Genomic DNA, 288358 nt, shown 5'->3' with positions numbered 1-288358 from the left:
CGTAGAATTCCCTGTCTCTCCTGCTCTGCCTCTGAGTTGGCTGTAGTGACAATTGGGGACATTAGCCCCTTTCTGTAAAAGCAGGGCCCAGGTTCTTCATTTGCAAGTGGGGCTGTGCTTAACACCACCCCCTGCCAGCAAAGCAACTATTCAGGCACACCCAAGCTCCCTATTGTATGACTGTCTGGGAGGAATTCAAAAAGTCCACCTGTCAGTCATGTGACCAAAGACAAGCAACAGGCATCCAATGCCAAAAGGGAAGAAAATTACAAAAGTCTAAAATTGGCATTTTCAGAATTGCAATTTAAAATCTGACTGCACCATAAGCTAAGCTTTTAAATTTTGGGCCCAAAGACATCAAACGTGAACTAATTATCTCTTCCCATTTGGAAATTTCACTTATAAAATGTAATAAGACAACTCCAATGATATCCTATGGGAGACATAGGCTTTTCAGTAGTGAAAAATGAATTGAAGAGTTTTTCACTACCAGGACATACAATACTTTAAAATACATCTCCTGCTCTTCAAATACATTGCACCCTGCACTCTGGGATGTTCAGGGCCTACCCTAGAGGTGACATATGTACAAAAGAGGAAGGTTGAGGCTGGTACAAGGCTTATTTTCCCAGGTCAAAGTGTCAGTTGCCCAGACGTGGGTCCCGTGCTTCCCATGCCACTGGATTCAAGCTAGCCTGGCTGATGAGGGGTAAAACCCCGAAACCGGTCCCAGGATGCTTGTTTCCAGTCCAGGGAAGACCTGGCCTGGCAGTTCGGGCTGGACTGTTCCCATGGGGAACAGGGTCAAGACTGATTTGCAAATGGCTGGGTCCAAACTGAAATGGCATGGGCAGCAAAAAAACGATGGATTTAGGCCCAGATCCCTGTACTGGGGGTGAATGTTTGACATTGTTCAGCATTCCGTCTATCACTTGTTCTTTTTTAATTTGTCGCCCTAAGTGTGAAGGGTATGTCCAGACGTGGGTCCCGTGCTTACCATGCCACTGGATTCAAGCTAGCCTGGCTGATGAGGGGTGAAACCCGGAAACCGGTCCCAGGATGCATGTTTCCAGTCCAGGGAAGACCTGGCCTGGCAGTTCGGGATGGACTGTTCCCATTGGGAACAGGGTCAAGACTGATTTGCAAGACTGATTTGCATATGGCTGGGTCCAAACTGGAATGGCATGGGCAGCAAAAAAACGATAGATTTAGGACCAGATCTCTGTACTGGGGGTGAATGTTTGACATTGTTCAGCATTCCGTCCATCACTTGTTCTTTTTGCATTTGTCGCCCTAAGTAGGAAGGGTATGCCCAGACATGAGTCCCGTGCTTTCCATGCCACTGGATTCAAGCTAGCCTGGCTGATGAGGGGTGCCAGTCGGACTTTAACCCCCCTGATGTCCCGGATCCTGGCGGTGGCCTACCCCGATTGGGATGGGCGCGTGAGGACATCACAGCAGACATAAGGGGGTGAGTACACTCTCATTCTGCTGACTTTGCGCGCAGTGGAGGTGTCTGGGTGGGGGAGGAGGGCTGTGGGTATCCCTAGGCCAGGGCGATTTCTGTAGGCTAGGCCCCTCCGTAAGGCATGGCCCTGTGCCCCTGCCCCCCACCTCTTAAGGGTGCCAAGTACAGCTATTCATGGCCCTGTGTCATCTATGTGTGCAGATGTCGTCCATAGGCTTGTAGGCCATGTCCCAGGGATTGAGTAGTCGACCCCAAGTGCGCGGCGTAGTGCAGGGGGCTTCTGTGTCCGTCCTGTCCGCCAACGGTGTCGCCAATGCATGCACTCAACATGTCTATATTCTCCCTCCCCCATTTTTTGTGGTCTTCCTGTTCATGTGTGCATTAGCATCATCAGGCGGAGGAGGAGTGGCATCGGACGACGAGGGACCTGCATCCCACATGGCCATGGAGGGCCACGCAACGGACTCCGAATTCACCAGTGGGACGGAGGGCGAGGGGAGCTCCACAGCGGGGACTCGGGCAGACATCAGTGACACCGACTCGTCCTCTGAAGGGAGCTCCCTTGTGGTGGCGGCAACATCCGTGCCCCCCGCAACAACAGGTACAGCCGCCACCCACCGCACCAGCACCGCCCTCCCAGCAGCCCCTCAGCGTTTGGCCCGTGCCCGCTCACCCAGGAAGGTGGGCATCTCCTTCGTCCCAGGCACCTCAGGCCCTGCCCCAGTCACCACTGCTGCCCTCAGTGAGGAGGTCATTGACCTCCTGAGGACGCTCACTGTTGGGCAGTCTACCATTTTGAATGCCATCCAGGGTGTAAAAAGGGAGGTGCACCAGAGTAATGCATACCAGGAGGGCATTCATTCTGGTCAGGCGGCCCTTCAGCGATCATTCCAGACTCTGGCCTTGGCACTGATGGCAGCCATTGTCCCTGACTCTAGCCTCCCCCCTCCAACTTCCTCCACCCATACCCTATCATCTGTACCTCTGCCTATCCCAGACACACCATCAGACCAGCCTGCTCACACCCAAGGGAAGCTCAGCCAGACATAAGCACCACACATCACACAGGCAGTCACACAAGCAGCATCCACATACAGACATACCAACACCCACTGCCTCCACTGTGTCCCCCTCCTCCTTGTCTCCCTCCTCCCTCCCTGTCACGTCTCCACTCACACCTGCATGCACAACATCTTCAGCCACTACGTCCCTCAGCAGCACACACACCAGAACCCCCCGCACACGTGCAGTCACCACCCCCACTGCAATTTACACGTCCCCTGTGACCTCTCCCAGTGTGTCTGTGACCCCCTCTTCCAAGATACACAAACGCAGGCAGCCACCGACCCAACAGCCATCCACCTCACGACAGCCTCCAGCCCAAGCACCTGCACCCAAAGCCACCAGACTTACAACTCCTACAACCACAACCTCTTCCTCCACTCCCATACCCACTACACCTACCCGTCCCACTGCTCCTAAAAAGCTTTTCCTGTCTAAACTCAACCTTTTTCCACCAACTCCCCCACCCCGTCCATGTCATAGGACTACAGTCAGCACCTCCGCCACGACAAAACCGGCCCCTGTCATCACAGTCTGCCATGGACAGTGGAGTGCCCCACTCTCCAGGGCAGCCAGTTTGGTGCGAAGCCAAGGCACCGGCAGCCCACCCCCGGAGAAACATCCCAAGATAGGCAGTGGCCGGCGCGAGATGGTGAAAACACCAGGGACTAAAACCCCTACCAGGGCTCCGGCAGGGAGTGTAGAGACAGCTGGCACACCGCCCAAGGTGGGGAAGGGCCACAGGCGATCTGGAAAGGCTGGGAAGGTCAGCACGCTCGACAACACCGCCATCAGCCCAGCTGGCCAAGAGGGCCCCGCCAGCCCCATCCCAGGTGGGCAGGAGGCCACCAACAGCCCCGGCACAGCTGCCCAGGAGGGCCCCGCCAGCCACAGGACAGATGTGCAGGAGGGCCCCACCAGCCACAGGACAGGTGGCAAATGACCTCCCCGCCATGGCCGGAACCGCTGCACTGGGCCCTTCATCTCAAGCACCGCTGAACTGGGCCCTTCATCTCAAGCACCGCTGGACTGGGTCCTTCATCTCAAGCACCGCTACACTGGCCACCGCCGTCTCAAGCACCGCTGCACTGGGCACCGCCGTCTCAAGCACCGCTGCACTGGGCCCTTCATCTCAAGCACCGCTGCACTGGGCACCGCCGTCTCAGGCACCGCTGAACTGGGCCCTTCATCTCAAGCACCACTACACTGGGCACCGCCGTCTCAAGCACCGCTGAACTGGGCACTGCCGTCTCAAACACCGCTGCACTGGGCCCTTCATCTCAAGCACCGCTGCACTGGGCACCGCCGTCTCAGGCACCGCTGAACTGGGCCCTTCATCTCAAGCACCACTGAACTGGGCCCTTCATCTCAAGCACCGCTGAACTGGGCCCTTCATCTCAAGCACCGCTACACTGGGCACCACCGTCTCAAGCACCGCTGCACTGGGCCCTTCATCTCAAGCACATCTGCACTGGGCACCGCCGTCTCAAGCACTGCTGCACTGGGCCCTTCATCTCAAGCACCGTTGCACTGGGCACCGCCGTCTCAGGCACCGCTGAACTGGGCACCGCCGTCTCAAACACCGCTGCACTGGGCCCTTCATCTCAAGCACCGCTGCACTGGGCACCGCCGTCTCAGGCACCGCTGAACTGGGCCCTTCATCTCAAGCACCACTGAACTGGGCCCTTCATCTCAAGCACCGCTGAACTGGGCCCTTCATCTCAAGCACCGCTACACTGGGCACCGCCGTCTCAAGCACCGCTGCACTGGGCACCGCCGTCTCAAGCACCGCTGCACTGGGCACCGCCGTCTCAAGCACCGCTACACTGGGCACCACCGTCTCAAGCACCGCTGCACTGGGCCCTTCATCTCAAGCACCGCTGCACTGGGCACCGCCGTCTCAAGCACTGCTGCACTGGGCCCTTCATCTCAAGCACCGTTGCACTGGGCACCGCCGTCTCAGGCACCGCTGAACTGGGCCCTTCATCTCAAGCACCACTGAACTGGGCCCTTCATCTCAAGCACCGCTGAACTGGGCCCTTCATCTCAAGCACTGCTGCACTGGGCACCGCCGTATCAAGCACCGCTGCACTGGGCACCTCCATCTCAAGCACCGCTGAACAGGGCCCTTCATCTCAAGCACCGCTACACTGGGCACCGCCGTCTCAAGCACCGCTGCACTGGGCCCTTCATCTCAAGCACCGCTGCACTGGGCACCGCCGTCTCAGGCATCGCTGAACTGGGCCCTTCATCTCAAGCACCGCTGAACTGGGCCCTTCATCTCAAGCACCATTACACTGGGCACCGCCGTCTCAAGCACCGCTGCACTGGGCACCGCCGTCTCAAGCACCGCTGCACTGGGCACCGCCGTCTCAAGCACCGCTACACTGGGCACCGCCGTCTCAAGCACCGCTGGCCCATGAGCGGCAGGGGCTGGCCCACATCTGTGTCGGGCAGGGCTGCACGAGGCACTCTGGGCACCAGGCCCCCTCCAGAACCAGTGAAGACTGTTATCCACTTGTGAGACTGTGGCTTTGCACTCCCCAGGATGGAGCAGTGGGCAGCCCACCCACTGTCTGGACTTGTGAGACTGTGGCTTTGCACTCCCCAGGATTGAGCAGTGGCCATGGAGGCCCCTCGTGGATCTGGCGTCGTGCACTCATCTGGCTGAGGTGCCCCCCCTTCCCTTCCCCCTGAGGTGCCTGTAGTTTTGCTATCTGATGCCCCTGCAGTGTTCTCTCCGTTGGAGTCAGGTATCCTGTGTGGGCTTTGCCCATGTGATTTGGGCCCAGTGGTCCACGAACAATGCCTGCTACAATGCTCGGACTTGTACATTTCTGTGTATGAGAGTTTTTGATGTGTATATATATTTATTTGACAGTATTGCAATATATTTCAATGTTTAGAATCATTTCCTTTTTTCTTTGCATTCTTCCGGGGGGTTTGGGAGGTGTAACTGTGATGTTTTGCTATGGATTGATGTGTGTGTTGTGGTGGGTGAGGGTGGGGGTGGGTGTGTCGCGTATGTGTGTCCCTGTAATTTTTTCCCTCCACCCTCCCCTGTGTCGTAGGTGTTGTACTCACCGTTGTCTTCTGCGCCGCCGTTCGTGCTCCTGGTAGAGGAGCAGGAAGACTATCGCTGGGAGTATGTGGAGTTCGGGTTCCATGCTGTCTTGTTTCCTCGTGGGGTGTATGGAGGTGAGCGTTTTCCCTTCGAAATGGCTGTTTCTGCCGTGTTTTTATCGGCGGGGCTACCGCCCCGGAAAAGGTGGCGGATTGGTAGGTTGTGATACTGTGGGCGGTACATTGACTCCCGCCTGTCTGTTGGAGCTGTTTGTTTGTACCGCCGTGGCGGGCGTTTGTTGATGTGGCGGTCTCTGTTGGCGGTTTCCGCCAGGGTCGGAATTCCATTTTTTTTCCCGCCAGCCTGTTGGCGGTTTTGCCGCCGCTTTAACACCGACTGCCAGGGTAGGAATGACCCCCTAAATATTTATTCCTAGTACCAAATATTAGCTATTGAGATAAAGTTTTTGTTTTTTTATTCTTGTTATTCATAAAAATGTCTGGCTCATTCCTAACTTGTAAACCCAAGGGTTTGGAGGTTATTTTGGTATGATGTAGGTGTTCATGTCAATTCATGTGTTGCTTTCATTCTTGAGTGTGTTGCTTATCACTGGAATTGGTCTCCCATTAATTTGGTGAAGATGGTGCAATCACCACATCCTGGCCTGTTTGTTAGACATTGAGATTATTTCTGACTCTATGTGAAGATATGTATGATTTTACCCTCCAAAGCATTTCATCATTTCAAAATTAGGTGAATCAGCCATTGCTTGATCAACCCTTCACTCTGAACATCCTCTGTGAATCATGCTAGGCTATCTAAGCAAGATAATTTGTTTCTTGATATAGTGTGGTAATTGAATGTTAGAGGAGAGGATGAGCTGCTGTAACCGAGCAGGGGGGTTGCGCTAAAGACCAACAGTACTTCGAGTCCCATAACCCCAAGGTTCTTGTTGCGCCAGGAGGTGCCCTGCTATATAGCCCACGAGAGGCTCCTGCTCTGGGGGACAGAGAGGCGAGGACAGGGCTGCTGTAACTGAGTGGGTGGGGGCTGAGATAGAGACCAACAGAACTTTGATTCCCATAACACCCTGGTTCTTGTTTAGCCAGGAGGTGCCCTGCTATGTATCCCATGAGTGTTTCCTGGTGCACTGGAAGGAGAGGAGAGGACAGAGCTGCTGTAACCAAGTGGGGGGGTCGTGCTAAAGACCATCAGGAGTTCGAGTCCCATAACCCCCTGATTCTTGTCATGCCAGGAGGCGCCCTGCTATTTAGCCAACGTGGGGCTTCCGCTGCATGGGACGCACGTGGGAATTGCCGAGGCATGACAGGGGTGAAAAATGGGCCAAGAGTAGGCCTGTGTGTGCCCATCAGAGCCCAGAGGAGGCTGGGCTGGGCCACCACCCTAACATCTGCCTTAAGTTAAGGTGATGTTTGTTGGTGGCCTTTGTGAGAAGGTGGGTGTTTGATAATCTTATTGCGGTTGGGAAGCTGTAGTAATTTATTCTCACTTACCTTGGATGATTTTCTGCTTTTGGGCTGCCCCCCCCTTTTTTCCGCTTTCCTTAAGCCAGATTGTTCTGCTTATGAGATGGGCAAATGGAAAATATTGGACAAAAAAAACTGCCCGCTAGACCTTCAAGTGGCATGTCGAATGGCTCCACCTTAGATTCTTTTTTAGCACGAGTTGTGGGGGTAATAACTAGGCACATTGATCTAGCTTAGTGGAGGATTTCTCTAGAAGCAGAGGAGGGGCTGTGCCTATCCAGTCTCAAAGCCCAAATGGTAGGGACATTATCAGTAATGCTGATATAGTTTCTTTGGGGCAACCTGATTGTTTGGTGAGAGATGGGTCTCCTGATTATCCTGACATTAGTAGTTGTCCTCCAATGGCTAGGAGAAAGCACCAAATCAACAGGAGCCTGCTGTTTCAAAAGGGTAAAATCTGTTTCCCAAAGAGTTGGGTTTTACCACATTCTTCTGAGGCAAGTGTTGAGGGTAATACAAATTGAGACCCTGGAAGTTGGTGATAAAGTGGCAGTAATACCGCCAACAGGCTGGCGGTAACTACCGCTAAATTATGACCATGGCGGTGATATCTCCAAAAGACAGCCAATGTACCACACCGACCGCCAGGGCAGAAACAACATCCACCACAGCAGTAGCCACCTATAGCCAGGCAGAAGACAATGTTCCGCCCACCATATTATGACATGGCAAACCACCACCTTTTCCAGGGTGGTACCAACGCCATCAAAAGACTGCAAAAACAGAGCTTAGAAGTCAAAGGACTCACCATTGGAGACACAGGGAAGAACCACTCTGCCATGGAACCAGAACTGCATGTTTTCCCAATGATCTTCTACGTTATGCTCCACCACGAACACCAATGCCGGTGAAGACAACGACGGTGAGTACAGCCGCCTAGCACACAAGGGAGGGAGGGAGGAAAACGAGAGTGACACAACCACGTATAACACACACCCCACACACACACACCATACACCATACACACAACCTGGTCCTGGGGAGTGCTAGGCCACAGTCTCTCAAGTGGGTGACTTGTCGTCTGGTTCTGGAGGGGGCAACATGCCCTGTGATTGGTCCTGGGGAGTGCAAAGCCACAGTCTCTCAAGTGGGTGACTTGCCCACTGGTTCTGGAGGGGGCAACATGCCCTGTGATTGGTCCTGGGGAGTGCAAGGCCACAGTCTCTCAAGTGGGTGACTTGCCCACTGGTTCTGGAGGGGGCAACATGCCCTGTGATTGGTCCTGGGGAGTGCAAGGCCACAGTCTCTCAAGTGGGTGACTTGCCCACTGGTTCTGGAGGGGCAACATGCCCATTGCTTGGTCCTGGGGAGTGCAAGGCCACAGTCTCTCAAGTGGGTGACTTGCCCACTGGTTCTGGTGGTGGCAGGCCGCACAGCAGCCCATGGAGGCTGGATCATATGGCGTCCGCCGGCAGTGACAGCTACACTATGGTGGTGGTTGTAGGAGGCTCCTGCTCAGCCCCTGCACCTTCTGATGTCTGCACCATGGTGGTGGTTGTGGGAGGCTCCTGCTCAGCCCCTGCACTCTCTGATGGCTGCACCGTGGTGGTGGTTGTAGGAGGCTCCTGCTCAGCTCCTGCACCCTCTGAGGGCTGCACAATCATGGCTGGTGGTGGGGGATCTGTGACAGCTGCTGGTGGAGGCTCCTTCTCCTTCTTGCTGCCTGGTGCAGGCTCCTTCCCCTTCTTGCTGGCTGTTGCAGGCTCCGTCCCCTTCTTGCTGGCTGGTGCAGGCTCCTTCCTCTTCTTGGTGTCTGGTGCAGACTCCTTCCCCTTCTTGGTGTCTGGTGCAGGCTCCTTCCCCTTCATTATTTGAGGCCTGGAATCCTTTAGACCACGAGTAGGTGCTGCTGAAACTGGGCCAATGGACTGTTTGGCTGAGGTGCTTGGCTGGGTCCTTGAAACCCTGGCCATATGTACATGATGGGGGTAGGGAAGAGGTCAATCTGGGAAAGGGAAAGCTTTTTAGAGACATTGGGGTGGGAAGAGGGAGAAGTAATGGGAGTGGAGGATGAGGGAGTGGTTGATGGAGGTGTATGTCTGCTGGATTTGGGTGCAGGTGCATGGGTTGTATGCTGTTGAGAGGTGGATGGCTGTTAGGTGTCTGAGTGCTTGCGTCTGTGTACTTTAGGATGGGGGACAGACACTGTTGGAGAGGACACGGGGACGTGTGCATGGATGTTGTGGAGGTGTCTGCCAGTGGGGTGTGTTCACTGCTTGATGTGGTGATGATGCAGGTAGTGGATGATGATGTAGTTCATGCAGGGGTGAGTGTGGGCGTAACTGGGTGGGAGGTAGAGGAGGAGGAGCGGGAGACAGTGGAAACAGTGGATGTTGTTGTGTCTGCAACTGAATGGTGTTTGCGTGAGTGCCTGTGGGATGAAGTGTAGTGCTTGTGTTTGCCTGTGACACTCTTGGGTGTTGTCTTGTTTGCATACTCATCTGTTTGTGTGCTTGGGTTGGGTTGGGGCTGAGGAGAATGGGACTGGGAAGTGGAAGTTGGAGGGGGGACGGTAGAAACAGGGACAATGGCTGCCATTAAAAGAGGAGGCAAGAGCCTGGATTGATCTCTGTTGGGCCGCCAATCCACTGTGAATGCCCTCCAGGAAAGCATTAGTTTGCTACATCTAGGCTGCCAGCCCCTGGATGGTATTCACAATGGTTGATTGCCTTACAGAAAAAGATCTCAGGAGGTCAATAGCCTCCTCACTCAGGGCAGCAGGGCTGACTGGGGCAGGGCCTGAGGTGCCTGGGGCAAAGGAGATGCCCACCCTCCTGGGTGAGCGGGCACGGACAACTCGCAGAGGGGCTGCTGGGAGGGCGGTGCTGGTACGGGGTTGGCGGCTGTACCTGTAGCTGGGGTGGTCACAGAGATGTCCGCCACCACCAGGGAACTCCCATCGGAGGAGGTATAAGAATCTGTATTGTCCCCTCCAGTCTCCGCTGTGGTGCTCCCCTCGCCCTCCGTCCCACTGGTGCCCTCAGTATCGGTGGATTCAGCTTCCTGGGTCCTGTGGGATGCAGCTCCCTCCGTTGCCGGTGCCTCTGCTTCTCCACTGGTTTGATGCTAATGCACAAAAGGACAGGATGACGAAACAAGAAAGGGGGGGAGAGAGAGACAAAGAATACACTGGGTCAATGACTGCAATAACACCACCGCTGGCGTACACAGCCCCCTCACACACAGGGGACAGGCATACGCACTATGCATTGCACTACCGGTGATATTGCTACCCACCAAGGCATGAGAAGGAGCTCACACTGCCAACTGCAGCACACCTGGGTCCCACGCAGCCCTAACCAGTAGTGGATGCTAACAAGCTAAGTAGGCAGTATTTCCCCTTCAGACCCTTAGCCAATAGATGACCTACACTGCTATGTCTGGCCTGGCCTAGGGGCACCCACTCACACACAACCACCACCCTGATACCACCCCTCCAGCCGTTTCCTTCAATGATGGCCACTGTACTCACCTCCTTGCTGCTGCTGTGAAGCTCTCAAGTGCCCATCCAGCGCTAGATAGGCCAATGCCAGTATGCAGGTCATCAGGGGGATCGGGGTGCGACAGGCACCCCTTCCTCGTTGGAGGCCATCCCCAGCTGGGCCTCTGCAGTCTTCCGTGCCCAGCGTCTAAGGTCTTCCCACCATTTGCAACAGTGGGTGCTCCGCCTGCCATAGACCCCCAGGGTCCACAACTCTTTGGCGATGGCACGATACATACCCTTCTTTTTATGGGTGCTAACCAGCAGAGGCAATACAGACAGGAGAACACCATTAGACAAACAGTCCAGCCTGTAACACAATTGATCCACCATACCCGTTTGCATCACTATTGGCACACACATAACCCAGCACTCATTGTGTACCCAGCAAAAAGGACATCCCTCCCCCCTTACTTGATGCCTTCACACACACTGCCATACAGTCATACCACATGCATCGTGCCCACAGTGTACTCACCTGTTGGTCTGGAGGCCCATACAGCAGTTCGTACTGGGGTAGGACCCCATCCAACAGTCTCTCCGATTCCTCTGAAGTGAAGGCTGGGGCCCTTTCCCCGGTCTCACGGGCCATTGTAGATTCCAGACACAGGTCACAGCAGCACATGTAGTCGTATCTCCTCTCCCATGTAAGGTCAGGAAACAAGTGAGGAATCAGATAGAAAATGGCAGTCACATCCGATGCGGTGCATACCGCCGGCGTAGATCACCATTGTCCACTGTACCTCATAGGGCCCAATATTAAGCAATGACGAATTGCACTGCGGTTCCCTCCCGCCTCCCGCCAGGGTGCACAACATTGGCAGCATTACCTCACTTCCACCTGTACCTCCACACAGGACAGGCGGACACCATTTCAGGGGGGGCAGGCCTATGGAATAATGCTGCATCACAGGAAAAATAGACACATAAATGACAAATCACGCTGTCCCATACCATGTTTACAGATTGCGGACTTCTGTTGTGGCTCCATTGTTCAGTTTGTGATAGCCTCCTCACTCTTTTGTCCCTTAGATATTTACTGCTGCAGATGAATAGGAGATGGAGACATACCCCTGTGTGGGGAACTTGGCTACACTGGAGGACAGGCACATTATCCTCACCTATAGACTGGACAGGGCCACAAACACAGAATTGTGTACCCAATTGGAGCCTGACCTGATATCTGCTATCCGTCATCCCACTGAGAACCCCACTCTTGTGCAAGTGTTATAAGTTCTCCATTTCCTGACAACTGGTTCTTTCCAAGTGACAGTGGGCTTGGCAGCAGCAATGTCACAGCCAATGTTCCCAATAGTCCTGACAAGGGTGTTGTCTGCCCTGATAAAACACATGGGAGCTACAGTGCATTCACCCAGGTTGAGGATTTGGCCACTGTGAAGGCTGGGTTTTATGGAATGGGACATATCCCCAATATTATAGGGGCGATTGACGGAACACATATTGCATTTGTCCCCCCTACCAGAATGAACAGGTGTTCAGGAATCATAAGAGTTCCCACTCCATGAATGTGCAGATGGTGTGCTTGGAGGACCAGTACATCTCCTACATCAATGCTAAATATCCTGGGTCAGTGCATAATGCCTTTGTCCTAAGGAATAGCAGTATCCCAAATGTGATGTTCCAACTACAGAGGCACAGGGTGTGGCTAATAGGTGAACCCTGGTTCCCACCCAGTATTTGTTGTTGTATTCCTATGGTGTTGGCCATATGGGATAGTGTGTGGCTAAATGTTGTAGATCAATATTTGCAGGTGACTCCTGTTACCCAAACCTATCATGGCTGCTGACCCCTGTGAAGAATGCCAGGACAAGGGCAGAAGAACGTTATAATGAGGCACATGGGTGTACCAGAAGGATAATTGAAACGACCTTTGGCCTCCTGAAGGCCAGGCTCCGGTGCCTCCATCTGACGGTGGATCCCTGTGCTACCCACCCAAGAAGGTCTGCCAGATAGTGGTGGCATGCTGCATGTTGCATAACCTGGCCCTCGGACACCATGTTCCTTTTCTGCAGGAGGAGGAGACTGAAGGTGCCCCTGTGGCAGCAGTGCAGTGGACCCTGTGGTCAGTGAGGATGAGGAGGCAGAGGATGAGGATGTGGACAACAGAACATCTGTAATCTGACAGTACTTTCAGTGACACACAGGTGAAACAGTGCAACTTTACATTTCAATGACTTTGGTTGTATTCTGTGTGGCATTGGCATGTTGGTATTTCCCACTTCTATGCCCTCTTACTGTTACCTCTGGCTATTCATTTTGCAGATGTTGGTGATTTGACAAATACTCCTGGTGTGATCACAACAGTCAGCTAAAGATCATTGACTCTATGCTAATTTTATGTACAGTTCATGTGCAATGGTTGTACCTGTTTGAATGAATACATATTTGAAATACATGACATACTCTGAAATGATTTATATCACAGGGTGTTTATTGTAGTGCTAATCTATAGATGGGGAAGTACAATGGGATGGGGTGAAGATGGAGGAAAGTCCAGGGTATTGTTCCAGTCTGTTCGTAGCACAGGTGCATTGTCCAAGGGGACATAGGAAGGGGAGCAAAGGCAATTCAAGGTGGACAGGGTGACTGAGTGGGACACAATGGGGAGAATCAGGAGAGTCTCATTTCCTGGCGGGGTCTTGGCAAGTGTCTCTGGATTCTGTCTGGATCGCAGGGAACCTTTACGGGGTGGTTCACCTTTTGCAGGGGGAGGGGTGCTGGTGGACTGTGAGTCCTGTGGCAGGGGTTCCTGACCATTAGCGGCAGCGGAAGTGGAAGGCTGTTCAGATGACTGGCTAGTGGCAGCGGCCCGCTGGTGTGACACTGCCTCCCTCATAATGTTGGCCATGTCTGCCAGCACCCCTGCTATGTAGATCAGGGTGTTGTTGATGTCCTGCAAGTCCTCCCTCATCCCCTGATACTGTCCCTCCTGCAGCTGCCTGTTCTCCTGCGCGTTATCTAGGATCTGGCCCATCATGTCCTGGGATTGTTGATAAGCTCCCAGGATCACAGAGAGCACCTCCTGGAGAGTCAGTTCTTGGTCCTGTCCTCCCTTTGACGCACAGCAGTCTTCCCAGTGTCCCTGTTGGCCTGTGCCTCTGTCCCTTAAACCTTGTGTCCACTGCCACTGACCCCAGGTCCCTGATTGTCTTGTGTGCGAGGTGTGGGCTGGGGTCCCTGTACAGGTGGGCACACTGATGATTGACCTGTCCTGGGGACAGAGGTTTGGGTACGCTGGATGGGTGCTGTGGTGTTGTTTCCTGATGGGGGAGGCTCTGTGGTGGTCTGTGACTGGGCTTAGGTAACCGGCTGACCAGTGGTCCCTGATGGGCCAGGTAGATCATCAAGATCCTGAAGTCCAGAGTTACTGTCATCACTGTGGGCCTCTTCAGTTGAGGGACTGGATAGTGCTGGCACCTCCTCTCTGGTGACATTGGCAGGGGTACCTGTGGGGATGTAAATGATGTATTATGGTTAATGTGTATGACATTTTGTACATCCCTGGCTTTCCCTCAATGGTTGGTGTTGCCCTGCCAGCTTTTACTTGTGCATGTTGGTGTATGGTGGGATTGTTAGTTCTCTATGCTGTGCATGCTTTAGTGATGAGTGTCCATGCAGGGCTGTGAGCGGTGTCCATGCATTGGTACAGCATGCAGGGCATGGCATTGGGATTAGTGAGATGTGATGGTGGAGTGTGTGGGATGTATTGGAGTGATGGGAGTGAGGGTGAGGGTATGTGATGCAGGTAGGGGGGTGATAATAGTAGGGAGTTGACTTACCTGAGTCCAATCCTTCTCCGACTCCAGCCAGGCCCTCAGGATGCAATATTGCCAAGACTTGCTCCTTCCATGCTGTGAGTTGTGGAGGTGGGGGTCCACTGCCAGTCCTCTGGATAGCGAGCAGGTGTCTTGCTGCTATGGAATGTACCTTCCCCCGTAGGTCGTTCCACCTCTTCCTGATGTCGTCCCTTGTTCTGGGCTGCTGTCCCATGGCGTTGACCCTGTCCATGATTCTCCACCATAGTTCCATCTTCCTGGCTATTGATATTTGCTGTGCTCCAAATAGCTGTGGCTCTACCCTGACAATTTCCTCCACCATGACCCTTAACTCCTCTTCAGTGAAACGGGTGTGCCTTTGTGGTGCCATGGGTATTATGTGGTGTGTGTTGGTGAGGGTGTGTTGGGTGATGTGTTGGGGTGTGTGAAGTGGGGTGCATGAGGGATGTATGGGTGCATGTGGTGTGTGTATGTAGTTGTGGCAGTGGTCTTGGTGTCAGTCTGGTGGGGCTTATTGGTATTTTTAGGAGGCTGGCCTAGCTTATAGTGGGTACCTTGTGGTACTTACGCCCTGTGCCAAGTCCAGTTATCCCTTATTAGTAGAATAGAGGTGTTTCTAGCAGCGTGGGCTGATAGAAGGTAGCTATGGCAAAGCAGCTTAGGCTGAACTAGGAGGCATGCAAATCTCCTACTATCATACAGCACAATATCATAAGAAAACACAATACTCAGAGTTACTAAAAATAAAGGTACTTTATTTTATGACAATATGCCACAAGTATCTCAGTGAGTACCCTTAGTTAGAAGGTAAGTAATATACACAAGTTATATGTACACAAACCCAAAACAGGTAAGTAATAGTAAGAAAAGTAATGCAAACAGTGTAGAATTACAATAGGATGCAATAGGTGAACATAGGTCTAGGGGTAACACAACCATATACTCCAAAAGTGGAATGCGAATCACGAATGGACCCCAGACCTATGGGAGCTTTTAGAGGGTCGCTGGGACTGTAAGAAAACAGTCAGGGTGTCCAAGATACCCCACCCCAAGACCCTGAAAAGTAAGAGTAAAGTACACCTACTACCCCAAAAGGACACAATAGTCGTGATAGGGGGATTCTGCAAGAACCACAAACACCAGCAAAGCACTGAAGACGGATTCCTGGACCTGAGGACCTGCAAGGGGACCAAGTCCAAGAGTCGCGATATTGTCCAGGGGGGGCAGGAGCCCAGGAAACCCAGGATGAAGGTGCAAGGAAGCTGCCTCCGGATGGAAGAAGCTTAGGATTCTGCAACAACAAAGAGAGATCGGAACTTCTCCTTTGGATGGAAGATGTCCCACAGCATGATGAAGGTTGCAGAAGTGTTCCCGCGTAGAAATACCGCAAACAAGCCTTGCTAGCTGCAAGGGTCATGGTAGAGGTTTTTCGGTGCTACTGGGGACCAGGAAGGACCAGGATGTCGCCCCTTGGAGGAAGAGACAGAGGGGGCGCTCAGCAACTCAGAGAGCCCCCACAAAAGCAGGCAGCACCAGCGGAAGTACCGGAGCAGGCACTTAGAAGATTTGTGAACCGGAGCTGTCTCTGAGTCACAAAGAAGGGTCTTCTTGGCTTCCAGTGTAGGGTGAAGGCAGGTGACCCCCAGAGCATGCACCACCAGGACACAGTCGAGAAAGCCGGCAGGATTAGGCGCTACAATGTTGCTGGTAGTCGTCTTGCTACTTTGATGCGCTTTTGCCGGCGTCCTGGAGCAGTCAGCAGTCGATACTTGGCAGAAGTCGAAGAGGGAAGTGCAGAGGAACTCTGGTGAGCTCTTGCATTCGTTATCTGAAGAATTCCCCAGAGCCAGAAAAGGAGGTTTCAAAAATACAATTGCATACGTAACTGACAATCCTGATTAACAGAATCACGATTCTTAGAGCTTTACATCATACATCGAACTATGGTGGAAAATAATTTATCTGTGCAAACACAAGTTTCATAGACAAAGTAACATTTTACCATCATTCAAAAGTGTCCATTTTTAACTTGATGGTAAATCCAAATGAGTGAGTTTAAGCCCACAGGATAATTTTTCTGGAAATATACACCTGAGACGGATCTCCAAGAGTATTGGAGTGAATCTTTAGATAAGCTTTCTAACTTTTCAAGATTTCACAAAAGGAGGAAAAAACTTACAGGAGTAGATTCCCAACAGGGTATCTGGTCGTGGCTTACACAGCCTTATTCTGAAATCACAGGAGTGTAAACATCCACTTCCCAAAAAAGGAGTATGATAAGGGAACCAAAATGACACTATTGGGCCTGATTACAACTTTGGAGGAGGTGTTAATACGTCCCAAAAGTGACGGTAAAGTGACGGATATACCACCAGCCGTATTACGAGTCCATTATATCCTATGGAACTCGTAATACGGCTGGTGGTATATCCGTCACTTTACCGTCACGTTTGGGACGGATTAACACATCCTCCAAAGTTGTAACTAGGCCCTATGTTTTTTTTTTTTTTTTTTGCATGAGGCTCTTTAGCTGATTATCACGATCTGTATATCCAATCATTTGGCTGAAAGATTGAGATTTAAAACACTTGAAGTAAACCCGCTTTAAAATTGCCTAATTTATATCTGTAAAAAATACACAAAAATCTTGCTACGTTCACCTTAACTGTTCCATTCAATTATGAAAACACCAGCCATTTTCTGCCGCTTTTTGGCTCATTAATAAGCATTTACGTTTACACACCTTACTGTGATAACTGCTCTGTTTGTAACGAAGCTAAAGCAAAAAATAAAAAATAAATCGATAGCCACTGCAGCAAAAAACAATGTGCCGTTTTTTCCCTATTTTACTGACATACAGCAACAATAGAGGGGAGATAAGTTTTAAACCTACTGCATGAAAACAAAAACCTTTTTAGACCCTATACATGGGCTAAAAAATCACCAGCTGACGTTAATCAGGATACTGACTGTCACCAGGCCAAGTGCCTTTTTGAAGGCCAGATTTGGCTTACAACATCATTATTGCATACATTTGCAAGAATGATAATCTTTGTAATGGGTCATTGCTTAAAGCAGTAGGTAAATAAATAATATGAAATATAAAAAATACAATATTCCAACTTCACATTGAAATCTTAGAGACACAGTAAAAGTTTCTTGCATGATTAAAAACAATTCTCTAGGGTGCTGCAAATCATTAATTTTACACAGTGGTTATCCTGGGTGATAAGAAATCACTCGAGATCCAAAGTAAAAGTAACATCCTTTCAATGGCAGTGCCATTTGCCAAATCAAAACTTTTATTATGTATAATCAAAATGTGAGCCGGGCTATGGCCACTCTCACCCTTTCTCTGGCACTCCTGAACACTCTTTTTTATGTTGAACATATAGGCCCATATTTATGTTAAAGTGGCACAGTGCAGCGCTGCAAGTCACCTTCCTGTGCTGCACTGGGTAAGGGAAATAATGCGTCGTATTTAACACATAGGGTGCATTCCTTGCCTTTCTCCCTGCGCTGGTGCACAATGGGCTGCCTAATGCCAGTGCAGGCACCCTTGCACCATGGTGCAAGGGTGCTTGAATTGCATGCAGGATTGTTTTTGTTCAGAAAGGGGCGCACCTCCATGCATAAAAAACAATCCTGGGAGGCATATTCCTCTTCCCATAGAAAGATTAAAAAACGATGAGAAATAAAGATATTTCTCCTTTTTTTGACTCCCCTGGGGAAGGACAAGGTTTTTGCACATTCCCAGGTTTACAAGTTCTTGAAAATCTGAGAATGCATCAAAATCCATCAGAGGTGTGTGGGAACACCCAGGGCAAAGTAAGGCAACACCGCAATGTGAGGTGCATTGCCTTACTCCATATTTTTGGAGCCACGCAAATTGACTTTGCGTGGCTTCAAAAATATGACTTAAGGTTTTCTTTAAACATGTACTACATTGCCTGATGCAAGCATGATGCAAATTACTCATATTTGCACCCCACAATGTTTAGGGATGGCTGCTCCATCAAGACAGACTTAAAAAACAGTAAATATATTATTGCTGGTAAAATTGTATTTTTCCAATGTTATAATTAAAGAAACATGCGAGGGCATTTTCAAATGAGTATAGTTTAGAACTAAAGCCCAGATTTAAGAAGCTCTAGCACCACATTAGCGTCTTTTTTTTTTACACTGATGGTGCATCAGCCTATCTTCTCCTCATCACAGTCGTGACCAAGTGATGTGATGTCACCTTGTGACTGGAACAAGAACAGGAGGATTTTAAAGGCTAGTCCTACCCACCGAACCCTGGTGCCATAAATGGACCTCTTACTCCTGAAGATCACTGGTAAGCAACCAGGGCATTTCCCCTACACCCCTTGTTCTTGTCCCAGTTATGACAAAGTGGGGTATACCAAAGCCACAAATTCCTTGGATAAACTGAATGAATTATGGTATTAATGCAACACTCCAGGCTTAATGCATGCCAATACCTGAAACAGAACACAGGGATAACAGAGTAACTTATAAAGCAGAGATCAAAACACCTGTACCCAAAGTCAAATTTGAGCCAAAATTAAGGTACTAATGTTTTAGAAATGTATTTTCTGAGGACCAAGTAGCTGTCCTGCAGATTTCCTGGATTGATACTACATGGAACTCCACCCAGGATTGGCCTTTCCTCTTGTAGATCTGCTCTGGACTAGTAGATCACTTGAAACTCCCCGCAAAGCAGCAAAATCATAGACTAAATCCATTTACTTAGAGTCATAGCAGTCACCTTCTTGTCTTTCCCAGCCTATCCAAACATCACAGGCCAGGAGTCAGATTGCTTGACCTGCTGAGGCCTGGTAACATAAATGAAAAGGCCATGTTTAGCCTCAAGTGAATTTAACAAATGTTTCTCTGGAGAGGAGGGAGAAGGATAAAAAGAAGAAAGAATTACTTCTTGGGACCTGTGAAAAATAGAGCTAACCAGTGGCGCAAAAGTGGGGTCAGGCCTTAAGATGACCCCATTCTCCAAAATTGGATCAAAAGAGGGCAGCATTTTAATTTTAAGGCTCCCAGCTCTCCAATTCATCTCACCAGAGTGATAGCACCTAGGAAAAGAACCTTATAGGAAAGGAATTTCAAGTCAACTGTATCCAGAGGCATAAAAGGATGGAATTGTAAAGCCCGTAAGACAGTAGGAAGATCCTAAGATAGAGAAAAGGGATTCTTGACAAGTCTTACCACTGAAAAGCTTTTGAATAACCTAGACACCAAAGATGGTATGACTGCAGAAGATTCCAAAAAGTCTCTAAAAGCTTTTTTTGCAAACCATTGAGCTTTCAGAGTGGAAAGAGAGAGGTGTAAGTGAAATCCAGAAGAAGAAAGATTGAAACATCAGACAAGCTACAGATAGGTGCAGAAAGACCATGAGTAAAACACCATGAGTCAGAAGACTTTGGATGCGTTGAGTAAGACTTCAAAGTGGAAGGTCTTTTAGAGTGCAGAATTTCCTTCACTAAGAAAGGGGAAAGACCTTTTGCTAGAAGACCAAGGGGGTTATTCCAACTTTGGAGGAAGTGGTAATCCGTCCCAAAAGTGACGGTAAAGTGACGGATATACCACCAGCCGTATTACGAGTCCATTATATCCTATGGAACTCGTAATACGGCTGGTGGTAAATCCGTCACATTTGGGACGGATGACCACCTCCTCCAAAGTTGGAATAACCCCCCAAATGCATCAACCTCCAAATGCATAGAGTGAGTTGGAGGCGGAAGGTCCTGGCCAAAACATCTGAGTGGAGATGGAGACTTTGGCAGTAACCAAGGAGGAAGAAGGGCCAGGGACTTCAGAAGTGGAAATCGTGAGCTCCTTGGCCAATAGGGGACTACAGAAATGAAGTCTCTTCCCACCTGTTGGAAATTGGAGAGAATTCTCTGAATCAATAGAAAAGGAGAACAGTCATTGAGGAGATGTGTCGGCCACTTCTTCACCAATGCATCCACTCCCCAGGCTCCCTGTTTTGGAAATCTTGTACAGAATCTGTGAAGATGAGTATTGGTCATGGTTGCAAAGAATTCCATAAGGGAGATCCTGAACCGTCTGCACGTCTGTTGAAATGTTGACCTGGATTATGTAAATTCCTGTGAATCTGGAAAGCTCCTGGTGATACTGTCTCCTGCTACATTGCCAGTGCCCTTGATGTGAACTCCTAACAGATGCAACAGGTTGTATTCTGTCCAGGAGCCCAACTGTGCTGTTATTGCACTGAGGGATTTTGTACGTGTGCTAGTGTGTTGTCCATCTTTATCAGCATATTTTTCCAAAATAATCGAAGATGGAAAACTTCCCTGCTCTGAAGATCGCCATTAACTCCCTCCATTTTGATGATCTGCGACACTCCAGGAATGACCACTTTAACTGGCAGGACCTGTCCATGAGAATAGCACCCCATTCCAGTTTGCTGGCATCTGTTTTAAGGGCTATTGGGGGGTCCATGTGCATCTGCAGTCCCTTGACCAGATTTCTCATGTCCAACCACCCAAGAAGAATGAGTCTGACCTCCTGTGGTAGTTAAATCAACTTGTCCAGAGAATGAAATGTTGATGAACAATGACTGTTTGAAAGGGGCTGCAGGTGAAGCCTCGCCCACTGGACTGTGTGTACTGTAGCCGCTAAGTACCCCTGAACCTCTAACCAAAGTTTTGCCGGAGCCTTATCCCTGGAACGAATATCCTACACTGCTGACTGCAAGTGCAAATTCCTCCTATGAAGAAGAGATCCCTTGAGGGAGACAACTGGCATTTGGGAAGATTCAGGAGAAGGTCTATGCTGGAGATAACCACTTTCGTCTTTTCCCAGAAGAGATGAATCTGTTCCAGACATGGTGCATGTAGGAGCCAAATGTCTAGGTAAGGAAAAAGCTAAACTCCCAGAAGACGCGAGTGAGCCACCACTGGCACCATCATCTTGGTGAAGACCAAATAGAAAAACCATCAATTGTCAAGAGATCTTCTACTGCAAACCTCAAGAATCTGTGATGTTAGGTGGCCACAGGAATGGGCAGGTAAGCATCCAGGGTTATCAGAAGGTGATTGAGCTGGCTCAGGGGAGTAATTCTTTGTAGGGTATCCATCTTGAATCTGAAATCCTGGGTGAAGGATTTGAGATTCGTCGGATCTATGACCAGTGAAAGTTCCCTGAATTCTTTGGAACAAGGAAGACAATCAAGTAAACCCCCTGACTCCACTCTTCCCTGGACTCAGGAACAAACACACCCTTCTTTTACATTATGAAATTCTCTCCAACAATGCCCTTTTCTTGGTTGGATCTTGAGGCAGAGAAGTACAAATAATACCCATAGACACTGGAAGGGTTAGAAAGTCTATCAGATGACGTCTCTATGGTACCTGGAGCACTGACAGATCCATTGTTAACTATCACCACTGAGATGCAAACTGTTGAATTCATCCACTAACCTTTGATACAGAGGCCTTCATCTCAGCATAGACAGGAGCGCTGCTCTTTAGATGTTGCATCTGCTTTGCTCTTCTTAAAAGATCAGATGGAAGACCTAGGTTGAAACCAAGCTGATTGGTCTGTGTTCTGTTGTCTTCTTGAGGGCTGATGAAATAATGATCTGAACTTGCTCCCGTGGAGGGATGTTTTTGGAATGAAGAAGAATGTTTCCTTTCTTTAAAAAGATGATGCAATCTATCCTCCTGCACCATACCAAAGAGATGAGAGCCTTCAAATGGGATTTTGAGTGAGAATGCTCTTTGTGCTGCTTCAGTGTTCCAACCTTTCAAATGTAAAGATTTTTTCTTTAAGCAAATGATGTCCCCTTGCAAGTGCCACGGATCTTACAACATTAAATTAAAGGTCAGAGAGGAAATGAATGCGGAGTTCCAGGTCCTTCAACAAGTGAAGGCAATCTCCTCCTTTTGAATTGCTGTAAATAATGCCTTGAAATCATTGATTAGAGACTCTGCCATGTATGCCCCATAAATCTCAGCTTTCATTGCCCCATTTTAAAATATTCTCTTCTGCCATAGAAGGGTGACCCACTGTGCTGGCCACCATAGAGTTGATGTGAACACTGCCTGGAAAAGCAGCGACCATGTCCTCTAGAGGACACAATTTTGACATGAACCTGGGCAACATCATCTTGTCTGGATCCTTGCACTCCTGTTTAGTGACATCCTTAACAAACTGATAGACAGGCAGTCCAGAACATTCAGGTCTTTGAGATTGCCTCAATAGGAAATCATTGGAGCAGCCAGGCTTATCAACAGGAGAGAAACCCATATTTCCCCGAATATTGGCCAATACGGCACCCACTATGTACTTTGAAGCATGCTTCCCTTTAGATCAGAAGGAATAGGGCTTCATCCAAAGAGTCTGAATCTCCTGTCACAGACCGATCTGCTGCACCCTTCTTACTATGAGTAGGAAGAGTCTTGTATCTAAAGGGAGCTGAGGTTTCTAAAACAATGCACCTTATTTTGTTTCATTTTCCTTCCCATGCTTTTGCCTGCACTTAGAGAGAAGAGACTGGCCAGGAAAGGGAGAAGCAGAAGAAAAAGAGAGGGAAGCATGCCTCCCTTAGCCAAATGTTTCCCCATATCACCCAGAAAAAATAATTAATGCAGCTCATAACCAGGTGGAGAGGGAGAGACTCAGCAGACATACAAGCATAAGTTAACAATCTTTGGCAAATCCAAAAGGTCTTGCTTATGGGCAAGCTATTGCCTTTGGCAATTGGGTGGGGGTGGTGAACAGGAAGGCAGGTGGGGGTGGTGAATGGTTAGGCAGGTTGTGGAAGATGTTGAGTAACGACTAGTGCGCCGGACTTTAAAGTTGGGGAACTGGGTTCAAGTCTAGGGGGAGGCTCTTCATACTGTGATTCTATGTAAATTTCTGTAAAGGAACTAGTGCTCATGTAAAGTACTTTGATACCTTCAATCGTGCTATATAAAAATGAAAACAATAAAAATGAATAAAAGAAGTGCTTGCAGGTTTGTGAGGTGGAGCGAAAAGAGGCATTCTGTAGAGTGTTTAACTAAAGAATGTTTGGATATGAGGGTGATCTGGCTGGTGTTTACTGGGAGGGAGTGAAAATGAAAACACGAGCACTCTGTGGAATGCTCAAAGATTCACAGTCACTTACCAGCGTAAATCCAGGTAGTAGTTTTGTCCCAGTATAAATCTAGTACTACGACTGCCCTATTCAATTATTCAACCCTGGAAGTTTGTAGAAATAGGTCAAAATCGCTACTTAAGAACCAACATACACATTTTATTAATTTTGTATAAGGACTGTAGTATTTATGTGTAGAAAAATGATGTTTATAGTGAAAAAACAAAAATACATGATTTACATAAAACGACTACACTACATCACCATCAAATATAATATAACAAACAGTAAAGCCAAAAACTTTTTGGAGTAGGATCCAGAAATTATGTTATACCTCAAAGAGTAAACCAGTGATCTGAGGCCTTCAGTGCAGAGTAATACGGCAATACATTAAGGACCATATTTATACTCCCTTTGCGCTGGTTTAGCATTTTTTTTTTACGCTAATCCGGTGGCAACTTAACACCATATTTATACTTTGATGCTAGCCAGTCTAACGTCAAAATATCCGAGTGTGCGTCATTTTCTGGCTGCGTGAAACCGCCTTGCATCAATGAGATGCAAGGTAGGCGTTCTCGTCCAAAAAATGACTTAAACACCCATGCGCCATATTTATCCAGCTGGGCAAAAATGCCGCACGGCTGGGAGGCGGACCCGGAAAACGACACAAATTCCGATTTGCGCCAAATTGTAATGCCTGGGTCAGGGTAGGCGTTAAAATGGGGCAAACAGACCACTACTTAAAGAAAACTCACACAAGCAATATAATTTCTCAAGAAGGAAGACATGGAGGTGCTATTCATCCAGCATGCACGAAGACGCAGAGCACAGGCCCAACACCAGCAGCTTCCACCACACCAGCAGGGACCCCAAAGGCAACGCCAAAGGCAGGAGAGGATATTCCGGACCAGGACAACCCTTCAGGGCCTCAGGGATCATGACATCATCCAGAGGTACAGACTAAACTGGCAAGCCATACAGCAGCTGCTGCACCACATTGAGCCACAGTTGGCAGCCAGCTTGCAGACACCCTACATCCTTCCACCGGAGACCAAGCTGCTAGCTGTCTTGCACATGTTGGCAAGTGGCTCTTTTCAAACCACTGGTGCCCTCATTGCCGGGATCTCACAGCCCTCATTCTCTGCCTTCTTTCCCAAGGTACTTGATGCCATCATCTCCCTCATACCCCGCCACATCAGCTTCCCCAACACACAGCAGAAGCAGCAGGAGACCAAACGCGGGTTTTATCAAATTAATGGCTTCCCGCACATGCTTGGTGCCATTGACTGCACCCATGTCCGGATTGTGCTACCTGCTGCAACCAAACACCTATACCGCAACAGGAAGTACACACACTCCATCAATGTGCAGGCCACTGTGGATCACCAGGGATTCTTCACCAACATCATGGCAAAGTATCCTGGGAGTGTACATGATTCATTCATCTTCCGCCACAGCACCATCAATCGGCACTTCCAGGATAGAGGATATGGCAATGGCCTACTTGTTGGTAAGTACAGAAACCTAGTAATTTACACACAGCACAGCAACCCTGCAGGACACCCAACACATACACCACTACATTGACACGTGGCCAGGAAGACACTGAGGTGTGACACGGGTAGTCATGTTTGATATCCTGACCAATGGGACACACTAGAACAAAGGACGGATGCAAATAACAATAGATACCACTCTAGAGCCACACGGGACCAATTTAAACCACGCAGTGACAATGACATGGCCTTAATCGGCAGTACAACTTGGAAGATGAACCTTTCAATATCACATAAGGCTACAGTCAATCCCAATCACTTCCAAGTAATACGTCCTGTGTAAGGGGTGTGTAATGTGTGTTGCTGCACGTCAAACACCATGAGATACGTATAAGCAAATTGGAAGTACCATTAGACCATTCAAGGAAAGATTACAGGAGCACATTAGGGCAATCAGGAACAACAACACCGATTACCCTCTTGCAGCTCATTTCAACAAGAAACACCCATTACAAGAGAGGCTCAATGTGCACACTTTTGGAATTGCCACCCTGGGCGGCTGCCCTAGGGGCGGCAACAAAACTCTTCAGCTAAGGCAATTAGAGAGTAGGTGGATTATAAAATTACAAGCAGTGGAGATGGGCTTAAATTCGGACAAGGACTTACATGTCTTTCTATAGCATTTTCGGCATCTCCAAATCTGCCCTCACAACCTGCACCACCTTTCCATGTACAGCACTCATGATATTTCAAAATATATGTTATATGCATTGACATCGGATTGTTCCTCCTATCCCTCTCGATTTCATGACTCAGTATGTAATGTTTTGTGGCAATGTTTTATATTTTTAATTGGCTTCTGCTGTATTGTAAACACTTTGGGGGTTATTCCAACTTTGGAGGAGGTGGTAATCCGTCCCAAATGTGACGGATTTACCACCAGCCGTATTACGAGTTCCATAGGATATAATGGACACGTAATACGGCTGGTGGTATATCCGTCACTTTACCGTCACTTTTGGGACGGATTACCACTTCCTCCAAAGTTGGAATAACCCCCTTTGTCTTCCTGCGTAATCCTTGTATTTTACATGGATGTATTTTCATTATTCCACACCACTTGTCAAATGTCATTGTGTACTAGCGTCTGTTAGTTTACAAATACCTTTACCTATAGATAACTTTATTGTTACATTTTCGGTAGTTCTGGTCTCTGTGCTTTCTCAGTATACAAATATTAGATCTCACACGACATTATAACTCTAAAGTAACTCTCCATATTCCTCTTTCTTCATATAGCGGGTGTCACATATATTTCTCTCTTCTTTTGTTCTACCTCTTTCATCGACATTCCAACATGGCGCCCGCTTTCCATCTCAATTGGATACAGCTTTAGTTTGGCAGTCCCATTTTTCATTTCTACTCCCATTTCGGCTTCAAATAGAGGGAGTTCACCATCGGCGCGTAATCACTATTCGCAGCGCCGTCAACACAACGCAGAGGGAAACGTTTGAAGATATTTGAGGTATGGGCACATACAGACTGGTAGTGCGGTGCGCTAGTCCGGCAATTTTATGGGGGCTCTGCGGATTTTCCACATCGCCTGCAATTGCCTTAAGCATTTACTCTTACTAACGATTTAGCCCAGCATCTTTATGGGATTTTTTACAGATGTTATACATCGCCTACAATTGCTTTAACATTTTATACAGTCTACGACACATTAGGTCGTACACAAACGCCACGTTCTTTAATTATGGGCATTCTACTTATCTCGTTTTACCGCATTTCGGTTTCATATAAATAATCACTGCATCAACTATACTCTTTACTCCGACAATCTGTGTATTAACTGTACTGGTTACGATCACCACTCTAAATAACGATGCTCTAACCAGTCCATGTTATGTTAAATAACTAGTATTAGAGGGCTCACATGGGAGTCACGGACCGCCCTTACCAGGATTTCGCCTTCTTTTTTACTATACAGGCTTACCATGGTCCTCATGCTCTTCCTTACTTGACCGCCTTCTCCAATCATAAGACATTAATTTGTCTCTGGCACTTTGGAACATTGAGCTAATTATCTTCACTATAGGTATGTCTTTCGAGTATTGGATCAGTTAATCCACTATATTTCTCTTCTCCTTGTCCACAACACCGATGCCTCTAACGGTGCATGTCTTTCTCTCGGTGTTTCAACATCTAGGACACACGTCTACTCTGACACATGGTTCTTTCTTCACTTTTTGGTATCACCATAGTACTGTGGGTGCGTGTGTTTTCTTCGTTTCTTTCTTTTTTACTTTTCTTGATTGTTTCCCCTTACAAGAATTTTTATTCCCTGGTTCTGTCTTTCCTTTTTCACTTTCTCTGACACATTTACTTCAGATCACCTTCATTTTTCTGACACTCTTTTGGTGATACACATTCCAAATGAATATGGAGAGTTGCAACGTTATCTCTGCATTTGGGTCACACGTTCATGGCTAACAATCGGGCTTCCCTTCTCTTAATTTAAATAAATGTTTTTCCTTTGGTAACATACACTTTTTTCTTATTTAAAATGTTTTCCAGTATTTGATACTCTATTTCTTTGCGTATATCCACAGCCTTGATAAAGTCTACCCAGACGAAACACGTGTCGGCTGTTGTCTATTTGGGCTGCTGTTAATTTGAAAAGGATTTCTGTTGTCATCTGTTGATTCTGGCTCCAAGATGTCAGCTTGGGCCACATGACATTGTTTCATCTAAAGACATTACGAGGAATAAACTGAAACATTATCACTTCTTGGGATGTGCCGTGGTCTTCCTTCCTTGCATACTATGAGATACGTAGCATGATGACGCTGACTCTAATGAAGGTGACATGGAATTATTGAGGCAGTACCAACATCTCAAATCACTCCTGGGTGACATTGCCAGCAAGCAATAAGGAAGTGGACTGTGCTTTGAAAACAAGTGGATGTGACTCTAATGCAAAGTGCACACTGCTGCACATACGATGGACGTACCTACACTAAGGGGGTCATTCTGACCCTTGCGGTCATGGACCGCCAGGGCCAACGACCGCGGGAGCACCACCAACAGGCTGGCGGTGCTCCCATGGGCATTCTGACCGCGGCGGTACAGCCGCGGTCAGAAACGGGAAACCGGCGGTGTCCCGCCGGTTTCCCGCTGCCCAAGGGAATCCTCCATGGCGGCGCTGCAAGCAGGGCCGCCATGGGGATTCCGACCCCCTTACCGCCAGCCTGGTTCTGGCGGTTTTGACCGCCAGAACCTGGCTGGCGGTAACGGGTGTCGTGGGGCCCCTGGGGGCCCCTGCAGTGCCCATGCCAATGGCATGGGCACTGCAGGGGCCCCCTAACAGGGCCCCACCAAGATTTTCAGTGTCTGCCAAGCAGACACTGAAAATCGCGACGGGTGCAACTGCACCCGTCGCACCCCTTCCATTCCGCCGGCTCCATTCGGAGCCGGCATCCTCATGGAAGGGGGTTTCCCGCTGGGCTGGCGGGTGGCCTTCTGGAGGTCGCCCGCCAGCCCAGCGGGAAACTCAGAATTACCGCGGCGGTCTTTTGACCGCGCAGCGGTATTCAGCCGGCGGGACTTTGGCGGGCGGCCTCCGCCGCCCATCAAAGTCAGAATGACCCCCTAAATCCTTCACCCCCACAACCAAGTTATCCAGCTCACCTGGAGCACGGTTGCACATGAGTCAACTGGGTGAGGGAACAAAAATAGGTTTGCATAGGACTTGTCACACATGGGATAATTGTGCATTGTCAATAGTGAATACACTTCAGTGCTGCCAACGTATGGGGATGTGTTGTGCATTGTCATCTAGCCAAATCAAAGAACCTCATTGTTGCATTTCACCTGCAATTACATATGTCAAATTGGATGGGATGTTCAGCCCATATAGTGCAACCATGTTACCACCACAGTGGAATCTATTGTGTGAGTGGAAGTATCATGTCGCCTCCAGTGAATGCACATGGACACTTCTTTCTCACTACATAATGCATGGGAGATACACACTGAACTGCAAGTTTCTAAATATACCACAGATATCATGTCAATCAGCCAAACAGCAGTTTTGCTAGTCAAACAACCCAATGCAGAAAGAACATCACAGAAGCCTAGGATCCCACACAATACCACAACACATGTGAGTCACAGACGACACAAGATAACAACTGCCATGCAAAGTGATAATCATAGTGCAACCAACAACAAAATACTTACCCACATTTTCTCTTTCAGCTGATCAGGGTTACAGGATCCAGCCATGGATCATGACCCCATTTGCCAACCCAAGAACAGCAGCAGAGCATGCCTATAATGAGGCACATCGTAGGACACGCACCATAGTTGAGCGGACTTTTGGCATCCTGAAGTCCAGATTCAGGTGCCTGGACATCACCGGAGGCAGCCTCCTATATTCCCCTGAAATGGTCTGCAAGATCATTTTGACCAGTGCCATCTTGCACAACATTTGTGTGAGGAGGAACATTCCCCTCTATGAACCGGAACAACAAATGCCTGAAGAGGAGGAGGAAGAGGATGCTGTCCGTGAAAATGAAGGGCAACATCCAAACACAGCTGCAGGATTGTGTTGCAGACAACAAATCGTACAAAACTTCTTCTAACTATAGTCACCATCACCACTTTATTAGCATATGGGATTAAACAGCTCATTTCATCACTCAATCATGCTCTGGGTAATTATTTATGCATCACATGATCTCTAGGAATCATAATCAGAGGTTTGCCTCATGGAGCATTGCAGAAATACAAATTTGCACACTGCAAAAGCCACATCACATTTGATGGGTAGGAATGTACAACAAACAACGCACACAGTTTTAATGACACATATCCTGTCTATTTCACATTTGAAGGGCAATATCATAGGACCACAACTATGAGACACATCTATGTTGCCAACATGGTCCATTGCAGCATATGACACACAACTAAGCCACCATCAATCATAAGGTAAAAAAGTGCATCATACATGAGGAAGTGGATGTGCAATTGCATTGGTAACAAGAATGTATGACCAGACCCTTGACAGCAGTAAGTGTGACATCAGCTATCTCTGCAAGGAGCATGTGTGACAAGAAGTGCATCAAACATGAAAATTGGATAGCACAAGTGCCTCAGGTATGACAAGCATTGCTCACAAGACATGCCCTGCACAGACCATCCCAGGTAATAAGTCCTGCCACTGCCATATTTTAAGTCTCTGCCCAACCTTCTCTAGGGGGCGATGTAAATGGACTATCTGTACCCTGAGAATCATCATCCACACTCACCCAGAATCCCGTTCTGACTCCTGTGTGCTTCCCTCTTCAGTATGGCATGCCATAGTTCTAGTTCATCAGTCTGCATGGACTTCAGGTCCGATAAAGCACTGCCTGGTAGTCGGTAAGATCTGTAATCTGCTGTCCATTGCTTCCCATGTGAAAGGTCCGGTTGGCCCTTTGAACTTGATTCTCAACTCCAGGACTTGTGAGAGACTGAAGCTGCACACACCTGTGAGCACTTCCATGCAGCCCAGCCCTTTGAACCTGCCCTGCCCTTGTTTCTGCCTAGAACCTCTTAGAAGCTGCCATTTTCTGAATCTTCTTGTTGTGCATTGGTGTACAAATCACTTGTGTACCAGAGCCCATCTGGGATTGTGCAACAGTGCAGAGTACAGAGGAAACTGATCTTTGTTCCCTCAGTGTTTTTCCTGTTTGTCCCAGTCAGAGTCTGCTCACTGTGTATTTGCCTTGTTCATGTTTGTTCCTGACAGAGCCTGCATCCTCTTAGCCAGACTGCTTTCAGTGTTTGCGTTAACCATAGACGTTCCCTGTGACTACATTTGTCTCATAGATATCTACTGTAGGTAATGGGGGCCGGCCGGGTAGGAGCTCCTGTCATGCTCCACGGCTGAACACCGGCTCAGAAGGACCCATGCTTGCAGGCAGATGCGTTAATGCCGGAGCCTTCCCACTGCAACACGGAAAAGACAGTTCGGATTCCTGCTCCCCCCTGCTGCTCACCGCTTGCTGTGTTTGCCATTTTTGAGGCATTTTTCTGGAGGGATTTCCCCTCGGGCTCAGCTGGCTGTCAGGGGACTTCATTTGCAGTCCTGAAGAGGCCTGAGACTGCATGGTCAGAGTTTTCTTCTGTCAGGAGACGAGGACTGGAAATGGAGGTGAGGGGGTCTCTAGAGGGCATGACTTTTCACCACTGAGGGAAGGTTCCCCTCTCTTAAATTGGACATGGAATAAGTTACTTGGCTGTGACCATTGTCTGGTGTTGGTGCAGTACATTTTTGTACATTTTTTGCACATCTATTCTCTGTGCTGGAAATGGCTGGTTGGAAAGTGGCTGGTTAAAGGACATTCCATCCCTGGGGGGAAAAAAAAAGAAAGAAAACGCTAATTGGTGCGAGGCTGGTTCTTTTTTTTTTCTTTTTCTCTTTCCAAAGCCTGCTGCGCTGGTGGGGAGAGGAAGGGGGCAGCAGGGCGCGTGTAAGGGAAAGGAGTAGTGCTGTATAATGCCCCGATCTCTGCACTATCTTCAGGGAAAAGGACGCCCTGCTTCCAGGGCTCCTAAAGCTGCCCACACGGCTAAAACAAAGCGCCCACCCACATTCGACAATAACCTGAACATGGACTTGTCTTCTAATATCGTCCCTCCACCAACTGTCGTATTACCCCCTAGCGACACTTCTCCTCACAGCTTACCACCCTCTATGACTAGCTCGCAAAATGCTGGTTCGGATTTCCTACTGGCAAAGGCTAGGAGTTTGGACTTGGACTTAGATTTTAATTCACAATCAATGAATAAGGCTAGCCCGCCTCTGAATCAATCAGCCTTAAGCTGTAGCGCCGAAGTCTACTTTCAGCCAGGCTCTGGATATGGGTACAGGCTCCAAAATGCTCTGTCCTCTGTTCTCTGGACTTGTGAAGGGTCAATAGGGCGACACTCCCACATTGACTACTAACTCTGCCTCTGCTCGTCAAGCAAGCAGCTCTCTACTTGATCTCTCTCGCGAGTCCTGCGAGTCAGTTTCTGCGTCAGGGATAAGTACTACAGGTGGAACCCCCCGAACCCCTCCGTTAATGGAACTTCTGAATCAGTCCAGGATCAGCGGAGCTCTCAAATGGGCTTGTTTTCCCATGCACCTAGAGTCAAGGCAAGCTACGATATTCTTTCGGAAAATCTGCTCCTTCAGATCTTGTCTGAGCTAAAAGCGCACCAAGGAGATCGAACTGCGAGTATCTGACCTGGAGGATGCTCGCGTCTCTGAGGAACCATCAGTGGCAAAATGTCAAGCTGATTTGTTAGACTTACAGATCCGGCTAGATGATGCTGAGAATCGCTCATGCAGATCAAACTTGAGATTTACGGGAATCCCTGAAGGGCGTGAAAATGGACAAACTGTCACAAACGTAATCACGGACCTTATTCTGCAGCATGTTCTCTCTGAACCAGGCAATAAACATTTGGATCTTACGATCATGCGGGCCCATCGGGTCTCAGCAGTACAGTCACCCCAAGCAAAGTATCCTCTAACTATCCTCGTTAATTCTGGTGATTTTTGGGTCAAGGAACGCATTCTTCAACAAGCACTTAAGAGTTCAATACATCGGGTTCCTGGCGATTTCGCCTTTAAAAAATGTCTGATATGTCTGTGGCGGCTGCACATCGAAGGAGAGAATTGAAAGGGATGATTCCGGCTTTCCAAAAAGCCAGTGCTCCGGCAGGACTTATACAGCAATCCAAACTTAAAGTGTTTTATCAGGGACATTCTAATTTAATTCATACAGTTGATGCTACTAAGACTTTGTTGCATTCAATTCAGAAGCATTCGGGGAAGAGGGTAGGGAGACAGGGGGATGAAAAAATATGATTAAGAGGGGGGTAGGAGGATGGACTTGACACTGGGAGGGGAATCGCTCCTTCAGAAAGGTGGGTTTCAGAGAGTGAAAATAAAATGCGTCTTTATGGTACTTACACTGCAGTCCTTTCCGAGTCTATTGTGAAGGGTGCCATGTCAAGGCACCCGATTAAAGAAGGGTGGGGTTTGGGGGTGGCCCCGGGTTGCTCAGGCGGGAGGGCCCCAGGTTCTGGCCACCCAAGGGTGTGGGTTGGGGTTGGGTGTCAGCAGGGTTGGTAAGGGGTGCAGGATCCTGGTTTTCCACACTAAATAGTAGCTATGTGCATTTCAGAATGGATAAGATTATAGCAGAGGTGATGTTAATTGGACTAGGTTTAGATCAGTTATATCTTTGGCGATTTTTTTTGAGAACTCAATGGCAAGGTTGAATCTTTCATTAAGAATAGTTTCCTGGAATGTCAATGGGTTAAATAATCGGAGGAAATGGTCTGTAATTGAAGAAAGGGTAGCTGCCCTAAATCCCTCGGTTATTCTTTTACAGGAAACTCATATCCCAGTTAAGAAAATTGCGGGCTTCCACATGTTTAAAGAAATGGCCAATTTCAAGGTGGTTGCCGCAGCCTCAGCAGACCATGGAGGCGTTGCTGTCTTTCTAGCTAGAGGTCTTAATGCACGGCCGCTTGACTTCCTCTCCGATTACGAAGGACGATGGTGTTGGGTGCACTGTTTATTTGCCAAAGAAAGATTAGTTTTGTTAGTTTTTATGCACTCTTGTTAGATGATCCAGCTCACTATGTAGGATTGTTTGAGTCCCTTTTGCAATTATCAGGTAAAAATATTATTGGAGGGTATTTTAACTTTCTTCAGGATCCAATTTTGGATACCACTGTTAGGGGCAAGAAACAACATAAGCCTAGAGTTGCCAAATTTTTTAAAGACTATGTCAAAGTGTTGATGCTTTGTGATCCTTGGAGAATGAATGTCCCCCATGAGAGAGAGTATACGTGTATCTCAGCCCGGTTCAAAAGCACCTCTTGCATTGATTTTTTTCTGATATCTAAAACATTGTGCTTTAAGGCTCAGGCTGCACTCTGGCTTATCTGACCATTCCTCCCTAGTGCTAGAGGTGTTTCTTTATTCAGAAGTCCCCAAGTTTCAGACTAAAAGGTGGGTCTTTACTCAGCAGCTTCTTCAAGATGAGGGATGGGTGCAGATCTATAAGAATGAAATTAGTGAATTTCTCAAACATAAACAGGGATCTTCAACTCTGGCTATAATTTGGGATTCATTTAAGGCCTTCTTCAGGGGCTTGGTAATTGCCAAGGAGGCAGCAGATACATTTTCTCAGAGACAACAAACCAGGGGCCTGGAAGAGGCAGTGCAAAGGTGTTTAATTGCTTATCTACAGGCACCCTCAGAAAACAATAGACAGTCTTTTGATTTAGCTAAAAAGGCATTGGCCGACAATTTTCTTAAGAAGGTTGATATAGGATTTCAGACTTAGAAACAAAACGTATATGAGGAGAGTAACTTCACAGGCAAATTTTTGGCATGGCAGGCTAGGGATCGAATTGCTGGTAATATCGTACATGCTGTGAAATGCCCTATCACTGGGGTTAGACATACTGACCCCAGAGCTGTGGACGAAATTATGCTAGAGCATTATAGGCGAATTTACAACCATGCTCTGGATATTGAACCTGGGTCCATTAAGGAATTCTTGGGGAAACTGGATATTCCTAGTCTTACAGAAGGGGACAGCGATACACTAATTCAGCCGTTTACGAAGCCAGAACTCCTTGAGGTTTATGGCTTTCCGGCTGAATTTTAAAACTTTCATTAAGACATTCATTGATGATTTTCTCTCTTTAATTAATGGCCTACTTAGGGGCGAACAGATTCCCAATTCTTGGCACTCAGGGAATGTGGTCAGTTTTCTCAAACCGAATAAGGACAGGGAAGATCCTAATGCTTATCGTCCAATCTCTTTGCTAAATACAGATTATAAAATTATTACAAAACTCTTGGCTAATAGGCTCAATGGGGTTGTTAACAAACTGGTGCATCCCGATCAAAACGGGTTCATAGCTGGTCGGCAACTTGCAACTAATACGCATTTTTTGGCCGAGGCTCTTGACTATTTCACCTCTAATGAGACTTCTGCCATCGTTCTTTTATTAGATGCGGAAAAAGCATTTGATTTGGTTGTATGGGATACACTCTTCGCAGTATTGGCTAGCTATAAGGTGCCCTCTCAGGTCTCTGCACTAATTCAAAGGTTGTATTCAAACTCTGAAGCTAATATTATGATTAATTCCATGTGTGTTGGTCAACTTCAAGTACAACAAGGGACTCAGCAGGGTTGCCCTTTATTTCCTATACTTTTTGCTCTTTTTATTGAGCCTTAAGCCATTAAAATTAGACAAAATATTCATATTCTACCCCCTTTAAAATCAATGGGAAAGATTAAACTCTACACTGATCATATTATTATGTTTTTGGATGAAGAACGAACTTCTCAGGAAACGGCTTTTAATGTTTTTGTCAAATTTGAGCAAATTGGTGGCTACAAGATTAATATGAGTAAGACCAATATTATTCTGTGTCGCACCTCTTCTAATAAACTGCTCCCCAAATTAAGACATTGTGTGAATACTAGGCCAAAGAGACACCTTGGGGTTTATTTTTCAGCTGATATAGGAGACCTGTATGACCTTAATTACGCTCTGCTGCTCACAAAAACTCAGGCTTTGCTTGCCCGATGGGGGTCTCTCCCCCTTTCTATACTAGGTCGAATTCCATTGATCAAAATGTCAGTTTTACCATTATTTAATTTTCTGTTCTAAGCCATCCTGTGTGTTTTAACACAAAACTTTAAAAAAAAACTGGAGTCTATGTTTCGTCCTATTATTTGGCAAAATCAGAAGGCTCGAGCCGCATTAAGCACATTATATGGGGATAAAAAAAAGGGGGGTTAGCTTTGCCCAATTTTAAAGATTATTACTTTGCCGTTTTTGCGCATTATCTCACTAGTTTTAAAGCAGAACAATCTGTAGGTTTGACATTCTCTAATGACTTTCGTAAGTTAATATGTAGGGAGCACGACATTCGGAATTCAGCACTTTTGGTGAAATCTCCCCAAAAAGTTTGCTATAAGATTCTTAAATGGCTCTTTAAGAGAAAGTCAGATTTTTTTTAGGAAATATTCAATCCCATATTTGCATTTCAACACCCCCTTGCACAGTTCATGTTACACTCTGGTGCTCAGTTCAATGCAGACTTAGTAAGGAGGTGGGGACATGCAGGATTTAGTAAAATCGGGGATTTTCGTATCAATGACAATTGGGAAACTCCCTTAAATATCCAGATGGTTTACTTTCTTTTGGTGGTATCCTATAACATCATGCTAAACAGTCTAAGGGATCTGGATATCAATTTAATCATTAATGCCCAGTTGTAAGTCTCAGAATTGGTGGATCCTCCTGGAATATGGAGCGCCGAGTCCTGGAGAAGGCTATTGGTGGACAGGGATAAGGTCGATCTGGAGGCAAAGGCAAAAAAAATTGGGCTCATCAGGAGGACTTTGATCTTTCAAGTGAGTGCTGGGAGAGAATTAATCATCTAACTTTCTCAGTTCTCAGAGGTGCGAATTGGCATTGAATGATTTTTTTCAGTAAATGGCTATTATATTGAACTCCACAAGACTTATCCCGTGTGGTGCCTAGCTGTCCTGATCTCTGTTTTCGCTGTAAGGCAGTTGGGGTGGCGGGTTGGATACATGTGATTGGGACATGTCAATGTATACAGGAGTACTGGGAGGGGTTATTCAAGATGTTAACAACTATGGCCCAGGTTATTATAACTCCCAGTATCCGGTTGTTGTGCCTAGGCTTCGTCCCCGAGGCAAGGCTCCCTTCCAGGCTTTTATCGCCACTGTGGTTGCCATATCTCTCTTGTTAAGAAACTGGCGCTCTGAGTTATCTCCTACCCCTAAAGAATGGCAGAGCAAAATGGTGCTAGACATGAAATCAGGAAATGAGATATGCTAGTAGAATAGGAAGTGGTCAAATAAATTCTCGACTTGGGGAAAATTCTTTTTAGACAATTGTGGATAAATCTGTTCTTGAGTCACCTATTGAATGAATTTGCATAGCTCCCTAATCTTAATGTTTCTGTTTAGAGCTTTTTCTCTGGGAACTGCTGGGGACATTATTTAAGACAAAGTTTGGAACTGCAATGTTTTTTTTTTTCTTTTCTTTTTTTTTCATGGTGGATCCTCATAAAAACTCAATAAAAAGAATTAAAAAAAAAAAATTCTCATAGTTGGTTTCCATGCCCTCTGTTTCCTCTTGGGGTATTGTGTCTGGTAGGTCTACGATGAATCCTCAAATGTATAGTATAGTTTAATTAGTTAACTTATTGTATTTTGTTCTGGGACATGTATTCAAATGACCTAATCCAGCCCCCATCCCTTGCCTGGTTTTGCATGTATTCATTAGTGCCAAACAGTGACAGTGTGCTATGGCTGTATGCATGGACTTGGTACTGTGCCTCCAGCACAACAAACAAGGGTTGCTAATGTGTATGTAAGGACAAAACATGCTTGTGCTCTGACGGTCCAGACACAGATTCACTTCTGCCGCCACCTTTTGATGGGGCTTGCGTGGTGACTAGCTGTGAAATTAATCAGCACAGAGGCACTGATGTTCCCTGTTGCAGTGGGAATTTTAGAGCCCACCCTGTGTACAAATGTTGTGATGAAACCTGCCTGTTTCCTATTCCTGATCCATAACATATTTTAGCACACCAAGGTTGCTCTGTCGTCAGCCTTCTAAAATTTCTGCTGTGCCATAGCTGGACTATCCCCATGTATGCCGTTAGTTGATCTTTGGCTTTTGGTCAAATCTGCTTTGAAGGATACTCTTTTAATTCAAGGGTTGGCTCCACAGATTCATGGCTAGACCTGCACGTAACTGTGACAACATGGAGGCCAATAGTGACACAGGGTACACATGGCCACACACTTGAACTGGACACCTTTGTGCAATGGACCACTGAAAATATGTGAACACATGCAGCATGGTCTGCTCGTCCTCAACAGCCACAGGAGAAACATAGGTCATTTACATGACTCAAACTGTGGTGTACATAACAATTTTAGGATTGGATTTGAGACTCTGTGTCACAAACACTGTACCTAACTAGCATATTTAAATGCCTGACTCATGGGTAGTTTACACACAAGTGACCATGAAGTGGTATCCAACATTTCATTACATGTGCGGGGTAACATATCTGACACATCCATTATCAGCCATCCTTGATCTTTCCTGTGTATAGTTAGCCATGGGAAATGTTTGGTCCCCAATGTCAAGCAAGTACACACAGCATAAGAGGCAACAGATATTACAAGCACATATCATGACTGATGTACCTCAGTGAATGGCATCTGATGGTTATACCCATTTGTAACACATGCATACATGCACATTACGCCAAATATTTTGCATGCCGTTCCCACAGAGGCACAACAATAATTTGAACAGACAATAAACACACAGACCATGAGTCTATTTGTTTAGTAGTGTAGCCTTGCTGTCCCCTATTGATGCAACACCTGCTCAAACTAGAAAAATCCTATTTTATTTCCAAAGTTTGTGTTGCTGTTGCGTCAGTTAAGAGAGCTAATCCTGCACCACAACATGAGTATTATGGGCTGCAGTAGTTTGGTCTGCCACATGTGCCCAAACACTAGAGCATACACTGCAGGTAATACCACCCTATCTTTGCATAGTTATAGGCTGCATCCATGTTAAAAATGTCAAAATTACTCAAACACAGTTTAATTTAAGACAGATTTTTTTACGCAAACGCATAAAAAAGATGAATATGCATCAAAACATTACACATATGCGTCAAAAATTACGCTTATGCGTTAAAAAGGATGCATATGCGTTAAAAAATTACGCTCACGCACATTATACATCAATTGGTCCCTAGCGTTAATTCCACCAACGCACCCCAGGAATGCGGTTATCCATTGAAAATGTATTGATCCTTGAATGCGTGGGAATTTTTACACCTATGCGTCAAAAAATATTGACGCAAACCCCATAAGCCTCATAAAATTACACTCAATACACAAAACGGGCCACAATTGAGACAGGAAGTGATGTAATAGGATATCCTGTTTGCAGAAAAGGTACAGTGGGTATACTTTCACTTTCACTTTGCAGTCTGTGATTATTCTAGACTGTGTGGCTGTGTTTTGACTTGTCTCTGTGAATATTGTGAATTTTCCTCCTGTGTGCTCTTTATATCGTCTTTTGGTGTTTTGTAAGTGTCTGTAGTATCCTGTGTAAGTGTTGTTTTGTCATTTATTGTATTTAAATATGTCTTTGTACTGTTGGGAGTCTGTTTGTGGGTATTGTTAGTTGGGGTATTGTTGGGCTGTCTCTGGGTTTGATAAGTTTCCTTTTCCTACCTCCTTTCCCTGTTTTTCCCTCTTAACCTTTTTCTTTCCTAATTTTGTTGAGATGTTGGGAAGGCCACGGCTGGGGCAAAAGGGTGAGGAGGAGCTAGGGGCATTTATGTGGCTGGTGTGCCACCTCCTCCCCCTGATGTTGGAGGCTGGGGGCTGTGTGATACAGGGGTATCACACAGAGGCAAGAAAGCTGAGGTAGGCAAAGGTGCTGTTCCACCTGCAGGGCATATTCAACAGCCAGAGCAACGACCACCAGCTGAAGCATCGCTGGGCTGACCTGGTGGCCCGAGAGCAGTACCTGCTGGACCACCTGGGTGTGGTGATTGGTAGCCCTGTTGGTGAGTACAAAATTGACTAATGTGTACAGTACAATGCTCTGGAGTGACAGTAGCAGATGTTGTGACATGCTGCATGCAATGTTTGTGGACATGTGGAATGGCAGTTGAACAAACTGTGGCCCTGATTTATACAATTTTTGCAACGCATTATAGTCATTTGTTGACGCAAAAGCCGCGCAAACTTACAAATTACAATTGTATTTTTGCGTCAATAGATGACAGTAATGCAGCACAAACAAAAGTATGAATCAGGGCCTGTGAGTGTACCAGGAATGGGATGTATTTCACATGGTAATTCATGGAAACAATGTAGTCTGCAGTTTTGTGAAACCATGTCCGAAGAGTATTCATGGCCGTACGTACCAAGCTTTTATCTTAAGCCCATATTTCTACTTTGTTTGTGCTGCATTTGTGTTATTTCCGGATGCAAAAGTATTGCACACTTGCTACATTCAAATATATTTTGCTAATTTCCATAGCTGTAGTGTAAACAAATGAAGAAAATGTGACACAAAAAAAATGACACATCTGGCCCTAAGTTCACTGTTTCTGTGTGTTTGCGTCTGGACAGATAAACCCAAATGGGCCGTGATGCTACCAGATTGCAGTAGCACAAAACAGGTTCATCTCATGGCTTTTCGGAGTGTGCGTTTAAATCCTATCATTGAGTAGCAGGGACCTACAACATTTTTGGCTTGGGCGTAATTGCTGGTACTGAGCTAGTGCAGTTACCATCTGTGTCACTGTTGTGCCATCCCATTTTGTAAAGTGAATGGATCATCATGGGATCCCTGCTCTTTGTGAATGCATGGTCACAAACTATTTTGAGCATGATGTTGTGCAAGGGACCACTGAATGCTTCCATGATACTATTTTAGTGAAGAAAGAGGTTGTTATTTTACTTTTGGTACACCCCTGTTGATATATTGCAGCATTTCCACAAATGTTAACTTCTCAGTATGAAGGCAGTCACAGACATGGTGGTCTGCTAAGATCATCAGGCCAGCATTCCTGTGAGTGCCGCCATTCCCAAGGTGCTACCTCATCATGATTGAGAAGTAGGACATTTGCTAACCCATGTATTTATTAGTGGACACTGTCAGTTTGGTTATACTACCACTGATCACCCAACTTGGCAATCCTAAGTTGCTGATTCTGCGGACTCAGATGTATCCGGTAAGTGTTAATATGTTTGTCCTGTGCTGTGTTTGCATCTTTTGTGTGATGGACTCCTGTGTGTTGGACTCATTGCAAGATATGATGAGCTGGCACGTGATCTGATATGTGACTTGACTGGAGGTTGACATATTGTTCCATGGAAGAGTTAGACATTCAGCGGCGGAGAGTCATATATTGGGAGTTGAGTGCTGTGCAATAGGCATGGGCAAGTGAATGAGGTGATTTGTTGCTACATGTATGCCAAAAATTGATTTGGAGGTGGCCAGGGTCATAATTAAGTCAGCAAGTCATACCCTAATTCACACAGAACAGTGATGCATCAGTTTTACACACAGACATGTGCTTCCCTGTTAAGTAATGAACATGTAGGAATGTATGGGTGACTGTCCCGCAGCATCTAGCTCCACATGTTGTACTCCATTTACGTGGCACTTGAGTGAAATGTCAAAAGCGTGCATGCAGGTGAAGGTCAGATGGGTGCTTGCATCAATGTGGTTGATTTTGGAAATTTGTCAGTGAGATCTAGTGATATTGACAATTGTCCACAAATAGAAACATGAATGTAGATATGATTGTCCAGTGGTTCACTCAATCTTAGTTGGCAGGCCTCCTTGCCTGTGGTGGGCTGACTGAACCCATGTACAGATGTACAAAGCTTTGTGGTTGTCCTTGATGTTTGAAAGTATGTGTTGCATGTTCACCCCCCTGAGGCACAGGGTTAAGGCTAGAAAATATGTGTGATGGTCACAGTGTAGAAGACAGACATGTAATTCAAGCCTTCATGTGTGCCAAACTAAAATCCCCCCTCATGATTACCAACTGCATACCATCCTGGCAGTTCCATTTACAAATCACAGGTCTTGTGTGCCTTGAATTTGATTCAGAAGATAGTCATTTGTCGGCTTGGCACATGTTGAGTACTTGCAGCATTTGTTATGTGACAAATAGTACTACAAATATGCACAGATCATTTAATTAAGTACACACCTTGTTGTGCATTGCTGTGCTGTTAGATAGTTGATGGGTAGGCTGCGTTGGCATGTCATTCCTCAGGGACATTCTATCATCTGTACTGTGATTTGGACTGCATGTGCTATTTTTGATGAAGTGTTAAAATATATCATCTGTACATGTATCACACAATGATGTTACTAATGTTTGCCTGTCTCTATTTTTACAGCTGCCAACATGAATGTCCAGGAGATACGTGAATTTAAGAGGCGGGCAGTGTGGTACCGCCACATCCTCGATGTGGAGGCTGGGTTCCGTAAAATGGCAAGGAGATAGCATCATGAGAGAGCCACAGGGGCATGGAGGGCATTTAGCCAAGGGTGGTCAGCATTGCCCACAACTGCCACCACCACAACTGCTCAGACAACAGTGGACCCAGGGATGACAGCCACTCCAGCTGGTCCCTCGACCTCATAAGCCCAAGGCCCACAAGCAGCACCTTCTGCACCTCCATCTCTAACCACGGGACCAGCCCCAGCTACAACACGTGCTACCTAGACGACCCCAGCTGCAGTAATGGACATGACCGAGTTCAGGACACTACAACATGACATGCAACGTATGTTGCGCCGGATAAACACCCTGCAGCAGGAGGTGGCCCGCAATAGCAGAAGAATGCGAGGGATTAAGAAAATCCAGAGGAGGGCCAATCTGTGGCTTGTTGATCCTCACCCATAATTCCGTCCCCTCCCTCCTCTTTCCTCGTTCTTTTCTTGAGTGGGTTTAGGGGGCTTAATGTTAGGTTAGAGTAGGCGGCTAGTTTAGTTAGGATAAGTGGGTTGGGGTGGGGGTAGTTATAATATTACATGTTTGTTTGTTTTGATGATGTTGGGGTTTATGTGTATAAAAAATATATAAAATACAAAAATAAAAAAAGATATATATTTGTTTAGGATAAGTTAGTTTGTGTTTAGGTTAGTCTATGTTGTCCTACACATGTCCCGTCATATAAGTGGGGTGGGGGGGTTGATGTTTAGAGTGTTTAGTCACATGTGGTAAGTAAGTTTAGCTTAGGGTAGTTAGGACCAGTTGTGGGTAATGTATAGTTATGATAGGTTAGGGTAGTTTAGGTGTTTCCCATACTTTAAGTTTCCTTTAATACTGATATAATAAAGTTTGCTGTACTCCTTTACAGGATGTGTCATTTGCTTGGGGATCAGGGCCTTTGCATGAGTGTACAGTGTCAATTTTGTATTTGCATTTGTGTGCCATCCTGCATCCAAATCCCGTTCTTGACATGGTTATTCCCACTTCCAAATGAGCTGTCACACTGGCAGCTACAACAAAGCTACTTCTCTATGCATCTACCATTTATTGCACCCACCACTCAAGGTAACTTTGGTTCCCAATGTGTTGTAAAAGGTTGGTGTGATTTTCAAACTGTCACTGTTTGAGTCCTGTATTGGAATTTTGGGCACTGTGGGACATCTGCCTGCAGCCTAATGTTCATGTGAACCCTGACAAACTGAGTGGTGTCATAATCTTATGAAGTTCAGTATACATAAATCACACCTATGATTTCTTACATTATAGTCCCAGGTGACGTTATTGTCCATACACTCGTACACATCCATTCCTGCTGTATGGTATGGATGTGTGATTAATGTTTAGAGTCAGATGTCACACACATAATGATTGTCTTGAAGGGAATGTGGGCAACATTGAGTTTCATCTTGTACATACTTTGGACCTGACATATTCAGTTCTACACAGCATTATACTTTTTGTGATCTTTTAACTTCAGAAATAAGCCTTAGGAAGCACAGATGATGATAAAATCCAGACCCTTGTGCATAGTTATCAGCGCACATTCTTTCTACGCTATTGCATTGACATTCTGTGACCATTGACATGTTAAATGCATCACAAATCTCCTACACAGTTGATATGTCACATTACACAGAGACAAAGTGGTTGTGTAAGTGCTATTTATTTTAAAGTGCTGTAGTGCAATATTTACATAGTCCAGGATTGTAAGTAAATTAGTGTGACGCCTTCTATTGTGACACAACACAAGTGCAGTGGTGAGGGACATGTCATTAGACATGCTGTGATGGAGTGTCATTCAGTGCAGAGGAACATGAATTGCCAATTAGGTAGTGACAGACAATTGCAGTGCATAGTGGTAAGGTAAACAGTGTGCTGGAGAACAGTGCATGTTACCAGCTGTAGAAAGACTGGCATGTTAACAAGCACAGAACATAGGAAATCAGTGCCCATGTGGCATGGACTGGTGCTACCGGGTACTCTTTTGGGTGAAGGTGATCTTTTCCACGTCTTCATCTTCTGATGTGTGTGCTGTCTCCTCTGCCCTTGGTGGTGGTGGGTTTGAAGGAGCAACACACACTTCAGTGTTTGACGATGTGGAGTCAGAAATCCTGGTAGCTGCCAACTGTGGGGCTATTGAGGGCAGTACTGCAACAAGGAGGAGCTGCTGGTTCTTAATGATAGCAGCTACATCACTGTGGTAGGCAGCCAGGTCGGCCCTGAGGGGGTCATGATTGCATTCATGCACGCAGTGAAAGGTTTGGGATGCGAGGTGTTGTGGCAACTCCCTTACTGCAGTGGTGAATTCCTTTACAGTTTGTTGTAGTCCTTGCAGGATGGATGTTAGCGCTTGCATGGCTGCTGCCTGTTCTGCAGATGACATCATGCACGAACGCATCCCCTTAGGCTGGCTGCCATATTTTGCATCCCCACCGCACCCCCTTGGCCAGCTTCCACTGTACTCCAATTACAGTCCTCTGAAAGGTGGTACCAGTGTCATCAGAGTCCTCAACTGGGTTTGAGCAGGCATGTCGTATTATTGGGGTGGTGGGTGAGTCCTCTGTGATGGCTGCTACATCTGTGCTCCTCCTTGCACTGAAGGTGGAGTCTAGAGGGTACCAAGGACATCTTGGAGGGTTTGCTGTCTAATGGTTGTCAGCTAGTCACCCATGTCATCAGGGAAGTCCAAGACAGGCATATCCATAGGAGAGCAATCGTTCTCTCAATGAGATATTGAACAATTAGTGTGTCTGTATTGTGGCAGTTGTAATGTAACGTCACTGATTCCTATTAGTGGGAATTGTAATCTTGGTTCCTGTTCATTGCTCCTGTCATTAATATTAGCATTCTCCCGCGCCTATGCCCCACCTGCATGTCACATGTAGTGTGGGCAGTTTGGGGAAATGTCTGCATCACATCCTCTAGGTGTAGTTTCTGTCCAAATTGTGTGTTGCCACCTTCTTGTCCTAGTCAACCCTCCCTCTACTTCCACTAGCATGGAGAGGCCTTGCAATGGCTGTGAGTGTTCTGATGCCACTTGCACCACACTTAACAATATTGGACTGACCCAGTCTCTGATATTTCACATACACCTATACGTTGCTGAGACCTAGCACATACTATGTATAGCATTGGCATGGCACGATACAGGTGTCAGCATTGGTAATGTGTCATGTTGATGTTTGCCAATGTGTGGTATATTGCATTGCACTGATGGGCCTGGCAATGTTCCATTTCCTCTTATGACTATGCGGGTGTGTTTCACTAGCTAGACACATTTGCCCTCCCCCTCAATGCTGTTGTCTTAGCAGTATAACAGTTGAGATGTTGCAAGGTGGCATTGCAGCTATTGTAACACACGCACTGGGTGGACCCTGGAATGGGCAGCATGGGTATGATATTACTGCTGTGTACTTCATAATGTAAGTAACAATACATGATGCTTATTGCACCTATAGACATGAGCATTTTACATGATTTACACTTTGTTAGGAATTAAAGGGGATTGATCACATCGTCATTGTTGGAAAATGGGTTATTGGTAGGGCAGGTAGGTACCTACACCTAGCAACAAGCCACTAACCTCCACATAGGTACAGTTAGGTCTCAGTAAATTAATCCCAGCTCAACCCTTGGTAGCTTGGCAACGAGCGTCAAGGCTTAACTTAGGAGACAAAGTGTAAAGCATTCAAATATCACAAAACAGTAATTAAATAAAACATAGGAAACAGTTTAAAAATCCAAAACCAATTTACAAAAATAGTTTATATTTTTATCTTTAAAATGACACAAAAACGATTAAAATCGGTTCAGGGGAACCGGAGATATGAATTTTTAAAGAATTATTACTTTTCTAGCGCTTAGAAACAAAAAGCGCCAATCGGGTCATCTGGTTGCACCTCGACCGGGGCAAAGTCAAACTTTCAGGCCGACCGCGATGGAGCCCTGCTCGGCTACAGGTCGCGGGAGGCCTCGGTTAAAAAGTTACCTTCTGACTTAGTCTTTATTTTGAAGTTTTTCTTCACCGGGACGAACCTGCCAGTTGAATCCGACCTCCTGGAGCCCTTGTCCGGATACGCAATGTGGGTTTCCTCGGTGGAGACTTTTACCTTCGGACTTAGTCGTTTTTTCGAGATGAAAATCCTTCGACCGGGGTAAACCTGGATCTTGATCCGACGTCCATGGAGCCCTTCTCGGATACGATGGCTGGGAGGTCCCGGTCAACTTTTTACGTTCGGACTTAGTCTCTTTTTTGGATGTTTTTCTTTACCGGGACGAACCACGAAGTCAGGCCGGGTCGCGGTTGAGGAAAGCCGGCTAGAATTTCCGCGGCGGGTCGGTCCCTCTCTGGAGCTTTTTTCCAAAAATTCTCAAATCTTTTCCAAACTTCTGGGGCTTCACCCAGATGTTCTTTTAAGGTTCTTTTGGGGTCCACAGCTCACCCCAAGGGTCCAGAAGTTCTGTGATGGTCCTTGGGGGGTGCGGACTTCAACTCCCAGAATGCACCTGGCGCAAACTCCTTTTTGGCCACTGGACAGTGGTCAGCTGGTCGCTTTCTTCAGGAGTTGGTGCAGGGGACTCTGGTTTAGCAATTTTTCACCTGTAGCAAACAGGGAGTCCCTCCTTGAACCAGTTGAAGCCAGGCAAAGTCCTTCTTGTGGTGAAGCCCAAGTGTGCAGCTGGTGCAGTCCTTCTGAGTGCAGGGTCCAGGTGCAGGCCAGGGGTCCAGCAGGGCAGTCCTTCTTCTTCTTTAGTTCCTTTCTTGTTGAATTCTGGAGGGGATCTGAGGTGTGGGTGCAGGTCTGCCAGTTTTATCCTTGCTCCTGGGTGAAAAGCAGGGGGGCCCTGGTTCTCCAATCAGGGACAGGGTTGTCCCCCTGTGATGACCACTTCCTGGGAAGTGTGGCAAAAATCCATCCCAGAAGGCAACAGTCTCTAAAATCCAACATGGATGAATCTGATTTTTGGAGGTTACATCTGGCTGAGCCCACCCACTGGTGTGGCTAAAAATCATAAACACACCCCTCTCCTGCCCTCTCCTAATCTAATCAAGGGGGCACCTAGCTGTCTGGGGTTGCAGGATGTGGGGGTGTTGCTGGGTGCTGCAAATGTCCTTCTCTGCCTTTGAAGACCAGTTTGGCAGCCCTCCCCCTTCCTGCCTCACCATCTGCTGAGGGGAGATTCTCTCCCCCAAGCACATTCCTTTGTGTGAAGTCTGGCCACTTCACACCTCATCAAGGCAGCCTGGCAGAAGCTGCTGCAGGCTGGCCAATCAGAGCACAGCAGCAAAAACAATGCAGAGCTGAAATTGGCAACTTTTTAGGTAAAGTCTAAACTTTTTACCTGGACAAGTTATATTAAATCCAACAACTGGAAGTTGTGGGATTTATTACAACAATCAATTTGATACCAAATTCTTGGTATGTAACATTTAAGGAGACTTTAAAATTTAAAATAAAGTCTGCCCATTCTAGCCTATGAAGGCCATTTACTTCAATGAGGGAAAAACGAATTTGGCTGTTTTTACCTCACCAGGGCTTATAAATCTATTTTTATAAAGTCCCTGCTTATAGTTACATGGCACCCAGCCCTAGGGGCACATAGGGCACACCTTAGGGGTGACTTATATGTAAAAATAAGGTAGTTTAAGACTTTGGAAGTACCTTTAATTCCAAAGTCGAATTTGCATATAACTTTAATTTAAAAGCAGCCAGCAAGGCAGGCTTGCTTTTAAAATGACACTGGGCACCTCAGCAGTGCACCTAGGTGTGCACCACCTATGCTGTGGTCCCTAAACCTACATGCCCTACCATATACTAGGGACTTATAGGTAGGTTAACTTAGCCAATTATAATTAGCCTAATTTGCATATCCATTTTACACAGAGCACAGGCCCTGGGACTGGTTAGCAGTACCCAGGGCACCATCAAAGTCAGGAAAACACCAGCAAAAAGAGGAAAATGGGGGCAAAAAGTTATGGGGCCTCTGCAATCAGCCCTGTTTTCTCACACAACCCCCCCCCAGCCCACACGCCCAGGAGACTCAGCCCAACCCTGGGAGAGTCTTCCTGGCTTGTTAGGCGAGGAAGACAGTGAAGAAAACTGGCTGTCCCTTTGCAGGGCCTACTCTGCCTTATATCCTCCTGCCAGGGTCACTCCCTATGGGTAGTGAAGCCATCCCAACAGTAAAAGGACCCAACTCAAACTGAAACTTTCCTCTAGGGGGGTCTTCCTCCTTTCTCTCTGCCAACTTGGGTAGTGAGGTGCCCACCTCCCCTACTCCAAACTTTGCTAGGGCAACACCTAGCTTACCCAAAGAGGTCACCCAACACTTGAGCAACCCCACCATGACCAATAGGGTCAGGGGGCCTACTTTGCTATTGGCCCTGGGGTCTGCTTCCCAGGCCAAGTACAGTGCTGCCAGGAAGGCTAGCACCCAGCAGAGGCTACTGACAGCTGTCAGTACCCAGAACCACACCCTAAGCTCTCCACTGACAGGTGGCTGAGCTGCTTTAGGGGCATCTTTGGGGTCCTAGCACCCCTCTTGCTGTCTAGAGTGGGGGGCTACCACCTCCTGTGGCAGACACCCTCCTTCCACTCTCCCTTCTGTCAGTGCAGGGGCAACACCTTGCATCTGGACAGCTGCCTGACTACTCAGGACTTCCTTGGGGTCAGGTGAGGCCTCACCAGTGCCAACTCTGGGCTCCCCCCCTACTGGGGCAGAAGGCCCTTGGCTCCCTGGAACTCTCTTTAAGAGTGGCCTACCCTTCCTTTTCTTCTTTCCTTTTGTTGGGGACCCCTGTCTCCTAACTGTAGGGACTGACTCCCCAGGACTTTGGGTTGGGGGGGCGCCCTGGGCGACCACCCCATCTGTAACCAGACTCACCTCTGGGAGGTCATTGCCCAGGATACAATCTAGGGGAAGGTCAGCACTGACTACCACCCTAATCCAGTCAAGGATACCCTCCCTCTCTAGGGGCACTATGGCTACAGGTTTGGAGGTGACCTCCCCTGTGGCTATCCTGACTTTCTTGGTCTTTCCTGGGACATACATGTCTGGCGTCACTAACCGGTCACTCACTATAGTGTGACTGGCACAGGTGTCCCTCAGGCCAGTGGTAGGGATCCCATTCACCTGAATGGGGTGGAAGTGCCTACTTCCACCCTCAGGGATCACCAGCTTACCATCTGGTCCTGTCTCCCAGCTCAATGCTAGGAGGACTTCATCATCTGAGGAATCCTCCTCTATGGCTACACTGGACAGCCCAGTGCTAACCACCTTCTTTGGACAGGCTGCATCTCCTCTGAAGTGACCTGTCTGCTGACAGTCAAAGCAAGCCCTACTGTCCAAGAGCTTTTTTAACCCTGGGTCTCCCTGTCTCTGCTTGTCAGGGTGGGAGTGGGATTTACTCTCCTCCTTCTTAGGGTTCTGGGGTACAGAGGGAGTCTCTGTGGTGGGCTTACCACCTCCCTCCTTAGGTTTTTGGGGACCTGTCCCCCCCTTCTTGGAGTCTCCCCCCTGGGACTTGACAACCACCCTGGTTCTCAACCACTCATCAGCTGCCTCCCCTAGCTCTCTAGGGTTGGTCTGCTTAGAGTCCACTAGATGCTGGCGTAACCTTTCTTGGATACAATTGGTCAAGATGTGCTCTCTCATGATCAGATTGTATAACCCCTCATAAGTATATACTTTGTTACCAATAATCCAGCCCTCTAGTGCCTTTAGTGAAATGTCCACAAAGTCAACCCAAGACTGGGTACTGACCTTCTGGGTGTCCCTGAACTTCATTCTATATTGCTCTGGGGTCAGACCAAACTTCTTGGCTAAGCACCTCTTCATACTAGGGTATGAATCTGCCTCCTCCCCCCTTAAGGTCAGAAGCCTATCCCTCCCTGAGTTGGGGACCAACTCCCACAAAAGGGAACCCCAGTATTGAGGCCTAACCCTTCTCATTTGGAGTGCCCTCTCAAAGGCCCCTAGCCACTTATCTATGTCATCCCCCTCTACATAAGCAGGAACTACCCCCTTGGGTAATCTGGGGCAAACTCCCCCACCCATGGACACCTCAGCTTCTTTATCGCTGCTTCCATCTCTTTTTTCTTTGTATGCCCACTTTTTCTTTTCTAGGGCCAGCTTCTCTGCTTCCAAAGCTATGTATGCTAGCTGGGCCTCCAGCTCTCTTTCTCTGATGGATGGGTTCTCTCCTCCTGAAAGGACCCCCATCCCACCACTAGCTTTGGATCTGCCCCTAGTGACTGTGTTTACTGAGGACCGTTCTTCCTCATCCTCACTTGGGCTCAGATGCCTTCCCTCCCCTGAGTGGTTAGAGCTTGCATCCTCCCTTCTTTCTCCCTCCTCTGGAGCTTCTTCTGACTCTACCTCCTGGGCCTCAGCCCATGCTGTCAGGGATGTGATCAGGATTTGCTTCCTGAGATCAGTGGTTGCAGGCAACCCTCTTTCAATACACAACCCCCTAAGCTGGACTACTGTCAGTGTGGGTAGGCTAGCAAGATCAAGCTCCATTGTTCCCTAGTTTTGTGTCAACAAAAACTTTTTGCAAAAATTGGAAACAAGAATTTAGAAAAATTACAAAAATTCAATAATTGAAATTAATCCAAATTAAAAATTAAAAACAATTTTTGCACTAGGACAATTTAAAGGATTTTTAATTTGTTTTACCTAAAACTGTAACGTGATATTGAACACAAGTACAGGATCCCGTCGCTGCTTCCAATTATGTTGGAAAATGGGTTATTGGTAGGGCAGGTAGGTACCTACACGTAACAACAAGCCACTAACCCATTTTCCAACATAATTGGAAGCAGCGACGGGATCCTGTACTTGTGTTCAATATCACGTTACAGTTTTAGGTAAAACAAATTAAAAATCCTTTAAATTGTCCTAGTGCAAAAATTGTTTTTAATTTTTAATTTGGATTAATTTCAATTATTGAATTTTTGTAATTTTTCCAAATTAAAAATTAAAAACAATTTTTGCACTAGGACAATTTAAAGGATTTTTTATTTGTTTTACCTAAAACTGTAACGTGATATTGAACACAAGTACAGGATCCCGTCGCTGCTTCCAATTATGTTGGAAAATGGGTTATTGGTAGGGCAGGTAGGTACCTACACCTAGCAACAAGCCACTAACCTCCACATAGGTACAGTTAGGTCTCAGTAAATTAATCCCAGCTCAACCCTTGGTAGCTTGGCAACGAGCGTCAAGGCTTAACTTAGGAGACAAAGTGTAAAGCATTCAAATATCACAAAACAGTAATTAAATAAAACACAGGAAACAGTTTAAAAATCCAAAACCAATTTATAAAAATAGTTTATATTTTTATCTTTAAAATGACACAAAAACGATTAAAATCGGTTCAGGGGAACCGGAGATATGATTTTTTAAAGAATTATTACTTTTCTAGCGCTTAGAAACAAAAAGCGCCAATCGGGTCATCTGGTTGCACCTCGACCGGGGCAAAGTCAAACTTTCAGGCCGACCGCGATGGAGCCCTGCTCGGCTACAGGTCGCGGGAGGCCTCGGTTAAAAAGTTACCTTCTGACTTAGTCTTTATTTTGAAGTTTTTCTTCACCGGGACGAACCTGCCATTTGAATCCGACCTCCTGGAGCCCTTGTCCGGATACGCGATGTGGGTTTCCTCGGTGGAGACTTTTACCTTCGGACTTAGTCGTTTTTTCGAGATGAAAATCCTTCGACCGGGGTAAACCTGGATCTTGATCCGACGTCCATGGAGCCCTTCTCGGATACGATGGCTGGGAGGTCCCGGTCAACTTTTTACGTTCGGACTTAGTCTCTTTTTTGGATGTTTTTCTTTACCGGGACGAACCACGAAGTCAGGCCGGGTCGCGGTTGAGGCAAGCCGGCTAGAATTTCCGCGGCGGGTCGGTCCCTCTCTGGAGCTTTTTTCCAAAAATTCTCAAATCTTTTCCAAACTTCTGGGGCTTCACCCAGATGTTCTTTTAAGGTTCTTTTGGGGTCCACAGCTCACCCCAAGGGTCCAGAAGTTCTGTGATGGTCCTTGGGGGGTGCGGACTTCAACTCCCAGAATGCACCTGGCGCAAACTCCTTTTTGGCCACTGGACAGTGGTCAGCTGGTCGCTTTCTTCAGGAGTTGGTGCAGGGGACTCTGGTTTAGCAATTTTTCACCTGTAGCAAACAGGGAGTCCCTCCTTGAACCAGTTGAAGCCAGGCAAAGTCCTTCTTGTGGTGAAGCCCAAGTGTGCAGCTGGTGCAGTCCTTCTGAGTGCAGGGTCCAGGTGCAGGCCAGGGGTCCAGCAGGGCAGTCCTTCTTCTTCTTTAGTTCCTTTCTTGTTGAATTCTGGAGGGGATCTGATGTGTGGGTGCAGGTCTGCCAGTTTTATCCTTGCTCCTGGGTGAAAAGCAGGGGGGCCCTGGTTCTCCAATCAGGGACAGGGTCGTCCCCCTGTGATGACCACTTCCTGGGAAGTGTGGCAAAAATCCATCCCAGAAGGCAACAGTCTCTAAAAATCCAACATGGATGAATCTGATTTTTGGAGGTTACATCTGGCTGAGCCCACCCACTGGTGTGGCTAAAAATCATAAACACACCCCTCTCCTGCCCTCTCCTAATCTAATCAAGGGGGCACCTAGCTGTCTGGGGTTGCAGGATGTGGGGGTGTTGCTGGGTGCTGCAAATGTCCTTCTCTGCCTTTGAAGACCAGTTTGGCAGCCCTCCCCCTTCCTGCCTCACCATCTGCTGAGGGGAGATTCTTTCCCCCAAGCACATTCCTTTGGGTGAAGTCTGGCCACTTCACACCTCATCAAGGCAGCCTGGCAGAAGCTGCTGCAGGCTGGCCAATCAGAGCACAGCAGCAAAAACAATGCAGAGCTGAAATTGGCAACTTTTTAGGTAAAGTCTAAACTTTTTACCTGGACAAGTTATATTAAATCCAACAACTGGAAGTTGTGGGATTTATTACAACAATCAATTTGATACCAAATTCTTGGTATGTAACATTTAAGGAGACTTTAAAATTTAAAATAAAGTCTGCCCATTCTAGCCTATGAAGGCCATTTACTTCAATGAGGGAAAAACGAATTTGGCTGTTTTTACCTCACCAGGGCTTATAAATCTATTTTTATAAAGTCCCTGCTTATAGTTACATGGCACCCAGCCCTAGGGGCACATAGGGCACACCTTAGGGGTGACTTATATGTAAAAATAAGGTAGTTTAAGACTTTGAAAGTACCTTTAATTCCAAAGTCGAATTTGCATATAACTTTAATTTAAAAGCAGCCAGCAAGGCAGGCTTGCTTTTAAAATGACACTGGGCACCTCAGCAGTGCACCTAGGTGTGCACCACCTATGCTGTGGTCCCTAAACCTTCATGCCCTACCATATACTAGGGACTTATAGGTAGGTTAACTTAGCCAATTATAATTAGCCTAATTTGCATATCCATTTTACACAGAGCACAGGCTCTGGGACTGGTTAGCAGTACCCAGGGCACCATCAAAGTCAGGAAAACACCAGATAAAAGAGGAAAATGGGGGCAAAAAGTTATGGGGCCTCTGCAATCAGCCCTGTTTTCTCACAGTCATCCTGAACCCTCTATTTTGGGTGTGTTTGTTCCATGGGCACCTAACTGCCATTTGCTACTTGACCAGCACACACAGCACAGGAGGTAGTGGCAACTGTTGTCAATGGTAAATGCCACTTGTGGACATGGCATGAGACTGGAAATTGACCCCTAGTTCATGTTGTGACAATACCAGCTGTCCTGTGACAGCATCCCATTTTTATATTCTAGCTTACCCTCCTGGACTGGCTTTGCCTTTCCAACAGCATTGGCACGGCAGAGTACCCCATGCAAAGCTTGGTGTAGTGTTGTGCTGTGCCCCTGGTTTCCCCTGCACAGCCCATGCACCCATGCCGTGCCCCTTTTCCCTCTCCATTGCCTGATTTCCATGGCTGACATGCATTGTGTAGTAGGTATGTATCTCCCCCTGCTTGCAGTTAACATTTAGCCATTTTTGTGCTCCATGCAACTTACCCTGCATCTGTGTTGTTTCCTGATAGTCTGCACTGTCCTGTCCTTGAATTCCTGTGATGATCTCCTCTGGGATGACGACTGCCACCATCTCCTCCATCTGGTCCAGGGCCTCCTGCGGTACTGGACTCCCACCTCCAGTCTGCAGTGCTGTCTTCCTGTTCCTTGCCATTTTTTCCTTGGTCCTGAGCTGGCAGTCATGCCAGCTCTTCTTGCACTCCGTGACTTTTCTATGGACCTCTGCCACACTGTTGATCTTGTTGACAATTTGTTGCCAAATTGCCTCTCTCAATTTTGAGTTGACTAAAAGTTGATGCTGGTTTTCCGTCACCTCTCTGACCAGTATTTCATGCTCCTCTGCGTATCCGGTATGCGACGTTGCAAACCGGATTAGAGTCATTTTCTCTGCGTTAACGTTGTTTTGCTTTACAATGTGGTGCAATGGTTAGAGTAAAAGAAAGACTCTAACCCTTGCTTTGCACCGCCGTGCATCAAAGTATAAATTTGACGCCAGGGTGGTGCAAAAAAATGGCGTTAAAGCTTTTGACGCAAAACTGCGTTCACGCAGTTTTGTGTAAAAAAATATAAATATGGCATTAAATGCATTAAACATTTGTATTTTCAATGTATAATGTATAGACTACGGGAAGGCAGGGAGGAGGGTGCACTTTGGGTTATTGAGGGAATGGCGCATGGACGGTGCTCTCAGCGTTATTTAATGAAGAGAAGTGAGGAGGGTGCACTCAGCGAGACCAAAGAAAAGCAGGAAGGATGGGACACTTTGAGTCACAGAGAGGAGGGACAATGACGGGTGAACTCAGGAGAAGCGATGGAAGGGAGGGCGAAGAATACACTCATAGACAGTGAGGGAACAGATCGAGAAGTGTTCACTCAGGAACCCTTAGGAAAGGTTGAGAGGGTGATGTACTCAGGGGCCCCAAGGGTGCACTGATGACACTATACAAATATCTTATGCTACAGAGATAGGAACAGAGCAATGTGGGGACTGTGTGTCAGTGCACTGTTCGCTGCAGAATATGGGGGTATTACTCAGAGGACAGAGGGAAAGAGGGGAAGGGAATTACAGAAAATATGTATATTGTGCAGGGATGGAAGCACAGTCAGGTTCCCAGTAAGAAGACTCTGCTCTGTGGTGGTGGTGGCAGTGTTAGCAGGATGCATAGCACATGCCCTGACCCTGCTACCACACAGCAATATCCCATTTCCAATCGCCCTGACAGCAGGTTGTTGTGGTGAATGAGGATATCACGTCACAACCCCGGAGCACTGAAGTCAGGAGTGATAGGCACAGTCACCAGTCAATCAGAGAAGCGGGCCAGGAGGACACCACATGTAGTTGAAGGGACGGTAAGCTGGTGTCTATCGGAAACACCAGCTGTTCTGGGGGATGAAGCACAGGAGGAGGAGATCGGTAAGGGTAGATTAAGTACCTTTGCAGGCACAAAGTGCAGTTGGTCGCAGCAGATGCATGGAGATAACAAGAATTACAGCCCTGTTTAAATAAACAAAAGTCTGAGCTCAGAGCAAATGGAAACATCCAGCTCTCTCGTCAAATGCTTTTAGCGAATGGGAAAGTAGTCCCTAAATAGCTGCTACAATGAGGCAAATGGAAGGCTACAAGTACTGGAGCACTGCTACCTGGATTGAAAAGGAGGGATAAATAGGAAGGACTGATCACTAGAAAGCAAGGATTTTAAAAAGACACTGAATCAAACCAATGGAACACAGAAGGCCCACAAAGAAGAATATGCTAATGTACATTCAAGAGGTCTCAAAAGCTCGACCTAAAAATGCCTCCTAACTTAGGGGGTCATTCCTACCCTGGCGGTCCGAGACCGCCAGGGTAGGGGACGGAGGAAGCACCGCCAACAGGCTGGCGGTGCTTCTGGGGCTATTCTGACTGCGGCGGTAAAGCCGCGGTCAGAAAAGGGAAGTTTCCTGCTGCCCCTGTGAATCCTCCACGGCGGCGCTGCAAGCAGCGCCGCCATGGGGATTCCGACCCCCTTCCCGCCAGCCTGGTTCTGGCGGTTTTCACCGCCAGAACCTGGCTGGCTTGAACGGGTCTCGTGGGGCCCCTGGGGGCCCCTGCAGTGCCCATGCCACTGCATGGGCACTGCAGGGGCCCCCTAACAGGGCCCCACATTGATTTTCAGTGTCTGCTTGGCAGACACTGAAAATCGTGACGGGTGCAACTGCACCCGTCGCACACTAGCAACTCCGCCGGCTCCATTCGGAGCCGGCTTCCTCGTTGCTGGTGCTTTCCCGCTGGGCGGGCGGGCGGCCTTTTGCCGGTCGCCCGCCAGCCCAGCGGGAAAGACAGAATGACTGCTGCGGTCTTTTGACCGCCGTACGGTCTTCTGGCGGTCGCCGCCCGCCAAGGTAGGAATGACCGCCTTAGACTTTAAATAGAAGGGAAAAGCATGGATTTCCCCATGCTTCTGCATCCAGACTGAAAGGGCATGCATGCACACAGCAGGTAACTCCTTAACAAAATACAGGTGGAGCGGGGAGTGCCAGACTTCGTTATGGCACCCAGGTTGGGTGGGGATAGCCTTCAGGATCCTCTGATTCTTTGTTCCTGTCACAGGGTGACACCACTTCACTTTGCCAAGACTGGGACGAGGGACGAGGGACGTAGTGGCAACGTGGAATTACCGTGTGAGGCTGGATTAACCGGTTGTAAAACCTAACGCAATTCCCAATTCAAGTCTGAGCAAGGTGTAAATGTAAGCGTCTGCCTCAGGATGGCGGGGAGGTCGAAAGAGGGGGGTGATAGTAGTAGAGGAGGGAAGCAGCGCGCTACCACCCGGTAAAACTGTGTTCAGTGTTCCAACACCCAGGAATCAGACACAGAGGGTTTCCATAAGAGAATTCCACTCCACCTAACTCATAACCAGGGCCTTCGACGATGTTCATCCACATTGCGCACAGAGCCGACAGGAAACAAATATCACCATCAAATACGTCAGTAAAATCATAAAAGTACGTTCATAATAAATTCTAGCATATTAATAGTAGATATTTCGGTTATACAAAACTATACCTAATTTGCAAATGTGATAACACTGGGGTTTAAATGAGATTTCTGAAAATAACCGAACATATCACCGGAGTAAGCATGTTCGCCATAAACTCTTCTGCTTCCAGTGCGTGGATACATATAACATTATTCTATTGCAAGATTACAAGTAAAATGTGAAATAGAGAGGATGCACTGATTGTTTTTTTTAGATATTAACATTATTCTCTTTGCTCCATATTCATATTCGTATAAAAGGGCTTTATTAATTTTAAAGCAAGGGAGTGATATTTTAATATCCAGCATCACAGTCAAATATAATTTACAACAGCGCCTAGTAAATCCAGATTACCCTTCACTGCGCACCCTGATTAGATTTGAATGCATCATGCAGATCTTAATTTGGTTTTTCAAGTTTTTTTTCCAGACTTCTGATTAGTATCAGGGGCAATCATAAGCAGCGAAGCTATGCATTCTTTATTTTTTAAATCGTTTCAAGAGCAGAATAGGTGAAAGATGTTGAGACCTTCCCTTTTGGAACTGCTTTTCTCGCTTCACTTACGTTTCCATGCTTGCAACAGTAATTTCATGCATCAGTTACCTACTCTCCAAAAGCTATTTTTTTATGTCATTTTAGCATATTTATGTAATTGAATTGATTATTTTTCTACCATTGATAAACAACCCCTTTGAAATCAAGGTTTCTCAAGGTGAGTAAGCAGGGTCACTTTATCTTGCTACCATGCATCTGAAGATTCACCTTGAGTCTGAAAGGTTAGCAAGCAGTCGTATTTCCAATTGTGCTCTTGATATCAGGTTAACATAAAATAGGGGTACTGTTCAGGCTTTCCTTTATCCAAAAACGGCACACAGCAAAATGAGTGGTCCGAAGCAGCAGTTGAAAATAAGCATTGGCAAAGCTCATGGGTCTGATATTGGCACTAGCCTTTTGGCAATTATTGTTTTGGTTTGTCATGGTTTTTGCAAATTTTTATTGTTCAGGAAGCTTCAGCTGGTGGTCTTTCCTCTGGCTCCTATACACATGCTGCAAGTGATGCAGAACTTTTCCCCACCGGATTCGTCGTGCCTCAGTGTGATACCCCTGTATCACCTTGCCCCCTGCCTCGATCATCAGTGGAAGGAAATGGCACACCAGCCATACAAACCCCCCAAGCTCCTCCTCACCCATCTTGCCAAGACGTGGCCTACCCAACATCTTAGCACCGGAAAGGGGAATAGGGGATAAAGAAGAACAAAGGAGAAAAGGGGGAAAGTAGAAGTACAAAAAAGTTAACTTAACAACTAAAAGAACCCAACTATCCCCAAACTAGCACTACCCACGACAGACTCCCCCAAACAACAAAGACAATACAATACTGGACAATAGTACACTAAACACACTCAGACAGTATACAACAACAATATTTATTTCACAAACTAACAAGTAATGGAGCACACAGGAGACCAAATCACAATTTCACTGGACAAAACTCAGAACACAGCCACACAGTCTAGAAGAATCACAGACTGCAAAGTGAAAGTTAAAGTACCACCACTGTACATAATCTGTAAACAGGATATCCTATTACATCACTACCTGCATAAAATGGCCGCCGTTTTTATCGTTATGCGTCATATTTTTTCACACATACAGTATGTGCGTCTTTTTCTCGACGCACTGGAGTAAAAATTAGGCCGCATCCATATATTTGGAAATAGTCTAAACACTTGAACAATTTTCAGGGCATTATGCAATGTTTTTCTGGCATAAGCGACATTTTTTGACGTTGTGCATCATTTTTTGACGTGTATGCGTCAAAATTTCAGGGCATGAACTGGATTTGGGTATTTTTTCCATTTTAATGTAATGTTACATTTGTGACACAACTGAAATAGGCTGATTGCACCCACTTTGGTGTTGATGGTGTATGTTCACATGTGAGACATCATACTGCTGCGGACCATGACCCGCTACTTCTTTAACAGGATTCTCAGGCTTGGCTGACGCACTAGATGGCCATATGTGTGTCTACATATATGTATTGAACAATTTGGGCATGTTTGGCATTAGGAGAGGATAGCAAGGTGACGCACATAAGTACAATACCTCAATGCCTATGGCTCAATGTGTGTGCATTGGCTACTAATGTAGTTGTTGACCCAGTGTGTGTGCATCACAAGATGCATTATTGCAAATATGCTTGTATGAATGTGAAGTCAATGTGTCCAAACCTTAGATGCAAGTCATTGTGGAAATGAGAGAGGACATGTGCTAGTCATACATGTAGCAACACCTGTTGTGTGCACTTCCAAGATTTTGGGTAACGTAGACACCACAAATGACAAAGCATGCACCGGATAGATGGCAGACGCTTGTTCATGTCAAGGGTCCACAAGTTGGCCATCCCATGTCCTAGAAATTTGGTAACTGCTTCCTAGGCACTTGTTGGTGAACCCACAGTGAGTCAGGCACATGCATAGACGAAGTGGGTACCACGTTATTGGCACAGACAGCCAAAGGTGACCCACAACTGTAATATCACTAAGCCACAACTCTCCTGTGGCAGTGGTGGACCAGCAGACGAGGCAGCACTTGGCCACATATTTCCAGTGATCAATTGCACAGAGGTGTCTTGTTCATGTGTGTGGTCCAATGTTGATCCTGTATATTTTTAGGGGTGTGTGTTGTCACAGTTACGGCCAGGTCTCATCATGAGTCAGTGGCAGCTATTCCTGTATCTACTGAGTAACCTTTGGAGATCAATGTGAGTAAAGTGGATGAGGACATGAGAACCTACATGGGGATGGTCCCACCCTGTCACTGAAGACGTGTAATGAGACTGTCAACAGGGCAACCTTAGTGTGCTGAGTGAGATAATGTCTCAGGTGTCATGTTATGGCAGGTGTCATTACAACATTTGTACACAGGTTGGCCTGTGAAGTTCCCACTGCATCTGGGAACATCATAGCCTCTGAGTTGATTAATGTAGCAGCTATTCAGCATGCACAGCCCATCAATATGTTGTGAGCAATGTGATTCAGCGTGTGAACTGCCAGGGTCCTAATATGTGTGGACTTTTCATGCACATTATCAGAGGTAGCTGGTTCTGCTGGAGGCACCATACCCAATCCCTGCATACGGCCCTGGTACACTATCACACTTTGTCATTCATGCATACATAAGGCCCAGACAAGGGATGGGCCATGATTTTGGTATTCAAAGACAAATTTACTAATATGGTACAATTAAAAAGCAGATGATGCTATACAATGTATTTGGGTATGCATTGATGAAACACATGACAAAATACCCTCTGAGGAATGAAAGGTTTGCTAACGCAAGTGTGGTACATATGTAGCCACAAGGAACCTTTAGGGTAACGCACAGACAGGTGCCAGTCAGGCTGACAGGATGCAGGATCAATCTGGATCCAGCAATTTCACAAATTACATAATCAGTGGTCTGACTAAGACTGGTCGGAGGAAGAACAAGACAGTTGACATGAAAACTGTGTATGTCCTATGTTTTTGAAGGTGACACATAAAGCCACGGGCTGTGTTACACGGCTTAATTACTAGCAATGCATAACGGTGTATTTGACAAAATGGAAACTTCTATGCTGTTCCAGGCATCAGCAGGGGCAGTGCATGTTCAAATGGGTGGTGTGCATGGAGGTGATCACAGGTGTGTGCTCCATCATTTTCTCACAAGTCTTGTATGTGAGATCCGAATTCAAATGGCGAACAGTACCTTTCACACGAGAAGCAATCTACAGGTGATAACAGGTCTTAGAAACTACAAGCCAGTGTATTAATTGACCTGACGTCCATGCAGTCAGATGTACTATGACAATGGCATATCATAGGAAAGGGTGTAGCGCACAGGATTAGTATTGTTTGTCTGTGTGTGTAGAGGAGGGACTATCGGGGTACACATATTACCATTCCAGGGACCTCTTCAGACAGGTGGGTTGTGACCAGGAGCATGGGTGTGTCAGGTGTTAGGAAATGGGCTGACATGTACATGGAATGTCATGTGCGCAATGCTTGTCATAGGTGTGGCACTTGTGCTGTCTATGTGCTGCTTATATGGAACTCTAGTCTCAGATAGTCCTTGCAAAGATCGGTGCAGTTGGACTTACGGCTGTCAAGGATCTGTTCATACATTCCTGTTACCAATGCAATAGCATGTCAACTGCCTCATGTATGAGGCTTGTTTTCCCCTTATTGAGTGATGGTGTCTTAGTTGTGTGCCATATGCTGCGATGAACCATGTTGCCAACTTGTATGTGTGAAATATGTGTGGTCCTCTGCTATTGCCCTTCAAAGGTTAAATGTACAGGACATATATAATTTACAGTGTGTGTGTATGTGACTGTTGTATGATACGCATCACAATTGCTCAGGAATTTTCTGTGTCCTGATCGGTATATCAGCAATGCTCCATCAGGCTACACTCTTATTCTGATAGTTAGAGATAAAGGTGAACAAAAATGATTAGCTAGACCATGATATGGTGATTATTATTGGTGTTTATTTACATTAGTTAATACAGTGGTGATGGTGATTAGTTTTAAAAATAATTGTTCATGATATGTTGGCACCTACGCAATCAAGCAGCCGTGTTTTGTTGTTCCCCCTCATGTTGCAGGCCACCATCCTCCTCTTCCTCCACTTCAGGTATGTGTGGCTCTGGTTCCAAGAGGGAAATATTCCTTCTTATGCAAATGTTGTGCAGGATAGCACAAGTTAGAATGATCTTACAGACCATTTCAGGGGAATATAGGAGGCTACCACCAGTGATGTCAAGGCACCTGAATCTCGACTTGAGGATGCCGAAGGTCCTCTCGACTATGCTGCGTGTCCTCCTATGTGCGTCATTGTAGGCACGCTCGGCTGCAGTGCTTGGGTTGCCAAATGGTGTCATTATCCATGGCTGGATCCCATGCCCCTGATCAGCTGAAAAAGAAAATGAATGGGATCATGTTGATGTAGCTTGCCCCATTGAAATCACCTTGCATGGCAGTAGTTGTCTTGTGTTGTCTGTGACTCTTTGGTATTATAGTGTTCCTTCTTAGGCTTGCAGGATGTACCATCTGTATTGCTGAACGAGTGTTTGGCTGCTGACCGGTTGTCAGCAGTATGTTTTGGGATTTGCAGTACAGTGTGCACTCCCTAGCATTGTGACTTGTGATACAGGTGTCCCTGTGTCTTCACTGGGGGTGAGATGATAGTTCCATACACAGATTCATTTTGACAGTGTTGTTAACACGTTCACATCAATGTACCCTGGACATCCCATACCTTTAGACTTATACAATGGATTAATTTAAACATCAGTGAGACGCTTACATTTTGCAAGGTGACAATTAGGCAAACCTCTCCAAACGTTGTGATCATTGACGTCTTAACATTAGACTGTACACTAATTTCAGATGTGTGACAGGTTCAATGCAGACCTATGAAACATGGCTAGCGCTGTCACGACCTCAGTGTGTTCCTGTCCACATGTTGCTGTTGTGGTGTATGTGTTGTGTGTCCTAGAGGGTTGCTGTGCAGGTGTGTATATAATTAGGTTTTTGTACTTACCAACAAGTAGTCCATTGCCATACCGTCCATCCTAGAAGTGCTGATTGATGGTAGAGTGATGGAAAATGATTGAGTCATGGACACTCCCAGGATATTTTGCCACGATATTGGTGATCAATCCTTGGTGATCAACAATGGCCTGCACATTGATGGAATGTGCTTCCTGTTGCGGTAGAGGTGTTCAGTTGCAGCAGGTGGCACAAGGCGTACATGTGTGCAGTCTATGGCACCAAGGACGTGTGGGAAGCCACTAATGAGGTAAAACCCCTGTTTTGTCTCCTGCTGCTTCTGCAGTGTGTTTGGGAAGCGGATGTGGCGGGGTGTGAGTCCAATGATGGCATCCAGTACTTTGGGCAAGAAGGCAGAAAAGGATGGCTGTGATATTCCGGCAACCAGTGCACCAGTAGTTTGAAAAGAGCCACTTGCCAACATGTGAAGTACAGCTAGCAGCTTGGTTTCTGTTGGGATGGTTCAGAGTGTCAGCAAGGTTGGTGTCAACTGTGGCTCTATGTTTCGCAGCAGCTGCTGAATGGCATGCCAATTCAACCTGTACCTCTGGATGATTTCATGTTCCCTGAGGCCATGAAGGGTTTTTCTGGTGCGGAATAACCTCTCCTGCCTTCTGCGCTGCCTTTGTGGTCCCTGCTGGTGTTGTGGTAGCTGCTGTTGTTGTTGCTGGGCTCTGCGTCTGCGTGCACCCTGGATGAGAATCACCTCCATGTCTCCCTTTTGCTGCTCTGCTATTGCTTCTGTGTGTTCTGATTAAATACAGGTGTGTTTGCCCCATTTTAACGCCTGCCCTGACCCAGGCGTACATTTTTGATGCAAATCGGGTTGTGCGCCATTTTCCGGCTCCGCCTCCCAGCCGTGCAGGATTTTTGCCCAGAAGCATAAATACGACGCACAGCTATTTAAGTCATTTTTTGGACAGGAACGCCTATCTTGCATATGATTAATGCAAGGGGGGTTGCCGCATCCCAAAAATGCAGCACATGGCGGGATTTTGACGTCCACGGGCTCGGGCGTCAAAGTTTAAACATGGAGCAAGGTTTGCGCTGAATGTGCGTCAAACGTTTTGACGCACATTTGGCGTAGATAGAGTATAAATATGCCCCAAAGTGTCTCCAAGTTAGTGGTTAGTGCAATAACTAAAGACAAACAATATTAATTGGCTAAGCACACCAGCAAAACCACTAGCCCAGCATGAAAAGTAACTTGGTAGCACAAACTGGTATTGGGAAACCCAGCAGAATAGTCAACCAAATTTATCAGCAAATAAAAAACAGCCTGCTAAATAATAGCCCCAATATATTTGCCCTTGGAACCTAAACAGACATTGAGGCATGATTTGCCTTTGAAAGAAAACAGACAGAATAGTAGCTCAGTAGTAGAGAAAGGTTCTTTATCTCCTAATATGATATTTCCAGATTTGGTCTATCTCACTGGGGATGCCTTAATTACAGCAGAATCTCTCCAAGCTGAGGTAGTAGGTCAAACAAACACACTCTTAGTCATAAATCACTACCTTCCCAGGTCCTCCCAAAATCAATTGATTACTCTATTCAAGCAGGTATTGACTCCTTGCATCAAGCTGGGTTTGATCTCTCAGGAAGGCAAGAAAGAGTTGATCATATCAAGAATGAAAAAAGTCAATGAAAACAATGTTTCAAAATAGAGAACTGCATTAGGCAAGGTAACACTGACTCTAGCGAACTCGAGCTTCATGGTCTAGGTGGAAATCACATTCATGAACTTAGTGTAGGAAGTAGAGACAGGAATCCCCATTGGCCTTGATGAATACCCCTGACCAGCACTGGCAAGATTGAGGACAGAAACATGTGGCTTAATATGGATGGCTGGGTCATTGTACCTACACACAATCCTCTTGTTGGTTTTAGTTGTACCTAAGGTACCCACTAATAAAGGTATTACCCTGGGTTTATCTTAAGGTAATTTTAGTGTATCTTGATCCGGTTGTGTCCAGTTAGTTTTAGTCTATGATCTCCTTCTTAATGAGGTTAAGTGTTCCCTGGTAGTACCAGATTACCAGGGTGGGATGAGGTAACCAGTGATGAAGTATGCCATAAGTAGTGTGTGACGCCACCTCATCCAATCTAACTGGCACTTTTTGGATTAGGATAGTAATTCCTTTTGGATACTAATTGGGACTGTTTCAGGATTTACCTTTATTATAGATTGGGTATGGATCAAATTTGGCCTTATACTGCTGGCCATTGCACTTAATTTTCATCACTTTGAGGTATTGATATTCCTCATCTGAAAGTAGGCCTCCTTCTTCTCAGTCAAATAGAATTAGGTTTCAGTTGGAGATGGGCTTTCTCTTTGTTGATTGAGTTGGCAATTAGGTGAGAAGGAGAACATGGTCTTCTTACTTCTAAACCGTTATCTCTATAATCTAGCACAACCACCCACCTTTCTTATTAGCACTTCTGATGATAATATCCTTTTTAAATTATTTTATTTTATTTTGGTTTCGCAGTACAAATAAATGCATTCTGTAACAAGCTTTTCTTTAATCATTTCATACCAGCTGAAAAAAGGTAAATTCATTTGGCTTCATTACATAAAAATCTCAAAAAATCTGGAGCCCAAAAATATTACAATATTGTGGCTTTGTATAGTTTTTAAAAAAGCAGATGAGAACCATGTTGCGAAATGAAGGACGACCAGCACCCCTCTGTAAAATGTCCTGATTAATTTGTAGATTCCTTCTGTTGATTTTCATAGAAAGTAGTTGGTTCATGACTCAATTTCATGGAGTCAAGCTCTTAGTAACTTTTTGACTGCTATCAATATTTTCCTCATATATGAATTCAGGAAATAAATCGATTTAGATTTCAAACTACTCTAAATACCTACATCAATCTGTCTATAAAGGCTTTCTGTTTAGTTTCCACGCTAATGGATTCAAGTTCAGATAGTTTAAAAAAGTTTGAATGTCAACAAACTCTTGCACTGTGGCATAAGACATCTAAGATTTTGATGTATTGATCACTTTTCTAGAGGTAGTTTATAATACATCTTTGGTTTTAACTTTTGAACAAATTTCAGTAGATCAACCTTAAAAGAAAAACAAATCATATGCTGTGATGAAACAAAAATACAACCATTTATTTAATGCTGTAAGTTGATTAGTAGTGTAAAGGAGAGATTATACCCAGGGCCCCTGGAAATATGCAATTCTCTAGCTGTATTGATTTCTTCATAATTATGGTTTGCCACATTTGCCATGTAATTCATCATCTGCTGCATAATCTGCAGATTGTAACAAAAAATACTTTTTCTTCCTCAAACTGAATAAAAGTTACCAAAATTCCAGAAACCCATTTTGCCAAGAAGTTCTTCATGACTTTTGTCGATTGTGTGATTGTGTGTGTGTGTGAGTGAAAGTGAGTAAGAGATAGGTAGTGGGTGAGAATGAATGTGATTGTCAGTAAATGAGTGAGAAAGAAAGAGTGAGCTAGAGAAAGAGTGGCTGTCAGTGGTATTGATTGAGAATGAATAACAACAAAGAGTGTGAGGCAGTGCTAAAGATGGTGAGGGAGTATGATTGAGTGAAACTGAGTGGTAGTGACTATAAGTGTGACTAAAAATGAGAGCCTGGCTCGATGACAAAATGTGAGAATAAGTGGGTCCAAGAGTGACTGCAAGTGAGTATGAGTGAGAATTAGATGGGGTGAGAATGAGTGTGACAGAGAGTGAGGGTAAGAGCAAGTGAAAATGAATGAGTGCAAGTGAGTGAGAATGAGTGAATGTGAGTGAATGTGAATGTGAGTGAATTGATGGAGAATGAGTGAGTAAATGTGAGTGAATGTGAATGTGTACATAAGTAAATGTAAGTAAGCATGAGTGAAAACAGGTTTTTAAATGTGTAAGTCTGCTATGGCACCCAGCATACTTTGGGTAATTCTTTATAGAGGCCCCCACAGCAAAATGCTGATACTGAGATACTTGAGGCATTACTTGTATTTAAGTTACCCATGGAAAAATGCTGGCGCTGGTACATTGGAGATAAATGTTTGCATGGGATACCTGTGGAAAATCTGATGCTCACACAATGGAGCAAATTCTCAACATAAAGAATGGCCATTGTGGCATATGGGCGGGGTCATCCATGACAGAATGCTGGCCCTGACATGTTAAAGGTGACTTTTGACATAACGTCCTACTTTAAGTAATTTTGTTATGTTCTGTATATTTGTAAAGAGCGCTATCACCAGAGACGATATCCTGGCACTGAGCACCGGTATGTGCTATGCCATGTCTGTGGTAAATTGGTATATTGAAAAGCCAGGTCTTCAGCTTCTTGTGAACATCTAGAAAAGAGGAGGAGGCCCTGATGTGGAGTGGGAGGGCACTCCTTCCTTTAGGAGTGATGTAGGAGAATTCCTGTCCTCCTGATATGTTTCTGTGTACGCATGTGATGTGTGCCAGTAGGAGTACTGCAATGCAGAGGTGTTTAGGTGCTTGAAGGAAGGAAATGCATATGTTCAGATAGGTGTGGCCTATGTTATGTAGTGCTGTGAATGTGTGTGTGAGGAGTTTGAAATGAGTGTGTTTAAGTATTGGGAGCTAGAGGAGCTCCCTCAGGTGTGGTGTGACATGTATTATGTGTGGGAAGTTGAGGATGAGCCTGGTTGCTGAATTCTGGATGATTTGTAGTCTTCTGATGAGTTGCTTGTTGATCCCAGCATAGAGGGTGTTCACACATTCCAACTAGCTATTGACTAGGGTGTGAGACGTCCTGTTCATCGTGTTGCTTTGAAGCTATTTGAATATCTTCCTCAGCATCTTAGGGAGTTGAAGCAGGATGCAGAAATAGCATTAACTTGTTCGGCCATGTCCAATTTTCTGTCAATGATTGTTCCCAGGTTCATGGCATGGGTGCTGCGTTTGAGTGTGGGTCCATGTTCCTCCTCCCTTCAGTTGGAGTTCTATGTTGAGGTGTTCTTGCAAAAGATCACCACTTCTATGTGGTCGGTGCTGAGCTTTAGACTTTTGGCTTATATCCAGCTAGCAACTTTAGTCATGCAGGAGGTGAACTTCTTTCTTGTGTTGTGAGTTTTGTCTGAGAGAGACTACAAGTTGCATGTTGCCGGCATAGGAGAGGATATTGCTGTCATGTGTGTGGATGACATTGGCCAGAGCGTGGGTCTGAGTAATAAAGCTTAAGTCATGACATAGATGAATTTACAGGCTTCAGAGGAGTAAGGTGCTGTGCTGACATCATGTGTTCTACCCCTTTAGAAGGAGCAGATCCAGCAGAGAGCAGGTCCTTCAAAGCCAGTCTCATGAATGTGCTTGATGAGGATAGGATCTGAGACTGTGTCAAATGCTGCAGAGAGCTCCAGGGGAACGAGGCCTGTCATGTTTCCTTTGTCAAGGTTCATGCAGATAGCATCTGTGGCAGTGATGAGTGCTGTTGCTGTACTGTGGTTGGACCTGAATCTGTACTGCATGGCATGTAGGAGCTGCTGATTGCTTAGGTGGTGAGTAAAGCATCAGATGAGTAGACCTTTGTTGAGTATGAAAGGAGTCATATGGTAATGTAGTTGAAAAGTGAGACTGGGTCATTAGATGATTTCTTGATGATGGTTGCATGTTTCCAGGTATCTGGAAATGTGGTTGAGTTGAAGTGGTGTTGAGGATAGGTATTAGTGCTTCACTGACTGGTAGGAGTCCTTTGGTGAAGGAGTGGTGGAAGCACAAGTCAGATGGGGTCCCTGAGTCGATGATCTCCAAGGTAACATTGATTTTGATGGTGATGATAGTGAACTATGAGATTAGGGGGCATACTAACACTCGGTTTGCGCCAAATTTGCATATTTTTTTTCATGCAAATCTGGCGCAAACCTAACTCCATATTTATACTTTGGCGCTAGACCCGTCTAGCCCCAAAATTATGGAGTTTGAGTCATGTTTTTTCAGTGGAAACCTACCTTGCATTAATGAGATGCAAGGTAGGCATTCCAGGGCAAAAAATGACTCTAAGGCCTTTGCGCCTTATTTATACTCCCGTGCATAAATGACGCACGGGAGGGGGAGGGCCTTAAAAATGACTCTAAACTGGTTTAGAGTCATTTTTTAACACCTGGGTCAGAGCAGGCGTTAATGGACCTGTGGGCTCATTTCCATGGTCTCTGACCATGGAAGCAGTCCACAGGTGCCCTTCCCTTCCCCCAGGGACACAACCTGCCACCCTCACCCACCCCAGGAGGACACCCATGGATGGGGGGACCCATCTACGGTAAGTAGAGGTAAGTAATATTTTACTACCGTAAAAGTGGCACGGGGGCTAACTTTGGCCCCCCTACATGCCACTGTGCCCAATGGCCTATGCCCAGGGGACAGAAGTCCCCTGGGATTTTCCATTGGGCAGGGGGGATTGTGCGTCAAAAAATTACGCTAGTCAGTTTAGAGCCAATATTTTTGACTCGAACCTGACTTGCACCATTCTTTGGCGCACAACACCCAGTCTTCCCTTTGCCTCCGCTGCCCGGTTACCATCATTTATTTTGACGCTACCCAGGCCGCAGCGCCGGCCACCGTCATACCATAAATAAGGTGCCCAGCTGGCATGTCGGAATGGCGGTAGCCCGCATTAAACTTTTTGACGCAAATCTGCGCTAGCCCAGGTTTGCGCCAAAAAGTATAAATATGGGCCTAGGTTTTTTCTTTGGCCATGATGGTTACTTGAGTTTCAACAGTGACAGTGTTTGGTTGAAGGTTGCTGTATATGGAAGTTGTTTTGTTACAGAAACATTCTGAGAGCCTGTTACAAAGGTCTTGTGAGGGGGTGATGTTTCTGGAGGTGGCGGGAGACAGTGAAAATGTTGATGAGAATGTAGATTTCCTTACTGCTGTTAATGCAGATGTCAATGTGATATGTTCCATATCTGCTGGTGGTAACTTCTTAGGACTGATTTGAAGATGTCTTTGTCTGTGGTGTCTTGACTTGTTCCACATTTGTTCTTCAGTTGCATACAGTGGCTTTTCCCCAGCCTGAGTTCCTCTGTGTACCAACTGGCCTGTGGTTGGGCCCTTGCTTTTGGGTTGCAATTGGGCGAGCCATGGTGTTGGTACATGCAGTGATACAGCTGACGAGGCTCATGATGACTTTTGGCAAGTTGCTGGTATGCTCATGCTGTTGTGGTCAGAAAGCAGAAGTTCAATACCCTTCTGTGATGCTTTTGTGGCTGCGTCAGCAGTTCTGGTGCTGGTAAGCTGTGGTGGTGAGGGATGGGCATGCAGAAATTCACAAAGGCATGGTTTGCCCAGGTCATTGTTTTTGGCTTGGAAAATGCGGGGTTGTTGATTCAGTGGACAATTAAGTCCCATAGGTGCCCCATAGTGTGGGTGGTTCGGTAAAATGCTGGGTGAGACCAAGGTTTCTGAGGTTTTCTTGAGTGGCCATAGAGTTTGGATCAGTGTGGTCTTTAGGTGAATAATACAGTCTCCAAGGTGGATGAAGGTACTGGGGTTGATAATGAGGGATGTGACAAAGTCTGTGATGTCACTGCTGAAACTGGTGTGGGATCCTGGTGGTCTGTAAACAAGGGTTCTGCCCAGGGAGACGTCGGCTGTGATGCCTATTTTAAACATCAGGTGTACCATGTAGCTGGTGCGGGTGTCCATATAGGTGGTGCAGCTGATGGTATGTTTGAATCCGATGGGAACTCAACCTCTGGGCCTGTGCTAAAGGTCTCGTCTGGTGATCTTGTAGCCAGCAGGTATGGTTGTAGCAATGTTAGGTGCAGAGGTTTGGTTTAGCCATGTTTCCATGAGGAAGAGCAGGTCTGAAGCTTGGTCCTGCAGTAGGTCCCATATCTCCTTGATGTATTTGGGGATCAAGTGGGTGTTGAGGAGTATGCATGTGAGTGTAGCATATTGTGTGGGTTATGTTTGGTCTGTGAGAGCCTGAGTGGATGGCTGGTTTGTGTGAGAGAATGGGGTGCTGGTTGCTATTGGTACAGGAGTGCTAGGTCTAGGTTGTGGGAGAGTGCATGAGAAATTGCAGGAGTTGCATGTGAACACACCTTCTATGTTGTGTGGTGCAGTGTGGCATTAATGCAACCAGTGGCATCCAAGGTTGAAAGCATGGAGGAACATGGCAGGTTAGCGCTGGAATGGCAGAGAGCTAGGATTCCTGGTGCTGGGCACAGCACGGACCAGGTGCAGATAGGCACAGATGGGCTAGGCTTTAGTACGCCACTGCATGTGACCCGTGCAATTTGCTGCTGCAGCTGCCGATAAGTAGGTCCTTGGAAGGCAGAGGAGCACCCATAGAATATTTGTAAAACATTAGGTCAATTCATAGAGACCATAAGGTGTCATTGGCTTGACATGAATATGCCATCTACTCCCTCCTCTTTTACCGACAATTTAAATTAAGTGATTTTGCTTACAATGCAAGTTCACAATATTTAATTAGAACAACAAGAAGATGAGTAATAATCAATGTGAGAATGACATAACTGTCTGCCCCAGTATATTATGCCAGCTATTCCAGATGGAAATTTAAGTTAAAATGCTTTCCTATACTAATATTGGTACACTGTATTTGTGCATTTTCATTTTACGATACCCTTCAATATGTTATATTTTTTACGAAGTTTTTAATTGTGCCCCAAGTTTCAAATGTATATCCGATGATTTTCCTTCTTTGCTCGAGATTAACAACTTTGGCACTAGCTATGTCACTGAATTTGTCCTTAATGAAAAAAATATGCTTTAGGGTTTGATGTTTAATTGGGTTAGAGACTTCTCCTGTTGCTGGAAGAATGTGCTAACATTATGGGGGTCATTACGACCTCGGCGGTCTTTTTGCAAGACCGCCGAGGGACCGCTGTGCGGAAGACCGCCTGTGCAGGCGGTTTGCCGCTCGGCGTTTTATGACTGTTGGCTGCTCTCCATCATTATTCCGACGGAGAGCCACCAACAGCCATACTTGCGGGCGGCGGGGAAGTGGAGGTTGCTCCACCTCCACCGCCACGCCAACATAACACCGCCCAGCGAATCAGGTTCTATGATTCGCTGTGGCGGTGTTCTGTTGACGGTGTGGTGTCGGCGGAGCTGCCCCCATGGCTCCCGTCCCCTCCCGGAGGATCGACGGACCAGGTAAGTCGATCGTCCGTTAGGGGAGGGGGGTGGGGGGATGTTGTGTGTTGTGTGCGTGCATGGGGGTGTGCGTGTGTGTATGTAGAGGGGGTGTGTGAGTGCGTGTATGCTTGCGGTGGTGTTGCATGTATGGGAATGAGTGCGTGTATGGCTGTGGGTATGTCTGTATGGATGTGTGCGTGTATGTTTGAATGTGGGTGTGCGTGTCTGACTGTGTGTGTGGATGTAGGCATGTATGTCGGGGTGTGTGCGTGTGTGTGTTGGTGGTGCCTGCATGCGTGTCGGGTGTGTGTGAGAAATGTTATGTTGGGGGTCGGGGTGGGGAGGGGGGCCCTGCCACCTTTGGGGGGTAGCATGGGTGGTGGGGGGTGTAGGGGAGAAAGTCGGGTGGGGGTGGGGGTGGGGGAGACCCCTTTCAGTGCCAGGGAAGGTATTGCCTGGCATTGATAGTGCTTACCGCCATGGATTTCATGGCGGTTGAAACCGCTAGAAATCCACGGCGGTAAGCCGTGTCCAAATACCGCCGGCAGTATACTGACGGCCGCCGGGCTGGAGACCCAGGTCTCCAGCCCGGCGGTCGTCTCCGCCCTCGCGGGCGGGACGGAGAACCGGCGGTTGACCATGGCGGTAAGACCGCCAACAGGCTGGGGGTCTTACCTTGGTGTATTATGACCATGGCGGTTACCGCCATCCGCCAGGGTTGTAATGACCCCCTATATGTTTTTCTCACTTTGGAGTTTCTTAAAACATGTTTCTCTGAAAGGTACATGGTGCACCATTACTATCATGTATTAGGTTATCAAATTGATACTGAAAGATCTAAATAACAACTAGGTATTCATAGACTTACTGAAAAAATCATGACTAACTAGGTTTGGCAATGAGTTCTACAATTCGGTCGCTAAGACAGAGAAGGTTTTGTCTCCAAGATTAGCTTGTCTAAACAGTTAACAGATAGGCAATGTGATCACGGTGGTGATCTCAAACAGGAGAGAAGAGAGCGTGTTTTGCACAAAGCAGGTGAGAACCCTAGCTACAAAGTCACTGATATGCACGACAGGCATCCTTAAACTCAATGAAGCAGATCACCAGCAGCCAGTGAATGCTGCTATAGGCAGTTGAAACAAATTAACACTAATGTTTTATTTTGAAAGATTTATACTTTTTGGTGCAAAACTGCACTAACGCAGTTTTGCACCAAAACGCTTATCACTGGCTTGCACCATTTTGGAACACCATCCAGGCACCATATTTATGGAATGGTATAAGCTGGTGCAAAGGGTAGGCTAGCGGAAAAAAAATGACGTTAGCCGGGTGGGCCTGGCGGTATGGAAGAAGTGGGTTTTGCACCAAAGAATGACGATAGGCAGGTTAGAGTAAAATAAAATGACTATAGCCATCCTAGCGTCGTTTTCTGATGCAAAACCATCCATACCACATGACTTGCACAGTCATGCCCACCACCCCAATGGCCAGCATAGGGGACCAGGGTCCCCCTGGGCATTGCCATTGGACCCAGTGCCATGTAGGGGGGGCCTTTTCAAAAAATACTTACCTATACTTTCCTGGGATGTGGTCCCCCATCCTCCGCTGTCCCTCTGGTGTGGGTGGGGATGTCCTTGGGGCCTGGGGAGGGCACCTGTGGGCCTATTCCATGGTCTTCCACCATGGAGATAGGCTTACAGGTCCCCTAATGCCTGCCCTGACCCAGGTGTGAAATAATGGTGCAAAGCAAGCTTTGCACCATTATTTGACACCTCCTCCCCCTGTGCGTGATTTTAGCACAGGGGATAAATATGGTGCTAAGGTCATAGAGTAATTTTTTGCACGACAACACCTACCTTGCATCTCATTGTCGCAAAATAGGTTTCCACATCCAAAAAATGACTTTAACTCCATAATGTGGCGCTAGACGGGTCTAGCACCAAAGTATAAATATGGAGTTAGTTTTGCACCAAATTAACGTAAAAACAATGACACAAATTTGACGCAAAACAAGTATACATATGCCCCTTGCAGTTTCTGAGTGGATGTCTCTGGCAGTTCTAAGTAGTGTGCACTGTCGTAATCTAGCCTAATAGAATCCCTGATTTAACCACAGATGCTCGCAAATGCTGTGGTATTAGTCAAAGGATCCTCTTTAAAAGAGTCATCTGATAGAAAAGAGATTAAGCCTACTGCACTGAACTGATCTTTTACATACTGTTGCTTGTCCATTCTGACACTCATATTCAGAGTCTGCTCTCCTTTGGCTCTGGCCACATATTTGAAGTTAACACACTGTCCTGGCCTTTGGACAGACCTTCTCACTTTCTGGCCTTGAACTTCAGCATTTTGTTACTCACCTAGCACTGGATCATCAAAAATAAGCATGGCGGGAGAGCTGAAGCTCAGAAGGTGGTTGATCAAAGCATAGGATCATTTAGTATCATCTGAGTGCAAAAGTGGGTCCACACTGATATATCTAATAATAGCTGACATCAGGATCACACAGATGCTGAACAAAAGAACAGACAAGGATAACCCCTTAGGTACCCCACAGACTACAGGTGTTTGCATTAAGCAGAAAAAAGGAAGAGTTAATTAATGACTTTGTATTGATAAAATGGCGCAACCAGAACAGAGAACAAAATGAAGCCATAGCACTACCTAGAAGGTTTGATCTTCTAAATTAAATACTACTTAGAGGTATGATAAGATAGCAAACTGATCATCCATTATCGAGTCCCACTAAGATTTTCCAAAAGTGTTACCAATGCAATGTCTGGCCCAAACCCAGGTTGAAACTATGATTTCACCTAATTGAGCATCTTAAGGGACTCAGGAAAGGTTGCGAGCTAATGCACCAAGTGTTTTTCACCTATTTCAGTAATGCCTGGGAGAAGCCAGATAGGTCTGTAGCTTGATTTACTATTTGGACACATGCTAGATTTCTGTAAGAAAGGTATCATAACTCATTTCTTCCAGCAAGAGAGTATTAAGCCAGATGTAAAAGAGACTTTTAGTAATGATTTTATTGTTTTTAACTGCTCGGCACACTCTGTGAAACGTGGCTTCAGGGCAAAGATCATTAGAAGAACTCTGTTTTAAAGACATACATATAGACTGAATCCGACCTTGTTCAATCAGAGTGATAATGTCCTATCTGGATTTATGTTTGATCCAGTTGGGTCCTCTATTTCACCACGTTCTTCCTCTGTGCCACCATAGTTTGTTTGACTTTTCTAGCTAAAGTACATGATAAGCTTGCTGATGAGCTCCTGGGGTGGTGCTGTTGAACCAGCCACATTTCAAGGATTAACCAAATCCTTGAACACCCTGAAAAGTATGAGAGGAAGATTCACAGACTTGGTGATCCCCTTCTCATCTTCTCATGCAGAACGTTGACCGAGGACAACGTTGAGAAGGACTATTAGAATGGTAATATAAACACCTTTGCGTCTCCCTCATACTTAGTGCTGGTATCTTTTTAAAGAAAGCTTGTTTAAAATATTGATTATTATACTTAATTCAGAGGACTGCCTGCTCCATCTAGCAGAAGGCACTTAGGCCTCAAGAGCAGATTAGAGACATTTGTTGAAGGTTCTCACCATGGCATTTAGGCCCTCATGAACACGGCAGCAAACACTGCACCGGCGGTGGTGGCAGTAACAACCGCCAACAGATGTGTGGTCCGAACCGCCAAATAATGAACCACATTAAACAGAGGCAGCCTGAAAACCACTCTCTGCCAGCAGTGGAGTTCCGACAATGACGGCAGAGCCCGCCCACAGGCTGACCGAAAGGCCCTACCCACCCATCAAATAATGAAGCACTATACCGCCGTCAGTTCCAGGGCGGGAACCACCACCATGCAAAGCCAGGCGGAAACTAACCAATTAAAAGGAAACACTCACCCGCCATATACCTCCACGACCGAGACCACCGACGAAGAGGACAATGGTAAGTACCGCAACCTACTAAAAAGGGAAGCAAGGGCACAGTTACATACCCACCCACTCCAGCTACCCCGCATCGCTCCACCAACCATTCACAGCAACACAAGCCTTACACCCCACAGAAAGAGGTACTTACCCGACACAAGGCAAATCCAACCTGCCCAAAGTACACACATGTGCCCAACACCGCCAACCAATGAAACGATGAACCATGGATCCTGAGTTTGCCATAAACAACACTGGCCACACTTGAATTTGTATTCAGCTCAATTAGCATTATAAGTGCAACATAAGGCCAATGGCCAGTCCAGTGTACGTAGTCCGATGGGCCACATTGCCCCCAACTTGACTCCCACAAGTGCAAAGGTACTCCACCTCACAGGGGCATCAATGGGGCATCCAGGCATCTCAGGGACCAGGGGCTGGGGCTGGGGCTGGTGGGGTTGGGGACTTACGACTGGGGGGGTTTGATTTACGTTTGGAAGGTGGAGGGGGCTTGGGTTTTATGCTTGCAGCTTGTGGAACGGACTTGGCCTGGGGTGTGGCAGATGTTCCAGGGCCAGCACGGGGTCTCTTTCTCACAGGGGAGGTAGCACGGGAATGGGAAGGGTGGACAGTGGCAGGCTGTGATGTGGGAGGAGTGGACAGGGCAAGGAGGTGTGCACGTTTAGGGACGAGACGGGGTGGGCCAGTGGGTTCAAATAGGTCTACACGGGATAGGAAAAGTTTCTTAGGGGTAATTGGGGTGGACCTGGAGGAAGGCATGGGAGTGGATGTAGAGGGAGTGGATGTGACAAGTGTAAGTGTGCATGACGAGGGTGCAGGTAACTGTACAGTATGCTGAGGTGTGGTGGATGTGTGATGGGTGGGTGTTTTGGTGCGTTTGAGTGTCTTGGGAGGGGGGGTGGACACAGTGGGACAAGACAGGCTGCCAGTGTAACTTTATGTTGTCTCGGTGTCTGTAAGTTGTGTGAGGGTGCTGCATGTGTCAACTAAAATCGTTGTGGTGAGCGCAGGTGTGGTGTCTGGGGTGCATGAATGGATGTTTGATATTGTGGTGACTGCAAAAGTAGGGTCTGCAACATTGAATGAGGGTGCAGTGCCTGTGGGTGCATGTAGAGTGGACAGACAGGGAGGCGGAAGAGGTGAACACACTGGGGGAAGTGGATGTTGGAGTGTGTGCATGTGTATGATGGCTGTGTGTATGCCTGTGGTGGGAGGTGTGGTGCTTGTGTTTTGAAGTGTGCTTCTTGTATGTTGAGGTGTGTGTCTGCATGTCAGATTGTGTGCATTGGAGGGGTGAAGGGAGTGGGGTGCTGGAAGGGGTATAGGTGGTTGGAGGGGGGACGGAATGACCAGGGACACTGGCTGCCATCAAAGAGGAGGCCAGAGCCTGAAAAGATCTCTGTAGGCCAGACACGGCACTGTGAATGCCATCCAGATAGGCATTGTTCTGCTGCACCTCTGATGCTAGCCCCTGGATGGCATTGACGGTGGTTGTCTGCCCTATAGAGATGGTTCTCAGGAGGTCAATAGCCTCTTCCGTGAGGGCAGCAGGGCTGACTGAGGCAGGGGAGGAGATGCCTGGGGCGAAGGAGGCACCCACCCTTCTGGATGAGCAGGCATGGGCAACTCGGTGGGAGCAAATGGGAGGGAGGTGACGGCATTGGGGGTGGCAGAAGATCACACAGAATGGGTGGGTCCACTAGGGTCTGCCACCGCCAGGGAGCTCCAATTGGAAGAGGTATTAGAGTCAATACCTCCAGTGGTAGTTGCCTCCCCATGGTACTCCCCTCACCCTCCAACCCATTGGTCCCCTTGGCGTTCGACGACTCTGCCTCAGTGGAACCGTGGGCTGCTGCATCCTCAATCGCCAGTGCCTCAGCTCCCTCACCAGATGATGCTGATGTACACAGACAACACAAGAGAACAGGGATGTGGAGAAAAAACAGTAGAGACACTTGTAAATAGCTGAATGGAGGTACATAACTGGTTCACGCATACACCCACCCTGAAAATATTCCACCAGGCAGCACCTAGCGCTATACACATGGCTATGCCCCTGACTAGTGGCCACAACCCTGCTCTACAGCCATTCCCCACAACACTGAAGAACCTGACGTACTGCAGACATGACCCTTACAACCCTACTCCCCACTGGGGCCATTATATAGATGGACATCAGTCAGAGTCCCTGCCACTAGACAGCATACATACGACCGCACACACACACATCCATCAAGGAGCCAAAGTATGGTATTTGCACTCACCCCCTTGTGACTGCTGTGCAGCCTTCAAGCGCCCATCCGGGTCTGGGTACGCCACCGCCAGAATGCATTGAATAAGCGGGGTCAATGCCCGACAGTCACCCCTTCCTCGTTGGGAGGACTTCCCCAGCTGGGCCTCACAGATCTTCCTCGCCCAGCGCCACAGGTCCTCCCACCGCTTCCTGCAATGGGTGCTCTGCCAGTTGTAGACCCCCAGGGTCCGCACCTCCCTGATGATGGCCTGCCAAAGTCCCCTCTTCTGATCAGCACTTATCTTTAAGGGACACACAGAAAAAGTAACACTGAGGTCAGACAATGTCCATTATATACAGCTGGCTATACGTCCACTGTGGGATGGACATTTTAAACAGCCTAACAGCACACACAAACGCAGCATGTCAAGAACCCAGACTATACAGTGTCACATGTGCTCACATGTATACAGCCATCTACCACCATTACACCCATCCTTGCACCCCAATCTTCCTACTCACCTGCACCACTGGCCGACCGTCGAGCTTGGCATACAGGTGCAGGACCCCGTCCACGAGCTTCTCCAATTCCCCACTGGTGAAGGCCGTGGCCCTTTCCCCTGCCACATGTGCCATTTCCATGACCAGAGGGAGGACACAGCAGTACACTCAGTGGAGTACCTGCATGCTCGAGATCCAGGAGTCAAGTGAAGTTGGGGTGACGAGTTTGCGTACACACCACGGCGGTGTGCACCATCACCGATGACGGCGATCATGATACACTAAGAATGCCCATAGACCACCCTGTTAACCAATGAATTGGCGCACAGCGGTAAACACCGCCTTACGCTATTACGTCAACTGCTAGCGGTATGAGGTCACTTCCACCACAACACTTCTGGATTACAGGGGGGAGACATTTTGGCCTTAACTACGCCATTGTAAAATCCTCATCTGCAAAATGCAGGCCCTATTGTCCCCATAGACATGAAACAATATACTTTAGCTCACCTGAACAGTCCTGATATATCATTGTGGTCAAGTTGCTATAATATCACACATACTATGCATTTGTGTAATTGACAATCATGCCAGCAGTGCTGAATAGGATACATTGTGTGCAGATGTATGTGTGTTACTCAGATGTGTTCTATGTTCCTCCTAGGTACAGACCCTTATGGCGATGGAGGGCCCCATCGGTGTACAGACCACTTGTTGATTTGCGGACCATGGTGGAACGTCAGATTATTATCAATTACAGACTCACTCGTGCTACTATTCATGAACATTGTGCATTACTGGATCCAGCACTGAGATTGGCTAATCGTAATCAGCATGCCATCCCTACTGAAGTGCAGGTGCTCTCTGCACTCCATTTCCTGGCCACGGGCTAATTTGAAGTGACAGTGGGCATCGGTGCAGGTTTTTCACAGCCAATGTTTAGCATTATACTGTCCAGATTCCTGAATGCATTTGTACGACACATGCATTCCTATGTGAGGTTTCTCCAAAGTGCTGACCTCCCTGCCATCAAGACGGACTTCTATGCCTTTGCCAACATACCCCGTGTAATAGGTGCCATTGATGGCATCCACATAGCTCTCATCTCCCCAAGAGTAAGTGAACAGGTGTACAGAAACAGGAAGAACTTTCATTCCATGAACATTCAATTGGTGTGTACTGAAGACCAGTACATCTCATATGTGAATGCCATGTTCCCTGGATCAGTCCATGATTCCTTTGTGCTAAGGAACAGTAACGTGCCACACAAGATTGAACAACTTCAAGGGGACAGAGGATGGATCATAGGTATGTGTGTCTGACACGTATTGCCACATAGCAGACAGCCATTCTGTCTGTCAAGTAAGGGTTGTCATTGACAGTCCTGTTTTGCCCCCTTTTTTAGGTGATTCTGGCTACCCCAACATGCGTTGGCTCCGGACACCAGAGAGGAATCCTGGGACAGATGCAGAGAGGAATTACAATGAGGCCCATGGACGGACTAGGAGGGTGATAGAGGGCACAATAGGTCTCCTGAAGGCTAGATGTCTTTGCCTGCATATCTCAGGCGGTTCCCTGGCCTATGGGCCAGAAAAGGTGTGTAGAATAATGGTGGCCTGCTGCATGCTGCACAACGTTGCTGTGAGGAATTCTATCCCCCTCTTGGAGGAGGAGGGTGCTATATATCCAGACCTGCTTCCTCAGAGAGGGGATGTGAGTGATGGTGATGATGAGGAGTGGGAAGATGGACATTCCAGGTCCCAACTGATACAACTCTACTTCCAGTAACTATGTGGGAATAATCAATGAGTTTGCTGTCTATGCAGCATACTGTCAGTGTGCCTTTTCAGCTAAGGGGGTGTTGAGTCAATAGACATTGCTACTGTGACCAGGTCTGCATAGGACATGTAACATTATAGTCTAATAGTTCGACAATTCCGTAGGCACAGCAACATGTTATGCGTGGGGTGCAATTCCTACTACTCCAATAAGAATAAATGATTTATAATACAGTTGCATCCTTAGTTCAATTTGTTTCGACATAATGACTGGTGACATTGTAATTGGTGAACTGATGTTTTATTTGGTGTAGGAATTACATTGTGCAGTTTACAGTGATGGGATTGGGCTACTGGTGGTTGTACAATATGGCAACATGGTCGCAGCATTTGTTGGCAGTAGTGGAATGCCCATCTATGTTTTCCAGTGCTGTTTTTTACATGGTTTGGTCGTAGGTTCAGTGGGACACTTGGAGGACAGTTCTTGCCAGAGTCACTTCTTTGAGGGGACCTTGGTCTTGGCAGGTGTTCCGTTTGGGTGCCTGGTGTTCGCCTGTACTGGTTGAGATGCATGTCTTCTGTGTGTCCTGAGATGGTGGAACATGTGCTGCTGCTGATGTTGTCCGATCTGTATCTTGGCCTGTAGTAGGGCCTTCCTGGTCTGTGTGGGCCTCAGGCTGTTTTGGGTAAGATGCAGCAGCGCACCTGCTATGGTGGCCATTGCGGCATTGTGTAGTTTCCACTGCGCCATGGCATCTTTGTGGTGTGCTACCTGCATCCTTTGACTCTGCTCCAGGGTGGACACTATCTGGGCCAATCTGTCCTGGGTATGGTGATATGCTCCCGGGACCTGGGCTGCAGCATCAATCCTGTGGCCTCCCCCTTGGGCCAGTGATGCCCTCACACTGGGCCTAGCCCCCTGTGCCTGTGTCCCCTACACGGGTCTAGCAATACCACTTGTACTGGGGCCATCATCTTCCTGCCTGTTGGTAGGGGTGACTGTGGCCTCTGTCCATGTGTTTCACCAGTCTGTAGCCTGGATACACAGGTGTGGGGGTGGTTGCCCTGGGCTGATGTTGTTGGCTGGGAGGTAGGGGTGTCACTGGTGTTCTGGGTTGGGGTGCTGGATGATGACAGTCCAGAACTGTGTGAGGGGCCAGGGTGGTTGTCAATGTCCAGGGTTCCATCTCCAGTGTCCTGGGAGGTGCCTCTGTCTCCCTGTGGGGCACTGCCACTCCTTGTCCTGTCCATTGGGGTGGCATGGGTGGTGGTGTCTGTTGGGGGGAATGGACATGTCTGTTACAATTGCATGATTGGATGGGGTGCACAGAACTGGGCTGTTTCTTGCAGGTTTTCACACTTTGGGGCCATGCAGGGTTTCTTTGAGAGGTTTGCATTGCATTTTGCTTTGGATGTGAAGGTGCATTGTGAGTAGTTTAATCCCTTTGTGATTCCTTGCAGGGGTAGGTGGCTGTGCACAGGGGGTGGGATGTGGGCCTCTTAGTGGGTTTGTGGGCATGCAGGGTGACTGGATGTTGTGAACCTGGGCTCGGTGAGGTAGTGGTCCTGGTGGATGTTGGATGGTTGTGTGGTGCATGCATTACAGACGTGATGGATATGGGGTAATTGTATATGACTTACCCGAGTGCATTCCTTCAGTGAGTCCCTCAGGGTGCAGGATGGCCAGTACCTTTTCCTCCCAGTCAGTGTAGTCTGTGATGTTGGTGGAGGTCCTCCCCCAGTCTTCTGGACTGCAATGTTGTGTCGGGATGCCATGAACCTGACCTTCCCACGCAGGTCATTCCATCTCTTGCGGATGTCGTCCCTGGTGTGTGGATGGTGTCCCACTGCATTGACCTTGTTGACTATTGTATGCCATAGCTCCATTTGCCTGACGATGTGTGTTTGCTGGACCTGTGCCCCGAATAATTGTGGCTCCACCTTCAGTATCTCGTCCACCAGGGTCCTTAGCTACCCTTTCTGTGAAGCGTGGGTGTTTGGGAGGTGCCATGGTGTGTGTTGTGAATGGTGTCTTTTGTGGATCTAGGTGAGGGTGCTCTTGTGTGGTTGGGTGTATGCATCGTGTATTGTGGCATTCAGAGTCTGCTTGCAGGGTTCTCTGGATCAGTTGTCCTATTTTTGTTGCAAAGGATTGTGGGGTGTGTCTGTGAGTGTTTTATAGTGTTGTGGATGTGTGTCAGGTGTGTGGATTTCAAACTTGCCAATGTGTGCATTTCTTACTGCTGGGTCCACTTGCCGCCCGTGCCGGTTTGTACCGCCAATGGTCGTTCGGCTTCCACTGACCACCCCAGTGATTTGTGCTTCATTATTTGGAGGGCGGGGTGTTTGTGTGGTCGGCAGTGGTGGGGTGGGAGGTCCAGCATTTCTGGCGACAAGGTCCTGGCCATGACTGGTAGCAGGGAGATTTTTGTTGGTTTCTGATTTTTGCATCATTATATGGCGGGTTTCTGTTCGCCATTGCCACAGTGGTCGACTGTGTATACTGCTGTGTTCATAATGAGGGCCTTAGTTTGGAGGTATCCTGGACAGCTAAACAAAGCTTGTGAAATGCTACAGTTCCACTATCCATATCCTTCCTGTTCCATGGGCATGACAAAACTATCCTAACTATAGATTTTCCGGTAAAGTCTGCACCTTGAAGAGCGACATGCAATAGAATCAAACAATTGTCAATCTAGACTACTATGGAGAATGAAGTCACTCTAACTACCTGAGAAATGTCAAATACAATTTGTTAGAAATGTGGTGTCAAGTTGGCAGTGGTTTGCACCCTGTCCAAGTAGGGACCCTCACTCTAGTCAGGGGAAGGGAGCCACACAACTAAGAAAACCCCTGCTCACTCCCTTGTTAGCTTGGCTCAAGTGTTCATGCTTATCTAAGAGGCAATGTGTAAAGTATTTGTACACACATACAGTAACACAGCACAAACACCACAAAAGTTCTCTACATCAGTTTAGAAAAATAGCCAATATATGTCTGAGTAAAGCGAGACCAAAATGGCAAAAAAATCCAACATACAGTCAAGATGCGAGTTTTCAAAAATTAAATACTAGTATGGCACTTAGAAACACAATAGCTCCAACTTGGACTATCACAGCAACTTGACGGAGTTGCTTCCAACAGTCCGACACCACTCGCAGGGGAGTGCGGCCCAGCCCCGGGTACAGTACCTCGAGAAATGATGAGGAAAGGAAGACATTGCACAGATTTAGGGGGGGGGCGAGGCATTGCTGGAGCCGGTGTGGTGTTGGTTCCTTACTGCTACCGGGGAGGTGAGGCATTGATTCCTTACTTCTAGGCAGGGGAGGTGAGATGTCAGTCCCTTACTGTTGCAGGGGAGGTGAGGAGGCATCAGTGGCAAAGCGTTGGTTCCTTATGACAAGGCCGGGTTGATGAATCCAGCAGGTCAAGATGTGAGGTGTTGACCTGGCAATGTGGCAATCACAACACAGGTCCACAGGAGTTGCAGCGGAGTCGGGTATCACAGTCGTTGGTGACATGGCACCCGGGATTCATGCTGTGGGAGAACTTCGAGGCCCTGCAGCTGCATCGGGTCTGTGTTGCAGGTCACAGATATTGTACTCAAGGGGCACATGGCTCCGGTGCTGGTGGCAGCACAGAGTCAGAGAGCGGGCTTGGTCCAATTTCACTGTGGAGACAATATGCTTAGTTTCTTCTTGGTTGTAGCAGAGCTCACTTCCAAGATCCCAGGAACTGGAATCTGTATCACATAGCAAGTAAGGACTCTCAGCAAGAGAGTCTAGGTGCTGGCAGATGAAGTCTTTGATGTCCCTTAAACTTCTAAACAGGAGGTCAGCTGAGTTCAAGCTCTTGGAGAACCTTGGAAAGCAGGATGTAGAAAGCAAAGTCCAGTCTTTTCACTTCCAGGACAGAAGCAGCAAGCAGCAGGCCAGCACAGCAAAGCCACAGGCAGAGCAGCAGTCCCTTCTACAGCATTGAGCTCTTCTTCCTGGCACAATGTCCTCAGTCCAGAAGTGATTTGGCTATGTGGTGTCAGAGGCCCAGTAGTTATAACCATTTCTGTCTTTGAAGTAGGCAGACTTCAAAGAGAAGTCTTGTAGTACACAAAACCCTGCCTTCTCTTCCCTGGTACCAGATATACTCCAGGGGTTTGGTGACTGCTTTGTTTAAGGACAGGCACAGCCTTCTTCTGGTGCAAGTCTCAGCTCCTCCCACCACTCTATCTCAGGAAGACCCATCTGCTTGTTGAGGGGCCATCAGGATATGCAGGTCACACCTCAGCTTCCTTTGTGTGACTATCTAGAGTGAATGCACAAACGGTCCAACAGCCATCCTGACCCAGATGTGTATTCCACAGACAGGCAGAGGCACAGAATGGTTAAGCAAGAAAATGCCCACGTTCTTAACGTGACATTTTCAAACTTACAGTTCAAAAAACAACTTCACCAAAAGTTGTATTTTTTAATTGTGAGTTCAGAGGCTCCAAACTCCATCTCTCTTTCTGCTCCCAATCGGAAATTACACTTAAAAGATATTTCAAGGCAATCCTCATGTTTCCCTATGGGAGACATAGTCCTAGCAATAGTGAAAAATGAATTTAGCGGTAGGTCACTATCAGGACACAGAAAACATACCAGCATGTGTCCTCCATTTTAAATACACTTTACCCCGGCCCATGAGGCTGCTTTGGGCCTATGGTAGTGGTCACTTACATATAGTTAAAGGGAAGATTTGGGCCTGGCAAGTGGGTGCAATTGCCAGGTTAACATGGTGGTTTAAAACTATACACACAGGCACTGTAGTGACAGGTCTGAGACATGTTTGCAGGGCTGCTCATTTTGGTGGCAGAATCAGCACTGCAGGCCCACCACTAGCATTTGATTTACACGCCCTAGGCACACGTAGTGCATCTTGCTAGGGACTTACTAGTAAACCAAATATGACAATCATGGAGAAACTAATCACCAATACCATTTACACAGGGATCACTTGCACTCAAGCACTGGTCAGCAGCAGACCTAAAGCCAGCAAAAATAAGATGCAGCACAGGACCAAAAACAGGTGGTCCGAAGCGAAAAGACAGGTGGAACCACACCAAGAACTGACACATTTAACATAATCAAGAGCATGGTCTGCACTATGAGTGACCCCCCCGACACCTCATCAAAAGATTGAAAGAGATAAGTAAATTTGAGAGGTTTAATGCCTGGGTCTAAAAGGAGGCATAAACCATAGATTAAAATCCCCTAGCACAGTCATGGGAAAAGGTGATGGCAAGACAGATAGACAGTTCTAATAGTTAATCAGCAAATGTCCCTGAGGTGATGGGGGAATTTATTATTATTATTAAATTAATTTTACATTGTGCAATAATCACCCCAACCGGGGTATCTTGAAGCATTGGTGTTTTGCTTTCACTAATCACCGAGCTGACAAAAATCTCTGGAATGCACTTCTCAGTTTAAAGAAGACATTTATTATTATTTCACCACGAGGTTCTTAAAAGGCGAACAGCTTGTTAAAAGCACACGTTTAAAAATAGTCACAGCAATGAAAGGAAAATATACCAAAATAATTTTCCACTACAATGTACACAGCAAATATATGTATTTATATTATACTATAATGGAAAGCAAATAATGAAGTAAAAATTAATGACTGTAGGGCCTGCCAAGCTCTTCATCTTTCTCATGCCAGCAAGGCGATGACCCTGTTCGACTGAGGGAAAGAGATCTCCACCCTCATGGGACAGATATCAGGCATCTGATGTCAAGAATCCTGATTGAGGCCACTCTCACTGTCGCACTGGGTCTTTTTATGTCTTAAAAAAACTAAAGGAGCTTTCTGGAAAAAAAAAACTCATTTCGTATTTCAAACCTGCTGGCTAGTTTAGGTTTGCTTTGAAAATAACATGTAGGGGTTTGACCACAATCCCAAGATGTCAAATCAAAACAAGGCCGTTCCCTGCCATCTGAGTACATCCTTATCAACCAAAGCACTTGGTGAGAAAAAGCTTGAAAACAAGCACAGTTTACAATGTGGAAAAGTACGGTCAGCTTTAACATGGCAGTGTCTAATGCTACTAAAATCAATAAGCAGCTAAACTGAATACAAAAGGTAGTCTGCAATTGGTGAACACTAGATGGCTAATCCAGGTGCAGAGTGGTGCAATGCAAAGTCAGTGGTCAAAACACATATTTCACGACAATTGGTCAACCTGAAGCAAATAAACACAGATTCTAAAACGGTGCAGTTGTTAGTAATTTCATAAATTTGCTGCAATAAGGGCAGGTTCAAACGGAGAAGGGCAGTCTGCTTCAGAGGGTGGGAGCCAAATAAGAGAAAGCTCTACCACTGCATCTGATTCACCATATGTGTGGAACCAACAATAATTCTTTATGACTAGAGCTCAAGTCTCTATTAGATAAATAGCACTTGATCTTCTGGCACAAGTACTTGGAGCCTTTCCACAGCAATGCTGTATAAGTTAAGCAGCCGATTTTGAGAACTGTTCTTTTCTTTACTGGTAACCAGTGTAAAGACCATCAAAGTTGCGTGGAGGCTGTTATACGGGCCAATTACAAATCAGCAGGGTAGTCGTGTTTCGCACCACCTGCAATTTTAACAATAGTGCCTCATTGGCGGGTGCTAATAATGCATTCCCGTAGTCCAGTTGGCACACCACTAAGGCCTATACTATTTTATTCCTTATTAGGGGATTCAATAAGGGAGACTTAGGGGGTCATTATGAGTTCAGCAGACTCATGACCGCCATGTTGGCGGTGGCGGTCGTACCTCCAACAGGCTGGTGGAGAAGACTACCAAATTATGACCATGGCAGTCTTTCCAACAGAATGCAGCCAATTCGCCGCTGGCACTGCCAGTGGGTCAGGCCGCCACGGGCGACATTAGCCACCTTCAGGCCGGCGGAGACCATGTTCCCACTGGACAGATTACGAGGCTGCATGTCGCCAAGGTTTCTGTCCTGGTCACACCACCATGGAAACCCTGTCGGAAACCAAATCTATAAAAGGAGACACTAACCTTCAGAAACACGGACCTGTCTTGAGCCACCATGGAACTTGAGGTACACATCTTCCCCCTGCTCTTGTTTGTCCAATGACTCCAGAACCAGCAACAATGATGACAACAGCAACCATGAGCCCACACACTTACCTGTCACTGGTGTACAATGCCAATGTATCTATACACATGCAACATACACATCCTGAACTGGTGGCGATGGCAACACACATACGTACCCTCACACTGACATGCACACACAGACACATACATAGTGCACACGCTATGCCGACACACACACATACACTTCCAAAACACACACCAACACCCAGACACGCAGCACTGGCACAGTCAAACAGTACAACACAGCCAAATGATTTCTGGCATGGTGGATGTGCTGTATGTAGGCGTGTCTGTGGATGTGGTGACTGGGGTGGAAGTCTGTGGATCTGCTATTGTGGTGACTGTGGGTAGGAAAGAAGTTGTGGCTGTATCACTGAATGTTGGTGTGGTGTCTGCAGGTGTGTCTGGTGTAGTGTCTGTTACGGTGGGGGTGGTGGATGAGTCAGTGCCGGTAGTGAGTGTTTGTGTGTCTACAGGTGGGCGTTGTTTATGATCATGCTGGTGGTGGGTCTTGTGGTGCTTGTGACTGTCAACGGTAACCTTGAATGTTAAGGTGAATGCATGCTTGTCTGTCTGTGTGCTTTGGCTGTGACGGGGAGGAGGGGAATGTGATTGGGACGAAGAGGAAGGTGGGGGGATGGAAGACAAAGGCTGACTGGCTGCCGTCAGTGTGGAGGTCAGAGCCTGAAAGGATTTCTGTAGGCCAGTCACTGCACTGTGTCCTCCAGGAATGCATTACTCTGCTGGACTTCAGTTGCCAGTCCCTGGATGGCGTTCACAATGGTCGACTGATCCACAGAGATTGACCTCAGGAGATCAATGGCCTCCTCACTGAAGGCAGCACAGCTGACAAGGGCAGGGGCTGAGGTGCCTGCAGTGAAGGAGACACCCACCTTCCTGGGAGACCTGCCACGGACAACTGAGTGAGGAGCTACAGGGAAGGTGGTGGTAGTAAGGGTGGTGGTGGACAAATATGGTGCTAGGGTGATCCCAGAAGGGTCCTCCACTGCCAGGGAGTGTCCACTGGAGGAGCATTCCAAGGATGATGATGTGGATCCTGTCTCCCCCATGGCACTCCCTTCGCCCTCTGGGCCACTGGGTCCCTTGCTGTCGGTAGTATCAGTGCTCCGGGTTCCGTGGCCAGCAGCATCCCCACTCACCTGTGCCCGGTTTCCTTCCCCCGCTGATGTTGGTACACACAAATAGCGAGAGAGGGAGGGAGAGAGGGAGAAAGAGGGTCATCACATTCTTCACATACACACATTACAACATGGACAGCTATAGGTATATATCTCCTGGCTAGACTATGTCAATTAGTAACCAACATAACCTACATCATGTCACATCATGTTACTCCTATCCACCCATTTATGTCTTTCCTCTCACCCACATCATAATCCAATTAATGTAGCACAACTGGAGCATTCCAATAAATCACCTGTAAAGCTATTTAGAAAAAAGAAACACAAGGGTAGTAAGGGTACAAAATGCCGCACTTAAAGGTAGTAAAGCAATTATTTTTAACAAATATCTTAAGAAGAAAGCAAAGTCTGGTGCAAACTGGCCGAGTGCCCTACTACCCAAAAGGCACCAAACGGGTAACAAAGTACCCACGGGAAAAACTGGAACGAATTGGCCAAAGCACACAGAATATAGTGTCCAATAGTGTTGCAAGGATAAGGATCCCTGATAGTGTAATGAAAATCAGAGTAAGTATGAGGTTGAAGAAAAGTCCTGGCTCTCATTGGTAGATGATGTCTTTATTCGTGAGTGTTGTAGAACATAGCAACATCATAGATAGACAGCCTTAGTAACATCATAGATAGACAGCCAACACGTGTTTCGTCACACAAGTGACTTCATCAAGGCTTGATAGTTTAGTAAATTCAAAGTAGTATGGCTGCCCGAGGAGCAGCAGGGTTAGTAGGTGTTGGGTACGTAGGTAAGTTCAGGTATAAGCAGGCCCTGATAAGCCATGAAACAAAACCTTGTAGAAGCTTACCGCGCCTCTCCGGCCTGCTTCTACAAGGTTTTGTTTCATGGCTTATCATGGCCTGCTTATACCTGAACTTACCTACGTACCCAACACCTACTAACCCTGCTGCTCCTCGGGCAGCCATACTACTTTGAATTTACTAAACTATCAAGCCTTGATGAAGTCACTTGTGTGACGAAACACGTGTTGGCTGTCTATCTATGATGTTACTAAGGCTGTCTATCTATGATGTTGCTATGTTCTACAACACTCACGAATAAAGACATCATCTACCAATGAGAGCCAGGACTTTTCTTCAACCTCATACTTACTCTGATTTTCATTACACTATCAGGGATCCTTATCCTTGCAACACTATTGGACACTATATTCTGTGTGCTTTGGCCAATTCGTTCCAGTTTTACCTGTAAAGCTATGTCAGCATGCTTATCATGCCCTAGCTGAAGCAGAATATCTGTCCAAATCTGGTGCCACCACATGACTACATGAGTACAGCAACACCATTCGCACCTTTCCTGACATGTGATTACATATACCTAAGTCCAGACAACACACATATTCCACTGAAAATACAAGTACACCTGGAACTGCACGACTGCCATTGCACTGCTACCATATCCCACAACTAGAAATGGTAGTTCAGCAAGACCATTAAATCTTGAAATTAGAAGTCATCCAATAAAAATTCCTGTCCAAACTGGCCACATCAGCTGGGCTAAGGGTAGCAATATTTGACCCGCTCTATTACATGTGCTCCCAAGTAACCATTGAGACATGATATAGGCAGATAATAACATATGTGTCACTGTTATTGGTAGGACATTGGCACACATAGCATGGACATTGCACATTTTCAAAGGATAGCTCTGCCTAGCCACTGACTGCCTTGAGAACAAAGCCAGTGGGATAAATGTGATTTGTCCATATGCAATACCATAGAAATGCATGAAAAGTACAAATAGAGAAAATCAGACACCCAAAGTACTATAGCTTTCCTTTACTACCTTCACATACCCCGTAGTATGAAGGTGATGGGACAATGTGGATACATCTACAGACCCATATGTACTGTTGCATACTGGCCATTTCTGTGGAGTGATTGAGATGCCTGCCTCACATGGGGTCAATACCTGTACCAGGACAAATGTTAAATAGCCCCTATACAAAATATGTCAGGCACCTAGTTGCAAAAACAGGTGATCAAGACAGATGGTAATGATCAGACACCTTAGAGCTACTAAAGCACATATGCAAAAGGATGGATCAGGACATAATCCATGGGTAGGATGAAACAGCAGCTTACATCCATGAAAATAGCTGGGGGGAGTCACACATGTGGCATTGCCATCTGAGCATCTCAACATGCAGTCATAGATATGTGTTGACACAGGTGAACTAAACGTGCACATAGCAAACCATGAATGCCAGATCTACATCTCATAGTCAGGCAATGTGGGTAGTACATATTCCCACTAATCTACTTACATGTAGCACAAACAACATTGTCACAACTGCTACAGTGTGGCTGCAAACACCACACAACCAGAGCCAAGTACAAGGATAGCATCAGTACTTACCCCCTTGTAGCTGCTGTGCTGCCCTGAAACACCTATCCACCTCAGGGTAGGCCACTGCCAAAATGTGGGCCATTAGAGGGGTCAGGGTCCGATGGCACCCCTCCCTAATTGGGAGGACATCCCCTGCTGGGCCTCTGTGTTTTTCCAGGCCAGGGTCTTAGGTCCTCCCACCGCTTGTGACAATGGGTGCTCCTCTAGCTGTTTACCCCCAGGGTCTGCACTTGCTTGGCAATGGCACACCAGATCCCCTTCTACTGATGGCCATTCACCTGCCTGGATGACACAGACAAAAGGAGAAAGTCATGTATACATGCACCATACCAATAGGAGTGGTCACTATACATCTGTCAATGTAAGTAGGCACACATACCCATCCTCTCTGCTCACATGCCTTCACAATATGGCATGTCCATACACCTCCAGCCTCACCAGTTCACATGCCCAAATAAACGTCACACACAACACTTATCACACATGGCTGAACAATTGAGCTCACCTGCTCGTCTGGTGCCCTATATAGCTGTTCATACAGGGGTAGAACCTCCTCCACTAGCTTATCCAGCTCTTCAGGGGTGAAGACAAGGGCCTTATCACCTGCATGACATGCAATGATGTCTCACAGAGACAGGACACAGCAGTTCACATCATGGAGGTCTTGCTGGCAACAGTGTCAGGAGTCAAGTGAGCAAAACTGTAGAAAATGGTGGTCTTTGCCGCCACGTACAGGACCATCACCGCCGGTGGTCACGGCCATTGGCAACAGTCCGCTAAAGGCATCAATGTTAACCAATGACAAGTTGCACAGTGGTTGCGACCGCCTACCGCCATGGCGACTTCTACCGACTGACTTAGGTCCACTACAGTAGGTCAGGTGCCTGCCATTTTGGCCTCATGTAATTGATGGATGTGCTAAATAATCCGCATCAGTAACTTGTTCTCCCTAATTTCAGTGTAATCATATGTTGGACCATCATGGTTGTGTAACATATTGTGACAATCTTTACACAATGACGTGTTCAGGCTGTCTTCATGCTGACAACTATATAGAGCGACTCTGATGTACATAGGCCATGGCTAGATACAGGTAGATACCAAAACATATGTGTAATGAGTCCATGACAGCAAAGTCACCCGCACATGTACAAAGACATATGTTTCAATTTACATGTAAGCCAAGGTGCAGCAATGAGGGTGAATTAGGTGCATATCTATGATTTGTATTTTATATGTCAGCAGTATTATGCCACCTCTACAGATGTTAGGTGTCAGGTAATATACAATGTGTTGGTGATGTGTGCATACTGCATAAATCATTCTCTCCTCTTAAAATAGTTATCCTGCCATGAGGAGAGTGAGTCAACTACCAGTGTACTGTCCACTAGTTGACCTGACAACTATGGAGGACATGCATGTCATCCAGACATATCATCTGAATTGTCATGCCATCATGGATCTGTGTACACAGTTGGAGCCAGATCTAATGCCAGACATTCGCAATCCCTATTACATAACTACAATTGTCCAAGTGTCGTCAGTGCTAAACATCCTTGCCACAGGGTCCTTTCAAAATCCTGTCACCTTAACATCAGGGATGTCTCAGCCCATGTTCAGTCTGGTGTTGAAGGATGTACTGTGTGCATTGTTGAAGCACCTGGACAGCTACATCAGGTTTCTCCAAAGAGTGGATTTAGAATTTGTGAAGGCAGACTTTTAATGGGATGGAACACATCCCTCTTGTGTTAGGAGCCATTGATGACACCCATGTGGCCTTGGTCCCTCCCCGTGCCAATGAACAGGTGTATAGGAACAAGAAGAACTACCACTCAACCAACAACAGGTGGAGTGTCTGTCAGACCAGTACATCTCACAATTCTATGTCAGGACCGGAGGCTCCGATTATGCTTTCTCTTTCTTTACTGACTTAAACAGCAGCCAATGAAATACAAGAAACAGAAAAAACTACAATACCCAGGACACCCAATATCCTGTCACATGGTTCAATCAGCATCCATGTCCTTAGCTATAAGTCCTTTGACCTATGAAGTCACTTCCTCTTTCTTTGCTGCTTCGCAGCAGATAGGTACGTTTATTTTTTCTCCGACATATCGATGATTTGAATTCTATTTTATTGTGTATTGCTGTTATTCAAGCGTCGCGATTCAGTGCGCTTTTATTGTTATTAATTTTAGCGCTTTCTCGCTTCGATTTATTGCTGTTTTTCACAGATTTAGTTGCCCGTCTTTATTGTGGAGCAGAAGCTGACTGCCCTCGGGCGGTCTTTCTTCTATTTTTAGCAGGCACACGCGCACGCACGCATTCGAGCCGATTTCCTTTCGTTTTTCGAAATCAATCTGCTCGAGTGTGTTTTGTGCTCGTCTGAGCCTCCCTGTTTTCAAGATAAGTTGCTCCCTGACGCCCAGCAGAAGGAAATCTGACTGGGTTGTAAAATGTAAACAGGTTATTGCCTAGAGTGCCCTTCAGGTTGCTCCCTCCACACTTTAATTCAAGGGCTCTTTGAACTGTTTCCTGACCTGAACCTGGGGTTTTTGCACTCCCCCACTTGGTATCTTCATTTAAATAGATTATACATACTTCTCCTCATAAGATATTACTGCAATTTTGCATCATGTCCCAATGGGAAGAACAAGAAACTGAATACTACCCAGAGGAACTGGGCAATCAACTTGAGGTTGATCTGGTGGAAGCCCTTGATATCAGGGTCCAACAATCAGTCAATGATGCTCTAGTGAGAGCTTTAGGCCCATTCTCTGGGCAAATATTTGATATCGCTCGATCACAAGTCTGGCCTCAGGGACAGCAGGAACCAAAAAAGGTAAAAGACAAAGCAAAAAATCTGGAACCCGGTGCAGAGGTCAGCACTATCCATGCGGATGCTTTTGAGAAACTGCGGAAAAAACGCAGTGGTGAACACAATTATAGTTCGAAAAAAGGAACTCCCATTTCTACCTCCTCCTCTGATAAAACCTCTTCCTCTGACGACTCAGATGACTCTGATGTTCCAGTTCCGAGTAAGAAAAGTAAGAAAATGCCCCCTCCGTCCCAAGTCCTAGATTTTGACCCTACAGAAATTATTCATCCCAGATCTTCTAATTGGCTCCCTCCTCCCGAAGTAGCACAGTATGTCCAAACCAACTTGCGTAAGAGTTTTGATAAAGAGGTTAGATCATGTCTGAAAGCGGAATGCCCCAGACCTGATCTGGAGGGTAAGGTTTCTGAGACCCCAGAGATAGACCCCACCATGGTCACTTTTATGAAGAAGTACGCTAAGGATCCTAAAAAAGGTTTAGACCGTTCATGGCGTAGCTGCCAGGACAAACTACTAGACCTTTCCGGTCCCTTAACCAAGATCCTCGAACTGGCATATGTAGCCAAGGAATCTGGTACTCCGGTGGACACCGATGTTCTTATCGGGTGGGCACAAAGGTCTGTGTGACTATTAGGAAATTCTAACTGTGCCATTTCAGCAGAACGAAGGAAATCAGTGCTTATGCGCATTGACCCCAAGTTATCGGATCGTGCGTCCTCAGAGGCAGGACCTTCGGCTGAAGGTCTACTATTTGGTTCCTCATTTATCAAGGACTTAGCCAAGTTCTGCTCCACCTTCTCTTCTCTTGACAAAGCAAAAATGTCACTCAAGAAGGTTTTCAAACGAGGCCTTTTTGGCAGGGCCGGTCGTTTCGGAGGATGTATGTCCGGCCGTAGTTCCTTTAGCAGTCCCCAAAACTACTATCCTAGAGGCAGAGGTGGTTGGTACGGAGATCAGGACTCCACCTTCTACCCCACAAGACACAGAGGGGGTCGCCCCCGCTTCCGCAGGAGCCATCCAAGACTCAAGTTTCTCGGTTGAGAATTATTCATTTTTCTCAGGTCAAACTTGGGGGCAGAATTGCATCTTGTTTAATAAATTGGAAACGGATATCCAGAGATCCGTGCATTCTTCAAACAGTAGAAGGATTTCGTCTAGAGTTTGTCAGTACCCCCAAACAACTCTCTCCCCCCTTACAAATGTGTTTTTCCCAAACAAATCAAGATTTTATAGACAAAGAAGTACAGGCTCTTTTAGACAAAGGAGCCGTACAATTTGCTTCCCCTCATCCTTTCGGTTTCCTCAGTCCTATTTTTGTGGTAGACAAAAAGGGAGGAGGTCACCGTCTAGTCTTGAACCTAAAAGATTTCAACCAGTGGATCCTGTACAGGCATTTCAAGATGGAGGGTATTCACATGTTAAGAGACATCCTGTTAGAAGGGAATTGGAGGGTGCGTCTGGATCTAAAAGATGCCTATCTATCAATTCCAATTTTTCCTCCACACCGGAGGTTTCTACAATTTCTATGGAGGGATCAATGTCTAGAATTCCTAGCACTCCCATTCGGCCTATCGTCAGCCCCTTGGTGCTTCACGAAGTTACTGAGACCAGTGATGGAATTTCTCAGAACCAAAGGGGTCAGATTGATTATATATCTAGACGATATTCTACTGATGGCTCAGTCTCCTCAAGTCCTAATCTCGCACTTGGATTGGACCATCAGTCTCATACAAGATTTAAGTTTCCTGATCAATGTACAGAAGTCATTGTTGAAACCTTCTCAGATAGTAGAGTTTCTGGATTTCCAGATAAATTCCACTTTATGCCAACTTCTTCTTCCCTCTCAGAAGATACGCAACATCAAGAGGGAATTGAGGTCAGTACTGACATACCAGACCATATCATTGAGGACCATAGCCAGGATAGTGGGCTTATTAGCTTCATCTATTCAGGCGATTTTTCCTGCACCCCTACATTACCGAGCACTTCAAATGTTCAAGATCAGACACTTACAAGTTCTGAGTTACTCAGAACTAATACCACTGACTTCCGAAGTAAGATCGGAAATTCAATGGTGGCTTCATCACATGGAGGCATGGAATGGCAGAGCGATATTTGGCTCTCGCCCGGAAGTAGTGATAGAATCCGATGCCAGCAGATGGGGTTGGGGAGCTCCCTGCAACTCCCTAGTAATGGGGGGCAGATGGTCAGAATGGGAACAATCCCTTCACATCAATTGTTTGGAGCTTCTAGCGGGCTCATTTGCTATAAAGAGCCTCTCCCCTCAGAAAACAGATTGTTGCATACTATTACGGATGGACAATATATCAGCAGTAAGGTATGTCAACAATTTAGGGGGCACGAAGTCCAGGATTCTGGTGGAGATAGCCAAGGATTTCTGGCATTTTTGTCTAAAGCAGCGTTTAGTGGTCATAGCGGAATATCTGCCGGGAGACCTGAATGTCATAGCAGACTGGAACTCCAGATACCTATCAGACTCCAGCGATTGGAAGTTGGATCCTCTGATTTTTGCCCAGATAGTACAGGAATGGGGCAATTGCGAAGTGGACCTTTTTGCCTCTCGTCTCAAGTGTCAGATTCAAAAATTTTACAGTTGGCGCCCAGACCCTTATGCTCTAAAGACAGATGCTTTTCTTCAGGACTGGTCCCAGTTTCGGGGTTATGCCTTTCCTCCTTTTCTGATGATTGCCAGAGTTCTGGCTCAAGTGCGGAGACAAAAGACAGAGATTGTTCTGGTGACTCCGTTCTGGAGAGCACAGGCTTGGTTCCCCAGTGCTCTACATTTAGCTTGTGCCTCTCCTCTTCTGATTCCGCCTCGTCCGAATATTCTTTTGAGTCCAGAAGGCCTTCAACATCCTCTGATCTTGTCAGGGAAACTAACACTTCTAGTCTGGTTAATTTCAGGTCGAGATGGAATACCCCAGATGTTTCGCAACAAGCTGCGGAATTCATTAATCAGGCCTGGGCCAGTAGTACCCATAAGAGATATGATTCAGCCTGGCGCAGATGGTCTAGTTGGTGTGATGGAAGGGGTGCCAATCCAGTGGAAGCACATATTGGCTTGATTGTTAATTTTCTAGCAGAACTAGCCAGCTCCGGTTTGGCTTATCGGACGGTCAATAATTTTAGATCTGCCATTTCAGCAGGACATTCGCAGGTAGAAGGCAAGCCCATTGGAGAACATCCATTAATTTGCAAGCTTTTGAGGGGTATACATCTTTCTAAACCACTTCAGGCAAAATATACTGTTTTATGGGATGTTAATGTTATATTAAAATTCCTTGATTCATGGCCTGCCAACAGATATTTGTCTCGCAAACAGCTTTCGGCTAAGCTCACTATGCTTTTATGCCTTGTCTCTTGTAAAAGAGTATCGGATGTCAGCGCTTTAGATTTAGCAGGTAGAACCTTTTCACCAGAAGGAGTCTCCTTTTCGGTGACAAGAAGAACCAAAACATATTGCAGGTCAGAATCTTATCCGGTTTATAAGGAAAATTCAAAATTATGTGTGGTTCAATGTTTGAAGGATTATGAAATTGTCACAAGAATTTCGACAGAATTCTAAGGGTCAATTGTTAATTGCCTTGCAAAAACCTTTTAAACCAGTATCATCAGCTACCTTAGCTAGATGGATGAGATGGTTGATGAATGAAGCAGGTATTGATACCTCAGTATTTGGGGCCCATTCTGCTAGAGGGGCTGTGGCTTCAAAATCATTTGCCTTAGGTTCTAGGTTAGAGGATATAATGAAAGCTGCAGATTGATCTTCAGAAAATACTTTTCGTAAATCTTATCATAAACCTGTATTGGATGTAGCCAGTGTGGTGATGGAACAGCTTTAAACTAGCATAATCGGAGCCTCCGGTCCTGACATAGAATAAAAAAAATTCTAGCTATCGCGTCAAGAATTTTCAATTCTATTAAGGACACGGAGGCGAGGATTATCTCTCCCTGATTGTATTTATACAATATTTATACAATATTATCATTTAGTATTTATTTCTGATGTGATATTGTTATTTAACCCTCCCATTATTTGCAATTATAAAGTTTGAGATACATATATTTTATGAGATATTACCTACCTGTTTATTGTTACAGCTTCTGATCAGAAGAACGCCTGAAGATCGTAACTTCAAGGGAAGTTTGAGATATATGTTTTACCGGTTGTTTCTCCGGCATGGAGTCTCCAAGTTTCAGTTCTTCAGTATGGAGAAGAGGCTATGACTCCGGATTCAGGATGGGGTAAGAAGTTTGCGTTTTCAAGTTGACATTATCTGTTTGAACAAAGAAAGAGGAAGTGACTTCATAGGTCAAAGGACTTATAGCTAAGGACATGGATGCTGATTGGACCATGTGACAGGATATTGGGTGACCTAGGTATAGTAGTTTTTTCTGTTACTTGTATTTCATTGGCTGCTGTTTAAGTCAGTAAAGAAAAAGAAAGCATAATCCTCGATCAGTGCATGATTCCTACATAATGCGAAATAGCAATGTCCCACATCTGAGGCATGACTACCGACAGAGATGGTCTGACTTCTTGGTAAGTATTCATTGTTTTGTGTGTTTCAGTGTTATGTTACCTGTCATCACATCAAAGCCAGTAGCTGAAGCTATATATGTTTTGTTATACTACTGTGTTCACAGGTGCATGGGAAATCTGTTCAATGAGGCCCACAGGAAAGACAAGGCGTGTAATCGAGCAAACATTTGGGCTACTGAAGGCAAGATTCAGGTGCCTGGACCTGTCTGGAGGTGCCCTCCTCTACTCGTCTCACAAGGTATGCCAAATAAAGGTTGCTTGCTGCATGCTCTACAATCTAGCCCTGAGACATCAGATACCATTGATAGCAGATGAGGGGGCGGCAGCAGGACCAATGGCTGGTAATGCTGATATGGCAAGTGATAAAGAGACAGTGGAAGAATGGGTAGCTTCCTCTAGGACAGAGCTCATCAATCAGTACTGCCACTGATATTCAGGCATGTGAAGTGGACATTTACAAGTGTTGTATGTGCACATTTTGATATGGATGGCTGCCATAACACCTTCAGACTAGATTAATCAGTGGTGGTGTAATGAGCTCCAATGCCTATATGTGAGTTGTGGAAGCAGACTGATAGATTGTAAGGTGTACAGTAATAGCTGGCAAGCTCAACTGTGTATTGTTACATCTGATCCTAACATTCACTTCTGGAATAGACTATTCAGTATTGAGCTATGCTCCTTGCATTCTCCTATCCTCTTTTCCTTCCATTCAATTAAATTGCAATTCCCCGTTTGCCTCTGAACCTATAGCTTGAGTTATTCATTGTCAGTAGCCAGTGGTAGTAAATGACAGAGATGAGAGTTGTTAATGACAGATAGCAGGTACATTTGATATAGTTACAGTGGGATGTAAATTCATTTGTACTCCCTTCATACATGTGAAAATGTGACAGCTTCGTCCTTTCCTATTACCAGTTGGGGTTGGGGGATGTGAAATGGTATTTTTCATGTCAATTGAAGTAAGTTGCACTTGTATGAAGAATGGATCATGGCCTCTGGCTACACAGTTGGTGGAGTAGTTTGTGATGACCATGGGGCCTAGCTGTGTTTTTATTCTGATGTTGCTGTACAAGGTACACATAGCTGTATAGTAACAAAGCAGTAGGAACATTACTCGAGGTATAGGCCCTATGTTTGTGCATGGTTAATGAACTGGGTCCTCAGTTATGTCATGTGTGTGTTCCATGGGACATGTGATCATGTAGCTTTGTTATGTGTATGTGAAGAGTCTGTACCTCCTGATACAGAGGTCCATTCTGGGTGCCCCTGCTTTGTAGGTGGGTTACCATGGCCATGACATATTTTACCTGTATTTTTGCATTATGTGCCACCATGCCTTCCATCCTGATAGCACTCTCTGCCATGCTCTATTTGCAGATTGGAATACTGACTATACTATGGTGTTGGCCTGGGTTGCAACCTCTCTGACACCTATCCACTGACATATTTGTTGTAATATGTCTCTTGCTGTGGGAGGCTCTGTCTCATGAGCATTATACTGGCTATTCGATGCAGGGGGGCATGTCCTCACCATAGTTGGCAAGCATGGCAATTGTGGATGTATTATTAAAGACACATAAACAGTAGTTGTGCTCAGTTGTAATTTGTTGTGCATATCATGTTGAATAAGGTCAAAATCAAAGTGGTTAAATGCAAAAAGGGGGGATGAGTTAGGTCATGGTAGATGGATTCATCAGAGTAGCAGCTACACAGTTGGTTACACAGGTCCAGTGTCCTTGTACAATGGGAAAATGAAGTAATTTCTCAGAACAGTCTACAGGGTGTCTCAGTGGCACACAAGAGTGACATATCAGGCGAGCTTCACTTCCTGGCAATGAGTTTGGTCTTGACATCTGCTCCAGATGGATGTCTGGGTGGAAGTCCATGTTTGCGAGGGGAGTCTGAGGCTTGTGGTTTCCCAGCAGGGCCTCCATTCTACTAGTTTCCGCAGATGTAAATGGGACAGATGTTATATTGCTATTGGAAGGGGCCTGATGGTGTGTTGAGGAACCAATGAGGGTGGTTTTGATGTCCCTCAACAGCCCTGCAATGGTAGCCATGGTGACATTATGTGCCTGCCACTACCGCATGACTTCCTGGTGGTATTTCTCCTGCAGCCTTTGATTCTCCCCAATGGTGACAATATGGCCCAACCTTTCCTTGGAACTTCGGTATGCTCCCAGGACTTGGGCGATGGTATCCTGGTCAGTGGAGTCCCTTTGAGGCCCCACCCTATGGACCACAGCTTCACCCCTACACACCCTAGACCCAGCTGCCTGTGCCCATGGCATGGTGTGCCCACTCCCAGTGGTAACAGGGTCATCATTGTCAGGAATGTCTAGGTCTGACTCAGGTCCCTGTACTGTGGGGCACACAATAGATTGAATAGACCTTGGGACACAGGTTTGGGGGTGAATGGTTGCTTGTGATGTGGTTTCTCCAGGGGTGTGAGTATTGCTGTGAGCAGGGTGAGGCAGGGAGTCGTTGACTGACCCGGTGTCCCAGATGGACCAGACATCCAGGCATGTTGTCCTCACTGGGGCATTCATCCTGAGGGGGACTGGCAGTGTCTGGTATCCTCTCCATGGTGGCAATGGCTGGGTTCAGGTTAGAATGTGTGTTAGATTACCTTTTAATAAGATGCATAACTTCCTGAAATGACATTGACAGATGCTGCACAGTATGCCATTGTTGTACATACTGCCCTGTGACTTGATTGCCATACTCCATGTTGGGAGATGTCGTACAGGTTTGGTACAGATTGCACTGAGTTCTGTTATTGTCTGATCAGTGACATAACTGTTCATCTCTGTTACCTATGGATTTGTGAAGCTTGCTAGTAGTCACAAATTATAGCTATAGGAATGGTCCCTTAGCTGTAGCTATATGTTAGGTAGCTAGTACTTTAGTTGTACATGCATGAAATATGATGTGCTGTGCACTTTCAAGGTGTTCAAAAAGTTGTGTTAGTGCATTCTGGAAGTCGTAGTGTTTTGATTTGCCAGTTGTTAATGTGCCATTGCTAAGGGCTGTGGGGCAGTTGGGCTGGGTGAAGTGGTGGCATGCAGGAGAGGGGAATTAGGGGAACAGGTAGGAGGAGCAGTGGGTAATTTAGTTTATTAGGGAGTGTTTGGGTGGGGAGGAGGCATAAAGGACAATACAGTTGTGTGTCATGACTGTTTTGGGTACTTACCAGACTCCAGTTCCCCAGGTATTCCAGTCTGGCCCTCCGGATGCAGTATGTCCAAGACCTTCTCCTCCCATGATGTGAACCGTGGGGGAGGAGGTGGGAGCCCACTGCTAGTCTTGTGCACGGCTATCAGGTGCATGATGCCATGGAAAACACCTTCTCCATAGGTCGTTACACCTCTTCCTGATGTGCGTGCTTTGTGTCTGGATGGCTGCCTACTGAGTTGAACCTGTAGGCTATCCTTTGCCACAACTCCATGTTCCTGGCAATTGATGTTTGTTGGACCTGTGCTCCAAAGAGTAGTGGCTCTACCCTGACAATTTCATCCACCATGACCCTCAACTCCTCATCAGTGAAATGTGGGTGTTTTTGTGGTGACATGGTAGTGTTTGTGTTGACGCTGTTTGGGGGTGTTGTGAATGTAAGGGTACAGTGTTGGCTAATTGGTGAGGTGTAGGTGCTGCATTGTGAGGTGTGACGGTTTTCTAGATTTGTGTGTCATTGTGATGTGTGGAATGTTTTGGTGTGCTGATGTGGGGTGTGTGCTGAGTGTGATATGCATGTGTGCCTATGGCGTGATGGTGCTATTTCAATTTGTTTCTCCTACTCTCTGGCATTTTTGTTGCAAAGGCTTGTGGGTTGTGTAGGGGTGTGTTATATAGTGCAATGAGTAGGTGTGTTGAGTGAGTGGATGTGAGTCAAGTGTGGGGTATTCAGACTATCCAATGTGCTGTGGTATTCTGCCTGATGTGAGTTGTGACCACAGCGGTTCTCACCCCCAATGGTATACCGCCATGGAAGAACCATTGTGCTGATTTGGGGCTCATAATCTGTTGGGTGGAATTTTGTGGGGTTGGCATGCTGGTGGTGGAACCACCTCTTTTCCACCCTCCGGTGACCTGGCGGTCTCGGATTCTTGGCTGTTTTTTGGCGGTCTTGACTGTGCGACTCTTAATGCAGCGATCGGATGCCTGACAACTTGGCTTTTTCCGAAAAGACCGCCAAAGTCATAATGAGGACTTTAGGCCCTCATTGTGACACTGATAATCTTTTCCGAAGACCGCCTTGGTGAGAGCCGCCAACAGACTGCCGCGGAGGCAGAAATCTGCCCGTCAGATTATGACACAAAAACACAAAACCAACAGAAACCAGCCACAACAATAATTCCACCAGACCCAACAGAAGCGAAAAACTGTCAGACCCACCAACCTCCCCGCTACGCCAGCAATACACTGCCCTCCAAATTATGGCCCACGAATCACCACAGCGAACACTCAACAGGGGTCTTCCATTGGCAGTGCACACTGTCGTGGTAGAATTGGGGACCCAACACAAACAGAAGCCAACATTGGACACATCGATCACTTGTATGCCCACCTGTACAGAGACCCGATTCAACACCACACAGGCAAGACGATGAAAGCCTGGTGTAAGTGGGAGTGGGCACACCGTTCAGGGGACATACGCATAGGGGGCCAGGGCCAGTGGGAGGTTAACTGTGCCCCAGAGGGAGTCCCAACCAAGGGAACCGACTGCCCAGGAGCCACTCATACATGTCTTGGGGCCTACCAACAATCGCAGGACAGGATGGGCCAAGTGATTACCATCTTGCAGGAGAACCAGTGGGTGCAGGGGGTACACCATCAGGAGGTCATGCAGCAGTTTCAGGGCTTAAATGCCAACATGACCACCATTGCAGGGGTGCTGGGTGACATGGCCAACATGATGCATGAGTACACAAAGCACATCAGTGAGCTCTTTCCACTAGCCAGTCTACTCACCACCCAACAACATCTGCTGCAGCTAGTCGACGGGAGGACCTGCCATATCACTCACAGGCCACCAGCACCCCTCCCCCTGCAGAAGGTGAACCACCCCGCAAACATTCCCTGTGACCCAGACAGACACCAGAGACTGTTGCCAAAACCAAAACCATCACCAAGAAATGAGCCCCTCCTGAACGTCTCCCTTGTGTGCCACTGAGCCACCTTGTTCACCTTGGACTGCCAATACTCCTTTTCCTATGACCCTATGGATACTTCAATAAAACACCCTAACACACAACTGAAGTTTCTGTGCTTTATCATCCAACAATATGCAGTGTCTTAAACTGCATTATCCTGTGCAAGTGTCCTGTAATATGTGAATCCATCCAACAAATGTTTGTAAGCAGTTTGCATCTGCAAAAAAGGAAAGCAATTGAGAAGTAAAGGTAGTGGTTGGCACAACACAGCACTAAACTGTAATGGAGGTATGAAGCCTACAGTCAACTGGAAGGAACCACTTGCCAGGAAATGGAGCACTGACAGTACCCGTACTCCAGGGCGTACTGCTGTAGTGCTATGAATAGCAGGAATCAGATCTGGCTCCAATTCTTGACACAGCTCAGTAATTGTGGCCCTGTCGAGATGATAAGTGATAATGATCTGCCATTCCTCCAGAGTAGCAAAGTCCACTAGGGGTCTGTACATGGGTGCTTGCCTCCTCCTCCACAGTGGTCGGCATATAAGTAAACAAACATGAGATGTGTTTGACTTCAGGAATTATGGACACACAATATCACAGTACACAGATCATGTATGTATCTATGTAGCAGACTGGAATTGTCTTGGTGTGTACCATCTGTACCAATGATGCACATTAAATTGTCCGTCATGAGTACCAGCATTAGGAATTGACAACTACCAGCCCTTTATGCATGGACAGATGGAAGTGACCTCACTCCACCAGCATTTGGCATCATGGCGGAAGGCGTTGTGTACCTCCGTACTACTCCTCATTGGCTAACACAGAAGTCTATGGAGCCCAGGAACCAATGATGATCAACACCGGCGGTGACATTGTTCACTGCTGCGGATGTGACCGCCATTTTCTCTCTCCCACTTCACTTGATTCCTGACTCTCTACGGATCAACACCTCCACTGCGTGTGCTGCTGTGTCCTGTATCTGGACCACGCAATGGACCGTGCTACAGGGGAAAGGGCCCCAGCCTTCACATCGTAGGAGTTGGAGAAGTTTGTGGATGAGGTCCGACCCTTCTATAGGCAGTTGTATGGACCTCCAGACCAACAGTTGGTTGCGACATGGCTGTTTGAAGGTGTATGGGTGTGCTAGCGGTGTGTCATTTGGGGAGTGTATTTTTGCTGCATGCAATGTGTTTGCAGAGGTATGGGTTAGGTGTGGGCTTAATGTGGGATCTATGTAGTATGTAAGCCATTTTTGTTACAGAATGGAGTGTTGAGTTCATGGTGTCCATTCATCTGTTTCCTATGCAGGTCAGCACCCATCAGAAGAAAGAGTTCTGGCGTGCCATCGCCAAGGACGTCCGGACCTTGGGTGTCCATAGTCGGTGGAGTACCCACTGCAGGAAACGGTGGGAGGACCTGAGATGCTGGGCCCGGAAAACACAGAGACCCAGCTGGGGACGGCCTCCCAATGAGGGAGGGGTACCTGTCAGACCCTGACCCCCCTAATGGCCCGCATACTGGCAGTGGCCAATCCTGAGTTGGATAGGCGCTTGAGGGCATTACAGCAGCCACACGGAAGTGAGTACACATTATGTGGTATTCTTTTTTGTTGTATTTGAGTGCAAAGTTCTAGTCAGTGGATACCCCAATATGCCGGTTTAGCTACTTTTGTGGAGTCCTGCTTAGCCATATAGGGTGGGATGTATATTTGGTATTGACAAGTAGCTGGCATACCATGGCAGACATGGCTTAGTGAGTCCCAGTAGTTGTGCATATGGTAGTGTTTGGGTTAATTTCTGCCTTTGTTCCCAGGTAATGGTTTTTCATTGTGGTTCATACTGCACAGTGTTAGTCCCAGTGAGTGATTGTGATGTGTCTGCCATATGTGCTGTTGTTGCTGTGATTGACCCTGTGTTCCCTTTCTTTCTCCCCCACCCTCTCTCCTTTTCTCATCCTGTCCTTATGTGCATTAGCATCATCTGGTGAAAGATCAGGGGCACTGGTGAGTGGGGGAGCTGCAACCCACGGGACCCAGGAGGCAGAGTCCACTGACGCTGATGGGACCAGTGGGTTGGAGGGTGAGGGGAGCACCACGAACGAGACAGTAGCTATGACATCTGACTCAGATTCATCTTCCGATGGAAGCTCCCTGGTGGTGGCAGATCCCTCTGGGGCCACCCCAGCTACAACATCTTCTGCCACCTCTATACCAGCACCACCCTCCCAATAGCCCCCCACCCAGTTGCCAGTGCTCGCTCACCCAGGAGGGTTGGTGTCTACTTTGCCCCAGGCACCTCAGGCCCTGTCCCAGTCAGCCCTGCTGCCCTCATTCACGGTGGCTTGGCTGCCCCAAAGAGATCGTTTCAGGCTCTGGCTTCCTCTTTGATAGCAGCCAGTGTCCCTGGTTCTTCTGTCCCCCCTCCAACAACCTGTTCCCAGTCCCAAAGTCCTCTCCCCCATCCATCCCACACACACAATGCGACCAGCATGCACCCAAGACAACAGACAGGATTTGCACAGACAAACACAAGCACCACACTTCACTCCACAAGCGCACACACAGCCAACACACAGAAGCACATAAAACAACAGCCACTGCCTCTACTGTCTCCCCTCCTCCTCCTCCCTCACAGTCATTTCTACACTCACACCTGCAAGCACTGCATCTTCAGTCCCAGATCCTGCTACCTGTACAGCCTTGCCCATAGTCACTACAAAGGCAGACACACAGACTAGCATCCCATTCACCACATGCACAGTCACCACCACCACCATCACAACCTCATGCATAACACCCACCTTACTTGCAGACACCACCACAACATACATACACACGTCCTGTTTGTCCTCTACCACCCTGTCTGCCCACCCCCCTCCAAAGACACATAAACGCTCCAACTCAGACACTCAACAGCCATCCACCTCTCACACACACGCACTGCACGTGCACCTGCAACCCAGTCCAGCACACCTACTCCTCCTACAACCACTCCCTCTACCTCCACTCCCAAATCTCCTCCCATAACCCGCCCCATTGAACCTAAGAAAGTTTTCCTTTCCCGCCTTGATCTCTTCCCTCTTCCTCCCCCCGTCCTGCCCCTAAGAGGAAGCTCCCTCTCCCCAAGCCCAGTACCTCCAGCTCCCAGTCCACTCATGTCCCTCCCCCTGCAGCTACACCTGCCACTAAGAGGCACATGAGTGGCACTCTGGCCCCCGCTCCAAGCCAACACCTCTGCCCCCTCAGCAATGGAGCATGTACCCGCCCCCTCCCAAACCCAAGTCCAAGGACCCACCTCCCAAGACACCCCCCCAATCTGCCACCCACCCTCTGCCCCCTGAGGTGCCTACCTACCATTAGCATGATGCCCGTGGCCAGTGGAGTGACTTGGGTTGGCAGGAGTCAAGTTGGGCCTTGGTCATTTCCCTGTGGGTTTTCACAAACAATGAACTGGCAAATGGCCCCTTCTGAATATATATCATATATTTTATTGAGGTTGCTGTTCCTACAGAATTACAGTGGTTGGACGAAAGGTATGTGTCCTGGCTTTCTTTGCTCCTGGCTTATGTTGTTGTTGAATTTCTCTGAAGATAGTTCTCTGTGTTTGGTATGTGTGTATGGTGAGTGTTGTATGTGTGGGTGTATCACTCTCTCCTCCCTCCCTTGTGTGCTAGGCAGCTGTACTCACAGTTGTTGCTGCTCCTGGACTGCCATTGCGTGTCACTTCATCAGCAGGACTTCCAGTTTGGGTTCCATGGAAGTCACAGACTCCTCTGTGTCCCTGGAGGTGAGTGTCTCCTTTAAATGATTCACTTCCGGCAGGCTTTTCGTGGTGGTGGGCCCGCCCAGGAAATCCTGGCGGTCTGCTATATTATAATATGGTGGGCAGGGTGTGCTGTCCCACCAGCCTGAAGATGGCAATCGCTGTGGTCAGGGGACAGACCACACTGGAGTTTCTGGTGGTACTTCGGCTGTATGTGGGAGGGATCACCGCCATGGCCATAATTTGGTGATATTCACCGCCAGCCTAGCAGTGGACCTACCACCATCGCCGGCGTGGCATTCAGCTGACCGCCAATGTCATAATGACCACCTTAGTCTCTCAAATGAATAGCAATGATGCCCCTGGTCTTCTGTATTGATCCGCTTTAATCATCTCATAAAATACTAAACCAGAATAAATTAAATTCTGATTACCTATTTACCTGATTTTCACTCACCGTTTACAAATTGTTTGTGAGAATCATTTGGATTTTTCAGCAAACAAACTCACCTCAAAACACATTACCATATTGACCAAGTGCAAAGTGGCACAATATGTCTACTCTTCCTAGAGATATTTGGGCCTGATATAGATCTTGACGTGAGTTCTGTCATCCCGCCTTGATGGCAGTTCCAAGTACTCCATAATGCTGATGGAGTTCCCACCACCATTTTTAGATCTAATGCAGCTGAACCTCCATCTGCATCAACAGATAGGAGACTGTGGGTAAGCCATCTCAAGCTGTTGACATGGCAGACTCCAATGCGAGCTAACTGTACTCTATCGCCATTAGGGTAGTGGGATTGCATCAAACATATTTAGGTTTCACAGCCATGCTTATGTTGCCCTGGCTGTGTATTCCTGATCATGGAAGTCAGTTACGGGACCTGCTCAGTAGTGTACAATGGCTGTGGCTGTTGGATGGATGCTAGTAGCACAAACCTGATGTATATTTGCCATTTATGAACATCTGCAAACCACATTATAAAACATTCTCCATTTCAGAACATGAGCCTATGTCATTCCACTGCAAAACACCATTTTGCTGCTGAATTTGCCACTTAGGAGACAGGTTTTTTTTTTTTCTCCCTCTGTTCATTTTTCATTGGTTTCATTCATAAATTTTTTATCAACTAATGTTCTGCTATTACATTTGTTTTTAGTCTTTCAGTATGGCAGTGAGGAGGAATCCACATTTTAAAGAGAGAGAATTGTCAGTCATAGTGGATGAAATCTTCAGAGCAGAAGCACAATTATTTGGAGCTCAAGTACAAAATACAACCACATGTAGGAAAAGAGAAATGTGGGCCAGAATAGTTGACAGCGGGAATGCTGTAGCAAACAACCTATGCACACTGGAGAAATGTAGGAACAGGTGGAACGACCTGCAAGGGAGAGCATGTTCCTTGGCCTCAGAGCATCACCTGGAGGCCCAGAGGACTGGTGATCATTCTCCCAGCCCCACCCTTACAACTTTTTCCCTTGGGAGGAGAAGGTCATGTGGATCCTACATCCTGAAGGTTTGCCAATAATCTCTGGTGGCATGGAGACAGGTAAGTCACACTTTTGAATGTTTCAAAAATAAAAAATGTAGTTTTGCCCTTATGTTAGCTGTTGAGTCCCTCATTAAAGCATGTAAAAAAATAAAGTATCAAAATGTATAGTAATAAACAAATTAGCAGCATTACGGCTGTATTTTCCTTTTTAATAATGATCAGTATGTGTTGTCATAATGTATGTTGTGCTCCATGGATTATCCCCTGCATTTGCCTAGTGTGTAGGTTTGTTTCAATGTATAGCGATGTAGTCAAGAAAACAGATTCCAAACTCCTTCTATTTTCACCTGAAAAGAATAGTGCACCTAAGTGTAATTTTCACCTATTTACATTGTTCACATGTCTGTCTACATACTGTTTTTGTCTCTGGAAAATAATATTGCAATGTGATATTAGTCATTCTCACATATGCACAAATGTCATAGTGTCATGCATTGACAATCACTCCGTAATGCTATCTATGAAAATGTCATTTTTCAAGTATATTGAGTATGTTGTCACCTTCTTGTCGATTGTATTGATGCAATTGGTTTAACAAATCATTGTATGTTGACTTAAACATTGCCAATAATATCCTGTTGTATACTCAATATAAGTAGTACGGATAAACGTTTTTTTACAATGTTCATATGATGATTAATACCATTAAATTTCCTAAATTGTACAATAGTCTGATTTGTACTGTAGACTGCTAGGCCTTGGAATGGTTTAGTTCTTAATTCCCCTCCTACCTTTTTCTTTTCAGGACATCATTTCAGCATTATTTCTGAAGTTTACATGTATGTAAATTAACTTATATGTGTAATTTACACAAAATCGCAGAACGGTTTAATCATTCCAATAATCATTTTTTAACTGGTACTTTGTTTCATTGTAGCTGATGGCACATTTGATGTAAAATTCAGACCTTTAATTTCTGATTGTTTTTAATCCATATTAGGTCCCACCCCAGAGCCAATTGGCCACTGAGGACACCTCCACTCCAGACCAGGATCAAGCCTTCAGTGAGGACACCACTGTTGTAAGTCCAGATGAGAAAGATCTGGCTGGTCAATCTGGTCCGTCTGGACAGACTGCTCAAGTGAGTCACACTCGAACTACACCAACACCTCCTACCCCAGCTGCAACAACATCTAAGCCTCAGAATACCTCCATCTCCTATGTTCAAAGGAACATAACACCATCTTATGCCTCCAGTTCTGTCTGTGATTGAGCTAACACCACCACCATCTCGCCTTTAACCTGGACTCAGTGGGATGAGGCATACTGCCTCAAAGACACAATGTAGTGGGGGTAAGGGTCGTGGGAGGGAATCTGAGGGCTAGCAAAGTGAGGCCAGTGGGTACGCTGTCAACCGGACCAGCAATGACCAAGTTTTGGGAGCCCTATCTCAGTTCCAAGTTCTGCTGGGGTAAGTCCTAACAGAGCTCCAGGACATTAAGCTGGTACAGAGAGAGCTCAAATTAGAGATGCAGAATCTGAACTCAAACTTGTGCTCCCCGACAGGGGGTGAGGTCTGACATTTATCACCATATGTGCAGGTCTTTTCCTGTACCATCTTCTCATGTCCGTGGTTCTTCAATCTTTGGACAAAATACATCAGTTTCAGCCACAGACAGGGAAGCCCTGCCTCAACAGGAAACAGCTCCACCCACCCAGTCCCTGCAACTGTGCCCCCCCTCCCAGAGGGGACCACCAGGAGAGGATGGCAAGACCTCCACCAGCAAGAGACACAGAACATAATTTCCTCCACTGTGTGACTACCATTCACTCTGTGGGCTATTTCATGGATGCATTTACCTTTTTGGAGGACAGATGCATTGTGTACATTGAACATCACACAATTTAGCCTCTACAACAATAGTTTGAGCCACTACAATTGACTGTTTTGTTTTGATTTTTCTTTTGATTGACAACATATTTATCTTTATTTCTATTTGATTTATACATTAAAAAAGTCAAAGACTTGTGTTGCATTACTTGTGATATGTCCTTTCTTCATTTCTTCCTTCCATAAATTAGATAAAAAAATCTAACAGTAAACAAAATTCATTTTAAAAAAACTACAATTTTGCAATGTGTATCTCATTTCCAAAATGAAAAAGTTACAAAACAAGAATCTCAATGTATTAATTACATACATCTGTAAGAAATATTTTTGTTTTAAAAATCTGAAAAAATCACAACAAATGTATAACCTAACTAGTCTGTCTCAGTTGTATTTATACTGTTCTAAACCCTGAAACTTTAAACAAGTTCGATCTAATCCTGATAAATAGATTCAATGGGCAAACTATAATAGATTCATGTCATCGGCTGGACCCAGACATTCTGCTTTACAATAGGAAACCCACATCAGTACCACCAATAGTGAAAATCATGGTACTACTACATTTTGTGGCCACAGTGTCATTTCAATACACTGCGGTAATAACTGGTGAATTGTCACAACAAACTTTCTGTGGTATGCTACAAAATGTTTTTTCTACTATGAAGTAGCACATCAACAGCTTCACACACTTAACCCAAAATGAAGATTTTTCCAATGTGAGGGAGATTAGTATACTTTGAGTCAACTAACACTGTTTAGAGCACCATAAAAAGCACATATTGCCTTGGTGGCAACATTCAACAGAAAACAGGTTTAACGCAATCTCAAGAACATATATTTAATCACTGTGCAAGTTGTCTCTGTATAAAAGATATCGTCCAAACTGTGTGTCTTCCTCAGGATCAAACTATGCTCACTTTGTACTTTGCAACAGCAGCATATAACTGTAAATGTTAAAACTTTGAATGTTCAAATGAAGATAACATGGTGAAGGATCCTAAAAAAGAAAAGCAGAAAGAATATATTTATTTTACATGACGAAATAGAGTCAAATGATAAGTTATAAGGGCACATTCACTTAGAACAACCAGAGATAATCAATGTCAATTAACACAGTAGTCAATGTGTCAAAACTTTCAACAACAAACATCTTTGCCCTGGAATTTCCAGAACAATCCATTCCTAAAAAATGATCATTATGTCACAAGTTGTTTAGACAGTTAATTTAACAATATGTGAAGGTAAACTTACACTCATGTGAAGAAGTTGTCAAGAATGCTTCCTCTTGAGCACTATCATCTGCATTTGGCATTACAACATCCTCATCTGGTGGCTCTTCAAGGTCTCCATCCTCGGCGATATATGGGATGCTGCATCGCAGGGCTATGGTGTGCAACATGCAGCAGGTCATGGTGATTTGGCAAACTTTATCGGTTGTGTAGAGGAGGGCTCCACCGCTCTTATCCAGGCAGCAAAATCTGGCCTTGAGGACCCCAAAAGCCCTCTCCACTGACCTCCGTGATCTTCCATGAGCCTCATTGAAGCAGACTTTACCGGGCGATGTTGGATTCCTGAGCGGTGCTCACAACTATGGTCGGGTAGGATAAGCTGAGCCTCCTGTATGAAAGTAAAATATATATTAAGCAAAAGTATCTCATCCTATTGTACATTTCTAAACTATAAATAAAGCAACTGATCCTATTGTCATATTGTACTTAACAATATGCCAGGCCCTCTCAGATCCAAGTTGTGACATTTGGAGGGTTATGCTGCTGTTCTCTAGTACAAAGAATTCATGTGTTGACCATAGGAAACGGGCACACACTTTTGAGATGTACAAATCCGGTAAGCAGACAACTTGCACATTGAATGAATGGAAGTTCTCCCAAATGTGCTCGACCTATTCCCTTGTGTGTGGTGGCACTAAGGCAAGATGCATACCATCAGTTGATCCAACCACATGTGATATGTACCTCAAAGCATAAAACTCTCCCTTCAAATTTACAAAATCCTCATGTCCTGGAAACTGGATGAAGCTGTTGATAAGTCTCATCATTGAAGAAAGGACTTCTTGTAGCATAACACTGAAAGGAGTTTGTAACATACCTACAGATACTGCCACAGTGTATTGGAAGGATCCTGTGGCCACAAAATAGAGTGCTGACATGATTTTCACTATTGGTGTTGTTGCTGTGGGATTCCTATTGTGAAGCTAGTGATCTGGCTCCAGCTGATGACATAAATCAAGAATAGTTTGCCTATTCAATCTGAATTTTTTATAATGTCCTTTTCTTCCATGTTGGCAAGATCTGGAAATGGTTGGGACACTTCAGGCTGTCGTTTTCTACCTCTCTCTGGGTTCATATGTCTGCATTTAAGAAAAATGAAATATAACTTAAAAATAGCAAACAATACTTTGATAATCAACACACATCTCACGTCTTTGTAAAATTCCACATATTTTTGTGACATATGTGTACACATCATGTTTTTAGTGAAGTAACTTAGAATAACAATGTTTACATGTTTGATATGTTTTAAAAATAATACATTTGAAATGTACTGTTAGCACAATATTTTGTAAAAATTCCAAAGTGTAAAACACACTGTGTCACTATTGATTTCAAAGAGAGTAATGCTTTAAATTACAATATGTCAAACTTTACATAAAACAGTGCTGTATGTACTTAACATTGCTAAACAAACTAACCACCATTTTGAATGGTGGTAACACACTTAACATTTAAAAATACACTGGTTCACATCTTAAAATTGTGTCCGCCTAACATTGCTGTCAGGACATTGGCAATCTGACAGCCATCAGTGGAAGTTGATAGCATAGTAGGTGTCACTCTGTGTGATAGACACAGCCATAGGCTAACGTGTGTAACAGCAACGCACGAAAGCCAATGGCTGTGTCCATCTCCATTGAGGATCTCACACGCCATGCACATGTATGCAACCTTACAAAAAAAGCTCACTTACCTCCTAACATTGCAGCCAACAATACTTCTTCCACTTTTGCTTCTGTTATCATTCTCTGGGAGTCACAATGCTGGGCAAAGCAGGTAACAGGCCCCCTAATTTCTCTGCTTGAGGAGTTGGAACATTTCACCACGGAAGTTCTATCTCTGTACAGCCAGCTATATAGGACCCCAGTGGAACAGGTACATGTTTGAATGGAAAATGTATTACTAGGTAACTTGTTTCTTTTTAAACACAGGCTAATTTGTCCCTTTTAGTCCCTGAGTGAAGTGCTGTGATTGGAGTGCAGTGAAATCAGTAATTTGGCTTGGAGTATTATGATGTTTAACAATGTTTTTAAAAGTCTGCAAATTAAAATGAAAGGTCATCTGAATGAATAAAGTGACTTTTAATTTCAGTTTACTCACAAATCAAGATTTCAGCCTACAAACTGCATGCTCCTTACGTCCAGTGGCCAGTAGACATTGTACTATAAGGATAAGTGAAATAATACAGCCATATGTTGAAATAATAGAAATGTACAGTGCCAAAATCTTTCAAGTTATGGACTTGTCAGAATATGTTTTTGTAACTATAATTTTATTGCATTTGGATAGAGGGTGAGAGGACTGGCATGGAGGCCACAAACTCTACATCTTCTTCAGAGGCCTCCACAGAAGACTAGTCCTAGTGGTGGAGGACCCAACAGGACTTGTCCCATCCGCATCCTTGTCCACCACCCAGATTCCCTCTCCATCCTCCTTCTTGCTCCCATGAAGTTGGCCAAAACCACCCCGTAAAGGGCTGGGGTCTCCTTCACTGCAGGCACTTATCCCCCACCCCTGTTCCCACACCTGCACTTAGTGAAGAGGCTATTGACCTCTTACACAGCATCTCTATAAGCCAGACAATAATTATGAATGGCATCCGGGACTTAGGGCCAGATGTATCAAACTTTTTTGCATTCACAAACGGTGCAAATCGCAAAAATCGTCCGTTTGTGAATGCAAAAATGACAAATATGATGTATGAAAGACATTCGCAGTGCACAAATAAGGATCCGCTGAAATAGCGATTCCTTGTGACTGCGAATTTGTGTGTCGCAATCTGAGTATCGCAAATAGAGACATGGTTAGTGAATCGTTATCTGCATTACGCAAATTGCGAAGTAGAATTGCGAATCACAGATAGCGATCGGCAAAATCATGACCCTATTGCGAGACACACATTGCAACACGCAAATTCTGTTTCACAATGCGATGCTTCAAAAATTCGCAAATAGTAAATATTCGCAGAATGACCTTTTGCATGAGCAATTTACCACGAATTGAAATCAGGTGATAACCAGGTGCACCCTATATAAAGAGGCCCAGAATGACTCAGCCTCTTTTCCACTATGGCTGCCCTCTACGTGATGGCGAGGAGGATGAGGATCCTGGCAGGTTTGAGGAGAGGGAGGAGGAGACAGGAGCGCATTTTCAGAGTGCGCATAACTCTTTTTGACCAGACAGAGGAGGAAATTTATGAGAAGAACAGGTTATGCTCAGCCATGATACTTGACCTTATAACTGATCTACAACCCCTACTGCAGTGCACCACACACAAGACCAATAATATACCCATCCATGTACAGGTATTATGCTCCCTGCACCTATTAGCCTCATGGATCTATCAAGGGGTCATAGCAGCATCAGGAGGGGTCTCACAGAGTGCCCTCTCATAATTTTTCAGTGCATTTCTCAATGGTGTGCTGAGCAAAATTCAACAGAACATAAGATATCCCAACACCGCACAGGAATTTCTTCAGACAAAATATGATTTCTACCAGATTGCACAATTCCCACATGTCTTAGGTTCCATCGATGGGACACATGTAGCAATCTGTCCACCATCAGCCACCGAGTATGTTTATCGGAATAGTAAGAACCATCATTCCATGAACATACAAGTGATTAACAATTCCTCCAACATCATAACCGATCTCGTGGCCAGAAACCCAGGTAACACACATGACTCGCACAGTTTACGCCATAGCGGAATTCACACAAGACTACTAGCTGGGGAGTTTGGCGAAGGATAACTACTGGGTAATGTAATAGTTGACAATGTTGTATTGATGTAAATGTGATGTCAGATATCACAAGTACTAATTTTACTCTCTTTTCATTTCAGGAGACAGTGCTTACGCGGAGCGCACCTATATACTGATGCCCTACCTGAGCCATGCAGTGCCAGCCGAGATGAGGTACAATGCTGCACACAGGGCAACGCGCAGTGTCGTGGAGAGGACCTTCGGACTGCTGAAGAGCTGCTTCAGGTGCATCCATAAGAGTGGAGGTGCACTACAGTACAGCCCAGAGACGACCTGCAAAATTGTGGCTACATGTGCTATGTTGCACAACATTGCAACGACAAGGACCTGTGGAACCTACGGAGCTGGACCCAGATGAGGATGGTGATCCCTTCCCACCCCTTTACCCAGTAGACAGGAGCAGTGCAGCAGAGGGCAGGCAAAGACGAGTGACATCACACGCAACCGTTTCTGATGAAAGGAATGACAACAACACTTCATTTTTATGTATTTTTGTAGTTAGCATCTTTATTACGTTGGCTTCAAGTAACGTATGTGTCAATAGGACATAGCTATGCACTATAGGCAAACATGTGCAAATAACAGTGTCACACTATTAGCATCATAGTATAACTGTAGTACTATATGTTAAGGTAGTCCTCTACATTACTTCCTACATCCACGCACTCCACTTGAGTGTTCAGTGGCCCCACTAGCACCTGTTGTAGTGGGTTCCAAGACAGTACTGTGTCTGTTTTCACAATTTGCGATTTTCAAATACCGAATTGCATTTTTTTTTGCGATTCGGTATTTGCAACTCGCAAATTGCATTTGCGAATTTTACGAAATCGCTATTACCGACTTGCAGTTTTGATACATCCCATTTTGCATTTCTAAAATAGCAATTTCTGGAAATTCTCTATTTAAGAAATGCAAACCGGGAGCTTGATACATCTGGCCCTTAGTTCCCAAATGCAACAGATAGTTGCATTCCTGAATGCTATTCATAGTTCAATGTCTGACATGCAGGAATCACTTGCAAAGATAGCCTCCACATTGACCACAGCAACCCAGTCAGCCCCACCTCAGGCTCCTACTCCTATCCCTTCCTCATCCCAAATCCCACCTCCCACCCCAATCCCAGGCACACTCATTTCCTTGCAGGCACCCACTCCAACAGCCAAAAGCAACACATCTACACATAACCACAAACACACCAAGAAACACAAACAGATACCTATCCAAAAGACACACACTGTTGACACTCAACTCACATGCACCACAATACCCACCAGCACACCCACTACCACCACAACCACAACCACAACACCTACCACAGCAAATACAATCACATCCACAACACCCATTAACACAGACGCACACACATGCCTACCACCACAACAACCACAACCACTACCACACCCACAACCACCAGTACACCCAAGACCACCAGTACACCAACAAACACCATAACAACAACATCCACTTCTATATCACAGTCATCCAAACACACAGAATCATACACACACCTACGCGTCAAACAACACCCACCAGACATGCACACTCACCTGAATACAGTACCCCTTCAAAACCACACATATCTAAACATACACCAGACACACATGGATCTACAAACCATACAGACACACTCACCACAACCATATTAACCACCTCAAGAGCAAACTCGTCCAAACATACTCACTCACAGAAAAGCACAAACACCTCAACACCCACCAAAAGCAAATTCACACATGTACCCGAACACTCCATCCTTCCAAGACACACACAACCAAACATGCATCACATACACCAGACCCATATGCATCCTCTCCCACCCCTTCTCCTCCAATCACCTTTACTGAGAACCTGGCCCTGACCCCAAAGAAATCAAAACCACGTTCCCCTAGAAACATCACTGAGGTGCCTGCTCTGCTCATTAGTTGCCTCTTACTGAGGAGGTTGCCCCTTGCCAGTGAAATTAGGAGGCACGTTATTGGGCAAAAAATCAAAAATGTTGAAGCACTGCATCATGTTTCATTGGACATTTGCTGGACATTTTTTGAGATGTATTTCATTTGAGAATTAAAATTCTTAATTTCAACAATTTTGTCCTGACATTATTTATTGAATAAAAGTTATTGATATATGTCAATGCTATTGATGAAAATGTGAGTAACATGAACTTCATTTATGACAGTGAAGAAAACAGGTTTTATTTTCAACATATTTGTATAGTACATACATTAGTGATGAACATTTGTAATGTGTATGTTTATTTTGGTGCAAGCATTCATCCTGATGATAGGCACTTACACGAAAATTGAATATGCTCATATTTTTGTAACTTGTGAATGCAGGTCTGTTTATTTAAAATTGATAAGTGTCAATGATAAACACATATCAATTACTCATGAAAACAAACAACTTTTGAGTTAAAGGGAATCTAATGATGTCTAAAATGTAGTTGAGAAGGAAAAATGTGACATTTATGACATGGTTAAAGTTTAGAGGTGACATTGGATGCACATTTTGTGTAAACCCAATTTTTTGCATTGTGTAGTGCAATTACTATATTATACTCAATTCATGTAGTTATAATAATGTGTACTGTTAATGTATCTGATATGGGAGTTTAAGGAAAATGTTTAAACACGCCTGTGTGGACACATTTTGAATTAGGGCTCAATGTGACTTTTTGTGTAGGTGTCCATTAGCTTGAAGGCAGTTAGTACCAAATTGTTTCTTCATGTTTTTAAACTACCACATTACACATATATGCATTGCTCATCATTGTACTATTGCTTGCAAGTATTTTTAAAACATGCATGAATCCAGAGCAAATGTACACAGACAATTCTGATAATAGCAGGTAATATAGTCACTTACCTCCGGTTCCAGCGATGACAGGGTTGATTTGCATTGTGGTCCAATATCACCAGCAAAGGCAGGACTTATGCAATCTGGTCCATGGTGGCAAGGGAAGTGATAAGCAGAGATAAAGGTAGGTTTTGATCTTAAATCCCTTCCAATCTGCCAACTCAGGTGTGGAGGATTAGTTGCACAGTTGCTTTGGCAGGAAAGCACATTGTGATTGGCCTAGTGATAAAACGGGCTGTGGTCCCGCTGCCAGATGCTTTTGCCTATGGTGCTGTTGATACGGATGGAAATAATTTTTTGTGGTGACAGTTGTCTGCCAGTGAACTTTCATCTATGGGCCGCCAGCATCTAAATAGAGCGGGCGGTCCTCCTAGTCAGTGAATAGATTATCCGACGGAAAACCAAAGGTAGGAAAGATTCTGTCAAGATCTAAATCAGGCCCATAGTCTTTGAAGCATATTTTTCCGATGTTGTACACCACCTACTAGAGGAACTGAAACATTTGTATCTCACCTCCCATACTGTCATCACATCTGGAGGTTATTTTGATGGATATTGTTGAGTTTAGATGAAGTGGTACTTCAACTTGCACCACCACTCTTGTCCTCATTCTGAGGGCCCACTGTAATCTTGAAGGGAGTTGCCAGCCCGATTGGAATTATAAAATAGAGTGTTTCAATTGACATCTCTGCTTGTTGAAATACAGTTCATGCATGTCGTTCTCCAAAAACAAGTAAGTAGTTTATTTCCTCATCTCAGTGTCGCTGTTGCCCTTGTTATAAGTGACTTCTTTCGACGTAGGGAGTAGAATGTCAAGCTGAAATATGTCTAACTTGTGAGTATGTTCAACTTCTTGTGTGCAATTCCCCTCCTCTCTACTCCATTGTACCACACGCTTGAATCTGCTCACACTTGATGTGCAACAAAAATGCAAAATTTAAACTGCGTCAGTGTGGAGTTTAAAACATTTCCATGTAAATTGGCCCCGTGAACAACTGTATCGGTGATGCATGAATGCACCATAGTAAACATTTCTTCGTGGTATGTGAGAAACTTTATTGTGCCGAATTTCACATACCCCAGAACCTTTACCTGAATATACCTCCTCGTCTCCTTTTACAAACGTGCCATGGGAATTTAAAAGGTAAGTGGCACTATCTATACAACTCAATTTATTGCACTATATTCTTAGCCATAAGCACAGCCACAAGACAACTACAGCTTTTGTTGCTTTTTTTAATATCAAGTCAAAAGTTAGAAAAGGGCGCAGTAACGTTGACACGAATGATTTAGACACAAAATAGAACAAAATGCTGATGACAGACGCTTCCATTCTTACCCCTTTCCCTCGTGTAAAGATCTAATTAAAAACCAGTTGTATAATCAGACGCTTTTATTACAGACTTATTTAACTGTCTTGTTCAGAAGATTATAAAAATGTAATTTGCTATAAGGTCACCACAGTATCTTGCTGCATGAATTAAATCCTACCATTGAAGCCAAAGTTGAAAGCTGAAATATTCATGAGCTGCAATTGTCTCTAAGTTCTAAGGTTTTAGAGTGATTTGGAGGGAGGATTGTGCCGATGTTTTCAAAAATTAAAAGGGCATGCGCTTTACAAATGTATAGAGCCTTCATGTAGTTTATAAAATGTGTTCTTCTCTTTCGTTATACTTTCTTCCCGTTGTTAAGCACACTATAGGATTTTCATGCACTAGGAAGTTACTTGTGTGTTTGAAGCAGGATGTTTCACTTTCATTTCCAGAAGAGCATCAATGATAGTTAAAAGTAGCACTGCTCAATTTTGAAAAAATAAATAAATAAAAATAAGTGCAGAAGACACAGGCACCCTGTGTCCGCAGTACCCTGTGTCCGCAGTACCGACTGCCAGGTTGGCCAAACACCAAGGGCTCCTAGGGCCTCATTTACAGGAAACTGGTGCATCGTGATCGATGTGCCCGTTTTCTTCACCGCCCTGCTCCCCCCTAACGACACCAGTGTAGCGCTATATTTACAATACAGTGATCCATGGCACACAGTGTCCACAGCTGCGTCAGAAATTCTGACTCAGTTGTGGCGCTAAACCTTAGAATTGCTGGACTAGTGTAAAAAAGTTTAACGCTAGTCCAGCAATGTTAGGGGGTCATCGTTGTAAATAGCACAGCATCACTTTAACACCTGCCCTGAGCAGGCGTTAAAAAAATGATGCTGTGAAGGTGCAGAATGCTGCAGTGAAAACTTGTAGATTTCACTGTGCCATTTCTGTGGGCTGTTTTGCAGGGTAATGCCTACCTTGCATACATTATACCTGGTGCAGGTGTAATGTGGGGCAAGGCGTTACAAACTGGTGCAATGGTCCCATTGCGCCAGTTTGTAAATATGACGCTGTGTGGGGGACCGTTTGTGCTGCCGTAGCATAACAACAAAATTACACTATGGCAGCAGAAGGGGCTGGTAAATGAGCCCCCTAGTCTTGATTCCGCCTCATGCCTCTTTCCTCCACCACATTACACTCCGTCTTTTTATTTCTCTTTTGCAGGCTCCTTGTCATCTCTTGTTTTTCACTTTGTCATTGTTTTTTCTATATTTCTCTTTCTCATTTTTCCTCCCTTTGTTGTCTTTATCTATCTTGCTCACGGTTCAAATTTGAAAATAAAAATTACGTTCCGGTCCTCAAAAACGAATTCCGCCAACCACTGACACAAATTAGGCACTGAATGTAAAGAAAAATGCCCAATCTGCAAGGAAGGTTTGTCATTCTGCAGCATTTGTGCATCGAGAGCTTTAGAACGTACATTGCATTTATTTTGTAACTGTGAACTACCAGAGAGAGCAAGTTTGATGATGTAACAGCTCAAATAGTACAATAAGGTGATAACAGTGGGCCATTCAACATTTACATTTTGAGTTGATAGCATTGATCTTCCCAAATTTAGGTGGTACCCCGATTCACATACCAGGTTAGATATATGTGCCCTTGCAATAAACATGTATGCAGAGCCCAATACCAGGTGCAGTACATCCAGGCAGGTCATGCCAACTGCACAGTTACCATGGTGGGTTTAACATGAACGTTTCCAACGACGATGCACTTATACACTGTTAGAAATGGGGTCTCTAGTTGGCAGAGGTATACACACTTGTCCAAATAGGGACCACAGTCCTAGAGAGGGTAAGTCACAACACAATTCAAATGATCCTGTGCCCACCCTTTGGTAGCTTGTCACTGAGCAGTCAGGCTTAACTTAGAAGGCAATGTGTAAAGTATTTGTGCAATACATCATAGAGTAACACATTAAAAACACCACAAAATTCACCACACAAGTTTAGAAAAATAGATACTATTTATCTGAATAACATAAGGTCAAAATGACAAAGATCCAATAAGCACAAATTGAAATATCACTTTTAAAAGGTTTAAAAAAGTCTTGATCCTTAGAAATCACAAATTGTTTCTTTGTAACACACAGTACCTGGGATGCATAAAAAATAATGATGCATGAGGACCACAGAGGAGGAGATGTGTAGAAAAATAAGGTGTTACATCAGATTTTCCGGCGCAGCACAGACAATGCTTCGTTTCTTTCCATGATGCAAGGGGTTGCATTGTTTTTCAGGCATGCAGTATTGGTGCCTCACCGTGTTGCGGGGATATTTTGACATCCAGGGACGGTGTGTTGAAAAACCCCGATGTGGTGGTCAAAGGATCAGGCACTGCATCGATCTGGTAGGCGATGCATCAAATTTTCTGTCGCAAGCCAGGCAATGCATCAAATTCTCATTGGGGAAGTCATGGCTGCATCGTTCCAGTCGGCGGTGCAGCGATTTCCCAGCTGCGATGCAAGCTTTGCATGGGTTTCTGCAAGCGTTGCAACAATTTTCATCTCACAAGGAGTTTCTTGAAGAAGAGAAGTCTTTGTTGACCCTGAGACTTCAGAAACAGGAGGCAAGCTCACTCCATGCCATGGAGAGCACTGCAGGAGGAAGGCAGAGTCCTTCCAACAGAGTCAGAGGCCCGCAGGGCAGAAAGGCAACAATCAGGGCAGCATTCTATGTCAACAAAGCAGTCCAGGTGAGTCCTTTGGGCAGCCAGGCAGCTCCTTTGACAAGGTGAACATGTAGGTCCAGAAGTGGCTTATTTGGTGGGGCCAAAGACCTAGTTTATATACCCAAAAATATATTTGAAGTGGGGGAAACTTCAAAGAGTGGTTTTGAAAGTGCACAAGTTCTCCTTTCATCCCAGTCTTGTCTGCCAGGATCTCTGTGGTGGGTTATCAGTACTCTGTGTGAGGGCAGGCCACTGGCCTTGAAAATGTTAGTGTGGGCCCCTCCACTCTTCCAGTCCAGGAAGACCGATTCAGTATGCAGATGAATGCAGATGTGACTGAGTGCCTTGTGTTTGTGGTTGTCTAGGTGGAATGCACAAGGGGACCTGTCAACTAGCACAGACCAAGATGTTCTACTACCATTCTGGCCAGAGTAAATATGACATGGCTATTCTTTCCAGATCAGAATTTACCACTTAAAAGTCAGTTTTCACTGACATAAAAAGAGCCTCACACCACGTAGGACAAGATCGATATAGGAATATATCAGTAGAAACAGAGCTGCTGTGATCCTGCTTAAAATATTCTGGACTTTTCCCGATAGGGCTCAGCAATCTTTGAGACTACTGTTGGTGCTCCATATTTTTTCAGAGATGTAACTGAAAAGAGTGTAAGCTTTGCTGTCCATGTTGTGAACCCATAAAATTCTTTAACCCATAGTTACTGCTGCACTTTGTGACAGGCTGTTGGGAGACTGATAGTGGGTGGCATCAGAGGTATAGTCTCAGGGCATGGCCCTTTTAGCCTGGACCCTTTCGGGAGAATGTCTATCAGCTCTCCTCCGTAAATGTTGGCTTATTCCCCATAACAAATGTCTTCTTTCTTATCTTCGTGCCCAAAACATGTTAGGTGTGTGTGCTGTGCATGATCCTGTCATGGCAACGTGTGAATGGTGGTGTCCATTAAAGCACTGCGTACAAGTGTGCTCATAACGTTTGTCTCTTGAAGGCAATCCTTTGTCTACTTTGGGCAAAATGCTGTCACATTCCTGTGCTCAACACTCCCTAAATCGAATCTTACCTTTTAGATTAATTTGTTTAGTGTATGGTTCCTTTGCTTTTCCCAAATCCCATATCCCTGTGTTACTGGCTGTCAGCTGGAAATAATAGTGTGTGTTGGGATTATGAACTTTTAATAGGAGTGATGAGAGCCCCACAATTCTTCACCAGGTCTGAACTTAGTCGAAGTTGGAATTTGATCACCGGTCATCCCCAGAAGAGAAAAGAAAAAGGGAAGAAAAGAGTTATCTCTTGGCAATGCTAGAGAATGCATGAGCTGTATGCAAGCTGGGTTTGACAACACATGGCTTTTCTCAAATGCTGCTAGAAAAACGTAGTAGGAATTAATAAATTGTACGTATACTAGCAATTTTTGTACTCAACCATTGTGAAAGAGTAAGTAAAGTCTGCACAGAATGTAATCAGCACTAAGGCAGGTAAAGACTGATTTAAACACAGGTTCTTAGATTGGTAGTGTAAATGTTTTTATCCTCATGTCTTTTACCTGCAGTTGTTGCCTAAAAGCAACTCACTTGAAATTAAGACATTCTTTGCTGAGATGAAGACCATTAGATGCAAAGGACATTCACTGAGTGAAACAAACAATAAGTAACAAGAACGTAGTTATGACTGGGGCGTACAAAGGACATTTAGATGTTGAGAAACATTAAAAAATGGATATAGCCTTAGAACCATCCTATCCTATCCTTTGATCATGAGCCTTGGAGATCTGCTAACAAACATCTGGAATTCCATAATAACTAAATCCCCAGATGCCTTGAGCACGGTCTCCCGTAAATCTCAAACCGCTAACTTTTGCCTCAGCCCCCCACCTAGTGATACCCTAACAGACATATCCCTATGGAGGAGCACCGTGTCCCTCTTTCTCTGTTCCATCTGATCCAGCCATCTGTTAACCACACTGGTGTACAGCAAAAACTTTGCTGAATTTACAACGTGCTCGAATGTGTCTTGGCTGCCATTGGAACGTAGTCAGAACCTTTTACAAGGCAGTCATTTTCCAAACATATTGAGAACCATCTAATGGTCCTGCCAATCTTCCAGTCAGCTGTGTAACAGCTAATATGAATAGATTTCTAGAAAACGCTATCAAAACTAAAATTGAATTATACATTATTTCAAGAGTGGCAGACACATCATTTGTCCTATTCTCCATGTATCATGGAAAGCAGCATCAGCAAATGAACCAGTAAAAAAGTACGAGCCACACTTTCCCCACACTTCTGTTCTCCCAAAGTTGTAATGAAAGGTAAAATAATGTTGGTGAACCAAGGTTAGATCTTAACTCCAGCACCTCAAAGCTACAATGCACAAAGGATAACAGCTACTAGCAAACTGTGCATCCAGATCCTTTGCCCGGGCATCGTGTCACCAACTACAAGAAAGCTTAAAATACTGTTCTCCATCGTCCGTGTATATAGCCACCATTCTCAATAACAAACATGAAGAGATGTTGCCTATCATTATAAAATGGTAGGGACACGCAGTACAAGGAAGGATGGCTTTGAGCGCCTTCTACTGACGATGATATACAATTAATGTCTGGAAAGATAAGTGTTTTCTGAGTAAAGATATTCACGTAATTTTACTTCAGGTAAAAGTGGAAAGCAAAATGTACCTTTCCTGATATAAATAGGACTCTTATTTGAAGGAATATAAATTGTCATTGAGAATTTGTTACGAGTTGCTTTGCTGCACCATCCATCTACTTAAATACAATTAAGTTTATTTTAATACCTGCAAAAATCCCACATTTTTGGATTAAATGACAATCATTTGCAGCTTTTTTATCCTAGCTGCACACATATCAACCACTCACAATACCCACATTGATCTCAGTCAATGCACACATGTATAGGCATCTGTAATTAATTACATATGGCAACATGACACATATGTTGCATATGAATGATGAATGCGGAGGGATCCCAACAATCCTTGCCTACCCCAAGTGATTCTCGTACAGGAGGTGGAAGAGGACATTGATATCAGGAAGTGACAATAGATTTGTCTGGAGCTGAACATCCACTTGTGATAAGAGATATTGGGGGTCATTCTGACCTCGGCGGTAAAAGTCGCTTGCCGCCGGCCAGAAGGCTGCCATAACACCGCCGCGGTAAACCGCCACGGTCATTCTGACCCGCAACTGGCAAACCGCCAAAAACCTGACATCCACAAAAGTCCGCCACACCAAAGGTCAGCGGGAAACTGGCGATGACCAAACCTCCACCGTCACGCCAACAGAAATACGCCCATACCATTCCAACCCACAAATCCCTGCAGCAGTCTTTCAACCACGGTATTCCATTGGCAGTACACACCGCCGCGGTCAAAATACACACACCTTTACAAAACACTACCACATTGGATAATTCAAAATACACACATCTGAGACACATACACACACCACTCCCACACACCCAATTAAATATAAAATACACACCCACATCACCCACAAACCCCTACGACCACAATTGCGAGTGAAGGACAGAGAGAGAGAGCACAGCATAGAGTACACCATCACACAGAGGCAAATCACAACATCACCCACACAATTTCCACGCACAAAACACCATACACCACCACACTCACCACACTCTACAACACATACACCACCCCTCACCTCATCCACACCACCCCATGGCACCCCAAAGACACCCCAGGTTCTCTGACGCAGAACTCAGGGTGATGGTGGAGTTAATAGTTTGTGTAGAGCCCCAGCTCTTCGGGGCACAGGTGCAGCACACCACCATTGCCAGGAAGATGGAGCTATGGCAAAGAATAGTGGACAGGGTCAATGCTGTGGGACAGCATCCACGCAATCGGGACGACATCAGGAAGCGGTGGAACGACCTACGGGGGAAGGTGCGTTCCATGGTATCAAGGCACAACATTGCGGTGCAGAAGACTGGCGGCGGAGCCCCACCTACTCCCCCAGAATTCACAGCATGGGAGGAGGAAGTCTTGCACATCCTGCATCCTGAGGGCCTCGCAGGAGTAGGCGGAGGAATGGACTCTGGTAAGTCACATCTTCACTATTCTATTCCCCCACCCCACCTGCATGCCAAATCATACCCCCACCCTCACCCCACCCCCATCACACCAACTCCTTGCAAATGGCTCACCATCACATCCCACCCATCCCAAAACCTAGCCCTGCGTGCATCCCCAAAGCATGGACACCCATCCCCAAAGCATGCCTACTGCACACACCCATCACCCCCACAAGCCACCGTCACAAAAGCCCCCACAAGGGAATGCCAGCACTGGGGGACACAGCCACCCACCCATTACACGAAAGGCCACACACAGAAGCAATAACCATACTCTTATACCCCTGCAGGACCCGAACGCCACCACACCGCCACAGAGGGTCCAGAGATGTCCATCCCACCCCCAGAAGAGGCCCCCAGTGATGACAGCAGCTCTGTCTCCCTGGACCCTGATGACCAGCCCGGCCCATCGGGGACCTCGGGACAGTCGGTTCCCCACAGACAGCCACAGGCTACACCAGACCTAACCCCCTCTGGGAACACCAGCACAGCTCCCACCCAGCAGGCTCATGCCTCTGTCCCAAGGACACGTCAATCAGCGGTGTGTCCACCACTACAGGGCACCCAGGTTGACCCACCACCCCAACAACAACAGGGACCTGGGGGCAGTGGTAGTGGGCACACCGTCCAGGGGACAGAGGCCCAGGGAAACAGGGGAACTGGGAGGGCTGCTGTGCAACAGGGGGGGACAGGCCCAGGGAACCGACTCTCCAAGAGGCCCTCTCCTCCATCATGGGAGCATACCACCACTCCCAGGAGACGATGGCTACGGTACTGACCAGGTTCCAGGATATCCAGGTCATGCAGGAGCAACAGTACATGGGGTTCAGAGAGGAACTGAGGAACATTAGTTCCGCAATGGGGACCATCGTCGTGGCCCTAACCCAGATAGTCACCACATTGCGGGACCATGTGGCACCACAAAGGGCCCCTGTCACTAGCCTGGACCAGGAACAGCCTACCACCTCCGCCGGCGCTAGTGGACAGGAGGCCCCCACACAACGACAGGCCACCAGAACCCCACCTCCTGCAGAAGAAGAACCACCCCGCAAGCGGAACCTGAGATCTCACAAGAAGACAGAGTAGGATTGCAAGACCCCCGCCAGCAAACGATATCCCCTGATGTCATCCCATTTTCCCACATTGTCACCCTGTCCAACCTTGAACTGCCCCTGCTCCATCCTTCCACAGGCATATGGACAATGCACCTGTGCGACTGAGAACTGGACTCTGCCATGGACATTACTCCACCAACACCCATCCCCGTTTTAAAATCATGTTCCTTAAATTTAGCACTTGAATTAAATCACTTCTTGCACTAAAAAATCTGGAGTCTGCTTGTATTTTGAACAAATGTATTAGACATAATGGTGCCAAAATGTTCAGTTACATTGTGATGACAACATACCACTGTCACACAGCTGTAGTCCATGGGCAAACAAAGCAGAGGTCACGCAGTGGGGCCCACAGCTCTGAAAACGGAAGGGAAAGTCACAACTCAGTTAACAGGAACTGGGGGGGAAATCAGACAGTAGAGAGGCAGGAGACTTTAAGTAAATGTAAAATGGCGTGGTTGTTTCGTACCTGTGTGCTACTGAAAATACTGTTGTATCACTGTGTCCCTGTTGTCTGTGTCGTCCCCGTCGTCCTCCTCCTCTTCACTCTCCACAGGCTCCACAGCTGCTACAACACCACCTTCTGGACCATCCTCCTGCAGGAAAGGCACCTGGTGTCGCAAAGCCAGGTTGTGAAGCATACAGCAGGCCACGATGATATGGCACACCTTCTTTGGTGAGTACATTATGGATCCCCTTGTCATATGCAGACACCTAAACCTGGCCTTCAGGAGGCCGAAGGTTCTTTCTATAATCCTCCTAGTTCGCCCATGGGCCTCATTGTAGTGTTCCTCTGCCCTTGTCCTGGGATTCCTCACTGGGGTAAGTAGCCACGACAGGTTGGGATAACCAGAGTCACCTATTAGCCACACACGGTGTCTCTGTAGCTGTTCCATCACATAAGGGGTGCTGCTATTTCGCATGATGTACGCGTCATGCACTGACCCAGGGAACTTGGCATTTACATGGGAGATGTACTGATCAGCCAAACAGACCACCTGGACATTCATAGAATGATAACATTTTCTGTTCCTGTACACCTGCTCACTTCCACTGGGGGGAACCAAGGCCACATGGGTCCCATCAATGGCACCAATGATGTTGGGGATATGTCCAAGGGCATAGAAATCACCCTTCACTGTAGCCAAATCGGCCACCTCAGGGAAAACAATGTAGCTCCGGATGTATTTCATCAGGGCAGACAACACTCTGGACAAAACCTTAGAAAACATAGGCTGAGACATCCCTGATGATATGGCCACTGTTGTTTGGAATGATCCACTTGCCAAAAAATGGAGTACTGACAGAACCTGCACCAGAGGGGGAATCCCTGTGGGTTGGCGAATGGGGGACATCAGGTCTGGCTCCAGCTGGGCACACAGTTCCTGTATAGTGGCTCGGTCAAGTCTGTATGTAAGAATGACATGTCTTTCTTCCATTGTCGACAGGTCCACCAGCGGTCTGTACACTGGAGGATTCCTCCATCTCCTCGCAAGTCCCAGCGGACGGTGCCTAGGAAGGACAACATGGGGCACAGAGTCAAGCAACCCACAGTTACGTAACCACAGCTTGCACAGTACACGATTCGCTATGCATTGAATGGCTTGTATGAGTGGCAATGCAAGGCCTAGGCCTGTGTGACGCCGTAGAAATTCAGCCATGTGGGCCCTTGAAATGGCGGCTGCCTGACCTGTGAAGTGTGACAATGGGATGTGAGGTCAATGCGCTGGCGTGGCACACCGTGGCGGAAGGCGGTCGAAGACCGCGGCGCAAAGCAGCATTGTTTAACATTGAACCCTATGGGTCTCAGGAGCCAATGACGATGTGCGCCGGCGGTCGCGGTACGCACCGCCGCGGGCGTGACCGCCATTTTCTACTTGCTTAATCACTCGAGACCTGATCATCCAGAGGAGAGGACCTATACTGCAAGTGCTGCTGTGAACTCGGTCTGGAAGAGACAATGGCTGCTGCGACTGGGGAAAGGGCCCCTGCCTTCACATCTGAGGAATTGGATAAACTTGTTGATGGGGTCCTCCCCCAGTATGCGCTACTCTACGGTCCTCCAGACCAACAGGTAAGTACACTGGGAGCACATAGTATGGGCTATGCCTGTGTTGAGTGGGGTGGATGTAAGATGGTGGGGAGGGGAGCGAATGAGGAGTGCAACGCACGACAGATGAGAGCATGTGCCACATGGCAAGGTTGGGGAGGGGGGGCCGTGCACCTTGACCATGCAGAAAAGTGATGATATTTATTTTTCAACCCTGCACATGTCACATAGGTCAGCGCCCATCAGAAGATCGACATTTGGCGTGCCATCGCCAACGACGTCCGGGCCCTGGGGGTCCAAAACAGATGGGGCACCCACTGCCACAAGAGGTGGGAGGACATCCGCCGCGGAAGCAGAAAGACCGCCGAGGCTCTGCTGGGGATTGCCTCCCAACGTAGGAGGGGTTCCAGTCGTCAATTGACCCCCCTGATGTCCCGGATCTTGGCGGTGGCCTACCCAGATTTGGATGGGCGCATGAGGACATCACAGCAGACACAAGGGGGTGAGTATCAGCACATTCCGCTATATTAGCGCACAGTGGAGGCGTCTGGGTGAGGGAGGAGGGCTGTGGCTATCTCTAGGCCAGGGCGGTTTCTGTAGGCTAGGCCCCTCCGTTAGACATGGCCCAGTGCCCCCGCCCCCACCTCTGTAGGGTGCTAAGTACAGCTATCCATGGCCCGGGCTCACCTATGTGTGCATTTGTCGTCCATAGACTAGTAGGCCAAGTCACTATAATTGAGTAGTGTACCCCGAGTGCGCGGCGTAGTGCAGGGGGCTTCTGTGTCTGTCCTCTCCGCCAACGGTGCCGCCAATGCATGCACTCAACATGTCTTTCTTTCTTCTCCCCCCCCCTTTTTTTTGGTTTTCCTGTTCATGTGTGCATTAGCATCATCAGGTGGAGGAGAAGTGGCATCGGCGCACAAGGGAGCTGCATCTCACATGGCCGCGGAGGGCCCTGCAAGCGACTCGGAGTTAACCAGTGAGACGGAGGGCGAGGGGGGCTCCACAACGGGGACCCGTGGAGACGTCAGCGACACCGACACGTCCTCGGAAGGGAGCTCCCTTGTGGTGGCGGCAACATCCGTGCCCACCGCAACAACAGGTACAGCCGCCACCCAGCACACCAGCTCCGCCCTCCCAGCAGCCCCTCAGCTTCCGCCCATGCCCGCAGGAAGCCGGCCATCTCCTTCGCCCCTGGCACCTCAGGTCCTGCCCCAGTTACCCCTGCTGCCCTCAGTGTGGAGATCATTGACCTCCTCCAGACGCTCATTGTTGGGCAGTCTACCCTTTTGAATGCCATCCAGGGGGTAGAAAGGGACGTGCATCGGAGCAATGCATACCTGGAGGGCATTAATTCGGGTCAGGCTGCCCATCAGCGATCGTTCAACACTCTGGCCTCAGCACTGACGGCAGCAATTGTCCCTGTCTATAGCCTCCCCCCTCCAACTTCCTCAACCCAGTCCCACTCCCCTGTTCCTCTGCCTATCCCAGACACACCTACAGACCAGCCTGCACACACCTCAACACCCAAGGGCAGCTCATCCAGACATAAGCACCACAGATCACACAAGCATTCACCCAAGCAACATGCACTTGCAGGCATGCCAACAGCCACTGCCTCCTCTGTGTCCCCCTCCTCCTCGTCTCCCTCCTCCCTCCCTGTGACGTCTCCACTCACACATGCATGTACACCACCATCAGCATCTACGTCCATCACCACCACACCCACCAGAACAGTCCACACATGTGCAGTCACCACCCCCACTGCCATTTACACGTCCCCTGTGTCCTCTCCCAGTGTGTCTGTCACTCCCTCTTCCAAGCCACACAAACGCCGGCAACCACCCACCCAACAGCCATCCACCTCACCACAGCCTCCGGCACAAGCACCTGCACCCAAAGACAGCACACTTGACTCACCTACCCTTCCCATTGCTCCTAAAAAGTTGTTCCTCTCCAAAATTAACCTCTTTGCATCACCTGGCCCACTCCCTCCATCTCGTAAGAGTCCAAACAGCACCTCAGCCACCACAAGCCCTGCACCTACTAGGACCATCGTTCAGGGCTATTGGAGTCCACCAGCTCCTAGGGCAGGAACATCGGCCAGCAGCAAGGGGACAGTCAGCCCACCCCCTGGGAAAAGAACCAAAAAAGGGAAGGGCCGGCGCGACAGGCCTGAGACGGCTGCCCCCAAGGACACCACCCTTGCACCGTCACCTGGCCCATCCACAAAGGGAGGCAAGGGCCCCAGAGATTCGGCCAAGGGGGGCAAGGGCAGCAGGGTGGACAAGTCCGGCAGCAGGCGAGCTGCCCAGGAGGGCCCCACCAGCCCCATTTGGGGTGTGACGGAGGACACCCACGGGCCCAGGAGTCCAGCACAGGAGGGCCCCGCAAGTGATAGGTCGGATGGCGACTGAGCGGGAATGATTGCCCAGATCTGGTTCCCTAGGAACACAAGACAAGCACCGCTGAACAGGGCCCCGCCGTGAGAAGCACTGCTGAACAGGGCCCCGCCATCTCTGCAGCGCTCCGCTGGGCCCTTCCTGTCAAGCACCGTTCCGCTGGGCCCTTCATCTCAAGCACCGCTCCTCTGGGCCCTTCATCTCAAGCACCGCTCCGCTGGGCCCCTCCTGTCAAGCACCGCTCCGCTGGGCCCTTCATCTCAAGCACCGCTCCGCTGGGCCCCGCCTTCTCTGCACCGCTCCGCTGGACCCTTCCTGTCAAACACCGCTCCGCTGGGCCCTTCCTGTCAAGCACCGCTCCGCTGGGCCCTGCCGTCTATGCACCACTCCGCTGGGCCCTTCCTGCCAAGCACCGCTCCGCTGGGCCCTGCCTGTCAAGCACCGCTCCGCTGGGCCCCGCCGTCTCTGCACCGCTCCGCTGGGCCCCTCCTGTCAAGCACCGCTCCGCTGGGCCCTTCATCTCAAGCACCGCTGGCCCATTGGCAGGGCCGGATCTGTGTCGGGCAGGGCTTCACGAAGCACTCTGGGCACCATGCCTCCTCCATAACCAGTGGAGTCTGTAATCCACCAGATGGACTGTGGCTTTGCACTCCCCAGGATGGTACAGTGGGCAATCCACCCACTGAAAAGACTTGTGAGACTGTGGCTTTGCACTCCCCAGGATGGTACAGTGCGCAATCCACCCACTGTAGAGACTTGAGAGACTATGGCTTTGCACTCCCCAGGATGGTACAGTGGGCATGGAGGCCCCTCGTGGACCTGGCGTCGTGGACTCATGTGGCTGAGGTGCCCCCCCTTCCCTTCCCCCTGAGGTGCCTGTGGTTTTATTATCTGATGCCCCAGCAGTGTTCTCTCCAATGGAATCGGGTCTCGTGTGTGGGCTTTGCCCATGTGTTTATGCACATTGGCCCACGAACAATGGCATGTAGCCAATATGTGCCGGACTTTTGGACTATGTATACATTGTTCATGTTGTGATTTATTTATTTTAAAAATCTCATATTTCACTTAAGTTCAAATATGCTTTAATATACTTCTATTTTAATGATCATTTTATTTTGTCTTTGAATTATTCCGGGGGGCTTGGGGGGTGTAAATCTGACTTGTTGCTCTGCATTGGTGTGTGTGGATTTGTGGGGGGGGGGGTCGCGTATGTGTGTGCCCGTAATCTTTTCTCCTCCCCCCTCCCCTGTGTCGTAGGTGCAGTACTCACCGTTGTCTCCTGCGGCGGCGTTCGTGCTCCTCGTAGAGGAGCAGGTAGACAATCGCTGGTAGGATGTTTAATTCGGGTTCCATGCTGTCCAGATTCCTCGTGGAGTGTATAGAGGTGAGCGTTTTCCCGTTCGTGGTCTGTTTCCGCCGTGTTTTTATCGGTGGGGCTCCCGCCCCGGAAAAGGTGGCGGATTGGTGGGTCGTGATAGGGTGGGCGGTACATTGTCTGCCGCCTGTCTGTTGGCGGTGACTGTTTGTTTGCCCCGCCGTGGCGGTCGGAGTGTTAAAGTGGCGGCCTGTGTTGGCGGTTCCCGCCAGGGTCAGAATTCCATTTTTTTTACCGCCTGCCTGTTGGCGGGTTGGCCGCCGCTTTAACGCCGACCGCCAGGGTTGGAATGACCCCCATTATAAGCCATAAAAATCTGAAGGCAGGATATCTGCCTCACATTATCTGAAGGCCTGTTTATGAGGACTGTTAGACCTGAAAGCCTTAGGGTGGTCACCCCTTACTTTTTTGCCTGCCTCCCTCTACTTTTTGAGATACTGTTTAGGCTGGTTTTTAGACTCTGTGCACTTTACCACCGCTAACCAGTGCTAAAGTGCATATGCTCTCTCCCTTTAAACATGGTAACCTCGGACCATATCCAATTGGACTATTTAATTTACGTATAAGTCCCTAGTAGAGTGCACTATATGTGCCCAAGGCCTGTGAATTAAAAACTACTAGTGGGCCTGCAGCATTGATTGTGCCACCCACTTAAGTAGCCCCTTAACCTTGTCTCAGGCCTGCCATTGCAAGGCCTGAGTGTGCAGTTTCACTGCCAATTCGACTTGGCATTTAAAGTACTTAAAGAAAAAGGAGGGACTGAGAGATTAACTGGTCCAGTGCACGTTCTCCCAATATAAGCTGTGAATATCAATAGGTGCTCTGTTCTAGACAAATGGACTTTGTATTAAGGTTGAAGTCATTGTGCTCAACCTGGCAAATGTTAAGAGTGTGGGATCATCATTATTTCCGTCACTTTTACTGTGTTTTTAACCTTGACCTAGTCCTCGCTTTTCATTAAATAATTCTTACACTGAGGAGGTACCTGAGCCAATTTAAATGTTCATTTTTTTCTCTCCAGTAGTCCTCTCAGTAACCTTCAAAAAATTATTTTTGTACTGAGTCACGAAGAAACCCTCAATGGCTTGACGGTCCCTTCGTCGGAACTCGTCAGACATTGCAGTGCCAGTCCGGCGTGGAGCAGAGCCCGATGATAATGCCTGATGGCTATTGCTTCTGAGTGTGTGTGCCTATGTTAGAGGGGTTGAACACTCCCTCATTTGTCTGGAACAGAGCACCTATTGTTATTCACATTTAAAAGTACTTGCCAAGCCTGAAACTCCCCTTTTTCTACATATGTCACCCCTAAGGTCTGCCCGAAGTAAACCCTAGGGCAGGTTGCTGAGTAGGTAAAAGACAGGACATGTACCTGTGGAGTTTACATGTCCTGGTAGTGTAAAGCTCCTAAATTTGTTTTTACACTGCTGTGAGGCCTGATCCCTTCATAGGCTTACAGTGGGGCTGCCCTCATACATTGTTTGAGTGGTAGCTGCTGATCTGAAAGGAGTAGGAAGGTCATATTTAGTATGGCCAGATTGGCGATACAAAATCCTACAGACTGGTGAAGTTGGATTTAATATTTCTATTTTAGAAATGCCACTTTTAGAAAGTGAGCCTTTCTCTGCACTTAAATCTTTCTGTGCCTTACAATCCATGTCCGGCTGGGTTTAGTTGACAGCTCCTTGTGCATTCACTCAGACACACCCCAAACACAGGATACTCAGCCTCACTTGCATACATCTGCATTTTGAATGGGTCTTCCTGGGCTGGGAGGGTGGAGGGCCTGCTCTCCCACAAAGGACTGCCACACCCCCTACTGGGGCCCTGGCAGACAGGATTAAACTGAAAGGGGACCTGGTGCACTTCTAAGCCACTCTTTGAAGTCTCACCCATTTCAAAAGCATATTTGGGTATAAAAACAGTGCCTCTGCCCTACCAACTCGGACACTTCCTGGAGAAGGAACCAGAACCTGCACCCTGACAAGAAGAACTAACTGGCTGTCCAAAGGACTAACCTGGCTGCTTTCTGAGAAAGACTGCTGCCTTGCTGTTGCCCTGCTCTCTTGCTGCTCTCTTGGTGTGCTGCAGAAGTGCTCTCCGAGGGCTTGGATAGACCTTGCCTCCTGTTCCCTGAAGTCTCAGGACCAAAAAGACTTCTCTCCTGCAGCTTAAATCCCCGTGCGGCGACAATTCGACGCACCGCCTGCCAAAACAGACCCACAGCCTGCTTGCGGTGAAAAATTCACCGCACGCCAAGACCGGAATGACGCAGCCCGACTTCGCAGCAGAAGATCGACGCAGCGGCAGCGACACAACTGTAACTTCGACGCCGGTCCTACTGGATCGATGTAAGCTGACTCAGAACAACGCAGTCTGACTTCCTGAGAGGAATGGCCGCAGCACCTGCCATGCAGAAGAAAATTCCACGCATCGCCCACCGGAATCAACGCAGTGCCTGTGACTTCGCTCCGCAAGCCCAGGATTCCACGCATCGTCCCTGGGCATCCAAAAACCAGGCAACCTGAAGAGGATCCAAGTCCACGTGCCAGAAATCGACACAACGTCTTCCCCACATGAAAAATAACAAAGAAGGGGCGAAACTGACACCCACCCACTGTATTCCACGCACCTCCTTCTGCGGTCCCTTGCGAGGATTTTTTAATGAAAACCAGGTACTTTGCCCTGCAAGGGACACTTGTTTTTTCTAGGAGAACCTAAGACACTTTTTATTGCTTTTACAGTACTCTTTCAATTCTAAGACACTTTATACAACTTTCAGTGATATCCCTATATTTGTCTATTTCATCTTAAATCGTTTTGACCTGCATTTATCCAGATAAATATTATAGATTTTTCTAAACACTGTGTGGTGTATTTTTGTGGTGCTATATTGTGTTATTGTATGATTTACTGCACAAATACTTTACACATTGCCTTCTAAGTTAAGCCTGACTGCTCACAGCCAAGCTACCAGAGGGTGGATGCAGAATAATTTGGATTGTGTGTGACTTACCCTGACTAGAGTGAGAGTCCTTGCTTGGACAGGGGGTAACCTGACTGCCAAACAAAGACCCAATTTTTTACATTGGTGATCAGCTGTGAGGATAGGACTTGTATTTGTGCAGTGGGATACAGTAGCTAAGTATTTCACTACCTACCCACAGTTGAAGGTCAACTTGATTTTTATCTCTTTTGTAAATTTGTTTTTTCCTGACAATTTTCTAAACTAAAATCCTCACTCAACATGTCTCAGGCTGGGTCTCAAGCAGGAGATTTTGACCTGGCCCTGTTGGAGACATATAGGGGCATATTTATACTCCGTTTGCGCCGAATTTGCGTAGTTTTTTTTTACGCAAATTCGACGCAAAACTAACTCCATATTTATACTTTGGCGTTAGACGCGTCTAGCGCCAAAGTTCATGGAGTTAGCGTCATTTTTTTGCGTGAACACCTTCCTTGCGTTAATGATATGCAAGGTAGGCGTTCCCGTCTTAAAAAATGACTCCGATGCTATTGCGTCGGATTTATACTCCCGGGCAAAAATGACGCCCGGGAGTGGGTGGGTCAAAAAAACCCGCATTAGCGCCGGATTTTAGCGCCTGGGTCAGGGCAGGCGTTAAGGGACCTGTGGGCTCAGAATGAGCCCAGAGGTGCCCTCCCCTGCCCCCAGGGACACCCCCTGCCACCCTTGCCCACCCCAGGAGGACACCCAAGGCTGGAGGGACCCACCCCAGGGACATAAAGGTAAGTCCAGGTAGGTATTTTTTTTAAAAAAAAATTGTGGCACAGGGGGGCCTGATTTGTGCCCCCCTACATGCCACTATGCCCAATGACCATGCCCAGGGGACAGAAGTCCCCTGGGCATGGCCATTGGGCAAGGGGGCATGACTCCTGTCTTTGCTAAGACAGGAGTCATTTCAATGGGGGATGGGCGTCGTAAAAAAATGGCGCAAATCGGGTTGAGGCCTGACTTGCACCATTTGTGGATGCCCATACGCCATTTTCCCCTACGCCGGCGCTGCCTGGTGTACGTCGTTTTTTTTAACGCACACCAGACAGCACCGGCGGCTAACGCCGGCTAACGTCATTCAATAAATACGGCGCCCGCATGGCGCTTCAGAATGGCGTTAGCCAGCGCGAATTTTTTTGACGCAAAACTGCGTTGGCGCAGTTTTGCGTCAAAAAGTATAAATATGGGCCATAGGCCCTCATTACAACCCTGGCGGTAAATCCCGCTTTCCGCCATGCTGAAGACCACCAACATACCGTTGCAGCTGTGGAATTCCGCTACAAGTATTACGACCCACATCTCGGAATCTGCCACAATACAGACACCCACACAAGTCTGCCACACCAAAGGTCAGTGATAAACTGGTGATACCAAACCTCCACCGTCACACCAACAAGAATACGCCCACACTATCACGACCCACAAATCAACGCGGAGGTCCTACAACCGCGGTAATCCATTTGCAGTACACACCGCCGCGCTCAAAATACACACACATTTACAAAACACAACCACATTGGACAATTCAAAATACACACACCTGATACACATACACACACCACACCCACACACTCACAACACTATAAAACACACACCCACATTACCCACAAACCCTTACAACGAAATATTTTTGAAAAAGCTGAGAGAGAGAGAATAGCAAACACAACACCAGCATCCACAGGCACACAACACCATCACTCATACAACATCCACGCACCTCAAACATAACACACCAACACAGCACATCACACATCACAAAAAACAACACCTCACATATCACCCACACCACATCATGGCACCTCAAAGACACCCCAAGTTTTCAGAGGAGGAGCTCAGGTTCATGGTGGAGGAAATCATCCGGGTAGAGCCACAGCTTTTGGGATCACAGGTGCAGCATACCTCCATTGCTAGGATAATGGAGCTATGGCAGAGAATCGTCGGTAGGGTCAACGCAGTGGGACAGCATCCAAGAACACGGGATGACACCAGGAAGAGGTGGAACGACCTACGGGGGAAGGTGCGTTCAGTGGTATCCAGACACCAGATTGCTGTACAGGTGACTGGCGGTGGACCCCCACCTCCTCCCCCACAACTAACAACATGGGAGGGAGCAAGTCTTGGCAATACTGCATCCTGAAAGCCTCGCAGGAGTAGCAGGAGGACTGGACTCTGGTAAGTCATATCTTATTTTCCAAATCCCCTGCCTCACCTGCATGCCATCACAGAACCCCACCCTCACCCCATCACTCAAACACCTCACATATGTCCCACTATCACAACCCACACATCCCAATACCAATGCCTTGCATGCAACACCTATGCATGGACCACCATCACCAAAGCATATCCAGTACAGATACCCACACAGACCCCAAACCAACTATCACAAAAGGGCAAACACAATTATGCAAGCACAGAAGTAGAGGGTACCTCACCTATTGCACAAGATGGCACACACAGATACTAAAACTATGCATTTACACCCCAAAAGGACCCATACCCAACATCACCAGACAGGAGGTGCCAGTCATATCCAGTCCCCTCCCCAGAAGAGCCCCACAGTGATGACAGCAGCTCTGCATGCCTGGATCAAGATGACCAGCCCGTCCCATCAGGGACCTCTGGACAGTCGGTTCCCCTGCCACTGTCACAAGCCAGCACAGAACCTCCCCTGCAGGAAACACCACCACAGCACCCACCCAGTGGGTCCATCCCTCTGTCCCCAGGACACGTCAATCAGCAGTGTGTCCATCACTACAGAGAACCCAAGCAAACCCACCAACCCAAGAAAATCAGGGACCTGGCGTCAGTGGCAGTGGGCACATGGTTCAGGGGACAGAGGCACAGGATACCAGGGAAGCTGGGAGGACTGTTGTGCGACAGGGGGAGGACAGGTCCAAGGAACTGACACTCCACGAGGTACTCTCCAACATCATGGGAGCATACCACCATTCCCAGGAGACCATGGGCACAGTACTGGCCAAGTTTCAGGAGACTCAGCGTCTGCAGGAGGAACACTACCTTGGGATCAGGGAGTACTTGAAGTCCATTAACAACACCCTGGTCACCGTTTCAGGGGTGCTGGCAGACCTTGTCAACACCATGAGGGACACAGTGGCACACAAACGGATCCCTGACACTAGCCTGGACGATAAACAGCCTTCCACCTCCACCGGAGCTAGTGGACAGGAAGCACCGCCACAGGATGAACAGGTCACCAGCACCCCACCCCCTACAGAAGGAGAACCACCCCACAAACGGTCCCTGAGATCCAGGAACCAGACAGAGAACATTGCCAGGACCCCTGCCAGGAAATAAGACCCTCCTGATTGTCACCCTACTGTCCCACTATGTCACCCTGTCCACCTTAAACTGCCATTGCTCCCCTTCCTATGCCACCATGGACAATGCACCTGTGAGACCAAGAGACTGGACTCTACCATGGACATTCTCCCACCATCACCCCAGCCCATTTCACACACCCCTCCACTTATTAGCACAGAAATAAACACCCTTGAATCACAAAACAATCTGGAGTCAGTCTGTGCTTTCACAAATGTGTAATTACAACCTCTCTGAAATATAGGAATGTCAATGTACTTGTTCACATACCAATGTTAAACAGTTGTAGGCCAGCAGTAAACATAACAGAGGGCACAAAGTGGGACCCAGATCTGTGAAATGGAAAGCCAAAGTGACAAGTGAGGGTCTATACACAGAGGTAAAAATGCAGATTTATGCTAGGTCCTACAATAGTATGAGATGGGGAAGCAGTTCCATCCTCTTACCTGTGTCTCACTTGAAGAATGGCATGATGATGTTGTTACGGTTGTCTACATCTTCTTCTTCTGCCTCCTCTTCTTCACTGTCCACAGACTTCACAGCTGCCACAAGATCAACATCAGGCCCATCCTCCTGCAGAAAAGACACCTGGTGTTGCAAAGCCAGGTTGTGCAACATACAGGATGCCACGATGATCAGGCACACCTTCGTCGGTGAGTGTCAGATGGAGGCACCTGAATCTGGCCTTCAGGAGGCCGAAGGTGCACCCTACTATCCTCCCAGTTCGCCCATGTGCCTAATTGTAGCGTTCCTCTTCCCTTGTCCTGGGATTCCTCACTAGGGTCAGTAGCCATGACAGGTTGGGGTAACCAGAGTCACCTGCAAATATCGAGGGACAACTGTTAGACATCCTCCAAACATTAGGGAATCTCCCATACCCAGACAGCAAATGAAACTGTGTGGGGACTTTAGGCTCACCTATTAGCCACACACAGTGCCTCTGGAGTTGCCCCATCACATAAGGGATGCTGCTATTCCTCAAAATGTAAGCGTCATGCACTGAGCCAGGATACTTGGCATTCACATGGGAGATGTACTGGTCTGCCAAACACACCATCTGCACATTCATTGAATTGTAGCTTTTCCGGTTTCTGTACACCTTTTCATTCTTGCGGGTTCGCAAATGCCACATGTGTCCCATCATTGGCACCAATTATGTTGAGGATATGTCCCAGGGCATAAAAGTCACCTTTGGCCCTGGAGGGTGAAGTAACGGGTGTCCGAAGGCACCAGTGGGATGGAGGGAGAGGGGAGCTTCACGACGGGGACAGGAGCAGACACCAGCGACAGCGACTCCTCCTCTGATGGGAGCTCCCTTGCAGTGGCGGGCACTGCTGTGCCCATCACATCAACAGGTACAGCCACCACCCCCCCCTACCAGCACTGCCCTCCCAGCAGCCCCTCATTGAGTTTCCCGTGCCCGCTCACCCAGGACGGTGGGCATCTCCTTCGCCCAAGGCACCTCAGGCCCTGCCCCAGTCAGCCCTGCTGCCCTCAGTGAGGAGGCTATTGACCTCCTGTGATCACTCACTGTTGGGCAATCAACCAATTTTAATGCCATCCAGGGTGTTGAGAGGCATTTGAGGCAAACAAATGCATAACTGGAGGGCATTCATTCTGGCGTGGTGGCCCAACAGAGAGCATTTCAGGCTCTGGCCTCAGCACTGATGGCAGCTATTGTCCCTGTGTACAGCCTCCCCCCTCCAACTTCCTCTACCCAGACCCAATCCCCTGTACCTCAGCCTATCCCAAGCACACCCTCAGACCAGCGTGCACACTCATCAACACACAAGAGTGGGCATGGCAAACATAAGCACCACACATCCCACAGGCACTCACACAAGCACCATCCCCATGCAGACAAACCACCATCCACTGCCTCCACAGTGTCCCCCTCCTCCATGTCTTCCTCCCTCCCTGTCTCGTCTCCACTCACACCTGCATGCACTACATCTTCATACACTACCTCCATCACCAGCACGCCCATCACCACACACCACTCAGGTGCAATCACCACCCCCACTACCATGCACACATCCCCTGTGTCCTCTCCCAGTGTGTCTGTGAGCCATCCTCCCAAAGTACACAAACGCAGGCACACACCCACCCAGCAGCCATCCACCTGACAACAGCCTCCGGCCCATGCACCTTTACCCAAATTCAGCAGACATACAGCTCCCACAACCACTACCTCTTCCTCCACTCCCAAATCCCCTCCATCTTCCCGTCCCAGTGTGTCGAAGAAACTCTTCCTGGCTAACATTGATCTCTTTCCTACACCTCCCCCGTCCTTCCCCTAGGGCCAGGCTGTCCAGGTGCCAGCCCAGCACCTTAGCCACCAAGTCATCCAGCACAGTGGTCTCAGCAAGTCCGGTCACATCGCAGGTGGCACCCATCAGGGCTGCCAGTGTGCCACCTAGCAAGGCCAAGGAGCAGGTCATTAAGCCATCTGCCAAGGTGAAGAAGGTGCCCACATGCCGGAGAGAGAAGCCGCGCCTACCACCAAGCAAGGGCTTCACCAAGCAAGAAGGGGACAGCGGCAAGGGACCAGCAGCGACATCAAAGGTTGGGAATGGACACAAGGTGAAGAGCAGGTCAGGACAGGGCGCGGAGGCTCCGGCTGAGGGACCAGAGTCACCCCTTCTGTCAACCAGAACATCAACCTGTACGGCGGTGGACACCGCCACCTGCACCACCACCTGCACGTCTGCTGCCTCAGCAACAGTCCACAGCATCATCCCCAGTGGGCAGCTGTCTGAGGCTGCAGGAGACATCCTGCTGTGTCCCTCCACAGGTACAGACACATGCACCACCGCCAGCACCTCTGCCACAGACACCGCCGCAACCACCGCCACTAGCCCCGCGACGTGCTCAGACAGAACCACCAAAGCTGACATGGCAATCATCCCCAGTGGCCAGCCATCAGAGGCTGCAGGAGATGTCCTGGACCCTGCAGAGCGTACATGAGGAACGACACCCAGCACAGTTTGTACCTGCAGGTGGCAGGCAAAGTCGCAGCAGGGTGGAGTGTGTCTCTGCCTCCATGGAGTATCATGCTACCTGTTCCCAGGCAATTTTCGTGGCACACACACCCAGGTGAGGGAATGGGACCTGCCACACTGCATGTGAAGCTCTCTGAGCACAAAGCCCCCTCCAGAACCAGTGGAGATGCACATCCACTACCTCAGTCCTTGGCAGGATGAATCAATCTGGGCACAAAGCCCCCTTCAGAACCAGTGCAGATTCACATCCACTACCTCAGTCCTTGGCAGGATGAAGCACTCTGGGCACAATGCCCCCTCCAGAACCAGTGGAGACTAACATCCACTTGAGAGACTGTGGCTTTGTACTTCCCAGGATAAAGAAGTGGCCAAACCACCCACTGGAGAGACTTGTGAGACTGTGGCTTTGCACTCCCCAGGATAAAGCAGTGGGCAAACCACCCACTCGAGAGACTTGAGAGACTGTGGCTTTGCACTCCCCAGGATAAACCAGTGGGCAAACCACCCACTGGAGAGACTTGTGAGACTGTGGCTTTGCACTCCCCAGGATAAAGCAATGGGCAAACCACCCACTGGAGAGACTTGTGAGACTGTGGCTTTACACTCCCCAGGATCAATCAGTGGGCGTGGTGCCCCCTCGTGGAGCAGTGGCGTTGTCCATTCATCCGGCTGAGGTGCCCGCCCTCCCCCTCCCCCTGAGGTGTCTGTTTATTTTCCATCTGATGCCCCTGCAGTGTTCTCTCCGTTTTGAGTCAGATATCTTGTGTGGGCTTCGCCCATGCATTTTGGGACAATGATCCACGGACAATGATTTCATTCATATCCGGACTTGTGTAGTTGGTGTACATATTTGTATATACTGATATTTGAATTTGGCCTATCTGATAATTCAATGATTACACTTGTTACAATAATTTCCTTTTGTCCTTGCGTTCTTCCAGGGGGTGACGGGGTGTATATGTAATGTTGCTGCATGTATTTGTCTGTATGGTGTTGGGGGTGGGGGTGTTGTGTGTTGCGTGTGTGCGTCACTCTCTTTTCCCTCCCTCCTCCCCTGTGTGCTAGGTGCAGTACTCACCGTGGTCAACACCAGCGTGTTGGCTGCTCCTGATACAAGAGGAGGTAGGCCAGCATCGGCAGGACCTGTAACTCGGGCTCCATGGCGTCCTGGTTTTTCGTAAACTGTTGAAAGGTGAGTGGTTTCCGTGCCAAGTCCTGTTTCCGCCATGCTTTTGATGGCGTTGGTTCCACCCCGGAAAAGGTGGCAGATATGCGTGTTGTAATACAGTGTGAAGAACCTTGTCTTCCGCCTGGCTGATGGCGGTGACCGCCACAGTGTTTGTTTCTACCGCCGTGGTGGTCGGAGTGTTAAAGTGGCTGTCTATGTTGGCGGTTTCTGCCACTATCACACTGACCACCAGGGTTGCCATAGTGTCACACAGCTGAAAGGGTTCTGCAGGGAGATGGGAGTACCCACCCAAGGTGCCTCCAGAAAGGAGGACTTTCAAGTGGCACTGAGGGCCTGGGCAGAAGCCCATTCAGAGGAGGATGCTGAGGAGGAAGACCAAGAAGATGACCCCTAGGAGGATTTTTTTCCATCAGTGGATTATGTTACCACTGCAATTGTGCCCCCTGCCAGACTAGGGAGCAGTGTCTCTGATCAAGGCCCGACCGCAGAGGAAAGGAGATGAGAGGGAGTTCCAATTGCAAATGGCAAGACTGAAAATTGAAGCTCAACAGGAGGAAAGGAGGGCAGAGAGAGAAGCACAAGCAGCTGAGAGACCCTTGGCTGAAAAGAAACTTTTGTTAGCTCATGAACTGAGTCTCAAGGAGCTGGATCTTAAGGCGAAGCAGTCTGAGTCCAGAAGTAATGGTGGCAGCATACAGGCAGGACCTGCTGGAGAAAAGAAGGTTCGTATACCCAAAAGTGTGGTGCCCAGTTTTGTGGTGGGAGATGACATTGATCAATGGCTAGCTGCTTATGAAGTTACACTAAGGGCTTATGAGGTTCCTGAAGGACACTGGGGTACATCTATGTGGAGTTATGTGCCAGCAATTGGGAAGGACACACTTCTCACATTAGACCAAAAGGATCAAAACACATACTCACATATGAAAGCCATTTTACTTGCCAAGTTTGAGCTGACCCCTGAGAAATACTGTCAGAGGTTCAGGGACAGTACCACACCATCCACACAAACATGAGTAGATTTCTTTGACTTTTCCAGTAAGGCACTGAATGGATGGGTGCAGGGCTGCAAAGTAGATAATTACACAGGACTGTATAATTTGATTCTGAGAGAGCATATGCTCAATACTTGTTTTACAGAGTTGTGCCAGCACCTAGTATACAGTAAGCTGACTGATCCCAGGAAGCTTGCTGAGGAGGCGAACCTCTGGACTAGCACCAGAGTGTCCAGAAAGGTATCGGGGAGGGCAGCCACAAAGGTGGTCATGGTTCCCATCAGAAGAAAGGGGGGGGGAGAAAAACTTAAAATCAAGGAGTTCTCAAAAGGCACCCAAAATAGTTCCCAAGGGAATAGTGGTAACCAGTCCCAGTCTGATTCCAAAAGGAAAGGGAATACTGACCATAAGACAGGGAGGTTTGTACCCCAATGTGCAGAGTGCAGTAAGTATGGGCACTCTGAGGGCGACTCCAAGTGTCCCAAGAGGGCACAGCCCCCCAAAGGAGAGCAGACACCTGGCTTGGTTAGTTTAGCGCTCGGGGAGGAGGTGGTCCCAGTAAGTTTTGGGGAACAGATAAAGGTAACCCTAGTGTCCCTGGGGGATGAAGAGATGGTTCCAAAAATCCATATGCCAGACAATACTTCCAAGTACAGGCAGTGGGTCACCATCAATTGGCAAAGGGTGGAGGCTCTGTGTGACACAGGAGCCAACATGACTACTGTCAGGGGTCAGCTGGAGTCAGCAGAACAGGTCCTCCCAAATACATTCCACCAAGTAATAGTCTCTGACAATCGTGAGAGCCACCTACCGGTAGCTCTGGTTCCCTTTGAGTGTGTGGAGGGGTCTCTGGTACTCTAAAAGTAGCTGTAAGTCCTGCCATGCCTGCAGATTGTCTGTTAGGCAACAACCTTGAGCACACTACCTGGAAGGAGGTAGAGCTAAGGTCTCATTTGGAGATGTTAGGATTGCCTGAGTGGATCTGCATGACCACACAGTCCATGGCATGGCTTCTGGGATGGAAATCCAGGGTGTCTGGAGCCTGGAACAATGACCCAGACAACTGCCAAGAGGAGGGGCAAGGAGCATAGGAAACCGGTCCCAGAAGTTCCCGCAGTGGTTGACGGGATTCCTGAGGAGGAGGGCCCTGAGCCAACTGGGGAATACATTGCCGCCCTAGGTGACCTACCTGAGATTGCTGGCTGGCAAGTTGAGGGTGGGCCCACCAGGGAGGAATTCTGCAAGGCACAGATGAATGTCCCATTCTAGAACGCATGAGGAAACAAGCCTCAGCCCAGGCAGCAGGTGAAGCCTCTGGATATCACCATTTATATTGGGAGAATGATCTCCTCTACAGTGAGCCTAAGGTTCCGGCCATTGGGGGAACGCGTGCACTGGTGGTCCCCCACTGTTACCAAACTTTCCTACTGGGTCTGGCTCACAACATTCCCCTGGCAAGACATTTGGGGCAAGACAAGACCTTTGCCGAGCTTGTCACCCACTTCTATTGGCCCCGAATGAGGACAAACTCAGTTGCATTCTGTAGGTCCTGTCCTACCTGCCAGGCCAGTGGTAAAACAGGGAATAGGGTTAATGCCCCACTGATCCCACTTCCTGTTCTTGGCACCCCCTTTGAAAGGGTGGGCATCGACATTGTTGGTCCATTGGACCCCAAAACTTCCCTAGGCAACAGGTTCATCCTGGTTTTGGTGGACGATGCCACCCGTTACCCAGAGGCAATCCCTCTGAGGACCGTAACTGCACTGGTGGTGATCAGAACTCTAATGGAGATATTTACCATTGTGGGATTCCCAAAGGAGATAGTGTCTGACAGAGGAAATAACTTTATGTCTTCATACATGAAGTCAATGTGGGATGTATGTAGTGTAACCTACAAGTTCACCACACCCTATCACCCCCAATCTAATGGTCTTATGGAGAGATTCAACAAGACCTTTAAAGGCATGATCACAGGCCTCCCTGAGGCCCTGAGGCATAAGTAGGACGTCCTCTTACCATGTCTTCTCTTTGCTTACAGAGAAGTACCCCAGAAGGGGGTGGGATTCAGTCCCTTTGAGCTTCTCTATGGGACCCTTAAGCATTGACAAAGAGGGGCTGGAGAAAGCTCCAAAGGCACCCCCCTCAGGATGTGGTCAGCTACATGCTGGCCCTCTGCAACCAGTTGCACCGCTTGTGGAAAACGGCCAGAAGTAACCTTGAGGCCAGTCAAGAGGTAATGAAACTCTGGTATGACCAGAAGGCCACCATGGTAGAGTTTCAACCTGGAGACAAAGTATGGGTAATGGAGCCAGTAGAGCCTAGAGCTCTCCAGGACTGCTGGTGTGGCCCATTTGAAGTGAAGGAGTGGAAAGGGGAGGCCACTTACCTAGTGGACCTCCAATCCCCTAGGAACCCCCTAAGGGTGCTCCATGTCAACCGATTGAAGCCTCACTTTGAGATGATCAAAGTCAACATGCTTCTGGTGACAGATGAGGGTAGGGAGAAGGAGAGTGAAACTCTCCCCGACCTCCTTTCTGCCAAGGAAGGTGATAGTTCAGTGGAGGGTGTCATTCTCTCTGACTCCCTGACCCTAGACCAGAGAGGGGCTGCTACCAGTTCCTGGAGCAGTACTCCTCCCTGTTTTCCCTCACCCCTGGACTCACACACTTGTGTGTCCATGATATTGACACAGGAGACAGTCCCCTTGTAAAAAACAAAGGGGAATATTCATACTCACGCCGTATTTGCGTCATTTTTTTGGTACAAATTTGGCGCAAAACTAACACAATATTTATACTTTGACACTAGACCCCGCTAATGTCACAACATCTCAGTGTGTGTCATTTTCAGGATGCTTGAAACTGCCTTCCGTTAATGACATGCAATATAGGCGTTCCCGTCAAAAAATTACTTAACCACCGATGCGTGATATTTATCCAACTGCGCAAAAATGCTGTACGGCTGGGAGGCGGAGTCAGAAAATGACACACATCCCGATTTGCGTCAAAAATGAATGCCTGGGTCAGGGCAGGCGTTAAAATGAGGCAAACACACCAGTACTTCAGGAAAACCCACAGATGCAACATCAGAGCTCCAAAAGGAAGACATGGAGGTGCTATTCATCCAGCATGCATGAAGACGCAGAGCATAGGAGCAACAGCAGCAGCTTCCACCACACCAACAGGGACCCCAAAGGCAACGCCGAAGGCAGGAGAGGATATTCCGGACCAGGACAACCCTTCAGGGCCTCAGGGAACATGACATCATCCACAGGTACAGACTAAACTGGCAAGCCATACAACAGCTGCTGTGCCTCATTGAGCCACAGCACCCAGCTTGCAGACACCCCACATCATTCCACAAGAGACCAAGCTGTTAGCTGTCCTCCACATGTTGGCAAATGGCTCTTTTCAAACCACTGGTGCCCTGGTTGCCGGGATCTCACAGCCCTCATTCTCTGCCTTCCTACCCAAGGTACTCAATGCCATCATCTCCCTCACACCCCACCACATCAGCTTCCCCAACACACAGCAGAAGCAGCAGGAGACCAAACAGGTCTCTATCAAATCAATGGCTTCCCACACGTGTTCGGTGCCATAGACTGCACGCATTTACGGACTGTGCCACCTGCTACAACCGAGCATCTATACCACAACAGGAAGCACACACACTCCATCAATGTGCAGGCCATTGTGGATCACCAGGAATTGATCACCAACATCGTGGCAAAGTATCCTAGGAGTGTACATGATTCATTCATCTTCTGCCACTGCACAATCAATCAACACTTCCAGGATGGACAATATGGCAATGGCCTACTTGTTGGTGAGTACAGAAACCTAGTTATATACACACTGCACAGCAACCCTGTAGGACACACAACACATATACCAATACATTGAAATGTGGCCAGGAAGACACTGAGGTTGTGACACTGCTAGTCATGTTTGATATCCTGACCCAATGGGATACACACCTATGGACAAATGACAGATGCAAATAGCAACAGATGCGACTCCAGAGCAAAACGGGACCAATTTAAAAACACACAGTGACAATGACACGGCCTTAACTGGCAGTACAACTTGGAAGATGATTCTTCCAATATCACATCAATAACACTCAATCACACACCATTCCAAGCAATAAGGGGTAAGGGGTGTATAATGTGTTTAGCTGCAGGTCAAACACCATGAGACACAGCATGATGATGCTGACTCTAATGAAGGGGACATGGAATCATTGATGCAGTACAAACATCTCACATCAGTCCTGGGGTGACATTGCCCGCTACCAATAAGCAAGTGGACTGTGCTAAGAACACATATTGATGTGACAATATTGCAAAGTGCACACTGCTACAAATACGGATTGAGACAATTACACATATACACAACAGATGTACAGGCACATGGACCTTCTGACACTTAAACCTGCACCCCCACAACCAAGTCAGCCAGCCTACCTGGAGCAGTTTCAGTAGTGTAGGTACTCGTTTGAACATGAGCCAACTTGGTGAGGGAACAAAATATGGGTTTGCATATAACTTGTCACAAATGGGATGTTTGTGCATTGTCAATCGTGAACACTTCAGTGCTGCCAACTAATGGAGATGTGTTGTACATTGTCACCTAGCCAAATCAAAGGGCCTCACTGTTGATTTTCATGCTATCACAAATGTTGAATTGGATGGGATGTTCAGCCCATATAGTGCAACCGTGTTACCACAGTGGAATCAATTCTGTGTGTGGAAGTATCATGTCACCTCCAGTGAATGCACATGGACACATCTTTCATATGACATAATGCATGGGAGATACACAATGAGCTGCAAGTTTACAAATATACTGCTGATATCCGGTCAATCAGCCAAACACCAGTTTTAATAATTAAACAACCCAATGCTGAAAGAACATCCTAGAACCCTAGGACCCCACACAATAACACAAACGCAGATGAGTCACAGACAACACAAGGTAACAACTGCCATGCAAAGTGATAATCAAGGTGCAACCAACATCCAAATATTTACACTCATTTTCTCTTTCAGCTGATCAGGGTTATGGGATCCAGGCATGGATCATGACCCCATTTGCCAACCCAAGCACAGCATTAGAGCATGCCTATAATGAGGCACATCGGAGGACACGCACCATAGTAGAGAGGACTTTTTGCATCTTGAAATCCAGATTCCGGTGCCTCAACATCACCGGAGGCAGCCTCCTATATCCACCTGAAATCGTCTGCAAGATCATTTTGACCTGTGCCATCCTGCATAACATTTGTGTAAGGAGAAACATTCCCCTCTATGAACCAGACCCACAAATGCCTAAAGAGGAGGAAGAGGAGGATGCTGTTCATGAACATGACGGGGACCATCCAAACACTGCAGCAGGAGTGCATCGGAGACACATTGTACAAAACTTCTCCTAACTATAGTCACCATCACCACTTTGTTAGCATATGTCATTAAACACCTACCTTCATCACTCAATCATGCTCTGGGTAAATTTTATGCATCACATGATCCCTAGGAATCATAATCGGAGTTTAGCCTCATGGAGCATTGCAGAAATACAGATTAGGATACTGAAAAAGCCACATCACATTTGATGGGTATGAATATACAGCCAAGTTCACACACAGTATAAATGACATATGTCCTGTCTATTTCACATGTGAAGGGCAATATCAGATGACCACAGCTATGACACACATCCATGTTGCCAACATGGTTCATTGCAGCACATGAAACACAACTAAGACACCATCAATCATAAGGTAAAAGAGTGTTTCATACATGAGGCAGTGGATGTGCTTTTGCATTGGGAACAGGAATGTCTGACCAGACCTGTGATAGCAGTAAGTGTGACATCAGCTATCTTTTCAATGAGCATGTGTGACAAGGTGTCCATCTAAGCTGAAAATGTACAGCACGAGTGCCCCAGGTATGAAAAGCATTGCTCACAAGACATGCCCTGTGCAGTCCATTCCAGGTAGTAAGTACTGCCACTGCCATGTTTTAAGTCTCTCCCCTCCCTTCTCTAGGGGGCCCTGTAAATGGACCATCTGTACCCTGATAACCTTCATCTACACACACCCAGACCCCCATCCTCATCCCTGTGTGCTTTCCTCTTCAGTATGGCATGCCATAGTCATAGTTCATCAGTCTGCATGGACTTCAGGTCCGATAATGCACTGCCTGGTAGTCGGTAGGACCTGTAGTCAGCTGTCCATTGCTTCCCATGTGAAAGGTCCAGTTGCCCCTTTGAACTTGATTTTCAACTCCAGGACTTGTGAGAGGCTGAAGCTGCACACACCTGTGAGCACTTCCATGCAGACCAGCCATTTGAACCTGCCCTGTCCTTGCTGCTGCCTGGAACTGCTTAGAAGCTGCCATTTTCTGATTCTCCTTGTTGTGCATTGGCGTACAAATCACTTGTGTAACAGAGCCCTTTTGGGATTGTGTAACATTGCAGACCACAGCACAAATACAGTTTTTAGTTCCCACAGTGTTGTTCCAGCTTTTCCTAGTCAGATTCTGCTCACTGTGTATTTGCCTTGTTCATGTTTGTTCCTGACAGAGCCTGCATCCTGTTAGCCTGACTGGTTCCTGTCTTTGGGTTAACCATAGATGGTCCCCGTGGCTACATTTGTCTCATAGATGCTTTCCATGCCCTCTCTTTCCTCATAGGGTATTATGTCTGGTAGGTCTACAATGAATCCTCAAATATATAGTATAGTTCAATCAGTTTCCTTATAGTAGTCTGTTCTGGGACCTGGATTCATATAGCCTAATCTAGCCCCCATCCCTTGTCTGGTGTTACATGTATTAATTAGTGCCAAACAGTGAAGGTGTGCTATGGCTGTATGCATGGATTCGGTATGGTGCCTCCAGCACAACAAACAAGGGTTACTAATGTGTATGTAAGGACAAAACATGTTTGTGCCCTGACGGTCCACACACAGATTCACTTCTGCCACCACCTTTTGATGGGGCTTGCGTGATGACTAGCTGTGACATTAATCAGCACAGAGGCACTGATGTTCCCTGTTGCAGTGGGGATTTTAGAGGCCACCCTGTGTACAAATGTTGTGATGAAACCTGCCTGTTTCCCATTACTGATGCAAAATGTTTTCAAGCACACCAGGTTTGCCCTGTTGTCTGCCTTATTAAAGGTCTGCAGTGCTATAGCTGGACTATTCCCATGCATGTCGATAGTTGATCTTTGGCTTTAGGTCAAATCTGCTTTGAAGGATACTCTGTTAATTCAAGGGTTGGCTCCACAGACTCAAGACTAGACCTGCACTTAACTGTGACAACATGGAGACCAATACTGACACAGGGTGCACATGGCCACACACTTGAACTGGACACCTTTGTGCAATGAACCACTGGAAATATGTGACCACATGCAGCATGGTCTGCTGGTCCTCCACAGCCACAGGAGAAACATAGGTCATTTACATGACTCAAACTGTGGTGTACCATAACGTCTTTGGATTGGAGTTGGGACTCTGTGTCACAAATACTGTACCTAACCAGCATGTTCATGTGCCTGACTCATGTGAGGTATACAAACAAGTGAGCATGACGTGGTATCCAACATTCCAGTACATGTGATGGCTTGCCTTTGTGACAATGCCATTATCAACTGTCCTCTATCTATCCTGTGTGTAGTTGGTCATGGGAGATGTTTTGTCCCCAAAGTCAGTGAAGTTCACACAGCATAAGACGCTACAAGTATGACAAACACATATCCTGACTGATGTACCTCAATAAATGGCATCTGATGGTTAACCACTATTACAACACATGCATACAAGTACATTATGCAAAACATGTCTTGTGACGTTCACACAGAGGCACAACAATAATTGAAATAGCCAATTCACAGACATAAACACACAGGCCATGTGTAAATTTTTGAAGTTGCGTAGCCTTGCTATCCTCTATTGAAGCACCACCTGCTCAAACTAGGGAATACAAATTTTAATTCCAAATGTTTGGGTTGCTGTTGCGTCAGTTAAGAGTGCTAATCCGGCACAACAACATGAGTATTATGGTCCACAGTAGTGTGGTCTGCCACATGTGCCCAAACACTGGAACACACACAGCATGCCCTAACAGCCTATCTTTGTATAGTTATAGCTTTCATCTAAGCAAAAATGAGAAAAATGATACAAACACAGTTAAAGACAGATATTTTTATGCAAACGCATAAAAAATGACACATATGCATGAAAAATGCAGCAAAGGCATTCAAAAATGATGCTCACAGCCATTATTCATTGATTGGTCCCTAGCGTTAATTCCAACACTGCACCCCATGAAATTGGTTCTCCATTAAAAATATATTGATCTTTGAATGCGGGGTAATTTTTAAGCATATGCGTCAATAAATTTTGATGCAAAGCCCGTAAGCGTCATAAAATTGCACACATCATAATAAAAACGCACTGCATTTGAGACAGGATGTGATGTAATAGGATATCCTGTTTACAGAAATGGTACAATGGGTGTAATTTGACTTTCACTTTGCAGTCTGTGATTCTTCTAGACTGTGTGGCTGTGTTGAGAGTTGTGTCTGTCCAAATTGTGCTTTTTTCTCCTGTGTGCCATTCCAATTGTCATCTGTTGTTTTTGTAATTGTCTCTGTAATTCAGTGTAAGTGTGTCTTGGTCCTTTTTTTTGTCTAATTTTGACTTTGTACTGTTGGGAGTGTGTAGTGGGTATTGTTATTTGGGGTATTGTTGGGCTGTTTGTGGGTGCTTTAAGTTTCATTTTCATACATTCTTTCCCTGTATTTCCCTATTTTCCCTTTCCTACCCCTATTATTTTCTGTGATGTTGTGCAGGCCACGTCTGGGGAAAATGGGTGAGGAGGAGCTGGGGGCTTTCATTTGGCTGGTGTGCCACTTCCTCCACCTGATGTTAGAAGCTGGTGGCACGGTGATATAGGGGTATCACACCGAGGCGAGGAGGCTCAGGTGGTCCAAGGACCTGTTCCACGTAAAGAGGGTATTCAACAGCCAGCGCAATGACCACCAACTCAAACATCGCTGGGCTGACCTTGTGGCCAGAGAGCAAGACCTGCTGGACCACTTGGGTGTGGTGATTTGTGGCCTTGTTGGTGAGTACAAATCAGACTAATGTGTACAGTAAAATGCCCTGTAGTGACAGTAGCAAATTTGGTGACATGCTGCCAGCAAGGTTTGTGGACATGTGAAATGCAAGTTGAACATACAGTGGCCCTGATTTATACAATATTTTCTATGCATTACCGTCATTTGTTGATGCAAAAGCTGCACAAACTTACAAAAAACAACTTGATCTTGTAAATTAGTGCTGCTTTGACATCAATAGATGAAGGTAATGCAGCACAAACAAATATTTTATCCATGGTCTGTGAGTGTAGCAGGAATGAGATGTATTTCACATGATAAAGCAAGGAATGAATGTAGTCCCCAATTATTTTGAATACATGTCTGAACTGTATTCATGCCCATACGTACAAAGATCTTCCTAACCTCAAGTAATATCTTAGGCTGATATTTTCACTTGGTTTGTGCAGCATTTAAATTAATCATGGAATCCAACGTAATGCACACTGGATAATATCTAAATGTTTGGTGCTACTTTCCATAGCTGTAGCGTAAAACCATGAAGCAAATGTTACACATAACTTTTTTTTTTAACCTGCCACTATGTTCATTGTTCCTGTGTGTTTTCATTTGCCTTGGGCACAATTGCTGATACGGAGCTGATGCATTTGCCATCTGTGTCACTTTATAGCCAAGCAATTTTCATAAGTTAATGGGTCATCATGGGATCCCTGAACTTTGTGAATGCATGGTCACAAATGATATATTTGCATGATGTTTTGCAAGGGATCCCTGACTGCTTCCATCATACATTCAAAGTGACAAATTAGTTTCGTACTTTATGTTTGGTACACCCCTGCTGATCTAGTGCAGCATATTTACAATAGTTAACTCCGCAGTATGAATGCTATCAAAGACATGGGTGGATGTTAAGATCAGCAGACCAGCATTCCTGAAATAGAGGGGTTTTGGGGTAATCATTTTTACTATATATTTTATTTGAATCAAATTTTTTGTAATGTAAATAAATAACACTTAAAAAATAAAAAATGATATTGCAATTTATTGGTGATTTTGTTGTTTTGTGTGAGGTTTTTAAATTGCCTGCTTTTAATTTAGTTTGTTGTATAGTACTATTTTGGAAACTTCAAATATAAAAAAAAAATATTAAGTTACAATAACATTGTTATATTATAATATTACACTAAAATATATTTTTTAATTAGTTTGCACATTTTTCACATTTTATTAAGATATAATATTTTACATTTAAAACATCTAACTATAAATATGTCCACATATTACAGTTTTTATTTAAAAAAAAAAATATTTATTTGTAAATATTTAAATAATATTTAGAATGTAAGGAAATATTGATATATATAATTGATTATATATAAAGTTAATTAATTGGAAACTTAAATTTAAACTTTTAGTGAAATATGTAAGTGATTAAATAGATTACATTATTTCAAACATACTTATTACTTCAAAACATTCATATTATATTTGAACAAGTTTTAGTTTTTTTTTTTTTTCATTTTTAAATATTTTTTATAGTCTTTACTGTTTTCTGAAATGTTTTATGCTTATTAATTGTTCTTATTTAAACATATATGTGCTGTTTTATCTTTAATTAGAATAATACATCTGAACTTCTCAATGTCCAACACGTTCCCCAGAGTACCTTTGACTGGAGTGGGCTTAGTTAATCTAAACTTCTCAATGTCCATCATTTTCTTCGATGTAGCTTAGATCAGAGTGGCAATGTTAAATCTTAACCCCTTATTGCCCAGCTCTTTCCCCAATGTATTTTTGGTTGGAGGGGGAATAGTAATCTTAATCCCTTAAAGTCCAATTGTTTCTCCAATGTAGTTTAGGTTTGAGTGTGAATTGTAAATCTTAACTCTTAATGTGAGCTCTTTACCCAATGTACCTTAGATTGGAATGGGAACAGTAAATTTTAACCACTTAAGGCCTGAGTACGAGTCTGGTGGCCCTAGGACAGCCAGATCCATGCTGGTAGTCAGACCGCCGTGGCTGTGGCAGTCTGACTGCCACAATACGACCCTGGTGGTTCGACCGCAAGGGGACCACCATCTCCACCAGGATCTCTGATTCCAGCAAAATGATGGCAGTCTTCGTTGTGATCAGCCAGAGTTAGCCAGAGTTAGCATGAACTCAGCCCTGCCCTGCTGATTACAGCCATGTTCTCTGCCTGCCTTTTCATGGCAATTCCACCATCATGAAAAGACTGGCAGAGAACAGGTGTGGGGGTTAAATGGGCTCCCCTGCACTTCCTATGCCTATGACATGGGCAGTGCACGGGCCCCCCTGCCCAGCACCCTTGAAATATTTACTGTCTGCTGTGCAGACAGCGCATATTTCATGGGTCTGGTGCACCCTGCGTACAGCAACATTGCAGCCGGCTCTGTTATGAGCTGGCGGCAAAGCAGCTGCACCTTTCCCACTGGGTTGACCGGTGGAAACCTTGGCTTCTGCGGTCAGACCAGTAGAAAGTTGTAATATGGCCGGCAGGGAGGTCACCAGCATTGCGGCAACCTCCCCGTCAGGAGATTGGTGGACGGCTGTATCTATCCACTAAACTCATAATCAGCTCCATAATGAGCTTAGAGTGGACATATAGAAGAGGTTTGAATTGCACACATGTCCTCCCTTTCCTGCCTGGCTCAAGACACACTACTAGGAGGTATGCAGCTCTTTGTGTGGGGATAGGCTCAGCCTTATTCAGGGGCAAGGCTCAGCTCTTCCCTCCCATTCTGCCCAGATGGCCTATCAGCTGGATGGAGGCCCATTAGGATGTGAATGGCCCCTTAGCAACATCTCAACTCCCTTTGTGTTTGACTTTCTAGAGTGAATGCACAAAGAGCAGCTGTCACCTAGCCAAGACTTGTATTGGAGGCAGGCAGCAGACACACAGGACTTAAGAGAAGAAATGTGCCTGCTTTCTAAAAGTCACATTTTTAAAGTTGTAATCATAAATCCATTATTACAAGCCTTTAGGTACCAAGCAGGACAGTCCTACTCCTCGTCAATGAGGAATTATACTTAATAGATGTATTAAGTAGTCCCCAAAGTTGTCCTGTGAGAGGGATAGGCCTCACAGGGGCTACCAGGGACCTATCTTAGGATTTTTATGTGTGTAATAAAAGGACATTTAAGGCTTGACAAGGGGTTTTAAATGCCAAGTTGACATGGTATTGAAATTACACAAACAGGCTCTGCAGTGGGAGGCCTGAGACATGTTTAAAGGGCTAGTTAAGTGGGTGGCTCAACCAGTGCTGCAGGCCCACAAGTTGCATTTAATTTACAGGCAGCCCTGAGCACATATAGTGCACTTTACTAGAATCTTATAAGTAAATTACATATGGCAATTGTGGATACACCAATGTTATTATATTTTAGGGCCATGAGCACATACAATTCAGAACTGGTTAGCAGCGGTAAAGTGCCCAGACTCCTAAGGCCAACACAAATAGATCAGCAAAAGTGAGGAAAGACAGGCAAAACGTTTGAGGGAAGACCATCCTATGGCTGTCAGATCTAACACTAACACTTTCCTCAGTGTATCCTAAATTGTAGTGATTATAGCACAATTTAATCCCTAAATGCCCAATACTTTATTTAGTTTAGGGAGTGTGAATATGAAATCTAAATTCAGGTTCTGCTAATGAATTACCTCTATGTGAATGTTGCCTTTATTAATGGAAGTACAAGTATAAAAGCACGGAGCATAAACTACACAGAGACTATTATGACATCTCATAGTATGTTTACTTGTGACGTGAGCAGAATGCACACAGTGATTAGCAACATTTAAAGAAGGACTCTGAAAGTGGCACTTTGAACTATAACTTCTAGAATGCCCCTGTGTACATATAAGGCAGGTAAATGAAAACCATGTGTGCCTACAAACTACAACCACCTGAGGAAGACACATGTTGAAACGTGTAGTGGTGTTTGAAGTGTTGTTCTGTAAATAAATGGAATCTGCTAATCTTTACCTCTGGGAGTGCAGCAATTCTTGTTGGCTTATTTTTCGAAGGTCCTGGTCTCAACCCTATGCTGGCACCAGCAGTCAGAGCGCACCGCTTTTCAGACCAATTGTTTTGCAATATATATATATATATATATATTTATACATCAGTTAAACACAACCATGTATAGGAAAGAAACTGCTACGAATAGTATTTTACATGGAACCAGTTTCCATCCAAAATCACTACTTAAAAGTATCACTTTTGGAGATTATATAAGAACGAGAAGAAATTGCTCTCATGATAAGGAAATGGATAAACAATTTTGAAATGGAAAACAACGATTCCTATGTAGAAAATACTCTAAATCACATATTGAATTAGGGATACAAAAAGCAAGAATCGTCAACAACTTTTAATTGATGAATCAAATGCAATTGTAGAAATGGAAAGCAAAGCCCCTCATTTACTATTAACTTACAGAAAGGAAAGCAAAAAGATAGAAAATATTTTCAAGAAACATTGGAATTTTTTAAAAAGTGATCAAGGCATAGCACCTATAATTGGGGATAAACCACAGGTTACGTACAGAAGATCACGTTCGATGAAAGACATGTTGGTGAAAAGTCATTTTTCAACACAATCAAAAAAGAACTGGCTGCATGAAGGCTCAATGGGTTTTTATAAATGTAACAATTGCAAGCCTTGTTCAATTGCCCATAGTGTCAAAACCTTTAAGAATTACAAGGGAAAGAACATTACCATTTCACAAAGAATAACATGCAATAGCCAGTTCGTTGTTTATCTTATTGAATGTAAATGTGGATTACAATACATAGGCAGTACAATTTGTCCATTAAAGAAAAGGATTCTAGAACATATAAGGGCAATACAACATAAAGGTCATAGCTATGCAGTTGTGCGACATCACAATGGAAATCATGCATCAGATTGGAAAAGTTTAAAGTTTTTTGGTTTGGCTCAGGTTAATATGGTGGAGATAGAACTCTGAAATTACGACAACTGGAAAGTAAATATATTATCCAATTACGAATAAAGGTACTGTATGGATTGAATATGGAGAAGAACTCTATGTACATATAGGTGATATATGAGTTATATTGAACATTTGACATATGAAGGACTGAAGTGCCTCGGGTGTTCACATTGTGAAAATAATATTTAATTTGAATTTTTCCGATTTTCTATCTCCTTTGTCCTCTTTCCATCCTTGTTTCCAATCCTTCTCCTTATTCTTTCTTTTTTTCTGGATTTATATTTATTATTGCAAAAAATGTAAAGAATTTGCAAAAATATGAAAATAAATTGATGTAATGTTGCAATTATACATAACATGCAAAGTAAAAAAGAATTTGAATGACCAAGTGAAAACTGTTCATTAGATGAATATGGCACTTAGCCAGTAGGGTCTAAAATTCATGTCAATATTACATATTTAGCATGCAATAGTATATCAATGTTGCTTTAGTTATAAATATATGAATTTCATAATATAAGTGAACTAGATTTTGAAAATATATTATTGGAGTTAGAGTAATCGCTGGTTAACATATGTTGCCACTCACATTTTATTTTAAATACATTGTATTTATTTATTTTAAATGGTTGTTTTGAGTTTTTGTATAAAGTAACTACATAGTCCAGAATGCCACAAAATGGGCATTATACACCTACACTATTTAAGGAAAAGAAAAAAAGGACTCACTGGCCGTTAGCAAGACTTGTTAGAAGTCGAAACGCGTTGGTGGTTGCTGGAACAATAAAATAGAGTGTTTAAAAACCTTCCAAAGTGTGGTGAATATTTTCGATATTGATGTAAACCGAGGATGGTCTCCTTCGTCATCGGCACCGGCAGTGGAGTGCGCGCAACAAACGGTTGTTCTCAGACCACTTTGGATTAAATATATGTATGTATATATATATATATATACACACATATATATATATATATATATATATATATATATATATGTATATATACATATACATATATATATTTTAGTATGACATTTTTTGTTTGATTTTTAATTAATAAAATGATTACAAGTTACATTTTGTTTTTAAATTATAGTTTACTTTGCTATATATAGTTTTTTTATTATTTTTTGACATAATGTAATATGTGTTTACAGGTCAAGACACCTATACTCAAATATAAATGTTCAGATTTATACTAATAACATTAATAACACATAAAAGTTATTCAAACATTTTTATTTTTGTTAAACTTATGCTTTTAAATATGTATGATATTTTTACAAAACCTTTATATTTTTACACAATGTATTAACAGTGTTTATTATACACACTTTTTACACACTTGTGCACACATTTTCATACATTATAATTAATATTTTACAAATAGAATTTAACATTGTTCTATATACAATTCACATTACTTTTGACTTTTTTATATTTAAAAAACTACACATTTTAATTCATGTACTTTCAACATGTTTTTGATATTTTTTGTATTAAAGAACATTAAAAAATATATATTGTATACTTTTAGTACTATTCCATTGATGTTTATCGATGTTTAGTATATTTTGTATTTCTTTTAACATTCGATTTTTCTCTGCATCTATCAGATTTTAGTATTTTTTCATTAGTTTGGAGGTTGGAGCCATTGCAGTTGGAGAGGGTTCAACGTGTCATCTCAAAAGCAAGACATTCTTAATTATACTATTACTTCTACAGTTTAGTAGTAGTGTTCAATGTTAACACATGGATTGTATTGTTGGTAGTTGTCTTTTGCATTTACGTACTGATATTTCGTGTAGTGAGTAGAATGTTGTTATTGGTCTGGTGTAACATTGTGTATGCACTGCTTTTTAATTGCAATTTATTAAAAGTGGTATTATGTTGTAGGCTTTTGGGTTATGCTTATTTAGTGGTGATTTGATTTTGTTACATTGCTTAGTGGGTTTCTATTATTTTCAGGATGTTCTTCACTATTTGTATTTTAAAACATATTTATAATATGAGCACTGCATAGGAAATGTCAGTTTTATGTTTGCTATGTTATTTTTCTAATTAAGGTTATTTATGGTTACGTTGGGTGGTTTGTTTTTTCTGTTCTTTTAATTTTACAATAGAGATGCTGCTTTAGTTTGAGAACTTTTATTTTTTGTGGTTGTTTTTCTTTTTCTTTTTGATATTTTTTGATATCTCTTATGTATTATTCTTTATATGCATTAAGGTGTATTTTTAATGTAGTTAATGCTATGGTTGTGTGTTTATTTTTGCACTTTCTATGGGTTAATTTTTTTGTATTTGGATCCTGTTACTGAATTGCAAGTATTATTATTTAATTAATTTGTGCATGTGAGTGATATGTATAGTTTTTCAGTTTATAATTATATTTCAGTGTTTTTGTATTATGATGTTTTCAATTTGTTATATCTGCTCTCTATCTGTGCTTATTGTGTTTTTAATTGGATTTCAATTGTTGCTATAGATTCTAAGATTCTAAGTGTTCTTTTGGTAATTCTTTGTATACGTGTTTGCACAGGTTTTTTTCTTTACAAACAATTTACATGCATGTGCAGGATTAGTTTGTTTTCTCTCAGTTTTAGTGTTTCTAAGAGAGACTGTTGTATTCGTAAGGTTTGGTAACTGTGTTGTTTCTTAAGTATTCCAATAAATTGGCATATGGGATATGGTGTCTGACAGTTGTGGTTTGTGTCTGCCAATTGTGGTTTGAAATGAGTTATGCCACCCTTTCACTCCATTGTTTGCTTTTGATTCTTTGTTTAAGGTGCTTTCATATACATTCCACCAGTTAATGTAGAAACTTTCAGGGCTTCTGTTTCCTGTGCATTTAGATGACCAACCCAGGTTTCTTCAAAGTAATTTAAAAGTAAGTTTTAGCATTGGAATCTGCTATTTGTGCAACATTCAATACCTGAGAAGGATTTTCTTAGACAGTGCCATATGGCTCTGTTATGGTGGAAACAGCCCCCCTGAGTTTGTGTGATTTGATAAATTTTGGATATTGCATGTGTCATAGCAAATATGAAATGTATTATTATTATAATGGGTGCATAGTTGGTACATTGTTCTTTAAATGTATTAAATATTTCTAAGTAGGTGATTGACTGTTTATTTGCTACTAAAGCAAATAGTAATGGTAAATTATTGCCATGTAGTTGTTCATTGTTGGTATATAATTGGTAGGAAGCTGATACACTTGTTTTAAAGGTGATATCCATTAGCCATATGGGGCATTGTTTTAATATTTGCAGGTTTTGTTCTGTAGTAAATATTTACATTTGTTTCTCATTATTTTCATTGTCATGCAGTAGGAAATATTCTTTGTGTGGGTAACTAGTAGGTTGTCTGGGGTGTCAAGTTTGTCTATTTCTAGCCTTGTGTTTTTGTTTGTTAGGTACAGTTGATGGTTGTGCAATGTAGTGGTTTGGGATTCTGCATACATAGGGCCTTATTATGATTTTGACGGATGGAAAAGCCTGTCTGCCGAAATCCCAATGGGGAGGTTACCTCTATTATGTCTGCCTCCCCGCCGGGCCCATTATGAGTTTCCCACTGGACCAGTGGGTGGAAACCTCAGTTTCCGCCCACTGGTCCAGCGGAAAACGGCCTACAGCATTGTCAGCCGCTCGTAATAGAGCCGGTGGCGATATTGTAGTGTGCAGGGTGCACCAACACCCTTGCAATGTTCACTGTCTGCAAAACAGTGAACATTGCGACGGTGCTGGCCATGGGGCCCCTGCACTGCCCAAGTGCATGGTTGATGCATCTTTGATAATCGTTATATCAGCCATATTTGGTGGATGACTATGCTCAGCAGTTCTTTTTACTTCCTCATGTACAAGAGTTGCTCTTCCATAGCAGACTTTCAAGTAGTACTTGGTGCATTTCCAGTGGCTACATTCTCGGCTGCAGGTAGCATAAGTAAGTTAGCAGGGGTTTTCCATACTAGAAAACAGTGTATCTTGCTTCTCTGGCCATGTTGTAGTCTGTGATAAATTAGAAAATATAAACAAAATTACTTATTGTGTATTTAGTGTTATGATAATTGCTTAAATAGTTTAGTTACTGCTGTTTATGTTTTTTAAATACATGTTGAAGCAGTCTTCTTTTTCTATTGGCTGCATTGTTCTCAGCTGAGTTTCTTTTAAATTGAATATTTTGAGCTTTGGTTTGATTTTCATTGCAAGGTTGTGGTGGTAGCAAAAGAACATTTAAAATATTTTAATTATTTTGTTAATTAGGGATTACTAGTTTTAAGGTAGATGGGACTTAGGTAGTTAGGGGAATTAGTTCTTATTTTTAGATGTAATTGTGTGTAACTATTTTGGAAGCATGGTTGCCTACTTTCTTCTCTTTCAGGTGGAGGCACAAAGTTATTGAAAAAGTTATGTTTTTTTATAGTACTTTCTTAATTGTTTGTGTGATTTGGGTATGTTGATTTTGGTTTGTAGGGTTGAGATTGTGATTTTAGGTATTGTAGAGGTTGGACATTAATTTAGCTGCAGTATTTTTGTAATGTGTTTAAAGTTCTATCTATCTATTTATCTATCTATCTATCTATCTATCTATCTATCTATCTATCTATCTATCTATCTATCTATCTATCTATCTGTCTATCTATCTATCTATCTATCTATCTATCTATCTACCTATCTATGTAGAAACAAATATAATAAAGCTATAGGGACATTATAGTTAGAATTTTTTTTTTTTTTTAAACGTAGAAGTTCACTGAAAAAACGAAGGTTACAAGGACATTATAGATAGGTTCAGATTTTACAGTCACAAAACCAAAGATATCCAGCAGTTATAGTTATATTTATCTCAAGAAGCTATAACTCATACCCTAAGATAACTATAAATTGTGCCCATGCCATGCACAGTTTTCCCATTAATAATGTTATTGCAAATGTTGTGGTAATTTTATTAATGATGTCATAGAAGATACCATGACTGATGTAATATGTGGAATAGTTAGCAGTGCATGCCGAGGGTGCAAGTTATAGTTACCTTAGGGCCCAGCCCTGCGGTCTACCTCCAGCATGCAACCAATCCCACGCTGTTGCTGTGTTAGTGGATGTGTGAATTATGGTATGGGTGTGTGATTGTGGGGTGTGTAAGCGGGTGTGTGAATGTATGAGTGGGTGTGTGATTGCATGTATGAGTTGGTTTGTGGGTCTGTGAGTGGGTGTGTAAGTAGCTGTATGGGTGTGTGAGTGGTTGTGTGGGTGTATAAGTGGGTGTGTGAGTGGGTGTATGAGTGGGTGTATGAGTGCCTGTGTGGGTCTGTGAGTGGGTGCGCGAGTGGACTTGTGGGTCTGTGAGTTGGTGTGTAAGTGACTACAGATGTGTGAGTGGGTGTGTGACTGATTGTGTGGATGTTTAAGTGGGTGTGTGAATAGTTGAGTGAGTAGGTGTGTAAGTGGCTGTGTTGGTCTGTAACTGGGCATGGCAGTGTTTTTGAGGGTATACAAGTGTGTGTCTAGGTGTATGAATGGGTGTGTGAGTGAATGAGTGGAACCATTTTTGAACAATTTGTTACCCATGAAGGATCCCCTCCACTAATCCCATGGGGTCAGGTATCTCTACTGGGACCCCTTCTATCAACCACGGCATTGCTATTGGCACGTGGTTCCAACGCGGTGGATCGGCTGTGGATTCCTGCCTCTAGATATACTTAAAGCATTTTTTTATAAAAATTCCAAAACTACTGAATAGCTTTAAACCAAATTATACAAAAGAGATCTTTCTGGACCAAGATCTAGCTTTCTGTGTCTGAAACCCCTATGGGAAATTAGGTAAGGAAAATGTTTTTGGGGATCCCTCTTTTTTCTCGGTCCCTACTTTATGAATCACCCCCAAAACTTTCCAGACAGTAGCTGAGGTGAATAACAAACTAGTTTTCAATGTTTCGTGAAGATTTGTCAACAGCATCAAAGCTATTAGCAAAACAAAAAATGTTTTGTCTATGGAAAGTAGATTCAAACTATAACTACCTACTGCTGGCTGCTAATAGGTAATATATGTAAAAAAAAAAAATATATATATATATATATATATAGATAGATATATATATATATATAGTGGGAAAACTGGGCTGATTGCAGAAGCCCCTCAACATTTTTCCCCCATTGTTTACTTATGCTGGTGTTTTCCTGACCCTGGTGGTGCTCTGGACACTGCTAACCAGTCCCAGGGTCTATGCTCTGAATAAAAAGATTATGCAAATGAGGCTAATTATAATTGGTAGTGTCAACCTACCCATACATTCCTAGTATATGGTAGGGCATGTAGGTTTAGGGACCCCAGCATAGGTAGTCCACTCATAGCTACAATGCTGTGATGCCCAGGTTCATATTAAAGGCAGACCTGCCTTGCTGGCTGCTTTTAAGGTAAAGGTAACTCCTAATTCAACTTTGGAATTAAAAGTACTTCCCAAGTCCTTAGTTACCTTATTTCTACATATATGTCACCCCTAAGGTATGCCCAAGGTACCCCAGGGTTGGGTGCATTGTAACTATAAGCAGGGACTTTATAAGATGTTTAATGAGCCCTGGTGAGGGAAAAATAGAGAAACTAATGTTCCCCCATTTTAGTGAATGGGCTTCATAGGCTAACGTGGATACTTTATTTTAATTAATAAAGTCTCAAAGGGAGCTAAATATTTCAAGTTTGGTATCAAACGTAATGTTATAATAAATCCAACAACTTGCCCGTTGAATTAAATAGAACTCGTACCTAGAAAGAGTTTTACAACACTCGCTAAAAGTTGCCAGTTTCTGCTCTGTAGCGCCCTTCTCGGATTGGCCAACCTCTGGCAGCATGGCCAGGCTGCCTTAATGATGTGTGAAGTGGCCTGAACACAAAGGGAGTGCCATGGGGAGGAGATCTGCCTCAGCATATGGTGAAACAGGATGGGGGAGAGCAGCCAAACTGGACTTCAAAGGAGAGAAGGGCATTTGGGGCAGCTCTTGACCGACTCCATTTTGTTCAACCCCAGACAACCAGGTGTCCCCCTGATTAGATTAGAAGAGGGCTTGAGATCGGTTTGTTAAGGGAACATAGCCACATCAGTGGGTGGGCTTAGTCAGACCTAACCTCCAAGATTGAATTTCTGCCATTTTGTATTTCTGGGAGAATGTTGCTCCCTTGGATTTCTTTTTGCCACACTTCCCAGGCAGTGATCACTCAAGAGGGTGATGGCCTGCACATGATTAGTCAAGAGGCCCATCTTGCTTTCCACCCCAGGAGCAAGGATAAAATTGACAGAGGTGCACCCCCACCTCAGATCTCTACAAGGAACAAGACACGAAGAAGAAGGACTGTCCTGCTGGAACCCTGACCTGCACCTGGACACTGCACTATGAAGGACTGCACCAGCTGCCCACTTGGGATTCACCACAGAAAGGACTTTGCCTGTCTTCAACTGGTTCCTGAAGGGACTCCCTGTTTGCTACAGTTAGAAAATAGCTGAGTCCTCTGAATCAAACCTTAAAGAAACTGAGATGCTGACCAGCGTCATTTTTAGATTTGAACCAGGTGCATTCTGGGAGTTGGAGTCCCAACCCTCAAGGAGCAACTCAGATTCTCTGTAACCTTGGGGTGAGTTGTGGACTCCTAAAGGACCTTCAAAGACCTTCTGGAAGAAGATCCAGAAGATTGGAGAACTTTTGGAAAAAAGCTCCATAAGTAGACTGACCATATGTCTTGAGTCAAGCCGACTTACTTTGGCCGTGACCTGGCCTGACTTGCAGGTTTGTCCCGCTGAAAAGCTTCGGAGCCCCAGACTTCCTGGAATTTACCAGGGGCTCCTGGAAAGGCAATCCTACAACATTGACATGAAATTCGCTTACTGTGGAGGGTCATTCGACATCGTAGAGAAATAGTTTACCTACGTTGAGGGGATAGCTCAGCTCCCTTGATTCTAAATATCCTAGGGGAGTTCTCCAGGCTGTGGATTAATGTTGATAATTTGATTATTTTTCCATTAGGAAACCTTTATAATTTACAGCCAGAGCACCTACTGGCTGCCGACCTCCCATGGAAAACAGGTAGAGTAAGAAATTTGGGAATACATATAGACATGGTGAACAACAAACATATCAATTCAATTTTGGTCTTGTCGTGGAGAACCTGCACCCTACAATTATCTTTTGGTACACATTGAAACTTTCTTTGATGGGAAAGACTGCTCTTATAAAAATGGTTATTTTACCCCATTGGTTGGATGCCATGCAAGGGCTATGTATGAAATTCTACATTGAATATTCTGATAGATTGACCATCTACTACTAGGCCTACTTTGGGATGGAAAAAGGTGCAAAGTGAGCCTGCAGGCATTAAAGAAAGAATGGGAATGGGGAAGTATAGAGGTTCCCTATTTGGAGCTCTACTACTTGGCAGCCCATCTCCAACATGCTACACATTGGCTAGATACGGATTCTTAATGGAAAAGATCATTGTTGTAAGGTACCTATATGGAGTATCAGTTGGGGGCTGTTTTATTGAGGGGCAAAAACGTACCTACCTCCTATCCACATCTGATCTGCCTTATGGGTAGGCTATGGGAGAGGATGATTCGTAGGGTGATTGGACATGTGCCTCATGCCCTGGACCTGGACCTTTGGATCATTCGCCCCTTTGAACACATGGCACGCACAATGGCGACTGACAGATGACAAGAAGGGGAATGGCTATCACTCTCAGACCGATACCCGAGAGGTAGATCCATCACAATGCAAAAAGTCATAGAGACAATTGCACTAGGTCCCAGACAGTTTCTCCAACATGCCAAAATTTCTGCTTTAGCCCACAGCTCAGGCTCATATTCCCAGGGGAACCTGGACACACACAAACACTGGTAACAATGCTCTCAATGACGGGAGGTCGTAAACTTATAACCCATCTTTATCGCACTCTGAGAGCAGATAGACAATGTGCCCGCCTTCCAATTGAAGACACCTGGCAACAGGTGTGCTAGAAACCCCTTTCTATGAAGATGCAGGCAAAAAATACTTTCTGGAGTGTGCAGTGTGTCTTTGTGCGTGAGGCTTGAACCTACCATTATTATTTGATATGAATGGTATATCTTTCACCAAAGCAACTACTTACTATATATCCTGATAGGTCCCAGGGTTGATCCGCTGCCTGGCTCCAAAAGCAGATTTTATACATGTGGTCTGGCAATGCCCAATTACAAGAGACTACGGGGTTGATATTTTAGACCTTATTGAACACTCATCAGGCTGGGCCAGTTCATGTACAATTAAACAATGCATCCTGGTTCTTCTCTCGGATAATCCTAAAAATCAGTTATACTAGGGTTAGTGGTGGCCAAACATACAATTGCCATTGGCTGGCTAGTCCTAAAGTCCCCACATTTACAGACTTTAAAAAGGACATGTTGGAGTGGGTGCCGAGAAGGCGTATATGTAGAGGTCTAGAAGAGACAAAAAGGTAGTTGATGACCGGATGGCCTGGGTGTTATGACACATGCTATGGTGAAAGACAAAGAAGAAGAAAAGATATCCTTTGAAACATTGTGCTCCCACATAGAAAGGTGGGGGGATGGCACAGAGACAGAGAAAAGGTGGAAACCTCCACCTACATATGGCTGGATCTTATCCCCATGCTGGGGGCCCTCTTACACATCGTACTTTTTATGATAGTTGTTATCCCACACAAATCTGCTAATGTATAGATAGTTCCCGCACACAAACTGGAAGCATTTGGGGGGGACTGGGAAGGAGTTGGTGCTATTGTTGTGTTATAGGCATGAAGCACAAACAAAAATTAAACCACATGGCTATCAAGAGATGTTTATGTTTTTGTTTAGGCCCAAAAGTTAAATACAAAATATTTTTTAGAAAAAGTCAGAGCAAACACTGTTCTTCCAGCGGGAGAGAGCTGTCAAAGTGCTCTCACCCGTTGGAAGCAGAGTTTTTATCTCTTTCCTTGTCCGCCACAAAGATGCGGGCAGGGAAAGAAATGAAACGATTGCTTTTGCAAACTGGGAGCTGCATGTTTAGCAGCTCTCTGTGTACAAAAGCAATGGCGGCTTCCACAGGAGACGAGGAGCCGATTGAGACCACGGGGGCCTTGAGGCTCCCGCTGTGGTTCAATTTTACACTGTGTGCCTTGGGGGTTGTCCAGGACAATTGGCTGGGCCCCAGGGGATGGGGTCCCTGGGGACAACTTAGACCCGGGGAGGGGGGGGGGGGCCTGTTGCCCCCATTCCATTTAATGAAGACTGGGATCAAGGAATGGGGTCCCCGGGGGTGAGACCGGCCCAGTGAGGTAGGCACAGGTTAATTAGTTTAGTGCCATTAGGGGGCAGTCCCTGGGGCATGGAGGATTGACAGGACCCCCCACCCCAATAAACATATTTTGCCCCAGGGAGGTGCTGGTCCCCTGGGTGCAGTGGGGCCCACCACCCACCATATAATATGAAAAAAAAAGCCCTGGGATGTAGCAGTCCCTAGGGAAGATATAAGCTTTGGAGGGAGGCCCCTTATGTATCCCTCCTTATTGTAAACGTATCCCCCGGGTCCTGGCTCACCTATGGGCTTTAAATTAAGAAGAGTAGGAGACCACACTTGTTTGTTTTTTTTAAACAATTTTACAGCGAATTTGCCACAACACCACAGAATCAGAGTATTTTTTTTTAAACTGTTTTTTTGCTCTGGACCCGAGCTCCAGAGCTAAGGGTTCAAGGTAACCCTACCCTGGCCCCTTTTCTTTTTATTTCACTTTTTTCTGAACTCAAGTCCCATGATGGCTTTCAACACTTCCTGGCTGAAGCGTTGGCAGCTAATCTGCATTTCCCTGCACAAGCGAAGTTGTTACGAAGGAAAAGTGGCCCTAGATATACAAATTTCTGTTCCCTTTAATATCTCAAAAACCACTGAATTGATTTACACCAAATAATGAATAGCACAATCTACAAATCGAGAGCTAGCTTTCTGCCAAAATTTGGTATATATCTGTCCAGCAGTTTGGACTGTAGTCATGTTCAAATCTCCTATCGCCTGGGAAACACACACTTTTTACCACCCTTTTTCTCAGCCTCCACTTTACTGATAACCTCCAAACTTCCTGTGTGTGACAAGAATCACCAACACACATTTCCTGGAAAAGTTAGGGAAGATTCGGCAAATGGTGCCAAAGATATAGGCAAATCAAAGAATGCTTTTTCTATTGAAACATGGTCCTAAATATAACTACCTACTGGTATATATATATATATATATATATATATATATATATATATATATATATATATATACCAAGTCCAAAAGTTCAAGTAGATAACGCATACTCAGGACTCCCAAAGGAGTCCTGAGTGTGCGTTATCTACTTGAACTTGGTTTATTTCTGTAACTGGCTTGCTCTGCCGGTATTACGCACCACCCCTCGCGGGCTGCCTGGAGCCCGTTTTCAGCATTGTTGTTGTATGTATATATATATATATATATATTATATATATATATATATATTAACACTTGTTCAGCAAATAAATACCAAAAACACTGAGAAAAAGGTCTGCAGAATAAAGTAAACTTGGCAAGATATATTTATGACTGGCTAACTCGTATCGACCAACGGGTCTTCCTCAGAGCTACGTATACTGTGAAAACCAGCCCCAACTGCTTTAAAAAATACAACAAACATGTGTTGAAAACATAAACAAAATTCTTAATAAACAAGACATGTCCTGATGGCCCCATGTTAAAAACTCATTTACAATATATCTCAAACTAGTTCAAGGTCCGCAATATTCACAAATTGAAAGCAATGCTTTTTCAAATAAGTATATGTAAACATAGCTGATTTATATTTAGTCATCAAGAAAATACCATATGCCCAGTGGCCAGATAAGGGCCTAAACTCAATTGGCCAATGCTAAATCAGATTTCACAACTTATTAAGATGTCAAGTGACATATCAAAAGCATCAAAAGGCAATATAGGAGCATACAAGCAATAATTACATCATTAAAGAAGCACCCACAGCCCTGCAACACATTCGAAAGGATAACTCAAAGAATACAAAACCATAATACATTTACCATGTGCATGGAACCAAATAATTACTCTTACAATTATTACCATGGTAATAATTTGTTATATAAAATCAGCATCGTCTGATAGAAGAAAGAAGATTAAAAAAAAGAAAGAGACAAAAGGAGAAAATGAAAAAAAGTAAAAATGAAAAAGAAAAAAGGTACCAGCGGAAATAAACTTGAAAGGGACAACAGAGCAATAATGTAATAACTGGTTTCTCAATAAAGAAGAATAATCAATGTCAGCAATAATGCTGTTCCTTAAAATCAATTCAACCAATATGCACAAACATCTCATCATCAGAGTTGAGTCCTCCTGGATGTTGTCTCTCAAGCAAAATAATGTATTTTGATTCAAATTCCCTGAGAGTTTGCTCCCTGTTGCTGCCTCTCACAGACAGTTGTACTCTGTCAACACCAAAGAAGGAAAATTTCTCATTACTGGATTCATAAAACTTATGCCAATGTCCTGCAATAGGGTAATTTGGGTCATTATTTTCGATAGCGCGGAAATGTTCCAAGATCCTTTTCCTAACTGGAAAAATTGTGATACCTACATAACACAGGCCACAAACACACACAAAAATATAAACAACAAAACTACTATCACAATTAATTAATTTATTGATGGTAAATGTTTTTCCTGTTGGCAATGTGTAGTTCTTCTTATTAGTACTGTAGGTGTAAACTTTACATCTCCCACACTTAAAGAACCCTTTTTGTTCTTTAAGCCAATTACCTTTGCCTTCCTGTTCAGGAATATAGTGACTATGAACCAGACATTTCTTCAAATAGCTACTTTTTCTAAATGTAATCAACAGGTAGGAGCTTACAATCTTCCCAATCACCTGATCTGATTTAACCAAATGCAAGTGCTTCCCCAAAATGCGTCTGACATTGTTCGATTCAATGTTAAATGTGGTGGTTAGTCTAATCTCATTCTGGCCTTTATCTTTCTTTTTTGTTATCAACAGGATATCTCAAGTAATATTTGCCACCTTCTCACATGCTCTCTTTATCACATTCAGTCGATAACCTCTAGCTCTGAATCTTGTCAGCATGTTGTTTTGCTCTGAGTCAAAGGCAGCTGCTGTGCTGCAGTTATGCTTAGCTCGGAGTAACTCCCAATAGGGAATGCTCCACTTAAGCTTAGATGGATGGCTGCTACGGGCATGTAATATATTATTCCCCGCAGTGTTCTTTCTAAACAGTTTGGTATATATGGCTCCACTCTCACCATCACATCCAAAAACTACATTTCTGTTTTGTGTATCCTATGAGTGAACTTCAAATTCAAGTCGTTATCAGCAATGAAGTTCAGAAAAGCACTCAATTTGTTCTGTGGGCCATACCAAGTGACAATCAAGTCATCGATATACCTTGTCCAAAAGATTAAGGGGGTCATTACAACATTGGCGGTATAAGGCGCTTACCGCTGTGCAGAAGACCGCCAATACACCGCTGCAGCCACGGGAGACTGCCACAGCTATTATGACACACATCACGGAATCCGCCCAAATTCCGACACCCACACAATACCGCCACACCAAAGGTCAGCGATAAACATGCGGAAACAAATCCTCCACCTCCACGCCAACAGAAACACGCCCATGCTATTACGACCCATGGATCCACGTGGCGGTCTTTCAACCGTGGTATTCCATTGGCGGTACACACCGCCGCGCTCAAAATACACACACTTCCACAAAACACCGCCACATTGGACAATTCAAAATACACACACCTGATACACATACACACACCACTCCCACACATCCAATACAATATAAAACACACACCCACATCACCCACAAACACCTAAAACCAAACATTCTGAGAGAAGGCGAGAGAGAGAGCACAGAATAGACAACCCTATCAAACAGAGGCACACAACATCCAAGCAAAAAACACCACATACCACTACATTCACCATACTCATCACCACATACACCACCCCACACATCACCCACACCACCCCATGGCACGCCAAAGACACCCCCGCTTCTCCGAGGAGGAGCTCAGGGTCATGGTGGAGGAAATCCTACGGGTAGAGCCACAGCTATTTGGCTCACAGGTACAGCACACATCCATAGCCAGGAAGATGGAGCTATGGCAAAGAATAGTGGACAGGGTCAACGCAGTGGGACAGCACCCAAGAAATAGGGAGGACATCAGGAAGAGGTGGAACGACCTATGGGGGAAGGTGTGTTCCACGGTATCCAGGCACCACAATGCGCTACAGCGGACTGGCGGCGGACCCCCACTTCCTCCCCCTCAACTAACAACATGGGAGGAGCAAGTCTTGACCATCTTGCATCCTGAGGGCCTCGGAGGAGTCATTGGAGGAACGGACACTGGTAAGTCAAATCTGAACTATCATATCCCCCACCCTACCTGCATGCTATCACACACCCCCACCCTCACACCCTCCCCTATCACCCAAACTCCTCACTAATGTACTAAGAACACCAACTACACATCCCAACCCCAAGACCTGCATGACACAACTAAGCATGGACACCCAGCACTAAAGCATGCCCACTGCACATACCCAGAACACCCCCCAACCATCAGCACACAAGCCCCCACCCAGGAATGCCTGCACTGGGGTTCACGCACACCCAACCATTGCACACCATGAAACACACACATGCAATAATCATGTACTTATACCCCCGCAGGAACCCGAAGGAATGTCACCACACCAGAGGGTCCAGACAACACCACTCCACCCCCAGAAGAGGCCCACAGTGACGAGAGCAGCTCTGCCCTACTGGATCTTGATGACCAGCCCGGACCATCGTGGGCCTCAGGACAGTCGGTTCCCCTTGCCCAGCCACAGCCCAACACCGAACTTCCACCCTCTGGTAACACCAGCACAGCACCCACCCAGCGGGCCCAAACCTCCCTATCCAGGACAGGTCAATCAGCGGTGTGTCCACCACTACAGGGCACCCAGGATAACCCACCACCCCAACAACAACAGGGACCTGGGGGCAGTGGTAGTGGGCACACGGTCCAGGGGACGGAGGCACAGGAACACCGGGGAACTGGGAGGGCTGCTGTGCGACAGAGGGAGGACAGGCCAAGGGAACCTTCTCTCCACGAGGCCCTCTCCTCCATCATTGGAGCATACCACCACTCCCAGGAGACGATGGCCACGGTCCTGGACAAGTTGCAGGAGACCCTGCGTCTGCAGGAGGAGCAGTATTTGGGGTTCAGGGAGGAGCTCAGGACCATCGGCTCTGCCCTGGGCACCATCGTAGGGGTGCTGACAGACATTCAAAACACCTTGAGGGACACCGTGGCACTCCAAGGGGCCCCTGACACTAGCCACGACGATGAACTGCCCACCACCTCCGCCGGCGATAGTGGACAGGCAGCCCCGCCACAGGACCACCACACCAGCACCCCATCCCCTGCAGACGGACAACCACCACGCAAGCGGGCCCTGAGATCCAGGAACAGGACAGGGCAAGATGACAAGACCCCCGCCAGGAAATAAGACCACCCTGATTGTCCCCCCACTGTCCCACTTTGTTACCCTGTCTAAATCGGAACTGCCCCAGCTCCACTTCCAATGGGCAGATGTGCAATGTACCTGTGGGACTAATAGACTGGACTCTGCCATGGACATTCCTCCACCATCACCCATCACCATTTTACAACCCCCCTTCATTTTTTAGCACTTAAATAAACACCCTTGAAACACTAAAAAAACTTGAGTCAGTCTATGATTTGGAATTTTGTATTATCAATTACAGTGTCATAATGGGTTACCCATTGGAAGGCTAACATACCAATGTCACACATCACAAGCCCTTCATGGATGCAAGCAGTTGACACGTAGGTTACCACATTTTTGAAACTGAAATGGAAGGGGACAACTCAGTTAACAAATAGTGAGTGAAATGTCGGTACAGGATAGAGGTAGACGTGTGAAAGTTAATGTAATGTTAAACCTGAAAATGTACTCACCTGAGTTTCACTGGAAATATTGCTGTATGACTGACTCCCTGTTGTCGTTTTCTTCTTCCTCAGCTTCATCCTCATCACTGTCTACAGGCTCCACAGGATCCACAGCTGCTACAACACAGTCATCTGGATCATCCTCCTGCAGAAAAGGCACCTGGCGTTGCAATGCCAAATTATGGAGCATGGAGCAGGCGATGATGATGTCGCACACCTTCTTTGGTGAGTAGAATAGGGACCCACCTGTCATATGTAGGCACCTGAACCTGGCCTTCAGGAGGCCGAAGGTGCGTTCGATAACCCTCCTAGTCCGCCCATGTGCCTCATTGTAGCATTCCTCTGCCCTGGTCCTGGGATTCCTCACTGGGGTCTATAGTCAGGAAAGGTTGGGGTAACCAGAGTCCCCCAATAGCCATACACCGTGCCTCTGGAGTTGACCCATCATATCAGGGATGCTGCTATTGCGCAGGATGTAGGCGTCATGCACAGAGCCAGGGAACATAGCATTTACCTGCGAGATGTACTGGTCTGCCAAACAGACCATCTGGACATTCATAGAATGATAACTCTTCCTGTTCCTGTACACCTGTTCACTCCTGCGGGGGGGACCAGAGCCACATGGGTCCCATCAATGGCACCTAAAACGTTGGGGATATGTCCAAGGGCATAGAAGTCACCTTTCACTGTAGGCAAATCCTCCATCTCAGGGAAAATGATGTATCTCCTTACGTGTTTCAGCAGGGCAGACAACACTCTGGACAACACGTTGGAAAACATAGGCTGGGACATCCCTGAGGCCATGGCCACTGTTGTCTGAAATGACCCACTTGCAAGGAAATGGAGCACTGACAGCACCTGCACGTCAGGGAGGATACCAGTCGGATGGCAGATTGGTGACATCAAGTCTGGCTCCAACTGGGTACATAGTTCCTAGATTGTGGCATGGTCAAACCGGTAGGTGACGATTAAATGTCTCTCTTCCATTGTCAACAGGTCCACCAGCGGTCGGTACACCGGAGGATTCTGCCATCTTCTCATATGTCCCAGCTGACGGTGCCTAAGAAGGACAACAGCGAAGAAACAGTCACTATTCCTCCAGGTATGTACCCACAGTCACACACAAGACTACACCAGACAATAAACCCTTCCTGTATGTGTGTTGAGTGTAGGCCTCAGTATGTGTGACGCAGTTGAAAATGAATCCATGTGGGCCCCTGAAATGGCGGCTGCCTGACCTCTAAACTTGGACAATGGGATTGTGGGGTAACAGCGCTGGCATTGCACACCGTCGCGGTAGGCGGTCGTAGACCGCGGCGCAATGCTGCATTGGTTAACATTGGACCCTATGGGTCCCAGGAGCCAATGAACAGGTGCGCCGGCGGTGATGATGCGCCCCGCCGCGGACGTCACCGCCGCTGACGTCACCGCCATTTTCTATCTGTTCAATCACTAGATACCTGACCTTCGACAGGAGAGGACCTACACTGCTAGTGCTGCTGTGACCTCGGTCTGGAAGCGACGATGGCTGCTGCGTCTGGGGAAAGGGCCCCTGCCTTCACTGCACAGGAGTTGGAGAAACTTGTGGATGGGGGTCCTCCCCAGTACATGCTACTCTACGGTCCTCCAGACCAACAGGTGAGTACACAAGGAGCACGTTGTATGGGCTAGGCCTGGGTGGACAGGGCTGGGTGGAAGAGGGAAGGGGGCAGAGTTCATACTACAGTAAAGCACGGGAATAAATGGGCCACATGGTCAGAGTAGGGAGGGGGCCACTCACATTGATGGTGCAGTTGGTAATGACTGTTCCTCTTCCCTTGTGCATGTCATGTAGGTCAGCGCCCACCAGAAGAGGGACAAATGGCGTGCCATCGCCAAGGAGGTCCGGACCCTGGGGGCCCACCAGAGACGGGGCACCCACTGCCAGAAGAAATGGGAGGACATTCGCCGCTGCAGCAAGAAGACTGCGGAGGCTCAGCTGGGGATGGCCTCCCAACGTGGGAGGGGTGCCCGTCGAACCATGACCCCCCTGATGTTCCGGATCCTGGCGGTGGCCTACCCAGAGTTGGATGGGCGCTTAAGGACATCACAGCAGACACAAGGGGGTGAGTACAACCTCATTCTGTGGACTTTGCGTGCAGTGGAGGGGTCTCGGTGGGAGAGGTGGGCTGTGTGTGTCCCTAGGCCAGGGCGAGTTAGGTAGGCAAGGCCCCTCCGTAATGTAGGCCATGTGGCACTCAACCCCACCTCAGCAGAGTGCCAAGTTGAGGTATAGTTGCCCATGTGCGCAGATTTCCACCATTGCCATGTAGACCATATCCCAGAAATTGCATGTGCAAAGGCCAGGAACACGGCATAATGCATGGGGCTGCTGCGTCTGTCTTGTCCGCCAACGGTAGCGGTATGCCATGCACTAAAACTCTCTTTCTTCTGTCTCCCCCCCCTTTTCCTGCTCTCCCTGTCCTTTTGTACATCAGCTTCATCAGGCGGAGGTACAGTGGCACCGGAGCACGAGGGAGCTGCATCCCACATGGCATGGAGGGACACACCACAGACTCTGAATGCACCAGTGGGACGGAGGGCGAGGGGAGCTTCACGTCGGCCACCGGATCACCAACCAGCGACACAGACTCGTCCGCCGATGGGAGCTCCCCTGTGGTGTCGGAACCATCTGTGCGCCCCACTTCTACAGGTACAGCCACCACCTCCCCTACCAGCACCGCCCTCCCAGCAGCCCCTCAGCGTTCGACCCGTGCCCGCTCACCCAGGAGGGTGGGCATCACCTTCGCCCCAGGCACCTCAGGCCCTGCCCCAGTCACCCCTGCTGCCCTCAGTGAGGAGGCCATTGACCTCCTCAGGTCACTCACTGTTGGGCAGTCTACCATTGTGAATGCCATCCAGGGTGTAGAACGAGAGTTGCAACACGGTAATGCATTCCTGGAGGGCATTCATTCTGGTCAGGCTGCCCTTCAGCGAACCCTGCAATCTTTGGCCTCAGCACTGATGGCAGCAATTGTCCCTGTGTCTAGCCTCCCCCCTCCAACTTCCTCCACCCAGACCCAATCCCCTGTACCCCAGCCCATCCCAAGCACACCTACAGACCAGCATGCACACAAGTCAACACACACAAGTAGCTCAAGCAAACATAGGCACCGCACACACCAAGGGCACTCACGCAAGCCTCACCCACATACAGACACAGCAACATCCACTGTCTCCACTGTGTCCCCCTCCCCCTCTTTTCCCTCCTCCCTCCCAGTCTCGTCTACACACACCTGCATGCACCACATCTACAGGCACTAGGACTCGCACCAGGACACCCAGCACCACAAGCCGCTCACCTGCACTCACCACCTCCACTGCCATTTACACGTCCCCTGTGTCCTCTCCCAGTGTGTCTGTGACGCCCCCTCCCAAAGTACCCAAACGCCGGCAATCACTCACCCAACATCCATCCACCTCACGACAGCCTCCAGTGCCTGCACCTGCACCCAAAACACCTAAAGTGACACCTCCTACAACCACCTCCTCTTCCTCCACTCCAAGACCCCTTCCAGCTACCCATCCCAGTGTCCGTCAGAAACTGTCCCTATGTCAAGTTGACCTTTTTGCTCCCACCCTCCCCCCCTCCAATTCATCAGTCCTGTCGTAGCGCCTCAGCCAAAAAGCCTCCAGTACCAGTGGTGCGTGTTCCAGGTTTTTGGAGTGCACCGTCCAGCAGGGCAGGCAGTAGGACCCGGAGCCAAGGCACTGGCAGCCCACCCCCTGTAAAGGCTCTGAAATTGGAGAGTGGACGACGGGACAGTGTCAAGACTTCTGGTGGGACAACAAGTGAAATGGGATCGAAGGCGATTGGTGAGTCAGCTGTAACTCCAAAAAAGGTGGGGAAGGTCTAGAGGAAGTCTGCCCAGCCTGTTGTGAGTGTCACGGCAGAGAAGTGCGCCATCATTTTCAGCGGTCCAGACACAACCGCCAGCACCGTCGTCACTGGTCCAGAGACCTCCGCCACAGTCACAGCCCAGGAGGGCCCAAGTATCGTCACTGGTCAGGAGACCACCGCCGGAGTCAGTGCCCAGGAGGGCCCAAGTATCGTCACTGGTCAGGAGACCACTGCCGAAGTCACAGCCCAGAAGGGGACAGTATGCCACAGCCTCGCTGGTCACACACCAATGTCCAGTGTGGAGATCATCATGCCACACACCAATGTCCCGAGTGGAGATCGTCATGCCACACACCAATGTCAGTATCAGAAACGCCATGGCAAAGCACTGCTGAACAGGGCAAAGACCGCCATGGCAAAGCACCGCTGAACAGGGCAAAGACCGCCATGGCAAAGCACCGCTGAACAGTCCTGAACCGCCATGGCAAAGCACCGCTGAACAGGGCAAAGACCGCCATGGCAAAGCACCGCTGAACAGGGCAAAGACCGCCATCTCAAAGCACAGCTGAACAGGGCAAAGACCGCCATGGCAAAGCACCGCTGAACAGGACAAAGACCGCCATGGCAAAGCACCGCTGAACAGTCCTGAACCGCCATGGCAAAGCACCGCTGAACAGGGCAAAGACCGCCATGTCAAAGCACCGCTGAACAGGGCAACGACCGCCATGGCAAAGCACCGCTGAATAGGGCAAAGACCGCCATGGCAAAGCACCGCTGAACAGTCCTGAACCGCCATGTCAAAGCACCGCTGAACAGTCCTGAACCGCCATGGCAAAGCACAGCTGAACAGGGCAAAGACCGCCATAGCAAAGCACAGCTGAACAGGGCAAAGACCGTGTAGGAATGAATGTACCGCCACATCAGGCATCCTTATCCCATGTGCAGCTGGGACAGTGACAGGACAGGAACTTTCAGGAGGAGACTCATCCAGTCTGGGCACCAGTCCCCCTCCAGAACCAGTAGAGACCTGCATCTACTTGAGAGACTGTGGCTTTGCACTCCCCAGGATGGCACAGTGGGCAACCCACCCACTGTATAGACTTGAGAGACTGTGGCTTTGCACTCCCCAGGATGGCACAGTGGGCAACCCACCCACTGTATAGACTTGAGAGACTGTGGCTTTGCACTCCCCAGGATGGCACAGTGGGCAACCCACCCACTATAGAGACTTGAGAGACTGTGGCTTTGCACTCCCCAGGATGGCACAGTGGGCAACCCACCCACTGTATAGACTTGAGAGACTGTGGCTTTGCACTCCCCAGGATATATCAATGGGCATGTAGCCCCGTCGTGGATCTGGCTTCGCATTCATGTGGCTGAGGTGCCCCCCCTTCCCTTCCCCCTGAGGTGCCTGTAGTGTTTCTATCTGATGCCACGGCAGTGTTCTCTCCGATTTTGGTCAGGTATCTATTGTGGGCCTCGCCCATGCATTTTTGGACTGTTGGTGCACGGACATTATTGTGTACATATCTGCACTACTTCTTGTATTGTATATATTATGATGAGTGATTTAGAGATATATATCTGTATATTTTTGTATGACATGTATATTGGCACATTACAATGTTTGACCGAAATTTGCTTTGTCTTTGCATTCTTCCGGGGGGATTGTGGGTTGTTAATGTGATATTTTTGACTGCATTGGTGTGTATGTTGTAATATGCGAGAGTGGGGGTGGGGGTGTTTGGTGCGTGTCCCCCTAACTTTTGCCTCCCCCCTCCCCTATGTCGTAGATGCAGTACTCACCGGTATCTTCTACGCCTACGTCGCTGTTGGTCGTAAAGGAGCAGAAAGACAAGGGCAGGTAGTATTTGGAGTTCCGGGTCCATGGAGTCGTCGTTCCTCGTGGGATGTGTTGAGGTGAGCGTTTTTCCATAGCAAAAGCTGTTTCCGCCGTGTTTTTATCCACGGTGAATCCGCCCCGGAGAAGGTGGCGGATTGGCGGGTTGTAATGGTGTGGGCGGTACATTGTCTCCCGCCTGTCTGTTGGCGGTAACCGCCGCGTTGCTTATCTGTACCGCTGTGGCGGGCGGTGTGTTAAAGTGGCTGTCTTTGTTGGCGGTTTCCGCCAGGGTCATGATTCCCTTTTTTTGTCCGTCGGCCTGTTTGCGGTCTTACCGCCGCTTTAACACCGTCCGCCAGGGTTGTAATGACCCCCCAAATGTTGAGTCCATTCCTCATTTCTCTCTGTCCAAATGTATCCTGCATCCCATCAATACATAGAAATACAGGCATAGCTTGACGCAAAGCAACATCCGATGGCAGTCCCGGTCAGTTGCCTATACCATTGACTGCCAAACAGAAAAAAGTTATGGTTGGGACAAAACCGCAATAGAGTCTACAGCATCATGGAGTGATTGTATGGATACGGTGGCCCATCCCTGAAAAAGTACCTGCAGGCCTGAATGTCCAAGTCATGATCAATACATGTATAGAGAGATGCCACATCAATAGTCACTAAGGTATAGTCAGATTTCCATGGGATCCTTGTATTTTGTTTATGAAGGCAGTGCTAGCCCTACAATATGATGGCAATTTGAGTACATATGGAAACAAGAAAAAATCCAAATATGTGGATGCATTCTCTAATAGACTATTTCTGGCTCAGATAATGGGTCTGCCCAGGGAGTCAATGAGGTTCTTATGGATTTTGGATAACATGTAAAAACAGGGAACAGTCAGGTTGTTCACCCTCAAAAACTGATATTCCTCAATATCCCAAATCCCTTTCTGATATCATTCTGATAAAACCATGTTAAAAAGAGATGTAATATTCCCACACAGACTTTTCATAGCAACCAGAAAATCCAATTGTTGCCTCGCTTCCCTTGGTATTTTACTACATTCCAAAGTAAAACATTACCCCCTTTGTCAGCGGGTTTGGTTATAAAGGAAGTGTTTTCACTGAGAGATTCTAAGGCCTGCCTCTGTCCTGAAATCAAATTGCTAGCAAAATCATTATGGATTTTTTTCCAGAGTCTCATAAGGTCACTGATTACCACTTCCTGAAAACAAATCAATTGCATCGTGCAGGATATTAGGATTAAATTTAGATTTTGATTTAAATTGACTGTTGCTGTCTCAGTCAATCTCCAAACCCAAATCACAGAATAATTCCCTTTCAGAAACCCACTCCTGGTTACCACATTTCAATTCGCTCAATAGAGCAAAACCCTCAATATACCCAATGCATAAGTTTTCAAACATTTGATTTTCATTAACCATAACCAAATTCATATCCACATATTTCAATTTGTCATGTTGTTGAGTAAACAACTTCAGTAACTTCAACTTCCTGATAAAGATAAATAAATCAACACATGTTCTACAATAGTCAAAATTAGCCATCGGCCAGAATGACAACCCCAACTTGAGGAGTGATCGTTCATCATCATTGAGCTCATATGTAGAGGAATTAACGATTGTAAACTTGTCCTCACCCATTATTTGCCCTGCTTAGTATTACTTGCATGTGGCAAGTTGTCTCGTCCTTCGGTTCCTGCCCTTCCTCGTTTTTCTGCCTCCTCGCTTCATCCTCCTCTTCCTCTTTCCCTTGGAGGCTTTGGTGAGGGCCTTCAATTGCCTGTAAAAAATGGCATTCCTCCAATGTACCTAATATAACTTGCCTACTAACTGATGTTCCTCCAAGTCAGAATAATTAATTGTGCTGGAGTCCAAGGTCGCTAATTCTTGTTTCTGTAATAAATCCACTTGTCTAAACTACTGACGTGCCATGTCATATTTCTTACGGAAGGTCGGAATCCTACCAGTAGCATTATCTATTTTATCCCTCAGGAACTTTCTTCTTTTCTTTATCTTCATTTCCTCCTCATAATTCACAGGTCACACTTCCAACTCTTTCATGATTTTTTTTATTTTCTTCTTGTTGGGGCTGCTTATTCAACAATTCCTCCAGTTTATTAATCTCCTCAGAAACCTGCTCAAGTTCAATGGCTGCATACTTTGACAAAAAGACCTAGCATGTTCTTACATGTAGCTGCCATCAGGTCAGACCATTCCTCTAATAATTTGGGGTGAGGGTTCTGATATGTCAGGTAATCAAAATTCTTCAGCCCCGCGGGACCCTCCTAACCTCAATATAATTGTCAAGAGACATCACCTCCCAACAACGATTATTTTTATTTTTTTGTAATTTCTCATAATAAAAGAGATTCTGTTTAAGAGTCCCCGCTCCTTCTTGATCAAGGTTCGTGCTATGCACCCCTTCACCCTGCTGGTCCATAATGCCCTCATTGAACAGATTCTGTGCCACATCTAGGCATTTCTGCATGGATTCACTCATTTTTAATCCTTCTGTGTTTCCTTAGCACAAGAGATATCCAAATTGACAAACAGTTCTGAAAAAGAACAACATCTCACACTGATCAAATATCGGTAAATCCGAAAAACTGAACCCCGCAGTTAAATACAGTAAAAAGCAACAAAATCCAAAAGTCAGCACTGGGGACATTATAGTGGAAGCTGGCCCGACCACGTACCCACAACGGGTAAACAGGCAGACACGAACTGTCCACTTACTCGAGAGCGTTGGCAGTACTTTGTTTATGTTTTCTACACATGCTTTTATTTTTTAAAGCACTTGGGGTTGGTTTTCACAGTATATGTGGCTCCGAGGAAGACCAGTTGGTCAATACGAGTGAGCCAGTCATAAATACATCTTACCAAGTTTACTTTATCCTGGAGTGCTGAGCTTTTTCCTCAGTGTTTTTAGTCCCGTCCCGTTTGGCAGTTGTAATTGGCTCCAGCAGGACTCTCTGACTTAATATATATATAGATGTGTGAGTGTGTATGTATAAATATATATATATATATATATATATATATATATATATATATATATATATATATATAAATATATATATATATATATATATATTTGCTATGGTGGATAGCCAATATTTTTATGGTGTATAATGTTGGCGATATTATGGGTTACAATATTTTAATTCTCGATATTGTTTATTGGTGAAATATTGCTGTTAAGGATATTGTTAGTGTCAATATTTTGGCATTCTGCATTTTGTTAATGCATTTTTAATAGTTTTTTCTGTGACATTGTGGTGTCTATATTTCTATGTGAAAAGAGATTTGCATTTTTGATTTTCAGTACCACAATCAGTCTTAGAAAAAGTCTCTGAACTCTGCTTAGTTATAAAATAGTTGCATGGGGAATCAGGGGTAAGTCACCTAATATTACTTACTAGTGGATGGATGAAGGTAACAATGATTCACCAGGCATAACTCCACATGGATGTTACATTTGTCTTGCCACAGAGACTCTGATACAGATTGAGGCTTACAATCAACTAACCGCCAATATATCACACCTTTCATCAATGGGTCAATCAGCAAGCCCGACAACACAGTAAATTTGTTTATACACTACAGTGCCAGAAATATGTTGTCCATTGCACTTATAACTCCCTGCTGGTATCTTCCATAGACAGTGGCAGTTCACTCATTGACCCTGTGACAGACCATCCTGTGACATATGCTTCCCACGGGAGGAGAAGGTGAGCATAGTAGCCTCTGCAAGATGAGACTGAAAGAAACTTCCTCATGTATGAGGAAGACATTTTACACATCTCAGAGTTCAGACAATGGAGATGGCACAAGTTACTTCTTAGATCAGTCTAAAAAATGTTTTACCAGATTGGAATGTTAATTCGTGCTGCCTCTGCTGTTAATTCATACTCCATTTGCCTTCATTTATGAACATATGTTACTTAGTCAATACCAAAAGAAAATATGCATTTTGCAGACATAATATGTCAATGCACAGAACTGTCAGTTCAGATGGGTTAAGTAACTGTATTTTGGAAGATTATTTAGCTCAATAGGAATATAATATGGCTGGGTCAAGTTACCTATTGATGGGACATGCAGTGTAAGAAACTTTCCACTTTTCTTGTAGCATTACAGTTTTCAGTGCAATAACCACGTTCTCAGTAATGTGCTATTTACCTATGTCAAACTGGTCCCTACCTTGTGACGTATGCCATCATGCAAAGCATGCTGCTATCTGATGTTCACTGTCATGTATGCTAGGCTTTCTACTTCTGTCCCCAATCTACTGCATGTAGTGCACCGTACTGTGGCCTGTATCTTGGAATTGTATAGGTGGAGAGGTTTGTGGAGAATTTGGTTTGTGGAGAATGGACTTTACTAAAATAATGACCAGGCTTCATGTAGAGTGAGGAGAAGGCTAGTACAGGTGAGCTCTTGGGTAGAAACTGAGCTTCAAGGGAACAGTTGTGTGTCATCAAAGGACCTCCGTGTGTGCTTGTGTTCTTTGTTGTGCAACTGTTATCTTCGTTGATAAAGTATTCTGTTGGTGTCTCAGGTAGGATCACAGGGTGCATACATCAGTAGCTTAAGATGTGATAATGACAGCACAAAGCTGTGCAGTTGTCCTTGGTCATACATCATCAATGCCTGTCTATATCCAGCTCACATCCAGCTGTCACAGGGCACATCATTAACTAGGCCAACCTGAAAGATGGTTTGCTATTAGCATATTATCAGAGAAATTGTCAAGTACCTGCATAATGTTGCATTGTGCATCAGAAGCTGTATGCAAATTGTTAAACAATTTAGAGTTTTCTACTCAGCTTCATATGTTAGCCTGGAAAAAAACGCAACATGGAGTATTTGAGTCCTTATCAGCCAGGTGAAATGCAAAATTAAGAGTTATTCCCAGATTACATCTAGTCCATCAGTAGACTGCAGCTTTCAAATGTGCTGCATGTAATGCCTGAGTAACATTTCAATTACACCAGCATAATCTCATGTCATTTACAGCATTTTATGTTATGATTTTTAAACAAAATGCCTGTGATTACAACATGTTGCCGCAATGCTGATAATATAGAATGCAATTTTGCTCTAAGTTTCTATCAAAATGAATGCAGGAATGCACCCACCCCAAAAAAATGCAAAATGGCAGAGTGCATTTTTCATACTTTTACGTAATTTTGCATCATTTTTTGGGCATTTTGTGAAATTTGCGAATTAATAAGCAAGGTGGGAGTAGAGGTGGCAATACAGAAAAACAAAAATGATCTAAAAATGTCAACATCCTCATTTAATCCCTTTCAACGCACAGTGGCCTATTGTGTGGTACAATACTACTACTACCACACCACAAAATGATATTCACAAACCAACATGTGATTCTGCCTCTAGCTCTCCTATCTTTTTTCTTTTCTGAGAACTCCACCTCAACTGGGGAGACTCCGCACATGTTTTAGAAGTAAATGTGGGAGGGACAGAGAAGAGTAGTTGGAAAATGGGCAATACTTTTTACTGAATCAAAAGGGTTAAGGGAGGAATATGGATGGGTTAAGGGAGGGCTACTAAGGGGTATTTTACTCAAAAGAGTGAACATATTCCTATTCACAAACAGCATTTCTAAGGTTACCACAGCCCAAAAGGAATCAAAACCGTCGTAAATGTACTCCAGTGCAGAGCTGAAGAACATCCAGCACCACATATGGCACAACTACTGATAGATTAACACTCTTCCATGGAAAATGATGGAAGTAAGCTCTTACAACAAAACTCCATTGGAAATGATGTTAAATTAAATCATTTAAATTATTTATTCAAAATAGTTCAAATGTAAAATAAAATGTATATTTTAATTTAATATATTTTGCTAAGCATTTTAAGTTAAAAATATTGTATTATTGATATTAGCATGTAATTAAACTGCTTTTGCTTATCTACATCACTTTTAATAATTACTAATACATAATTAAAACATGTACTTTTTTTCTTTAGGTGTGATTTTTTCAAAATTTAGAAATCAGAAACATCATTTTAATTAAATATATCGAAAATAATTATGTTAAAAAAGTACAGTATTAATGTTTTAACATTTTATATTTTGTAATCAATAATATACAAAATTAACAACAAAATAAAAAAATACAAAAAATACATTAACCACATGGGTGCCGTGGACGAGCTGATCTCGCCGTCGGCCACGGTTACCGTGTCCCGAGGACGAGACCAGCTCACCCTGCACCTGGTCCACGGGGGAGAGCTAGCACTCCCCCTATGGGCCTCACACCCCCCAGGGCAGGGATGGCAGGGGAAAGGCTTCCCCTGCCACCCGACCCCCCCACGATGATTTGATAATGTCGGCGTGCTCATAGCGTGTCAACGTCATCAGATGCAGCTGGGGATGTGCTGAAAGCCATTTGGTCCCAAGTCCTTCTCCTGTTTTTTTTGGGGGGGGGACAGACACAGGGGAAAATAGTTTTTTCCTCCCCGTGCCTGTTTTGAATGGCCCGCGATCATGGAGCAGGAATCCATCCAGTAGACACCAAGGATTTTTTTTTGGTTTGTTTAGGGGAGCGACCCCTTAGGGTACCAGAACCTAGTGAGAGATCTGCAGGTCTCCCCATTCTGGATTCCCCTGGGTGTGTAGTTTTAAAAATGTATAGGTTTACTAGGGTTCCCAAGGTGCCGTCTGAGCTAGAGGCCAAACTCCACAGCTAGGCACTTTGCCATAAAAAGGTCAGTTTTCTTTGGAAAACTGTGATTTGTCTAAGTTCCATTTAGGGGCGTTTACTGTTGCGGGCACTAGGCCTACCAACACAAGTGAGGTACCATGTTAGATGTGGGGAAATGCTGGGTGGAGGGAAGTTTGTGGCTCACCTCAGATTCCAGCACTTTGCAGCATTGAAATGTGAGGAAAAGGTACTTTTAAACCACATTTTGAGGTTTGCAAAGGATTCTGGGTGCCAGAACCTAGTGAGAGCCCCACATGTCACCCCTTCCAGGAGTCTCCTAGGTGTCTAGTTTTCAATACTTCACAGGTTTGGTAGATTTTCCTAAGTGCAGTCTGAGCTAGAGGCAAAAATCCACAGCTAGGCACTTTCCAAAAAACACGTCAGATTTCAATGTAAAAATGTGATGTGTCCATGTTGCCTTTCCTGTAGCGGGCACCAGGCCTACCCACACATGTGAGGTATAATTTTTATCGAGTGACATTGGGGAACACAGAATAGAAGGACAAGTGTTACTACCCATTGCCTACTTTTCAGAAACATTTAGCTGTCTGGGATCCACCATTGGTTTCACACCCATTTTTGTCACCAAGTGGAAGGAGGCTGAAAGCACAAAAAATTGTAAAAATGGGGTATGTACCAGTGAAATGCCAAAATTGTGTAGAAAATTGTGGTTTTCTGATTCAAGTCTTTGTTTTCCTGAAAGCTTGGAAGATGGTGATTGTACCACTGCAAACCCTTTGTTGATGCCATTTTCAGGAAAAAAAATACATGCTTTCTTCTACAAATACAAAAATGAAATTTTAGCAGTATTTTGACTAATTTCTTGGTCTCCTCCAAGGGAACCCACAAACTCTGGGTACCTGTAAAACCCTAGAATGTTGGGAAAAAGGATGAAAATTTGGCATGGCTAGCTTATGTAGACAAAAAGTTATGAGGGCCTAAGCGCGAACTGCCCCAAATAGCAAAAAAAAAAGTCTCAGCTGAGGTGGGGGAAAGGTCTGGCAGCAAAGGGGTTAATCTTTACAATGAAAATATTTTTACAAATTTTCTGAAAGATTCAGAATTGTTTCTGCTTCTCCCCCTCACACTTTACCCTAGGGAGATCCCCACCACTGGAACAGTGTACTCCCTATAGCAAAGTATAGGGAATATTTAAAAAGCTTTTTAAACTTGAAACAAATGCATTAAAATATTTTTATCTTGACCTTTAATGTAAAGTATTGTATAGATGGTATATTGTAGAACAAAAGAAAAAAATGCTACAGCACTATTAACTAACTGTTCACTCAACACCAAGTTATAGAAACTTGGAAAAACAGTACTATAAAATGAATATATATTTGAATGCTCACTGATATTTTCCAACCCCCCGGAAATGTGTGTTTCTTTAATGATATGCTATGGGGCATGTGTGATAAAACTAAAAGTGTGTAGAGTGAAATTGTTGCAATATTTTAATAAATGGTACCCTCAGAGCTACAAACTAATAACAAACTTGAGAAAAAAACAAGTATGTGCGGCAAAATGCCTCTTGGTAGTAAAATTCAAAGTATGCAGAAAATGCTGCAACAAATGAAAATGAACAGTCCCTAAACAAAATAAATCACATTTTACTCAAAAAATCTTAAAGGTTGTGTTACAAATGGGGTCTCTAGTTGGCAGAGTCCAAGTAGGGACCGCAATCCTGGTCAGGATAAGTCACCAATCCAAATTATCCTGTGCCCACCCTTTGGAAGCTTGGCACTGACCAGTCAGCCTTAACTTAGAAGGCAATGTGTAAAGTATTTGTGTAATAAATCATGCAATAACACAGTGAAAAGACCACAAAATTACACTACACAGGTTTAGAAAAATATAAGATAGTTATCTGAGTAATTTAAGGTCAAAACGATCAAGATTTGATAAGCACCAGTTTAAATACCACTTTTGCAATGATAAGAAGAGTCTTAAATCTTTAAGGATCAACAAATGTTTCTTGTGTGCACAAAGAACCTGGTATGCGACAAAATTCCAAGGACGAAGACTGCAGAGGAGGAGATGCGTGGAAAAAGGAAGGTGTGCGTCGGATTTCCTGATGCACACAGACAATGTGTTGATTGTTCCCATGCTGCAAGGGCTTTGAGTCGATTTCCAGCGCGCAGTCTTCGATCCTTACTGTGATGCGAGGTCTTTTGACACCCAAGGACGATGAATGGAAATCCTGGGCGTGCGGGACGAAGTCACAGGTGATACATCAATCCAGAATGGTGATGTGTTGGCGTTTCTGTCACACAGCAGGCACTGCATTGATTCCTCACACAGGAAGTAAGGCTGCGTCATTCCAACTTGTCGATGTGTCGATCTGGTATGGCTGTGCGTCGAAGTTCCGGTCACAATGCAGGCGCTGCATCAATCTCCACTCGGGGTGCCGGGCTGCGTCATTCTGGTTAGGCAATGCAGTGATTCTTTCACTGCTGGGTGGGCTGTGCATCGATTCCAGCAGGCTGTGCGTTGGTTTTCACCACACAAGGAGTTTCCTTGAAGAGTAGAAGTCTTTTTGGCCCTGAGACTTCAGAAACAGGGGGCAAAATCAATCCACGTCCTTGGAGAGCACTTCTCAGCTGAACCAGAGGCCAGCAAGGCAGAAGGGCAACAGCAAGGAAGCAGTCCTTCACAGCAAAGCAGTCCAGGTGAGTCCTTTGGACAGCCAGGCAGCTCCTCATGGCAGGTTGTAGTATGTGGTTCAGAGTGTCTGTGCCAGGAAGTGTCTGAGTTTGTGGGGCCAGGGACCCAGGTTATATACCCAAAAGTGCCTTTGAATTGGGGGAAACTTCAAAGAGTGGTTTTGAAGGTGCACAAGGTCCCCTTTCAGTACAGGTCTGTCTGCCAGGGTCCTAGGAGAGGGTTTGGCAGTCATTGTGTGAGGGCAGGCCACTAGACTTTGAAATGTAAGTGTTGGGCCCCACTACCCTTCCAGCCCAGGAAGACCCATTCAGCACCCAGATATGTGCTGGTCTGACTGAGCATCCTGTGTTAGTGGTTGTATGCTTGAAATGCACAAGGGAGCTGTCGACCAGCCCAACCTATATGTGGATTGAAAACAGGCTGTAAGGCCCTGATGAATTTTAAGTGCAGAGAAATGCTCACTTTCTAAAAGTGGCATTTCTAAAATAGTAATATAAAATCCAACCTCCTAGCTGGATTTTCTATTACCATTCTGTCCATACTAAACATGACCTGGTTACTCCTTTCTGATCAGAAGCTACCACTCAACGGTATATGGGGGAGCCCTAATGTTAGCCTATGAAAGAAGCAGGCCTCAGAGCAGTGTAAAATGAATTTAGGAGGTTTTCACTACCTAAAACACAAAGGTATGTGTCCTGCCGTTTACCTACAAAGCACCCTGCCCTATGGGTTACCTAGGGCCTACCTTAGGGGTGAGATATGTAGAAAAGGGGGAGTTTACGGCTTGGCAAGTAATTTTAAATGCCAAGTCGAAGTGGCAGTGAAACTGCACACACAGGCCTTGCAATGGCAGGCCTGAGGCATGGTTAAGGGGCTACTTGTGTGGGTGGCACCACCAGTGCTTCAGGTCCACTGGTAGCATTCAATCTAAAGGCACTGGGCACATGTAGTGCACCTTACTAGGGACTTATCAGTAGATCAAATCATCATCAAGTCACTTTATTTGGTTAGAAAATGTTAAACCATAAGAACATATAAATAAACAACACAACACATATCTCTCAAACCTCATAAGCCCGAATTATTTTAAAAAACAATTAAAAAGACAATTACATTCAAAATTACAGTACTCAATTGATGGTACTGAGAAAGCGTAGTTTATATAATCTATATTGGCATGAAAGGTTTATGAACTAATGTGTGATAAGGCCGCATAGAAATTGTATTAGAATATTTTGCTAAACGTGCACTTGAAATGTGACCACGGGGAGTGGCCGCCATTGTATACGGGGACTAATAAAATGACTAATGTTATGTTAAAGAATGGTTTTGTACTAATTATTAATGATTATGTTATTAAAGTTTTACTAAATAAATCCTGTAAGCCTTAGTTAGCATGAGTCGAGTCCTAGCTCCCTGGCTCTCATATTAAATGTGTTTTTCTAAACGTGCAGTGTGCTGACTTGCAAAAGTACATGAACTCTTGTTTTTCCTTCAAACTAAAAGCTGAATGTAACTATAGTAGATCCGTTCTCATGAAGTTCATATTGCTTGTAGAAATGTAAGCTAAAATGCAACAGTGTAGATTAGTATAATGTACAAGGTCGTTCAAACCGGTACAGACAATGAAGCTACTGACCGAAGATGTGCAAAGAATTACAGAAGGATGAAATCATACCGGACGTGCTACCTCTGAAGACGTCAATCATATGGACCAATAAACTGCATGTGAACCACTATGGGGTGAAAGATTTAATGACATAATATGCTTTTAATTGGCTAAAGATAGTGGGGTGCAACATTTGTCCAATCAAGTTTTAGGGGAATGTACAGCGAAAAAGGGATAAAAACCCATGACACGGGGAGTCATTGAGATTGGTTAGGGAAATGCTATTGATTTGATCCAGAAACTTTGTCACTCTGTTTGGTGACCTTTTGGTTTACTGAAATCATCCTCTTCCTTAGATTGCCCATTTACACTTTACCTCCATATGAGGGAAGTGCCCCTTTTCTCCTGAGAGCTGAGTCCTGACTGATGGTGAATCAACTGATGTCCTGAAGACGAAGACCGAACCTGAGTGCTGACCCAAACCTTGGATGGTAACTATGCCAATTAAATTGTGATTTGTCTGTTTGCTTTTCCTTTCTAGGTACCAACTGCTTACTTTTGACAGAGTCCATAGCTAGATGTTTTCCAAATTGGTGTTCTAAATTGTTTTGCATGAAGCCCAACATGCCAATGCTAATCAGTGGATAAGACAGGGGTTCATTAAACTGATGCAAATAGACAAATGACTGAATCTATGCTTTGTTGAACTGACGCGTTAATGACACTCTGCTAAAGTTGATCTACGTTGACTCTGTGTTATGTTCTAATAATTGCGTTCCTTGCCTTGATGAAGTCTTATTCGAGTTGCCAAATTATGACAATGTTACTGAGTGCTTTGGTTTTGAATTTAACACACCTGCTTTTAGAATTGTAAGCAATAGGGAATAAAACTCATAAAATTCTACTAAACTGGTGTGGTTATTCCTGACTGCAAGGTCATGGTGGTGTCTTGAATTGATTAATGTCTTTGACTAAAGTGAAATGCATTGTAGTAATAAATATTGATGACATTATTGACGTATTGATTGAGTTATTGATTAGCTGTCTCGTCCTAAGGTGTCTCTCAACTGGGTCAAAAGATTCATTGGCCTAAATCGAGTCCTGATATGTAATAAATTATCATAGAGGGATGCGTTAACAGTTCCATAAAAGAATAAACATGTATATAAGCACTAACATAAGTTAAACGTTAACACTATTCTGCCATGTTATAGCTCCCTTTAAGAATGAGCCTATCCCTTGCCACACTAACGCATTAGAAGTCATAAACAACCACATAAAGGCTGGGCGGTATTGCACAAAACCCCTGTCCCTCAAAAGGGGGACTAAGTAGCATTTCCTAAAACGTGCATAAAACTCACAAAACATAGGGGGTCATTACAACATTGGAGGTAAAAGCCGCTTATCGCCTTGCAGAAGACTGCCAAAACACCGCCGCGGAATTCCGCCACAGCTATGACCCACATCTCGGAATCCGCCGAAATTCAGACACCCACACAAGTCCTCCACACCAAAAGTCAGTGATAATCCGGCGATACCAAATCCTCCACCGTTACGCCAGTTGAAACACGCCCATGCTATTACGACCCACGAATCCACGCGGCGGTCTTTCCACCGCAGTATTCCATTGGCGGGACACACCGCCGCGCTAAAAATATACACACATCTCCAAAACACCGCCACATTGGACAATTCCAAATACACACACTTGAGACACATACAAACAACACTCCCACACACCCAACACAATATAAAACACTCACCCACATCACCCACAAACCCCTACGACCCAGAACAAGAGACGAAGGTGGGAGAGAGAGAGCATAGCAATAGAGAACCCCACCACACAGAGGCACAAAACACCATCACCCACACAACACCCATGCACAAAATTCCACACACCACTACACATCACCACACTCATCACCATATACACCACCCCACACATCACCTACACCACCCCATGGCACGCCAAAGACACCCCAGGTTTTCGGAGGAGGAGCTCAGGGTTATGGTGGAGGAAATTGTACGGGTAGAGCCACAGCTATTTGGATCACAGGTGCAGCACACCTCTATAGCCAGGAAGATGGAACTATGGCGAAGAATGAATCGTCGACAGGGTAAATGCAGTGGGACAGCACCCAAGAAATCAGGAGGACATCAGGAAGAGGTGGAACGACCTACGGGGGAAGGTGCGTTCAGTGGTCTCCAGGCACAACATCACGATTCAGCGGACTGGCGGCGGACCCCCACCTCCTCCCCCACAACTAACACAATGGGAGGAGCAGGTCTTGACCATTATGCATCCAGAGGGCTTCGAAGGAGTCGGTGGAGGAATGGACACTGGTAAGTCAAATCTCAACTATCATATCCCCCACCCTACCTGCATCCTATCACACACCCCAACCCTCCCCCCCTCCCCTCCCCTAGCACTCCAACTCCTCACTAATGTACTAATAACACAAACCACCCATCCCAACACCAAGCCCTGCATGGCACAACTAAGCATGGACACCCATCACTAAAGCATGCCCACTGCACATACCCATAACACGCCCGAACCATCATCACACAAGCCCCCGCACAGGAATGCTTGCACTGGGGTACACGCACACCCACCCATTGCACACCATGACACACACACATGCAATAATCATGCTTTTATACCCCTGCAGGACCACTACGTAACGTCACCAGACAGGAGGGTCCAGACATGTCCACTCCACCCCCAGAAGAGGCCCACAGTGATGACAGCAGCTCTGGCCAACTGGATCCAGATGACCAGCCCGGACCATCGTGGGCCTCGGGACAGTCGGTTCCCCTCGCACAGGCACAGCCCAACACTGACCTTCCACCCTCTGGTAACACCAGCATAGCACCCACCCAGCGGGCCCATACCTCCGTACCCAGGACACGTCAATCAGCTGTGTGTCCACCACTACAGGGAACCCAGGATAACCCACCACCCCAACAACAACAGGGACCTGGGGACAGTGGTAGTGGGCACACGGTCCAGGGGACGGAGGCACAGGAACACAGGGGAACTGGGAGGGCTGCCGTGCGACAGGGAGAGGACAAGCCAAGGGAACCCACTCTCCAGGAGGCCCTCCCCTCCATCATGGGAGCATACCACCACTCCCAGGAGACGATGGCACCGTTCCTGGTCAAGTTTCAGGAGACCCAGCGCATGCAGGAGGAACAGTATTTGGGCTTCTAGGGAGGAGCTCAGAACCATCAGCTCCGCCCTGGGCACCATCATAGGGGTGCAGAAGGACATACAAAAGACCATGAGGGACACCGTGGCACTCCAAGGGGCCCCTGACACTAGCCTGGACGCTGAACTGCCCACCACCTCCGCCAGCGCTAGTGGACAGGACGCCCCGCCACAGGACCACCACACCAGCACCCCACCCCCTGCAGACGGAGAACCACACCTCAAGCAGTCCCTGAGATCCAGGAACAGGACAGAGCACGACGGCAAGACCCCCGCCAGGAAATGAGACCACCCTGATTGTCCTCCCACTGTCCCACTTTGTTACCTTGTCCATAATGGAACTGCCCCAGCTCCACTTCCTATGCCCATATGGGCAATGCACCTGTGAGACTAATAGACTGGACTCTGCCATGGACATTCCTCCACCATCACCCATCACCATTTTGCCACCCCCTCCAATAATTAGCACTTCAATCAAAACCCTTGAACCACAAAACAATCTGGAGTCAGTCTGTGATTTTGAAAATGTGTATTAGCTATGACAGTGACAAAATCCGTTCTCAATAGTGATGTCAACATACCTATGTCACACATCACAAGTCCATGAAGGATGCAAGTAGATGACACACGTTGGTAACCACACCTGTGAAACCGTAATTGAAATGTATCACTCAGTTAGCAGATACTACTTCAAACTGACAGACAGGATAGAGGTAGAAGTGTGAAAGTAAATGTAATAGTAAAAAAATTGTTCTCACCTGTGTGTCACTGGAAATATTGCTGTATGACAGAGTCCCTGTTGTCAATGTCTTCTTCCTCTGCTTCCTCCTCATCACTGTCCACAGGCTCCACAGCTGCCACAACACCGTCATCTGGACCATCCTCCTGCAGAAAAGGCACCTGGCGTCGCGAAGCAAGATTGTGAAGCATCGAGCAGGCGATGATGATCTGGCACACCTTCCTAGGTGAGTAGAATAGGGAACCACCTGTCATATGGAGGCACCTGAACCTGGCCTTCAGGAGGCCGAAGGTGTGTTTGATCACCCTCCTAGTCCACCCATGGGCCTCATTGTAGCATTCCTCTGCCCTGGTCCTGGGATTCCTCACTGGGGTCAATAGCCATGACAGGTTGGGGTAACCAGAGTCCCCTAATAGCCACACACAGTGCCTCTGGAGTTGACCCATCACATACGGGATGCTGCTATTCCGCAGGATGTAGGCATCATGCACTGAGCCAGGGAACATAGCATTTACCTGCGAGATGTACTGGTCTGCCAAACATACCATCTGTACATTTATCGAATGATAACTCTTCCGGTTTCTGTACACCTGTTCACTCCTGTGGGGGGGACCAAAGCCACATGGGTCCCATCAATGGCACCTATGATGTTAGGGATATGTCCCAAGGCATAGAAGTCACCTTTAACTGCAGCCAAATCCTCCACCTGAGGGAAAACGATGTAGCTCCTCACGTGTTTCAGCAGGGCAGACAACACTCTGGACAACACGTTGGAAAACATAGGCTGGGACATCCCTGATGCCATGGCCACTGTTGTTTGAAATTACCCACTTGCTAGGAAATGGAGCACTGATAGCACCTGCACTTGAGGGGGGATTCCTGTGGGATGGGGGATTGGTGATATCAGGTCTGGCTCCAACTGGGTACACAGTTCCTGGATTGTGGCACGGTCAAACCTATAGGTGATGATTAAATGTCTCTCTTCCATTGTTAACAGGTCCACCAGCAGTCGGTACACCGGAGGATTCCGTCATCTCCTCACATGTCCCAGCTGACGGTGCCTAGGAAGGACAACAGCAACCACAGAGTCAACAAATTGTGAGGTATGTACCCACAGCTACACAGAATACGACACTAAATACAATATCCTTCCTGTATGTGTGTTGAGTGTAGGCCTAGGTATGTGTGACGCAGTTGTAAATGAAGCCATGTGGGCCCCTGAAATGGCGGCTGCCTGACCTCTAAAGTGGGACAATGGGATGTGAGGTAACTGCACTGGCGTTGTACACCGTCACGGTAGGCGGTCAAAGACCACAGCGCAATGCTGCATTGGTTAACATTGGACCCTATGGGTCCCAGGAGCCAATGACGAAGTGCGCCGGCGGTGATGATACGCACCGCCGCGGACGTCACCGCCGCAGATGTGACCGCCATTTTCTATCAGTTCAATCACTCGATACCTGATCTTCGACAGGAGAGGACCTACACTGTAAGTGCTGCTGTGACCTCGGTCTGGAAGAGACAATGGCTGGTGCGTCTGGGGAAAGGGGCCCTGCCTTCACTGCACAGGAGTTGGAGAAGCTCGTGGACGGGGTCCTCCCCCAGTACACACTACTCTACGGTCCTCCAGACCAACAGGTAAGTACACAGGGAGCACGTTGTATGGGCTATGCCTGGGTGGAGAGGGCTGGATGTCAGTAGGAAGGGGCAGAGTCCTGCGAGCATGAAGAAGTGTGATTGCATGTGCCACATGGCAAGGGCCGGAATATGGGCCACTCACTTCGACGGTGCTGTTGCTAATGACTTCTCTTCTTCCCCTGTACATGTCATGTAGGTCAGCGCCCACCAGAAGAAGGATATTTGGCGTGCCATCGTCATGGATGTCCGGACCCTTGGGGTCCACCAGAGACAGAGCACCCACTGCCATAAAAGATGGGAGGACATTCGCCGCTGGAGCAAGAAGACGGCGGAGGCTCAGCTGGGGATGGCCTCCCAACGTGGGAGGGGTGCCCGTCGAACCATGACCCCCCTGATGTTCTGGATCCTGGCGGTGACCTACCCTGAGTTGGATGTGCTCATGAGGGCATCACAGCAGACATAAGGGGGTGAGTACACTCACATTCTAATGACTTTGCGCGCAGTGGAGGGGTCTGGGTGGGGGAGGAGGGCTGTGGGTTTCCTTAGGCCAGGGCGAGTTCCGTAGGCTAGGCCCCTCCGGAATTCAGGTCATGTGCCACTCCACCCCACCTCTGTAGAGTGCCAAGTACAGGTATACATGCCCCTGTGTCATCTATGTGGGTAGATGACACTCATAGCCATGTAGGCCATATCCCAGGAACTGCAGCTGTAGAGGCCAAGAGCACGGAGTAGTGCAGTGGGCTGCTGTGTCTGTATTGTCTGTCAATGGTAGCGGTAAGCCATGCACTCAACCTGTCTTTCTTCTGTTTCCCCACCCCTTTTTGTGCTCTTCCTGTTCTTTTGTGCATCAGCATCATCAGGCGGAGGTACAGTGGCACCGGAGCACGAGGTGGCTGCATCCCACATGGCCATGGAGGGCCACACCACGGACACAGAATGCACCAGTGGGACGGAGGGCGAGGGGAGCTTCACGTCGGTCACCGGATCAGCAACCAGCGACACGGGCTCGTCCTCCGATGGAAGCTCCCTTCCAATCTGTGCCCCCCACTTCTACAGGTACAGCTGCCACCCCCCCTACCAGCACCGCCCTCCCAGCAGCCCCTCAGCCTTTGCTCCGTGCCTGCTCATCCAGGAGGGTGGGCATCACCTTTGCCCCAGGCACCTCAGCCCCTGCCCCTGTCACCCTGCTGCCCTCAGTGAGGAGGCCATTGACCTCCTCAGGTCACTCACTGTTGGGCAGTCTACCATTGTGAATGCCATCCAGGGTGTAGAAAGGGAGTTGCAACACACTAATGCATTCCTGGAGGGCATTCATTCTGGTCAGGCTGCCCATCATCGAACCCTGCAATCTCTGGCCTCAGCACTGATGGCAGCCATTGTCCCTGTGTCTAGCCTCCCCCTCCAACTTCATCCACCCAGACCCAATCTCCTGGACCCTAGCCTATCCCAAGCACACCATCAGACCAGCCTGCACACACCTCAACACACAAGGGAAGCTCAGGCAAACATAGGCACCACACATCCCACAGGCACTCACACAAGCATCACCCACATACAGACACAGCAACATCCACTGCCTCCACTGTGTCCCCCTCCTCGTCGTCTCCCTCCTCCCTCCCAGTCTCGTCTACACTCTCACCTGCATACACTACCACTACAGCCACTAGGACTCACACCAGAACACCCAGCACCACACCCCGCTCACCTGCACTCACCACCCCCACTACTATTTACACGTCCCCTGTGTCCTCTCCCAGTGTGTCTGTGACGCCCCCTCCCAAAGTACACAAACGCGGACACCCACACACCCAACATCCATCTACCTCACGACAGCCTCCAGAACCTGCACCCAAATCATCTAAAGTTACACCTCCTACAACCACCTCCTCTTCCTCCACTCCCAGACCCCCTCCAGCTACCCATCCCAGTGTTCGTCAGAAACTTTTCCTGACCAAACTTGACCTCTGTCCCACCACCCCCACCCCTCCAATTCATAGGTCCCGTACTAGCACCTCAGCCAAAAAAAGTCCGGTACCAGTGGTGCGTGTTAGAGGTATGTGGAGTGCACCGGCCACCAGGGCAGCCAGTGTGTCACAGAGCCAAAGCACTGTAAGTCCACCCCCTGTAAAGCACCAGAAGTTGGACAGTGCCCGACGGGAGAGGGTGAAGACTCCTGCCGGCAAAGCCGCCCACAAGGGTCCCGGGGGGAGTGTCGAGTCACCTGTGACCCCTCCCAAGGTGGTGAAGGTGCAGAAGAAGTCTCCAAAGTCTGGTAAGAGCAGCACAGCGGAGAAGGCTGCCATCCTCCCCGCTGGCCAGGACACCACCGCCAGCCCCATTGTCACTGGTCCGGAGACCACTGCCAGAGTCAGTGTTACGACTCGGTCGTCCCATTTCCAGGGGACTCTGTAAGGGGACTGTCAGAAGCCTGGGAATCACCTTGAACACCTATCTAGAGTCCCTTGCTGACTCCTGTTTGTTTCTCTTTTCTCCATGGTACACTTGTGTAGGACTACATTTGCTTCTTGGGACTGCAAATCCCATAATGCACAGCTTGGTAGTCAGGAAAACCCGGATTCTGTTTCCCATTGTTTTCAATGGGAGAAGTCCTGTTGCTCCTTTTCACTGGATCCTCTCCTCCAGGACTTGCAAGTGTCCGAAACCACACACACCTGAAACCTCTCCTGTGCAGCCCAGCTTGGAACTGCTTATAAGCAGCCATTTCCTCAAGATCCTTGTCGTGCATCGGACTTCAATTCCTTTGTGTTACAGCCCCCTTGTCGGATGGTGTTTCAGTTTTTTTCCTGTTCTGTTCCAGCCTGATCCTGTTTCTCTGCCCTGCTCCTGATTGTTCCAGCCAGAGTCTGCTCCCTATTTTTTAGCCTTGTACCTGTTTGTTTCTTCCAAAGCCTGCTCCCTGTTTCTCTGCCCTGCTCCTGCCTTGTTTCAGCCTGAACCTTCTCTCTGTTTTCCAGTCCTGTTTACTGCTCATTTCCTACTCCCTGTATTCCAGTCCTGTCCTTGCCTGTTCCAGCCAGAGCCTGTTCTCAGTTTCCCAGTCCTGTCTCTGTCTGTCCCAGCCAGAAGTTTGCGCCCTGTTTTCAAGTCCTAGACCCGCCTTTGCTTCAGCCTGAGCCTGCTCCTAGTTCTTGCCTCTGCCTCTTTGTTTGTTCCCTTCTGTTTCTGTTTCGTCTTGGTTCTTTGTGTCTGGTAAGTTTTCTTTCAGTCTTCACCAGTGTATACGTGTCCTCCTGTGTACTGGGGTTGGCTCCTGGTTTCCAGGAGGCAATTCCAGCCCCCATCCTTGTCCAGTGTTATACGTTGTATTTCGTGCCTAACAGTGACAGTGTGCTATTGCTGTTTTCTCAGGAATCGCCACTGTGTTTCGAGCTGGACCCACAAGAGCGTGTCCTGTGTATGTAAGTACTATCCTTGTTTGTGCTCTAGGGTCCAGAGACAGAATCACTTCTGCTGCCTCTTTTCTATGGGGCTGGCAGGGTGACTATCTGTAAGAGCAAACTGCACAGAGGCATTCAGATTCCCTGTCACTGTGGGAGGTTCTGCGCCTTACTCTGTGTACAACCCCAGCGTGTTTGTCCACTGGTAATCCGTTTCCTGTTTGTTCACACAAGGGTTGCTCTGCTTTTACTTTCCTGTTTCCTGTGCCTATCCATAGCTGTCCTTTCCGTGTATGCCTTTAGCTGCTCCTCTGCCCCAGTGTACTACCTCTTTAGGATATTCGGTGACCTCAAGGGGTGTCCCAACCAAAGTCCTGATCAGACCTGCCCGAAACCGTGACAGAATGCACGACCCAAAAATGTCAATCTCCCCAGGCAGTAAAGGCACACACAGACCTAAAATGCTTTCCTATCATGTTAAGACACCCCTTTCTAAGCCTATACATTCTCTGAAATCCTCTAAAAAAGACCTTAGTTTAAAGGATAGACTTGTTAAAGAAAACCATAACTTGCAAGTTCAGTACTATACTGAGTGGCTTGCTAATCTTTCAATGATAGACTATTATGTTATTTGTAGCTATGACCCCCAGTCCCTGTCTGTAGAAGAATTACAAGGACGTAATGAGTTTTTGCAGTATCTATTAGTTGAAGCCAGTAAGAGTGTTCATAACCGTGGAAGTGCTTTTGCTACCTCTGCACAAGACATTTACTCTCAAGAAAAGATGGTTAATTCCTCGCCTCATGCTAGTGCATCCCACATTCACTTCCAGGACTCTGTCAAAACAAAGAACCCTGACACTGCTCAAGAAGCCACACTAGGGATTCCCTTGTTTTCTGTTGAGTGCTTCAGCCCATCTTGGCTAGTTTCTCAGAATTCAAAGTGCAGTGCTGACTCTTATAAAGCTCTATCAGTCCCTCAGAGCTTTCAAGTCAGCAGGCTAGACCCTGTATCTAAGGGAACAGTAAAAACTGTGGGATTCCTTAGTTCAACTCAAATGGCTTGTGCTCCTCCCAAATTGGATGACAGTACATCAGTCTCAATTCCTAAGTGTTGTGCTGACTCTTGTAAGGATCTACCAGTCCCTCAGTGCTTTCAAGTGAGCAGGATAGAACCTGTATCAAATGGATCAGTAAAGACTGTGGGATTCCTTAGTTCCACTCAAAAGGCTTGTGCTCTTCCCAAACTGGATTATAATACACCAGTCTCAATCCCTAAAAGCTCTGCTAAACCCTTTTCTATTCTGAGTGGGTTTGATAACAATATGGACATACACACACTAAAAGAGCAGTTTTGGCAGATTAAAAGGCAGATATCAGACTTCTATGATGAATATGTTGTAACATACACAAGAAATCTTGCACATGGGCTCTTTTCATCAATGCATATTTCACTGTTGGCAGAACCAGACATTCTGTTTATCTGTAAGGTAGAAGAAGTAACAGAGCATCTGATGGAAACTACTGCAAGGCAATTTGAAAACCTGAAAAAAGAAAATGATCACCAGCTTTGGCTTAAAGAACAGTATGCTACTTTGTGTGCCTCTCCAAAGACTTCTATAAAGCAGATTTTCCCTGCTATGAATGAATGTCAAGAGACTGCTCCAGTTATAAATATATCAGCCTCTTCTTCAGACTCTCTCTCAGCTTGTAGTTTTCCAGAGAATATCCCTGTGCAGTTGACTGAATCTCTGACATCTCTGAGAGATTTGACACCTCTTGATTCAAAGGATAGATCAGAGTCTTCAGAAGGAAGTCTCTCAGCCCCTCTATCAGAACAAATAAAGCCAAAGGAAGAAGAGAGTTCTGATGCAGACTCCAATAGCTGCACCTTAAGAAACCAAGATATGACTTTACTGGAGAGTAATGGCAAGTTGTGCAACAGTGTTGAAGAACCTAAATCTAGTGATGACAGTGGTTCCTGCCTTGCCATGAACAAATCTGCAGATAGTGCTGTTCAAATGGCGCACACACCAGAATTTTCTGATTGTGGGGATACTCCTGATCTTTCAAACAATATCATAGAATTTTCAGATAATGAAGAGACAGTTCCTGTTTCAAGTGAATTAATGGATTTTTCTGACCGTGAAGAAATACCCGCAGTTACTAAGATTGTAATGGACTTCTCAGAAAGTTTAAAGATCTCTTCTGTGTCAAAGCAAACCATGGAGATTTCAGACAAGGAAGAAAGCCAGCAATCTGAAATTAAACAGCCTGTCATAAGAAATGAGATCCTTCACCTAGAACTGGACACAGTTGCAGCCTCAACCACTGACCCTGACCTGCTGATCCCTGCCAATGTGTATCCTGTTTCCAGCTCCACGATTAGTGAAGAACAGATCTCTGAGCTACCTGTATCTGATCTTGATGAAAAATCAGGCACACCAATGTCACCTGCTGTGTCCCTGAAACTAAAGACTCCTGAAAACCAGCAATCTGAAACCGAAGCTCAAGTGCTGAAAGATGTAATACTTCCCACTAAAACTAAAGACTTGAATTTGAATCTTGTATTCAAAGATCTGATGATAAGTACTGTTCTTAGTGTTTTATTGCAAGAAACCATCATCAATTCAAAGGCTAGAGCTGAAAATGTAGGTAACAGTGTAAAGGTGATTTCTGAAGAGACTCCAGTTCTATTTCTTTCCAAAGAACAACCTTTCAATGTTAACAGAGTTGAAGATCAACTACCTGTAGTAGAAACGCCTAGCAAAGAAACCATTTCTGATACCACAAACACACCACAGAGCACTTGCAATGAAGAAATCCCAGTCTTGTCTGAAGATCACCCTAAAGAATTAGTTTGTGGAACTTCTACATTTTCAGATGTTAATCCAGTTTCTAAAGACTTAAAAACTCTTGTTGATCCTGTGATTGATACTCCGAAGTCATCCAAAACTAAAGAAAATTCTGACTTTTTCATGTTTACCTTGAGAACACCAGTTAGCCATGTCTCCCAGTCTCTATGCTTTGCATGCCTCAGACCACAATCAATGCAAATACTGCTGCAGAAACAGACATATCCTGCTTGTCGGAAGGAGTTATAGACCTTACAGTTACCAATACGCCAATTATCTCCTCCAAAGAAGACAGTACTGAACAGGAAACTAATGTCATGAAGAATACCCCCCATAATGCCATTCCAGATCTCCTTGTTCCTGAATCCACTTCACCAGAAACCAACTCCAAGCACTCCTCCGATATCACTCGAACAATAAAGAGGAAAGACATCAGAGCCCATATGGGTATTAATACATGCTTTGCTCATTGGAATATTCACCTATGGCAGGACTGTAAACTTATCAACCAAGGTTGGTGTTGGATTTTCTTGCTGTGGCTTTTCCTCTTCAACTTTTTTCAGCCAAAGGATCGCCTTCTCTTCTTGAGCAGACTGGTGGGAGGGGGTATACTGTTACGACTCGGTCGTCCCATTTCCAGGGGACGCTGTAAGGGGACTGTCAGAAGCCTGGGAATCACCTTGAACACCTATCTAGAGTCTCTTGCTGACTCCTGTTTGTTTCTCTTTTCTCCATGGTACACTTGTGTAGGACTACATTTGCTTCTTGGGACTGCAAATCCCATAATGCACAGCTTGGTAGTCAGGAAAACCCGGATTCTGTTTCCCATTGTTTTCAATGGGAGAAGTCCAGTTGCTCCTTTTCACTGGATCCTCTCCTCCAGGACTTGCAAGTGTCCGAAACCACACACACCTGAAACCTTTCCTGTGCAGCCCAGCTTGGATCTGCTTATAAGCAGCCATTTCCTCAAGATCCTTGTCGTGCATCGGACTTCAATTCCTTTGTGTTACAGACCCCTTGTCGGATGGTGTTCCAGTTTTGTTCCTGTTCTGTTCCAGCCTGATCCTGTTTCTCTGCCCTGCTCCTGATTGTTCCAGCCAGAGTCTGCTCCCTATTTCTTAGCCTTGTACCTGTTTGTTTCTTCCAAAGCCTGCTCCCTGTTTCTCTGCCCTGCTCCTGCCTTGTTTCAGCCTGAACCTTCTCTCTGTTTCCCAGTCCTGTTTACTGCTCATTTCCTACTCCCTGTATTCCAGTCCTGTCCTTGCCTGTTCCAGCCAGAGCCTGTTCTCAGTTTCCCAGTCCTGTCTCTGTCTGTCCCAGCCAGAAGTTTGCGCCCTGTTTTCAAGTCCTAGACCCGCCTTTGCTTCAGCCTGAGCCTGTTCCTAGTTCTTGCCTCCGCCTCTTTGTTTGTTCCCTTCTGTTTCTGTTTCTTCTTGGTTCTTTGTGTCTGGTAAGTGTTCTATCAGTCTTCACCAGTGTATACGTGTCCTCCTGTGTACTGGGGTTGGCTCCTGGTTTCCAGGAGGCAATTCCAGCCCCCATCCTTGTCCAGTGTTATACGTTGTATTTCGTGCCTAACAGTGACAGTGTGCTATTGCTGTTTTCTCAGGAATCGCCACTGTGTTTCGAGCTGGACCCACAAGAGCGTGTCCTGTGTATGTAAGTACTATCCTTGTTTGTGCTCTAGGGTCCAGAGACAGAATCACTTCTGCTGCCTCCTTTCTATGGGGCTGGCAGGGTGACTATCTGTAAGAGCAAACTGCACAGAGGCATTGAGATTCCCTGTCACTGTGGGAGGTTCTGCGCCTTACTCTGTGTACAACCCCAGCGTGTTTGTCCACTGGTAATCCGTTTCCTGTTTGTTCACACAAGGGTTGCTCTGCTTTTACTTTCCTGTTTCCTGTGCCTATCCATAGCTGTCCTTTCCGTGTATGCCTTTAGCTGCTCCTCTGCCCCAGTGTACTACCTCTTTAGGATATTTGGTGACCTCAAGGGGTGTCCCAACCAAAGTCCTGATCAGACCCGCCCGAAACCGTGACAGTCAGTGCCCTGGAGGGCAGCACTATCGTCACTGGTCCGGAGACCACCGCCAGAGTCAGTGCCCTGGAGGGCAGCACTATCGTAACTGGTCCGGAGACCACCGCCAGCGTCAGTGCCCTGGAGGGCCCCGGCACCCACAGCCCCACTGGGCACTGAGGGACCGTCATGCCACACACCGCTGCACAGGTCACAGACAGCAAAGTCAAGCACCGCTGAACATGGCAGGCACCGCTGAACAGGGCAAAGACCACCATGGCAAGCACAGCTGAACAGGGCAAGCACAGCTGAACAGGGCAAGCACCGCTGAACAGGGCAAAGACCGCCATGGCAAGCACTGCTGAACAGGTCAGAAACTGCAAAGTCAAGCACAGCTGAACAGGTCAGAAACTGCAAAGTCAAGCACCGCTGAACAGGGCAAAGACCGCCATGACAAGCACCGCTGAACAGGGCAAAGACCTCCATGGCAAGCACCGCTGAACAGGTCAGAAACTGCAAAGTCAAGCACTGCTGAACAGGGCAAAGACTGACATGGCAAGCACCGCTGAACAGGGCAAAGACCGCCATGGCAAGCACCGCTGAACAGGGCAAGCACTGCCAACTCAAGTATCGTTAGTCCATGTGCGGCTGGTACAGTGACGTCACCAGTCCCCCTCCAGAACCAGTGGAGAACTGCATCCGCTACCTTAATCCTTCACAGGATGAGGCACTGTGGAAGGGGTGGCACCTCAGCCGGATGAGTGCAAAGCCAGATCCACGACGGGGCTCCATGCCCATTGATGTATCCTGGGGAGTGCAAAGCCACAGTCTCTCAAGTCTCTACAGTGGGTGGGTTGCCCACTGTACCATCCTGGGGAGTGCAAAGCCACAGTCTCTCAAGTCTCTACAGTGGGTGGGTTGCCCACTGTTCAATCCTGGGGAGTGCAAAGCCACAGTCTCTCAAGTCTCTCAAGTCTCTACAGTGGGTGGGTTGCCCACTGTTCCATCCTGGGGAGTGCAAAGCCACAGTCTCTCAAGTGGATAACAGTCTCCACTGGTTCTGGAGGAGGTATTGTGCCCAGAGTGCTTCATCCTGCTAAGGACAGAGGTAGTGGATGTATCTCTCCACTGGTTCTGGAGGGGGCTTTGTGCCCGGAGTGCTTCATCCTTCTAAGGACAGAGGTAGTGGATGTATCTCTACACTGGTTCTGGAGGGGGCATGGTGCCCACAGTGCTTCATCCTGCTAAGGACAGAGGTAGTGGATGTATCTCTCCACTGGTTCTGGAGGGGGCTTTGTGCCCAGAGTGCTTAATCCTGCCCATGACGGACTCAGTAGCAGCGTCAGTGGCCTTGGCGCTCATAGGCCAGCGTTGCTTGAGGCGGAAGTGCCCTGTTCAGCTGTGCTTGAGGCGGAAGTGCCCTGTTCAGCTGTGCTTGAGGCGGCAGTGCCCTGTTCAGCTGTGCTTGAGGCGGCAGTGCCCTGTTCAGCTGTGCTTGAGGCGGCGGTGCCCTGTTCAGCGGTGCTTGAGGCGGCGGTGCCCTGTTCAGCGGTGCTTGAGGCGGCGGTGCCCTGTTCAGCGGTGCTTGAGGCGGCGGTGCCCTGTTCAGCGGTGCTTGAGGCAGCGGTGCCCTGTTCAGTGGTGCTTGAGGCAGCGCTGCCCTGTTCAGTGGTGCTTGGAGCAGCAGTGCCCTGTTTATTGGTGCTTGAGGCGGCGGTGCCCTGTGCAGCGGTGCTTGGAGCGGCGGGCTCCTTTGCAGTGACTCAGCTGCTGGCGGTCCACTCTGGCCCAGCGGGGCTTGTGCTGGCGGTCCTCTCTAGCCAAGTGGGGCTTGTGCTGGCAGTCCTCTCTGGCACAGCGGGGATGATGGCGGTGGCCTCCTAGACAGCGGGGATGATGGCTGTGGCCTCCTGGGCAGCGGGGATGATGGCTGTGGCCTCCTGGGCAGCGGGGATGATGGCTGTGGCCTCCTGGGCAGCGGGGATGATGGCTGTGACCTCCTGGGCAGCGGGGATGACGGCTGTGGCCTCCTGGGAAGCGGGGATGATGGTGGTCTTCTCCGCCGTGCTGCTCTTCCCAGGCTTCCTGGTTTCTTGTGGCCCTTCCCCACCTTAGAAGGTGTTGCAGCTGACTCCACACTCCCACTGGGACCCCTGGGAGTGGCTTTGGTGGCTGGAGTCTTCCCCTTCTCCCGCCGGGCACTGGCCAACCTTTGATGCATCACAGGTGGGGGACTGTCTGTGCTGTGGCTCTGTGCCACACTGGCTGCCCTGGTGGCCGGTGCACTCCATATTCCGGTGATTACAGGCACCACTGGTCCCGGAGATGTTGTGGCTGAGGTGCTAGTTCGGGACCAAGGAGACGGACAGGGTGGGGGAGGTGTGGGAAAGAGGTCAAGGTTGGACAGGAAAAGTTTTTGGGAGACACTGGGACGGGTAGCTGAAAGGGGGTTTGGGAGTGGAGGAAGAGGTTGTGGTTGTAGGAGGTCTTTGTTTGCTGACTTTGGGTGAAGGTGCATGCGCTGGAGGCTGTCGTGAGGTGGATGTCTGTTGGGTGGGTATGTGCCTGCGTTTGTGTATCTTGGGAGGTGGCGTCACAGACACACTGGGAGAGGACACAGGGGACGTGTGAATGGTAGTTGGGGTGGTGACTGCACTTGAGCGGTGTGTGGTGGTGGGTGTGCTGGTGATGGCAGTAGTGGCTGTTGATGTAGTGCATGCAGGTGTGAGTGGAGACGAGCCTGGGAGGGAGGAGGGAGACGAGGAGGTGGGGGACACAGTGGAGGAAGTGGATGTTGGTGTGTCTGCATGTGTGTGATGCTTGCGTGAGTGCCTGTGGGATGTGTGGTGCTTATGTCTGCCTGAGCTTCCCTTGTGTGTTGACGTGTGTGAATGCTGGTCTGAAGGTGTGCTTGGGATAGGCTGGGGTACAAGGGATTGGGTCTGGGTGGAGGAAGTTGGAGGGGGGAGGCTAGAGACAGGGACAATGGCTGCCATCAGTGCTGAGGCCAGAGTCTGAAAAGTTCGCTGAAGGGCCGCCTGACCAGAATGAATGCCCTCCTGGAATGCATTTGTTTGTTGCAACTGCCTTTCTACACCCTGGATGGCATTCAAAATGGTAGACTGCCCAACAGTGAGGGACCTGAGTAGGTTAATGGCCTCCTCACTGAGGGCAGCAGGGGTGACTGGGGCAGGGCCTGAGGTGCCTGGGGCGAAGGTGATGCCCACCCTCCTGGGTGAGCAGGCACGGGGCATAGGCTGAGGGGCTGCTGGGAGGGCGGTGCTGGTAGGGGGGGCGGCTGTACCTGTAGATGTGGGGGGCACAGATGTTGCCGCCACCACAAGGGAGCTCCCATCAGAGGACGAGTCTGTGTCGCTGGTGTCAGCTCCTGTCCCCGCCATGGAGCTCCCCTCGCCCTCGGTCCCACTGGTGAACTCTGAGTCCGTAGTTTCGCCCCCCAGGGCCATGTGGGATGCAGCTCTCTGGTGCTCCAGTGCCACTGCTCCTCCGCCTGATTATGCTAATGCACACAAGGACAGGGAGACCACAAAAAGGGGGGATGACAGAAGAAAGACATGTTGAGTGCATGCATTCCCGCTACCATTGGCAGACACGACAGACACAGAAGCCCCCTGCACTACGCCGCGCTCTTGGGCTCCACTGTTCAATTCCTGGGAAATGGGCTACTAGGCTATGGACGACATCTGCACACATGGATGAGACAGGGGCATGACTAGGTGCACTTGGCACTCTACAGAGGTGGGGTGGAGTGCCACATGGCCTGCCTTACGGAGGGACCTTGCCTACTAAACTTGTCCTGGCCTAGGGAAACCCACAGCCCACCTCCCCACCCAGACACTTCCACTGCGCACTAAATCAGCAGGATGAGAGTGTACTCACCCCCTTGTGGCTGCTGTGATGTCCTCAAGCGCCCATCCAACTCCGGGTACACCACCGCCAGGATCCTGAACATCAGGGGGGTCATGGTGCGACCGGCACCCCTCCCACGTTGGGAGGCCATCCCCACCTGAGCCTCCGCCGTCTTCTTGCTCCAGTGGCGAATGTTCTCCTATCTTTTCCGGCAGTGGGTGCTCCGTCTGTGGTAGACCCCTAGGGTCCGGACGTCCTTGGCGATGGCACGCCAAATATCTTTTTTCTGGTGGGCGCTGACCTACATGATTTGTACAGGGGGAAGAGAAACTTATTACCAACTGCACTGTCACAGTCATTAGCCCCCATCACTACCCTTGGCATGTGGCACATGCACTCATTGTCGTTTCATGCACGCCGCGCTCTACCCCCTTCCTTCTTACATCCACCCGTCTCCACACAGGCATAGCCCATACAGCATGCTCCCAGAGTACTTACCTGTTTGTCTGGAGGACCGTAGAGTAGCGTGTACTGGGGGAGGGCCCTATCCACGAGTTTCTCCAACTCCTCCGATGTGAAGGCAGGGGCCCTTTCCCCAGACACTCGAGCAATTGTCTCTTCCAGACCGAGGTCACAGCAGCACTTGCAGTGTAGGTCCTCTCCTGTCGAAGATCAGGTATCAAGTGATTGAACAGATAGAAAATGGCGGTCACGTCCGCGGCGGGGCGTACCGTCACCGCCGGCGTACATCGTCATAGGCTCCTGGGACTCATAGGGTCCAATGTAGCATTGCGCCGCGGTCTTCGTCCGCCTACTGCGACGGAGTACAACGCCAGCGCAGTTACCTCACATCCTATTGTCCCACTTTACAGATCAGGCAGCCGCCATTTCAGGAGCCCATATGGCTTAATTTTTAACTGCGTCACACATACCTAGGCCTAGACTCAACACACATACAGGCCACTTTTTGGATTATGATTTGTGTTCTGTGTAAGCTGTGGGTACGTACCTCTGAGTTGGTTGACTCTGTGCTCGCTGTTGTCCTTCATAGGCACCGTCCGCTGGGACATGTGAGGAGATGGCGGCATCCTCCGGTGTACAGACCGCTGGTGAACCTGTTGACAATGGAGGAAAGACATGTGCTCATCACCTACAGGCTTGACCGTGCCACAATCCAGGAACTGTGTACCCAGCTGGAGCCAGACCTGATGTCAGCTGTCCGCCATCCCACAGGAATCCCCCCTCAAGTACAGGTGCTGTCAGTGCTCCATTTCCTTGCAAGTGGGTCATTTCAAACAACAGTGGCCATAGCATCAGGGATGTCCCAGCCTATGTTTTCCAACGTGTTGTCCAGAGTGTTGTCTGCCTTGCTGAAACACATGCGGAGCTATATCATTTTCCCTCAGGTGGAGGATTTGCCTACAGTGAAAGGTGACTTCTATGCCCTGGGACATATCCCCAACATCATAGGTGCCACTGATGGGACACATGTGGCTTTGGTCCCCCCCCCCCCCACATGAGTGAACAGGTGTACAGAAACCGGAAGAGTTATCATTCGATGAATGTACAGATGGCATGTTTGGCCGACCAGTACATCTCCCATGTGAATTCCAAGTTCCCTGGCTCAGTGCATGATGCTTACATCCTACGGAATAGCAGCATCCCTTATGTGATGGGTCAACTGCAGAGACACCGTGTGTGGCTACTAGGTGTGCACCTGGAAGCAAGACAGTGGGAATGGTTGGGAGGGTCTGGGGATATTCCTACAGGTTAGTGTGTGTCTAACAGTTGCCCCTCGCCATCTGCAGGTGACTCTGGTTACCCCAGCCTGTCATGGCTACTGACCCCAGTGAGGAATCCCAGGACAAGGGCAGAGGAACGCTACAATAAGGCCCATGGGCGAACTAGGAGGGTGATCGAATGGACCTTCGGCCTCCTGAAGGCAAGGTTCAGGTGCCTCCATATGACAGGTGGATCCCTATTCTACTCACCAAAGAAGGAGTGCCAGATCATCGTGGCCTGCTGTATGCTTCACAACTTGGCTTTGCGACGACAGGTGCCTTTTCTGCAGGAGGATGGTCCAGATGGCAGTGTTGTTGCAGCTGTGGAGCCTGTGGACAGTGAAGACGAGGAAGCAGAAGAAGAAGACATGGACAACAGGGACTCAGTGATCCAGCAATATTTCCAGTGAAACACAGGTAAGATAACAAACCTGCCTACTACATGTACTTAAACACTACCACCTCTCTACTGTCTGTCATTTTCACCCAGTGTATGGTAACTGAGTTGTCACTTTCCCTTACGATTTCACAGATGTGTGTCCCAATGTGTGACACCTGCTTTGATTCCTCATGGACTACAGCTGTGTGACATAGGGATGTTGACATTACAAATGAAAGAGCTTTTCGCCACAGTAATTGCTAATACACTATTCCGAAATCACAGACTGACTCCAGATTGTTTTGTGCTTTAAGGGTGTTTATTTTAGTGCTCAATATTGGAGGGGGTAGCAAAATGGTGAGGGGTGATGGCGGAGGAATGTCCATGGCAGAGTCCAGTCTATTAGTCTCACAGGTGGATTGCCCAAATGGGCATAGGAAGTGGAGCTGGGGCAGTTTAAGGATGGACAGGGTGACAAAGTGGGACAGAAGGATGACATTCAGGGTGGTCTCATTTCTTGGCGGGGGACTTGGCATCGTCCTCTGTCTTTGTCCTGGATCTCAGGGACCTTTTGCGAGGTGGTTCTCCCTCTGCAGGGGGTGGGGTGCTGGTGAGGTGGTCCTGTTGTGGTGCCTCCTGTCCACTAGCGCCGGTGGAGGTGGTGGGCAGTTCATCGTCCAGGATAGTGTCAGGGGCCCCTTGTAGTGCCACAGTGTCCCTCCTGGTGTTGAGTACTTCCTTCAGCACCCCTACGATGGTGCCCAGGGTGGAATTGATGGCTCTGAGTTCCTCCCTGAAGCCCGAATACTGTTCCTCCTGCAACCGCTGGGTCTCCTGAAACTTGGCCAGTACCGTTGCCATCATCTCCTGGGAGTGGTGGTAGGCTCCCATGATGTTGGAGAGGGCCTTGTGGAGAGTGGGTTCCCTTGGACTGTCCTCCCCCTGTCGCACAGCAGCCCTCCCAGTTCCCCTATGTTCCTGGGCCTCTGTCCCCTGGACCGTGTGCCCACTAACACTGCCCCCAGGTCCCTGTTGTTGTTGGGGTGGTGGGTTAGCCTAGGTTCCCTGTAGTGGTAGACACACTGCTGATTGACGTGTTCTGGAGACAGAGGTATGGGCCCGCTGGGTGGGTGCTGTACTGGTGTTTCCAGAGGGGGGAAGCTCTGTAGTGGCCTGTGACTGTGTGATGGGAACCGACTGTCCCAAGGCCCCCGAGGCTGGTCATCTAGATCCAGTTCGACAGAGGTGCTGTCATCACTGTGGGCCTCTTCTGTTGGTGGTGTGGACATGTGTGGACCCTCCTGTCCTGTGACGTTGGGTAGGGGTCCTGCAGGGGTATAAAAGGATGTTTATTACATCTGGGTGTGCCATGGTGTGCAATGGGTGGGTGACTGTGTACCCCAGTGCTTGCTTTCCTGTGTGGGACCTTGTGTGATGATGGTTTAGGGGGGTGTATGGGTATGTGCAGTGGCAATGCTTTAGTGATGGGTGTCCATGCTTTGTCATTGCATGCAGGGCTTGGTGTAAGGATGTGTGGTTTGTGATGTTGGGACATTTGTGAGGAGTTAGAGTGATGGGGGTGAGGGTAGGGTAGGGTGGGAGATGTAATAGTTAAGATTTTACTTACCAGAGTCCATTTCTCCACCTACTCCTGCGAGGCCCTCAGGATGTAGAATCGCCAAGACCTGCTCCTCCCATGTTGTTAGTTGTGGGGGAGGAGGTGGGAGTCCGCCGCCAGTCCGCTGAACCGCAAGGTGGTGTCTTGAGACCACGGAACGCACCTTCCCCCGTAGGTCGTTCCACCTCTTCCTGATGTCCTCCCAATTTCTTGGGTACTGTCCCACTGCGTTGACCCTGTCCACTATTCTTCGCCATAGCTCCATCTTCCTTGCACTGGAGGTTTGCTGCACCTGTACTCCGTATAGCAGTGGCTCTGCCCGGACGATTTCCTCCACCATGACCCTGAGCTCCTCCTCCGAGAACCTGGGGTGCCTTTGCCGTGCCTTTGCCGTGCCATGGGGTGGTGTAGGTGATGTGTGGGGTGGTGCGTGGGGTGATAAGTGTGCTGATATGTAGTGGTGTGTAGTGTGAGGTGGGTAGAAGTTATGTGGGTGATGGTGTTGTGTGCCTGTGGTTGCTATTATTGTTGATGGTGGTGTCTCTCTCTGGCCTTCTCTCAGTAATTGTGGTCATAGGGGTTTGTTGGTGATGTGTGTGTGTGTTTTATATTGTATTGGGTGTGTGGGAGTGGTGTGTGTATGTGTATCAGGTGGGTGTATTTCGATTTGTCCAGTGTGGCTGTGTTTTGGAGATGTGTGTGTATTTTCAGCGCTGCGGTGTGTACCGCCAATGGAATACCGCGGTTGAAAGACCGCTGCGTGGATTTGTGGGTCGTGATAGTGTGGGCATATTTCTGTTGGCGTGACAGTGGAGGTTTTGTTTTCGCCAGTTTATCACTGACCTTTGGTGCGGCGGACTTGTGTGGGTGTCTGAATATTGGCATATTCCGTGTTGTGGGTCATAATAGTTGTGGGGCATTTCCACGGCCACGGCGGTGTGTTGGCGGTCTTCTGCACGGCGGTAAGCGGCTTTTACCGCCAATGTTGACATTACAGCCTAAACCCTCAGAGGTTTCCGTCTCAAAAGAGCCCCTGTTGGCCACCTTCCAGAACAGGCCTGGGTTCTTATATATTGATGCACATTCCAAATCCTCCAAGGCCCCCTCCTTAAGCTGTTTTCCCTGGCCCTCAAAACAGATTTATAGTTGGCCCTCGCATCTCTTACAACAACTGTGTCTCTCGGTTGTTCCTTTAATGCCTTCCTCAGAGATTTCTTAGCCTCATAACAGGGCCTATACAAAGGCTTATACAGAGGCTGGACAGGTGCGGTCATCCCTTCTTTGATAGCTTCGTTAACTTTAAATATGGCATCCATGACTTCCCCTGGACTGGAAGAGTCAGCCAGGAGAGTGCCTAAAATCAGGTTTAGATTTGTACCCACAGATTTCCGCATTGTCTCAGGAAAATTAAAAGAAATCCTGATGGGATTATGATCACTGAAATACTTCACCATCCTTGACCATGTTCTTTGTAGGTGGGGACACAAAAATATAGTCAATTGTTGTTCCAGCCCCCCCACCTACAAAAGTAGGGGCCTGAAGTGTACCCACCATTTCCAGGTCACAGATGTTCAAAAGACCCACACTCCTTAGACCCTTGATCAGAGCCCCACCCCTCGTATCATGTAATCCCTTGTCTGAGTGTCTCTTATAGACCTGCTCAAAGGGGTTCATCGTAGTACTGTAACTCCCTAGGTTGGCATTAAAATCCCCTGACACCACAGCACAGAAATCCAGCCAAAACTCCACCAATCTACTCCTCAATTTCTGAAAGACAGAAAAAAGGACCTCAATTTGGCAAACAGAGTCCCAAACAGCATTGTAGAAGTAAACCAATACAACATTAAATTTATTTTGAGAAAACTACCCAGGTGATTAAAAAGCCCTGATGTTTACAGGTAATTTGGTAGTCTCTCGCTATTTTGGAAAATCGAAGTAGGGTGACTAAGGGCCAGATGTAGCAAAGGGTTTTTCCCATTCTGTGTCAATGGGAAAATGTGTTCGTACATATGGCCCTAAGCCCCCTTTAGGGGGACCACCTTGAGACCTTACGGCCGGGACTGCAAATCTTTGAAAACCATCCCACTCAGCCAGCCCATCTGACCAGGTCTCTTGAAGTAAGATGAAATCATAGCGTGCCACAAACGTCAGCCAATTGCTGTCCAAAAGCTTAGAATCATACCCTGCTACATTCCATGAAATAAGGCAACACTTCACATGTGAACCATCCCGACCTTCAGTGAACAGGGCATCGGAAGGAGATTTTATCACCTCCTCTTCGTGTCTCTGTACATAGCATCAATCCACCCTCTCCAAATCTGGGGAGGTAGAAAAATCATGGCCCATACTATTTGGCTGTAAGGCACCGTGCCCTGGGTTAGAATTCCTAATTGAAATATCGACACTCAGTTGAGTATGGTTATAGAAAAAACTCAAAGGGACCATACCAATTTTACTCTTCAGCTTGAATGCCAAACGTTGTGACAAAAGAATCCTCTGGGCCAGACCTGGATATTTACAATTTACAATTACACAATCCCCATTACCATCCTTTGCCCGAGGCCCGACCCAGTCAAATGTTTCTGACAAATAGAATATCCTCAAAATCCTTACAGACAAAATCACAGTTTTTACTCAGCCAATGACAGGTCTTGTTCTTCAGTTGGACTGTGGATTCGCTAATGCCCAACGCTAAGGGAGGAACATCGGTGAGCACCCCCACATAGGATGCATAGGCTGGAGGAAGCTCTAAGCAGACATGTGGGGGCCCTTTCACTAAATATTGATTTGAGTCTCATTTCTATCTTGTGTTACTCCCACATTATCCATATACCTGCTGCCAAGTATCCAACCATCCCCCTTCCTGTGGTTTATCCCAGCGGTTGCTGAGAAGTCACCCATACCAGTTTCCACACAGTGTTCAGCGGGCCTTCAAGGTGGAAAAGCTTAGAGGTTGTTGGGTCTCTCTCAACAGGGGGCTAGGGTTCTCCTCTTGTTGAAGCACTCCCTCAGTTAAAGTACTTTGACACCTGGAGTCCAAGAGGCCCGTTTGGCAGAAGCCAACCTTGGCCTCTCTTTACCACTCATCCGGGAAACTGCAGTTTCAAGCGCCCACAGTTTCTCCATAACTGGGTCCAAACAGGACTCAATCATGTCCTTAAACTTTGCCAATGCATTTTCCGAACAGGGACCAGGGCACTGATCCACAGAACCCAGGGGAATCGGGTTAGGGTTGGCAAGCAGGGGAAATTTTGTTATTTTCCTAAGTTTTTTTTTTTAGTTTTGATCTTTTTCGAAGGAGGACTGCTGCTGCCAGGAGGAGAAACCATCAGAAGTCTCTTGCTATTTCTTATACCTCCTTACAAGCCCTTTGCCCCTGATGCCCCTAAGACCCCAGTTTCTGCTTGCGCTGGGATTTTGGGCAGATCCTCCTGGCCAATCCGAGAGTGTCCATCCTCAACCTCAAAGATCCCCAGGCCCCCATCTTCTGTGGAAGCTTGTTGCCAATCACCCATCTCCAGCGAGAGTCCCCTCTCTGCCAGGTCGATCTCCCTTGTGACTACCCAAACAGCACGCACAAGAAAGGAATCCAATGTTGAATTTGTTTTCACCTTCTCCCATCCACTCTGTTCCCCATTTAGCAATGACCTTCTCCTGCCCATCCTCACAGAATACCACTGGGACCTCAGGGGCCTCTCAAGTCTGTCACAAGTAAAAAAGCAATCAATCAATCAATCACATTTATAAAGCGCGCTACTCACCCATAAGGGTCTCAAGGCGCTGGGGGGGAGGGGGTCAGTGCTCGAAGAGCCAGGTCTTGAGCTGCCTTCTGAAGGGGAGGTGTTCGGGTATGGCGCGAAGGTGACTGGGCAGGGAGTTCCAGGTCTTCGCTGCCAGAAAAGAGAAGGATTTTCCTCCGGCGGTGGTTTTGCGGATGCGGGGAACGGCTGCCAAGGCCTGACCGGTGGAGCGCAGAGTGCGCGGAGGAGTGTAGAAGGAGACGCGGGAGTTGATGAGTTTGGGTCCGAGGTTGTAGAGGGCTTTGTGTGCGTGGGTGAGGAGTCTGAAGGTGATCCTCTTGTTGACCGGGAGCCAATGGAGTTTTCTCAGGTGTCCGGAGATGTGGTGGTGGCGAGGTATGTCCAGGATGAGTCGTGCTGCGGCGTTCTGGATCCGTTGAAGTTTCCTCTGCAGCTTGGTGGTGATGCCGGCGTACAGAGTGTTCCCGTAGTCCAGGCGGCTGGTGACGAGGGCGTGGGTGACGGTCTTCCTGGTGTCGATGGGGATCCAGCGGAAGATCTTGCGGAGCATGCGGAGGGTGTTGAAGCACGCTGAGGTCACCGAGTTGACCTGTCTGGTCATCGAGAGGGAGGAGTCCAGGATGAAGCCGAGGTTGCGTGCGTTGTTGGTCGGTTGGGGAGTGCTGCCTAGGGCGGGGGGCCACCAGGAGTCGTCCCATGCGGAGGGGGTAGGGCCGAGGATGAGGACCTCCATTTTATCTGTGTTCAGTTTCAGTCGGCTGTCTGTCATCCAGGTCGCTACTTCCTTCATGCCGTCGTGCAGTCTGGTCCTTGCTGATGTGGGGTTGTTGGTGAGGGATAAGATGAGCTGGGTGTCGTCGGCGTAGGATATGATGTCGAGTCCGTGTTTGCGTGCGATGTTTGCCAAGGGGGTCATGTAGACGTTGAATAGGGTGGGGCTGAGGGAGGATCCTTGGGGTACGCCGCAGATGATCTCCGTGGCTGCGGATCTGAAGGGGGGGAGGCGGACTCTCTGGGTCCTTCCGGAGAGGAAGGAGATGACCCATTCCAGGGCCTTGCCTCTGATGCCGGCGCTGCAGAGGCGGTCTATCAGGTTGCGGTGGCAGACCGTGTCGAAGGCTGCAGAGATCCAGGAGAATGAGGGCCACGGTTTCACCCTTGTCGGTCAGGGCTCGGATGTCGTCCGTGGCTGCGATGAGGGCGGTTTCGGTGCTGTGGTTGGCCCTGAATCCGAACTGAGTGGAGTCGAGGGAGTCAGAGGTTTCCAGGGCGGCTGTGAGTTGAGCGTTGACGATTTTCTCAATCACTTTGGCGGGGAGCGGTAGGAGGGAGATAGGCCGGAAGTTTTTGAGTTCGGTGGGGTCTGCTGTAGGTTTCTTTAAGAGGGCGTTGAGTTCTGCGTGTTTCCAGCTTTCAGGGAAGGTAGCGGTGGTGAGGGAGGCGTTGATGACGTCTCGGAGGTGGGGTGCGATGATGTTGTCGGCCTTGTTGTAAATGTGGTGAGGGCAGGGGTCGGAGGGTGATCCCGAGTGGATCGAGTTCATGACGCGGGTGGTTTCCTCGGTGGTGGTAGGGTTCCAGGCGAGGATGGTGGAGATGTCGTTTGCGGCTTCCGGGGGCGGGTTCACGTTGGTGGTCGTGAAGCTGTTGTAGATGTCGGCGATCTTACGGTGGAAGAAGGTCGCGAGGGAGTCGCAGAGGTCCTGTGAGGGAGGGATGGGGTTGGTTTCTGCGTCCGGGTTGGAGAGCTCTTTGACGATGCCAAATAGTTCCTTGCTGTTGTGGGCGTTGTTGTCAAGTCTGTTCTGGTAGGCTGTTTTTTGTGCGGTGCGGAGGCGTTGGTGGTGTTGGCGGGTGGTGTCCTTGAGAGCTGTCAGGTTTTCCTCTGTCGGGTTGAGGCGCCATGTCTTCTCGCGGAGGCGGCATTCTTTCTTGGAGTTTTTGAGTTCGGTGGTGAACCAGGAGTTTTTCTTGTGGGTGTTGGTTTGGGTCTTCAGAGGGGCCAGGAGGTTGGCGCAGTCGGAGATCCAGTTGGTGAGGTTGTTGGCGGCCTCGTTGGGGTTGCTGGTGCTGGTGGGTTGTTTCAGGGAGAGCGTTGCTGCGAGTTGTTCTGTGGTGATTCGGTTCCAGTGTCTTTTTGGTGGTTGCCGGGTGTGGTGATGCACGGTGGTTTTCTTGAAGCTGAAGTGGACGCAGCTGTGGTCCGACCATGTGAGTTCGGTGGTGTGGCTGAAGGTGATGTGTTTGCTTGAGGAGAAGATGGGGTCGAGCGTGTGTCCGGCGTAGTGGGTGGGGGTGTTGACCAGTTGTTTCAGTCCCAGGTTGGCGAGGTTGTCTAGAACGGCGGTGGTGTTGTTGTCGGTGTGGTTCTCCAGGTGAAAGTTGAGGTCTCCTAGGAGGATGTAGTCGGTGGATGAGAGTGCGTGGGGGTTGACGAAGTCTGCGATGTCTTCGCTGAACTTGGTGCGGGGTCCTGGTGGTCTGTACATGAGGGTGCCTCTTAGGGTTGTCTTGGGGTCGATGTGGATCGCGAAGTGGAGGTGTTCGGCGTCAGGAAGTGAGTTGTCGGTGTGGGTCGAGATGCTGATGGAGCTTTTGTGTGCGATGGCGATGCCTCCTCCGGTGCGGTTGAAGCGGTCTCTCCGGATGATTTTGTAGCCGTCGGGGATGGCTATGGCGATGTCGGGTGCCGAGGAGGGGTTCATCCAGGTCTCGGTGAGGAAGGCGATGTCTGGGTTCGTTGAGTTGATGAGGTTCCACAGTTCGATGGCGTGCCTGTGGACGGAGCGGGTGTTGACCAGGATGCATTCGAGGTTGCTTCCGGGGGCGTCGTTCTTGGTGGTGGCGGTGTGGGTCCGTAGGCAGGTGAAGCGGCAGTTGCTGCAGGTGAAGGGTCCGTGGGTTCGTTTCGGGGTGGCGCGGTAGCAGCCCGGCGGGCGGCCGGGGTTGAGGTTGGCGAGCACCCACAATGTGGAATTGCTAATATCTCAAAACAAAAAGCTTCTCTCCACCCTAGGGATTAGCTGAAAGAGGGCTAGTGCAAAAGGTCCACATAGAGTATAAACCTGAACACTTATCCCCTATGCCGGAACTAAGAGGGGAGACCAAGCCCGGCCTCCTCCGGCCTATGATGGGCAAGGGACGGGCCCGCCCTTGGCCCAGGCTTTGCCCAGGCGCATTCCCACATGCGTCCCACGCAGCGGTGTTGTGGCAGTGCTTTAGAAGCACTTCCTCCTTCTGGCTCCGCCCCTCCTCCACCATCCTCCTGGGACACAGAGTCCTGTGTCAGGATGTGCGCGTCTTGCGCTGCGGAGTTGTGGCAGCGCTTTAGAAGCACTTCCACCTTCTGGCTCCGCCCCTCCTCCGCCCTCCTCCTGGGACACAAAGTCAAATATGACAATTGGGTCTGAACTAATGTTACCATGTTTTAACCCACTGGGTGCCTGGGACGAGCTGGTCTCGTCCTGGCACACGGTTGCTGTGTGCCCAGGACGAGACTAGCTCATCCTGCACTCGGCCCACTGGGGGAGCGCTAGCGCTAGCGCTCCCCCCTTGGGCCTCCCTCCCACATCTCCTGGTCGGTGATGGAAGGGGAATCACTTTTCCTTCCACCCCCAACTCCCGCTCAGCAATCTGATGACGTCAGCGCACTCACAAGTAATTTGCCTCCAGTGTGTCGAGAAGAGAGGACACAAAAAGGTGAATCATTCTCTTTTGTTTTTTGGGGGGGGGAAACAAACACAGGGGGAAAGGAAATAGTTTTTCCTTTCCCCCTGTGCCTGTTTTCAATGGATTCCTGCTCCACTAGGCACCAGGAAAATTAGTTTTGTTTTCTTTGGGAAGCGACCCCTTGGGCAAGGGGCACTGCCCTTGGGCAATTTCTTTTATATGTTTCGTTCCCCCCCCCCAGGGCTAGATCGGCCATGTTTTTGTCTGATCTCGCCTCTGGGGGGGGGGGTTTCAAACCCACTTGGCCCCAGGGATTGTGTGTTGAGTGTGTTTTGGTTCTTGGGGCACCCCTTGGACAAGGGTCGCCCCCCCCCAAAGGGGGGGAATTAGTGTTGGCCATTTCTTCCCCCCTTGGGGGTAGAGAGGCCTATTTTTTGGGGCCCATCTGCCCCCGTGGAGGGCAGAAGCCACCAATACACCAGGGAGTTTTTTTTGTTTTGTTTCTCTTTGTTGTTTTGTAATAGGGGGGGGCGCCCCCTTTGGCAAGGGTCGCCCCCTCTAAAGGGTACACAGAGCTGTTGGCCTAATTTTTTAGGCCAATCTGCCCCCAATGGGGAGCAGAATCCACTTAGGCACCAGGGATCTTGTGTGTGTGTGTTTTATATGGGGGGTGGCCTCTTTGGTAATGGTTGCCCTCCCAAAGGGAGCACATTACTGATGGCCATCGGCCTACAGAAGCCACCAAAACATCAGGGATTATTTTTTGTTCACCTTTGTTTTTTTGTGCTGGGGCACCCCCTTTGACAAGGGTCACCCTCTAAAGGGGGCACAGAGCTGTTGGCCATTTCTGACTCCCTAGGGGGCATATCGGCCTATTTTGTATAGGCCCATCTGCCCCCAAGGGGGGCAGAAGCCACCAGGACGGCAGGGAATTTTTTTGTTTGTTCCCCTTGTGTTTTTTTTTCCTGCTAGGGCACCCCATTTCGGAAGGGTCACCCCCCCAAAGGGGGCACAGAACTGTTGGCCACATCTGCCCCCTTTTAAGGGCAGATCGGCCTATTTTGTTAGGCCCATTTGTAGAATCCACTTAGGGACCAGGGATCTTGTGTGTGTTTGTGTTTTGTATGGGGGGCAGCCCCTTTGACAAGGGTCGCCCCCAAAGGAGGCACATTACTGATCGGCCTATTGTTTTTTAGGCCCATCTGCCCCCAAGGGGGGCAGAAGCCACTTAGGCACAAGGAAACATTTGTAAGTTCTTGGTGGCGGGTGTTTGTCAACTGGCGAAGTATTTGTAACAGTTTATTTCTTCTTTTTGTTCTAGTTCAAAGGTTTTGCTTCCTTTGCTGTGGATCCTTGTCATTTTGGCATAGTTGCATGCTTTAGGTAAGTAAAAGAAATTTACTCCAAAGGAGTATTGTTGACATGCATGAATGACATGTTTGTAGGTGGTGTTCTAAATGCAGGATTGTGTGTGAAATTGTCTTTAGATGTGTGCACAATGATTTTTGTGTTGTCTTATGTCAAATTTTCTTTTTTCTTTTTTCTTTTTATTGGGATATCATTGGTGATTGCTGTGTCTGTGCAGAGTAGTTGCTGGTGAGTCTAGCTTTTTCAGGCAAGTGAGTGATATAGGCCCTCATTATGACCCTGGCGGTTGATGGAGAAGTGGCGGTTTTACTGCCAACAGGCTGGCGTTAAAAACTTTGGAATTATGACCATGGCGGTTACTGCCATGGTCATCCGCCACTTCTCCGATCAGACTGCCAGGGCGGAGACGACCGCTGGGCTGGAGACTTGGGTCTCCAGCCCGGCAGCCGCCACACTACCGCAGGCGGTATCATGACACGGCTCACGGCCATGGATTTCATGGGGTTGGGAACCGCCATGAAATCCATGGTGGTGAGCACTATCAGTGCAAGGGAATTCCTTCCCTGGCACTGATAGGGGTCTCCTCCAAACCCCACCCCCACCAGAGTCCTTCCCCGACACCCCCACCCCCCTGCCTCACCCCAAAGGTGGCAGGACCCCCATCCCCAATATCACATTACTGATTCTCACCCGACACACATGCAGGCACCACCAACACGCATACCCGCACACATACCAACAAACATGCCAACAGCCACACACACAGTCATACACACACACCCACATTCAGACATACACGCACACATCCATACAGACATACATACAGACAGCCACACACACATTTCCAAACACACAACACCCCCGCATGCACGCACTCACACACCCCCTCTACATACTCACACGCACACCCCCATGCACACACACAACACACAACACCCTCAACCCCCTCCCCTAACGGACGATCAACTTACGTGGTCCGTTGATCCTCCGGGAGGGGATGGGATCCATGGGGGCTGCTCCGCCGCCAGCACCCCATCAACAGAACACCACCACACCGAATCACAGAACGTGATTCGGTGGGCGGTGTTCTGTTGACGTGGCGGTGGAGGTGGAGCAACTTCCTCTTCCCCGCCGACCGCCAGTATGGCTCCAGACGGAGGGCTGCCAGTAGTCATAATGCGCAGAGCGGAAAACTGCCTGCATTGGTGGTCTTCAGCACGGCGGTCCCTCGGCGGTCTTGTGAAAAGACCGCTGAGGTTGTAATGACCCCCATAGTGTTTTAGTAGATAAGACTTTGTACCAAAGCTACACTTTGTTTATTATTTATTTTATACAGTGCTGGTAGTCGTTGGCAATCCATTTGTTGTTAGAAAGGATCATGGCTATCTGCAGAGTGACTGCTCAGCAGGTTGTTGGCATGCTTTTTGAATCGTCTACTGACCATGATTATGAGACTGAGTCTGTATCTGAGGCAGAGGAGGAAGTCAGAGATTCTGGCAGTGAGCTTTCTGTCCGAGAGGATTCTTCTGATGAGCAAGCCACTCTCAGTGCAGATGAACGGCCTGTTTTAGAGGAGGACATTGATGTGCCAAGAGTGCAGCAACGTGGGGCTCAAGGGTTTCCCATTGGAAGACCTGACAACTGGATTGCCCCAAACATGCAGCAGCCATAGTAACCTGCATTTACTGGTCTCCCAGGGTGTAGAGTCAATAAGAAAACTTTTTGCCTGTCAAACTCTTTTACTTGTTTATGGATGATGCATTTTTGGAAGAGATCGTTGAGCTGACTAATTTGAATGCAGAGCAATATTTGAGGGACAATGCTGCCAGACTTAGGCCTCAGTCTAGAGCTACCCAGTGGGTTCCCACAAATCTGGAAGAGATGAAAAAGTTTTTAGATTTGACTTTTTTGATGGGGTTGATAATTAAGCCGTCACTTGCTTCTTATTAGTCTACTAGTCCCTTGATGGCAATGGCTATACTTCCTGCAACCATGAATCATAATCGCCTTTTCCTTCTTCTTCAGATGCTGCATTTTGTTGACAGTGCTTTAGCCTTGCCACAAGATCACCCTGATTGTGACCGTCTTTTTAAGATCAGGCCTGTCCTTGATCAGTTTGTAGATCGGTTTTCAGAGGTGTATGTTCCAGGCAAAGAGATAAGTGTGGACGAGTCGGAGTTGTTTAGAGTGGACTCTGTTGCTTGTGGCACAATCTGTTCTAATGACAAAGGCTATCCAAGGGAGTTTGTCTATAAAAAAACTTGAGAGGGGGCAGGGCAGTGCCTTGCAGAATAATGAGCTGCCAGCTCTAACATTTTCAGACAGGAGGGATGTGTACATGCTGACTACCATCCATGATGAGAGTACTTCCCCTGTGATTGTTTGGGGTCAGGTTGCTGAAGTGTGCAAACCTGCGTGCATTTTGTACTACACTAAGCACATGGGTGATGTTGATACAGTAGATCAGAGGTTGGACCCTTACACTGCTCTTCGTAAGTCTTATTTGTGGTATAAAAAGTTGGCCATTCTTTTATTTCATTTGGCAACTTTTAATGCTTTTATTGTGTTCAAGGATTGTTCACCTGAGTCAAGGAAGAAAATTGTTAAATTTCAGGAGTCAGTGAGAGAGCCTTATTGTGGTGGAACAGGCAAGAGTTCCTAGAATAGCAGTGGTGGAGGATGTGGCTATATTGAAAGATCGACACTTTCCAGATCACATTCCTCCCACTCCCCCAAAAAAAAAAAAACATGCCCACTAAGAAATGTAGAGCATGTGCCCGAAGAGGTATCCGGAGGGAGAGCTAGATGTACTGCCCGATTGCCCTTCAAAGCCTGTGGCCAGTTGTTTCAGGAGTTACCACACCAAAACATTTTTGGGGGAAATACCGTGAGCGTTAACTGCCTGTTTTATATTTTCAGATGTTCAGTTTTACATTTCTGTCATGTTTTCAGTTAGAGCTTTTAGGTTTGTAGTTTTGTACTTATTTTATAAATAGTTAGTGGTTTCTTTGTTGTTTATAAACAAAAAAAAGTGACGGCAGTGTGTGTGGAGTGGGGTTTGGCTGGTGGTGTGTGTGAAGTGGCACTTGGCTGGTGGTGTATGTGGGGTGGCGCTTGACTGGCAGTGTGCGTGGGGTTGGTACTTGGCTGGTGGTGTGCGTCGGGTGGTGCGTGTGGAGTGGCGCTTTGCTGGAGGTGTGTGTGGGGTGGCACGTGTCTGGCGGTATGCGTGGGGTGGCGCTTGGCTGGCAGTGTGCGTGGGGTGTTGCTTGGATTGCGGTGTGTGTGGAGTGGCGCTTGGCTGGCAGTGCCAGCCAACCGGCAGTCCACACACTCTCATCAGCTAGTGTGATTGCTGTGTCAGGCATGTGAGTGATGGGCCCTTGAGTGGCGCTGTCTGTCGATGCGAGTGTTGTAATGTGCTGGGCCTTTGGCTGGCGGCGTGAATGGTCTTGTGCATGCCATGTATGAGCCATGTATGAAAAGTGTGTGAATGGACTGTAAAGCAGTTGGTGCCTTGATGCGGCTTTACAGCTCACGAGCTGTGAGTCATTAGTTCCGATTTTTGGCATTTCAGTTATTAACAGTGCATTTAATTTTTGTGAAATGTCTTGTTAATAAAATTTGATCTACTGAAGCATCACTCACCCTTGTGCCAAATCCAACCAGTATGTGTGGTAAAAATGACAAACCCTGTTCCGCTGTAATCAGGCGTCGCAGCACACCTGTGACATGCTAGGTGTCTCAGGTGGGACCCAGATGATGAAGCATGCCACCAATTTGGTTGGTGGGTGAGGGGTCTTTTTAACATAAGCTGTGTGTTTCTTTTCACAATTTTAGTGTTTGGAACATCACAGAAGTACATGGACACGTCAAAATGATATATTACAAAACTACCTGTGTTTGGAGGGAGGGGGCACCTATGTTTTTGGTCCCGGGTGCGGCCTTCATCTAGAGAAACCTACCAAACCCAGATTTTTTTTTAAACTAGCCACCCCAAGGAGGCCAGGGAGGTGTGGCCTGCATGGATCCCGCAACATTTTCTTACCCAGACTCCTCTGCAAACCTCAAAACTTGCTTAAAAAAGCATATTTTCCTCACTTTTCTTTCTAGGATCACCACTCCGGCACAAATTTTATACTCCCCCGCATTCCCCTCAGTCTCTAGAGTAAAATTATACCTCACTTGTGTGGGTCCCCAAAGCAGAGTCAGCCTAAAGATGTATAAAAGAAAAATATGTGCTTATCAACTCGCTGTGCTATCCCCTCAATCTCTAAAGGTTTTTGGCCTTTTTCTGTTGCAGTTACCTGGTCCCCCACACAAGTGAGGTATCATTTTTATCAGGAGACATGGGGGAACGCTGTATGAAAGGAAATTTGTGGCCCCTCTCAGGTTCCAGAACATTCAAAAGTGTTTTATTTTTTGCCATATTTTGAGGTTTGCAATGGATTCTGGGTAAGGAAACACTAGGGGATCAACGCAAGTCACACCTTCCTGGACTCCTTCAGGTGTTTAGTTTTCAGAAATGTTTGGTTTGGTAGGTTTCCCTATATGGTTACTGAGCAAAGGACAAAAAACGCAGATGCCCCCACCAAAAAAACAGTTAGTTTTGTATTTGATAATTTTGATGTGTCCCTATATGGTTTTGTTTCATTTCCTTTTGCAAGCACTAGCCCTACCCACAGAAGTGAGGTACCATTTTTATTGGGAGACTTGGGGGAACGCTGGGTGGAAGGAAATTTGTGTCTCCTCTCAGAATCCAGAACTTTCTGTCACCGAAAATGTGAGGAAGAAGTGTTTTTTAGCCAAATTTTGAGGTTTGCAAAAGATTCTTATTAACAGAACCTGGTGAGACCCCACAAGTCACCCCATCTAGGATTCACCTAGGTGTCTAGTTTAAAAAAATGCACAAGTTTGGTAGGTTTCCCTAGGTGCCGGCTGAGCTAGAGGCCAAAATCCACAGCTAGGCACTTTGCAAAAAACAGGTCTGTTTTCTTTGGGAAAATATGATGTGTCCACGTTGAGTTTTGGGGCGTTTCCTCTAGTGGGCTCTAGGCCTACCCACACAAGTGAGGTACCATTTTTATCAGGAGACTTGAGGAAAGCTGGGTGGAAGGAAATTTGGGGCTCCCCTGAGATTCCAGAAATTTCTGTCACCAAACAGTAAGGAAAAAGTGTTTTTTAGCCAAATTTGGAGGTTTGCAAAGGATTATGGGTAACAAAACCTGGTGAGAGCCCCATAAGTCACCCCATCTTCGATTCCCCTAGGTATCTAGTTTTCAAAAATGCACAGGTTTGGTAGGTTGTCTAGGTGCCAGCTGAGCTAGAGGCCAAAATCCACAGCTAGGCACTAGGGCTACTCACACAAGTGAGGTTCCATTTTTATAGGGAGACTTTGCGGAATGCTGGGTGGAAGGAAATTTGTGGGTCCTCTCAGATTCCACAACTTTCTGTCACAGAAATGTGAGGAAAAAGTGTTTTTTGTAGCCAAATTTTGAGGTTTGCAAAGGATTATGGATAACAAAACCTGGTGAGAGCCCCACAAGTCATCCCATTGTGGATTTCCCTAGGTATCAAGTTTTAAAAAATGCACAGGTTTGGTAGGTTTCCCTAGGTGCCTGAACTAGAGGCCAAAATCCACAACTAGACACTTTGCAAAAAACCAGCTCTGTTTTCTTGGGAAAAATGTGATGTGTCCCGGTTGTGTTTTGGGGCATTTTCTGTCGCAGGCGCTAGGCCTACCCACAGAAGTGAGGTACCATTTTTATCAGGAGACTTGGGAGAATGCTGGGTGGAAGGCAATTTGTGGCTCCTCTGAGATTCCAGAAATTTCTGTCACTGAAATGTGAGGAAAGCGTGTTTTTTAGCCAAATTATGAGTTTTGCAAAGGATTCAGGGAAACAGAACCTGGTGAGAGCCCCACAAGTGACCCCATCTTGGATTGCGCTAGGTGTCTACTTTTCAAAAATGCACAGGTTTAGTAAGTTTCCCTTGGTGCCGGGTGAGCTAGAGACCAAAATCCACAACTAGGCACTTGTCGAAAAAGCAGCTCTGTTTTCTTTGGGAAAATGTGATGTGTCCACGTTGTGATTTGGGGCATTTCCCGCCGCGGGCACTCGGCCTACACACACAAATGAGGTATCATTTTTATTCGGAGACTGGGGGTAACACTGGGTGGTAGGAAATTTGTGGCTCCTCTCAGATTCCAGAAGTTTCTGTCACTGATATGTGATGAAAAAGTGTTTTTTGTGGCCAAGTTATGAGGTTTGCAAAGGATTCGGGGAAACAGAACCTGGTGAGAGCCCCACATGTCACCCCATCTTGGATTCCGCTAGGTGTCTACTTTAAAAAAATGCACAGGTTTAGTAAGTTTCCCTTAGTGCCGCCTGAACTAGAGGCCAAAATCCACAACTAGGCACTTTGCAAAAAAACAGCTCTGTTTTCTTTGGAAAAATGTGATGTGTCCAGGTTGTGTTTTGGGGCATTTCCTATCGTGGGCATTAGGCCTACCCACACAAGTGAGGTACCATTTTTATAGGGAGACTTAGGGCAACACTGAGGGGGGAGGAAATTTGTGTCTTCTCTTAGATTCCAGAACTTTCTGTCACCAAAATGTGAGGAAAAAGTGTTTTTGCCCGAATTTTGAGGTTTGCAAAGGATCAGGGGTAACAGAACCTGGTAAGAGCCCCACAAGTCACCCTTCTTGGATTCCCCTAGTTGTCTAGTTTTCAAAAATGCACAGGTGTGATAGGTTTCCCTAGGTGTCAGCTGAGCAGGAGGCCAAAATCTACAGCTAGGCACTTTGCAAAAAACACGTCTGATTTCAATGTAAAAATGTGATGTGCCCATGTTGCGTTTCCTGTAGTGAGCATTAGGCCTACCCACACAAGTGAGGTACCATTTTTATCAGGAGACTTGGTGGAACACAGAATAGCAAAAACAAGTGTTTTTGCCCCTTGTCTTTGCCTACATTTTTTCCTTCCAAATGTATGACAGTGTGCAAAAAAGACATCTATTTGAGAAATGCCTGTAATTCACATGCTAGTATGGGCACCCCAGAATTCAGAGATGTGCAAATAACCATTGCTTCTCAACACCTTATTGTGTGCCCATTTTGGAAATACAAAGGTTTTCTTGAAATCTATTTCTCCACTCTTTATATTTCAGCAAATGAATTGCTGCATACCGGGTATAGAATGAAAACCCATTGTAAGGTGCAGCTCATTTATTGGCTTTGTGTACCTAGGGTTCTTGATGAACCTAAAAACCCTATATATCCCAGCAACCAGAAGAGTCCAGCAGACGTAATGGTATATTGCTTTCAAAAATATGACATCTCAGGAAAAAGTTAGAGAGTAAAATGTGGAGATGAATGGCTGTTTTTGTACCTCAATTTCAATATTTTTTCATTTCAGCTGTTATTTCCTGTAGGAAACTCATGTACGATCTACACAAATGATCGCTTGCTGAATTCAGAATTTTGCCTACTTTTCAGAAATGTTTAGCTTTCTGGGATCCAGCATTAGGTTCACATCCATTTCTATCACTAACTGGAAGGAGGCTGAAAGCACAAAAAATTATAAAAATTGAGTATGTCCCAGTAAAATGCCAAAATTGTGTTGAAAAAATGTGTTTTATGATTCAAGTCTGTCTGTTCTTGAAACCGGGGAAGATGGTGATTTTAGCACCACAAACCTTTTGTTGATGCAATTTTCAGGGAAAAAAACACAAGCCTTCTTCTGCAACCCTTTTTCCTCTTTTTTTGAAAAAAAAAAATGAAATTTGCACTTTATTTTGGTTAATTTCTTGGTCTCCTTCAGGAGAACCCACAAACTCTAGGTACCTATAGAATCCCTAGGATGTTGAAAAAAAGGAACACAAATGTGGTGTGGATAGCTTATGTGGTCAAAAAGTTGTGAGTTGTGAGGACCTAAGAGTGAACTGCCCTAAATAGTCAAAAAAAGGCCTGGCACCTTAGGGGTTAAGGGAGAGGGCATAAGCACTTTAGCACTGGTTAGCAGTGAGCAGTGAGCCATAAAACCAGCAAAAAACAGTGTCAGAAAAGTGGAGGGAGGCAGGTAAAAAGTTGAGGGCTGACCACCTAAGGCTGACAAGTCTAACATGTGTACCCCCCCAGCTGAAATTGGGGAGATAAGGTGGAAATATTTGGAAAGACCATCAGCATTGTAAAGGCTATCCCCTATGGGGAAATGGACCACCTCAATAGTTTAGAATTTTCACCGTTCATCTGCATGAGCCATCTGAGGGGCCTGTGGTCTGTCTGAACCCGGAAGTGAGTGCCAAACAGCTATAGACTCAGCGTTTTCAGTGCCCAGACCACAGCAAATGCATGCTTCTCTTTCAATAGCACTCCACCTCTATTCTTGTGGTAATAGTCTTCTGCTAATAAAGACTACTGGTTGTCTAGGCCATCCTCATGCAACTGTGCTTGAACCACCCCTATGCCATGCTCTGAAGTATCTGTCTACACAATGAATTCTTTGGAGTAGTCAGGGGCCATGAGCATGGGTGCTGTGCACATAGCTTTCTTCAGGGAGTCAAAGGCTTTCTGACAAGCCTCTGTCCAGTTCACCAACCTAGGTTGCTTTTTGGATGTGAGTTCTGTTAAGGGGGCCACTATGGTGCCGTAGCCTTTAACAAATCTGCGGTAATACCCGGTGAGACACATGGAGGCCCTCACCTCTGTCTGGGTTTTAGGTGGTTGCCAGGCCTTGATTGTCTCAATCTTGGCCTGGAGGGGCTGCACCTTGCCACCACCTACTAGGTGTCCCACGTGCACCATGGAACCCTGCCCAATGTGGCACTTACTGGCCTTGATGGTCAGCCCTACCTGTTGCAGGGCCTGAAGCACCTCCTTGAGGAGGAGCAGGTGTTCCTCCCAGCTGGAACTATAGACGGCAATGACGTCTAGATAGGCTGCGCAGAATGCATCCTTGCCAGCAAGGACCCCGTCAACCAATCATTGGAAGGTAGTGGGGGGCTTTTTCAATCCAAAGGGCATTACTCTGGACTGGTAATGACCCTCAGGAGTAGAAAAAAGAGATCTTTCTTTAGCCCCCTCAGTCAAGGTGATCTGCCTTTCAAAGGTGTTGCCAACGACTGGGAGTGGGATCAGGGGCACCTTGAGCCTTTTCCCTGTCATCCCACTAGCCTGGCAGGTTGGGCAGGACCTACAGAAAGCATCTGAGGCCACCAGCATTCGGGCCAATAAAAGTGGGTGACAAGCCTGTCAAAGGTCTTGTCTTGCCCCAAAGGTCCTGCCAAGGAGATGTCGTGAGCCAGACCCAGGCGGAAGACCTGGTAGCACTGGGTAACCACCAGCACATGTGCTGTCCCGGTTTCTGGTGCCTTAGGCTCTCTGTAGACTACACCATTCCCTCAATGGATATGGTGATCACCAGAGGCTTCACCTGCTGCTTGGGCCCCTTCCTGTCACCTCAGACCCTCAAGAGCAGGGCACTGCTTCTGCAGAATTCCTGCCTGGTCAGGACACTCTCAACTTGCCAGCCAGCAAGCTCTAGCATTTTACCCAGGGCAGCAATGTCCTCCCAAGTTGTCTCAGGGGCCTCCTCCTCAGGGACCCCATCAACCACCGCAGGAACTTCTGGGACCGGTTTCTCGCGCCCCTATCCCTCTTCTTTGCAGCTGTCTGGGCCATTGTTCCAGGCACCAGATGCCCTTAAATCCCTTCCCAGACAGCCATGAACCTTGTGGTCATGCAGACCCACTCAGGCAGCCCTCACATCTCCAGGTGAGACCTGAGCTCTACCTCCTTCCAGGTAGTATGCTCAAGGTTGTTGCCTAACAGACAATCTAAAGGCATGGCAGGACTCACAGCTACTTTCACAGGACAAGAGCCCCCCCCACTCAAAGGGAACCAGAGCAACTAGTAGGTGACTCACACGATTGTCAGCAACTATGACCTGGTGGAATGCATTGGGGATGACGTGCTCTGCTAACTCCAGCTGACCCCTGACAGTAATCATGCTGAGTCCTGTGTCACACAGAGCCTCCATTATTTGCCCATTAATGGTTACCCACTGCCTATACTTGGAAGTATTTGCAGGCATGTGGGCTTTTTAGTACCATTTCCTCATCTCCCAGGGAGACTAGGGTTACCTCTATCTGCTCCCCAAAGCTATCTGGGACTGCCTCCTCCCCGAGCACTATGCTTGCCAACCCAGGTGTCTGCCCTCCAGTGGGACACTTGGAGTCACCCTGGTTGTGCGCATACTTGGTGCACTCTAAGCATTGGGGTACAAACTTCCCTTTCTTCGTGTCAAAGAACCCCAGCTTCTTTTCAGAATCAGATCGGGACTAGTTACCACCACCCCCTTAGGAATTATTTTGGGAGCCTTTTGAGAATTCCTTATGTTTAAGTTTTTCTCCCTCCTCTTTCTTCTGATGGCAACCCTGACCACCATTGTGGGTGTCGTCCCCCAGATACCTTTTTTGGACACTCTGTTGCTAGCCCAGAAGTCCGCCTCCTCAGCAAGCTTCCTAGGATCAGTCAGCTTACTGTCAATCAAGTGCTGGTGAACTCTGTAAAGCAAACACTGAGCACATGCTCTCTCAGGATCAAATTATACAAGCCCACAAAGTCATTGACTTTACTGCCCCACACCCATCCATTCAGTGGCTTACTTGAAAAATCAAAAAAGTCTACCCAAGTTCGTTTGGAGAGTTTAGTGCTGTCCCTGAATCTCTGACTGTATTTCTCAGGGGTCAGCCCAAACTTTGTAATCTAAATGGCTTTCATGAGCCGGTATGTGTTCTGATCCATTGGATCTAATGTGAGGAGTGTGTCCCTCTCAATAGCTGGAACATGTTTAAACAGACCTACCCCCCATTGATCTTTAGAAAATCCATGGTCCCTTAGTGCAACTTCATATGCAGCAAACCATTTATCAATGTCATCTCCCACCACATAACCTGGCACTACTTCTTCGGGGATACAAACCTTCTTTTCTCCAGCCGGCCCTGCATGTATACAGCCACCATCACTGCTGGACTCAGACTGCCTAGACTTGAGCTCCAGCTCTTTCAGACTCAGTTCAAGAGCCAGGAGTAGTTTATTTTCAGCCAAGGCCTGTTCAGCCTCTGCCTGCTTGCTTCTCTTTCAGCTTTCTTCTCCTCTGCCTCCATGTTTAACCTTGCCAATTGCAGTTGAAATTCTCTCTTCTCTCTTCTTTCCTCTGTGATCAGACCATGACTGGGAACACGGCTCCCTGGTTTAGCAGGGGGCACAATTCCAGGGGTAACATCCCCCACTGCTGGTGGCAAATCCACTGGAGAGCACTCCTCTTGCTCTCCCAATTCAACATTCTATTGTGAAAGGGCTTCTGCCCAGGCCCTCAGCACCTTTTGATACTCCTCCTTCTTGGAGGTTCTCGGGGTAGGTACTCCCATCCCCTTGCAGTGTGTCAAAAATTAAACGCACAAAGATCGCACAGGAAGAGATGCATGGAAAAAGGAAGGTGTGCGATTTCCTGATGTGCACAGACAATGCGTTCATTCTTCCCACGCTGCAAGGGCTTTGCGACGCTTTCTGGCATGCAGTCTTGGATCCTCATTGTGATGCAGGGTCTTTTGATGCCCATGGACGAATCAGTGAAATCCTGGGCGTCAGGATGAAGTCACAGGTGCTGTGTCGATATGGTATACTGATGCATCGGAGTTTCTGTTGCATGGCAGGTGCTTCATCGATTCCTCAAGCAGGAAGTTGGGCTGCATCGTTCCGGCTCAGCGATACGTCGATCCTGTATGGCTGTGCCTCAAAGTTCCGGTTGCAATGCAAGCACTGTGTTGATCTCCACTCAGGGAGCCAGGCTGTGTCATTCCTGTTCAGCGATGCACTGATTCTTTCACTGCTGGGCATCGATTCCGGCAGGCTGTGCGTCGATTTTCACCACACAAGGAGTTTCCTTGAAGAGTGGAAGTCTTTTTGGCCCTGAGACTTCAGAAATAGGAGGCAAGCTCAACCCAAGCCCTTGGAGAGCACTTCACAGCAGAATCAGAGGCCAGCAAGGCAGCAGGGCAACAGCAAGGCAGCAGTCTTTCACAGCAAAACAGTCCAGGTGAGTCCTTTGGGCAGCCAGGTAGCTCCTCATGGCAGGTTGCAGGATTTGGTTCAGAGTGTCTGTCCCAGGAAGTGTCAAAGTTGGTGGGGTCAGATTATATACCCAAAAGTGCCTTTGAAGAGGGGGAGACTTCAAACAGTGGTTTTGAAGTGCATAAGGTCCACTTTCAGTACAGGTCTGTCTGTCAGGGTCCAAGTAGGGGGGTTGGCAGTCCATTGTGTGAGGGCAGGCCACTAGCCATTGGAATGTAAGTGTCAGGCCCCTCCACCCTTCCAGCGCAGGAAGATCCATTCAGTGTGCAGATGAGTGCAGATGTGACCGAGTATCCTGTGTTTGTGGTTGTCTGGTTGAAATGCACAAGAAAGCTGTCAACCAGCCCAACCCAGATGTGGATTGGAAACAGGCTGTAAGGCACAGATGGATTTTAAGTGCAGAGAAATGTTGACTTTCTAAAAGTGTATTTTCTAAAATAGTAATATAAAATCCAACCTCCCCAATAAGCAGAATTTTGTTATTACCATTCTGGCCATACTAATCATGACATGTTTACCCCTTTCTGATCAGAAGCTACCACTCAAAAAAGATATGAGGGTAGCCCTAATGTTAACCTATGACAGGAGCAGGCCTCAGAGCAGTGGAAAATGAATTTAAGAGTTTTCCACCAACAGGACATATAAATCACACGGGTATATGTCCTGCCTTCTACCTGCACAGCACCCTGCCCTATGGGTTAACTATGGCCTACCTTAGGGGTGACATATGTAGAAAAAGGGAAGTTTAAAGCTTGACAAGTACTTTGAAATACCAAGTCGAAGTCGCAGTGAAACTATACTCACAGGCCTTGCAATGGCCGGCCTGAGCCATGGTTAAGGGGCTACCTATGTGGATGACACAATCAGTGCTTCAGGCCCACAAGTAGCATTCAATCTAAAGGCCCTGGGCACATGTAGTGCACTTTACCAGGGACTTAGAAACAGAGCAAATATGCCAATTGGGTATGAACCAATGTTACCATGTTTTAAGGGAGAGACCAAATGCTCTTAAGCACTGGTTAGCAGTGGTGTGCAGAGTCCTAAAACCAGCAAAAACAGTGTTAGAAACGTGAAGGGAGGGATAGAGGCAAAAAGTTGGGGGCTGACCACCCTAAGGCAGTCAGGTCTAACATGTTGCATATTTCTATAATGATATTTTCTGCATTTTTAAAACATTAGACTATTCTCAAGCTAATTCAAAAGAGACAAAGCAGTCCGGGAACTGGCATTACAAACCGGAAGACAGGGCAAATGGGCAAGAGTCAATGAAAATAATGTGGGTATCTGAGAAATGCATTTATGAAATATAGTTGGATTTTATAAATAGTTCTTTCAGAGCGGGAAACATACAAGATTAACTAAAACAAGCGTGACCGTCGCCATTAATAAACAGCTAAACAATCTAACTAGTCACAAATCTACTGGCTTTGCCCACAAGTGTTTGCTTCAGCATTGTGCAAAGTATGGAAAACGACCCAAAGTGGCTGCAGGTGCGTAGGCATACGAATATGCAAATGCATCTGTCACCATCTTGAAATGCCTTTTCCTAATGTGTCAGCATGCATGCACAAGCAGGGAAAAAGCAATTGAAGATGGTCACCCATGCATACACGTTGATGTACATAGTTTCTGATGCATACTAGCAAGCCTGAAGTTTTTTTGTTACACTTCATTGATAATTTACTGTTTGGAGTTGACTACGTGCCATTTTTGCATTGTAAATCACAATAGATTATATGTGTGATGCCATATAAGTAGACAGAAGCGAGCAGCCGAGAAACAGAGTACAGCTGTTGGGCTATCACCAAAACAAAGTAAACATTTTTAAAAAACAAGAAATGGGCATTAAACTAAGTGAATGGTTAGTGCCTTGGTGGTGAAGTGGATGTAAATTGTGGCTGTATCAAGGATAGCCACTCGTCAACAGGGGTGTATCCATATCATCAAGTCAGGAAAATCACAGATCAAGGTGGCTGATCAGGCAAACACTTAGAGGCCTAATCACAAATGAAGCAAAATAATTATGGGTGGATCCGTCCACCTCCACTTGCGTGCACTTTTGCAACTCTTCCTAACTCACAAACATTAATTCGAATATGCCTGCAATTGTTTGCCAGGCGTAGGTTTCCAGGCATACTACTGGGACGGTCATGTGATCTTGGCAGCGGGCTCCTAGTCCTGCTGTATAGAGTTCTCCTCAGTGGAGAACTCCTCTAAGAGGAAAAAGGATCCTCTCTGCAAATGTAGAGTTTTTTCTTCACTGGGAATATTTGTATCTATGGTGCAAACCCTTGTCCTACAGTAGGAACCTGTGATCGTTCCTAAAATTCCAAAGCAAACCATGCATTACCATGCCCATTTAATAGTACTAGGGCAGGTTACCTGGGTTTCTGTGGCTGCGCTCGTGAAGGTGAAAATCTCCGCCCTCATAAGTGGTTTTAGGCAACTAGGAATTTCTTTCTGAATTCTTGGCAGATGTAAAAAAGTTAAATTCTGTCTCACACATGTTTATGATCGAGTTCACCTTGGAGAACGGGCCCTTAATATTTATGTTATGACTCAATTCCTACAAACAATGATCCTAACTGTTCCTTTTTCTGGTACTACTGCTTTCTAAAATGCAAAGCAAACATGTTGAGAAAGGGTGGAGGTGCATAGAGTTCCGAAAAAATTGAGCCAAAATTACCAAAAGTGTACTCTCCATCCTAGTTGTGCACTGGAAGACAAACCAATGTCTTTATTTGGCAAAACACTCTGGGCACTTAAGTGGTGTAATAAGTTAGTGTTCATAGATCTAGTTATTGTGCCATTTAGGGGCAGATTTAAGAGCCCCTAGCACCACTTTAGCGCTGCAATAGCATCATTTTTTAGCCCTAAGCTGGGATTTTCCCCTAGCCATATTTACAAAGTAGCTTGATGCATGCATTGCGCCACATTGGAAACCCTTGCACCACATTCTGCCTGCCCCAGGCATAATGTACAAAAAGGGGGCATTCTCCCATTGGGGCACCAAAATAATGGCAATAGAAAATCTAATAGATTTTATTGCGCCATTCTTTTCAGCACTTTTAACACCTGTTCAGACCGGGTGTTAAAAGGGGGCATACCATTATTTATAGTGGGCCCCTATGTACTCTGCATGAGTAGCACCAAACTTTTGGCACTACTTCTGCAGATTAAAACAATAGCGGAAATAAAAGAGTCTATTGCCCTCTACCCGGCGCCATGTTGTACCGTATTTTAAATACGGCACACACATGGTGCTGGTAGAGGGAGCTTAGGGGTGCAAGGAAAGTGGTGCTGCACTAGGTGCAACACCACTTTTCTTAAATCTGCCCCGTAGTATTTAATAGCTGCCTGACAATTCAGGGATACATTAGCATTAGATTGTACTCCTAAGTTCTTCCTTTTTTCAGTGAGTGGGAGAGTCACATTTTGGTTTACGAGGAGATGTAATATAAATGAATTTGTTTTTTTATTCATTCAGTTTAAGCCAGTGTTGATTCATCCAGAGCTGAAGTCAATGAAATATAGATGTAACTGTTTGTAGATCTTGTTTTTGACAATCTTGATAGCTTGAGCATTAGGTGCCGTTTACATAGCCTTGACATTACAAACCTGGCACCTGCAAAACATTATTCAATAGTTGAAAATTAATATTAAATTGTAAAAAAAAAACGCACGTCTTTGCGAATCTACAAATCACTGAATTTGCTTCCACTGAAAAAAACAAAGAATGACGGCGATGGATGGTATGCTTGAATTAATCTCAAACACAAGTTATTAATGTGATCCAATCATAGTCCCAGGGCTCTAGGGTGGTGTCACCAGTGCAGCCTCACCTGGCACTGACTTTGGTGAGGAGGCGCTGTGCTTAATATAACTCGGCTTTAAATCATGTGCTTCAGTGTTCGTTGCATATTTAGCAGTTGTCAGGCAACAATGAAATGTCAAGTTAACTCTGGTGATTAATGTTCCTGCTGAATTGATCGGTTTTGTCTAGCGGTAGGTTTCTCATATCATAAAGCAGCTCAGAAGGTTAATGTGCCTGCTGCAAAGAACTTGCACCATGCAGAACACAGAAATGAGTGTGAACGGACTATGAGTAGCGCTATTAAAAACAATGAAATGCATTTTCAAAGAGGGACTGTGGAGGTGAGAGGATATGTTGGAGGCTGGTAGTGAGGGAATACGTGAAGAAACATGTCGCTGGGGACACTGAAAAAGATTGTTGCACTGGGCACCACCAGTGCTAAAGCCAGCCCTGTCTAGTCCTACATATTTTTGCAAAATGTGTGACTGCAGACAGTGAACATAGGCAGAGCTTTAGCCGCCTGTAGCAAACAGTATTGTTACCTTTCGTTTACCAAATATATAGATTGGCCTTTGGTTCAGTCACTTGCTCGTGATTGGATGGTGATTTTCCTATCTGAGTTCCCTGCTCCTTATTTGATTACTTTCCTATCTATTCATTACCGTCATTTCTGTTCAGTTACATCCTCTCATTTCTTCCACTACTGACCAGAGAGAACTTTTTCATTTCACTGTTAGCACTTAAGTGGAGTCGATCACTTCCTTTGTCTCTCCTCCCATACTGGCATGCATGCCCCCGCTCTTTTCCTTCTCCAACTCTTGTTGATTATATCAGGAGCCCCCAAAGATGAAATAAGAATATTTTTTTTTTAGAACCTACTACTCAATGTGGCCCAATTTTTTATAGCAATATCTTTATTTCATGCAATCAAATAAAGTAATAGCTATTGTAAGAGTGTGAATTTTCTAATATGTTTATTAATGATTTTCATACTAAAATGTGTAATGAATTGATGTGCAAAACGAGTGACTTTTGAAAATGTTTGTTTTTCAGTTCTTAGCAGAGTAAAATTCTAACTAAAAGCTGTGGTTATTTTCCATGATTCAAAAGCTTACATAAAAGTGTCTTCGAAGTTGTTCCCGCAGCTATCCCTAGTGGGATGCAGCGTTATGTCTCACAAGGTCATGTCTTAACCAAGCATTGCATAAGTTGGAATGTTCTATTGTTTGAGAATGTTACCAATATCTGTTTTTTCCTCGAGGATGGAAGTGAATTGAAACTGTAAAAGTTTCTTCCTGAGACAAGAAATCCGAGAGGCAGTGAAGCAATGGAGCTACAGACGAGACAGAAGAGGAAAAGTTATTCTTGAAGAAAATCTTATAGTTAGCGTAGATTTGTTGTGTTTTAGGTCATCAATTTAGTTGTTGATTGGCTGAAATGAAACCACCCATAGACTGACCAATCATAAGTTTATTAGGATTTAGTATAACAACTTGGGAAGAATTATTTTGGAGTTGGTATGATTATTATAATTTTAGAGTTTGGAGAGCAGACTTGAGCAGATGAAGTTCGTATTGGCTGAGTGGGTTAGCTGTTGTTAGGCCATAACTGATGGTGTCCCCTGGCTGAAGCATACTACTTGCTGTTTCAACTTTAAACGTTGGTAATGTATGTCATTGTAATGTAATATGCATCTCTTTTGCTTTCTAGGTACCAGCTGCAACTTATGACTTAATTGCTGCATATTAATAATATATTTCTATCATTAACTGAGATAAAGAGTTTTCCTAAATTTGTGTTACCAAATTCTTTTCTCATGAAGCCCAACATATTGATGCTAATATGTGGATAGTGAGGGAACTAATTCGAAATGCGCATGAACTAATGTATACTTTGCCATTATTACCGGTCTCTGTATTACTAATAAGTGTGATTCTTTTGGAGATAATTTGTTTTATTGTCTTGATCAAATTGCGATATATAAGACGCTTTAACCAACTGCTATTGATTTTATATGCTTATCATCTGTGTTTGAGAGTTATTTTCGTGACATTACCATCGTTAATATAGGGAAATAATTTTATGAATTCTTCTTAATAAACTGGTGTGATTATTGATTGAAGTTTGAAATATTGATTGTTATTAACCTTTGTTGATACTCATGACATTCATTGATGACATCCCCCCAAACCTATGTCACTTCTATCCATTGTCCTCTAGCGCAGAATCCACTATTCACTGTAGATAATAGTTAGGATTCCGAGGCGCGTTTGCAGTTTTTGGTAGCAGATTACCAAAACATCATGGTTTTGATGATGTCGTAATGAGGTTGTGAGGTTTGAGGCGCGTTCTAAAGTTGTTGCTGGTTTGTTCTTTATTTTCTTTTTCAAATTGTTAAACAAATTTGACATGATGAGTTGCTAGTTGCCTTTAGTGACTTTCCCGGGTTCTTGGAGACCCCCTAGGTAGAAGGGTATGTTCCTGGTGGAGTTTGATCGCATTTGAATGAAGTGTTTTTGCACTTGCAGAGCTTTAGCTAATTTGCAAATGATTGTGTTGGATATGAGTCTAGAGGAGTAGAAATATACAAATTAGTTGATTAGATGGAGTGAGCGTACTCCTATAGCTATGAGAGTAGGGATGCAGCATTCTTCATTTGAGTGTGGCACTTGCTGCAGGAAACATTTGTCAATGACAGACCTAAGGAGAGAGGACTGGGACTCTAGAGTATATTGACAAGTATAGAGAGACACTTGGTATATGTTGTGATTTGTTCATTTAGTAGACCGATCCGTCGTGATTGGTAAGTCGAGTTTGTGAGGAATTGGTGTGAATGAAATTATACTCAAGACTTGGTGAGTACTAACTGTACTAGACAATAATCCAAGGAACAGAGGAAAAGTGAAGTTCACAGGTTGAATTTTGCTTACGATTGTGGGAAGTGTGAAAAAGAAGTAGGTGAAAGCTGAAGGTTTCTTTGGAAGGTTCTGAAGCGTTTGTGATACCCTACTGGTAGTAAATGAGCAAATTTGTTTTCTTTATTTTAAGATAGCTCGCAAATTATTATTGCATTGATTTTGCGTGTGGGTTGTGAAAGATTGATACAACAGACTTTGTCAGTGTCTCAGTGAAAGGGGGGTGAATGTGTGGGTGTGACGTAATTGGTGCAGCGCTGAGATTTGTTGATTAGCAAAAAGGAATCGTGCACGGATTCGTCAATCAGTCCGACAATAGAGTAACGTGATTGGAAGGTGAGGGGGTCAAAGAGAATTGTGGGATCGTTGTCACTTTACATGATTGGTTATTCTTTTTTTATTCTTTGGTTATTGTTTGTATTTGCTTTGTTTAATTGAGTTGAAGAATAATTGTTGCTGTAGATATCAGGGTTTGAATAAATTGAGTCAAAAATTAAGATTTTCAAAGCTCTGAGAAGTGCGTTGAGGGGTGATGAATACATTCCAGCTCTCGAAGGAGAGGTATGTACGCCAGAGAATACTCCAGCATATATTGTGTTTGAGGAGAGAGGTGAACCAGCATGTCTTTGGATGAAACATTGGGTTTGGATTACAAAGAAAGAAGGTTATCTAGCCTTTCCAGAACACAGTACATTTAATTTAAGAATCCTGGATAATTTGAGGTCAAAAATGTACAGTTTAAAACCTTCACCGAGGTCAGTACAGTACGAAGCATTAGCAATATGGGAGCTGGTAGCGAAGCAGCAACAGGCTTTAAAATTTGAAAATAAATTGAGAAGAGAAGAAAAGACGTTATCTGAAGCTGTGTGGTATGAAGAGCAGAAAAGGTGGAGAGTAGAAACATTACATGGGGTCAGATTATTTCCTGCACGAATAAAGGAAGTTGAGATTGAGACAAAAGATGGAAAGAAAAAGAAGAAGGGTTCACAAGACATGAAGGAGCCAAAACGAGTTATGTTTAATGATGATGAAATGGAGGACGATGAGATAGTTACTCATGTTTTAGAAGCATAGCCTCCACCAAATGTGAGACAGCAGAATGATAATAGATCAAATGGGAGTGCACTCAGCAATACAACTCCTACTGCACCATTGAAACAGGAAGAGAGACCGAAGAAAGATGATGGGGCACAGGCAGGAGATGCAGTAAAAATGTTACCAATGAGAGAAACGCCAGGAGGAAATTTTATACATGTACCCTGGAATAGAAGTGATATTATACGCTTTACAAATGATTACCAAAGACTGAGAGAAAAGCCAATGGAGTGGTACCAGCAGACGGATAGGTTTGTGAAACTTTCGAAATGTCTGTGGGAAGACTTGAATATACTTTTTGACATTGTTGTTCTAGCAGATTTGTGGGTTAAATGTAAAAGAAGCTTTGATTGGCTGACGAGTGAACCGCAGAGTGATTTGAAAAGAGGTGCACCATCTCCTGAAGTAATGAAAAATTAATAGAAAGTCATTGAGTTTTTGAAAACGAGAATTTCGCCAAAAAATGTTGATTGTCAGCGCATAGATAGAACAACACAGGAAGGGACGGAATCAATTAATGTGTATTATGAAAGATTGTTGAAGGCATTCAAACAATTCAGTGGTGCAGAAACAATTGAGAAGGAGAGCATGAATCACTTGGTGTTTAGATTTGTTGACAGGTTGAAACCAGAAGTAAGTCAAATGTTCAAGAATAATTTGATCTGCTGGCAAGCAAAGCCGATTGATGACGTTTTGCAGTATGCTAAATACTGTAGTGATGAAACTGAGTTGAAGCAGAAAAAGTTAAAGGAGAAAGCAATGGTGATGAAGATAAAGGCTGCAAAGACAGGATTACAAGGAAATTTTCAACAACTGCCATAGGGAAATGGTTTGCTTCCGAGTCAAGATCGAGGTAGAGTTCGAGGTGGAATGATGCTTTCGGTGGTTAATCGAAATGTAGATTTGAGTTCAGTGGTGATGCAAGATGAGCAACAAAGGTGAAAGGTGTTACCTTGTCACATTTGCGGATTGCTGGGACATTGGAAAAGACAGTGCCCAATGTTGAGAGGGAGTGGGAGGAATGGTTCAGCAAACAAATGGTGTCAATTCAATTGGGGGCATGAGAGGATCTAGAATGGGAGGTCATAATCAAAATTTCCAGAATAATGTGAATAATATGCAAGGTTTTCAGCCTTTACAGCCGGTGCAACAAATGCAAAATGTACAACTTCAGGTACAACAGGTACAAATGCCACAAATACAACAAATGCAGCCACGGGCGCAGATGGTGCCTGTAGAGCAAATGCACATACCGGGACAGGTTCAAATGTTACAAAGCCCACTGGAACAGCAACAGGTTATGCTTTTGCAAGTGGTCATGAATCAGAGTAAAAACAAAAGTGCAAAAACAGTTGAACAATTTCCCTTACAAAGTGAGAATGAAATAAATGCTGAATGGCTATTGGATAGTTCAGATGAGGAGGAGTATATGATGGCTGCATCATTAGATATTGATCAGAGAGGTCCTTATGAAGTACATGGTCATGAGGTAAATTTTCTGGTTGACACAGGAGTGACACGCTCAACGATAAGGATGACAGAGGTTCTGAACATACCTGTTTCAGAAAGGACGGTACAGATAGTAGGCGTTACAAATAAACAGTTTGTTAGCGCTCTTACTCAGCCAGTTCTTGTGAAAATTGGAAATTGGAAAAACATAGTTTTGTTGTTTGTGACTCGAGTCCAGTATCACTATTGGGACGATACTTGCTGTGCAAGATAAATTATTTGACTGTGTTCAAGAAAAGGAATCACAATGGAGACCTTTAGTGACGATGAGAAAGATTTGCCAGTTGATGAAAAGAAAAGGATGATGTCTTGTGAATTTGCTACACTGAATGTTGAGGATAATCAGGCAATTGAAGAAGAAGAGACAAACAAAGAGCACAATCTGGAAGATTTAATCAATTTCTTTCCAGTTGTTAAAAAGAAGGACTTACCAAATGATTTGCAGGAAAGGGTCAGACCGAAGGTTTGGGATTTTTCAGGAAAAGACATTGGTTTGATTAAAGGAGTTGAAGGAGTCAGATTGGCAGTGAAAGAGAATGTGGTGTTTCCACAAACTGCTCAATACCTGATGACATATGAAATAATAGAGGGGATAAGACCATTGATAGAACAATTTTTGGAGCAAGGAGTTTTGAAAGAGGTGATGAGCAGTTCGTGTAATTCACCAAAAATGGGTTTGAAAAAGCCAACTGGGAAAATACGTCTGGTCCAGGACTTGAGAAAAATAATTGAAATAGTGGCAAAGTGTTGTCCAGTTGTATCAAACCTAGCAGTAATAATGTTTCAGATTCCATGTGATGCCGAATGGTTCACAGTCATTGATTTGTGCCAAGCTTTCTTTTCAGTGCCTCTTCATGAGGACAGCAGATATCTCTTTTGTTTTAAATTCCTGACTAGAGTCTACTGTTGGTGCAGGATTCCTCAGGGGTTTTCAGAGTCACCATCGATTTTCAATCAGATTTTGAAAACGAACCTGGAGTCACTGTTAATGCCTTATCACTCGACTTTAGTACAGCACATTGATGATTTGTTGATTGCATCGAAAACAAAGGAAGGCAGCAAAGAGGATACAATTGCATTGTTGAATTTTCTGGGAGACAATGGTCATAACGTTTCTCCTGCTAAGTTGCAGTATTGTCAGCATGAAGTGAAATATTTGGGACATTTGATTGACAAAGAGTCGAGGAGAATTTCAAGAGAGAGAGTGGCAGCACTAATGAAAATTAAAATGCCAAATTTCACAAAAAAAAGTTGAGAGTGTTTTTGGGAATGGTAGGTTATTGCCGACAGAGGTTCCCAAATTTTCCAGCTGTTTCAAAGCCATTACAAAGATTGACACATAAGGATGTTTTAGATCCTATAATGATGGATGAGGAGTGCGTGAAAACTTTTACTGAACTAAGAGAGAGTTTGTGTCAAGCACCAGCTTTAGGTATGCCTGATTACACAAAATCTTTTCTGTTGTTTTCTCATGAGAGAGATGGATGTTCCTTCTCTGTTTTGACACAAAATCATGGTGGTGTCAATCGTCCAGTAGCATACTTTTCAGCTACTTTGGATAATGTTGCGGCAGCCTTACCTGGATGTTTACGAACAGTTGCAGCAGTTGAGCAGAGTATAACTCAAAGTGAAAATATTGTGATGGGTTATCCTCTGACAGTGATGGTACTTCATTCAATAGAAATTCTATTGACTAGGTCAAAGACACAATATTTGACAAATGCAAGACTGACACGATATGAAACAGCGATTCTTGGGGCATCAAATGTAACAATAAAAAGGTGCACAGTGCTTAAACCTGCAACTCTATTACCAAATGAGGGGGAAGATCTGTCTAACATAGACGATGTTGAACATGATTGTTTGTAAGTGACAGAATTATGTACCAAACCAAGAGACGATATCAAAGATACTTGTCTGGAAGACAATGATCAAATTCTCTATGTTGATGGTTCCTGTTTATGAGACAACAGAGGTGTATTAAGAGCGGGATATGCAGCGTGCACAGTCACAGGCATATTAGAAGCGTAATGGCTTAAAGGAGTAATTTCTGCACAAGTCTCAGAGTTGGTGGCTCCTACTAGAGCATGTCAATTATCAGATCAAATGAAAGTGACAATCTACACCGATAGTCAATACGGATTTGGTATTGTACATGATTTTGGGCAAATGTGGTCACAGGGAGGGTTCCTGACTTCCTCAGGTTCACCTGTGAGAAAAAGGGAAAGAATACATGATTCGTTACAAGCAGTACAGAAACCTGAGAAAATTACCGTGGTCAAATGCAGTGCACATCAGAGAGGACAGGATTATGTAACATTGGGAAATGTTTATGCAGACCAAGTTGAAAAATTTGGTGCTCTAAATGGAATTTAATTCACATGAAATTGGGAATTGATGTCTGAAAATGAAGAAATGTATACAAATTTTACTATGCAAATAGTGGAGACACTAGATGAGTTTGGATTGGGCATCGATGCATACAAAGAGAAGATGAAATTTGGGTAACAGTAGAGGGAAAGGTAGTCTTGCCAAACAGTTTGTTAACTGAAATGGCTAGGTTCTACCATGGTCAAAAGCATATTGGAAGAGATACGATGATCAGGAGTTTTAAACAATTCTAGTACAATCCAAAATTCTGACAAGTGGCAGAGCTGGTGTGCCATAGGTGGATAATTTGCCAACAGATGAATGTCGGCAAAGGAACAATTGTCAACATGGGTCACATAGGTATGGCGGGAGGACCATTCAGTAGAATGCAGATGGATTTCATTGAGGTGCCTGCATGTGCTGGTTTAAAATAAGATTGTGTGCATTTTCAGTCATTGGATTGAGGCTTACCCAACCAGGAGAAATTACAGTCTTACAGTGGCTTAGTTGCTTTTGCGAGAACTAATTCCACGTTTTAGTTTTCTCAATTGAATCTGTTCAGGGTACACATTTCAATAATGAGGTGATTAAGTTGCTTTTTTCGGCATTAAACATTCAGTAGAGACTACATTGCAGTTATAGCCCAGAGGCTTCAGGACTTGTAGAGCAAATGAATGGAACATTGAAATCATAACTGGCCTAAGTGTGTGACTCAACAAATTTGAAACGGCCAGATGCTTTATCTCTTGTACTAACGTCAATGAGAAGTACACCTGACAAGAAGACTGGGTTGTCTCTGCATGAAATATTGATGGGGAGAGCAATGAGATTACCTGTAAATGCACTAGTGAATATTACAGATGATATGGTGCTAGATAACTATAAAGGCCTGGCTGATGTAGTTTTTGTCTTTTTCTCCTCAGGTGGAAGTTAGAACAACTCAACAAACGCAAGGTCAAGGTCACAGTCTGAGAGCCAGAGACTGGGTGCTTATAAGAAAGCACGTACGAAAGTCTTGCCTTGAGCCACGGTGAAAAGGACCTCACAAGATCGTGCTCACTACAATGACTGCTGTGAAGTATGTTGGTTTGCCGAATTGGGTACATGCAAGTCATACAATAAAAGTGCATGATCCAACAGAAAGAGAAGAGGAAATGTTGAGATTACCAACAGTTGAGAACATTGAAAACAAAGAAAAAGAAAGTGAGCAAGACGTTGAGAATGACAGAGATGTACCTACTCCTATAACAGATGAAAAAGAACAGAGTAGTGAAGAAGTTGAACAAGCTGCAAAAGGAGTAGAAGAATCTGTCCAAGAAGAAAGAGATAAGACTGATTTCGACCTGAGAAGGGTGTCCTTGAAGGAAGGTGAAACACAAGAATCACTGAGGAAAGATCTGCTCAGAGGAAGGTGACCTCAGCGGCAGGTGGTTTGACAAACCAAACTGAAGAAAAGACAGACCCGATTGGGAAAGGAATTGAGAATAGTCCCGCCCAAGTGGATTATACTTTTCCAGAACCTATTGCGGGAACATCCAAAGAAAAAGGTCCAAAGGCAAGTGAAGTCTCAATATTGAGAAGATTACTGACAAAAGGAACATTAAAAGGAGACAATTGGCCAGTGAAAGTTACAATGATTGGAAAAGTTGATGTGATACCACCAATTCAAGAGGAAAAAGAATTGCTTGGAGGAGAACACACTAGTGGAGAAGATAGTGAAAATGGAGGACGACTGAAAAGAAACAGAGTTGCAAGTAGGAGATACGCTGGACCTGAATGGGCATACATAAATACAAGTGTCTGGCAAGAAGAATTTTTGAGGTTATTGTTTTGGCAGAGACTTCAAAAATTCTGACTTTGGAACGTGAAGATTCACAAGAAAGAGGCGTTAGGTAAAGGAAACGCATACAGACAAATATTGAAAATTACTAGAGAATACAAGTAGATAACTGGATTAGACAAGCTGCTATACAGTACTAGACAAAGGAACTGTCTAAGAGTAAATGAATTCATTAAAAAAAAGAAAATTAGGTGGGATTTTTGAAGTTTTTTTTGATAATTTACCGTTTGGAGTTGACTACGTGCCATTTTTGGATTGTTAATCACAATATATTATATGTGTGATGCCATATAAGTAGACAGAAGCGAGCAGCCCAGAAACAGAGTACAGCTGTTGGGCTATCACCAAAACAAAGTAAACATTTTAAAAAAACAAGAAATGGGCATTAAACTAAGTGAATGATTAGTGCCTTGGTGGCGAAGTGGATGTAAATTGTGGATGTATCAAGGATAGCCACACGTCAACAGGTATGTATCCATATCATCAAGTCAGGAAAATCACAGATCAAGGAGGCTGATCAGGCAAACACTTAGGGGCCTAATCACAAATGAAGTGAAATAGTTATGGGTGGATCCGTCCACCTCCACCTGCGTGCACTTTTTCAACTCTTCCTAACTCACAAACATTCATACGAATATGCCTGCAATTGTGTGCCAGGCGTAGGTTTCCAGGCATACTACTGGGACGGTCATGTGATCTTGGCAGCGGGCTCATAGTCCTGTTGTATAGAGTTCTCCTCAGTGGAGAACTCCTCTAAGAGGATAAAGGATCCTCTCTGCAAATGTAGAGTTTTTTCTTCACTGGGAATATTTGTCTCTATGGTGCAAACCCTTGTCCTACCTGTGATCGTTCCTAAAATTCCAAAGCAAACCATGCATTACCATGCCCATTTAATAGTACTAGGGCAGATTATCTGGGTTTCTGTGGCTGCACTCATGAAGGTGAAAATCTCCGCCCTCGTAAATGGTTTTCGCCAACTAGGAATTTCTTTGTGAATTCTTAGCAGATGTAAAAAAGTTAAATTCTGTCTCACACATGTTTATGATCGAGTTCACCTTGGAGAACGGGCCCTTAATATTTATGTTATGACTCAATTCCTACAAACAATGATCCTAACTGTTCCTTTTTCTGGTACTACTGCTTTCTAAAATGCAAAGCAAACATGTTGAGCAAGGGTGGAGGTGCATAGTGTTCAGAAAAAATTGAGCCAAAATCACCAAAAGTGTACTCTCCATCCTAGTTGTGCACTGGAAGACAAATCAATGTCTTTACTTGGCCAAAACACTCTGGGCACTTTAGTGGTGTAATAAGTTAGTGTTCATAGATCTAGCTATTGTGACATTTAGGGGCAGATTTAAGAGCCCCTAGCACCACTTTAGCGCTGCAATAGCATCATTTTTTAGCCCTAAGCTGGGATTTTCCCCTCGCCATATTTACAAAGTGGCTCAATGCATGCATTGCGCCACATTGGAAACCCTTGCACCACATTATGCCTGCCCCAGGCATAATGTACAAAAAGGGGGGTTCTCCCATTGGGGCGCCAAAATAATGGCAATAGGAAATCTAATAGATTTTATTGCGCCATTCTTTTCAGCACTTTTAACACCTGTTCAGACCAGGTGTTAAAAGGGGGCATACCAATATTTATAATGGGCCCCTATGTACTCTGCATGAGTAGCACCAAACTTTTGGCACTACTTCTGCAGAGTAAAACAATAGCACTAGGTGCAACACCACTTTTCATAAATCTGACCCTTAGTATTTAATGGCTGCCTGACAATTCAGGGGTACATTAGCATTAGATTGTACTCCTAAGTTCTTCCTTTTTTAAGTGAGTGGGAGAGTCAATTTTTTTTTTTACGAGGAGATGTAATCTAAATGATTTTGGTTTTTTATTAATTCAGTTTAAGCCAGTGTTGATTCATCCAGAGCTGAAGTCAATGAAATATAGATGTAACTGTTTGTAGATCTTGTTTTTGACAATCTTGATAGCTTGAGCATTAGGTGCAGTTTACATAGCCTTGACATTACAAACCTGGCATCCGCAAAACATTATTCAATAGTTGAAAATGAATATTAAATTGTAAAAAAAACGCATGTCTTTGCGAATCTACAAATCACTGAATTTGCTTCCACTGAAAAAAACAAAGAATGACGGCAATGGATGGTATGCTTGAATTAATCTCAAACACAAGTTATTAATCTGATCCAATCATAGTCCCAGGGCTCTATGGTGGTGTCACCAGTGCAGCCTCACCTGGCACTGACTTTGGTGAGGAGGCGCTGTGCTTAATATAACACGGCTTTAAATCATGTGCTTCAGTGTTCCTTGCATGTTTAGCAGTTGTCAGGCAACAATGAAATGTCAAGTTAACTCTGGTGATTAATGTTCCTGCTGTATTGATCGGTTTTGTCTAGCGGTAGTTTTGTCATATCATAAAGCAGCTCAGAAGGTTAATGTGCCTGCTGCAAAGAACTTGTACCATGCAGAACACAGAAATGAGTGTGAACGGACTATGAGTAGCGCTATTAAAAACAATGAAATGCATTTTCAAAGAGGGACTGTGGTGATGAGAGGACATGTTGGAGGCTGGTAGTGAGGGAATACGTGAAGAAACATGTCGCTGGGGACACTGAAAAAGATTGTTGCACTGGGCACCACCAGCGCTAAAGCCAGCCCTGTCTAGTCCTACATATTTTTGCAAAATGTGTGACTGCAGACAGTGAACATAGGCAGAGCTTTAGCCGCCTGTAGCAAACAGTATTGTTACCTTTCGTTTACCAAATATATAGATTGGCCTTTGGTTCAGTCACTTGCTCGTGATTGGATGGTGATTTTCCTATCTGAGTTCCCTGCTCCTCATTTGATTACTTTTCTACCTATTCATTACCTTCATTTCTGTTCAGTTACATCCTCTCATTTCTTCCACTACTGACCAGAGAGAACTTTTTCATTTCACTGTTAGCACGTAAGTGGAGTCGATTACTTCCTTTGTCTCTCCTCCCATATTGGCATACATGCCCCCGCTCTTTTCCTTCTCCAACTCTTGTTGATTATATCAGGAGCCCCCCAAGATGAAATAAGAATTTTTTTTTTTATAGAACCTACAACTAAATGTGGCCCAATTTTTTATAGCAATATCTTTATTTCATGCAATCAAATAAAGTTATAGCTGTTGTAAGAGTGTGAATTTTCTAATATGTTTATTAATGATTTTCATACTAAAATGTGTAATGAATTAAAGTGCAAAACGAGTGACTTTTGAAAATGTTTGTTTTTCAGTTCTTAGCAGAGTAAAATTCTAACTAAAAGCTGTGGTTATTTTCCATGATTCAAAAGCTTATATAAAAGTGTCTTCGAAGTTTGTGTAGATGTTCCCGCAGCTATCCCTATTGGGTTGCAGCGTTATGTCTCACTATTGTTTGAGAATGTTACCAATATCTGTTTTTTCCTCGAGGATGGAAGTGAATTGAAACTGTAAAAGTTTCTTCCTGAGACAAGAAATCCGAGAGGCAGTGAAGCAATTGAGCTACAGACGAGACAGAAGAGGAAAAGTTATTCTTGAAGAAAATCTTATAGTTAGCGTAGATTTGTTGTGTTTTAGGTCATCAATTTAGTTTTTGATTGGCTGAAATGAAACCACCCATAGACTGACCAATCATAAGTTTATTAGGATTTAGTATAACAACTTGGGAAGAATTATTTAGGAGTTGGTATGATTATTATAATTTTAGAGTTTGGAGAGCAGACTTGAGCAGATGAAGTTCGTATTGGCTGAGTGGGTTAGCTGTCGTTAGGCCATAACTGATGGTGTCCCCTGGCTGAAGCATACTACTTGCTGTTTCAACTTTAAACGTTGGTAATGTATGCATTGTAATGTAATATGCATCTCTTTTGCTTTCTAGGTACCAGCTGCAACTTATGACTTAATTGCTGCATATTAATAATATATTTCTATCATTAACTGAGATAAAGAGTTTTTCTAAATTTGTGTTACTAAATTCTTTTCTCATGAAGCCCACCATATTGATGCTAATATGTGGATAGTGAGGGAACTAATTCGAAATGCGCATGAACTAATGTATACTTTGCCATTATTACCGGTCTTTGTATTACTAATAAGTGTGATTCTTTTGGAGATAATTTGTTTTATTGTCTTGATCAAATTGAGATATATAAGACGCTTTAACCAACCGCTATTGATTTTATATGCTTATCATTTGTGTTTGAGAGTTATTTTCATGACATTACCATCGTTAATATAGGGAAATAATTTTATGAATTCTTCTTAATAAACTGGTGTGGTTAATGATTGAAGTTTGAAATATTGATTGTTATTAACCTTTGTTGATACTCATGACATTCATTTATGACATCCGCCCAAACCTATGTCACTTCTATCCATTGTCCTCTAGCGCAGAATCCACTATTCACTGTAGATAATAGTTAGGATTCCGAGGCGCGTTTGCAGTTTTTGGTAGCAGATTACCGAAACATCATGGTTTTGATGATGTCGTAATGAGGTTGTGAGGTTTGAGGCGCGTTCTAAAGTTGTTATTGGTTTGTTCTTTATTTTCTTTTTCAAATTGTTAAACAAATTTGACATGATGAGTTGCTAGTTGCCTTTAGTGACTTTCCCCTGTTCTTGGAGACCCCCTAGGTAGAAGGGTATGTTCCTGGTGGAGTTTGATCGCATTTGAATGAAGTGTTTTTGCACTTGCAGAGCTTTAGCTAATTTGCAAATGATTGTGTTGGATATGAGTCTAGAGGAGTAGAAATATACAAATTAGTTGATTAGATGGAGTGAGCGTACTCCTATAGGTATGAGAGTAGGGATGCGGCATTCTTCATTTGAGTGTGGCACTTGCTGCAGGAAACATTTGTCAATGACAGACCTAAGGAGAGAGGTCTGGGACTCTGGGGTATATTGACAAGTATAGAGAGACACTTGGTATATGTTGTGATTTGTCCATTTAGTAGACCGATCCGTCGTGATTGGTAAGTCGAGTTTGTGAGGAATTGGTGTGAATTAAATTATACTCAAGACTTGGTGAGTACTAACTGTACTAGACAATAATCCAAGGAACAGAGGAGAAGTGAAGTTCAAAGGTTGAATTTTGCTTACGTTTGTGGGAAGTGTGAAAAAGGAGTAGGTGAAAGCTGAAGGTTTCTTTGGAAGGTTCTGAAGCATTTGTGATACCCTACCGGTAGTAAATGAGCAAATTTGTTTTCTTTATTTTAAGATAGCTCGCAAATTATTATTGCATTAATTTGGCGTGTGGGTTGTGAAAGATTGATACAACAGACTTTGTCAGTGTCTCAGTGAAAGGGGGGTGAATGTGTGGGTGTGACGTAATTGGTGCAGCGCTGAGATTTGTTGATTAGTAAAAAGGAATCGTGCACGGATTCGTCAATCAGTCCGACAATAGAGTAACGTGATTGGAAGGTGAGGGGGTCAAAGAGAATTGTGGGATCGTTGTCACTTTACATGATTGGTTATTCTTTTTTTATTCTTTGGTTATTGTTTGTATTTGCTTTGTTTAATTGAGTTGAAGAATAATTGTTGCTGTAGATATCAGGGTTTGAATAAATTGAGTCAAAAATTAAGATTTTCAAAGCTCTGAGAAGTGCTTTGAGGGGTGATGAATACATTTCGGCACTCGAAGGAGAGGTATGTCCGCCAGAGAATTCTCCAGCATATATTGTGTTTGAGGAGAGAGGTGAACCAGCATGTCTTTGGATGAAACATTGGGTTTGGATTACAAAGAAAGAAGGTTATCTAGCCTTTCCAGAACACAGTACATTTAATTTAAGAATCCTGGATAATTTGAGGTAAAAAATGTACAGTTTAAAACCTTCCCCGAGGTCAGTACAGTACGAAGCATTAGCAATATGGGAGCTGGTAGCGAAGCAGCAACAGGCTTTAAAATGTGAAAATAAATTGAGAAGAGAAGAAAAGACGTTATCTGAAGCTGTGTGGTATGAAGAGCAGAAAAGGTGGAGAGTAGAAACATTACATGGGGTCAGATTATTTCCTGCACAAATAAAGGAAGTTGAGATTGAGACAAAAGATGGAAAGAAAAAGAAGAAGGGTTCACAAGACATGAAGGAGCCAAAACGAGTTATGTTTAATGATGGTGAAATGGAGGAAGATGAGATAGTTACTCATGTTTTAGAAGCATAGCCTCCACCAAATGTGAGACAGCAGAATGATAATAGATCAAATGGGAGTGCACTCAGCAATACAACTCCTACTGCACCATTGAAACAGGAAGAGAGACCGAAGAAAGATGATGGGGCACAGGCAGGAGATGCAGTAAAAATGTTACCATTGAGAGAAACGCCAGGAGGAAATTTTATACATGTACCCTGGAATAGAAGTGATATTATACGCTTTACAAATGATTTCCAAAGACTGAGAGAAAAGCCAATGGAGTGGTACCAGCAGACGGATAGGTTTGTGAAACTTTCGAAATGTCTGTGGGAAGACTTGAATATACTTTTTGACATTGTTGTTCTAGCAGATTTGTGGGTTGAATGTAAAAGAAGCTTTGATTGGCTGACGAGTGAACCGCAGAGTGATTTGAAAAGAGGTGCACCATCTCCTGAAGTAATGAAAAATTAATAGAAAGTCATTGAGTTTTTGAAAGCGAGAATTTCGCCAAAAATTGTTGATTGTCAGCGCATAGATAGAACAACACAGGAAGGGAAGGAATCAATTAATGTGTATTATGAAAGATTGTTGAAGGCATTCAAACAATTCAGTGGTGCAGAAACAATTGAGAAGGAGAGCATGAATCACTTGGTGTTTTGATTTGTTGACAGGTTGAAACCAGAAGTAAGTCAAATGTTCAAGAATAATTTGATCTGCTGCAAGCAAAGCCGATTGATGACGTTTTGCAGTATGCTAAATACTGTAGTGATGAACCTGAGTTGAAGCAGAAAAAGCTAAAGGAGAAAGCAATGGTGATGAAGATAAAGGCTGCAAAGACAGGATTGCAAGGAAATTTTCAACAACTGCCATAGGGAAATGGTTTGCTTCCGAGTCAAGATCGAGGTAGAGTTCGAGGTGGAATGATGCTTTCGGTGGTTAATCGAAATGTAGATTTGAGTTCAGTGGTGATGCAAGATGAGCAACAAAGGTGAAAGGTGTTACCTTGTCACATTTGCGGATTGCTGGGACATTGGAAAAGACAGTGCCCAATGTTGAGAAGGAGTAAGAGGAATGGTTCAGCAAACAAATGGTGTAAATTCAATTGGGGGCATGAGAGGATCTAGAATGGGAGGTCATAATCACAATTTCCAGAATAATGTGAATAATATGCAAGGTTTTCAGCCTTTACAGCCGGTGCAACAAATGCAAAATGTACAACTTCAGGTACAACAGGTACAAATGCCACAAATACAACAAATGCAGCCACGGGCGCGGATGGTGCCTGTAGAGCAAATGCACATACCGGGACAGGTTCAAATGTTACAAAGCCCACTGGAACAGCAACAGGTTATGCTTTTGCAAGTGGTCATGAATCAGAGTAAAAACAAAAGTGCAAAAACAGTTGAACAATTTCCCTTACAAAGTAAGAATGAAATAAATGCTGAATGGCCATTGGATAGTTCAGATGAGGAGGAGTATATGATGGCTGCATCATTAGATATTGATCAGAGAGGTCCTTATGAAGTACATGGTCATGAGGTAAATTTTCTGGTTGACACAGGAGTGACACGCTCAACGATAAGGATGACAGAGGTTTTGAACATACCTGTTTCAGAAAGGACGGTACAGATAGTAGGCGTTGCAAATAAACAGTTCGTTAGCGCTCTTACTCAGCCAGTTCTTGTGAAAATTAGAAATTTTAGAGATTATCATAGTTTTGTTGTTTGTGACTCGAGTCCAGTATCACTATTGGGAAGATACTTGCTGTGCAAGATAAATTATTTGATTATGTGTTCAAGAAAAGGAATCACGATGGAGACCTTTAGTGACGATGAGAAAGATTTGCCAGTTGATGAAAAGAAAAGGATGATGTCTTGTGAATTAGCTACACTGAATGTTGAGGATAATCAGGCAATTGAAGAAGAAGAGACAAACAAAGAGCACAATCTGGAAGATTTAATCAATTTCTTTCCAGTTTTTGAAAAGAAGGACTTACCAAATGATTTGCAGGAAAGGGTCAGACCGAAGGTTTGGGATTTTTCAGGAAAAGACATTGGTTTGATTAAAGGAGTTGAAGGAGTCAGATTGGCAGTGAAAGAGAATGTATTGTTTCCACAAACTGCTCAATACCTGATGACATATGAAATAATAGAGGGGATAAGACCATTGATAGAACAATTTTTGGAGCAAGGAGTTTTGAAAGAGGTGATGAGTAGTTTGTGTAATTCACCAAAAATGGGTTTGAAAAAGCCGACTGGGAAAATACGTCTGGTCCAGGACTTGAGAAAAATAAATGAAATAGTGGTGAAGTGTTGTCCAGTTGTATCAAACCTAGCAGTAATAATGTTTCAGATTCCATGTGATGCCGAATGGTTCACAGTCATTGATTTGTGCCAAGCTTTCTTTTCAGTGCCTCTTCATAAGGACAGCAGATATCTCTTTTGTTTTAAATTCCTGACTAGAGTCTACTGTTGGTGCAGGATTCCTCAGGGGTTTTCAGAGTCACCATCGATTTTCAATCAGATTTTGAAAACGAACCTGGAGTCACTGTCAATGCCTTATCAGTCGACTTTAGTACAGCACATTCATGATTTGTTGATTGCATCGAAAACAAAGGAAGTATGCAAAGAGGATACAATTGCATTGTTGAATTTTCTGGGAGACAATGGTCATAACGTTTCTCCTGCTAAGTTGCAGTATTGTCAGCATGAAGTGAAATATTTGGGACATTTGATTGACAAAGAGTCGAGGAGAATTTCAAGAGAGAGAGTGGCAGCACTAATGAAAATTAAAATGCCAAATTTCACAAAAAAAAGTTGAGAGTGTTTTTGGGAGTGGTAGGTTATTGCCGACAGTGGTTCCCAAATTTTCCAGCTGTTTCAAAGCCATTACAAAGATTGACACATAAGGATGTTTCAGATCCTATAATGATGGATGAGGAGTGCGTGAAAGCTTTTACTGAACTAAGAGAGAGTTTGTGTCCAGCACCAGCTTTAGGTATGCCTGATTACACAAAATCTTTTCTGTTGTTTTCTCATGAGAGAGATGGATGTTCCTTCTCTGTTTTGACACAAAATCATGGTGGTGTCATTCGGCCAGTAGCATACTTTTCAGCTACTTTGGATAATGTTGCAGCAGCCTTACCTGGATGTTTACAAGCAGTTGCAGCAGTTGAGCCGAGTATAACTCAATGTGAAAATATTGTGATGGGTTATCCTCTGACAGTGATGGTACCTCATTCAATAGAAATTCTATTGACCAGGTCAAAGACACAATATTTGAAAAATGCAAGACTGACACGATATGAAACAGTGATTCTTGGGGCATCAAATGTAACAATAAAAAGGTGCACAGTGCCTAAACCTGCAACTCTATTACAAAATGAGGGGGAAGATCTGTCTAACATAGACGATGTTGAACATGATTGTTTGTAAGTGACAGAATTATGTACCAAACCAAGAGACGATATCAAAGATACTTGTCTGGAAGACAATGATCAAATTCTCTTTGTTGATGGTTCCTGTTTATGAGACAACAGAGGTGCATTAAGAGCGGGATATGCAGCGTGCACAGTCAAAGGCATATTAGAAGCTTAATGGCTTAAAGGAGTAATTTCTGCACAAGTCTCAGAGTTGGTGGCTCCTACTAGAGCATGTCAATTATCAGATGAAATGAAAGTGACAATCTACACCGATAGCCAATGCGGATTTGGTATTGTACATGATTTTGGGCAACTTTGGTCACAGAGAGGGTTCCTGACTTCCTCAGGTTCACCTGTGAGAAATAGGGAAAGAATACATGATTCGTTACAAGCAGTACAGAAACCTGAGAAAATTACCGTGGGCAAATGCAGTGCACATCAGAGAGGACAGGATTATGTAACATTGGGAAATGCTTATGCAGACCACGCTGCAAAATTTTGTGCTCTAAATGGAATTTAATTCACATGAAATTCGGAATTGATGTCTGAAAATAAAGAAATGTATACAAATTTTACTATGCAAATAGTGGAGACACTAGATGAGTTTGGATTAGGCATCGATGCATACAAAGAGAAGATGAAATTTGGGTAACAGTAGAGGGAAAGGTAGTCTTGCCAAACAGTTTGTTAACTGAAATGGCTAGGTTCTACCATGGTCAAAAGCAGATTGGAAGAGATACGATGATCAGGAGTTTTTAACGATTCTAGTACAATCCAAAATTCTGACAAGTGGCAGAGCTGGTGTGCCATAGGTGCATAATTTGCCAACAGATGAATGTCGGCAAAGGAACAATTGTCAACATGGGTCACATAGGTATGGCGGGAGGACCATTCAGTAGAATGCAGATGGATTTCATTGAGATGCCTGCATGTGCTGGTTTAAAATAAGATTGTGTGCATTTTCAGTCATTGGATTGAGGCTTACCCAACCAGGAGAAATTCCACTCTTACAGTGGCTTAGTTGCTTTTGCGAGAACTAATTCCACGTTTTGGTTTTCTCAATTGAATCTGTTCAGGGTACACATTTCAATAATGAGGTTATTAAGTTGCTTTTTTCGGCATTAAACATTCAGCAGAGACTACATTGCAGTTATAGCCCAGAGGCTTCAGGACTTGTAGAGCAAATGAATGGAACATTGAAATCATAACTGGCCTAAGTGTGTGCCTCAACAAATTTGAAACAGCCAGATGCTTTACCTCTTGTACTAACGTCAATGACAAGTACACCTGACAAGAAGACTGGGTTGTCTCTGCATGAAATATTGATGGGGAGAGCAATGAGATTACCTGTAAATGCACTAGTGAATATTACAGATGATATGGTGCTAGATAACTATAAAGGCCTGGCTGATGTAGTTTGGTCTTTTTCTCCTCGGGTGGAAGTTAGAACAACTCAACAAACGCAAGGTCAAGGTCACAGTCTGAGAGCCAGAGACTGGGTGCTTATAAGAAAGCACATACGAAAGTCTTGCCTTGAGCCACGGTGAAAGGGACCTCACAAGATCGTGCTCACTACAATGACTGCTGTGAAGTATGCTGGTTTGCCGAATTGGGTGCATGCAAGTCATACAATAAAAGTGCATGATCCAACAGAAAGAGAAGAGGAAATGTTGAGATTACCAACAATTGAGAACATTGAAAAGAAAGAAAAAGAAAGTGAGCAAGACGTTGAGAATGACAGAGATGTACCTACTCTTATAACAGATGAAAAAGAACAGAGTAGTGAAGAAGTTGAACAAGCTGCAAAAGGAGTAGAAGAATCTGTCCAAGAAGAAAGAGATAAGACTGATTTCGACCTGAGAAGGGTGTCCTCGAAGGAAGGTGAAACACAAGAATCACTGAGGAAAGATCTGCTCAGAGGAAGGTGACCTCAGCGGCAGGTGGTTTGACAAACCAAACTGAAGAAAAGACAGACCCGATTGGGAAGGGAATTGAGAATAGTCCCGCCCAAGTGGATTATACTTTTCCAGAACCAATTGCGGGAACATCCAAAGAAAAAGGTCCAAAGGCAAGTGAAGTCTCAATATTGAGAAGATTACTGACAAAAGGAACATTAAAAGGAGACAATTGGCCAGTGAAAGTTATAATGATTGCAAAAGTTGATGTGATACCACCAATTCAAGAGGAAAAAGAATTGCTTAGAGGAGAACACACTAGTGGAGAAGATAGTGAAAATGGAGGACGACTGAAAAGAAACAGAGTTGGAAGTAGGAGATACGCTGGACCTGAATGGGCATACTTAAATACAAGTGTCTGGCAAGAAGAATTTTTGAGGTTATTGTTTTGACAGAGACTTCAAAAATTCAGACTTTGGGACGTGAAGATTCACAAGAAAGAGGCGTTAGGTAAAGGAAACTCATACAGACAAATATTGAAAATTACTAGAGAAAACAAGTAGATAACTGGATTAGACAAGCTGCTATACAGTACTTGACAAAGGAACTGTCTAAGAGTAAATGAATTCATTAAAAAAAAGAAAATTAGGAGGGATTTTTGAAGTGTTTTTTGATAATTTACCGTTTGGAGTTGACTACATGCCATTTTTGGATTGTTAATCACAATATATTATACGTGTGATGCCGTATAAGTAGACAGAAGCGAGCAGCCCAGAAACAGAGTACAGCTGTTGGGCTATCACCAAAACAAAGTAAACATTTAAAAAAAACAAGAAATGGGCATTAAACTAAGTGAATGATTAGTGCCTTTCGTGGCAAAGTGGATGTAAATTGTGGATGTATCAAGGATAGCCACACGTCAACAGGTATGTATCCATATCATCAAGTCAGGAAAATCACAGATCAAGGAGGCTGATCAGGCAAACACTTAGGGGCCTAATCACAAATGAAGTGAAATAGTTATGGGTGGATCCGTCCACCTCCACCTGCGTGCACTTTTTCAACTCTTCCTAACTCACAAACATTCATACGAATATGCCTGCAATTGTGTGCCAGGTGTAGGTTTCCAGGCATACTACTGGGACGGTCATGTGATCTTGGCAGCGGGCTCATAGTCCTGTTGTATAGAGTTCTCCTCAGTGGAGAACTCCTCTAAGAGGATAAAGGATCCTCTCTGCAAATGTAGAGTTTTTTCTTCACTGGCAATATTTGTCTCTATGGTGCAAACCCTTGTCCTACCTGTGATCGTTCCTAAAATTCCAAAGCAAACCATGCATTACCATGCCCATTTAATAGTACTAGGGCAGATTATCTGGGTTTCTGTGGCTGCACTCATGAAGGTGAAAATCTCCGCCCTCGTAAATGGTTTTCGCCAACTAGGAATTTCTTTGTGAATTCTTGGCAGATGTAAAAAAGTTAAATTCTGTCTCACACATGTTTATGATCGAGTTCACCTTGGAGAACGGGCCCTTAATATTTATGTTATGACTCAATTCCTACAAACAATGATCCTAACTGTTCCTTTTTCTGGTACTACTGCTTTCTAAAATGCAAAGCAAACATGTTGAGCAAGGGTGGAGGTGCATAGTGTTCAGAAAAAATTGAGCCAAAATCACCAAAAGTGTACTCTCCATCCTAGTTGTGCACTGGAAGACAAATCAATGTCTTCACTTGGCCAAAACACTCTGGGCACTTTAGTGGTGTAATAAGTTAGTGTTCATAGATCTAGCTATTGTGACATTTAGGGGTAGATTTAAGAGCCCCCAGCACCACTTTAGCACTGCAATAGCATCATTTTTTAGCCCTAAGCTGGGATTTCCCCTCGCCATATTTACAAAGTGGCTCAATGCATGCATTGCGCCACATTGGAAACCCTTGCACCACATTATGCCTGCCCCAGGCATAATGTACAAAAAGGGGGCGTTCTCCCACTGGGGCGCCAAAATAATGGCAATAGGAAATCTAATAGATTTTATTGCGCCATTCTTTTCAGCACTTTTAACACCTGTTCAGACCAGGTGTTAAAAGGGGGCATACCAATATTTATAGTGGGCCCCTATGTACTCTGCATGAGTAGCACCAAACTTTTGGCACTACTTCTGCAGAGTAAAACAATAGCACTAGGTGCAACACCACTTTTCATAAATCTGCCCCTTAGTATTTAATAGCAGCCTGACAATTCAGGGATACATTAGCATTAGATTGTACTCCTAAGTTCTTCCTTTTTTCAGTGAGTGGGAGAGTCAATTTTTTTTTACGAGGAGATGCAATCTAAATGATTTAGTTTTTTTATTAATTCAGTTTAAGCCAGTGTTGATTCATCCAGAGCTGAAGTCAATCAAATATAGATGTAACTGTTTGTAGATCTTGTTTTTGACAATCTTGATAGCTTGAGCATTAGGTGCCGTTTACATAGCCTTGACATTACAAACCTGGCACCTGCAAAACATTATTCAATAGTTGAAAATGAATATTAAATTGTAAAAAAAATGCATGTCTTTGCGAATCTACAAATCACTGAATTTGCTTCCACTGAAAAAAACAAAGAATGACAGCGATGGATGGTATGCTTGAATTAATCTCAAACACAAGTTATTAATCTGATCCAATCATAGTCCCAGGGCTCTAGGGTGGTGTCACCAGTGCAGCCTCACCTGGCACTGACTTTGGTGAGGAGGCGCTGTGCTTAATATAACTCGGCTTTAAATCATGTGCTTCAGTGTTCCTTGCATGTTTAGCAGTTGTCAGGCAACAATGAAATGTCAAGTTAACTCTGGTGATTAATGTTCCTGCTGTATTGATCGGTTTTGTCTAGCGGTAGTTTTGTCATATCATAAAGCAGCTCAGAAGGTTAATGTGCCTGCTGCAAAGAACTTGCACCATGCAGAACACAGAAATGAGTGTGAACGGACTATGAGTAGCGCTATTAAAAACAATGAAATGCATTTTCAAAGAGGGACTGTGGAGATGAGAGGACATGTTGGAGGCTGGCAGTGAGGGAATATGTGAAGAAACATGTCGCTGGGGACACTGAAAAAGATTGTTGCACTGGGCACCACCAGTGCTAAAGCCAGCCCTGTCTAGTCCTACATATTTTTGCAAAATGTGCGACTGCAGACAGTGAACATAGGCAGAGCTTTAGCCGCCTGTAGCAAACAGTATTGTTACCTTTCTTTTACCAAATATATAGATTGGCCTTTGGTTCAGTCACTTGCTCGTGATTGGATGGTGATTTTCCTATCTGAGTTCCCTGCTCCTCATTTGATTACTTTTCTACCTATTCATTACCTTCATTTCTGTTCAGTTACATCCTCTCATTTCTTCCACTACTGACCAGAGAGAACTTTTTCATTTCACTGTTAGCAATTAAGTGGAGTCGATCACTTCCTTTGTCTCTCCTCCCATATTGGCATACATGCCCCGCTCTTTTCCTTCTCCAACTCTTGTTGATTATATCAGGAGCCCCCAAAGATGAAATAAGAATATTTTTTTTATAGAATCTACAACTCAATGTGGCCCAATTTTTTATAGCAATATCTTTATTTCATGCAATCAAATAAAGTAATAGCTATTGTAAGAGTGTGAATTTTCTAATATATTTATTAATGATTTTCATACTAAAATGTGTAATGAATTAAAGTGCAAAACGAGTGACTTTTGAAAATGTTTGTTTTTCAGTTCTTAGGAGAGTAAAATTCTAACTAAAAGCTGTGGTTATTTTCCATGATTCAAAAGCTTACATAAAAGTGTCTTCGAAGTTTGTGTAGATGTTCCCGCAGCTATCCCTAGTGGGTTGCAGCGTTATGTCTCACAAGGTCATGTCTTAACCAAGCATTGCATAAGTTGGAATGTTCTATTGTTTGAGAATGTTACCAATATCTGCTTTTTCCTCGAGGATGGAAGTGAATTGAAACTGTAAAAGTTTCTTCCTGATACAAGAAATCCGAGAGGCAGAGAAGCAATGGAGCTACAGACGAGACAGAAGAGGAAAAGTTATTCTTGAAAAAAATATTATAGTTAGCGTAGATTTGTTGTGTTTTAGGTCATCAATTTAGTTGTTGATTGGCTGAAATGAAACCACCCATAGACTGACCAATCATAAGTTTATTAGGATTTAGTATAACAACTTGGGAAGAATTATTTAGGAGTTGGAATGATTATTATAATTTTAGAGTTTGGAGAGCAGACTTGAGCAGATGAAGTTCGTATTGGCTGAGTGGGTTAGCTGTCGTTAGGCCATAACTGATGGTGTCCCCTGGCTGAAGCATACTACTTGCTGTTTCAACTTTAAACGTTGGTAATGTATGTCATTGTAATGTAATATGCATCTCTTTTGCTTTCTAGGTACCAGCTGCAACTTATGACTTAATTGCTGCATATTAATAATATATTTCTATCATTAACTGAGATAAAGAGTTTTTCTAAATTTGTGTTACTAAATTCTTTTCTCATGAAGCCCAACATATTGATGCTACTATGTGGATAGTGAGGGAACTAATTCGAAATGCGCATGAACTAATGTATACTTTGCCATTATTACCGGTCTTTGTATTACTAATAAGTGTGATTCTTTTGGAGATAATTTGTTTTATTGTCTTGATCAAATTGAGATATATAAGACGCTTTTACGAACCGCTATTGATTTTATATGCTTATCATTTGTGTTTGAGAGTTATTTTCGTGACATTACCATCGTTAATATAGGGAAATAATTTTATGAATTCTTCTTAATAAACTGGTGTGGTTATTGATTGAAGTTTGAAATATTGATTGTTATTAACCTTTGTTGATACTCATGACATTCATTGATGACATCCCCCCAAACCTATGTCACTTCTATCCATTGTCCTCTAGCGCAGAATCCACTATTCACTGTAGATAATAGTTAGGATTCCGAGGCGCGTTTGCAGTTTTTGGTAGCAGATTACCGAAACATCATGGTTTTGATGATGTCGTAATGAGGTTGTGAGGCGCGTTCTAAAGTTGTTGTTGGTTTGTTCTTTATTTTATTTTTCAAATTTTTAAACAAATTTGACATAATGAGTTGCTAGTTGCCTTTAGTGACTTTCCCCGGTTCTTGGAGAACCCCTAGGTAGAAGGGTATGTTCCTGGCGGAGTTTGATCGCATTTGAATGAAGTGTTTTTGCACTTGCAGAGCTTTAGCTAATTTGCAAATGATTGTGTTGGATATGAGTCTAGAGGAGTAGAAATATACAAATTAGTTGATTAGATGGAGTGAGCGTACACCTATAGGTATGAGAGTAGGGATGCGGCATTCTTCATTTGAGTGTGGCACTTGCTGAAGGAAACATTTGTCAATGACAGACCTAAGGAGAGAGGTCTGGGACTCTGGAGTATATTGACAAGTATAGAGAGACACTTGGTATATGTTGTGATTTGTTCATTTAGTAGACCGATCCGTCGTGATTGGTAAGTCGAGTTTGTGAGGAATTGGTGTGAATGAAATTATACTCAAGACTTGGTGAGTACTAACTGTACTAGAGAATAATCCAAGGAACAGAGGAGAAGTGAAGTTCACAGGTTGAATTTTGCTTACGTTTGTGGGAAGTGTGAAAAAGGAGTAGGTGAAAGCTGAAGGTTTCTTTGGAAGGTTCTGAAGCGTTTGTGATACCCTATCGGTAGTAAATGAGCAAATTTGTTTTCTTTATTTTAAGATAGCTCGCAAATTAATATTGCATTGATTTTGCGTGTGGGTTGTGAAAGATTGATACAACAGACTTTGTCAGTGTCTCAGTGAAAGGGGGGTAAATGAGTGGGTGTGACGTAATTGGTGCAGCGCTGAGATTTGTTGATTAGCAAAAAGGAATCGTGCACGGATTCGTCAATCAGTCCGACAATAGAGTAACGTGATTGGAAGGTGAGGGGGTCAAAGAGAATTGTGGGATCGTTGTCACTTTACATGATTGGTTATTCTTTTTTTATTCTTTGGTTATTGTTTGTATTTGCTTTGTTTAATTGAGTTGAAGAATAATTGTTGCTGTAGATATCAGGGTTTGAATAAATTGAGTCAAAAATTAAGATTTTCAAAGCTCTGAGAAGTGCTTTGAGGGGTGATGAATACATTTCGGCACTTGAAGGAGAGGTATGTCCACCAGAGAATACTCCAGCATATATTGTGTTTGAGGAGAGAGGTGAACCGTCATGTCTTTGGATGAAACATTGGGTTTGGATTACAAAGAAAGAAGGTTATCTAGCCTTTCCAGAACACAGTACATTTAATTTAAGAATCCTGGATAATTTGAGGTCAAAAATGTACAGTTTAAAACCTTCACCGAGGTCAGTACAGTACGAAGCATCAGCAATATGGGAGCTGGTAGCGAAGCAGCAACAGGCTTTAAAATTTGAAAATAAATTGAGAAGAGAAGAAAAGACGTTAGCTGAAGCTGTGTGGTATGAAGAGCAGAAAAGGTGGAGAGTAGAAACATTACATGGGGTCAGATTATTTCCTGCACAAATAAAGGAAGTTGAGATTGAGACAAATGATGGAAAGAAAAAGAAGAAGGGTTCACAAGACATGAAGGAGCCAAAACGAGTTATGTTTAATGATGATGAAATGGAAGACGATGAGATAGTTACTCATGTTTTAGAAGCATAACCTCCACCAAATGTGAGACAGCAGAATGGTAATAGATCAAATGGGAGTGCACTCAGCAATACAACTCCTACTGCACCATTGAAACAGGAAAAGAGAGAGACCAAAGAAAGATGATGGGGCACAGGCAGGAGATGCAGTAAAAATGTTACCAATGAGAGAAACGCCAGGAGGAAATTTTATACACGTACCCTGGAATAGAAGTGATATTATACGCTTTACAAATGATTACCAAAGACTGAGAGAAAAGCCAATGGAGTGGTACCAGCAGATGGATAGGTTTGTGAAACTTTTGAAATGTCTGTGGGAAGACTTGAATATACTTTTTGACATTGTTGTTCTAGCAGATTTGTGGGTTGAATGTAAAAGAAGCTTTGATTGGCTGCCGAGTGAACCGCAGAGTGATTTGAAAAGAGGTGCACCATCTCCTGAAGTAATGAAAAATTACTAGAAAGTCATTGAGATTTTGAAAACGAGAATTTTCGCCAAAAAATGTTGATTGTCAGCGCATAGATAGAACAACACAGGAAGGGAAGGAATCAATTAATGTGTATTATGAAAGATTGTTGAAGGCATTCAAACAATTCAGTGGTGCAGAAACAATTGAGAAGGAGAGCATGAATCACTTGGTGTTTAGATTTGTTGACAGGTTGAAACCAGAAGTAAGTCAAATGTTCAAGAATAATTTGATCTGCTGGCAAGCAAAGCCGATTGATGACGTTTTGCAGTATGCTAAATACTGTAGTGATGAAACTGAGTTGAAGCAGAAAAAGCTAAATGGTGATGAAGATAAAGGCTGCAAAGACAGGATTGCAAGGAAATTTTCAACAACTGCCATAGGGAAATGGTTTGCTTCCGAGTCAAGATCGAGGTAGAGTTTGAGGTGGAATGATGCTTTCGGTGGTTAATCGAAATGTAGATTTGAGTTCAGTGGTGATGCAAGATGAGCAACAAAGGTAAAAGGTGTTACCTTATCACATTTGCAGATTGCTGGGACATTGGAAAAGACAGTGCCCAATGTTGAATCAGGGAGGAATGGTTCAGCAAACAAATGGTGTCAATTCAATTGGGGGCATGAGAGGATCTAGAATGGGAGGTCATAATCAAAATTTCCAGAATAATGTGAATAATATGCAAGGTTTTCAGCCTTTACAGCCGGTGCAACAAATGCAAAATGTACAACTTCAGGTACAACAGGTACAAATGCCACAAATACAACAAATGCAGCCACGGGCGCAGATGGTGCCTGTAGAGCAAATGCACATACCGGGACAGGTTCAAATGTTACAAAGCCCACTTGAACAGCAACAGGTTATGCTTTTGCAAGTGGTCATGAATCAGAGTAAAAACAAAAGTGCAAAAACAGTTGAACAATTTCCCTTACAAAGTGAGAATGAAATAAATGCTGAATGGCCATTGGATAGTTCAGATGAGGATGAGTATATGATGGCTGCATCATTAGATATTGATCAGAGAGGTCCTTATGAAGTACAGGGTCATGAGGTAAATTTTCTGGTTGACACAGGAGTGACACGCTCAACGATAAGGATGACAGAGGTTCTGAACATACCTGTTTCAGAAAGGACGGTACAGATAGTAGGCGTTGCAAATAAACAGTTCGTTAGCGCTCTTACTCAGCCAGTTCTTGTGAAAATTGGAAATTTTAGAGATTATCATAGTTTTGTTGTTTGTGACTCAAGTCCAGTATCACTATTGGGAAGATACTTGCTGTGCAAGATAAATTATTTGATTATGTGTTCAAGAAAAGGAATCACGATGGAGACCTTTAGTGACGATGAGAAAGATTTGCCAGTTGATGAAAAGAAAAGGATGATGTCTTGTGAATTAGCTACACTGAATGTTGAGGATAATCAGGCAATTGAAGAAGAAGAGACAAACAAAGAGCACAATCTGGAAGATTTAATCAATTTCTTTCCAGTTTTTGAAAAGAAGGACTTACCAAATGATTTGCAGGAAAGGGTCAGACCGAAGGTTTGTGATTTTTCAGGAAAAGACATTGGTTTGATTAAAGGAGTTGAAGGAGTCAGATTGGCAGTGAAAGAGAATGTGGTGTTTCCACAAACTGTTCAATACCTGATGACATATGAAATAATAGAGTGGATAAGACCATTGATAGAACAATTTTTGGAGCAAGGAGTTTTGAAAGAGGTGATGAGCAGTTCGTGTAATTCACCAAAAATGGGTTTGAAAAAGCCGACTGGGAAAATACGTCTGGTCCAGGACTTGAGAAAAATAAATGAAATAGTGGTAAAGTGTTGTCCAGTTGTATCAAACCTAGCAGTAATAATGTTTCAGATTCCATGTGATGGCGAATGGTTCACAGTCATTGATTTGTGCCAAGCTTTCTTTTCAGTGCCTCTTCATGAGGACAGCAGATATCTCTTTTGTTTTAAATTCCTGACTACTGTAGAGTCTACTGTTGGTGCAGGATTCCTCAGGGGTTTTCAGAGTCACCATCGATTTTCAATCAGATTTTGAAAACGAACCTGGAGTCACTGTTAATGCCTTATCAGTCGACTTTAGTACAGCACATTGATGATTTGTTGATTGCATCGAAAACAAAGGAAGGCTGCAAAGAGGATACAATTGCATTGTTGAATTTTCTGGGAGACAATGGTCATAACGTTTCTCCTGCTAAGTTGCAGTATTGTCAGCATGAATTGAAATATTTGGGACAGTTGATTGACAAAGAGTCGAGGAGAATTTCAAGAGAGAGAGTGGCAGCACTAATGAAAATGAAAATGCCAAATTTCAACAAAAAAAGTTGAGAGTGTTTTTGGGAATGGTAGGTTATTGCCGAAACAGTGGTTCCCAAATTTTCCAGCTGTTTCAAAGCCATTACAAAGATTGACACATAAGGATTTTTCAGATCCTATAATGTTGGATGAGGAGGGCGTGAAAGCTTTTACTGACCTAAGAGAGAGTTTGTGTCAAGAACCAGCTTTAGGTATGCCTGATTACACAAAATCTTTTCTGTTGTTTTCTCATGAGAGAGATGAATGTTCCTTTCTCTGTTTTGACACAAAATCATGGTGGTGTCAATCGTCCAGTAGCATACTTTTCAGCTACTTTGGATAATGTTGCAGCAGCCTTACCTGGATGTTTACGAGCAGTTGCAGCAGTTGAGCAGAGTATAACTCAAAGTGAAAATATTGTGATGGGTTATCCTCTGACGGTGATGGTACCTCATTCAATAGAAAATCTATTGACCAGGTCAAAGACACAATATTTGACAAATGCAAGACTGACACGATATGAAACAGTGATTCTTGGGGCATCAAATGTAACAATAAAAAGGTGCACAGTGCTTAAACCTGCAACGCTATTACCAAATGAGGGGGAAGATCTGTCTAACATAGACGATGTTGAACATGATTGTTTGTAAGTGACAGAATTATGTACCAAACCAAGAGATGATATCAAGGATACTTGTCTGGAAGACAATGATCAAATTCTCTTTGTTGATGGTTCCTGTTTATGAGACAACAGAGGTGCATTAAGAGCGGGACATACAGCGTGCACAGTCACAGGCATATTAGAAGCATAATGGCTTAAAGGAGTAATTTCTGCACAAGTCTCAGAGTTGGTGGCTCCTACTAGAGCATGTCAATTATCAGATCAAATGAAAGTGACAATCTACACCGATAGCCAATACGGATTTGGTATTGTACATGATTTTGGGCAAATTTGGTCACAGAGAGGGTTCCTGACTTCCTCAGGTTCACCTGTGAGAAATAGGGAAAGAATACATGATTCGTTACAAGCAGTACAGAAACCTGAGAAAATTACCGTGGTCAAATGCAGTGCACATCAGAAAGGACAGGATTATGTAACATTGGGAAATGTTTATGCAGACCAAGTTGCAAAATTTTGTGCTCTAAATGGAATTTAATTCACATGAAATTGGGAATTGATGTCTGAAAATGAAGAAATGTATACAAATGTTACTATGCAAATAGTGGAGACACTAGATGAGTTTGGATTAGGCATCGATGCATACAAAGAGAAGATGAAATTTGGGTAACAGTAGAGGGAAAGGTAGTCTTGCCAAACAGTTTGTTAACTGAAATGGCTAGGTTCTACCATGGTCAAAAGCATATTGGAAGAGATACGATGATCAGGAGTTTTAAACGATTCTAGTACAATCCAAAATTCTGACAAGTGGCAGAGCTGGTGTGCCATAGGTGCATAATTTGCCAACAGATGAATGTCGGCAAAGGAACAATTGTCAACATGGGTCACATAGGTATGGCGGGAGGACCATTCAGTAGAATGCAGATGGATTTCATTGAGGTGCCTGCATGTGCTGGTTTAAAATAAGATTGTGTGCATTTTCAGTCATTGGATTGAGGCTTACCCAACCAGGAGAAATTACAGTCTTACAGTGGCTTAGTTGCTTTCGCGAGAACTAATTCCACGTTTTAGTTTTCTCAATTGAATCTGTTCAGGGTACACATTTCAATAATGAGGTGATTAAGTTGCTTTTTTCGGCATTAAACATTCAGTAGAGACTACATTGCAGTTATAGCCCAGAGGCTTCAGGACTTGTAGAGCAAATGAATGGAACATTGAAATCATAACTGGCCTAAGTGTGTGCCTCAACAAATTTGAAATGGCCAGATGCTTTACCTCTTGTATTAACGTCAATGAGAAGTACACCTGACAAGAAGACTGGGTTGTCTCTGCATGAAATATTGATGGGGAGAGCAATGAGATTACCTGTAAATGCACTTGTGAATATTACAGATGATACGGTGCTAGATAACTATAAAGGCCTGGCTGATGTAGTTTGGTCTTTTTCTCCTCAGGTGGAAGTTAGAACAACTCAACAAACGCAAGGTCAAGGTCACAGTCTGTGAGCCAGAGACTGGGTGCTTATAAGAAAGCACGTACGAAAGTCTTGCCTTGAGCCACGGTGAAAGGGACCTCACAAGATCGTGCTCACTACAATGACTGCTGTGAAGTATGCTGGTTTGCCGAATTGGGTACATGCAAGTCATACAATAAAAGTGCATGATCCAACAGAAAGAGAAGAGGAAATGTTGAGATTACCAACAGTTGAGAACATTGAAAACAAAGAAAAAGAAAGTGAGCAAGACGTTGAGAATGACAGAGATGTACCTACTCCTATTACAGATGAAAAAGAACAGAGTAGTGAAGAAGTTGAACAAGCTGCAAAAGGAGTAGAAGAATCTGTCCAAGAAGAAAGAGATAAGACTGATTTCGACCTGAGAAGGGTGTCCTCGAAGGAAGGTGAAACACAAGAATCACTGAGGAAAGATCTGCTCAGAGGAAGGTGACCTCAGCGGCAGGTGGTTTGACAAACCAAACTGAAGAAAAGACAGACCTGATTGGGAAAGGAATTGAGAATAGTCCCGCCCAAGTGGATTATACTTTTCCAGAACCAATTGCGGGAACATCTAAGGAAAAAGGTCCAAAGGCAAGTGAAGTCTCAATATTGAGAAGATTACTGACAAAAAGAACATTAAAAGGAGACAATTGGCCAGTGAAAGTTACAATGATTGGAAAAGTTGATGTGATACCACCAATTCAATAGGAAAAATAAATTGCTTGGAGGAGAACACACTAGTGGAGAAGATAGTGAAAATGGAGGACAACTGAAAAGAAACAGAGTTGCAAGTAGGAGATACTCTGGACCTGAATGGGCATACATAAATACAAGTGTCTGGCAAGAAGAATTTTTGAGGTTATTGTTTTGACAGAGACTTCAAAAATTCTGACTTTGGAACGTGAAGATTCACAAGAAAGAGGCGTTAGATAAAGGAAACTCATACAGACAAATATTGAAAATTACTAGAGAAAACAAGTAGATAACTGGATTAGACAAGCTGCTATACAGTACTTGACAAAGGAACTGTCTAAGAGTAAATGAATTCATTAAAAAAAAGAAGATTAGGTGGGATTTTTGAAGTGTTTTTTGATAATTTACCGTTTGGAGTTGACTACGTGCCATTTTTGGATTGTTAATCACAATATATTATATGTGTGATGCCATATAAGTAGACAGAAGCGAGCAGCCCAGAAACAGAGTACAGCTGTTGGGCTATCACCAAAACAAAGTAAACATTTTAAAAAAACAAGAAATGGGCATTAAACTAAGTGAATGATTAGTGCCTTGGTGGCGAAGTGGATGTAAATTGTGGATGTATCAAGGATAGCCACACGTCAACAGGTATGTATCCATATCATCAAGTCAGGAAAATCACAGATCAAGGAGGCTGATCAGGCAAACACTTAGGGGCCTAATCACAAATGAAGTGAAATAGTTATGGGTGGATCTGTCCACCTCCACCTGCGTGCACTTTTTCAACTCTTCCTAACTCACAAACATTCATACGAATATGCCTGCAATTGTGTGCCAGGCATACTACTGGGACGGTCATGTGATCTTGGCAGCGGGCTCCTAGTCCTGTTGTATAGAGTTCTCCTCAGTGGAGAACTCCTCTGAGAGGATAAAGGATCCTCTCTGCAAATGTAGAGTTTTTTCTTCACTGGGAATATTTGTCTCTATGGTGCAAACCCTTGTCCTACCTGCAATCGTTCCTAAAATTCCAAAGCAAACCATGCATTACCATGCCTGTTTAATAGTACTATGGCAGATTATCTGGGTTTCTGTGGCTGCACTCATGAAGGTGAAAATCTCCGCCCTCGTAAATGGTTTTCGCCAACTAGGAATTTCTTTGTGAATTCTTGGCAGATGTAAAAAAGTTAAATTCTGTCTCACCCATGTTTATGATCGAGTTCACCTTGGAGAACGGGCCCTTAATATTTATGTTATGACTCAATTCCTACAAACAATGATCCTAACTGTTCCTTTTTCTGGTACTACTGCTTTCTAAAATGCAAAGCAAACATGTTGAGCAAGGGTGGAGGTGCATAGTGTTCTGAAAAAATTGAGCCAAAATCACCAAAAGTGTACTCTCCATCCTAGTTGTGCACTGGAAGACAAATCAATGTCTTTACTTGGCCAAAACACTCTGGGCACTTTAGTGGTATAATAAGTTAGTGTTCATAGATCTAGCTATTGTGACATTTAGGGGCAGATTTAAGAGCCCCTAGCACCACTTTAGCGCTGCAATAGCATAATTTTTTAGCCCTAAGCTGGGATTTTCCCCTCGCCATATTTACAAAGTGGCTCAATGCATGCATTGCGCCACATTGGAAACCCTTGCACCACATTATGCCTGCCCCAGGCATAATGTACAAAAAGGAGGCGTTCTTCCATTGGGGCAAAAATAATGGCAATAGGAAATCTAATAGATTTTATTGCGCCATTCTTTTCAGCACTTTTAACACCTGTTCAGACCAGGTGTTAAAAGGGGGCATACCAATATTTATAGTGGGCCCCTATGTACTCTGCATGAGTAGCACCAAACTTTTGGCACTACTTCTGCAGAGTAAAACAATAGCACTAGGTGCAACACCACTTTTCATAAATCTGACCCTTAGTATTTAATATCTGCCTGACAATTCAGGGGTACATTAGCATTAGATTGTACTCCTAAGTTCTTCCTTTTTTAAGTGAGTGGGAGAGTCAATTTTTTTTTTTACGAGGAGATGTAATCTAAATGATTTTGGTTTTTTATTAAGTCAGTTTAAGCCAGTGTTGATTCATCCAGAGCTGAAGTCAATGAAATATAGATGTAACTGTTTGTAGATCTTGTTTTTGACAATCTTGATAGCTTGAGCATTAGGTGCCGTTTACATAGCCTTGACATTACAAACCTGGCACCTGCAAAACATTATTCAATAGTTTAAAATGAATATTAAATTGTAAAAAAAACGCATGTCTTTGCGAATCTACAAATCACTGAATTTGCTTCCACTGAAAAAAACAAAGAATGACGGCGATGGATGGTATGCTTGAATTAATCTCAAACACAAGTTATTAATCTGATCCAATCATAGTCCCAGGGCTCTAGGGTGGTGTCACCAGTGCAGCCTCACCTGGCACTGACTTTGGTGAGGAGGCGCTGTGCTTAATATAACACGGCTTTAAATCATGTGCTTCAGTGTTCCTTGCATGTTTAGCAGTTGTCAGGCAACAATGAAATGTCAAGTTAACTCTGGTGATTAATGTTCCTGCTGTATTGATCGGTTTTGTCTAGCGGTAGTTTTGTCATATCATAAAGCAGCTCAGAAGGTTAATGTGCCTGCTGCAAAGAACTTGCACCATGCAGAACACAGAAATGAGTGTGAACGGACTATGAGTAGCGCTATTAAAAACAATGAAATGCATTTTCAAAGAGGGACTGTGGAGATGAGAGGACATGTTGGAGGCTGGTAGTGAGGGAATACGTGAAGAAACATGTAGCTGGGGACACTGAAAAAGATTGTTGCACTGGGCACCACCAGCGCTAAAGCCAGCCCTGTCTAATCCTACATATTTTTGCAAAATGTGTGACTGCAGACAGTGAACATAGGCAGAGCTTTAGCCGCCTGTAGCAAACAGTATTGTTACCTTTCGTTTACCAAATATATAGATTGGCCTTTGGTTCAGTCACTTGCTCGTGATTGGATGGTGATTTTCCTATCTGAGTTCCCTGCTCCTCATTTGATTACTTTTCTACCTATTCATTACCTTCATTTCTGTTCAGTTACATCCTCTCATTTCTTCCACTACTGACCAGAGAGAACTTTTTCATTTCACTGTTAGCACTTAAGTGGAGTCGATCACTTCCTTTGTCTCTCCTCCCATATTGGCATACATGCCCCCGCTCTTTTCCTTCTCCAACTCTTGTTGATTATATCAGGAGCCCCCAAAGATGAAATAAGAATATTTTTTTTATAGAACCTACAACTCAATGTGGCCCAATTTTTTATAGCAATATCTTTATTTCATGCAATCAAATAAAGTTATAGCTATTATAAGAGTGTGAATTTTCTAATATGTTTATTAATGATTTTCATACTAAAATGTGTAATGAATTAAAGTGCAAAACGAGTGACTTTTGAAAATGTTTGTATTTTAGTTCTTAGCAGAGTAAAATTCGAACTAAAAGCTGTGGTTATTTTCCATGATTCAAAAGCTTACATAAAAGTGTCTTCGAAGTTTGTGTAGATGTTCCCGCAGCTATCCCTAGTGGGTTGCAGCATTATGTCTCACAAGGTCATGTCTTAACCAAGCATTGTATAAGTTGGAATGTTCTATTGTTTGAGAATGTTACCAATATCTGTTTTTTCCTCGAGGATGGAAGTGAATTGAAACTGTAAAAGTTTCTTCCTGAGACAAGAAATCCGAGAGGCAGTGAAGCAATGGAGCTACAGACGAGACAGAAGAGGAAAAGTTATTCTTGAAGAAAATCTTATAGTTAGCGTAGATTTGTTGTGTTTTAGGTCATCAATTTAGTTGTTGATTGGCTGAAATGAAACCACCCATAGACTGACCAATCATAAGTTTATTAGGATTTAGTATAACAACTTGGGAAGAATTATTTAGGAGTTGGTATGATTATTATAATTTTAGAGTTTGGAGAGCAGACTTGAGCAGATGAAGTTCGTATTGGCTGAGTGGGTTAGCTGTCGTTAGGCCATAAATGATGGTGTCCCCTGGCTGAAGCATACTACTTGCTGTTTCAACTTTAAACGTTGGTAATGTATTGTTATTAACCTTTGTTGATACTCATTACATTCATTTATGACATCCCCCCCAAACCTATGTCACTTCTATCCATTGTCCTCTAGCGCAGAATCCACTATTCACTGTAGATAATAGTTAGGATTCCGAGGCGCGTTTGCAGTTTTTGGTAGCAGATTACCGAAACATCATGGTTTTGATGATGTCGTAATGAGGTTGTGAGGTTTGAGGCGCGTTCTAAAGTTGTTGTTGGTTTGTTCTTTATTTTATTTTTCAAATTGTTAAACAAATTTGACATGATGAGTTGCTAGTTGCCTTTAGTGACTTTCCCCGGTTCTTGGAGACCCCCTAGGTAGAAGGGTATGTTCCTGGCGGAGTTTGATCGCATTTGAATGAAGTGTTTTTGCACTTGCAGAGCTTTAGCTAATTTGCAAATGATTGTGTTGGATATGAGTCTAGAGGAGTAGAAATATACAAATTAGTTGATTAGATGGAGTGAGCGTACTCCTATAGGTATGAGAGTAGGGATGCGGCATTCTTCATTTGAGTGTGGCACTTGCTGCAGGAAACATTTGTCAATGACAGACCTAAGGAGAGAGGTCTGGGACTCTGGGGTATATTGACAAGTATAGAGAGACACTTGGTATATGTTGTGATCTGTCCATTTAGTAGACCGATCCGTCGTGATTGGTAAGTCGAGTTTGTGAGGAATTTGTGTGAATGAAATTGTACTCAAGACTTGGTGAGTACTAACTGTACTAGACAATAATCCAAGGAACAGAGGAGAAGGGAAGTTCAAAGGTTGAATTTTGCTTACGTTTGTGGGAAGTGTGAAAAAGGAGTAGGTGAAAGCTGAAGGTTTCTTTGGAATGTTCTGAAGCATTTGTGATACCCTACCGGTAGTAAATGAGCAAATTTGTTTTCTTTATTTTAAGATAGCTCGCAAATTAATATTGCATTGATTTTGCGTGTGGGTTGTGAAAGATTGATACAACAGACTTTGTCAGTGTCTCAGTGAAAGGGGGGTGAATGTGTGGGTGTGACGTAATTGGTGCAGCGCTGAGATTTGTTGATTAGCAAAAAGGAATCGTGCACGGATTCGTCAATCAGTCCGACAATAGAGTAACGTGATTGGAAGGTGAGGGGGTCAAAGAGAATTGTGGGATCGTTGTCACTTTACATGATTGGTTATTCTTTTTTTATTCTTTGGTTATTGTTTGTATTTGCTTTGTTTAATTGAGTTGAAGAATAATTGTTGCTGTATATATCAGGGTTTGAATAAATTGAGTCAAAAATTAAGATTTTCAAAGCTCTGAGAAGTGCTTTGAGGGGTGATGAATACATTTCGGCACTCGAAGGAGAGGTATGTCCGCCAGAGAATACTCCAGCATATATTGTGTTTGAGGAGAGAGGTGAACCGTCATGTCTTTGGATGAAACATTGGGTTTGGATTACAAAGAAAGAAGGTTATCTAGCCTTTCCAGAACACAGTACATTTAATTTAAAAATCCTGGATAATTTGAGGTCAAAAATGTACAGTTTAAAACCTTCACCGAGGTCAGTACAGTACGAAGCATTAGCAATATGGGAGCTGGTAGCGAAGCAGCAACAGGCTTTAAAATTTGAAAATAAATTGAGAAGAGAAGAAAAGACGTTATCTGAAGCTGTGTGGTATGAAGAGCAGAAAAGGTGGAGAGTAGAAACATTACATGGGGTCAGATTATTTCCTGCACGAATAAAGGAAGTTGAGATTGAGACAAAAGATGGAAAGAAAAAGAAGAAGGGTTCACAAGACATGAAGGAGCCAAAACGAGTTATGTTTAATGATGGTGAAATGGAGGACGATGAGATAGTTACTCATGTTTTAGAAGCATAGCCTCCACCAAATGTGAGACAGCAGAATGATAATAGATCAAATGGGAGTGCACTCAGCAATACAACTCCTACTGCACCATTGAAACAGGAAGAGAGACCAAAGAAAGATGATGGGGCACAGGCAGGAGATGCAGTAAAAATGTTACCAATGAGAGAAACGCCAGGAGGAAATTTTATACATGTACCCTGGAATAGAAGTGATATTATACGCTTTACAAATGATTTCCAAAGACTGAGAGAAAAGCCAATGGAGTGGTACCAGCAGACGGATAGGTTTGTGAAACTTTCGAAATGTCTGTGGGAAGACTTGAATATACTTTTTGACATTGTTGTTCTAGCAGATTTGTGGGTTGAATGTAAAAGAAGCTTTGATTGGCTGACGAGTGAACCGCAGAGTGATTTGAAAAGAGGTGCACCATCTCCTGAAGTAATGAAAAATTAATAGAAAGTCATTGAGTTTTTGAAAACGAGAATTTTGCCAAAAATTGTTGATTGTCAGCGCATAGATAGAACAACACAGGAAGGGAAGGAATCAATTAATGTGTATTATGAAAGATTGTTGAAGGCATTCAAACAATTCAGTGGTGCAGAAACAATTGAGAAGGAGAGCATGAATCACTTGGTGTTTAGATTTGTTGACGGGTTGAAACCAGAAGTAAGTCAAATGTTCAAGAATAATTTGATCTGCTGGCAAGCAAAGCCGATTGATGACGTTTTGCAGTATGCTAAATACTGTAGTGATGAACCTGAGTTGAAGCAGAAAAAGCTAAAGGAGAAAGCAATGGTGATGAAGATAAATGCTGCAAAGACAGGATTGCAAGGAAATTTTCAACAACTGCCATAGGGAAATGGTTTGCTTCCGAGTCAAGATCGAGGTAGAGTTCGAGGTGGAATGATGCTTTCGGTGGTTAATCGAAATGTAGATTTGAGTTCAGTGGTGATGCAGGATGAGCAGCAAAGGTGAAAGGTGTTACCTTGTCACATTTGCGGATTGCTGGGACATTGGAAAAGACAGTGCCCAATGTTGAGAGGGAGTAGGAGGAATGGTTCAGCAAACAAATGGTGTCAATTCAATTGGGGGCATGAGAGGATCTAGAATGGGAGGTCATAATCAAAATTTCCAGAATAATGTGAATAATATGCAAGGTTTTCAGCCTTTACAGCCGGTGCAACAAATGCAAAATGTACAACTTCAGGTACAACAGGTACAAATGTCACAAATACAACAAATGCAGCCACGGGCGCAGATGGTGCCTGTAGAGAAAATGCACATACCGGGACAGGTTCAAATGTTACAAAGCCCACTGGAACAGCAACAGGTTATGCTTTTGCAAGTGGTCATGAATCAGAGTAAAAACAAAAGTGCAAAAACAGTTGAACAATTTCCCTTACAAAGTGAGAATGAAATAAATGCTGAATGGCCATTGGATAGTTCAGATGAGGAGGAGTATATGATGGCTGCATCATTAGATATTGATCAGAGAGGTCCTTATGAAGTACAGGGTCATGAGGTAAATTTTCTGGTTGACACAGGAGTCACACGCTCAACGATAAGGAGGACAGAGGTTCTGAACATACCTGTTTCAGAAAGGACGGTACAGATAGTAGGCGTTGCAAATAAACAGTTCGTTAGAGCTCTTACTTACGTTAGAGCCAGTTCTTGTGAAAATTGGAAATTTTAGAGATTATCTTAGTTTTGTTGTTTGTGACTCAAGTCCAGTATCACTATTGGGAAGATACTTGCTGTGCAAGATAAATTATTTGATTATGTGTTCAAGAAAAGGAATCACGATGGAGACCTTTAGTCTTAATGAGAAAGATTTGCCAGTTGATAAAAAGAAAAGGATGATGTCTTGTGAATTAGCTACACTGAATGTTGAGGATAATCAGGCAATTGAAGAAGAAGAGACAAACAAAGAGCACAATCTGGAAGATTTAATCAATTTCTTTCCAGTTTTTGAAAAGAAGGACTTACCAAATGATTTGCAGGAAAGGGTCAGACCGAAGGTTTGTGATTTTTCAGGAAAAGACATTGGTTTGATTAAAGGAGTTGAAGAAGTCAGATTGGCAGTTGTTGGAAAATGGGTTATTGGTAGGGCAGGTAGGTACCTACACCTAGCAACAAGCCACTAACCTCCACATAGGTACAGTTAGGGCTCAGTAAATTAATCCCAGCTCTACCCTTGGTAGCTTGGCATCGAGCGTCAAGGCTTAACTTAGGAGACAAAGTGTAAAGCATTCAAATATCACAAAACAGTAATTAAATAAAACACAGGAAACAGTTTAAAAATCCAAAACCAACTTATAAAAATAGCTTATATTTTTATCTTTAAAATGACACAAAACGATTAAAATCGGTTCAGGGGAACCGGAGATATGAATTTTTAAAGTATTATTATTTTCTAGCGCTTAGAAACAAAAAGCGCCAATCGGGTCATCTGGTTGCACCAGGACCGGGGCAAAGTCAAACTTTCAGGCCGACCGTGATGGAGCCCTGCTCGGCTACAAGTCGCGGGAGGCCTCGGTTAAAAAGTTACCTTCTGACTTAGTCTTTATTTTGAAGTTTTTCTTCACCGGGACGAACCTGCCAGTTGAATCCGACCTCCTGGAGCCCTTGTCCGGATACGCGAAGTCGGTTTTCTCGGTGGTGATTTTTACCTTCGGACTTAGTCGTTTTTTCGAGATGAAAATCCTTCGACCGGGGTAAACCTGGATCTTGATCCGACGTCCATGGAGCCCTTCTCGGATACGATGGCTGGGAGGTCCCGGTCAACTTTTTACGTTCGGACTTAGTCTCTTTTTTGGATGTTTTTCTTTACCGGGACGAACCACGAAGTCAGGCCGGGTCGCGGTTGAGGCAAGCCGGCTAGAATTTCTGCGGCGGGTCGGTCCCTCTCTGGAGCTTTTTTCCAAAAATTCTCAAATCTTTTCCAAACTTCTGGGGCTTCACCCAGATGTTCTTTTAAGGTTCTTTTGGGGTCCACAACTCACCCCAAGGGTCCAGAAGTTCTGTGATGGTCCTTGGGAAGTGCGGACCTCAACTCCCAGAATGCACCTGGCGCAAACTCCTTTTTGGCCACTGGACAGTGGTCAGCTGGTCGCTTTCTTCAGGAGTTGGTGCAGGGGACTCTGGTTTAGCAATTTTTCACCTGTAGCAAACAGGGAGTCCCTCCTTGAACCAGTTGAAGCCAGGCAAAGTCCTTCTTGTGGTGAAGCCCAAGTGTGCAGCTGGTGCAGTCCTTCTGAGTGCAGGGTCCAGGTGCAGGCCAGGGGTCCAGCAGGGCAGTCCTTCTTCTTCTTTAGTTCCTTTCTTGTTGAATTCTGGAGGGGATCTGAGGCGTGGGTGCAGGTCTGCCAGTTTTATCCTTGCTCCTGGGTGAAAAGCAGGGGGGCCCTGGTTCTCCAATCAGGGACAGGGTCGTCCCCCTGTGATGACCACTTCCTGGGAAGTGTGGCAAAAATCCATCCCAGAAGGCAACAGTCTCTAAAAATCCAAAATGGATGAATCTGATTTTTGGAGGAGAGATCTGGCTGAGCCCACCCACTGGTGTGGCTAAAAATCATAAACACACCCCTCTCCTGCCCTCTCCTAATCTAATCAAGGGGGCACCTAGCTGTCTGGGGTTGCAGGATGTGGGGGTGTTGCTGGATGCTCCAGATGTCCTTCTCTGCCTTTGAAGACCAGTTTGGCAGCCCTCCCCCTTCCTGCCTCACCATCTGCTGAGGGGAGATTCTCTCCCCCAAGCACATTCCTTTGTGTGAAGCCAGGCCACTTCACACCTCATTAAAGTAGCCTGGCAGAAGCTGCTGCAGGCTGGCCAATCAGAGCACAGCAGCAAAAACAATGCAGAGCTGAAATTGGCAACTTTTTAGGTAAAGTCTAAACTTTTTACCTGAACTGGTTATATTAAATCCAACAACTGGAAGTTGTGGGATTTATTATAACAATCAATTTGATACCAAATTCTTGGTATGTAACATTTAAGGAGACTTTAAAATTTAAAATAAAGTCTGCCCATTCTAGCCTATGAAGGCCATTTACTTCAATGAGGGAAAAACGAATTTGGCTGTTTTTACCTCACCAGGGCTTATAAATCTATTTTTATAAAGTCCCTGCTTATAGTTACATGGCACCCAGCCCTAGGGGCACATAGGGCACACCTTAGGGGTGACTTATATGTAAAAATAAGGTAGTTTAAGACTTTGGAAGTACCTTTAATTCCAAAGTCGAATTTGCATACAACTTTAATTTAAAAGCAGCCAGCAAGGCAGGCTTGCTTTTAAAATGACACTGGGCACCTCAGCAATGCACCTAGGTGTGCACCACCTATGCTGTGGTCCCTAAACCTACATGCCCTACCATATACTAGGGACTTATAAGTAGGTTAACTTAGCCAATTATAATTAGCCTAATTTGCATATCCATTTTACACAGAGCACAGGCCCTGGGACTGGTTAGCAGTACCCAGGGCACCATCAGAATCAGGAAAACACCAGCATAAAGTGGAAAATGGGGGCAAAAAGTTATGGGGCCTCTGCAATCAGCCCTAGTTTCTCACAGCAGTGAAAGAGAATGTGGTGTTTCCACAAACTGTTCAATACCTGATGACATATGAAATAATAGAGTGGATAAGACCATTGATAGAACAATTTTTGGAGCAAGGAGTTTTGAAAGAGGTGATGAGCAATTCGTGTAATTCACCAAAAATGGGTTTGAAAAAGCCGACTGGGAAAATACGTCTGGTCCAGGACTTGAGAAAAATAAATGAAATAGTGGTGAAGTGTTGTCCAGTTGTATCAAACCTAGCAGTAATAATGTTTCAGATTCCATGTGATGCCGAATGGTTCACAGTCATTGATTTGTGCCAAGCTTTCTTTTCAGTGCCTCTTCATGAGGACAGCAGATATCTCTTTTGTTTTAAATTCCTGACTAGAGTCTACTGTTGGTGCAGGATTCCTCAGGGGTTTTCAGAGTCACCATCGATTTTCAATCAGATTTTGAAAACGAACCTGGAGTCACTGTTAATGCCTTATCAGTCGACTTTAGTACAGCACATTGATGATTTGTTGATTGCATCGAAAACAAAGGAAGGCTGCAAAGAGGATACAATTGCATTGTTGAATTTTCTGGGAGACAATGGTCATAACGTTTCTCCTGCTAAGTTGCTGTATTGTCAGCATGAATTGAAATATTTGGGACAGTTGATTGACAAAGAGTCGAGGAGAATTTCAAGAGAGAGAGTGGCAGCACTAATGAAAATGAAAATGCCAAATTTCACAAAAAAAAGTTGAGAGTGTTTTTGGGAATGGTAGGTTATTGCCGAAACAGTGGTTCCCAAAATTTCCAGCTGTTTCAAAGCCATTACAAAGATTGACACATAAGGATGTTTCAGATCCTATAATGTTGGATGAGGAGTGAGTGAAAGCTTTTACTGAACTAAGAGAGAGTTTGTGTCAAGAACCAGCTTTAGGTATGCCTGATTACACAAAATCTTTTCTGTTGTTTTCTCATGAGAGAGATGGATGTTCCTTTCTCTGTTTTGACACAAAATCATGGTGGTGTCAATCGTCTAGTAGCATACTTTTCAGCTACTTTGGATAATGTTGCCGCAGCCTTACCTGGATGTTTACGAGCAGTTACAGCAGTTGAGCAGAGTATAACTCAAAGTGAAAATATTGTGATGGGTTATCCTCTGACAGTGATGGTACCTCATTCAATAGAAATTCTATTGACCAGGTCAAAGACACAATATTTGACAAATGCAAGACTGACACGATATGAAACAGTGATTCTTGGGGCATCAAATGTAACAATAAAAAGGTGCACAGTGCTTAAACCTGCAACGCTATTACCAAATGAGGGGGAAGATCTGTCTAACATAGACAATGTTGAACATGATTGTTTGTAAGTGACAGAATTATGTACCAAACCAAGAGATGATATCAAGGATACTTGTCTGGAAGACAATGATCAAATTCTCTTTGTTGATGGTTCCTGTTTATGAGACAACAGAGGTGCATTAAGAGCGGGATATGCAGCGTGCACAGTCACAGGCATATTAGAAGCTTAATGGCTTAAAGGAGTAATTTCTGACCAAAAGTCTCAGAGTTGGTGGCTCCTACTAGAGCATGTCAATTATCAGATCAAATGAAAGTGACAATCTACACCGATAGCCAATACGGATTTGGTATTGTACATGATTTTGGGCAAATTAGGTCACAGAGAGGGTTCCTGACTTCCTCAGGTTCACCTGTGAGAAATAGGGAAAGAATACATGATTTGTTACAAGCAGTACAGAAACCTGAGAAAATTACCGTGGTCAAATGCAGTGCACATCAGAGAGGACAGGATTATGTAACATTGGGAAATGCTTATGCAGACCAAGTTGCAAAATTTTGTGCTCTAAATGGAATTTAATTCACATGAAATTGGGAATTGATGTCTGAAAATGAAGAAATGTATACAAATGTTACTATGCAAATAGTGGAGACACTAGATGAGTTTGGATTAGGCATCGATGCATACAAAGAGAAGATGAAATTTGGGTAACAGTAGAGGGAAAGGTAGTCTTGCCAAACAGTTTGTTAACTGAAATGGCAAGGTTCTACCATGGTCAAAAGCATATTAGAAGAGATACGATGATCAGGAGTTTTAAACGATTCTAGTACAATCCAAAATTCTGACAAGTGGCAGAGCTGGTGTGCCATAGGTGCATAATTTGCCAACAGATGAATGTCGGCAAAGGAACAATTGTCAACATGGGTCACATAGGTATGGCGGGAGGACCATTCAGTAGAATGCAGATGGATTTCATTGAGATGCCTGCATGTGCTGGTTTAAAATAAGATTGTGTGCATTTTCAGTCATTGGATTGAGGCTTACCCAATCAGGAGAAATTACAGTCTTACAGTGGCTTAGTTGCTTTTGCGAGAACTAATTCCACGTTTTGGTTTTCTCAATTGAATCTGTTCAGGGTACACATTTCAATAATGAGGTGATTAAGTTGCTTTTTTCGGCATTAAACATTCAGCAGAGACTACATTGCAGTTATAGCCCAGAGGATTCAGGACTTGTAGAGCAAATGAATGGAACATTGAAATCACAACTGGCCTAAGTGTGTGCCTCAACAAATTTGAAACGGCCAGATGCTTTACCTCTTGTACTAACGTCAATGAGAAGTACACCTGACAAGAAGACTGGGTTGTCTCTGCATGAAATATTGATGGGGAGAGCAATGAGATTACCTGTAAATGCACTTGTGAATATTACAGATGATATGGTGCTAGATAACTATAAAGGCCTGGCTGATGTAGTTTGGTCTTTTTCTCCTCAGGTGGAAGTTAGAACAACTCAACAAATGCAAGGTCAAGGTCACAGTCTGAGAGCCAGAGACTGGGTGCTTATAAGAAAGCACGTACGAAAGTCTTGCCTTGAGCCACGGTGAAAGGGACCTCACAAGATCGTGCTCACTACAATGACTGCTGTGAAGTATGCTGGTTTGCCGAATTGGGTGCATGCAAGTCATACAATAAAAGTGCATGATCCAACAGAAAGAGAAGAGGAAATGTTGAGATTACCAACAGTTGAGAACATTAAAAAGAAAGAAAAAGAAAGTGAGCAAGACGTTGAGAATGACAGAGATGTACCTACTCCTATAACAGATGAAAAAGAACAGAGTAGTGAAGAAGTTGAACAAGCTGCAAAAGGAGTAGAAGAATCTGTCCAAGAAGAAAGAGATAAGACTGATTTCGACCTGAGAAGGGTGTCCTCGAAGGAAGGTGAAACACAAGAATCACTGAGGAAAGATCTGCTCAGAGGAAGGTGACCTCAGCGGCAGGTGGTTTGACAAACCAAACTGAAGAAAAGACAGACCTGATTGGGAAAGGAATTGAGAATAGTCCCGCCCAAGTGGATTATACTTTTCCAGAACCAATTGCAGGAACATCCAAAGAAAAAGGTCCAAAGACAAGTGAAGTCTCAATATTGAGAAGATTACTGACAAAAGGAACATTAAAAGGAGACAATTGGCCAGTGAAAGTTACAATGATTGGAAAAGTTGATGTGATACCACCAATTCAAGAGGAAAAAGAATTGCTTGGAGGAGAACACACTAGTGGAGAAGATAGTGAAAATGGAAGACGACTGAAAAGAAACAGAGTTGCAAGTAGGAGATACGCTGGACCTGAATGGGCATACTTAAATACAAGTGTCTGGCAAGAAAAACTTTTGAGGTTATTGTTCTGACAGAGACTTCAAAAATTCTGACTTTGGAACGTGAAGATTCACAAGAAAGAGGCGTTAGGTAAAGGAAACTCATACAGACAAATATTGAAAATTACTAGAGAAAACAAGTAGATAACTGGATTAGACAAGCTGCTATACAGTACTTGACAAAGGAACTGTCTAAGAGTCAATGAATTCATTAAAAAAAAGAAAATTAGGAGGGATTTTTGAAGTGTTTTTTGGGAATTTTGAAATTTGTGTTTTCGTTATTTGTTTCTAACATAAGAAAATAAGTAACTCACATAACCAAAAATGTAGGATTAGTTGCTGTAAAGTGTTTGGTATTGGGTTAGAGGTAATGTGTGTGTTGATATGTCCATTGTTGTTCGTAGGAGTGTCTGTTTATGAGATGGATGAAGCTAATCAGACTGTGAAAATAAGTTCTCTAGACTTGGCTGATAAGTCACTAATGAGAGATAGATTTAGGATAGATGTCAAATATCTACATGAGGAGAAAGAGCTTTCTTCTACCGTTTTCTATCGCTTATTGCATGAGTATGTTGAGGTGATGGATGCAACTGATTGTTATGTATGTACACAGATTCCAGCTACAGTGGAAGGAGGAACCACATATCACAGCTTGCCCGTGACATATGCTATAAGTTGCCGTCTTTTGCTAATGTGTTTTTATAATCAAGAATATATTCAATATTTTTATTTAAACTATGATATGGTATTGTCTTTTGTCCCTGTTACAGGTTATTTGAATAAAATAGCCAAAGAAAATAACATAGTAATTATGAGAGATTTCTTTGAACTTACTTTAACCTCTTAGCTGCTGGGCCTTTTCCCCCCCAGTGCTGAGCCCTTTTTTGGCTATTTGGGGTAGTTCGCGCTTAGGGCTTCATAACTTTTTGTCCACATAAGCTAACCACGCCAAATTTGCGTCCTTTTTTTCCAACATCCTAGGGATTCTAATGGTACCCAGAGTTTGTGGTTTCCCCTGGAGGAGACCAAGAAAATAGCCAAAATACAGTGAAAATTTCGTTTTTTCCAAAAAAATGGGAAAAAAGGGCAGCCGAAGAAGGCTTGTGGTTTTTTCCCTGAAAATGCCATCAACAAAGGGTTTCTGGTGCTGAAATCACTATCTTCCCACCTTTCAGGAACGGGCAGACTTGAATCGGAAAACCACATTTTCCAACACAAATTTGGCATTTTACTGGGACATACCCCATTTTTACTATTTTTGGTGCTTTCAACCTCCTTCCAGTTAGTGACAGGAATGGGTGTGAAACCAATGCTGGATCCCGGAAAGCTAAACATTTCTGAAAACTAGACAAAATTCTGAATTCAGCAAGGGGTCATTTGTGTAGATCCTACAAGGTTTTCCTACAGAAAATAACAGCTGAAATAAAAAAATATTGAAATTGAGCTGAAAACAACAGCCATTTTTCTTTATGTTTTACTCTGTAACTTTTTCCTGCGATGTCAGATTTCTGAAAGCAATATACCGTTTTGTCTGCTGGACTCTTCTGGTTGCGGGGATATAAAGGGCTTATAGGTTCATCAAGAACCCTAGGTACCCAGAGCCAATAAATGAGGTGCACCCTGCAGTTGGTTTTCATTCTATACTGGGTATACAGCAATTCATTTGCTGAAATATCAAGAGTGAAAAAGAGGTATCAAGAAAACCTTTGCATTTCCAAAATGGGATTAAGATAAGGTTTTGAGGAGCAGTGGTTATTTGCACATCTCTGAATTCCGAGGTGCCCATACTAGCATGTGAATTGCAGGGCATTTCTTAAATAGACGTCTTTTTTACACACTCTCTTATATTTGGAAGGAAAAAATGTAGAGAAAGATAAGGGGCAATAACACTTGTTTTGCTATTCTATGTTCCCCCAAGTCTCCCGATAAAAATGATACCTCACTTGTGTGGGTAGGCCTAGCGCCCGCGATAGGAAATGCCCCAAAACACAACGTGGACACATCCCATTTTTTGACAAAATACAGAGCTGTTTTTTGCAAAGTGCCTACCTGTAGATTATGGCCTCTAGCTCAGCCGGCACATAGGGAAACCTACCAAACCTGTACATTTCTGAAAACTAGAGACCTAGGGGAATCCAAGATGGGGTGACTCGCGGGGCTCTGAC

The sequence above is a fragment of the Pleurodeles waltl genome, chromosome 8 (genome assembly GCF_031143425.1).
Source record: "Pleurodeles waltl isolate 20211129_DDA chromosome 8, aPleWal1.hap1.20221129, whole genome shotgun sequence".
In the NCBI taxonomy this organism is placed as follows: Eukaryota; Metazoa; Chordata; class Amphibia; order Caudata; family Salamandridae; genus Pleurodeles; species Pleurodeles waltl.
Note: the sequence above shows the minus strand (reverse complement) of the source record.